A 242,104-nucleotide genomic window follows, 5' to 3' on the forward strand; every position below is an offset into this window, starting at 1 on the left:
GGAAAGTTAAGCTGGTTTTGTGACTGAACCAGCTTTGGTCCAAGGAGGACTTTTCGCACAACAGCCCTGACCACAGAGAAAGACTGGTGTGTGTGTGATGTTTGGAGCGAGGCAAAACACAATTGGGTTTGTTGAGATATCTTCACAACGCTGAGGCCTTTTCTCTATTGGTCCCTTGTTGTCTCCATGGTTTGTCTATCTGAAAGAGGCCTTAGTCTACTCTAGACAATCAGTTTGCTGAACAGTCATCTCAGGGGGGGGGGGGGGGCAGTTAAACAAAAGGCATTGAATGATAATGGTCTTTCAAAACACATGTGCAGGTTGAATCATAAATAACACCAAGAGGTCAGAATACGTTTCATTATAAAAACAGTTGATTTTATTCCAGTATTCAGTATTTACATATCAAATCTACAAAATATGCACTTGTTAAAATATTGTCAGTTACCATGTTCCGTATCAGACCTTATAATATACAATCAACAAATGTTAAATACACAGGATAATTTACACATCACATTGTAGACCAATTCAAGAATCAACAACAATTGTATGTTAAAATATTAATTTGTTAATAATTAGTCTTATTATTTATTTTGTGTGAAGCAGCATAACGTGAGGTTAATTTAAAGTACACGCTTGAGCTAGCCTTGGTACCAGTCTGTTCCTGGTACCATGTCAACTCCATGTCACTCATTGTCAAGCCAAACATCTGTGGCTTGACAATGACAGCAATGGAGTTGGTAAGAGCACAAACAGATCTGGGACCAGGCTAATTTGAGCCTTGGCTGGTTGAGATGCGACGTGTTCTCCTGATGAAGCAAACACAGCATCCAATACAACATGACTTCGCTTTCTCCTTAAGGGCATTGACAGTACAGTACTAACTGAAGGCTAACTCTGGAGAGGGGAACCTATTCACATGTAGCACCATTTCCACAGTCTGTAACGGAGTTAAATATTGAATACCTATCAATAAGTCTGTGCTAGAGGGAGAATGCTGATGTTCAACTCAACCAGTACTCATCGCAGAAGGCAACATATTCCCCTATTAATAAAATAGTACATGTTCTCTGTAGTGCTCTGTCATTTGTATGCTATTGGTTAAGGGACGGTTTTGGCAACAGTCAGGAACACAGAGGGCTTGAACATCACATATATCTTTGTTTCAACTTCCATTTGCACATGACAAAATAATGTAAGTCAGTGTAACCCGGATGATACTGTGCACTCCTCCAATACTGTCCACTCCTGCAAACGGCACACACACACACCAAAGGCAACAACGAAAACGTAAGCCAATTCTCCCTGCAAATATCTAGCTTGAGTACCGATCTCTTCCTGCTTTAGCCATTTGTCTTGCCAGACATATTGTGAAATGCAACGATGTAGCATCGTTGAATGTATAAACAGTCAGGTAACCAAAGAAAGATCAGGAAGTTGGAACAAAACCATATCACTTCAGATGTACTCAGTACAGTGGAACATGTCAACAGTGGAACATTTCATAGCTTCATTTCAGACTTACAGATACTATAGTATGACAGATCGAAGACATGTGTATCATAACAATCTCCAACCCTATGAAATTGTCCTTCATTGAAGCTAGCTGTCATAATAACCTATTTCTTACAGCTATAGGCACCATTGGGTTTAAGAGGAGATGCTGCCATAGTCTGTTCCATGCGGTACTCTAAAATGAAGATACAAATTCTGAAGTCTTGGACCTAGATAGTTATGTTCCATTGGATCTGAGGTACGTAGTTGGCCCTCTCAGTTTGCCCTCACAGGCTGGGGGAGGTCACGGCGTGGGAGGGAGGTCACGGCGTGGGAGGGAGCCGGACGTCCAGCAGGCTGTAGGCGAAGACGTTCCAGAAGACAGCACAGAGGACAAAGAGGAAGTAGACTGAGAAGAAGATCCAGAATAGAGACTGCTCTTGGAGACGCTGCTCGTAGTTCTGGAGGACTACAACCCCCAGGGTGAGCCCCACCATCACACCCCCCAGGTGGGCCACAAAGCTGGGGTTGGGGCAGGGCGGGAAGGCCGGCGGGTAGAACCTCAGCCACACGGCACGGCCGAACTCCACACTCACTGACGAGGGGGGAAAGAGAAGCGTTACCATAATGCTCTTAATAGTCCTGTTTCCATAGTGAACAAGTGATATTGTCATTTTTAGTTTATTGTAAATACTGCTGTGTTTATCTCTTACAAATCACGGTAACTTGCCAAATTGTAAGCGTATGCTTATACTAAAGTGAAAAATAAGAAGTTGGATAAGTACTATAAAGGTTGAGACCACAACAAACCCGTCCTCATCGCTCACATTAATCTTACATGAGTGGGAATGTTCTTTCTAAGCTTCTATTGCTAGCCACAGGGCCCTTCCTGTCTCCAAACCTACATCCACCACGGTATTAACTAGGTCAAGAGCAAGGTTATTGTAACAGTACGCAAGACCGGAGGTCCCTCTAGCGACTTTGTTTTTTAATGATCAAAATAAACCGTGTGCTGGTTTTGGTTACCTGCAGGCTGTGGCTAGTCACACAGTGGTGTAGGGACTGACTGGTGTATCTCAGATAGGATTTGAATATAGAGAAACTTCAGAGTTTAGACAGACTTACTGCAGACCAGAGCCATGGCCATCCGGAACAGCTTAAACTGACATCTCATACCCGACCAGTTCTGGGGAGAGAGGAGCAGAGTGAGTTGATGAGAAAAGGAGTGAGAGACAGACCAGACCAGACCAGACCAGACCAGACCAGACAGACAGACAGACAGACAGGACAGACAGGACAGACAGGACAGACAGGACAGACAGGACAGACGGACGGACAGAGAGACAGAGACACAGAGACAGAGAGACACAGAGAGAGAGAGACACAGAGAGAGAGAGACAGAGAGAGAGAGACAGAGAGAGAGAGAGACAGAGAGAGAGAGAGACAGAGAGAGAGAGAGACAGAGAGAGAGAGAGACAGAGAGAGAGAGAGACAGAGAGAGAGAGAGAGACAGAGAGAGAGAGAGAGAGAGAGACAGAGAGAGAGAGAGAGAGAGAGACAGAGAGAGAGAGAGAGAGAGAGACAGAGAGAGAGAGAGAGACAGAGAGAGAGAGAGAGAGAGAGAGAGAGAGAGAGAGAGAGAGAGAGAGAGAGAGAGAGAGAGAGAGAGAGAGAGAGAGAGAGAGACAGAGAGAGAGAGAGAGAGAGAGAGACAGAGAGAGAGAGAGAGAGAGAGAGACAGAGAGAGAGAGAGAGAGAGAGACAGAGAGAGAGAGAGAGAGAGACAGAGAGAGAGAGAGAGAGAGAGAGAGAGAGACAGAGATAGACAGAGACAGAGAGAGAGAGAGACAGAGAGAGAGAGAGAGAGAGAGACAGAGAGAGAGAGAGAGAGAGAGAGAGAGAGAGAGAGAGAGAGAGAGAGAGAGAGAGAGAGACAGAGAGAGAGAGAGAGAGAGAGAGAGAGAGAGAGAGAGAGAGAGAGAGAGAGACAGAGAGAGAGACAGAGAGAGAGAGAGACAGAGAGAGAGAGAGAGAGAGAGAGAGAGACAGAGACAGAGAGAGAGAGAGACAGAGCGAGAGAGAGAGAGACAGAGCGAGAGAGAGAGAGACAGAGAGAGAGAGAGACAGAGAGAGAGAGAGACAGAGAGCAAGATAAAGGGTTTATGATTCAGGCCAGGAGTTTTTCCATGTTAGATGGACCTGGGTTTGTCCCTGACCATGTAACCTGACCAGGAAAAACTCCTGGCCCTATTAATAATGATCCACGACACTAAGCCTCTTTCATTACCTTCATAAGATAGTAATGTAACAGACACCTACATCCAAAGACACCTACATCCAAAGACACCTACATCCAAAGACAACTACATCCAACGACACCTACATCCAAAGACACCTACATCCAAAGACACCTACATCCAACGACAACTACATCCAAAGACACCTACATCCAAAGACACCTACATCCAAAGACACCTACATCCAAAGACACCTACATCCAAAGACACCTACATCCAAAGACACCTACATCCAACGACAACTACATCCAACGACAACTACATCCAAAGACACCTACATCCAAAGACACCTACATCCAAAGACACCTACATCCAAAGACACCTACATCCAAAGACACCTACATCCAAAGACAACTATATCCAAAGACACCTACATCCAAAGACACCTACATCCAAAGACACCTACATCCAAAGACACCTACATCCAAAGACACCTACATCCAAAGACACCTACATCCAAAGACACCTACATCCAAAGACAACTATATCCAAAGACACCTACATCCAAAGACAACTACATCCAAAGACAACTACATCCAAAGACACCTACATCCAAAGACAACTACATCCAAAGACAACTATATCCAAAGACAACTATATCCAAAGACAACTATATCCAAAGACAACTATATCCAAAGACAACTACATCCAAAGACAACTATATCCAAAGACACCTACATCCAAAGACACCTACATCCAAAGACAACTACATCCAAAGACAACTACATCCAAAGACAACTATATCCAAAGACAACTATATCCAAAGACACCTACATCCAAAGACAACTATATCCAAAGACAACTATATCCAAAGACAACTATATCCAAAGACAACTATATCCAAAGACACCTACATCCAAAGACAACTATATCCAAAGACAACTATATCCAAAGCGACTTACAGAACTGTCAACATTCAGAGTGACACATAGATTACAACAATAACATATCTTTCCCCTTCCATGATAGCGTTCAGAGTCAACAAAGATATCATGTGATGACCCTTGATCTTCTCCCCTTTCTTGCTGTTGTAGTAAATCAAATTTGTCTGAGAGGAGGAAGGACCACCGAGGATTGTAAAGTGCCCACCGGTGTAAATATTTGATGACAGGGACTATCCAATCATATAGACAGCAGTATGGCCTTATCGGCCCCTTCTTCTAAGGTTATGACTTTGTAGGGTAGTATGCATGGATCGAATCAATCAGAGCTCAGCTAAGGTCAAAGGTGAATTTACATGCAGCCTCAGAATGGGAGAAAATCTAATTATATGACAATTATCTAATTACACTCTTTAACACTACACAGTGCACACACACTCACGTGCAACATACACACGCACACACACACACACATTACACACTTTCAACACTAGATAGTCGACACACCCTTCCACTCTTTGTAAATGGGAAAGATGAAAGGCAGGAATGTATGGAATCCATAGACTGACAGAGCACCTGCTGGGCCCCAGAATGCCCTGCTTTGATGCCACATGATGTATGTCTGAGCATGATAGTCATCTCATGACAAGAGGGCTACTCCTGCTCTGACACACACACACACACACACCATGACGACGTTGGCCAGGTGTGCTGAGACCAGGGCGTAGACTCCTCCAGACGACCCCACCACCGGAGCAGTCATATCAGTGACAGACACGGCCAGGGAGCCTGCCAGGGTCAGAGGTCAGAGGTTAGAATCAATCAACTTCATATTCACTGGATCAATAGAGCAAATTCATATTGAATATGTCAATTCATATCCATCGCTATAATGTATCTCAGAGCAGCTTCGAATAATGATAATTGATTCAATGAGCAGCTTCAAATAAATAGCATTCCCAGGTAGAAACAGTAGATACTGTATACGAACACTCCTGATGTTTTTTGTCGTTGTATTGAAGCACAAACAGAGGCCTACATTGGTCAATGAGTCCCCATTGACCATTTTAAGAATAATACGTATCAACACAGTCTGTTAGGAGATTCTTGGTGTTACACTGAATGGAGCTTACCACTGGTACCATGGTGGCACCTATTCACCCACATTCACAGGAGAGTCAACCAGGCATTGATAGGAGTCAATATGGGGCAAGTGAAAGATTGAATACCCAGTGAAAATTGGTGTAATTACAACCAGAGCAACAGACACGCCCAGAGCAACAGGCACGCCCAGAGCAACAGACACGCCCAGAGCAACAGACACGCCCAGAGCAACAGACACGCCCAGAGCAACAGACACGCCCAGAGCAACAGACACGCCCAGAGCAACAGACACGCCCAGAGCAACAGACACGCCCAGAGCAACAGAGAACTGCTTGTGATCTCCACTGTGTGTGTGCGCGCGTGTAGGTATGGCTGCTGTCATGAAGAGTCTGCTCTGTGGGAGCTTCATTATAGTAGACCCCTTTCCTGCAGTCAAATGACCTGCGGCCTCATAGGTGGAATGTTATTCATATTTTTCATCATTTCAGAATGAATCAACATTATTTCAAAAATCCCGTCGAAAATCCGGTGTTTCTATCTCAAGCGGTTTTGTTATATTTCCGTCTTCTGGGATGTATATAAAGTGTAATACTGGGATGAAAACTCAAAATGTAAACCCATAACCGTGTGTGTGAGGTGTATACTTTTGTTTCAAAGTAGATTTGTTGAAGACTGCCAAGAAACCCTTTGTTAAGGTTAAATCCCCATACGATAATAAGTCATCACAATCAGGCTGTTATTACTGGAAGGAAAACAGCCAGGGGTGAGCCCAGCCACACACACACACACACACAGGTAGAAAATACCACATTGTCATACTTGAGTAAAAGTAAGTCACCAAGTAAAATATCACCAAGTAAAATTTTACACGAATAAAAGTTTAAAATAATTGTTTGAAATATACTTAAGTATCAAAAGTAAAAGCATAAATCATTTCACATTCCTTATACTAAGCAAACTAGACAGTATTTTACAGCCAGGAACACTCCAACACTCTGGCCATCATTTACAAATGAAGCCTTTGTGTTTAGTGAGTCTGCCAGAACAGAGGCAGTAGGGATGGCCAGGGATGTTCTCTTGATAAGTGTGTGAACTGTCCTGATAAGCTTTCAAAACGTAACAAGTACTTTTTATGTAGTAAAAAGTACATTATTTTCTTTAGGAATGCAGTGAAGTAAAAGTAAAAGTTGTAAAAAATATAAATAGTAAAGTACACCACTGCATATGTGAGGTCATGCAAATTACACATGCATGTACATAACACACGCACACACACACACACACACACACACACACACGCGCGCTCGCGCTCCATTCCCTTTGATTTGAGGGAGATGGAGGACAAGTCGGATCTACCTTTTTCAGTGTAACATCAATATTCCTTTAAGGAGGACAGTGAGGAAGTACTGTATGTCAGACTAAAAAGAGAGACACCGAAGACACACACACTGAAACCAAGCAGCCACTACATCATCACTTAGAAGTTTAACAGTACATCACATCATCAATTAACTAGAAAAGTATGAATGTACTGTATTATCTGAAATACCTGAACTAGCTGTAGTAGTTAGTGCTCTTCCTGAAGTAGGCTGTTACCAGGTGTCATTTAGATCAAAGCAGAGGAGGTGTGTGTGTAATTCAAATGTATTTAAGCATCAATCACTGAATGGAGATCTAAGCAGATGATTACATGTTTCCTGAGCCACACACACACAGTGACACACAGCAACACACACACACACACAGAGATAGCAAGAAATCTAGAAATACATACAAAAAGGAGAGACACACACACACACACACACCTGTTAGACAACACACACCGCCCTGGTTCCTCTGCTCAAGGTGTGTGTCGACAGATGGGAAGACCATTATTACCACTATTATCTCTGTTAATATTATTGTTTTATCACCGTGACAACCCCCACACCCACTAAAGGACTTCCTTCCCTTTGTAGTCTCTCTGGAGGCCCTCTGGGTCAGTTGTTGGGTGAGAAACTGACGTGTCATCTATCTTGTTTGTTGGTTAAACTTCCAAACTAGGACACCAAACTTGGAATCCTGCTGCCAAAGAGGGAACACTAAGTTTGGCCACATTATCTACACGGCATCAGTGCTACTCATCATCAGAGACCGGTAGAGAGTTCAAAGTCACTGACTGTCCTTTAAAACTTCAGAGTCCTCTTATCATTATCACAGATACTGAACGTGGTCATTTAGTCTGTGTGTGTGTGTGTATGAAATCCCCAAAAGTAGTAAAGTTAGGAGTTAGGTTTAGGGTTAGGGGTTAAGGAAAATAGGATTTTGAATGGAAGTCAATTTTAGGCCCCCACAAGGATAGTAAAACATATGATGTGTGGTTTTGTTGTTTGTGCCTGCGTTCGAGTCTCTCTAAGTGACTATTTGCATTGCCCCCCCCCCCCCCTCTTCTACACTGCTGCTACTCTGTTATTATCTATGCATCGTCACTTTAATAACTACTTACATGTACATATTACCTCAATTACCTCGACTAACCGGTGCCCCCGCACATTGACTCTGTACCGGCACCCCCTGTATACCCCCTGTCCCGCTATTGTTATTTTACTGCTGCTCTTTAATTATTTGTTACTTTAATTTGTTATTTTTGTAGGTATTTTTCTTAAAACTGCATTGTTGGTTAAGGGCTTGTAAGTAAGTATTTCACTTCAAGGTCTAACTACACCTGTTGTATTCGGCACATGTGACAAATAACATTTGATTTGATTTGTATTACAGTCTTAAAAATCCATATTGAGTATTGACCTCTCACTGGACACCTGAGTCCCTTTTGACCTCTGACCCTGTTGGTACAGCTGAGCACTCCTCTCCACCATAACAACATTTATCCAGGCAAAACAACACAGAAGACAAACTCCCTACACACACACCTCCTTCCAGTGGGTCGATATCTAATTAACCAGCAGGTTCCCGTGGGGACAGTGGCCCTCTCAGTACCACCATTATCTGTGTTATCTGGGGGGGAGGGCACCACAGCTGGGACCAAAAGTATTCTGTGTACACACCAGTCTTCATACACAACCAGATATAAAGCCTCATACATATATCAAGTATTTATCTCCACAAACACACATGCCTATGTAAAACAAACACACACACACAAACTTTACACACACACACGGAATGGGTCTCCCTAGTGGTGCAGCGGTCTAAGGCAGTGTATCACAGTGCTAGAGGCGTCACTGCAGACCCTGATTCAATCCCGGGCTGTATCACAACCGTCCGTGATCGGGAGTCCCAGAGGGCGGCGCACAATTGGCCCAGCGTCGTCCGGGTTAGGCTGTCATTGTAAATAACCATTTGTTCTTAATTGACTTGCCTAGTTTAAAAAAAAGGTACACAATTACACACTCTGCTGGCAATCCCTTAACCTGCCCTTCTACAGCTTCTTCCCACCCACCCACAGGGCTGTTATATCCTTGCTAAATATCCCCACACGTCTCCCAAACATCAACCATCTTCATCCAAGTATTTCCACTCTGAATGTTTCCTGAGCATTTAGTTTCCAGAGGGCAGCGGGCAGAAATTCCTGATAATGTTTGTTTGGCTCCAGAGGTAGTTTAAACTAAAGCTGGATTATCGTTCCACTCCTCATGTACACTGCATGATGAACACGCAGTGTAGAACATACCCCATGGTCACATGGTAATCTAGTGAGCACTGAGCTATACTGAGCCAAGCCGCGCTGGGCCAGGGGGAGAGGGGAGAGAGGAGGGAGAGGAGGCAGAGGAGCCCTGGGCGCTCAAATGACATTAGCAGCTAATGTCACAAGGAAGCTAGCAATGACATTTGCCTTCAAAGCCTCTTCCTCTCTCTGATGCATAACATCCCAGTAGGCTTGGTCCTCTTCCTCTCTCTGATGCATAACATCCCAATAGGCTTGGTCCTCTTCCTCTCTCTGATGCATAACATCCCAATAGGCTTGGTCCTCTTCCTCTCTCTGATGCATAACATCCCAGTAGGCTTGGTCCTCTTCCTCTCTCTGATGCATAGCATCCCAGTAGGCTTGGTCCTCTTCCTCTCTCTGATGCATAGCATCCCAGTAGGCTTGGTCCTCTTCCTCTCTCTGATGCATAGCATCCCAGTAGGCTTGGTCCTCTTCCTCTCTCTGATGCATAGCATCCCAGTAGGCTTGGTCCTCTTCCTCTCTCTGATGCATAGCATCCCAGTAAGCTTGGTCCTCTTCCTCTCGCTGATGCATAGCATCCCAGTAGGCTTGGTCCCTTTGCTCGCTCTCTCAATATTCATGGGCCTCCTATTGAACATGGACAAGTCTCTCTCTCTCTCCCCTTCTCTCTCTCTCTCTCCCTTGCGTTCTCTCCTTTACCTCCCTCCCCCATTCTATCTCTCTCTGGAGTGTGTTTTGAGATGATCCCCTTCCACTTCTCTCTGTTGTTCTGGACCGGTGGGGGAACAACAAGAAAGCTTGTCAGAACACAAGCTCATCTGTCCCAGACATATGTGTTTTCTGAATGACTGTTCTCCAAACACAATGGGGTGAAACCTGACAGCAGGGATTTGAATGTGTGTATGCGTGCGTGTGTGTGTGTGTGTGCGCATGTGCGTGTGTGTGTGTGCGTGCACCTGCGCCCTGTGTGTGTGTGTGTGTCCATCCGTCAGTCTGTGTGTGTACCCTATCCCAGTACTCACCTGCCAGTACGCCACACACGTAGACCAGTCCTATCCTCAGCGCTCCGTGGACCATCTCAAGAGGGACTCCCACCAGCAGCTGCATGGCCATGTTCAGACCCAGGTGTTCTATCCTGCTGGGACACTCTCAATGAGCACCAGTCTAAACACCAGTCTAAATTCATTATCATTAAATTAGGCCAACCCGATGGTAGTAAGAAAGTGATGGATGGAGGGATGGCAATGTGTTGCTGAAAGATAATCGTGCCCACAGAGAATATAAGAGGGGGGGGGGGGGCGACACTTACAGTAGCTCTAGGAAGCAGCTCATACCGCCATTATCAACAACAACACATGACTAAGGACCAATGGTGACTGTGGATAATAAGCTTCTGGAGGGAAAGGAGTTAGCATCTAGGCTTTACTACAACATCAGAACTAGGCCAACTGTATTGCAGCAGTGCTATCCACTGGTTTTGGCTCTAGTGCATCAACATTCTGGGAACACACCAATGTCTCAGTATTGATCCAGCATTTTGCTTGGCTCCTGCTGCCATGTGCTGGCAGTTGACACATTTGATGCGTCATCATTGGCTGAGATTTTAGCTTTGTCCTCTCAGTCCAACGATGGTGCTGGATCCCTACCAGGCTTTTACAGTGTCCCTCCTCTCCTCGCGCTATCTAGCTATCTGACCGGCTGTGTAGTGATCTGTCTGACTGTGATAAGTCCGGCATATTACACCCCTCCACAATGTAATCCCTTCACTGGGTCAACAACACTGCTGATCCCTTCCAATTGACAACACAAACAGAATGCACATATCAGCCCACAAACAGCACAGGACAACACTCCACTAAACCTACAGCTATGTTTTTAGGCGGTCTAGGACAACTTTAGTAGACTACCCTTGACCAAAGACAAAGCCATTTCCCAGCCACTTGAAACGCATCTCTGTTTTATCACGTTTTGGCTGCTTATCTCCTTATGTTTTCATCAACGTAAAAGCAGGAATTGACTTATTTTCCCACCTTTAAGCTGGCATTGAGTGTACAGTGCAGCAGCTCAGTGAAAACAGCATTGCGTTCTTTGTTTTCCTTTGTGGTCGTCTAGACAATGACAGTGATCCATGTATTTGTCTGTGCCATTGTTAAGAGACAACGGGATGTCTTCTCATAGGAACGTGTGTGTGTGTGTGTGTGTAGAAGCATCCCTCTGGGACTGGTTAGCACTGGAAAATTAATAGTCCTTTTAATCTTCAGTGGAACGTCCTTGTGAATTTGGACAGGGCCGTGCTTCTCCACAAGCCAATCAATATCGCCCTTGTCTCATTGTCAACTAGAATGATTCTCTCGTTCTCTCACTACACCAAGAGGGCACTTGTACGCGTCAACAAAACAACTCGTAGATTTGATTCTGTTTGGGTGTTTTTTTCTAGGGATACCTCCACTGAAGGGATTTTAAACCAATGTGTTCATAATATCTGAGGCTGAAACACACTGGGGGTTTTTGGCCTGGTTTTGTCATGCTATCGTTGCTATGGGATAAATGGGATGGTTAAAGTACGTCCACTAAGCTGGGAGAGGGAGAGAGAGGGAGGGAGAGAGGGAGAGAGAGAGAGAACTCAGAACTCCTGTGTTTTGGATTCTGCTGTGGCACCCACACGTGTCAGTGCTGAGTACAGGCCCTGTGGGCATGAAGGACACATGCGTGGATTGTGTGTGTGTGTGTGTGTGTGTGTGTGTGTGTGTGTGTGTGTGTGTGTGTGTGTGTGTGTGTAGCAGTCACAACACTGAACAACCTCTCCTGCACACACTGCTGATAGAGAGCCAGAGCTTTGGGACATTAGATAGGTGGTTAAATTCCCAGCAGCCTCCGCCTCTCTCAGAGGTGTGTGTGTTTAGTGATGAATGACTTGCCTCGACCATGTGCTCTCACGAGGAAGCAGATGTGGTGTGTGTGGGAGCACAATCATTTGGAAAGGTGACAGCTGATACACATCCAGGAATAGATTGAGAAACACTGCTCTATAGAGCCATAGAGTAGATATGACAATGTATATACAGTATACAGTGCGTTTGGAAAGTATTCAGACCTCTTGGCTTTTCCCCCCATTTTGTTACATTACAGCCCGATTCTAAAATGGATACAATTGTTTTTCCTCCCTCGTTAATCCACACACAATACCGCATAATGAAAGTAAAGGTAAAGTATTCCGACCATTTGCTGTGAGACTCGAAATTGAACTCAGATGTGTCCTGTTTCCATTGATCATCCTTGAACTGTTTCTACAACTTGATTGGAGTCCACCTATTGATTGGACATTATATGGAAAGGCACACACCTGTCTATATATAAGGTCCCACAGATGACAGTGGATGTCAGAGCAAAACCCAAGCCATGAGGTTGAAGGAATTGTCCATAGAACTCTGAGACAGGATTGTGTTGAGGCACAGATCTGGGGAAGGGTACCAAAACATTTCTGCAGCATTGAAGGTCCCCAAGAACACAGTGGTCTTCATTCTTAAATGGAAGAAGTTTGGAACCACCAAGACTCTTCCTAGAGCTGGCCACTTGGCCAAACTGAGCAATCGGGGTAGAAGGGCCTTGGTCAGGAAGGTGACAAAGAACCCGATGGTCACTCTGACAGAGTTCCAGAGTTCCTCTGTGGAGATGAGAGAACCTTCCAGAAGGACAAAAATCTCTGTAGCACTCTACCAATCAGGCCTTTGTGGTATAGTGGCCAGACAGAAGCCACTCCTCAGTATGTCACATGACAGCCCTCTTGGAGTTTGCCAAAAAGGCACCTAAAGGTCTCTCAGACCATGGGAAAAAAAGACTCTCTGGTCTGATCAATCCAAGATTTAACTTTTTGGCCTGAATGCCAAGCGTCACATCTGGAGGAAACCTGGCACCATCCCTTCTGTGAAGCATGGTGGTGGCAGCATCATGCTGTAAGGATGTTTTTCAGAGGCACAAACTGGGAGACGGGAGGGGAAGTTATTGTAGAGTTAAGATCTAGCCTGGGTACTAGCCTAAGGTATATGTTTTAGTTTTCACAGAGATATTTAGGCTGTCTCCATGAAGAATGTAGAGTTTCACAGTAGTCTAGACTGATTTCAAAGGCTTATCTCGATGGAGAGTTGACGCCAAGGGCAAAAGATAAACGATACTGTTGCTCTCTCCCAGTCCTACCAAGTTAGAAGAAAAGAAAGACAAACAAAAGTTGAACGATAAGGTTCTCTTTGTTATCAAAACCAATGCTTTACAGCCTCAAACCCTCAGAGATGCTTGAAGAACCTAAGCACATCCTAACTTTACACTTCAGTTGAATATTCACTTAGTCTCCGATTGACATTCATGCATGACAAAGGGAAATTTGACTGAAGTAGAATTTACGATGTACCCCTTCATGAGCAGGGTCGAGGGAAAGATGAACAGAGTAAAGTACAGAGAGATCCTTGATGAAAACCTGCTCCAGAGAGCTCAGGACCTCAGACTGGGGTGAAGGTTCACCTTCCAACAGGAGAACAGCCCTAAGCACACAGCCAAGACCGCAGTGGCTTCGGGACAAGTCTCTGAATGTCCTTGAGTGGCCCAGCCAGAGCCCGGATTTGAACACGATCGAACATCTCTGGAGAGACCTGAAAATAGCTGGGCAGCGACGCTCCCCATCCAACCTGACAGAGCTTGAGAGGATCTGCAGAGAAGAATGGGAGAAACTCCCCAAATACAGGTGTGCCAAGCTTTCAGCGTCATACCCAAGAAGACTCGAGGCTGTAATCGCTGCCAAAGATGCTTCAACAAAGTACTGAGTAAAGGGTCTGAATACTTATGTAAATGTGATAGTTTTTAAAATGTTTACTACATTTGCAAAAAAGTCAAGAGGTCTGAATACTTTCCGAATGCTATGTAGGACTGTATGACTGTGACACGCACATCCAGGACTTTATGGACACACGTTACAGAGTTTAGGATTTGAGGAGGGCCAGGGGCAGACTGAGACCAGAAATCGGCCCTAGCATTTCAAACACACTGGACACATTTTTTTTCGCTTGAGGCCCCCCATCATTATCCAGATAATGATCATTTTGTGCAAAAACCAAAGTTAGACAAGCACACTGGGCTAAAAACGGACCAGCCCATCTGACATTCGGCCAAAATACCAGATGGCCAGTCCACCCCTGGGGAGGGCTGATCAGACTGTCCCAATATTCATACTTCGCATTAGCATGCATGGTCAATACATGACCATATACTAAGTAGTATGCAAGTGTGTATATTGGGACAGTCTGATCAGCCCTCCCCAGGGGCGGACTGGCCATCTGGCTAGGTACCCACCCTGCGTGCATGAAGGCATAGCTGAGGTATCTCCAGGCCTGAATTCGTAGCTGGGGGTGGTAGGGCAGTGGGCCCCTCAGGAAGTGGGGACTGGACACCTGCAGCACCCAGCGGTCCAACTGCAGGCCATAGTACATGAACACTGCCACCTAGATGACGGGAGGGGTTTGAAGTTATTGTAGAGGAATATACGATCTAGCCTGGGTACGAGCCTAAGAGATACGTTTTAGTTTTCACAGAGATATTTAGGCTGTCTCCATGAAGAATGTAGAGTTTCACAGTAGTCTAGACTGATTTCAAAGGCTTATCTCGATGGAGAGTTGACGCCAAGGGCAAAAGATAAACGATACTGTTGCTCTCTCCCAGTCCTACCAAGTTAGAAGAAAAGAAAGACAAACAAAAGTTGAACGATAAGGTTCTCTTTGTTATCAAAACCAATGCTTTACAGCCTCAAACCCTCAGAGATGCTTGAAGAACCTAAGCACATCCTAACTTTACACTTCAGTTGAATATTCACTTAGTCTCCGATTGACATTCATGCATGAATGACAAAGGGGAATTTGACTGAAGTAGAATTTAGGATTTATCCCTCCATGAGCGGAACCTTGCCTCAGCGATGGTGATCGCCAGGATGAGCCAGGGTGGTGGGCAGCAGGTGTAGCTGTCGAAGTACCACTTCCTGTCGATCTCCCGGGGCAGGGTCTCATAGGCGATGTGCCTCACCAGCCTCTGGGACAGACCCAGACCCACCTCCTCCCCCAGGGCCCCGGCCCCCTTCAACTGACGACCCCCCTGGAGGATGGCCCGCCGGAAGCTGTTGCTGCGCTTGTTGGACATCTAGCAGGGAGAGGGGAGGGGGGAGGGAGAGAGAGAGAAGTACGGAGAGATTTATGGAGAGGGAGGGATGAGAGAGGGGGGAGAGAGAGGAAGAGAGATAGAGAGAGAGATAGAGAGAGAGAGTGCAGATGTCAGTCAAAATACATAATCAGCTACCCAATGTCCATCAGCAGGTCAGGGTTCAGGGACAGTCAGTCCATTCAGTGAGACTTTCATTGCAATAAGTGACTTAGTTATCTTATGTGAGCGAGACATTTCATAGAAACATGGCCATAAAATAAGTGTTTATTTTCAATTAGCTGAAATTCCAACCTACAGGTCTTGTAACTATTGCTGGCTTCCCTACAACACCTCAGTATGTCGTCATAGTCGTGAGCCCCCCCATCCTTCATCCCACTGTGACAGCAACCACGGTGCCATATCCTCCCACCTCGCCCAAGCAACAGAATGCCTCCTTTATCACCTAGCAACCGCTGAGCTCTTCTCCTCGTCCCAAGTACTGGCGGCAGCTGCCTGACAACGTTGCCCTTCTACCGAGATTAGCAATTGTCATAGTCCTCCTATGGAACATGGAATGTGGACAAGTCCCCCTCTCTCTTTATCGCTCTCTCTCTCTCTTCCCCTCATTCTTCTCCCTCTCACCCCCTCTTTCTCTCTCTCTCTCTCTTGCATTCTCTCATTCCTCTCCCTCCCCTCTCTCTTGCTCTCTCTCATTCCCACATCTCTCTCTCTCCGATTCTAAAAGTAGTTGACAATCGCACCATTCTTCAATCTATAATGAGCATTCGAATTGAACAGATCTCCAATTATGTGAGTCTTGATTGCAGTCAAGAGACCATGTGGGATTCTTGATGACTGTAGGTTACCATGGCCACTCCCAGCCCAAAGCCAAACAGAGAGTGGGATCAAACGGTACCAAACACACACATTATGCCACACACACACGTGGACACACACACACCTCGCTAGGTTACCCCACATGGCCCAAACCCATAAAGACACAGTCTTCTTTCTTCCTGCAGTGCAGGGGTGATTCCTCTCCTCTTTTCTCTTCTTTTCAATCAAAAGAGAGAGAAAGGGAGTGACGTTCTGTCTATTCACCCACAGCGAAGAAGAGAGCAGGGTAGAGAGAGATTGGTATTCATCCAACAAGGACTGTGGGACCAGGGACAATCTACTGCTGTACTGGGAGATGCTGTCAGGGAGAGGAGCGAGGGGAAGAGAGAGGGAGAGAGAGAGGAGAGGGGTAGGCACAGAAGGTGCAGGGAGATAAAGAAAGTTGAGAGAGATAAGAGAGAAGGAAAAGTAGAAAGAGAGAAAAGAGAGAGCTAGGCAACACCTCCCAATCACGCTGACAGCTTTATGGAATAGGCAGCTGAGCAAAGTTGGACCTGCAAAAAAAAAAAAAAAAAAAAAAAAAAAAAAAAAAATGCAAGTCTCTCTCTCTCGAAAGCAATGGGGGGTGAGGAGCGGTTTTGTGTGTAACAATAGCAGCCGCAGCCACGCCCCCCCCCCCCAACACACACACACACACACACACAACTTGAGTACATGCTCCTCATTCCTCTCTGTCCCAGTTCCTCGCCCTGACCTTTGGCCTGTCACATGACCTGGACCGACCAATAAAAGATCCCCTTTCACAAGTTCCCACAGGCCCATTCTCAGCCCACTGTACAAGACAATGGACAGCTTTGAAGGAAGCGGAGAAGACAAAAGAGAGAATAGGAGAAAGGGAAAGTGAGAGGGGAGAGTTTGGGAACCTTCACAAACCCACCACCCACAACTTTACACATTTCCAAGCAACTGATTATTTCCCCAGATGACTTCACCGTCCGTGGTCAAGAGTTCACGTGAAACACAACAGGAGCTAGACGACGCGTGAAAGTGCAACTTTAAACCAAGCTGTGTTGTCTTGTCTAATAGTGTGGAATGTCCATGGAGACCTGGGTGAGTAGAAGGATGATGGTGGTCATAAGACCACTTCCTATCCACTGTACGTCTCAACATGACCAATCGGTGTACAGTATAATCAATGTTATGCTTATACAATCACTATTATCAGTTACTATGGTAACAGGAAGTGACTCGGGACTCTCACCAGGTTGACAAAGTCCTGGTAGCAGATCTTTCCGTCCGCGTTGCCGTCGGCGAGGGCCAATAGAACCTCCAGCTTGTGAGGGTCCAGCTCCGAGCCGTGGGCCGCCAGCAGGTCTCTGAACCGCTCTGTACTGATGAAGCCTGAACTCTCTGAGTCGAACTGGAGCACACAGGGAGAGGCGTATGGTTAGAAGCTCCGTAGATAAACACAAAGACAAGGACATAGACACATGCAGGCAGAGTGACACACACACGCGCGCATGAGACTTGACAGATGTAGTCAAACAAAAAGCACATTTACAAAGACACAATGCACATACACACAAGCCTTATCACATAGAGACACACAAAGGTTATCACAAGTGAATTATAAATTAAGTCAGTATATAATCTCACAGTACAGCCTTGTACTGAACATTCAACACTGACAACAACAAAAAAACAAGCCAAAAAGATATAAAATAACATTTCATTCATAGTTTGAGCTACTTTGTAAAGAATTTAAAATGAGCCTGAAAAGCTCATCTAACCAACGGCCATTTTGTTCCGTTTATTATTTTCATGAATCACATTCAGTAGCTGAGGAAAGAGCCAATATCCACACTTTAAAAGAAGTTAGCTAGCGTTGTGCGTTTCATTTTAATGCCAAGTGTACTGAAACGTTTCGATGCACTTGACATAAAGTCTGACTATTTGACATCCTGGTCGTCTAAATCATGGCCTTTCTCCTACTACCCACAAAGCACTTCCAAGGGTCACAAGTCCTTGGCTCCACCCACACAACAGTCTCTCACATTCAGCAGAAGCAAGTGCCAGACATCCCACACAAGGAATTCTTCACACTCACTCACTCAGTGCTTTCTCTCTCACCAACGACACGCGGTTACAGCACAGTGTCTGCATCAGTGAATCAAAGAGAACAGTCGCAATAGAAGCTATAACGTCAAAATACAAAGACACTGGAGTCAAGACTCCATCATCTCCTTCAAATAGGTGTTCGCTTTTTCTCACGCCAAATGTTCTATGAGCAAACGTTCTTACGCGTGACCTCCATCCTCTCTGCTATGAGTGACAGCGATTCCAACGAATTGAATGGAGCCACTTTAGACTTCAGACGTGTCTGTTCAACGGCCTGTAAAATGGCCTGGATTGGAGTCCTCTTTCTATTCCTGGATTCGCTTGTGTTTGATTTGAATGTCAGGTTGTTTGTGAATAGGGTCAGAATACAGCTGTCACGCGTATAGTGTGTGTGTGTGTGTGAGACAGACTAAACGAGCAGTGAATCTAATTCCATCGCCCTGAGCAAAGCCTCAAGACAGTTTGTTTGCCTTCTCCATGTGCCACGTTTGGCAGGCAGCACAACGGAAGACAGAGGCCATAGAAATAACATCACAGACCATTGACTTGAATGGGGATTCTCCTTCTACTTATTAGACAACCCAGTACGTCACTGGGGCCGAGCTCCCTGCCATCCAGGACCTCTATCAGGCGAAGTCAGAGGAAGGCTCAACAAATTGCCAGAGACTCCAGCCTCCCAAGTCATAGACTGTTCCCTCTGCTACCGTCCGGCAAACGGTACCAGAACATCGGCTCTTGGACCAAGAGACAGCTTCTACCCCCAAGCCACTAGACTGATAGTCAATTAATGGTACCTGAACTATCTGCACTGACCCTACGCACAATCACTAGACTTTATATACACACGCCATATACACACTCACTAGACTTTATATACACGCCATTTACACACTCACTAGACTTTATATACACACACCATATACACACACTCACTAGACTTTATATACACACTCACTAGACTTTATATACACGCCATATACACACTCACTAGACTTTATACACACCATATACACACTCACTAGACTATATACACACTATATACACACTCACTAGACTTTATATACACACACACCATATACACACTCACTAGACTTTATACACACGCCATTTACACACTCACTAGACTTTATATACACACTCACTAGACTTTATATACACACCATATACACACTCACTAGACTTTATATACACACACTCACTAGACTTTATATACACGCCATATACACACTCACTAGACTTTATATACACACACTCACTAGACTTTATATACACACACACGCCATATACACACTCACTAGACTTTATATACACACACGCCATATACACACTCACTAGACTTTATATACACATGCCATATACACACTCACTAGACTTTATATACACACACGCCATATACACACTCACTAGACTTTATATACACACCATATACACACTCACTAGACTGTATATACACACTCACTAGACTTTATATACACACTCACTAGACTTTATATACACACTCACTAGACTTTATATACACACTCACTAGACTTTATATACACACCATATACACACTCACTAGACTGTATATACACACTCACTAGACTTTATATACACACTCACTAGACTTTATATACACACCATATACACACACTCACTAGACTGTATATACACACTCACTAGACTTTATATACACACCATATACACACTCACTAGACTATATACACACTCACTAGACTTTATATACACACTCACTAGACTTTATATACACACTCACTAGACTTTATATACACACCATATACACACACTCACTAGACTTTATATACACTCACTAGACTTTATATACACACACTCACTAGACTTCATATACACACTCACTAGACTTTATATACACACTCACTAGACTTTATATACACACTCACTAGACTTTATATACACACGCCATATACACACTCACTAGACTTTATATACACTCACTAGACTTTATATACACACACCATATACACACTCACTAGACTTTATATACACACCATATACACACTCACTAGACTTTATATACACACCATATACACACTCACTAGACTTTATATACACTCACTAGACTTTATATACACACACTCACTAGACTTTATATACACACTCACTAGACTTTATATACACTCACTAGACTTTATATACACACTCACTAGACTTTATATACACACCATATACACACTCACTAGACTGTATATACACACTCACTAGACTTTATATACACACCATATACACACTCACTAGACTGTATATACACACTCACTAGACTGTATATACACACTCACTAGACTTTATATACACACTCACTAGACTTTATATACACACCATATACACACACTCACTAGACTTTATATACACTCACTAGACTTTATATACACACTCACTAGACTGTATATACACACTCACTAGACTTTATATACACACTCACTAGACTTCATACACACTCACTAGACTTTATATACACACGCCATATACACACTCACTAGACTTTATATACACACCATATACACACACTCACTAGACTCTATATACACTCACTAGACTTTATATACACACACGCCATATACACACTCACTAGACTTTATATACACACCATATACACACTCACTAGACTTTATATACACACCATATACACACTCACTAGACTTTATATACACACTCACTAGACTTTATATACACACGCCATATACACACTCACTAGACTTTATATACACACCATATACACACTCACTAGACTTTATACACACACCATATACACACTCACTAGACTTTATATACACACACCATATACACACTCACTAGACTTTATATACACACACCATATACACACTCACTAGACTTTGTATACACACTCACTAGACTTTATATACACACACTCACTAGACTTTATATACACACTCACTAGACTTTATATACACACCATATACACACTCACTAGACTTTATATACACTCACTAGACTTTATATACACACACTCACTAGACTTTATATATAGACACTCACTAGACTTTATCTACACACACCATATACACACTCACTAGACTTTATATACACACACTCACTAGACTTTATATATAGACACTCACTAGACTTTATATACACACACTCACTAGACTTTATATACACACTCACTAGACTTTATATACACACTCACTAGACTTTATATACACACTCACTAGACTTTATATACACACTCACTAGACTTTATATACACACTCACTAGACTTTATATACACACACCATATACACACTCACCAGACTTTATATACACACCATATACACACACTCACTAGACTTTATATACACTCACTAGACTTTATATACACACTCACTAGACTGTATATACACACTCACTAGACTTTATATACACACTCACTAGACTTCATACACACTCACTAGACTTTATATACACACGCCATATACACACTCACTAGACTTTATATACACACCATATACACACACTCACTAGACTCTATATACACTCACTAGACTTTATATACACACACGCCATATACACACTCACTAGACTTTATATACACACCATATACACACACTCACTAGACTTTATATACACTCACTAGACTTTATATACACACTCACTAGACTGTATATACACACTCACTAGACTTTATATACACACTCACTAGACTTCATACACACTCACTAGACTTTATATACACACGCCATATACACACTCACTAGACTTTATATACACACCATATACACACACTCACTAGACTCTATATACACTCACTAGACTTTATATACACACCATATACACACTCACTAGACTTTATATACACACCATATACACACTCACTAGACTGTATATACACACTCACTAGACTATATACACACTCACTAGACTTTATATACACACTCACTAGACTTTATATACACACTCACTAGACTTTATATACACACCATATACACACACTCACTAGACTTTATATACACTCACTAGACTTTATATACACACACTCACTAGACTTCATATACACACTCACTAGACTTTATATACACACTCACTAGACTTTATATACACACTCACTAGACTTTATATACACACGCCATATACACACTCACTAGACTTTATATACACTCACTAGACTTTATATACACACACCATATACACACTCACTAGACTTTATATACACACCATATACACACTCACTAGACTTTATATACACACCATATACACACTCACTAGACTTTATATACACTCACTAGACTTTATATACACACACTCACTAGACTTTAGATACACTCACTAGACTTTATATACACACTCACTAGACTTTATATACACTCACTAGACTTTATATACACACTCACTAGACTTTATATACACACCATATACACACTCACTAGACTGTATATACACACTCACTAGACTTTATATACACACCATATACACACTCACTAGACTGTATATACACACTCACTAGACTGTATATACACACTCACTAGACTTTATATACACACTCACTAGACTTTATATACACACCATATACACACACTCACTAGACTTTATATACACTCACTAGACTTTATATACACACTCACTAGACTGTATATACACACTCACTAGACTTTATATACACACTCACTAGACTTCATACACACTCACTAGACTTTATATACACACGCCATATACACACTCACTAGACTTTATATACACACCATATACACACACTCACTAGACTCTATATACACTCACTAGACTTTATATACACACACGCCATATACACACTCACTAGACTTTATATACACACCATATACACACTCACTAGACTTTATATACACACCATATACACACTCACTAGACTTTATATACACACTCACTAGACTTTATATACACACGCCATATACACACTCACTAGACTTTATATACACACCATATACACACTCACTAGACTTTATACACACACCATATACACACTCACTAGACTTTATATACACACACCATATACACACTCACTAGACTTTATATACACACACCATATACACACTCACTAGACTTTGTATACACACTCACTAGACTTTATATACACACACTCACTAGACTTTATATACACACTCACTAGACTTTATATACACACCATATACACACTCACTAGACTTTATATACACTCACTAGACTTTATATACACACACCATATACACACTCACTAGACTTTATATACACACACTCACTAGACTTTATATATAGACACTCACTAGACTTTTCTACACACACCATATACACACTCACTAGACTTTATATACACACACTCACTAGACTTTATATATAGACACTCACTAGACTTTATATACACACACTCACTAGACTTTATATACACACTCACTAGACTTTATATACACACTCACTAGACTTTATATACACACTCACTAGACTTTATATACACACTCACTAGACTTTATATACACACTCACTAGACATTATATACACACTCACTAGACTTTATATACACACACCATATACACACTCACCAGACTTTATATACACACCATATACACACACTCACTAGACTTTATATACACTCACTAGACTTTATATACACACTCACTAGACTGTATATACACACTCACTAGACTTTATATACACACTCACTAGACTTCATACACACTCACTAGACTTTATATACACACGCCATATACACACTCACTAGACTTTATATACACACCATATACACACACTCACTAGACTCTATATACACTCACTAGACTTTATATACACACACGCCATATACACACTCACTAGACTTTATATACACACCATATACACACACTCACTAGACTTTATATACACTCACTAGACTTTATATACACACTCACTAGACTGTATATACACACTCACTAGACTTTATATACACACTCACTAGACTTCATACACACTCACTAGACTTTATATACACACGCCATATACACACTCACTAGACTTTATATACACACCATATACACACACTCACTAGACTCTATATACACTCACTAGACTTTATATACACACACGCCATATACACACTCACTAGACTTTATATACACACCATATACACACTCACTAGACTTTATATACACACCATATACACACTCACTAGACTTTATATACACACTCACTAGACTTTATATACACACGCCATATACACACTCACTAGACTTTATATACACACCATATACACACTCACTAGACTTTATACACACACCATATACACACTCACTAGACTTTATATACACACACCATATACACACTCACTAGACTTTATATACACACACCATATACACACTCACTAGACTGTATATACACACTCACTAGACTTTATATACACACACGCCATATACACACTCACTAGACTTTATATACACATGCCATATACACACTCACTAGACTTTATATACACACACGCCATATACACACTCACTAGACTTTATATACACACCATATACACACTCACTAGACTGTATATACACACTCACTAGACTTTATATACACACTCACTAGACTTTATATACACACTCACTAGACTTTATATACACACTCACTAGACTTTATATACACACCATATACACACTCACTAGACTGTATATACACACTCACTAGACTTTATATACACACTCACTAGACTTTATATACACACCATATACACACACTCACTAGACTGTATATACACACTCACTAGACTTTATATACACACCATATACACACTCACTAGACTGTATATACACACTCACTAGACTATATACACACTCACTAGACTTTATATACACACTCACTAGACTTTATATACACACTCACTAGACTTTATATACACACCATATACACACACTCACTAGACTTTATATACACTCACTAGACTTTATATACACACACTCACTAGACTTCATATACACACTCACTAGACTTTATATACACACTCACTAGACTTTATATACACACTCACTAGACTTTATATACACACGCCATATACACACTCACTAGACTTTATATACACTCACTAGACTTTATATACACACACCATATACACACTCACTAGACTTTATATACACACCATATACACACTCACTAGACTTTATATACACACCATATACACACTCACTAGACTTTATATACACTCACTAGACTTTATATACACACACTCACTAGACTTTATATACACACTCACTAGACTTTATATACACTCACTAGACTTTATATACACACTCACTAGACTTTATATACACACCATATACACACTCACTAGACTGTATATACACACTCACTAGACTTTATATACACACCATATACACACTCACTAGACTGTATATACACACTCACTAGACTGTATATACACACTCACTAGACTTTATATACACACTCACTAGACTTTATATACACACCATATACACACACTCACTAGACTTTATATACACTCACTAGACTTTATATACACACTCACTAGACTGTATATACACACTCACTAGACTTTATATACACACTCACTAGACTTCATACACACTCACTAGACTTTATATACACACGCCATATACACACTCACTAGACTTTATATACACACCATATACACACACTCACTAGACTCTATATACACTCACTAGACTTTATATACACACACGCCATATACACACTCACTAGACTTTATATACACACCATATACACACTCACTAGACTTTATATACACACCATATACACACTCACTAGACTTTATATACACACTCACTAGACTTTATATACACACGCCATATACACACTCACTAGACTTTATATACACACCATATACACACTCACTAGACTTTATACACACACCATATACACACTCACTAGACTTTATATACACACACCATATACACACTCACTAGACTTTATATACACACACCATATACACACTCACTAGACTTTGTATACACACTCACTAGACTTTATATACACACACTCACTAGACTTTATATACACACTCACTAGACTTTATATACACACCATACTACACACTCACTAGACTTTATATACACTCACTAGACTTTATATACACACACCATATACACACTCACTAGACTTTATATACACACACTCACTAGACTTTATATATAGACACTCACTAGACTTTATCTACACACACCATATACACACTCACTAGACTTTATATACACACACTCACTAGACTTTATATATAGACACTCACTAGACTTTATATACACACACTCACTAGACTTTATATACACACTCACTAGACTTTATATACACACTCACTAGACTTTATATACACACTCACTAGACTTTATATACACACTCACTAGACTTTATATACACACTCACTAGACTTTATATACACACTCACTAGACTTTATATACACACACCATATACACACTCACCAGACTTTATATACACACCATATACACACACTCACTAGACTTTATATACACTCACTAGACTTTATATACACACTCACTAGACTGTATATACACACTCACTAGACTTTATATACACACTCACTAGACTTCATACACACTCACTAGACTTTATATACACACGCCATATACACACTCACTAGACTTTATATACACACCATATACACACACTCACTAGACTCTATATACACTCACTAGACTTTATATACACACACGCCATATACACACTCACTAGACTTTATATACACACCATATACACACACTCACTAGACTTTATATACACTCACTAGACTTTATATACACACTCACTAGACTGTATATACACACTCACTAGACTTTATATACACACTCACTAGACTCTATATACACTCACTAGACTTTATATACACACACGCCATATACACACTCACTAGACTTTATATACACACCATATACACACTCACTAGACTTTATATACACACCATATACACACTCACTAGACTGTATATACACACTCACTAGACTATATACACACTCACTAGACTATATACACACTCACTAGACTTTATATACACACTCACTAGACTTTATATACACACTCACTAGACTTTATATACACACCATATACACACACTCACTAGACTTTATATACACTCACTAGACTTTATATACACACACTCACTAGACTTCATATACACACTCACTAGACTTTATATACACACTCACTAGACTTTATATACACACTCACTAGACTTTATATACACACGCCATATACACACTCACTAGACTTTATATACACTCACTAGACTTTATATACACACACCATATACACACTCACTAGACTTTATATACACACCATATACACACTCACTAGACTTTATATACACACCATATACACACTCACTAGACTTTATATACACTCACTAGACTTTATATACACACACTCACTAGACTTTAGATACACTCACTAGACTTTATATACACACTCACTAGACTTTATATACACTCACTAGACTTTATATACACACTCACTAGACTTTATATACACACACCATATACACACACTCACTAGACTTTATATACACACTCACTAGACTTTATATACACGCCATATACACACTCACTAGACTTTATACACACCATATACACACTCACTAGACTATATACACACTATATACACACTCACTAGACTTTATATACACACACACCATATACACACTCACTAGACTTTATACACACGCCATTTACACACTCACTAGACTTTATATACACACTCACTAGACTTTATATACACACTCACTAGACTTTATATACACGCCATATACACACTCACTAGACTTTATATACACACACTCACTAGACTTTATATACACGCCATATACACACTCACTAGACTTTATATACACACACTCACTAGACTTTATATACACACACACGCCATATACACACTCACTAGACTTTATATACACACACGCCATATACACACTCACTAGACTTTATATACACATGCCATATACACACTCACTAGACTTTATATACACACACGCCATATACACACTCACTAGACTTTATATACACACCATATACACACTCACTAGACTGTATATACACACTCACTAGACTTTATATACACACTCACTAGACTTTATATACACACTCACTAGACTTTATATACACACTCACTAGACTTTATATACACACTCACTAGACTTTATATACACACTCACTAGACTTTATATACACACCATATACACACTCACTAGACTGTATATACACACTCACTAGACTTTATATACACACTCACTAGACTTTATATACACACCATATACACACACTCACTAGACTGTATATACACACTCACTAGACTTTATATACACACCATATACACACTCACTAGACTATATACACACTCACTAGACTTTATATACACACTCACTAGACTTTATATACACACTCACTAGACTTTATATACACACCATATACACAAACTCACTAGACTTTATATACACTCACTAGACTTTATATACACACACTCACTAGACTTCATATACACACTCACTAGACTTTATATACACACTCACTAGACTTTATATACACACTCACTAGACTTTATATACACACGCCATATACACACTCACTAGACTTTATATACACTCACTAGACTTTATATACACACACCATATACACACTCACTAGACTTTATATACACACCATATACACACTCACTAGACTTTATATACACACCATATACACACTCACCAGACTTTATATACACTCACTAGACTTTATATACACACACTCACTAGACTTTATATACACACTCACTAGACTTTATATACACTCACTAGACTTTATATACACACTCACTAGACTTTATATACACACCATATACACACTCACTAGACTGTATATACACACTCACTAGACTTTATATACACACCATATACACACTCACTAGACTGTATATACACACTCACTAGACTGTATATACACACTCACTAGACTTTATATACACACTCACTAGACTTTATATACACACCATATACACACACTCACTAGACTTTATATACACTCACTAGACTTTATATACACACTCACTAGACTGTATATACACACTCACTAGACTTTATATACACACTCACTAGACTTCATACACACTCACTAGACTTTATATACACACGCCATATACACACTCACTAGACTTTATATACACACCATATACACACACTCACTAGACTCTATATACACTCACTAGACTTTATATACACACACGCCATATACACACTCACTAGACTTTATATACACACCATATACACACTCACTAGACTTTATATACACACCATATACACACTCACTAGACTTTATATACACACTCACTAGACTTTATATACACACGCCATATACACACTCACTAGACTTTATATACACACCATATACACACTCACTAGACTTTATACACACACCATATACACACTCACTAGACTTTATATACACACACCATATACACACTCACTAGACTTTATATACACACACCATATACACACTCACTAGACTTTGTATACACACTCACTAGACTTTATATACACACACTCACTAGACTTTATATACACACTCACTAGACTTTATATACACACCATATACACACTCACTAGACTTTATATACACTCACTAGACTTTATATACACACACCATATACACACTCACTAGACTTTATATACACACACTAGACTTTATATACACACACCATATACACACTCACTAGACTTTATATACACACACTCACTAGACTTTATATATAGACACTCACTAGACTTTATCTACACACACCATATACACACTCACTAGACTTTATATACACACACTCACTAGACTTTATATATAGACACTCACTAGACTTTATATACACACACTCACTAGACTTTATATACACACTCACTAGACTTTATATACACACTCACTAGACTTTATATACACACTCACTAGACTTTATATACACACTCACTAGACTTTATATACACACTCACTAGACTTTATATACACACACCATATACACACTCACCAGACTTTATATACACACCATATACACACACTCACTAGACTTTATATACACTCACTAGACTTTATATACACACTCACTAGACTGTATATACACACTCACTAGACTTTATATACACACACGCCATATACACACTCACTAGACTTTATATACACACCATATACACACACTCACTAGACTTTATATACACTCACTAGACTTTATATACACACTCACTAGACTGTATATACACACTCACTAGACTTTATATACACACTCACTAGACTTCATACACACTCACTAGACTTTATATACACACGCCATATACACACTCACTAGACTTTATATACACACCATATACACACACTCACTAGACTCTATATACACTCACTAGACTTTATATACACACACGCCATATACACACTCACTAGACTTTATATACACACCATATACACACTCACTAGACTTTATATACACACCATATACACACTCACTAGACTGTATATACACACTCACTAGACTATATACACACTCACTAGACTTTATATACACACTCACTAGACTTTATATACACACTCACTAGACTTTATATACACACCATATACACACACTCACTAGACTTTATATACACTCACTAGACTTTATATACACACACTCACTAGACTTCATATACACACTCACTAGACTTTATATACACACTCACTAGACTTTATATACACACTCACTAGACTTTATATACACACGCCATATACACACTCACTAGACTTTATATACACACACCATATACACACTCACTAGACTTTATATACACACCATATACACACTCACTAGACTTTATATACACACCATATACACACTCACTAGACTTTATATACACTCACTAGACTTTATATACACACACTCACTAGACTTTAGATACACTCACTAGACTTTATATACACACTCACTAGACTTTATATACACTCACTAGACTTTATATACACACTCACTAGACTTTATATACACACCATATACACACTCACTAGACTGTATATACACACTCACTAGACTTTATATACACACCATATACACACTCACTAGACTGTATATACACACTCACTAGACTGTATATACACACTCACTAGACTTTATATACACACTCACTAGACTTTATATACACACCATATACACACACTCACTAGACTTTATATACACTCACTAGACTTTATATACACACTCACTAGACTGTATATACACACTCACTAGACTTTATATACACACTCACTAGACTTCATACACACTCACTAGACTTTATATACACACGCCATATACACACTCACTAGACTTTATATACACACCATATACACACACTCACTAGACTCTATATACACTCACTAGACTTTATATACACACACGCCATATACACACTCACTAGACTTTATATACACACCATATACACACTCACTAGACTTTATATACACACCATATACACACTCACTAGACTTTATATACACACGCCATATACACACTCACTAGACTTTATATACACACCATATACACACTCACTAGACTTTATACACACACCATATACACACTCACTAGACTTTATATACACACACCATATACACACACTCACTAGACTTTATATACACACACCATATACACACTCACTAGACTTTGTATACACACTCACTAGACTTTATATACACACACTCACTAGACTTTATATACACACTCACTAGACTTTATATACACACCATATACACACTCACTAGACTTTATATACACTCACTAGACTTTATATACACACACCATATACACACTCACTAGACTTTATATACACACACTCACTATACTTTATATATAGACACTCACTAGACTTTTCTACACACACCATATACACACTCACTAGACTTTATATACACACACTCACTAGACTTTATATATAGACACTCACTAGACTTTATATACACACACTCACTAGACTTTATATACACACTCACTAGACTTTATATACACACTCACTAGACTTTATATACACACTCACTAGACTTTATATACACACTCACTAGACTTTATATACACACTCACTAGACTTTATATACACACTCACTAGACTTTATATACACACACCATATACACACTCACCAGACTTTATATACACACCATATACACACACTCACTAGACTTTATATACACTCACTAGACTTTATATACACACTCACTAGACTGTATATACACACTCACTAGACTTTATATACACACTCACTAGACTTCATACACACTCACTAGACTTTATATACACACGCCATATACACACTCACTAGACTTTATATACACACCATATACACACACTCACTAGACTCTATATACACTCACTAGACTTTATATACACACACGCCATATACACACTCACTAGACTTTATATACACACCATATACACACACTCACTAGACTTTATATACACTCACTAGACTTTATATACACACACGCCATATACACACTCACTAGACTTTATATACACACCATATACACACTCACTAGACTTTATATACACACCATATACACACTCACTAGACTTTATATACACACTCACTAGACTTTATATACACACGCCATATACACACTCACTAGACTTTATATACACACCATATACACACTCACTAGACTTTATACACACACCATATACACACTCACTAGACTTTATATACACACACCATATACACACTCACTAGACTTTATATACACACACCATATACACACTCACTAGACTGTATATACACACTCACTAGACTTTATATACACACACGCCATATACACACTCACTAGACTGTATATACACACTCACTAGACTTTATATACACACTCACTAGACTTCATACACACTCACTAGACTTTATATACACACGCCATATACACACTCACTAGACTTTATATACACACCATATACACACACTCACTAGACTCTATATACACTCACTAGACTTTATATACACACACGCCATATACACACTCACTAGACTTTATATACACACCATATACACACTCACTAGACTTTATATACACACCATATACACACTCACTAGACTTTATATACACACTCACTAGACTTTATATACACACGCCATATACACACTCACTAGACTTTATATACACACCATATACACACTCACTAGACTTTATACACACACCATATACACACTCACTAGACTTTATATACACACACCATATACACACTCACTAGACTTTATACACACACCATATACACACTCACTAGACTTTATATACACACCATATACACACTCACTAGACTTTATATACACACACCATATACACACTCACTAGACTGTATATACACACTCACTAGACTTTATATACACACACGCCATATACACACTCACTAGACTTTATATACACATGCCATATACACACTCACTAGACTTTATATACACACACGCCATATACACACTCACTAGACTTTATATACACACCATATACACACTCACTAGACTGTATATACACACTCACTAGACTTTATATACACACTCACTAGACTTTATATACACACTCACTAGACTTTATATACACACCATATACACACTCACTAGACTGTATATACACACTCACTAGACTTTATATACACACTCACTAGACTTTATATACACACCATATACACACACTCACTAGACTGTATATACACACTCACTAGACTTTATATACACACCATATACACACTCACTAGACTGTATATACACACTCACTAGACTTTATATACACACTCACTAGACTTTATATACACACTCACTAGACTTTATATACACACCATATACACACACTCACTAGACTTTATATACACTCACTAGACTTTATATACACACACTCACTAGACTTCATATACACACTCACTAGACTTTATATACACACTCACTAGACTTTATATACACACTCACTAGACTTTATATACACACGCCATATACACACTCACTAGACTTTATATACACTCACTAGACTTTATATACACACACCATATACACACTCACTAGACTTTATATACACACGCCATATACACACTCACTAGACTTTATATACACACCATATACACACACTCACTAGACTCTATATACACTCACTAGACTTTATATACACACACGCCATATACACACTCACTAGACTTTATATACACACCATATACACACTCACTAGACTTTATATACACACCATATACACACTCACTAGACTTTATATACACACTCACTAGACTTTATATACACACGCCATATACACACTCACTAGACTTTATATACACACCATATACACACTCACTAGACTTTATACACACACCATATACACACTCACTAGACTTTATATACACACACCATATACACACTCACTAGACTTTATATACACACACCATATACACACTCACTAGACTTTGTATACACACTCACTAGACTTTATATACACACACTCACTAGACTTTATATACACACTCACTAGACTTTATATACACACCATATACACACTCACTAGACTTTATATACACTCACTAGACTTTATATACACACACCATATACACACTCACTAGACTTTATATACACACACTCACTAGACTTTATATATAGACACTCACTAGACTTTTCTACACACACCATATACACACTCACTAGACTTTATATACACACACTCACTAGACTTTATATATAGACACTCACTAGACTTTATATACACACACTCACTAGACTTTATATACACACTCACTAGACTTTATATACACACTCACTAGACTTTATATACACACTCACTAGACTTTATATACACACTCACTAGACTTTATATACACACTCACTAGACTTTATATACACACTCACTAGACTTTATATACACACACCATATACACACTCACCAGACTTTATATACACACCATATACACACACTCACTAGACTTTATATACACTCACTAGACTTTATATACACACTCACTAGACTGTATATACACACTCACTAGACTTTATATACACACTCACTAGACTTCATACACACTCACTAGACTTTATATACACACGCCATATACACACTCACTAGACTTTATATACACACCATATACACACACTCACTAGACTCTATATACACTCACTAGACTTTATATACACACACGCCATATACACACTCACTAGACTTTATATACACACCATATACACACACTCACTAGACTTTATATACACTCACTAGACTTTATATACACACTCACTAGACTGTATATACACACTCACTAGACTTTATATACACACTCACTAGACTTCATACACACTCACTAGACTTTATATACACACGCCATATACACACTCACTAGACTTTATATACACACCATATACACACACTCACTAGACTCTATATACACTCACTAGACTTTATATACACACACGCCATATACACACTCACTAGACTTTATATACACACCATATACACACTCACTAGACTTTATATACACACCATATACACACTCACTAGACTTTATATACACACTCACTAGACTTTATATACACACGCCATATACACACTCACTAGACTTTATATACACACCATATACACACTCACTAGACTTTATACACACACCATATACACACACTCACTAGACTTTATATACACACACCATATACACACTCACTAGACTGTATATACACACTCACTAGACTTTATATACACACACGCCATATACACACTCACTAGACTTTATATACACATGCCATATACACACTCACTAGACTTTATATACACACACGCCATATACACACTCACTAGACTTTATATACACACCATATACACACTCACTAGACTGTATATACACACTCACTAGACTTTATATACACACTCACTAGACTTTATATACACACTCACTAGACTTTATATACACACTCACTAGACTTTATATACACACTCACTAGACTTTATATACACACCATATACACACTCACTAGACTGTATATACACACTCACTAGACTTTATATACACACTCACTAGACTTTATATACACACCATATACACACACTCACTAGACTGTATATACACACTCACTAGACTTTATATACACACCATATACACACTCACTAGACTGTATATACACACTCACTAGACTTTATATACACACTCACTAGACTTTATATACACACTCACTAGACTTTATATACACACCATATACACACACTCACTAGACTTTATATACACTCACTAGACTTTATATACACACACTCACTAGACTTCATATACACACTCACTAGACTTTATATACACACTCACTAGACTTTATATACACACTCACTAGACTTTATATACACACTCACTAGACTTTATATACACACGCCATATACACACTCACTAGACTTTATATACACTCACTAGACTTTATATACACACACCATATACACACTCACTAGACTTTATATACACACCATATACACACTCACTAGACTTTATATACACACCATATACACACTCACTAGACTTTATATACACTCACTAGACTTTATATACACACACTCACTAGACTTTATATACACACTCACTAGACTTTATATACACTCACTAGACTTTATATACACACTCACTAGACTTTATATACACACCATATACACACTCACTAGACTGTATATACACACTCACTAGACTTTATATACACACCATATACACACTCACTAGACTGTATATACACACTCACTAGACTGTATATACACACTCACTAGACTTTATATACACACTCACTAGACTTTATATACACACCATATACACACACTCACTAGACTTTATATACACTCACTAGACTTTATATACACACTCACTAGACTGTATATACACACTCACTAGACTTTATATACACACTCACTAGACTTCATACACACTCACTAGACTTTATATACACACGCCATATACACACTCACTAGACTTTATATACACACCATATACACACACTCACTAGACTCTATATACACTCACTAGACTTTATATACACACACGCCATATACACACTCACTAGACTTTATATACACACCATATACACACTCACTAGACTTTATATACACACCATATACACACTCACTAGACTTTATATACACACTCACTAGACTTTATATACACACGCCATATACACACTCACTAGACTTTATATACACACCATATACACACTCACTAGACTTTATACACACACCATATACACACTCACTAGACTTTATATACACACACCATATACACACTCACTAGACTTTATATACACACACCATATACACACTCACTAGACTTTGTATACACACTCACTAGACTTTATATACACACACTCACTAGACTTTATATACACACTCACTAGACTTTATATACACACCATATACACACTCACTAGACTTTATATACACTCACTAGACTTTATATACACACACCATATACACACTCACTAGACTTTATATATAGACACTCACTAGACTTTATCTACACACACCATATACACACTCACTAGACTTTATATACACACACTCACTAGACTTTATATATAGACACTCACTAGACTTTATATACACACACTCACTAGACTTTATATACACACTCACTAGACTTTATATACACACTCACTAGACTGTATATACACACTCACTAGACTTTATATACACACCATATACACACTCACTAGACTGTATATACACACTCACTAGACTTTATATACACACTCACTAGACTTTATATACACACTCACTAGACTTTATATACACACCATATACACACACTCACTAGACTTTATATACACTCACTAGACTTTATATACACACACTCACTAGACTTCATATACACACTCACTAGACTTTATATACACACTCACTAGACTTTATATACACACTCACTAGACTTTATATACACACTCACTAGACTTTATATACACACGCCATATACACACTCACTAGACTTTATATACACTCACTAGACTTTATATACACACACCATATACACACTCACTAGACTTTATATACACACCATATACACACTCACTAGACTTTATATACACACCATATACACACTCACTAGACTTTATATACACTCACTAGACTTTATATACACACACTCACTAGACTTTATATACACACTCACTAGACTTTATATACACTCACTAGACTTTATATACACACTCACTAGACTTTATATACACACCATATACACACTCACTAGACTGTATATACACACTCACTAGACTTTATATACACACCATATACACACTCACTAGACTGTATATACACACTCACTAGACTGTATATACACACTCACTAGACTTTATATACACACTCACTAGACTTTATATACACACCATATACACACACTCACTAGACTTTATATACACTCACTAGACTTTATATACACACTCACTAGACTGTATATACACACTCACTAGACTTTATATACACACTCACTAGACTTCATACACACTCACTAGACTTTATATACACACGCCATATACACACTCACTAGACTTTATATACACACCATATACACACACTCACTAGACTCTATATACACTCACTAGACTTTATATACACACACGCCATATACACACTCACTAGACTTTATATACACACCATATACACACTCACTAGACTTTATATACACACCATATACACACTCACTAGACTTTATATACACACTCACTAGACTTTATATACACACGCCATATACACACTCACTAGACTTTATATACACACCATATACACACTCACTAGACTTTATACACACACCATATACACACTCACTAGACTTTATATACACACACCATATACACACTCACTAGACTTTATATACACACACCATATACACACTCACTAGACTTTGTATACACACTCACTAGACTTTATATACACACACTCACTAGACTTTATATACACACTCACTAGACTTTATATACACACCATATACACACTCACTAGACTTTATATACACTCACTAGACTTTATATACACACACCATATACACACTCACTAGACTTTATATATAGACACTCACTAGACTTTATCTACACACACCATATACACACTCACTAGACTTTATATACACACACTCACTAGACTTTATATATAGACACTCACTAGACTTTATATACACACACTCACTAGACTTTATATACACACTCACTAGACTTTATATACACACTCACTAGACTTTATATACACACTCACTAGACTTTATATACACACTCACTAGACTTTATATACACACTCACTAGACTTTATATACACACTCACTAGACTTTATATACACACTCACCAGACTTTATACACACACCATATACACACTCACTAGACTTTATATACACCCCATATACACACTCACTAGACTTTATATACACACACTCACTAGACTTTATATATAGACACTCACTAGACTTTATATACACACACTCACTAGACTTTATATACACACTCACTAGACTTTATATACACACTCACTAGACTTTATATACACACTCACTAGACTTTATATACACACTCACTAGACTTTATATACACACTCACTAGACTTTATATACACACTCACTAGACTTTATATACACACTCACTAGACTTTATATACACACTCACTAGACTTTATATACACACTCACCAGACTTTATACACACACCATATACACACTCACCAGACTTTATACACACACCATATACACACTCACTAGACTTTATATACACACTCACACTACACTGTCACTCCCGCATAAATCCCTCACACATTCAAACACAACATACGCACACACACATCCATATCAACACAATACAAACACACATGCTGTACATACACAAGCACACACTTTTACACTCATCATTTGCCGCTGCCACTCTGTTCTTTGTTTTACTCTTATTATTATCTATCCTGATGTCTAGTCACTTTACCCTGCCTTCATGTACATATCTACCTCAAATACCTTATTATTATCTATCCTGATGCCTAGTTACTTTACCCTGCCTTCATGTACATATCTACCTCAAATACCTTATTATTATCTATCCTGATGCCTAGTCACTTTACCCTGCCTTCATGTACATATCTACCTCAAATACCTTATTATTATCTATCCTGATGCCTAGTCACTTTACCCTGCCTTCATGTACATATCTACCTCAAATACCTTATTATTATCTATCCTGATGCCTAGTCACTTTACCCTGCCTTCATGTACATATCTACCTCAAATACCTTATTATTATCTATCCTGATGCCTAGTTACTTTACCCTGCCTTCATGTACATATCTACCTCAAATAAGACAATTACATGTTTAAACTCTGCATCGTTGGGAAAGGTTTCGTAAGCAAGCAATTCACTGTACACCACTTGTACTCGGGGGGCATGTGATACATACAAAGGGATTTGATTATATTCCTATGGCAATAGGTGGGGGTAAAGGGATGTTCCATTCTGCTCTTCAGTAAAACAACAGCGATAACAGTTGACTCTCAGAGTCCTTTTTTATGGTGATTCCAAAAGTCATCGTTTTTGGAGCATTTTGGTGAAATGGTCATTGATAACTATAAAGACTGCGTCGGTGCTAAATAAATACGTTGAAATCGGCCACGTTGACTCTTTCTTGATAAAATATCCATATACTGGGAAAACGAGGTCAGGAATCAGGATTAGGTGATACAACCTCAACCTCCAAGTTTCTCTCTCACACACACACACACACACAACCTCCCTGAAAGGGAAAGTGAACCAAACTGACCTTCTCCTGCAGGATGTCTTCCAGTTTCTGCAGGGGACATCTTGTCATGTCTCTGGTTTGTGTAATCCCAGAACCCAGAACCATATCTCACGTGTGTTCGCCAGTTAATAGTGTCACAAGAGACTACGGTCTGTGTGTCTAGTCCAGTCCTACTGCTCTCTGTCTGTATCTACCAGCCTGTCTGGTCCAGAATGGGAGCTTGTTTACCCCTCTGACGGATTACAGTCCCATACTGAACCCCCACCCCCTAAACCCCCTGTTCTCACCCCCCCACACACAATACAACCCAGCCCCATACCCCATTTTAGCCTACATTCAGATCCCAGACCCCCTCTCTCCCACACCTCTTTTAGACACACACTCCTACAACTCTCTCTCAAACTGATACTAACACACACCCTCTCTCACATGCCTACACACTGTCACTAAGACCCACACATACACATTCCCACACACCAGCTCCACATCCAGCCCTTCATACTCCAGTTCACACTCTGCAGTCAACAGGCTCACTGGCATGAAGGGACGAGTGTGATGTGGGGAACCCCTCCTTAACAATGGGGGCCTAACGGAAATTTCATGCACGGTTTACCCAATCCCTTTCCCCCAAGAAGACCCTGTTTCCCCTTGTCCTTCTGAGGGCTTCACATAAGACACATTAGAATACGGTAACAGCACTGATGACATCGACACATTAGAATACGGTAACAGCACTGATAATGACAGACACATTAGAATACGGGAACAGCACTGATGATGAAATAGACACATTAGAATACGGGAACAGCACTGATGATGAAATAGACACATTAGAATACAGGAACAGCACTGATGACAGACATTAGAATACGGGAACAGCACTGATGATGACAGACACATTAGAATACGGGAAAAGCACTGATGATGACAGACACATTAGAATACGGGAACAGCACTGATGATGAAATAGACACATTAGAATACGGGAGCAGCACTGATGATGACAGACATTAGAATACGGGAAAAGCACTGATGATGACAGACCCATTAGAATACGGGAGCAGCACTGATGATGACAGACCCATTAGAATACGGGAGCAGCACTGATGATGACAGACCCATTAGAATACGGGAGCAGCACTGATGATGACAGACACATTAGAATACGGGAACAGCACGGATGATGACAGACACATTAGAATACGGGAACAGCACTGATGATGACAGACACATTAGAATACGGGAACAGCACTGATGATGACAGACACATTAGAATACGGGAACAGCACTGATGATGACAGACGCTGAAACGTGTGTTCTTTTTTGTTTAGCACTTCTTGCACTTTGCGCTGGTACATTTGGAATTATTTTGAGCATGGAATTACATCCAGGCTCCTTGGGTTTTCATCTTTACGGTTTGAGTGTGGGTACCTGCTCAACTCTATCACCGTGGCATACACACACAGGGACATATGTTGTGCTGTCCATATCAAAATTTCAATCTCCACACAAAATGTAATATAAGCTAAACCAGGACTTGCTACTGCTTCCTCCTGACCATGGGGGTTGTTTTGGGCACAATAAAGGGGTTTGGGGTGTGAGACAAACCCAACAGATTGTTTCCCCCAACCAATGATAGAGTATTATGCAGTCAAAGGCCTTTATTTGATACATACACACGCACGAGGGAACACATCCAGTAATCCTGCCAGTTGGGCTACTCCATAGCCTAGCTTCAAGGGCTGAGGAGAGGAGAGGAAAGTAGAGGAGAGGAGATGGCAGAAGAGGAGGGAGGGGAAGGGAAGGCAAGAGAAGAGAGAAGAGAAGATTGGGGACAACACTAGGCTGGGCCTTTAGCCTCATTTTCATAATGCTGCATATTAAGAAGCTTGAGGCAGCAGCCATGGAGAGTTTAGGGAGTCCACCAAGCCTAACAGCCCACAGGAACAGTCTGAAATATCATTGGTTCAAGTCTGATTTTGAGCAACCTTTTTCCCTCTGTATGAACCGACCACAAGGTCCTTCCCCCAACCTATTTAGATCTAACATCTTTCTAATATTAATCAAACAGATGAATCCATCCAGCACGTGGGAAATGTGATTCTGTTAGCCCTCCAGCCACCGTAATAAACAGTAGAGTGTTCAAGCAGCTACAGACACATTGGAGTGATTGTAAACCAGTCAACCCTGATATAACGACTCTACCACATCCCTTATCCCTAACCTCACCCCGAGGAAGCTGCTCCACTCATCTAGTGACCTCTGACCTGAACTAACATGGGGTCACTGTCCAACAGGCCCCCTGCCCTGCCCCCATGAGGCATTTTCTGGAACAGTGACCACCACCTCAAAGGAGAGCGGTTAACTGGAGTGTAGGATAATGTTGGGTAATGATGTAGGATAATGATTTTCAATAGGAAAAGACAACTGACAACTCAGTTTTGTGCTCCTGGTTGCTCTCAAATTGGTATGTGGTTAGTTGATATTTAGGCAAAAACAAAAAATCTTAAATCCTCTCTTTTGTGAACTACCATGTCTGGTGTCTCCATGAAGCACGACACCTGTGGGTGGATGTCCTACTCAAATGGTTCAAATTCATAACGTCCTGAACCAGGGAAAAACCACCATGGACCAAAATCTATATTGCGATAAATTGGCTGAATTGACGCGATATCGTTGAGTAGAACGATAAGTTTATAACAATGTGCACCACAGTTTATTTTACTATCCTTTAAAACTACTGCTACTAGCTTCATGACTGTAGCCATCAATTGTCCCATAAACAAAATCACCCATAATATCAAACTATCTTATCATAATCGTAACGATCTGTATGTTCGGTAATTCCCGTTTTATCGTCCCCGTTTCTATGTCCATCACAAAAACACCGGAATAAGTTCACAATTCTACATAGTCTATTCAGGGAAGTTGAATAATGACAGTAGCACTTTATAGGGGGGGGGGAATAACACGCATTACCCTGAGAGCAGGGGTTGACAATTCACAGAACTGCGGTGTTACGGCACTGAATGTCCCCCCATAGAGATGCCAAAAGACTGCTGTGGAGCTGAGGGAGGCCATTAGTGAGTCTATGCTCCCTTTGGGGGCTTCCTGTACTCTGATGGGTGAGGACCTTCAACCGGTGATTAGGCCAGCTGTTAGCTCAAGGCTTGTGAAAGTTTCACAAGACACCAACAACCGGCAAAGTCTAAATGTCTTCTCTATCCAGCTTTACAAAAGCTGAAGAAGCATATGATCTACGTTCTATTCTAGAGGAGGGTTCTACCCTATCCTATGGGCTTCAACTTAATGACATCGTCTACAGTAGCTACATGAAACGATAAGAGATCGGAATGCTTTATGTGACCCTCGATCGGCCTCACCAGCTCAATCACTCAAGGCATGCAATTAATTATACTGCCGTAGGATAACACCTACACAGTAAGGTCATACAGAATTAGAAACGCATTAACTTATAGGGAATATATTTATCTGTAGGCCCTTAGTCTCCATAACGGTACCCTATTCCTTATGTAGTGCACTACATTTGACAGGAGCCCTATAGGTCGTGGTCAAAAGTCAGGGGCGGATTGGCCATCTGGGGCTCAAGGGAACAAAATGGGCCGGTTTGTTGCCAGGGACAATTTCTGAATCCCAGTCCACCCCTGTCAAAAGTAGTGCACTATATAGGGAATATGGTGGCGTTTGAGACACAGCCTAGAAGTGTCAGCTGCAGTGGGCCATTAATACACATGTTCATTATGCCATGGATCAACAGTGAGCTACTCATCATGATAGATGAAGAACTGGTGAGGGGCAGGCAGCTGAACATGCTGCAGGGTCATGGGACTGGGAGCCACACACACACGAACAAACGAGTTCACACACACAAACACACACATGAAGAAACGAGTTCACACACACGAACAAACGAGTTCACACACACACACACGAGTTAACACACACAAACAAACGAGTTCACACACACACACACACAAAGGTAGAGTGCTCCCTTGACATGATCCAATTAGCTGGTCTAATTAAAAGCTACTAGACTGGTGGGGGAGAAGCTTGTTTCTCTCTCTGCTAATTACAGAGCAACACTGGGAAGGACAGGAGTGTCTCAGGGCTGTTATTCTCTCTCTCTCTCACACGTACACACACGCATTCACACACACACCCACGCATGCATTCACACACACACCCACTCACACACACACCCACCCACATATGCATTCACACACACACACACACACACACACACACACACACACGCATGCATTCACACACCCACTCACACACACACCCACCCACGTATGCATTCACACACACACACACACACACGCGCACGCACGCACACACACTCTCACTATCCCATCTCTCCTGGTAAGGGATGTGATTGTAATGATCGCTTTCTCCAGTCATGGAGACTGATAGGATCTGACTCCCTGAGGGAGATGGAGAGGAGTGTGTGTGTGTGTTCCAACAGCACTCTTCACTTGGCTACATTTACTATTAGATCACTCACGGAGACACACACACACACACACACACGGAGTGAGTGATCTAAGTGAGCGGCAGATATACACTGAACAAAAATATAAATGCAACATGAAAAGTGTTGGTCCCATGTTTTATGAGCTGAAATTAAAGATCCCAGAAATGCTCCTTACGTAGGAAAAAGCTTATTTCTCTCAAATTTCGTGAACAAATTTGTTTACATCGCTGTTAGTGAGCATTTCTCCTTCGTCAAGATAATCCATCCACCTGACAGGTGTGGCATATCAAGAAGCTGATTAAACAGAATGATCATTACACAGGTGCACCTTGTGCTAGGGGCAATAACAGGCCACTCTAAAATGTGCAGTTTTGAAACAACACAAAGCCACAAATATCTCACGTTGAGGGAGAGTACAATTGGCATGCTGACTGCAGGAATATGCACCAGAGCTGTTGCCAGAGAATTTATTGTTAAAATCTCTACCATAAGCCTCCTCCAACGGTGCTTTAGAGTATGTCCAACCGGCCTCACAACCGCAGACCACGCGTGTGGCATCATGTGGGCGAGAGGTTTGCTGATGTCAACGTTGTGAACAGAGTGCCCCATGGTGGCAGTGGGGTAATGATGTGTTGCGCTGCATGAGGTGGTGGTCACACCAGACAGTGACTGGTTTTCTGATCCACACCCCCTTTCCTTTTTTTGTTTAAGGTTTCTGTGACCAACAGATCTGTATTCCCAGTCATGTGAAATCCATAGACTAGGGCCTAATGTATTTATTTAAATGTACTGATTTCCTTAGATGAACTTGTAACTCACTAAAATCTTTGAAATTGTTGCATGTTGCGCTTATATTTTTGTTCAGTATAGTTTTCTTACGCCCATACACCACTGTTAGGGGTTTGACTCTGTAGGTTGGGGTGTTAAAGGGGTCAGCTGACAGCTGGGAAATGGGACGATCCTGTGACTCAAAGGTTTTCGGGAAAGATGAAAAGGGATGGTGTGAGGCAGGGGGTAGGGTGGTCCATGACTAAAGAGGGGGGGCTTCAAGCCCCATATTCTACAGCTCTTCACACATGCACGCACACGCACACAAACATACACACTCAGACACATACTGTGGCTCTACTGCCATTCGAATGCTAATTCAGGGTTTCTAAGTGTGACCTTGACACCGGCAAGGGGCCCTTCCTGTGTGATATCTGCCTAATCCGAGTCCCTCTCTCTCTCACACACACACACATATACACCACACACAAACATCGCAATCTACAGCTGAGGCAAAACTAATGCTAGATTACATCACTACTCCCATTGGCTGGCTTTAGAAAACCACGAGTTGATCTGTACCTCCAAAGACCAGTGAGAAACATGGCGCTTACTCTCTCCTCGTTGTCGTCTAGGAGACTAGTTCAGCTTGAGTGCAGACAGCAGCTTGCAAGTGGGGTGGGAAGGGGACAAAAGGGGCGTGGCTAGGACCTGACAGCCAGGGTTGAAGGGTCATGGCTGTGACTGGCAACTGGGTCCAGAGAGTCACCCCAGACAGTCCTACAGGCAAGATAGGGTGACACCAAAAAAATGATGGAAGGTAGTCTTGCTATCAATGGGAACATGATGTGTGTCAATGTGTCCCATCTTGCACTAATATCTGACTCTAATCCCTCCGCCGCAGGTGTGATCCAAACCACAAGACAACGTAAAGATGTCTCATCCAAACCACAAGACAACGTAAAGATGTCTCATCCAAACCACAAGACAACGTAAAGATGTCTCATCCAAACCCTAAGACAACGTAAAGATGTCTCATCCAAACCACAAGACAACGTAAAGATGTCTCATCCAAACCATAAGACAACAGAAAGAAAATGTTTTCTTCAGTCAGACTGGGTGGTATGAATGGAACGTAGAGGCTAATATTGTCTGTGGAAAGCTGGGCAGTTTGGGCAGTTTGTAAGAACTTGGCTCTGTGTTCACCAGACCAGATCTGACACAAACTTCACACTCCAAGTTAAGTCGACGTAGCAAAAGGTTGTGTTTTGACAGCTGCTAGCGGTCTCAGACACTGATGGGGTACAAGAATGTGCGTCAGGCACGATTTCGACATAGGGAGTCAATTCTGCAGAACAGAACAGTGCTTTTCATATCTCAAGGAGAGGAGCTTTCCAAGCACCATACAATAGGAGATGAGGGGAGTGTTGTTTTTTTCAGTGTGTGTGTGTGTGTGCGCGCATGCTATTTGTTGTAATACACCAACTTTCAAAGTTGCACAGTTCAAAGCTAAAAGCTCCATTCAAGCTCATTTGCGGGATAGATTCACTGTTGGTACCAACAAATGGAGCTTGGCAGAACCAATATATCAGTCTTATAATTTGGTCCAATCAGTGCCAATGTATTAACATCTCATCCAATCAGTGCCTATATATCAGCATATTTTCCAATCAGTGCCAATCAGTGCTAACATTAGTCTTTTAATCAATAAGCACCAATGTTAGTACTTCATCCAATCAGAAGGCAGTATATTTGTCTTGCATCCAATCAGCGCCAATATATCAGTATTACCATCAGTAGCAGAATCAAGGTGGATCTAGGAGAAGGATATCGTCTCCACACTGTCAATTACCCAGACATCATCTCTCCCGTCGCCAAACGTCTCGGCGGAAAGGTCAGCGTCTGGCTCAAATGGAGCCCTGTTAGCCATGCGTGTCACGACCAGGCTCGCGGACTTCCTACCCCACGGTGACTTGAGCGATGACTAATGGTTCGACAGGACACTAATAGCCTTTCAAATGCCATGCCAATGTCCGATAACGCAAGTCCACACTCACTAAGAGACTGTGGTAATCCATAGAGGACAGGAGGTCTGTCTGTGTGTCTGTGAGGAGGTTCACTCGTTAAAAGAAGGGAGGGAGAGTGAGAATAGAGGTAAAAATAGATGAGGTGATAAATGACTGTGTCTCGATGTGAGTCGTATTATCCTCCTGTGTACAACGCTGTATCCACCTTAGTGAGCTAGTAAATATAAGGCCTGAGCCCACAGATCCCTGATGACAGGTCAGAGAGTCTACGGCGGCACACTGACATCTACAATGACTAAAGTAAGAACTTTCTGAGGTAAGAATATGCTTTTTCTTTAGGGAAGGAGAATGTTCTTTCATAAAGAGATTTAGACAATGTTGCAACTATTTTGGTCTACCAAGTATAAAGCAACGTGTGGAAACCACAGCAATGCTACTTAAGACTTTCTCATACTGCAGGTGGGAGGTTATACAAAGATATGGGAGAGCGCAAGACTTCTTTCCATTCTCTCACCCGGACAGCATGAAAAACCCACCATCCAATCCTCCCAATCTCCAACCCTTTCCAAGATCCCCACCTAGCCCCCACCCACCCCCTCCATTCTAAAACACCTAATGATTTCTACTAAGGGTGTACACTCTTGGAAAAAAGGTGTTATCCAGAACCTAAAAAGGTTGTCCGGTTGTCCCCATAACAGAGCCTTTTAAAGAGCCCTTTTTGGTTCCAGGTAGAACCCTTTTGGTTCCAGATAGAACTCTTTTGGGTTCCATGTAAAAAACCTTTCCACAGAGGGTTCTACCTGGAACCAAAAAGGGTCCTCACATGAGGACAGCTGAAGAACCCTCTTTGGAACCCTTTTTTCTAAGAGTGTAGCCTACATATTTAACGAGTGGTTACTCTGAGTCTTCCCTCTCTCTCCTCCTGTACCTTTTCTCTTCTACATCAAAGGAAAGTGGTTTTGGGTCCACTCTCCTTCTACCATAATCATCTCTTCACACAATGAGCGGGAAAATAACAAAGTTAAAGTGCCCACCCTTCAGCACTTTTCTGTCTTTGACTGGGGTTCTGGGGTACAATGGAATAATTGTCAAGAGAAAAAAGGAAAAAGAGCGAGCGAGAGAGAGAGAGAGACAGGAAAGGACAGTGTGTGTGGGAGACAAGGATTTTCTGTCTAACGAACATGGGTTAATTTAATGGAAGAGGACTGTGTCTAGGACCTGTCGTGTGGGAAATGTCAGGTCAAACTGTGTTAGCACACCAGATGGAAGAAAACGGAGTAAAACATGGAGGGACCACATGGGGTTGTTTTGCTACGATGTGCTTTAATGAACACGACCCAGGAGAAGGATACAGTGTCTGACAGTATAGCCCACCAATCTCCTTCCCCCTTCAGTATTCTAGCCATTCCTACCGGCCCCTGATGAAAGGAAGAGAGACAGACAGACCGTCCCCTGCTACAAACACACAGCATCATGATCTTCTTTATTGCCTGGCTGGATGGGAAGTGAATAGAGATAGATTAGCCTGGCCTGGTGATTGCTTTCTCTCTCCAGGTGAACTCATTCACTCTCTTCCCTCTTTCATTTGAATCTCTTTAAAAGCACAAAAAGGCTGATATGAATCCTAACTCTGCATACAGTCCAATTTACTGGCTGAAATGGTTTTTCAGACCATGCACCTGTGATCTTTCTCTTTCCTCTCAGAGCTGTACAAGGGTAGTACATCGGTTGATTAGCTTGGTCCTAGATCTGTTTGTGTCGTTATGCCTGATGATCATATATTAGTTGGCAAGACCGCAGAAATAGATCTTGGATCAGGCTAGAGGTTTTTGGGTAGTCCCGTTTTGGGTTATGCTGCTAGCGGAGGGGGTGAGTGACGTGCCTTTCTGTCTGGGGTAATGGATGCTGGCTGGGTGCGTGTCGCCTCGCCCAGTTGGTCTTTTAGCAGTGGGCTGTCTGTGTGTGTGTGTGTGTGTGTCGGACTGACAGCATTTTAGGGTCTCTCATTCATCAGATCACTCTCATCAGGCTCCAGGCTTGCCGCCACAAATTAGCACAGCCTGTCACACCCCGCCACCCGAAGTGTGTAACCTAGCAACACTGCCATGTTACTTGAACATGTGATAACGTCACCCTGAGGGACAGATCACAGCCAGGTACAAGTCCCTCCCTATGGAGAGAGGTTGCGATGTCAGAGTCTCTGGTATTACACTACTCTCTGGCTGTTACGTAGCCTAGCGGTTAAGAGCGTTGGGCCAGTAACCGAAAGGTCGCTGATTCGAACCCCCAAGGAAAGTAGGTGGGAAAAAAATGCCGATGTGCCCTTGAACAAGGCACTTAACCCTAATTGCTCCTGTACGTCGCTCTGGATAAGAGCATCTGCTTAAAGAATAACATTAAAATGTCAAATGTAATGTCCCTGAAACACTCCCAAATCTTGGTCTTCCTCGAACCCTGAACCACACTCATATCACACCTATAGCTGAACAAGTCATGCCCTCTGATCCAATCACATCTAAAACGACATCATCGCCTGGCTGTAATCATCTAGTGTAGCTGGGTCCATCCACTATTTCCAACCAGCAGCACCAACCTGTACATCTAAAGGCAGCCAAGATCTATTACTGGGAGTGAGACGACATTTCGCCCACTCTTTGTCGTCCTCCTCCTCCTCTCAAAACCCTGACTGCACCAAGACTTAATTACCGTCTTATTGCACTGAGACATGTCCCTGGTTCAATTACGGGGGCTGAGGCCTTAAACAATACACACACACACACAGAGGCACACACAAACATCATAATGGCTGAAGGCCTAGTGTAAAATGGAGTACAGTAGTATCAAAAGGCTTAGACAAATGCTGCTCTGTAGCAACAACACAAAACAAAGAGGCTGGGGGCTGAAATGTAACAAACTCCTGCCTGGCTGTTAGCTGGGCGCTAGAGGCCGGTGTGTGTGTGTGTGTCTAAAAATTGGGGTACCACAGAGGGGGAACAGAGAGAAGGGAGGGCTCCTGTCGTAACAGGGATTAACACAGCAGACAGCTGGGTGAGTGGTCCTCCGCAGGTTCCCTAGCATGTGGGCAAATTCACAGTTTACCCCCCAGTCGCCTGAGTCTGAAAGGAGTGTGTGGAATATGCACACACATACACGTGATGACTGATTCATACACACACACACACACACACACACACACACACACACACACATGCCATGAGACACAAATTCAGTCTTGGTGAAACACACCCATACACACATACAAAAGAAAAGTTGTAGAAGAAGAAAGAGAGGGTGATGGAGAGTCCATGTTGTTCAGACACAGGGCATGGGCAGGTCAGCACAGAGACAAAGACAGGAGGCCATAAAACTCTTCAAACAAATCTCCACATAACATTGGGGTGAGAAACCCTCATTACCAGCAGGCCAAGCCCTCATTTACAGCAACCACCGTCAGAGGCCATTTGGAGGCCATTCCGAGAACGAGGGAACAAAAAGAGGGAGAAACATTTATTTTTGGAGCCTTGTCTGTCTGTCTGTTTTTCTCTCTATTCAGTCCTTCTTTCTCAGGGGCGCCCTAAACTGACCCCTTTTATTGAGGGGGCGGCGGCTCCATTCACCATAGAGATTTATGGTCTTTAATGGGGAAATGGACCCGGCCCGGGGCTGCCCTCAGGGGGGCCTGATTTAAATTCTACAAAAATGTAGGAGAAGGTTTGGAATTGGGATTGGGGGAGGGAGGTGGAGATTGGGGTGGGTGGGGTCCTCTGTCTGTGACATTTTCAAGGTTGCCATCTGGGCAGGGAGTGGGAGCCTTCAACTGTCCGTCAACATCTCAAGCAACACTGCCCCCCCTGGATAAAGTCGCAGAGGAGGAGAAAGGGAAAACAACATCAACTGGGGGAAACAGATGCCGTCTATCACAGCCCTGGTGGTGGTGACTGCTTGTCCACCTGGGGCTTTTCTCCACCCATAACAATAAGCCAGTCAGTCAGTCTCCTGATCTGTGGTGGCCTGGTTGAGAGCCTATCTATTTCATAATCCTATTACCATAATCCCAAAAGGTCAGGGAGCGCAGAGCACTTTCTCCTTCTCTCTCCCACCAGAACACCTCTCCTTTAAAAGGTAAAAGGGAGCAAAACTTTGGCCCAGAGGTTTAAAAAAAAACTTACAGAAAGGCAACTTAAAGGGGAGAAAAGTTGAAGTATGCTAATGGTTCTAACCGCCATGGGGCTCAGCAGAGTTATGACCTATAGACAACCACCAGAACGGCTGAAGGTCTCCACAGCTAGCCTGCCAGAGGTCACTGTGGGCTATAGCAGCATGAGGTTCAACCCCCTTAGCCTCTCATATTGAGACCCAGGAATTTCATAAAAGTCCAAGATAAATGATGATCTTCGTGACTGGTTTCATTTTCTCACAGATACATTGGGAGGAAGCTGAGGATAAAATGAGAAGATGAGTGCCACAACCCTGAAATGAAAGACGGCCTTGTGCCCAAACTTTCAAATCGAGGACATATATCTGTCGGGCTTTTCCCACAAAAAACACTTTTCTATTATGTAAAAGGCAAGAGCACAATGTCCAAGCAACACACGTAAGGCATCCATTCATCTGTAGCATTGGTGTGAAAGATCCTCTTGGCAGACACATTCTCCTCAAAACGTCATAATCAAACTGTCACGGTAGACCTAAAATATTCAAACTATCATAGAAGCGAAGACCACAAAACTTTATATCAGACCTCATATTCAAACTCATATTGACACTTTCAAGGCAACTCCTTGACAGCAACCTTGATGAGACATTCCAGTTCTTATTATGTGACAACGTCCCAAATTGCACTCTTTTCCATAAAGTGTCGTATTTTTGACCATGGTCCATAGGCCTCTGGCCAAATAAAGTGCACTACGTACATACTTCGGTGCCTCTGCGGTAAAGCTAGTAAACCAGGAAGGAATCCACAGTTCCCAGGCTCTCAGATGCTTCCAATTACACGCTTACCAGGATGACAGCCTTGAGAAACAAGATTCTCTGGTCTGATGAAACCAAGATTGAACTCTTTGGCCTGAATGCCAAGAGTCACGCCTGGAGGAAACCTGGCACCATCCCTACAATGAAGCATGGTGGTGGCAGCATCATGCTGTGGGGATGTTTTTAAAAGGCAAGGAGACTAGTCAGGATCGAGGGAAAGATGAACAGAGCAAAGTATAGAGAGATCCTTGATGCCCCAGAGCGCTCAGGACCTCAGACGGAGGTGAAGGTTCACCTTCCAACAGGACAATGACCCTAAGCACACAGCCAAGACAACGCAGGAGTGGCTTTGGGACAAGTCTCTGAATGTCCTTGAGTGGCCCAGCCAGAGCCCGGACTTGAACCTGGTCGAACATCTCTGGAGAGACCTGGAAATAGCTGTGCAGCAACACTCCCCATCCAACCTGAGGATCTGCAGAGACTAATGTGAGAAACTCCCCAAATACAAGTGTGCCAAGCTTGTAGCTTCATACCCAAGAAGACTCAAGGCTGTAATCGCTGCCAAAGGTGCTTCAACAAAGTACTGAGTAAAGGATCTGAATATTTATGTAAATATGATATATCTTTTTTTTTTATTCGAAGAAATGTCTGAACATCTGTTTTGGATTTGTCATCATGGTGTATTGTGTGTAGATTGATGAGGGAAGAAAACAATTTAATCAATTTTAGAATAAGTCTGTAACGTAACAAAATCTGGAAAAAGTCAAGGGGTCTGAACACTTCCATTTATGAACACAAACAAAATCGTCATGGAAACATATTCCAGTGGGTGTACGGAGCAAGAAGGCAGCAACTGCTGTGTCAGAGGTCAGGGTCAATATGAATAAAACATGACCTCATAGAAAGACAACAGATGTGGTCAGTGATCTGCCTACAACTCACTTACACTCAGTGAGCAGTTAATGCCTTTTTGTTTGATAGGCCAGTGTAGAGCTCCTGCACGCAATGGTGCATGACCTCTGTACCATTAGAGACACCTTTCAGTCAAACCATGAGTCCCTGTGACAGATGAGCGCTCTGTCCAGGGGGTGTAGTTGTACATCAAGCTGCCTCACGCTAACAGAACGCTTCCACACCATCACACTGGAGTTGTGAATACTAAGCAATTGCTGTTGGTGGCTAGTTCACATCAGTAATGCAATGTGTAGAGAGAGAGGGGAAGAGAGGCACAGAGAGAGATAGAGACAGAGAGATGTAAGAGGAGACGGCCCGGCGGTCCAAGTGAAAGCTAAGCACTGTCTGTCGATCACCTTGGGCATGTACTCAGCCGACGAGGTGACCATGACCATGACAAAACAAGAGGGGGGACTGAGACGGCTTCCCAGAATAACAGACCTGAGACCTCCACAATGCTCCAAGACTTTGCAGAGAATTCGAAAGAGAGAAAAGTCAATTCTGCTGTCAGTTGCTACTTTGCTTTTTCTACCAAGGTGAATGAACTGCGCACCAAGCGGAGGTATAAAGATATTCAGACAGCAACTCTTGGTAGGACAATGGAAGTTCAGTTAGAGGAGAGAAATAAACATGAGTAAGTATAGAATACGTTATTCTATTCTAAAAACTACAGTGTTCTATTACTATTAACTTCTCATGCTATATCTTTAGCTCCCCAGCAGATTAAAATGCTTCCCAAATGGCACCCTATTCCCTATATACTGCACTACTTTTGGCCAGGGTCCATTGGTGGTAATACACTATGTAGGGAATAGGGTGCCATTTGATAACTGTTTCTTCACTCCCATATGAAGAGGGAGGAGTTAGGGGACAGAAAAAATGCATTGGTTGCAATGAGAAAACGGATCTCTGCAATTATCACATAGGCTACAATGTAAGATGGCGCCGGAGGGTAGGGCTGCCGTCTTATTGGCTCTCAACCAACCACGCTATTTTGTTTGTCTTTTCTCATTGTTCGTAACTTGCTTTGTACATAATGTTGCTGCTACCATCTCTTATGACCAAAAACAGCTTCTGGACATCAGAACAGGAATTACTCACCTAAAATTGGACGAGCAGTACTTCTTCAATGAGTCGGATGTGAGAGATATTCTACGGACACCCGACCAGGCCCAGATCCTCGTGATTCGCTGGAAAAGGAAACGTCGGTTTCGCGGAAAGAGGTCGGGGTGCCTTGTGAGGATCAGGCGATGAGTATCTAATCTGCCCATTGCCTTCCGTTCTGCTAGCTAACGTTCAACCACTGGAACTTAAATTGTACGAACTGAAAGCACGTATATCCTACCAACGGGACATTAAAAACTGTAATATCTTATGTTTCATAAAGTCGTGGCTGAACGATGACATTAAGAACATACAGCTAGCGGGTTATACACTATCAGCAGGACAGAACAGCAGCCTCTGGTAAGACACGGGGTGGGGGCCTATGCATTTATGTTAACAGCAGCTGGTGCACGATATTTAAGGAAGTCTCAAGGTTTTACTCACCTGAAGTAGAGTATCTCATGATAAGCTGCAGAACACACTATCTAGAGAGTTTATCTGTATTTTTTGTAGCTGTCTGCATACCACCACAGACCGAGGCTGGCACTAAAACACACTCAGTGAGCTGTATTCCGCCATAAGCGAACAGTAAAACGCTCATCCAGAGGCGGCGTTCCTAGTGGCCGGGAACTTTAATGCAGGGAAACTTAAATCAGTGTGACCTAATTTCTGTTAAATGTGCAACCAGAGGGGAAATAATTCTAGACCACCTTTACTCCACACACAGTACAAAGCTCTCCCTCACCCACCATTTGGCAAATCTGACCACAACTCTATCCTCCTATAGTCACTGTGCCACGACTTCCGCCGAAGTCGGGTCTTCTCCTTGTTCTGGCGGTCGGCTTGGCGGTCGGCGTCGCCATTCTTCTAGCCATCGTCGATCCACTTTTCATTTTCCATTTGTTTTGTCTTGTTTTTCCACACACTTGGTTTCAACTCCCTCATTTACTTGTTGTGTATTTAACCGTCTGTTCCCCCCCATGTCTTTGTGTGGGATTGTTTACTGTAGTGCTTGTGCACGTTCCCCGTGAGCGCACAACGGGTTATTTTTGTGCCCATTTATCATGTTGTTCAGGATGCCGTTGGTTTTGCTTAATTAATCTCTGGTTATTACCCAGTTCTGCTCTCCTGCGCCTGACTTCTCTGCCGCCAAATACGCACCCCGCTACACACTGGCTTTATCAATAAGTGCATGGAGGATGTCGTCCCCACAGTGACTGTACGTACATACCCCAAACAGAAGCCATGGATTATACAGGCAACATTCACACTGAGCTAAAGGCTAGAGTTGCAGCTTTCAAGGAGCAGGACCCTAACCCGGAAGCTTATAAGAAATCCGGCTATGCCCGCCGACGAACCATTAAACAAGCAAAGCGTCAATACAGGAATAAGATCGAATCATACTACACCGGCTCTGACGCTCAGCGGATGTGGAGGGGTTGCAAACTATTACAGACTACACAGGGAAGCACAGCCAAGAGCTGTCCAGTGACATGTCCCTACCAGATGAGCTAAATAACTTCCATGCTCGCTTCGAGGCAAGTAACACTGACTCATGCATGAGAGCATCAGCTGTTCCGGACGACTGTGTGATCACGCTCACCGCAGCCGATGTGAGTAAGACCTTTAAACAGGTGAACATTTACAAGGCCGCTGGGCCAGACAGATTACCAGGACGAGTACTCCGAGCATGCGCTGACCAACTGGCAAGTGTCTTCACTGACATTTTCAACCTCTTCCTGTATGAGTCTGTAATACCAACATGTTTCAAGCAGAGCACCATAGTCCTTGTGCCCAAGAACACTAAGGTAACCTGCCTAAATGACTACCGACCCGTAGCACTCACGTCTGTAGCCATGAAATGCTTTGAAAGGCTGGTCATGGCTCACATCAACACCATTATCCCAGAAACCCTAGACCCACTCCAATTTCATACTGCACCAACAGATCCACAGATGACGCAATCTCTATTGCACTCCATACTGCCCTTTCCCACCTGGACAAAAGGAACATCTATGTGAGAATGCTATTCATTGACTATAGCTCAGCGTTCAACACCATAGTGACCTCAAAGCTCATCACTGAGCTAAGGACCCTGGGACTAAATACCTCCCTCTGCAACTGGATCCTGGACTTCCTGACGGACCACCCGCAGGTGGTAAGGGTAGGTAACAACACATACGCCACGCTGATCCTCAACACGGTAGCCCCTCAGGGGTGCATGCTCAGTCCTCTCCTGTACTCCCTGTTCACTCATGACTGCACAGCCAGGCACAACTCCAACACCATCATTAAGTTTACCCACCACTGTGACCTGTATGCTCTCGTTGGCTGGCCCTCGCTACATATTCGTCGCCAAACCCACTGGCTCTAGGTCATCTATAAGTCTTTGCTTGTTAAAGCCCCTCCTTATCTCAGCTCACTGGTCACCATAGCAACACCCGCCCGTAGCACGCACTCCAGCAGGTATATTTCACTGGTCGTCCCCAAAGCCAACAGCTTCTTTGGCCACCTTTCCTTCCAGTTCTCTGCTGCCAATGACTGGAAAGAATTGCAAAAATCACCAAAGCTGGAGAATTATATCTCCCTCACTAACTTTAAGCTTCAGCTGTCAGAGCAGCTTACCGATCACTGCACCTGTACACAGCCCATCTGTAAATAGCCCACCCAACTACCTCATCCCCATATTGTTATTTTTTTGCTCTTTTGCACCCCAGTATCTCTACTTGAACATTATCATCTGCACAGCTATAACTCCAGTGTTAATGCTAATTGTAATTATTTCGCCACTATGATCTATTTATGGCCTTACCTCCCTAATCTTACTACATTTGCACACACTGTATATACATTTTTCTATTGTGATATTGACTGTACGTTTGTTAATCTCATGTGTAACACTGTTATTTTTGTCACACTGCTTTGCTTTATCTTAGCCAGGTCGCAATTGTAAATGAGAACTTGTTCTCAACTGGCCTACCTGGTTAAATAAAAGGTGAAATAAGGAATTTTTTATATATATAGCCCCGCTATTGCTATTTACTGCTGCTCTTTAATTATTTGCTAGTCTTCTCTCTTACTTGTTTTTAAAGGTATTTCTTAAAACTGCATTGTTGGTTAAGGGCTTGTAAGTAAGCATTTCACTCTAAAGTCTACACATTGTATTTTGCGCATGTGAAAAATAACATTTGATGTGTCAGCCAAAGCAGGAAATAGTGCTACTGAGGTAGAATACGGAAGATACAGACCAAGTGTGAGTCTCAGTCTAGGAGTGTTGAAAAAGAGTCAGTTTAGCCTTTTAGAGTGAGTTTGTGAGTGGGAGGAAAAAGGTTTGTGAGTGGGAGGAAAAAGGTTTGTGGGTGGGAGGAAAAAGGTTTGTGGGTGGGAGGAAAAAGGTTTGTGGGTGGGAGGAAAAAGGTTTGTGGGTGGGAGGAAAAAGGTTTGTGGGTGGGAGGAAAAAGATTTGTGGGTGGAAGGAAAAAGGTTTGTGGGTGGAAGGAAAAAGGTTTGTGGGTGGAAGGAAAAAGGTTTGTGGGTGGAAGGAAAAGGTTTGTGAGTGGGAGGAAAAGTTGCGGCAGGAAACGCCATTACCTTTGAATTGACTGTCACTCGTTTTATTTAATCTAAACCGTAAACTGTCCTCACTTCAACACTAGTGTCTAGGGAGACGATACACACCGTGAGCTGTTTTAAAGCGGACTGCTTCCTGGCCTGGTGAACACAAGGGAAGTATTCAGTTACACTGGTTTGAGGTTTAAATTAAAAGGCACACACAGAGTCTCACACACACACACACACACACACACACACACACACACACGCTGGTTTAGTGTTTAAATGCATAATGCTGCATCGTCAATGTTACGCGTTAACCCGTCAGAGAGAGAAACATCTGTAGAGGTTTTGTCTGCAGCCTCTGTTTATCCGTGTAGTCAATGTACCATCTGTCTCAATAAGGACGCAATTGTTCTACCGAGGGAGAAGAGTTTGATATTGGAAGATGTTGAGTTGTACACGCGGCACTAATGGGAAATGAGTGAGGATGGGAGATGGGAGACTGTTCACACACATATACACAAATCTGTCCACCACATGGATGGGTAAACACACTGTTTATTGTTGCAGAGTCAACAGTCCACCTGCATTGCTTCGGTGTTGAACCAGTAGGGTTTGTGGTGCAGGAATGTGTCACAGAGACAGACCCTCTGTGTGTGTGTGCAGATTCACTAGGCCAGTGGGCACCAAGGCATTCCTAGTTGATCACCTAACATTTCTGTAAAAAACAACAACGATAAAGCCTTGCCAAAGACAGTACAGTATGAAGATAGGCTAAAACTGCTTCTCCAATAGAAATCCCAGATCACACTTGTAGGCTAGCTGCAGAAACACGTTGTTGGGTCTAATGGTTGTCTAATGCCAAACTGCACATCCACAAGCCATCAAATCAAAAGCACTCCTTCGATATAAAGTAGATGTTATTAAAAAATATATTTATTTTTACCCCAAATTTTGAGATATCAATTGGTAGTTACAGTCTTGTCCCATCGTTGCAACTCACGTACGGACTCGGGAGGCGAAGGTCGAGAGCCATGCGTCCTCGAAAACACGACCCTGCTTCTTGACATACTGCTCGCTTAACCTGGAAGCCAGCCGCACCAATGTGTCGGAGGAAACACCGTCCAACTGGCGACCGTGTCAGCGTGCATGCTCCCGGCCCGCCAGTTCCTAGAGCGCGATGGGACAAGGACATCCCAGCCGGCCAAACCCTCCCCTAACCCGGACGACTCTGAGCCAATTGTGCGCCGCCTCATGGGTCTCCCGGTCGCGGCCGGCTGCAACACAGCCCGGGCTCGAACCCAAATCTGTAGGGATGCCTTTAGCACTGCTGAGCCACTCAGGAGGCCCTAAGTTGTTTTTGACAAAAATAAAAAAAGGTGCCAGTTGTTCAGTTTCACGAAGTTGGAGCAATAACATGTTCAAAGACATTGGCATGAATCTAGGTTGAGCATTTAGATTATGAGAATTTTAACTAAGGAAAATTCTCACTTCTCTCATTGACTTCTCAAACCCCGGCCTGGTCTGCTTAGTCTGCTTCTCAAACATTCCCGGAAGTCTAGCGATGTTGCGTCTCTGGGTTTAGAAACTCTGTGGCCTTTCATTCCTATATATATATATATATATATATATATATATATATATATATATATATATATATATATATATATATATATGTTTTATTATATAAAGTGGCACTCTTGGCAGTAGGTGCACTTGTTTCAGCAGTCTTAATACAGAGATGACAAAGTGTTCCCATTTTGAACTATTTCATGTTTCTGAAGGTAGAACTCCGCCTACCCAGCAGGCCCAGAGAGCAAATCACGTGCACTTATAGGCCTACCGCTGGCCAATCAGATAACTGCAGACACAGTGATCTGAGCTTCCTCGAGCCATAGACTAAAAAGAAGCCTCGAGCACACAGCAAAGTTGATACTGTGAGATTTCTAAACTTTTAAAACCATCACTAGAGAGACTGTCAACGAATACAGCAAAGAGCTGCTGTTTTTATGAGTATGTTCATGTTTAAGTTGTTATTCAGCACTGTCAACACTTTCTCCCTACTTCCACTAGCGCTACAACCAGCACTACAGCTGCAATGAATGAGTAGCAAAGTGTTTCCATAAGCTTATATTGGTATTATTAGCAGCTTCCTGCGTGACTTTTTTTAATATGAATGAATATTTCACTTTCTCTGGTCATCGGAGTAACAACGTTGGTGCATGAGGCAGAAATAATGCAGTGCGACTTGAGTTTCGCCATCAACGGAAGACTGTGTCCCCAGAGGGAGGGAGAGCAGAGGGACGGTGAGTCAGGTGAGAGGCTGCCTCACCGCTGCGTCCTCCCTCCAGACTAACCATCAGATGCAGCTCATCGGTCCAGTAAAAAAAAAAGGAAATGATTATGCTCACCAGCTGTACCTCATAAGTAAAACAACAATTATATTACCAGTGTGGTCATATTCCTAAACTGCTGTAATATCATTTCTAAACGGTCTGAGAAGAACATTGGCAAGAAGTGGCGGTTCTAGCTTGTATGCCTCCCTGGGCGACCCCCCCCCCTCCAAAAGCACCATTCTGCACTGTCATTTTTATTCCGACATTTGGAACACAAATAATCCTAACATTTAAAACTATATAAAATATGCAAATACATACAAAAATAAGTATCATAAATATAATAAAGTAGTAACAAAGACAAATAGAAACCAATTGTAGTATATAAAAACAAGAAAAATCGATTACACTATTACCCTATTGCTAACAAAAAACACACAAATAAACTAAAATTGCACAAATCCTATATCACACAAAAAGAATAACATACTTATAAAGAAGAGAACCTGATTATTACACTATGGCACTTCAAACAAGAAACACAAACTAAATTGCACAGCTGCCATCTAAACCCTGACCTTTCTTGCCTTCCTTGATGCAAAGTCATCAATTACATCATCATAAGAAATCAGCCCAGCAATTGCATGGGCAATACTGATGACAACAAGGCCACTAAGGCGTTCCTGTCACATGGTGGACCTTTGAAAAGCTTCCCTCTGCTTCAGCTACGGTCACTGGATGAGGAAAACAAATTCTGAGAGCAGTCCACAAATGTACAGTGCCTTGCGAAAGTATTCGGCCCCCTTGAACTTTGCAACCTTTTGCCACATTTCAGGCTTCAAACATAAAGATATAAAACTGTATTTTTTTGTGAAGAATCAACAATTGGGACACAATCATGAAGTGGAACGACATTTATTTGATATTTCAAACTTTTTTAACAAATCAAAAACTGAAAAATTGGGCGTGCAAAATTATTCAGCCCCCTTAAGTTAATACTTTGTAGCGCCACCTTTTGCTGCGATTACAGCTGTAAGTCGCTTGGGGTATGTCTCTATCAGTTTTGCACATCGAGAGACTGACATTTTTTCCCATTCCTCCTTGCAAAACAGCTCGAGCTCAGTGAGGTTGGATGGAGAGCATTTGTGAACAGCAGTTTTCAGTTCTTTCCACAGATTCTCGATTGGATTCAGGTCTGGACTTTGACTTGGCCATTCTAACACCTGGATATGTTTATTTTTGAACCATTCCATTGTAGATTTTGCTTTATGTTTTGGATCATTGTCTTGTTGGAAGACAAATCTCTGTCCCAGTCTCAGGTCTTTTGCAGACTCCATCAGGTTCTTCCAGAATGGTCCTGTATTTGGCTCCATCCATCTTCCCATCAATTTTAACCATCTTCCCTGTCCCTGCTGAAGAAAAGCAGGCCCAAACCATGATGCTGCCACCACCATGTTTGACAGTGGGGATGGTGTGTTCAGCTGTGTTGCTTTTACGCCAAACATAACGTTTTGCATTGTTGCCAAAAAGTTCAATTTTGGTTTCATCTGACCAGAGCACCTTCTTCCACATGTTTGGTGTGTCTCCCAGGTGGCTTGTGGCAAACTTTAAACAACACTTTTTATGGATATCTTTAAGAAATGGCTTTCTTCTTGCCACTCTTCCATAAAGGCCAGATTTGTGCAATATACGACTGATTGTTGTCCTATGGACAGAGTCTCCCACCTCAGCTGTAGATCTCTGCAGTTCATCCAGAGTGATCATGGGCCTCTTGGCTGCATCTCTGATCAGTCTTCTCCTTGTATGAGCTGAAAGTTTAGAGGGACAGCCAGGTCTTGGTAGATTTGCAGTGGTCTGATACTCCTTCCATTTCATCGCTTGCACAGTGCTCCTTGGGATGTTTAAAGCTTGGGAAATATTTTTGTATCCAAATCCGGCTTTAAACTTCTTCACAACAGTATCTCGGACCTGCCTGGTGTGTTCCTTGTTCTTCATGATGCTCTCTGCGCTTTTAACGGACCTCTGAGACTATCACAGTGCAGGTGCATTTACACGGAGACTTGATTACACACAGGTGGATTGTATTTATCATCATTAGTCATTTAGGTCAACATTGGATCATTCAGAGATCCTCACTGAACTTCTGGGGAGAGTTTGCTGCACTGAAAGTAAAGGGGCTGAATAATTTTGCACGCCCAATTTTTCAGTTTTTGATTTGTTAAAAAAGTTTGAAATATCCAATAAATGTCGTTCCACTTCATGATTGTGTCCCACTTGTTGTTGATTCTTCACAAAAAAAATACAGTTTTATATCTTTATGTTTGAAGCCTGAAATGTGGCAAAAGGTCGCAAAGTTCAAGGGGGCCGAATACTTTCGCAAGGCACTGTAAATACATTTCTGAGAGCTCCCTTTCATGTATCATTATCAGCAGATCAAGCAGGTTCATGGTCTTCGATGGCAAGTCAGGCAAGTTCTTCAGTTGCTGTGCAATCTCTCTGCCATCCAAGTCTGAGTGTTCTTTATAGTGCAGTGTCATACCTCACATTGTTCTGTCAGCTCCTCATTTGAGAGACTTTGGAAGGTTGACAGCACATTTTCCAATGTGGAAAAGGTTGCAGCATCAACAACGACATTGAAAAATGTCACCTCCAGCTTCTTCAGGGCATCACTCAAAGGTTCATCAAATGATTCGTATGAAAAGTGCCACTTTGTGGAACTCAGCCTTCTTTTGATGTAGAACGGCCTGGCCTCTACATGCAAATATCCTTGGCTGGCGTTTGTGCGGTCATAAAGCCTGTTGCCCTGTAGCTACTGAGACCTCGCTCTGTCTTTCTGAGAAGACGGACTGCAACATCCACATGCACACTGGGAGACTGCATCAGCTTGCTCACATGTTGGATCTGGCTCAAGGTGTCGTACCACACCACTGTACAGATGCTGAAGCGCTACGATCCCACCTCCTCTGACAAGGACTGGGCCTCAATCTTTATCACAGGGTCTTTGGTTTGATCCCTCACCTCAATCAGTGCCTCTCTCACTGCTGCTGCCTGATACCTCAGTGGCTCGACACTCTTAACTTGACTCTCCCACCTTGTCTCAGTCCACATCTTCAAAGTGACGTCCACGTGTTTTTTTCAGGATGGCCCATCTCTGTGTGGAGGCTGAGAACAAGGTGTACAGTTTGTGTAAGATGCCAAAGTAACCTGTGGCATCAACAGAACATTTAGCAGCATCAGCCACAACCAGGTTCAATGTGTGACCCCCACATGGCTCCAATAGAGCTCTTGGATTCATTTCCAGGAGTCTGGCTTGGACACCTTTGTTTTTGCCTCTCATGTTGGCCCCGTTATCACAAGATTGTCCGCTGCAGTCCTTAAAATGAATTTTTAGCTCCTCTAATCTTTTGAGAATCAGGGATTCCAAATGTTGGTCCGTGGACTCCTCTGCCTCCAAAACCCCCATCAAATGTTCCTTTATGTGTGGCTCCTCCTTCAGTGACAATTCTAATCACAACTGACAACTGTTCAGTGTGGCTGAGGTGCAATCTAGAATGATAGAGAATCATTTTGCCAGCTTGATGTCACTCACTGTTATTGAAATGACCTGGCTACTCAACAAATCAATGAGTTCATTCTGTATTTGGTTGCCAAGGTAGCTGGTGTAACTCGAGGTCCCTTTTTGGACACGGATCAAATCATGACTATATCAAATTGTGCCATAAATCCAACCTCTTTGAGGAAATTTCCATTTGATGGAGAGTAGTGTTTCTGTGTGTCTCCTTAGTGGCAGATTTCTAATTGCCAGAGACTACACAATAGCAGTCAGACGTGTCAACACTTCTCAGCCTCCATTGCTCACATGTTGGATCTGGCTCAAGATGGCCCATCTCTCGTGATTATCAATTGTTTCACCTTTTGTGAGTCTCATCGCCAGTTCTTTCCATGTTTTCATGCAGTTCTGGTGTTCTGGACTGATGCCGTATGAAGTCAGCAAAGAACTTGCATGTTTCCAGTCTGTCAGTCCCGAGTTTGCTAAATACATTTTCTTCTTAGAAAAGAGTTTGCAGCAGAAGCAGAAGAGGCTGTTGTTTCTTTCAGAATACACCAACCAACTACTAGGGATTTTTTCATCACTCACCAAGATCTTCCTGAAATACTGGTGGTGGCAACTTCTTCCATCACTCTCATTCCTTGGGAAAACAAAGTCAGGTGGTACCTCACTTGGTCCTCTGCAAACTAGTTGTGTCTGAATTGTGTCAGTCAGAACTGAAGGCCAGTCAGCAGGGTCTGTAGACTGTGTCACGACTTCCAACGAAGGTGGCTCCCCTGCCTGTTCGGGCGGCGCTCGGTGGTCTACTAGCTGACCCCGATCCCCTTTTCCTTTTCTGTTTGTTATGTCTTATTGGTTGCACCCGTTTCTTATTTGAGTTTTGGTTCAGGACTATTTAGGCCCGTCTGCTTTTGTGCGGGCTTGTTTTCTGTTAGTCTAGGTTGGTTACGTGTTGTGTTCCCTGTCTGTTTGTGCCCAGTTTTGGGATGGACTCTTTTGTCTTCGCCTGTTGTTTTTGGCATTAATTGTGGATACCGCAATAAAGTTTGGTTTCCCCCATTTTCCTCTGCGCTTGACTCCGCCCCCACCACTCCTGGCTGCGTGACACAGTGGTTCATCCTCAGCAGCAGGATTTGGTGAGGATGCTGCTACAGGCATTTCTAATGGAGAGCACATGGGCATTAGTTTACACACGTTATTCACATGCATTTATAGTGATGGAACATCCCACATACATACCCAGTAATAATAAAATCCTTGTTACCTACAATATGTAAACTTAGAACTTTGCAAAAGGGAAATTATTTATTCTGTTTATGTTATGCAGGGATGCACACACACACAAACACACACACACACGTGCCCGTGTGCCACAAACACACCTGAAGAATCCTGCTGGGGAGAAGTGGAAGCAAATGGGTCTTCATCCTCAGGCTCAGACAACATTTGTGAAGACAACTGAATGGCTGAGGAGGTAGATGGCTCCTCATCCTGAGGCTCCGAGATCATTTCTGAAGAGGCCTATGTGGCTGAGGAGAAGAATGGCTCCTCATTCTGGCCAGTGCCAGAGGGTGCTCCAAAGTATTTCAGAAGGTCCCCTGAATTTCCATTAAAATACAGTATACAAATGCAACAAAATGTCTGCGAAACCACAGTATATATTCACAGTATTATGAATGATTTGTGGTTTATTTGGTAGCAATTCGCAGTGTGACTGATTTTACTAATGGCATTAGTACTGTACAAAGTTAGAGGTTCGCTATTTGATAGATTCCCCCGCGCCCCCTACCTCGGGCTTCCAGTGGGGAGACCTGAGGTCAACCTACCCCCGCCCACCTCCCCAACTCGTACTTCTGAGTGGGAGACCTCCCAGGCAGTAGCCTGCCTAGCTCACAAACTAGAATCAGGGCGCACACTCCGACAAGGTTATTTGACCCACAGTCCCACGCGGTGACATGATATCATTGACGTGCAAATGAGCGATAGAAAATCTATTTTTTGTGTGGGCACCCCGTGCCGTGCCTGGCAAGATGCTGCCCATGTCACCCATACCTAAATTTTCCAATGTTGGCAGGTCAATTAAAGCATAGCCAATATGCAGTGGTAATGTATTGGGCCTATAGCCTACTACAAACCTGATTGATACAGAACTGTTTTTAATAGGTTCATGGCTTACATTTTTTATGACGTGTTTAAAAACTAAATCTGATCTCAGCTTGCATTTTGACTCAGAAAGTGATCCTGGCTCAGAAAGTGATCCTGGCTCAGAAAGTGATCCTGGCTCAGAAAGTGATCCTGGCTCAGAGAAGGTTGGTTACCACTGCACTACACCTTTTTGTCTTACCTAAACCCCAGTATAACTGGTCCGGAACCCTGATTACACACACTCTCACAAACACACTTTCACAAGAAACACACACAAACCCAATGAGTAAAACGTAGAAACTCCAAACAAAGACCACGGAAAGACTTTGGCACAAAAGGCATGAAACCCACACATACTGGAGGCCCCTGGGCATTTAGAGCAGAGTGGTGCGTCCCTGCTAGGAGAGGACTCTCCCAGTATAGTATCCCCTGTAACCACAACCTGTGGGAAGGTATCACAGTTTCAGCCATAAGGAATGAATGGACCTTAGTGTCTATGATCCCAATAGATCTGAGTGACAAGCTGAAATAGGAGCCGTTTAGCACCTCCGCCCGCTCCCAAGTTCGGGGAATCTCGACACTGCAGGGTAGGTTCTACTACTGTACTCAGCCTATGGGCTAGACTGGGAGCTTTGAGTGACATGTAACTTGCTCCCACAGTCAGAGAGAAATGAAGAGGATTAACTTTCACTGAGCGTAATAACTCAAGTTAACAAAAAAGCCAGAGGATGTCACTAACAGGATGTCACCCCATCAGACCCCTGCAGTAACCTACTGAAGTGTGTGTAAACGTACTCAAGCGGCGGGGAACTTGAGAGCCTGTAAGTGGATGATGGGTAGTCTCCTCTCCTCAGCAATGTTATCCACTTCACTGTGGAAACCGAAGCCAAGTCGTCCGAAAAGCTAAACAGGGAGGGGGGGGGGGGGGAGAGGACACAGGGTCTCTGCACTGACAGCTGGAGTGTCCCTAAATCCACATATTCACACACAGAGTCAACCACTCTCCACAGAGGTACCACTCACTGGCATCGATTCCACCCCGCTGACTCCCTCTAACAGATTAACATATCGAAGACAAACACAGGGACATACCGTATGTACACACAGTCACACACACATACACAAATAAATACACATTAAACAAACATATGCTGTACACACACACAGGGGACCACCCTGCACCATGTGGGTAGAGCACGTAGCATTGAACCATCAAAAGACACACGTTCATTTGTGCTGCCATCTTTCATCTCTCCATGTGTACACACTGCAGTCCGCAGCCAATTATGACTGAAGCAGCAGCACATCTGTGTATCGACAGGCAGGGGAGGGGCTATTTATAGCGCAACATTAGAAGAGCTGCTCGCAACTTACTGACTGGAACTCTCATTAGGGAAATAAGGAAATGTATTTAAAGCCTTTAGAGACTAGTAAGAGAGACACAAACATATTGGGTCTCTAAGTAAAAAGATAGACTATAGCCAACATGTAGAGCTTTACATATAGACTGATCTATCTCTCGGATGAAAACCTCAACACTGAGAGAACAGTGGTTCGGGAGGGGCAGAGAGGAGGTATGGTAAACCAGCATCAACACACACAGATGCACGTTTGGGGAACTAACAGGAAGTAAACAGCGAAATGCTGAGAGAAATGGGATGAGAAATGGGATGAGAGAGGACGTACGACAAACCCTACAATCAGACCAGGGCCACCATTTTGGCTCAAACCCAATTAGTGCCAATTACCTGGACTGTTGACAATCAACCCTCTGGGTCATGACAATGGAGAGGAGAGGAACGAGAGGGTTGAGAGGCTGGCAGCTGGACCATGTGGGGACCGAGGGAGTGGAGCAAAACAAAAGATTTCTGAAATGATGGCTGCCTGCCTTCCTATTCTGTCAATGGCAGCCACTTCACATGCTCATTGACAAATACAACAGCATGAGATAAAGAGCCCAGATTGAGAGGCATGCACACACACACACTAAGAAATACTGGGTCGTCCTGCCGGGTGGCGCAGTGGTCTAGGGCACTGTATCACAGTGCTAGTTGTGCCACCAGAGACTCTGGGTTCGCGCCCTGGCTCTGTCGCAGCCAGCCGCGACCGGGAGGTTCGTGGGGTGAGGCACAATTGGCCTAGCATCGTCCGGGTTAGGCCGGTAGGGATATCCTTGTCTCATCGCGCACTAGCGACTCCTGTGGTGGGCCGGGCGCAGTGCACGCTAACCAGGTCGCCAGGTGCACAGTGTTTCCTCCGACACATTGGTGTTAAGAAGCAGTGCGGCTTGGTTGGGTTGTGTTTCGGAGGACGCATGGCTTTCGACCTGTCTCTCCCGAGCCCGTACGGGAGATAGTAACTACTAACAATTGGATACCACGAAAATGGGGTAAAATTCTTAAAATAAATAAAAAGAACAAGTGGGTCCCCACTCCGATCAAAGAGCATTTGACTGGTTCCTGTCCCCAGTTCACTGTAGCGTGTAATGTGACAGGATTCTGGTCAAAACAACTGGATGTGTGTACACCATGTGTTCAATTAATGTATTTGATACCATTCCAGCCATTCCGCTCCAGCCATTACCAAATACCCCGTCCTCCCAAATTAAGGTGCCACCAACCTCCTGTGGTGTACACTGTGTGCCCATGTGAATAAGTCTTAATCCCCATAATTCCCTCTGTTCTGGACGTGTGCCTGTTGGCGTCCTAACAGGTCAGAGGCAGGCAGCGCAGGATTGTGTGTGTACAGTACAGTGGCACACGTCAACACAAAGGGCGCAGTGTGGGGACGACTGGCCATTGTGGGGACACACAGGGAAGGCAGATGGGGGTAATAACTGGGAATGGGGCCTGCAGAACAAGTGTTATCGCACAGCACTCCAACACAGGTTCTCCCTGTTACCAGTCAATGGTTCAGTCACAGTCTGTACCATAGAAATATCATCTGTAGATAGGGCTGGGAACTGTTCTATAGATTCTATTTCTATGGTATGTAATCTGTGACTCAAATAAGAGGGTGTTAAGAGCTTGTGTTTAAGTCATTCAGTATACGGACTTAATATTCCACATCGGGTGCTGACTTCATCTGGGCACTTCCATGGGAAGGTAAGAGGGGGTGTGACTAATGGAGACATTCCCATCCCAGATAATGGCTGAGTCTGTACACAGTCTGGGTTGTACACAACAATCTGACAGCGCAACAAGCAAGAAACACAATAAGCTCCTTCTCCCTCTCCACCAACCACTAAGGAAACTGGATGAGGTGACGCAACAAATATCCGCTATAACATTTGTAATGCAAACTGCCTTACACAGTCATAAAAACAAAAACTAAATATCCCTTGGGTCATCTTTCAAGGGAAAACACCAAGTTGTTTGTTTCATTTTTCCAGATCCATCCTATTTATAACAACAAGCCCTTAATACATTCCTACTTACATCGGTCCAATCCTGGAAAACAAGCTGAAAATCTGTGAGGGCAAGACAAATACTCAGACTGTTTCCTCTTGAGTGGTTTCACCATCATCACTAATCAGGCTAGTAGTGTGTGTGTGTGTGGTAGTAGTCCCCATTCCCTAGTATGTTTAGAGATCTTAGATGGGTAACACAAATCAGAGCTATCGTAGGTTTATTATCTTATTTCCTGGTTGAAGAGAAAGCACTTTCACTGCAACAAAGCCCTCTCAGGGGACATTGTGGGAACTGAACAGAGCACACAGCACTTTGATTAAAACACCAGCCTGGGAGACATTTAGGTATGTGTCCCAAATGGTGCACTACCCATAGGGTTCTGGTCTAAAGTAGTGTACTACATAGGGAATATGGAGCCATTTGGGACAGATCCTAGAAAGAGGCGTTGGCACATGGGCCAGCTAAACAATCTGGGTGATGTGGATGGACAGTTTGTGCTCTCAAGATGACAAGGCAGAGCATTATGGGAAATGGTATACCTGTATCAAATTACCTGTGACCCAAACTGTTCCCTATTCCCTAAATAGTGCACAACTTTTGAACATGGCTCTGTTCAAGATTAGTCCACCATATAGGAAATACGGTGCTATTTGGGGCACAAACTTTGCCATTTATGAACTAAACATCCATCGAGCAAGGCCTATTCCTCCATTTATGAGCTCAACATCCAACGAGCAGGGCCTATTCCTCCATTTATGAGCTAAACATCCAACGAGCAAGGCCTATTCCTCCATTTATGAGCTAAACATCCAACGAGCAAGGCCTATTCGTCCATTTATGAGCTAAACATCCAACGAGCAAGGCCTATTCCTCCATTTATGAGCTCAACATCCAACGAGCAAGGCCTATTCCTCCATTTATGAGCTAAACATCCAACGAGCAGGGCCTATTCCTCCATTTATGAGCTAAACATCCAACGAGCAAGGCCTATTCCTCCATTTATGAACTAAACATCCAACGAGCAAGGCCTATTCCTCCATTTATGAGCTAAACATCCAACGAGCAAGGCCTATTCCTCCATTTATGAGCTCAACATCCAACGAGCAGGGCCTATTCCTCCATTTATGAGCTCAACATCCAACGAGCAGGGCCTATTCCTCCATTTATGAGCTAAACATCCAACGAGCAAGGCCTATTCGTCCATTTATGAGCTAAACATCCAACGAGCAAGGCCTATTCCTCCATTTATGAGCTAAACATCCAACGAGCAAGGCCTATTCCTCCATTTATGAGCTAAACATCCAACGAGCAAGGCCTATTCCTCCATTTATGAGCTAAACATCCAACGAGCAAGGCCTATTCCTCCATTTATGAGCTCAACATCCAACGAGCAGGGCCTATTCCTCCATTTATGAGCTAAACATCCAACGAGCAAGGCCTATTCCTCCATTTATGAGCTAAACATCCAACGAGCAAGGCCTATTCCTCCATTTATGAGCTAAACATCCAACGAGCAAGGCCTATTCCTCCATTTATGAGCTCAACATCCAACGAGCAGGGCCTATTCCTCCATTTATGAGCTAAACATCCAACGAGCAAGGCCTATTCCTCCATTTATGAACTAAACATCCATCGAGCAAGGCCTATTCCTCCATTTATGAGCTCAACATCCAACGAGCAGGGCCTATTCCTCCATTTATGAGCTAAACATCCAACGAGCAGGGCCTATTCCTCCATTTATGAGCTAAACATCCAACGAGCAGGGCCTATTCCTCCATTTATGAGCTAAACATCCAACGAGCAAGGCCTATTCGTCCATTTATGAGCTAAACATCCAACGAGCAAGGCCTATTCCTCCATTTATGAGCTAAACATCCAACGAGCAAGGCCTATTCCTCCATTTATGAGCTAAACATCCAACGAGCAAGGCCTATTCCTCCATTTATGAGCTAAACATCCAACGAGCAAGGCCTATTCCTCCATTTATGAGCTCAACATCCAACGAGCAGGGCCTATTCCTCCATTTATGAGCTAAACATCCAACGAGCAGGGCCTATTCGTCCATTTATGAACGTCCAACTATTCCTTTTTATTTCAGTCACCCAATGGTTGCCAGTAAAAATCCCCATTTCTGGTCCACCGTATCATTTATCTTCCTTAGTGTCCACTGTGAGGAGCTGAGTGACCCTAAAGGTCAACATTTCCAATGTATGACAAATGGAAGGGGTCATTTAAGAGGTGGATGGGGGAGGGAATAAAAGGGTGAAAGGGAATTTGTAGCTGCCAGACTGGACAGCAACCCCTTCTATAGGCTATATTTGGTTCGCCCCCCTCCCATCTAGTCTGAAGGCCACTTGAGATATTCAAAGCGAGGCCGCGCCGCATAAAGGGAGTGGATTGAGAGGCCCGCTTAATGCCTGTCCACAATGTCTACCCCCCACACACACACACACACACACACCCCTTTTTCCCGTAATCCCATGAGTCCCCGGCCAGTCCTCCCAGAGCCTGAAAGAGCGAGCCTGACACGAGTCTCTGACTCCACCCCCCCCCCCCCCTGTCCCCCTCCCTAAACCCATTATACTTCCTTTGTCCCCCCCTGAGGGACCAGGAGTGAGTGTAGGGCCCGTCGGCCGGGCTGGAGCAGGCAGGTGTTGAGGCAGCTCCAGTGGGATGGAGTGGTGGGAGAGGGGGTGTGCGAGTCAGGGGGGGGGGGGGTCTGGTTCTCCATCTGTCAGGACAACCTGATGGCCTGGGCATAACACACACCCACCTCTTGTTTGTCGCTGACATGACAGCCCACAGGGCCACAGGCGGAGCAACGGCAACTGTAACCAGGATTATGTATTGCTCTAAATGCATTTGGGAGGGTCGATGTCAGGAGGAGGGACACACCCACCACAACCTGCTTGGTTCTTTTATCTGGCTCTCCATCAAGGGCTCAACTCACCGCCACCACAGGAATGACAGGAGTTAGACATTATAATAATGGCAAGGATAGTTGACTTGTTATTCTATGAGTATTGGGGCGAACACGGCAGTAATAAAAGCACGTGCTTAACTTGTAACAAGTTACAAAGTTAGGACAGCAAACAGTTTCTCACATAAAAAGGCAGGTAAGTTGACACCCTTCATGAGTGCGCATGCAACAGAGAGAGTCTGTAACACAACGACGATACATACCTTGTCGAACAGAGATTTCCATTGCTGAGATAGGGAAAGAGGAAAGGAGCGGGTAGGGAAAGAGAGAGAGAAAAGAGGAAAGAAAAGGTTTCAGAGAGAAAGGTGCCATTTAACAGATAGACACGCCTGTCATTAAGGAGTGATGTCAGCAGGTAGCCTACAAGGGCTTTCCTTCATTCAATGAATCAATATCATTGGACAATTGAGGACATCGGTTATGTATGGTAGTAGCCATGCTACGTCTGCTCGGGTTAGCTGTAATGAACACATATAGCCAATGGATTGTTGACTGTGATGATATAATGACTATGGTTTATGAAGCTCTCTGAGAATGGTCGCTGGCATAGTAATATTCATAGCTTACAACCATAACACAGTATGATATAATTCTGACATAACATAGGCCATCATTGTAAATAAAAAATGAGTTATTTGAATTGTCTAGTTAAATAAAAAATACACGCTAGTGTAAAATACACCGTGGGAAAAAGGTGTCTTTAGGGCGATCTGTATTAGGATGAAATTGAAAAACGCTGATGACATTATGAATATGGCTCAAGACTTACGTCCTCTGGGGCCACGGGAAGGACATCGATACTCTCCAGCACTTCTATCTCGTCTCCCTCCGCGTTCGCTGCCACTGCTGGAGAGGAATGCACCGGCACGTCCCGAGACGCGTCCGGCATCGTCAGGCTGCCCCGCTCCTCAATCCTCTACTGGGCGATTCAAATCCTTACCGACAAACAATATCCATTCTCTGCTATTTGAGCCACATTACGCACATAATCCATATTCGAGAAATCCCAAGCGAGGCTAATCAACGCAGGTGTCTCAAACACAATTGGGTATACTTATTCCAACCCTGGTCCTCTGAGGCTATTTGGAAAAATATATTAGCCCACGAAATAACATCTATCCTCCGTTTGTTCACAAGCTCATTGAAGAGAAAATATATGTTCAATAGATCCACGCACAGAGAAAAAGTTGAGTGCCGAGTTGGGTGTCCGTGGAGTGCACATCTGCGTCTCGCCACTCCGATCGACAGTGTGTGTGTGTAACAACTGAATTGGATGTGTGTGGCCACCAAGTCTTTCTCCTATTTCATACGACAGCCCACCTGCAACTCAGTCCAGTTCTGTGGACAGACACGGCATTTTTCACTCCGGAAGTACTGAATTCTCCTTGGGACGGACAGGCAGGCAACTATCCAAGTTGACAGCAGTGATTGTTCATTCCAATGTGACTCACCTGAAAATGAAATAGAATAGAGGTGTGTGTGGCGATAATGAAAGCAATTGGCTACTCACTTCAAGCATAGTTGTAAAAAAAAAAAAAACAGCACAAAACAGCATATAATGCTACTCAGTCTACTGCGCAAAAAGCAGCATGCGTAGCCTAAATGTCATGCCATTCGGTCACTGAACACTCACTCAAAAGATGTAGAGTCGACCGTCCAAAAGTCGCGCAAGTGTAAATTCAGGTGCGTCATTGTACTCTCGCAGTTGTTTTCAGCGACGCAGATCAGCCAGCTGCCGAACTCCGCTGTCTCACAGTCAGCAGCCTCTAGGAACACACTGACTCTGCTCCCCGAGTTGGATCGCGACCAGCCTGCACTCTGGCACTGTTCAAGCCGGAAGGCAGGCAGGCAATTACCTTCGGCTCTGTTGTACTGCCACATGCGTGCCTCTGGCGCAGGGAAATATGGATGTTTGGCTGCGAGGTGAGAACACCACCCACAGAAGGCTTCGAGGAACCCCGGTTCACACCAGCTGGCTCTCACTCCGGTACTTTATCACGTTATGTCATCAGATAGACAGTGCGCGCATGCGACTCAGTGAGGAGACTTGGCTGAAGAGGATTCAAATTCAACACACAAATGTGGGTGTGGGCTATTCAAATACATAACATAGTATTCAGACAGTGGAAGTGCCTGATACGGATCTAATTCAAAGAGGGACAATTCTATCCTGTAAAATTTCCATCCAACATTCACTGAAAGGGTGGTGAATTAAATCATGAAGCATAGCACCTACTAAGCTACTATCATAGTCAGTTTCGGACACTTATGGTACCAAACACCGTTTTACTTTTCTTTTCACCTTCCTTCCTCTCTGTATCTGGGTGGTAAGTGGGTTGAGGTTGAGGAGGGTAATAAGGGCCTGTAAATTCCAGGTTGCGTTTCAGGGTCATAAACAAACACTCCCCTGCAGGCCTGCAATGACAATCATCAAAATGATGGGTCTTCCATTCCAGAGGACCACCTACCCATTATCTATAATCACTTCAAACAAACCATTCATTTAAGATCAACTTGTGTGTGTGTGTGTTGTGTCGTTTGTGTGCCCACGCAAGTTATTTTGTGGCTGTGGGGTGCAGCTGCTTTTGAGTGGGCTGGTAGCACTGTAAAGAGATTGTATCTCTCTCACAAAACTTCTCCATGCTATTCGATAGTATTACCATGGAAACAATATGGCCATAGTTTATTTTTAACCGTATGGGTCTTCTGACACCTACACAGCACTTTTGGATGAAACTGCAGCCAACAATGTTTTAACAGCGAAATACTATACTACCAACCCTACAGTCCTCAACTGGCCTCGAAACGCTTCCTCCGAGAGAGGGCTAAGCTGTTGGGATGCCATCTGCAGTCAACTGTACAATTACCATGTGTGAGATGACAATTGAACTAATCTCATCACCCTGAACCACATCGCAACTACTCTATAAGTATACTGAATGTGGAGTCTCTATTTCTAATGACTTTTCCTAGTACTTTAGCCTAACACTGCTGTGGTTTCCATTCAAACTTCTACTTAGATCATGCTCACTTGAGTATCACTGTCCGATAGCCTTGGCTTAACTAACCCATGAGCAAAGCATTCCAATCCCCTGCTGGTTGCACATGTTGAAACCTATGCAATTTGGCCAGTCAGACACTTAGTCATATGTTGCTCAAGAGTTACAGCGACACTTGGAGACAATCATAGTATCCACATCCCCCATGTCACCAGTGAGTGACACAAACCATTGCCCCGCCTGCAGGAGGGGAACCGCCAATTTAAATGACCTAACTGGGTGAATCATTCACGTGTCAACTTTCACAGGTCAAATGGCGTCAGCTCTGAAAGTGGAACAGCCCACGGGAGAGGAATGCTTATCAACACCGTCTCAGAATGTGAGTAGCAGCTGTCTGTGTAGGTGTAAACTGGTGAAAACAGGAACATATGACCTGCTAGACACACATGTACTCGCTCACACGTACACTGTTAAGGCTCTGCGTTCCATGTATTTGCATCTCTCTCACACATGCACATGCACACACACACAGAGTGAAAATAAACAGACCAATCGGTTAGGCCCTAGGGAATAATCTTCATGGCTTAACAGGCAATTTTATGCAGTCTGGTGGGGATCATTAGAGAGAGACGAGTTAAATCTGTCCCCGAGGGACCCGTTTGGGCCCTGAATATTGTTGTTAGGTAGCTGTGGTGGTGTACAGTCTGTGCTGTCTTGTGGATATTGGAATCATTATGACAATACTGCCACCATGCGTCCACAGGCAGACCAACAGTTACATCACATTACCTCATCCTTCACGTGAACTTTGGGAGCAAGAATCAGGGGGAATGACATCACCGGCTGCCTCCTTCCCTGACCAATGTAGTGAGGACCTGAAATGAAATGACCTCAAGACGACAACAAATACACTCTAGCCAAAATTTCACCAAACACTTCTGCAGTCTGCGGATGACTTGCATAACGCGCTCTGAGGGAGGCACTGTTCCGAAAACGTTGGCGATACCCAATAAATCATTGGAAGCGTATATATTATGCGACTTTATTTAAAATGCACCTCTCCGTTTGCCAGCACCTCTTGACTATTTGGATGTGCATCAACTGCTGCTTTTTCTATAAAGTGCATTATGGGGGGAAAAGGATGGATCCCAAATGCAATAAAAACATTCTTGACACAGGATTAAAGTGGATTTATTTATTATAAACATTGGAAAGGCAAAATGTGAAACACAATTGTCCTAATGTTCTGGGAGTTGGAGGTGCTGGATAACATTTGGATAATTGGAATAGTACCATTGTGAGGAATGTTGGCTTCATTATAACAGTATATTTGATATAACAATATTGGAGGATGATCAGAAAAAAGCAACGCATGCAAATACAGCTCCTGCAAATATAACTGTACAGCCTCACATAGCAAGCACACACAATTTTGACATGCTCGCCCAACACACACCGTTTGATTTGACATGCATGCCCAACACACACACACACACACCACCTGGGTGGTCCATACCCATACAGGAAGCCATGGGAGGGCCACAGTGGATACTTCTGCCTTACTGAGTTCTAGGGGTAAGGCTCAGACATACGGCGCAGGCATCCCAACCGGAACATCCATTGATTGAACATGGGCCGATTCAGCCTTACAAAATGTGTAAGTGTGCCACCAAGCTTCTGGCCCTGGAAGGCAAACTAAAGAACAACCTTTTAATAACAGCAGAACAGCCTTTACTGAACAGGTTTGAGGATATTATAAACGACTAAATAACGGAGTGAAAGCGAATCCCTTTATAGCATCGAATGTGGCTTTGTTGTACCATTATAGCTTCAGCACATGAACTTCATAATGTCCCGTTTGTTCAAATAAAACAAACATACAAGCAGTTATATACACACACGTTATTTCCACATTGCTTCAGTATGTTGTGTATGGTATTGGTTATTTTGCTTATTCATTTCACTACCCTTACTTCAACGGATTAAGATTGAGTTGTTTCACCATTTCAATCCACACAGGTATCCCCCCCAAAATGTTATATATATATATTGCGCAAAGAGAAGAAATCACGAGCTTCATCAGTACTTATATAATCACATTTTGAATATAAATATTATATATAGACACCAAAATAAAGAACAATATAGCAGTCATTTTCTTGTGAAATCTCTAGGTGTAAAACTAAATAAAGTGAGCTTTTTCCCCCTCATCACATGGGGGACATACTGGATGTTTTATGACCTTAGGGAGATATTTATTGGGAGAGGGTACAAGGTTTAGCCTGGTCTCAGATCTGTTTGTGCGGTCCTGCCAACTCCTATTTCCTATGGGGCAGACCCTAACTTGCACTTAAGTTGAATTTTCACTTAGTCATGTATTGATGTCAATGGGAGACTGGAGTGAATCCTAGCTTTTCACTTATAGACCTAGTAGTTGGCAAAACAGCACAAACAGATTTGGGTACAAGTATCGCAGAGGTTAGATTTGCACGGTGGTGGGTGGATCACCGTTGTTTGAGCAGCACTCTGTACATGGCGAAGCCCAGTACGGCGAACACAGTGGCTCCCGCGCTCACTCTCAACCAGAAGGTGGAGCTCTTCAAGTCAGCCTGTGTCACATGTCTGAGAAGAGAGAGAGAGAGAGAGAGAGAGACACAGAAGAGAGAGAGAGAGACACAGAAGAGAGAGAGAGAGAGAGACACAGGAGAGAGAGAGACAGGAGAGAGACAGAAGAGAGAGAGACACATAAGAGAGAGAGACACAGAAGAGAGAGAGACACAGAAGAGAGAGAGAGACACAGAAGAGAGAGAGAGACACAGAAGAGAGAGAGAGACACAGAAGAGAGAGAGAGAGACACAGAAGAGAGAGAGAGACACAGAAGAGAGAGAGAGACACAGAAGAGAGAGAGAGAGACACAGAAGAGAGAGAGAGAGACACAGAAGAGAGAGAGAGAGACACAGAAGAGAGAGAGAGAGACACAGAAGAGAGAGAGAGAGACACAGAAGAGAGAGAGAGAGACACAGAAGAGAGAGAGAGACACAGAAGAGAGAGAGACACAGAAGAGAGAGAGAGAGAGAGACACAGAAGAGATATATACAGAAGAGAGAGAGAGATACAGAAGAGAGATACAGAAGAGAGAGATATACAGAAGAGAGAGAGAGCGAGAGAGAGAAATAAACAGTGAGAGCACATAGGTCAGAGTTGGCAGAGACAACTAAGCAACAATATGTAATGCTTTTACATAACCTCTCTGCTTACACAGATCATGATACACGCTACAGTGCCTTCGGAAAGTATTCCGGCCCCTTCCATTTTTCCACATTACAGCCTTATTCTAAAATATATATATATTTTTTTTAATACTCAATCTACACACAATACCCCACAATGACAAAGCAAAAACAAAAAAAACATATTTGCAAATGTATTAAAAGATTTAAAAACAGAAATACCTTATTTACATAAGTATTCAGACCATTTGCTATGAGACTTGAAATTGAGCTCAGGTGCATCCTGTTTCCATTGATCATCCTTGAGTTGTTTCTACAACTTGATTGCAGAAACCTTACCTGTGGTAAATTCAATTGATTGGACATGATTTGGAAAGGCACACACCTGTCTATCTAAGGTCCCAAAGCTGAAAGTACAGGTCAGAGCAAAACCAAGCCACGAGGTCAAAGAAATTGTCCGTAGAGCTCCGAGACAGGATTGTGTCGAGGCACAGATCTGGGGAAGGATACCAAAAAATATCTGCGGCATGGAATGTCCCCAAGAACACAGTGGCCTCCATCATTCTTAAATGGAAGAAGTTTGGAACCACTGTGGAGATGGGAGAACCTTCCAGAAGGACAACCACTACTACCTATCAGGCCTTTACGGCAGTAAGACACGACAGCCCGCTTGGAGTTTTCCAAAATGCACCTAAAGGACTGTCAGACCATGGGAAACAAGATTCTCTGGTCTGGTCTGATGCAACCAAGTTTGAACTATTTGGCCTGAACGCCAAGCGTCACGTCTGGAGGAAACCTGGCACCATCCCTACGGTAAAGCATGGTGGTGGCAGATTCATGCTGTGGGGATGTTTTTCAGTTGCAGGGATTGCGAGACTAGTCAAGTTTCGAGGCAAAGGTGAACAGAGCAAAGTACAGAGCGATCCTTGATGAAAATAGTCTCCAGAGCGCTCGGGACCTCAGACTGGGGCAAAGGTTCACCTTCCAACAGGACAACAATCCTAAGCATACAGACAAGACTACGCAGGTGTGGCTTCGGGACAAGTCTCTGAATGTCCTTGAGTGGTCCAGTCAGAGCCCGGACCTTACCCCAATCAAACATCTCTGGAGAGACCTGAAAATAGCTGTGCAGCAACACTCTACATCCAACCTGACAGAGCTTGAGAGGATCTGCAGAGAAGAATGGGAGAAACTCCCCAAATACAGGTGCGCCAAGCTTGCAGCGTCATACCCAAGAATAATCAAGGCTGTAATTGCTGCCAAAGGTGCTTCAACAAAGTACTGAGTAAAGGGCCTGAATATTTATGTAAATGTGATATTTCAGGTTGATATTTTTTAAACATTTGCAAAAATGTTAAATCTATTGTGTGTAGATTTTTTTCCCCCTCATCAATTGAATACATTTTAGAATAAAGCTGTAACATAAAAAAAAATGTGGAAAAAGTCTAAAATGCTTTTCGAATGCACTGTATGTAGGAGTTCACTCAAAACAGCGTGACTTTGAACCTCCGTACAGTCCTATGTACTAATCACAACTAAAGATGCCAAAAGATGAGCGTCCAACAGGATGAATAGATGAGACACTAGAAATGCGCATTATTAGACCACATATGCATTATTCATTCATGAAGAGGAACATAACGAACAAGGTTGGAACAGAACAAGATGGTAAAACAAGTGACAGAGAGGACTCAAGGGACTCAGAATCGGGGAACGTTGGGATGAGGCAAAAAGAATAAGAGTGAGATGTCATGAAGATTTACAGGAAAACAAACAGTGGTTTATGACAACCCACAGCACAAAATCCACGAGAAAAACGCCCAAACAGGGTCAAAACAGAGGCGACGAACAGCAAATGAAGAAGAAGAGTAAATATAAAGAGGAGGATTGTTAAACAGAAGAGTGTGAAGGCGAGAGAGAGAGAGATACAACAAAAAATGAAACGGCAAGCGAAGAAGAGGAATAACATAAAAGCGAAGAAGAAGAGGAGGAATAACGTAAAGGAGGATTGTGAAACAGAAGAGTTGGAAGGTCTCTGAAAGAGTAAGGACCTGCTGAAAATAGCGGTGTAGAGCTTGGCCTTCACCGTCTGCACCAGCTCTGAGTTGATGAAGTTCTGCAGGTGGCAGAAGGTGCACCTGTTACAGGTACACATACAGCGCAGCCGAGCGTGACTAAGGAGAGAGACAGAGGTGCACCCACCCACACACACACACACAAAGAAGAAGACGAGAGCGTTAGAACAAAGACCGGTGCCACCAGAAGGTTTCAGCTCTTTGGTCCATAGAGCTTATCCCTTATCGGGTTAAAAACCAAGAGCACCCAACCAGGAAGAGAGGAGGATAATTGTCTAATTGAACAAAGGGAGAGCATGACCACAAGTCTGAACCATTGTAATCTTCACCTCATACTGTTGGGGTTCGTAATCTCCAAATAGCCACTTTGGATCATTTTCAACATTGTTGAATGTCCTTATGCCACCACAGAGTTAGAGGTCTATATATTAAATCAAAATGCACTCGATTAAGTATGTGATACGTTGATGCTGTCCCCCATGTGTTGGCTACAGTTCTGAGGAGTACAGTTCAGATGAGTCCAGTCCACTGTGACAGAGAGGTGATCAGTGTGGACAACAGCCTGACAGAGAGAGTAGTGGGAGAAGGGCAGTAAACATACAGTAGCAGCTAATGGCAAATAGAATCCACCATATTAACCACATTAACCACCATGTCTAACCAAGATAGTGGACACTGTTCACCCCAAGAGTCCAGAGTCTCTATATTTCAAATGTGAAGTGGCACCAATTTGGGAAGTGAGGGATGAGGTAGAACTTAACAGCTTAGGGGTAGTTTTGGAGCTTGAGGTGGGGTTTGGGGGCAATGGGTTTTACAGCATGAGATGGGGTCTTAAAATATTTGAAAGGATTTGGGGATTTTTTTTTTAGGGATGGTGGAGAGGGTTTAAGGGCTTAAGGTAGAGCTTTAGGGTTTGAGCGAGGGATTTTATAAGGCTCGACATGGGGCCTAACACAACAGAGTGCCCCCACTACTCACGGGTGCATGGCCATGGTGGTGAGTTTGGTGTAGATGTCTTTGCAGGGCGCGTCTGCCGTGTTGCAGGTGAAGGCCTGCGGAGGGGGCATCTTGTGCTTCCTACAGAACTCCAGAGGGGTGAGGGCGTAGAGCTGCTTGGTCTCCTGGAGGTCCGACTTGGCAGCGATCATCATGCACGGCGTCTTGGTGTCCATGAAGTACTGCTGTAAAAGGAAGAGGGACGTTGTTATTGGACAATGTCGTATTCCATTCAGCAATATACTTTTTTGAAGACCATGAAAAGTTCTAAACGCTACAGAGAAGCACATATTGGTAACAATTTGGCAATAAGATGGTTTCCGCTTTAAAAACATGAACTTTAATTCAGTGGTAGATTAGAATAGTATTGGGTAGCCATCTTGAACTACTAAATAGACAAAACAGGGTATTGGTTGTGAACGGCACCTACCTTGAAGACTCTGGCGCAGTACTCGAAGGAGTGGGGGTTGCTGGCGTCGTACACCAGACACACAATGTCACAAGCCAGGTCAGTGTCCGAGAGGACGTCAAAGTCCGGGAAGACCTCGTGGAGCTGAGGGTGAGGAAACCAAACGGAAGAAGTTAATGAACACACACAGACACACACGTGCACACAACGTTTAGGCTGAAAAGCTGTGGACAAATAAACACCATCTAATTCGATTAAGAGCAAGGCAAAACAGACGACTCACCAGCAGGTATTTCTCCTGACCATACACATATGCTGTGCTGATAGCATAGTAGGACATGTGCTCTTCGCTAACAGTGTTTTGACGCTGAGAGAAAAAAGTGAGGGGGGGGGGGAAAACTTCAAAACACACAAAGAGTTAACCAACACCAAGAGGAATTCCAAAATGTTTTAAACAGGCAGTAGACTGAAGTATTTGGAGTGGCGTGGAGTTGTTCAAATGTTTCTTCCATCCAGGGACGTGTTCCTTGTCACTGACTTACAACTTAGTCTTTGAGAGAATGAATGAATGTTGACACTGACCGTGAGGTTTCTTCCGAGGAAGGCTTGCAGGAAGCCACTCTTGCCACTGCCGTTGTCCCCGAAGACGTTACAGCGGAACACACTGCGCTGGGTCTGCTTCTTCTGCAGGTCAATCTTCTTGTCCCTCGTCACTGTAGAGCGGAGAGGACACACACACACACACACACTGTTGAGTTTCCACAGCAAATGAACGTATATGAATGAATGCTTTATCTGCTGTGGATGTCTTTAGTCCTGTGCAGAATGTGGTTTCAGTACGTGGAACTTCGTCCCTCCTCTCTAGATAGAAGTTCGTGTTGTATTGACTTCTAACACACAATGTTTCCAGGTTGGCTGTAGACTAGAGGTCAACGCTAACTTTGGTAGAAGTCCTCTTCTATAAGGGTTAACTCAAATACAACAAGGTTCCAGTCGAACAATGTTTACTCAACCGTATTACCACAATACGTGGCTGCCATTGCACTCAGGCCAGGTTCATCTACAACGAGAGTCCTGCGCAGGCGCACTAATAACAGAGTGATAGCACCGTAATATATACTGTCCCACATTCAGGGCCATATCTATAGGTCTCTGCTCATATCTAATCTAGTGGGCGTCTCAGTTGCCATGACAACGGGCTGTCCTCCCACCTGTGATGGCCACTGCCTGGGACTCCTGCTCAGAGATGATGGAGTAACCAAGGTAACCCAGGTACTCCAGGCAGCGCTGGACATCCAGGTAGGTGGTCAACCTGGGCACAGGGAAACACAGAGGAGTGAATGGAAACTGTCATACACTGTAAGAAACACTGTCTTGGGGGTTCATTCAGACTTCAATAGTTCAGATACTACTGTGTCAAATACACAAAGTGTACATCTCTCGTGTCAAATCAAATCTTTTTTGTCACATACACATGGTCTAACCTAACAATTTCACATCAACTACCTTTATACACACAAGTGTAAAGGAATGAATAAGAATATGTACATAAAGATATATGAATGTGTGATGGCCGGACGGCATAGGCAAGATGCAGTAGATGGTATAGAGTACAGTATATACATATGAGATGAGTAATGTAGGGTATGTAAACATTATATAACGTGTCATTGTTTAAAGTGGCTAGTGATACATTTAATACATCCATTTATTCATTATTAAAGTGGCTAGAGATGAGTCAGTATGTCAGCGGTGTCATGACATTGGCCTGGGGGGGTAGGCTTATGACAGTCATAAATACCTCTTTCCCCCTTTTTCCTCTCTCTACCCTACTGAGGTTACAATTGCAAAACCCTTGGTTAACATAGAGATTCTGGGAACATCAGAAGGTGGGGGGGGGGGAAATGAACAATATTCTGGTAATCCGACCAACGGAACATATGCGGTGGTACTTAACTACCTGCCCTCCAGGACACCTACACCACCCGATGTCACAGGAAGGCCAAAAAGATCATCAAGGATAATAACCACCCGAGCCACTGCCTGTTCACCCCGCTATCATCCAGAAGGCGAGGTCAGTACAGGTGCATCAAAGCTGGGACCGAGAGACTAAAAATGTCTTCTATCTCAAGGCCATCAGACTGTTAAACAGCCAATACTAACACAGAGAGGCTACTGCCTACATAGTAGAGGTCGACAGATTATGATTTTTCAATGCCGATACCGATTATTGGAGGACCAAAAAAGCCGATACCGATTAATTGGCCGATTTTATTTGATTTATTTGTAATAATGACAATTACAGCAATACTGAATTAACACTTATTTTAACTTAATATAATACATCAATAAAATCAATTTAGCCTCAAGTAAATAATGAAACATGTTCAATTTGGTTTAAATAATGCAAAAACAAAGTGTTGAAGAAAGTAAAAGTGCAATATGTGCCATTTAAGAAGTTCCTTGCTCAGAACATATGAAAGCTGGTGGTTCCTTTTAACATGAGTCTTCACTATTCCCAGGTAAGAAGTTTTAGGTTGTAGTTATTATAGGAATTATAGGACTATTTCCCTTTATACCATTTGTATTTCATAAACCTTTGACTATTGGATGTTCTGATAGGCACTTTAGTATTGCCAGTGTAACAGTATAGCTTCCGTCCCTCTCCTTGCTCCTCCCTGGGCTCGAACCAGCAACACAACGACAAAGCCACCATCGAAGCAGCGTTACCTATGCAGAGCAAGGGGAACAACCACTAGAAGGCTCAGAGAGAGTGATGTTTGAAACTCTATTAGCGCGCGCTAACTAGCTAGCCATTTCACTTTGGTTACACCAGCCTCATCTCGGGAGTTGATAGGCTTGAAGTCATAAACAGCGCAATGCTTGACGCACAACGAAGAGCTGCTAGCAAAACTGTTAAGGGAATTTTTATCTATAATGACTAATTATGTATACATTTCAATCAGGATGTACTAATCAGAATACAATTATGTTACTGTATATGTACTAATCAAAATACTAAGTGTTACTGTATATGTATGAATTTTCTTATCTGATCCCAGTACTGAAGTGAATGTGGTCAAGAGTTTAGTAACAATGACGGTCTGTTCATTGGTACAAATGAATCAGACTGGCTAGAATGCTTATCTACACAAGAAAACCTTGACTCGTAAATTATATTAAATTGGTAGGGAGACGGATGTGGGAAGGCTTGAGACACAGCCTTGGTACTGGAACGGAGGTGTGTGAACGTGGGCAAAAGTTAGAACAATGACGATCTGTTCCTTTGTACAAATGAATGAACTATCTCCAGACTGTCTAGAATGCTTATCTACACTGACTGACCTTGGCTCTAGGCGAGGAGGGAAGGCTTGAGAACTATAGGGCCTTTCAAGAAGAGATGGAACATTTAGAAAACACTGACGTCATTTTCAGTTTATAACCTGTGGTAAAATGTGTATGAACTCAGTACTCTCTTGATTAAAGGCTGTTACTTGACTTTTAAGACCGGGGCTATGTCCATTCTTATAAAATAAGGGTCTTACAAACCCTTATGCATTGACAGAGTGTTTAATTTTGATTGGGAATTAAAACAGAGGAATTAAATTCCTTCAACAAAAACGCACTAAAGTGCTGTTTGAATGAATGTTTACGCGCCTGCTTCTGCCTACCACCGCTCAGTCAGATACTTAGATACTTGTATGCTCAGCCAGATTATATGATTATATGCAACGCAGGACACGCTAGATAATATCTAGTAATATCATCAACCATGTGTAGTCTTATAAAAAACAATCAATCATAATCATTAGTTAAGTTTAATGCTAGCTAGCAACTTACCTTGGCTTACTGCATTCACGTAACAGACAGTCTCCTTGTGAAGTGCAACGAGAGAGAGGCAGGTCGTTATTGCGTTGGACTAGTTAACTGTACGGTTGCAAGATTGGATCCCCCGAGCTGACAAGGTGAAAATCTGTCGTTCTGCCCCTGAACGAGGAAGTTAACCCACCATTCCTAGGCCGTCATTGAAAATAAGAATGTGTTCTTAACTGACGTGCCTAGTTAAATAAAGGTATATAAAAAAATTACAAAAATAATTTAAAAATCGGCACATCGGTGCCCAAAAAATACCGATTTCCGATTGTTATGAAAACTTGAAATCGGCCATTCCGATTAATCGGTCGACCTCTACTTCATAGACTTGAAATCATTGGCCACTTTAACAAACTATAGTTTTGGCAAGTCGGTTAGGACATCTACTTTGTGCATGACACAAGTCACTTTTCCAACAATTGTTTACAGACAGATTATTTCACTTATAATTCACTGTATTACAATTCCAGTGGGTCAGAAGTTTACATACACTAAGTTGACTGTGCCTTTAAACAGCGTGGAAAATTCCAGAAAATGATGTCATGGCTTTAGAAGCTTCTGATAGAGTAATTGACATCATTTGAGTCAATTGGAGGTGTAATTGTAGACCTCCACAAGTCTGGTTCATTCTTGGGAGCAATTTCCAAATGCCTGAAGGTACCATGTTCATCTGTACAAACAATAGTACGCAAGTATAAACACCATTGGACCACAGAGCCATCATACCGCTCAGGAAGGAGACGCGTTCTGTCTCCTAGAGATGAACGTACTTTGGTGTGAAAAGTGCAAATCAATCCCAGAACAACAGCAAAGGACCTTGTGAAGATACTTTTGTACCCGTTTCCTCCAGTATCTATATCCACAGTAAAAACAAGTCCTATAATCGACATAACCTGAAAGGCCGCTCAGCAAGGAAGAAGCAACTGCTCCAAAACCGCCATAAAAAAGCCTGGATCACTAGTCAGTTTAATAATGCCACTTTAATAATGTTTACATATCTTGCATGACTCATCTCATATGTATATACTGTATTTTATACAATCTATTGCATCTTGCCTATGCTGCACGATCATCGCTCATCCATATATTTATATGCATATATTCATGTTAGATTTGTGTGTATTAGGTAGTTGTTGTGGAATTGTTCGATATTACTGCGTGTCTGTATCGGTCTGTTTGTGCGTGTGGTGGTAACCTACGTCCACTGGGACAGGTAGCCCTGGTAGGTGATCCAGCCTTCGTCATTGGTGCACACCGTGTTGTTGACGTCGGGACCCCAGGGAATGTAGGGGAACACGTCAAACAGGTCCTTCAGCTCCTCTGGGGACAGGGCACAGTCCCGGTCCTGAAAAACACACACACCTCACGGGTCATTGGCATCTAGAGCATAAGGACACACACTAGCTTGACCACTCGACTTATGTTTCATTCACTGCCAGCAGGGTTTAGAAACAGTTTGACTTTTGTTAGTCTGAAATGTTGGCTCCAAATCCAATGGTATCATTTACCACAGACAAGGTCAATACCTTGTCATGTTTGTCGAAGACACTCTGGAGGAAGAGGTAGGCATTGTGATTCAGCTCGGTGGTGCAGTCTGGAGGTACTTTCAACCTGGAGGTACAGTAGAGGTGGGGAACACACACACACACACGTCAGATGGAGAATCCTGCAGAGATTACGAGATAAATAAGGACACAGATTCAATTATGGCGTCCTCAATGGACACTCTGCAGGGGGGAGAGAGAGGCTTGTGGGTAACTGAGGTCAGAGCCAGAAGGGGGATGGATGTTAATCCTGACTGTACTGGGGCTTAGTGACCCATCTCAATCTGAAAGAAGGGAGACAGACATCTTTTGTTGTACTGGGTCAAGCCAAAGTGTATTTCTGCATGTTGATAGGTATTTATTATTACTTATTGGAAGTCTGAGGCTCAGATTGTCCCTGAGGAAGACCAAGGCAATAAAAGCATGATGAACTAAGCACACGGAACGGTCAATATCTGTGCCTGTGGGAAGAGGTAAAGACACACACACTAATAGGTAGGGCTGGTAATTGCCGGGGACCTCACGATACAATATTATCACTATACTTAGGTGCCGATACGATATGTATTGCGATTCAATGTTCCAAACATACTGCTCACCATATGTCTGCTGCAGAAGGACAAGAACATTTGCTTTGATCAGTCCTAGAAATAAAAGAGCTGAAAACATGTTGGCTCCCTGTTTAAAAACAAGATGGAGAACAAGCTATGAAGTAAAAATACTGGAGTTTTGGTGCAGGTACAGCCAACTAGCTCAAAAATTATATTTTGCGATATTGTCAAAACGATACATTTCATCAATAACAACATCCCGATATGAAACTGTATTGATCTCACCCCCATCACGACTAATAGGGGACATAGTTTGTTGGTATGGGTGTAGAAACAGGCAGTACACCCTGGAGGAACAGGTTGTAGTGGGACGTGTAGGAACAGACAGTACACCCTGGAGGAACAGGTTGTAGTGGGACATGTAGAAACAGACAGTACACCCTGGAGGAACAGGTTGTAGTGGACGTGTAGAAACAGACCGTACACCCTGGAGGAACAGGTTGTAGTGGGACGTGTAGAAACAGACAGTACACCCTGGAGGAACACGTTGTAGTGGGACATGTAGAAACAGGCAGTACACCCTGGAGGAACAGGTTGTAGTGGGACGTGTAGAAACAGACAGTACACCCTGGAGGAACAGGTTGTAGTGGACGTGTAGAAACAGGCAGAACACCCTGGAGGAACAGGTTGTAGTGGGACATGTAGAAACAGACAGTACACCCTGGAGGAACAGGTTGTAGTGGGATGTGTAGAAACAGACAGTACACCCTGGAGGAACACGTTGTAGTGGGACATGTAGAAACAGGCAGTACACCCTGAAGGAACAGGTTGTAGTGGGACATGTAGAAACAGGCAGTACACCCTGGAGGAACAGGTTGTAGTGGACGTGTAGAAACAGACAGTACACCCTGGAGGAACACGTTGTAGTGGACGTGTAGAAACAGACAGTACACCCTGGAGGAACAGGTTGTAGTGGGACGTGTAGAAACAGACAGTACACCCTGGAGGAACAGGTTGTAGTGGACGTGTAGAAACAGGCAGAACACCCTGGAGGAACAGGTTGTAGTGGGACATGTAGAAACAGACAGTACACCCTGGAGGAACAGGTTGTAGTGGGATGTGTAGAAACAGACAGTACACCCTGGAGGAACACGTTGTAGTGGGACATGTAGAAACAGGCAGTACACCCTGAAGGAACAGGTTGTAGTGGGACATGTAGAAACAGGCAGTACACCCTGGAGGAACAGGTTGTAGTGGACGTGTAGAAACAGACAGTACACCCTGGAGGAACACGTTGTAGTGGACGTGTAGAAACAGACAGTACACCCTGGAGGAACACGTTGTAGTGGGACATGCAGAAACAGGCAGTACACCCTGGAGGAACAGGTTGTAGTGGACGTGTAGAAACAGGCAGTACACCCTGGAGGAACAGGTTGTAGTGGGACGTGTAGAAACAGACCGTACACCCTGGAGGAACAGGTTGTAGTGGACGTGTAGAAACAGACCGTACACCCTGGAGGAACACGTTGTAGTGGACGTGTAGAAACAGACCGTACACCCTGGAGGAACAGGTTGTAGTGGGACGTGTAGAAACAGACAGTACACCCTGGAGGAACACGTTGTAGTGGGACATGTAGAAACAGGCAGTACACCCTGGAGGAACAGGTTGTAGTGGGACGTGTAGAAACAGACAGTACACCCTGGAGGAACAGGTTGTAGTGGACGTGTAGAAACAGGCAGAACACCCTGGAGGAACAGGTTGTAGTGGGACATGTAGAAACAGACAGTACACCCTGGAGGAACAGGTTGTAGTGGGATGTGTAGAAACAGACAGTACACCCTGGAGGAACACGTTGTAGTGGGACATGTAGAAACAGGCAGTACACCCTGAAGGAACAGGTTGTAGTGGGACATGTAGAAACAGGCAGTACACCCTGGAGGAACAGGTTGTAGTGGACGTGTAGAAACAGACAGTACACCCTGGAGGAACACGTTGTAGTGGACGTGTAGAAACAGACAGTACACCCTGGAGGAACACGTTGTAGTGGGACATGCAGAAACAGGCAGTACACCCTGGAGGAACAGGTTGTAGTGGACGTGTAGAAACAGGCAGTACACCCTGGAGGAACACGTTGTAGTGGGATGTGTAGAAACAGACAGTACACCCTGGAGGAACACGTTGTAGTGGGACATGTAGAAACAGGCAGTACACCCTGAAGGAACAGGTTGTAGTGGGACATGTAGAAACAGGCAGTACACCCTGGAGGAACACGTTGTAGTGGACGTGTAGAAACAGACAGTACACCCTGGAGGAACACGTTGTAGTGGGACATGCAGAAACAGGCAGTACACCCTGGAGGAACAGGTTGTAGTGGACGTGTAGAAACAGGCAGTACACCCTGGAGGAACACGTTGTAGTGGGACATGTAGAAACAGGCAGTACACCCTGGAGGAACAGGTTGTAGTGGGACGTGTAGAAACAGACAGTACACCCTGGAGGAACACGTTGTAGTGGACGTGTAGAAACAGACAGTACACCCTGGAGGAACAGGTTGTAGTGGGACATGTAGAAACAGGCAGAACACCCTGGAGGAACAGGTTGTAGTGGGATGTGTAGAAACAGGCAGTACAAACTGGAGGAACAGGTTGTAGTGGGACATGTAGAAACAGGCAGTACACCGTGGAGGAACAGGTTGTAGTGGACGGGTAGAAACAGACAGTACACCCTGGAGGAACAGGTTGTAGTGGACGTGTAGAAACAGACAGTACACCCTGGAGGAACAGGTTGTAGTGGGACGTGTAGAAACAGGCAGTACACCCTGGAGGAACAGGTTGTAGTGGGACATGTAGAAACAGGCAGTACACCCTGGAGTAACAGGTTGTAGTGGACGTGTAGAAACAGACAGTACACCCTGGAGGAACAGGTTGTAGTGGACGTGTAGAAACAGGCAGTACACCCTGGAGGAACAGGTTGTAGTGGGACGTGTAGAAACAGACCGTACACCCTGGAGGAACAGGTTGTAGTGGACGTGTAGAAACAGACCGTACACCCTGGAGGAACAGGTTGTAGTGGACGTGTAGAAACAGACCGTACACCCTGGAGGAACACGTTGTAGTGGGATGTGTAGAAACAGGCCGTACACCCTGGAGGAACAGGTTGTAGTGGACGTGTAGAAACAGACCGTACACCCTGGAGGAACAGGTTGTAGTGGACGTGTAGAAACAGACAGTACACCCTGGAGGAACAGGTTGTAGCAGGACGTGTAGAAACAGACAGTACACCCTGGAGGAACAGGTTGTAGTGGGACATGTAGAAACAGACAGTACACCCTGGAGGAACACGTTGTAGTGGGACGTGTAGAAACAGACCGTACACCCTGGAGGAACAGGTTGTAGTGGACGTGTAGAAACAGACAGTACACCCTGGAGGAACAGGTTGTAGTGGACGTGTAGAAACAGACAGTACACCCTGGAGGAACAGGTTGTAGCAGGACGTGTAGAAACAGACCGTACACCCTGGAGGAACACGTTGTAGTGGGACGTGTAGAAACAGACCGTACACCCTGGAGGAACAGGTTGTAGTGGGACGTGTAGAAACAGACCGTACACCCTGGAGGAACAGGTTGTAGTGGACGTGTAGAAACAGACAGTACACCCTGGAGGAACAGGTTGTAGCAGGACGTGTAGAAACAGCGAGTACACCCTGGAGGAACAGGTTGTAGTGGGACGTGTAGAAACAGGCAGTACACCCTGGAGGAACAGGTTGTAGTGGATGTGTAGAAACAGGCAGAACACTCACGTGAGTGGGAGCAGGTTGTAGTGGATGTGTAGAAACAGGCAGCACACTCACGTGAGTGGGAACAGGTTGTAGTGGATGTGTAGAAACAGGCAGCACACTCACGTGAGTGGGAACAGGTAGTCCTGGTGGAGTTCCAGGTCGTCATCGTAGCCGAACCTCCTGAGGACCGTCCAGGTGGTCTCATGTCTCCCCCTCTGGATGAAGAGGGTGTGGAGGAACAGGAACCCTGAGGACCACCACCATGATATAGGTCAACTACAGTGTGTGTGTTCGGAAGGTGGAACACGGGGACATTATTCAAACATACCCCAACATGCTCGAACATGGTGCTTCAGAAAGGTGCGACTAGTTTTATAAGAAATGCAGGACTGAGATGGCAAAGAAACAGAAAAGGACACACAATTGGATCAACAGGAAGTTCATTGTCTTCGTTCCCTCCCTTTGTCAAAAGAGCATACCTTTGAGAGTGAGGCCGTTGTCACACACACCGTCGATCACGTTCTTCCTCACAACGTTCTTCACATCCTCCAGGGCCTGGGATACCAGTGGGGCATTGAAGCATGTCCTCTGCACACACACACACACACATCACCAAAGCTGACAAGGAAATCACTGAAATAACTATTTGAACCCTTCACCTGAATGAAAAAAGGGCTAGTGAACTTGTTAGTGCTGTAAAAACGTGCGCTGTGCTGCTGTAGGAGTCAAGAGTCACAGAGAGTTGAAAACTCACCTGGAAGAAGTTGAGCTCGTTATCATTGAGAATCCCATCGTTGTCCAGGTCTGACACCTTGAAGATGCGAGTCAGCGCTTTGATGCAAGCAGGCTTCATCTGGGAATCAAGTCCAATCAACAGTGTAATGACACAGGTGGCCTCAATGTAAATGTGAGACTTTATGAACAATTCTTATTTTTGTAGCATTCTGTCAACAGGGCTTCTTCACTCTTTACCTGTTTCTCCTCTGGACAGTATAAAGGGCCAGTGGGGTGCAGGACAGCCTTTTGGGCGTAGTAAAACAACTCAGATATGTTCTTCAGGTTCTTTGCTGAACACTTAAAAAAAAAAAAAAAAAAGTTACGGAAATACAGGAAGAAGAACATACAAAATATGGATTTTCATTCATCCTGAAATAATATTTACATTTACCAACATATCAAAAACAACTACGCAGTTCCTGTGCAGAACTAAAATACCTCAAAAATATACGTCTCAGTGCAGAAAGCACTTAAAGCTGGAATCCTTAAAATGGTGAAACAGCCACGTCCATTTGGGATATTACAACAACAAAGAAGTTACTGCAAACAACGAACGCTGCAAGCTGCTGGGCGCACCTCACCTCTGTTTTGTCCACAAAAACAAAAACAATGCTGCTGTTCCCCCTAATGCGGATTCCATCTTTAAATCTGTGCACGGCAAACTACCTCCCTCTCGCTCGCTTTCCACTAGATGGGTCAGGAAAGTGAGTTGTTTACAGTAGAGTATAGTAGTGTTCAAGATCGGTCTCCATGGTGACCTGGCTGGCTGGGGCCTGGGAGGATCTACCAGCCGGGATTGGTCTGAGGGATAAGCCAATACTAATTAGACTGTGAAACATGGAGGAGTTAGCAGCCAAGCTGAACTGTGGAAATGGCTCTATGGCTAGCTGGGTGGAGGAGAGCCATGGGGACCAAACTCTAGGCTTGATTGGATCAGTTTGATTGTCAATTCAAGGAAACAGACTTGACAATCAAACGTATCCATAGTACACCTCTTGGACAAGGAGCGTGCACACCCACACACACACGCAACCTGTCTATTAGGCCTAATGGATTTTCCTCGAAAAATGCATGTTGAGCAAGCTATAGAAAATCAGAAATAGCGCCATTAAGAGTCTAGACTGAAACCAATACCAAACTGACCCCATGTGTCACCCTAAGCACATGATTGACCCATGGAATTCCCATCATGAGAAAAATAGCACAGAGTGTGTCTAGGTGAAGGTCATACTCATAAATAATGCCCACCATAGGTTCTATAGCCTAAGTGCATATACAGTAAACAAGCACAACATATAGTCTTTGTATGGACTCACTGTCACCCTGCATGATGACGGTAAAAGCTACAGAGATAGAGAACGTCAAGCTGGGACCAGCTTTAAACCCTACAGATTTAGGTTTACAACATGTGCCATTTGTAAGCTCTTATAGCAGCACACTAAAAGCTGTATAGCTGAATGACTGCTAGAATATAAGCACCACCCCTGCTATACATCTTTAATAGATACTGGAACTGTTCAAGCTACTCTTAAAACAGTTGATTGATTTATCTTCAATGCAGCCCCTGTGCTACATCTGGAGGTGTATCACTCCTATGTTAGAGTGATAAGTGCCGTGGAGTGAAGTACTTAAGTAAAATATTTAAAGTACTACTTAAGTCGTTTTTGGGGTTATTTTGTTTAACTACTTTTACTATACTACATTCCTAAAGAAAATAATATAATTTTCACTCCATACATTTTCCCTGACACCCAAAAGTACTAGTTACATTTGGAATGCTTAGCAGGACAGGAAAATGGTCTAATTCAAGCACTTATCTCTGATCATTTTGACTGCCTCTGATCTGGCGGACTCACTAAACAAACATTCTTTGTTAATAAATGATGCCCGAGTGTTGGAGTGTGCCCCTGCCTATCCGCAAATTAAGAAAACAAGAAAAAGGTGCCATCTGGTTTGCTTAATATAAGGAATTTATCATTTTACTTTTGATAATTAAGTATATTTAAAACCAAATACTTAGACTTTTACTCAAGTAGTATTTTACTGGGTGACTTTCACTTGAGCCATTTTCTATTAAAGTATCTGTACTTTTACTCAAGTATGACAACTGGGTACTTTTTCCACCATTGGATAAGTGTGCATGATAAGTACTGTATACATGATAAGTGTACATAAAGTGTAAATGCTGGTAAATCTACATGGGCCGAGTACAGTGGTTGCTACACTAAGAGTTTTGTGATTATGCTGCGGGACTTAAGAGGTCATTTGTGGTTTAGTACAGTATCCTGCATCACTAGTTCATTGCAGGTCACTAGTTCATTAGCAGGAAAACAGACTCTTTATAGCTCAGCTACTGTAGGTGTGAAAGTCACACCTTTCCAGTACTCCTCAGCCCACCACAAACTCCTTCCCTTAACACAGTTACCATTCAAAAACGAGCTGTTCATCTAAATCTAAAGTAATTATGACCAAAGAGAAAAGACAACATGGACATCATTTTCATCAATACAGTTTCTTTCTATTGTGCTACCCGTTCCAGGGTTAGGACCATAACCACGAGAGGACTTAAAAATGAGCACTGAATGTGTTTTTGCAGAGCATACAACAATGGCGACAACCATCCGTGGAGATCAGTGGACAAAAGGCTGGACAACGGGCCGCACCGAAAAAACAAATGGTTGCAAAGAAAGAGGTTTGTTTTGCTAGATTTTTTAAAATGTGTACGCAGCATTTGTGTGTTGGAGTCACGGAACCAATCTGACAATCTGGATCAGATTCAAACTTTGAAGACCGAGATCGAGTCATTGAAGGGAGACCAGCAGAAAGATAATCATTCTCTGAGGGCAGAGATACGGGCAACAGGTGATGCATTGGACCAGAGCAAGGCGGCATTGGCGGAGAGTCAGGTGGAGAAGGACGCGTTGAAGAGGGCGAGGAACGAGATGGAGTCACAATCCATGCCAGGCACACCTGTGAGCTCTAGAACTCCACCTTCGACAGGCAGTCAATATACCTCGCAGGTTCATCAGGTCATCGAGTCACCCTGACATTTCCATTCCTCTTCTGACAACAGAATTTGACTAACTGCTCACCCCGGCACAGCAAGTGCCGTCCGGACCGTTATGCTGTTCTGCTTTAGCCAAATAAACAAATACAGGTGGCTTATATCTTCAAAATGCTTTATTATCCAAATGTAAAAGCATATACTGTATTTCTTCATCAGTATCTATACTCTTTCGTTAATAAAATAATTATAAAAATACTCTTTCAAAATGCTGATTTAGTTTAGGATCCATAACGAATTACTATGGGAATAAATATCACTGAATTCCAAAAATATTGGAACAAAGTTGTCTAATGAAGGTAATCAAAAACACACACGGTCACGTTGAACAGCGCCATTATGGCTATTAGCAGGTAGCTGGACAATAGACTTGCCTAGGAGGATAGGGGGAGAATTCTATCGTCAAATGTATTTCTTAGTTAGGTAGGCTGTATCACAACCGGCCGTTATTGGTTGCAACTCGAGTTTAATCCAACAGAAAAGACAAAACAAATAATACAACAAGAAGTATTATTATGCATCACATCTCACTGTGATTGGGAGTCTCATAAGGAGGCGGACAATTGGCCCAGCGTTTCTCTCCCTCTAAAAACAGAAATAAATGTTTTGGCCTTTACAAATATTATTTTGGCCTTTATTCAGATTACAATCACTCACTTTCGTGACTCACTCATTCATGGCTTTGGATCAAAATAACTAAGTACCAACACTCTTTCTGATAGCCTTTAATAAATAAATGTTTTGGTTATCCTGACTTGGACACCATGTACAGTATTATAATTGCCCATTATGGGCTGTTAGCAGAACAATATACCTTTACCAACACCTCTCTGTGTTGGTGGAGCAGCTGTCTAAGACACTGCATCGCAGAGCAAAATGCATTACCCATGAGGCAATTCTGGCTTTAATTTAGAATCCTCCAATCCTCGATATAAAATTATTAGCGGAGAGTCACGTCATATTTTTCCGATATACTGTAGGTCTACCGTAGGTGACATGAGTCTCACTAGTGTTGAGTAATGTGGTGTAGGTCTTATTTATTTAAAGAGCATATTGAAGTTAGAAGCAATAGGATTAGAAGCAATAGCCTACAACTATTTTAGCATCATTTTGTGCTGCTCTGAAACAAGCATGGGGACTGATCTTAATAAATCAATGAGATTTATTTTCACTGAATCTCCGTTTGGGTTAGACTACAATTACACAATTAGGATGTAGAAATGTTATGCTCTTAGTGTAACCTTTATTTAACTAGGCAAGTCAAATAAGAAGACATTCTTATTTACATGAACAGCCTACTCCTTCCTCCCCGTCGGAGAATTGAACCCTGGGTCTCCCAAGTGCCTGCACGACACGGGATTCTTTAGCTAAATAGCCCAGTACTGTGCCTACTCCCGACAGTCACGTTGTACAGCGCCATATTTTCAGTACCATCTTAACGGAAACCAAGAGGGTTTTTCGTTTTTCTTGGAATAGAAACACCGTAATATTAATCAAATTAATTAAGAAACATTTCTTAAGATCAGTCCCATATACTAAGTTCTTACAAAAACAGTTTTGAAATTCTCTAGTACTGCCACTATTGAAGGCTATCAAATACTTCTTAAAGATGCCCTCTGGTGGTCAAAATAGCACTAACTAGCATTAATGGTGACAGTGAATGACACTTACAGTGGGGAGAACAAGTATTTGATACACTGCCGATTTTGCAGGTTTCCCTACTTGCAAAGCATGTAGAGGTCTGTAATTTTTACATTTTACATTTCAACTGAGAGAGACGGAATCTAAAACAAAAATCCAGAAAATCACATTGTATGATTTTTAAGTAATTAATTAGCATTTTATTGCATGACATAAGTATTTGATACATCAGACCTTATCCAGATCCTTCAGGTTTCGGGGCTGTCGCTGGGCAATACGGACTTTCAGCTCCCTCCAAAGATGTTCTATTGGGTTCAGGTCTGGAGACTGGCTAGGCCACTCCAGGTCCTTGAGATGCTTCTTAGTTGGCTGTGTGTTTCGGGTTGTTGTCATGCTGGAAGACCCAGCCACGACCCATCTTCAATGCTCTTACTGAAGGAAGGAGGTTGTTGGCCAAGATCTCGCGATACATGGGCCCCATCCATCCTCCCCTCAATACGGTGCAGTCGTCCTGTCCCCTTTGCAGAAAAGCATCCCCAAAGAATGATGTTTCCACCTCCATGCTTCACGGTTGGGATGGTGTTCTTGGGGTTGAACTCATCCTTCTTCTTTCTCCAAACACGGCGAGTGGAGTTTAGACCAAAAAGCTCTATTTTTGTCTCATCAGACCACATGACCTTCTCCCATTCCTCCTCTGGATCATCCAGATGGTCATTGGCAAACTTCAGACGGGCCTGGACATGCGCTGGCTTGAGCAGGGGGACCTTGCATGTGCTGCAGGATTTTAATCCATGACGGCGTAGTGTGTTACTAATGATTATCTTAACGACTGTGGTCCCAGCTCTCTTCAGGTCATTGACCAGGTCCTGGGTGTAGTTCTGGAGTGATCCCTCACCTTCCTCATGATCATTGATGCCCCACGAGGTGAGAACTTGCATGGAGCACCAGACCGAGGGTGATTGACCATCATCTTGAACTTCTTCCATTTTCTAATAATTGCGCCAACAGTTGTTGCCTTCTCACCAAGCTGCTTGCCTATTGTCCTGTAGCCCATCCCAGCCTTGTGCAGGTCTACAATTTTATCCCTGATGTCCTTACACAGCTCCCTGGTCTTGGCCATTGAGGAGAGGTTGGAGTCTGTTTGATTGAGTGTGTGGACAGGTGTCTTTTATACAGGTAACGAGTTCAAACAGGTGCAGTTAATACAGGTAATAAGTGGACAACAGGAGGGCTTATTAAAGAGAGCCAGAATTCTTTCTGGTTGGTAGGTGATCAAATACTTATGTCATGCAATAAAATACAAATTAATTACTTAAAAATCATACAATGTGATTTTCTGGATTTTTGTTTTAGATTCCATCTCTCACAGTTGAAGTGTACCTATGATAAAAAAATTACAGACCTCTACATGCTTTGTAAGTAGGAAAACCTGCAAAATCAGCAGTGTATCAAGTACTTGTTCTCCCCACTGTAAATAACGTGCCATAGAATTCTGTGGCACCATGCAAGCAGTGCTGTAGTACGCTGCAACCTTTAAAGGACGAACCACTGGAGGTCAGTGGCTTTTACCCAGCAGTCTCTATGCAATATCTGGCGATGCATCACTACTCTGGGTAGTGAAGTCACGGTGCTACAACACAGTGGGTGACTCAGTACAGAAGCCCTCTGGCAGTCTCACCTCCACACATGTCTCTATCTCAGTGTACTGGTTCATGACGGGCAGGATGGTCTCCATGCTGCTGTGTTCCACCAGGTCAGACTTGTTCCCGACCAGGATGACAGGAACCCTATAGGGGGAAGGGAGGACAGAGAGAAAGGTTGTAAATGGTTGATTGGATTGCTTTTAAATAGAGTTATTTACTAGGTCTTAAAGCTGTATATTCACGGCTGTTTTCCCAATCCAGACATCAAATCATGCAATTGTAGTGTGTGAGAGTTTTGTATTCTGGTGAAGTCTCCCTCGGAAAATACATAATTCTGATCTCAATTGCACTTCCTAGAAATAATATTATCAAGTGGTGGGTCTGCATGCATGAAGCTAGGCTCATCATGACTTGTACTTCTAGACTGCTGTTCTACTGAGAAAATTTGTCAATTTACTGAAATGACTCGTTGTGAAAAGCGTGGACTTATGTCTATGACACGTGCCCATCTCCTCTTTCAAAACTTTAGGAAAGCATCCATGCATATATCATGTATTTAGGAGAAAACACATTCATGTAACTGCATGTAGAGTGCCTTTTACAGTGACCCAGCTGGGTGAACCCTGGTAGTGGTTGAATATTGTAACACACCACATTGGATACCACTACTACACTGCAACCCCCATACGCTTCATGTTATAGGTCATTAAGACGATAGCGTAACCATTGCAAAGCTCATGCAGGAACTGGGCTACATACGAACCACCCATAAGAACCACAACTAAACCTAGACTGTATCCCTCACCTGCTGTCCTTGTCTGTATTGTCATTTATAAGTGGAATCCAATGGCTGGTCACCTAAAGGAAAACAAGATGGTGAAGATACAACATTACAAAAAAGCAAACATGAGTGTGAACTGGCTGATATCATAACATAATGTGCATACAGTACTTCAAGTACTATGGCTAAACTCACCTTCTCAATGGACTTCTTGTTGTTGACGGCGTACACTATGCAAATCACATTGGCCTGTAAAGGGAGCGACAACCATTACAATCTGGACTCGGCAGTAGTCTCAAATCTCGACACACATCTTTCTACAATACTGAACATTGATTCTAATATTACCTTCGATATCTCTGAAGACAACTGCTCATCTGTTTGTTCCGCCTCTGTGCGAGTTAAAACATGCAGTTAGTGATTTACAGGACAGTATTATTGTAGTAGTTTGGTGTACATGGCTTGAATGTACAATAACATGCTTACACCCATGGTTTGCATATTACAACAGAGATAAGGTACACATTATACGTGGCTCACAGCAGCTCACAGATCACTGCACCTGTACATAGCCCATCTATAATTAGCCCAAACAACTACCTCTTCCCCTACTGTATTTATTTTGCTACTTTGCACACTCATCTGTCAAATCTACCATTCCAGTGTTTTAATTGCTATATTGTATTTACTTCGCCACCATCGCCTTTACCTCTCTTATCTCACCTCATTTGCTCACATTGTATATAGACTTATTTTTCTACTGTATTATTGACTGTATGTTTGTTTTACTACATGTGTAACTCTGTGTCGTTGTATGTGTCGAACTGCTTTGCTTTATCTTGGCCAGGTCGCAGTTGTAAATGAGAACTTGTTCTCAACTTGCCTACCTGGTTAAATAAAAGGTGAAATAAAAAAATATAGCTACACTGTTAGTTACAGTTACAGTACCTGAGTAGTCTACTATGTGTGTAGGAACTCTCTCTGGGGTGACGTCTGCCGGTATGGTGATCTCTTCAGCCCGGTAGGGCACCTGTTACAAGGAACCAAGGATGACCATCATAAAGAGACACCAATGGGATACTCTACATAGGTAACGTACATTCTACATAGGTAATGCATGTATAACTGTTTATTAGTACTACTGCTGATCATCAAGACGTGCATCTCCCACGGGGAGTTATCCGTCTACCCGATACAACTCAAAGCACTCTCAGTTTGAGAAAAGTGCTTCCTTTGGCTGAATAGACATTCTTACTAAATCTATTTACTAAACACAGAGGTTCCAGGAAGCTTCTTTTACGTACCACCTGTGGGAACTCCTCGCTGACCAGGGACATGATCAGGGAAGTCTTCCCCACCTTGGCTGTCAGGGGGAGGGGAAAGACAAAGAGGAAGTCATATAGGCTGTGTGTCCCGCCTGGCAATGAGACTCTTTTCAATTCTAGATTTGGCAGAGGGAGAGGCAATTTGCTCAGCCTCACTTTATATTGCATAATTATCGTGTGCATGTAAAGTAACTGTTTTAGAGTTGCAGCCTGTCATGCATTCGTTTCTCTGCACACTTCAAACAGCATAGACAGCATGAAGAGATAGGCTTGCCTTGTACAAATTGGCAGTCTGTCTCTGTGCTTCACACACACACACACACACACACACACACACAAGGTGAGATAGAACATTTCACTGCAGCAGCGTCCTACACCAAGTTGCCTCTCAAATCTAAGACATGAGCATTGGGAATGGGCCAGAGAGAGCTACTTGACAGCTTACTAAATCCCGATAGGGCTTTGCTTTAGAAGGGAAGGGAATTGAATTTGGCAAATGGGAAAGATAGAGCCCTGGGTCCCTGTATACACAATTGGAGTGCATTTGGAAAGTATTCAGTCCCCTTGACTTTTTCCACATTTTGTTACGTTACAACCTTATTCTAAAATTGATTTTGCCCCTCATCAATCTACACATAATACCCCATAATGACAAAGCAAAAACAGGCTTTTAGAAAAATTTGCAAATGTATTAACGATAAACTGAAATATCACAGTTGAAGTCAGAAGTTTACATACACGTAGGTTGGAGTCATTAAAACCTGTTTTTCAACCACTCCACAAATTTCTTGTTATCAAACTATAGTTTTGGCAAGTCGGTTAGGACATCTACTTTGTGCGTAACAAGTAACTTTTCCAACAATTGTTTACAGACAGATTATTTTACTTAAAATTCACTGTATCACAATTCCAGTGGGTCAGAAGTTTACATACACTAAGTTGACTGTGCCTTTAAACAGCTTGGAAAATTCAAGGAAATGTCATGGATTTAGAATCTTCTGATAGGCTAATTGACATCATTTGAGTCAATTGGAGGTGTACCTGTGGATGTATTTCAAGGCCTACCTTCAAATTAGGTGCCTCTTTGCTTGACATCATGGGAAAATCAAAAGAAATCAAAAAATTGTATACCTCCAGTCTGGTTCATCCTTGGGAGCAATTTCCAAATGCCTGAAGGTACCACGTTCATCTGTACAAACAATAGTATGCAAGTATAAACACCATGGGACCACGCAGCCGTCTTACCACTCAGAAAGGAGACGTGTTCTGTCTCCTAGAGATGAACGTACTTTGGTGTGAAAAGTGCAAATCAAACCCAGAACAACAGCAAAGGACCTTGTGAAGATGCTGGAGGAAACAGGTAAAAAAGCATCTATATCCTATATCGACATAACCTGAAAGGCCGCTCAGCAAGGAAGAAGCCACTGCTCCAAAACCACCATTAAAAAGCCAGACTACGGTTTGGAACTGCATGTGGATATATTGAAGCAACATCTCAAGACATCAGTCAGGAAGTTAAAGCTTGGTCGCAAATGGGTCTTCCAAATGGACAATGACACCAAGCATAGTCAAATCAAATCAAATTCTATTTGTCAAATACACATGGTTAGCAGATGTTAATGCGAGTGTAGCGAAATGCTGGTGCTTCTAGTTCCGACAATGCAGTAATAACCAACTAGTAATCTAACCTAAAAATTCCACAACTACTACCGTATACACACAAGTGTAAAGGGATAAAGAATATGTACATAAAGATATATGCATGAGTGATGGTACAGAACGGCAGAGGCAAGATGCAGTAGATGATAGAGTACAGTATATACATATACATATGAGATGAGTAATGTAGGGTATGTAAACATTCTATTAAGTGGCATTGTTTAAAGTGGCTAGTGATACATTTTTCCATCAATTTCCATTAATTCCATTATTAAAGTGGCTGGAGTTGAGTCAGTATGTTGGCAGCAGCCACTCAATGTTAGTGGTGGCTGTTTAACAGTCTGATGGCCTTGAGATAGAAGCTGTTTTTCAGTCTCTCTGTCTCTGCTCTCTGTTTGATGCACCTGTACTGACCTCGCCTTCTGGATGATAGCGGGGTGAACAGGCAGTGGCTCGGGTGGTTATTGTCCTTGATGATCTTTATGGCCTTCCTGTGACATCGGGTGATGTAGCTGCCCTGGAGGGCAGGTAGTTTGCCCCTGGTGATGTGGTGTGCAGACCTTAATACCATCTGGAGAGCCTTACGGTTGCGGGCAGAGCAGTTGCCATACCAGGCGGTGATACAGCCCGACAGGATGCTCTCGATTGTGCATCTGTAGAAGTTTGTGAGTGCTTTTGGTGACAAGCCGAATTTCTTCAGCCTCCTGAGGTTGAAGAGGCGCTGCTGCGCCTTCTTCACAACGCTGTCTGTGTGGGTTGACCAATTCAGTTTGTCCTTAATGTGTACGCCGAGGAACTTAACTTTCCACCACTGTACCGTCGATGTGGATAGGGAAGTGCTCCCTCTGCTGTTTCCTGAAGTCCACAGTCATCTCCTTAGTTTTGTTGACGTTGAGTGTGAGGTTATTTTCCTGATACCACACTCCGAGGGCCCTCACCTCCTCCCTGTAGGCCGTCTCGTCGTTGTTGGTAATCAAGCCTACCACTGTAGTGTCGTCCACAAACTTGATGATTGAGTTGGAGGCGTGCATGGCCACGCAGTCGTGGGTGAACAGGGAGTACAGGAGAAGGCTCAGAACACACCCTTGTGGGGCCCCAGTGTTGAGGATCAGCGGGGTGGAGATGTTGTTACCTACCCTCACCACCTGGGGGCGGCCCGTCAGGAAGTCCAGTACCCAGTTGCACAGGGTGGGGTCGAGACCCAGAGTCTCGAGCTTGATGACGAGTTTGGAGGGTACTATGGTGTTAAATGCTGAACTGTAGTTGATGAACAGCATTCTCACATAGGTATTCCTCTTGTCCAGATGGGTTAGGGCAGTGTGGTTGCGATTGCGTCGTCTGTGGACCTATTGGGGCGGTAAGCAGGTAGGGTGGAGGTGATATGGTCCTTGACTAATCTCTCAAAGCACATCATGATGACGGAAGTGAGTGCTACGGGGCGGTAGTCGTTTAGCTCAGTTACCTTAGCTTTCTTGGGAACAGGAACAATGGTGGCCCTCTTGAAGCATGTGGGAACAGCAGACTGGGATAAGGATTGATTGAATATGTCCGTAAACACACCAGCCAGCTGGTCTGCGCATGCTCTGAGGACGCGGCTGGGGATGCCGTCTGGGCCTGCAGCCTTGCGAGGGTTAACATGTTTAAATGTTTTACTCACGTCGGCTGCAGTGAAGGAGAGCCCGCAGGTTTTGGTAGCGGGCCGTGTCAGTGGCACTGTATTTTCCTCAAAGCGAGCAAAAAAATGAGTTGTCTGTGAGCAAGACATCCTGGTCCGCAACGGGGCTGGTTTTCTTTTTATAATCCGTGATTGACTGTAGACCCTGCCACATACCTCGTGTCTGAACCGTTGAATTGCGACTCTACTTTGTCTCTATACTGACACTTCGCTTGTTTGATTGCCTTGCGGAGGGAATAGCTACACTGTTTGTATTCGGTCATGTTTCCGGTCACCTTGCCCTGGTTAAAAGCAGTGGTTTGCGCTTTCAGTTTCGCCTGAATGCTGCCATCAATCCACGGTTTCTGGTTTGGGAATGTTTTAATCGTTTCTGTGGGTATAACATCGCCGATGCACTTTCTAATGAACTCGCTCACCGAATCAGCGTATTCGTCAATGTTGTTGTTGGACGCAATGTGGAACATATCCCAATCCACGTGATCGAAGCAGTCTTGAAGCGTGGAATCAGATTGTTCGGACCAGCGTTGAACAGACCTGAGCGAGGGAGCTTCTTGTTTTAGTTTCTGTCTGTAGGCTGGAAGCAACAAAATGGAGTCGTGGTCAGCTTTTCTGAAAGGAGGGCAAGGGGAGGGCATTATATGCGTCGCGGAAGTTAGAATAACAATGATCCAGGGTTTTACCAGCCCTGGTAGCACAATCGATATGCTGATAGAATTCAGGGAGTCTTGTTTTCAGATTAGCCTTGTTAAAATCCCCAGCTACAATGAATGCAGCCTCAGGATGTGTGGTTTCCAGTTTACATAGAGTCAAATAAAGTTTGTTCAGGGCCATCAATGTGTCTGCTTGGGGGGAATATATACGGCTGTGATTATAATCGAAGAAAATTTCCTTGGTAGATAATGCGGTCGACATTTGATTGTGAGGATTTCTAAGTCAGGTGAACAGAAGGACTTGAGTTCCTGTATGTTGTTATGATCACACCATGTTTCGTTAATCATAAGGCATACCCCCCCGCCCCTCTTACCAGAAAGATGCTTGTTTCTGTCGGCGCGATGCGTGAAGAAACCAGCTGGCTGCACCGACTCCGTTAGCGTCTCTCGAGTGAGCCATGTTTCCGTGAAGCAAAGACCGTTACAGTCTCTAATGTCTCTCTGGAATGGTATCCTTGCTCGGATTTCATCAACCTTGTTGTCAAGAGACTGGACATTGGCGAGTATTATGCTAGGGAGTGGTGAGCGATGTGCCCATCTCCGGAACCTGACCAGAAGACCGCTTCGTTTGCCCGTTTTACGGCGACGTTGTTTAGGGTTGCCGGCTGGGATCCGATCCATTGTCCTGGGTGGAAGGCAAAACATAGGATCCGCTTCGGGAGAGTCATATTCCTGGTCTTAATGATGGTGAGTTGACATTGCTCTTATATTCAGTAGTTCCTGACTGTATGTAATGAAACCTAAGATTACCTGGGGTACCAATGTAAGAAATAACACGTAAAACAATACTGCATAGTTTCCTAGGAACGCGAAGCGAGGTGGCCATCTCTGTCGGCGCCGGACGTAGTAATAAAGTCAAGGTATTGGAGTGGCCATCACAAAGCCCTGACCTCAATCCCATAGAAAATTTGTAGGCAGAACTGAAAAAGCATGTGCGAGCAAGGAGGCCTACAAACCGGACTCAGTTACACCAGCTACAATGTGATTTTCTGGATTTTCTTTCTCATTTTGTCTGTCATAGTTGAAGTGTACCTATGATTAAAATTACAGGCCTCTCTCATTGTTTTAAGTGGGAGAACTTGCACAAGTGGTGGCTGACTAAATACTTTTTTGCCCCACTGTAATTGTCAGATTAGGTTAGAAAACACTGTAAAGTTTCCAAAACTGTCAAAATATTGTCTGTGAGTATAACAGAACTGATATTGCAGGCAAAAACCTGAGGAAAATCCAACAAGTGCCTAAGAGAAACGAATCTCCCTTTTCCATTGCATGCCTTCCCTCCATTTAAAGGGATATCAACCAGATTCCTTTCCCTATTGCTTCCACATGGTGTGAACAGTTTTTAGACAGTTTCAGGCTTTTATTCTGAAAAGTGAGCGAGAAGGATCACATTGCGTCCGTGGATGGCTGGGTGCCAGCAGAGTTTTGCATGCGCAACAGCTTAGAGCAGACATTTTCTCTCGCTCTCCTATTGAAAAAGCTACGGTCCGGTTGAAATATTATTGATTATTTATTGTAAAAACAACCTGAGAATTGATTCTAAAAAACGTTTGACATGTTTCTACAAACTTTATGGATACTATTTGGAATTTGTCTGCCCGTCATGACCTGCACGAGCCTGTAGATTTCTGAATAAAACGCTCCAACCAAATGGAGGTTTTTGGGTATAAAAATAATATTTTTCGAACAAAAGGAACATTTATTGTGTAACTAGGAGTCTCGTGAGTGCAAACATCCGAAGATCAAAAGGTAAGCAATTCATTTTATTGCTTTTCTGACTTTCATGACCAATCTACTTTGCTGCTAGCTGTTTGTAATGTTTTGTCTGCTGAGAGAGATGTCCTTACATAAACGCTTGGATAGCTTTTGCTGTAAAGCTTCTTTGAAATCTGACATGCCAGGTGGATTAAAAACAAGCTAAGCGGTGTTTTGCTATATTGCACTTGTGACTTTATGAAAATTAAATATTTTTAGTAATTTAATTTGAATTTGGCGCTCTGCAATTCAGCGGATGTTGACGAAAATGATCCCGCTAACGTGATGGGTGCGCCAAGAAGTTAAAGGCAATGCTATCAAATACTAATTGAGTGTAACTTCTGACCCACTGGGAATGTGGTGAAATAAATAAAAGCTGAAATAAATCACTCTACCATTATTCTGACATTTCACATTCTTTAAATAAAGTGGTGAGCCTAACTGACCTAAGACAGGGAATCTTTTGATCAAATGTCAGGAATTGTGAAAAACTGAGTTTAAATGTATTTGGCTAAGGTGTATGTAAGCTTCCGACTTCACCTGTAAGTATTCAGACCCTTTACTCAGTACTTTGTTGAAGCACCTTTGGCAGCGATTAGAGCCTTGAGTCTTCTTGGGTATGACGCTACAAGCTTGGCACACCTGTATTTGGGGAGTTTCTCCCATTCTTCTCTGCAGATCCTATCAAGCTCTGTCAGGTTGGATGGGGAGCGTTGCTGCATAGCTATTTTCAGGTCTCTCCAGAGATGTTTGATCAGGTTCAAGTCCGGGCTCTGGCTGGGCCAATCAAGGACATTCAGAGACTTGTCCCGAAGCCACTCCTGTGTTGTCTTGGCTGTGTGATTAGGGTCGTTGTCCTGTTGGAAGGTAAACCTTCGCCCCAGTCTGAGGTCCTGAGCGCTCTAGAGCAGGTTTTCATCAAGGATCTCCCTTGTACTTTGCACCGGTCATCTTTGCCTCCATCCTGACTAGTCTCCCAGTCCCTGCCGCTGAAAAACATCCCCACAGCATGATGCTTCACCGTAGGGACGGTGCCAGGTTTCCTCCAGACGTGATGCATGGCATTCAAGCCAAAGAGTTCAATCTTGGTTTCATCATACTAGAGAATCTGGTTTCTCATGGTCTGAGTGTTTAGGTGCCTTTTGGCAAACTCCAAGCGGGCGGTCATGTGCCTTTTACTAATGAGTGGCTTCCGTCTGGCCACTCTACCATAAAGGTCTAATTGGTGGAGTGCTGCAGAGATGGGAAAGCCTGCCAGAAGGACAACCATTTCCACAGAGGAACTCTGGAGCTCTGTCCGAGTGACCATCGGGTTCTTGGTCACCTCCCTAACCAAGGCCCTTCTCCCATGATTGATCAGCTTGGCCGGGTGGCCAGCTCTAGGAAGAGTCTTGGTGGCCACTGTGTTCTTGGGGACCTTCCATGCTGCAGAAATTTTTTGGTACTCTTCCCCAGATCTGTGCGTCAACACAATCATGTCTCAGAGCTCTACGGATAATTCCTTTGGCCTCATAGCATGGGTTTTGCTCTGACATGCACTGTCAACTGTGGTGTAGACAGGCGTGTACCTTTCCAAATCATGTCCAATCAATTGAATTTAAACACAGGCGGACTCCAATCAAGTTGTAGAAACATATAATCTCCATTCCATAATCAATGGAAACAGGTTGCACCTGAGCTCAATTTCAATGCAAAGGTTCTGAATACTTATGTAAATAAGGTGTTTTTTATTTTTAATAAATTTGCTAGCATTTCTAAAAACCCGTTTTTGTTTTGTCATTATTGGGTATTCTGTGGAGATTGCTGAGAATGTTTTATTTAATCCATTTTACAATAAGGCTGTAACCTAACAAAAAGTGGAAAAAGCCTAGGGGTCTTAATACTTTCCGAAGGCACTGTATAAGAAACCCTGTTATTAGAGAGAATCATACACATTGCCAAAAGTATGTGGACAACTGCTTGTCGAACATCTCATTCCAAAATCATGGGCATTAATACGGAATTGCTCCCCCCCGCTGCTGCTATAACTGCCTCCACTCTTTTGGGAAGGCTTTCCACTATATGTTGGAACATTGCTGCGGGGACTTGCTTCCATTCAGCCACAAGAGCATTAGTGTTCGATGCGGTTGAGGTCAGGGATCTTGCGCAGGCCAGTCAAGTTCTTCCACACCGATCTCAACAAACCATTTCTGTATGGACCTCGCTTTGTGCACAGGGGCATTGTCATGCTGAAAAAGAAAAGGGCCTTCCCCAAACTGTTGCCACAAAGCTGGAAGGGAATCATGCTCAGATCAAAGATTTTGCGATAGTAAAGTTTTGAAAAACGTATTTGTTATTCAAATTAAAAGCCCAGTGAATACTCACCTTTATTTAATGATTTAACTCCTACCGCTTGCGGGACATTTATTTTGAAGGCACGTATAAATAACTGCACGAGGACAGACAGTGACTGACAGGCTGACACACGTCACAGTTACAAATAGTAGCTAGCTAGAAATAGCTTTTTTCAAGAAAAGTAGACAATGAATGTAGAGTGTACATTGACAAAGCCTTCAAGGGCAAAGTACTCCTCCTGACCCGCCAAGTAGAAGCCAACAACCTCACCCACTTTCCAACACTACTAGTCTGTTCCCGATCAGATGACCAGCAGGAGAAGTTACGTTATACATCGCTGCTGCGCGCTTTGAACAGTGAGTTCTGGTCGTTTTGAGGATTTCAAAGTGTTGGAAAATGAAATGCTGTTGGTTTCCTCTCCTTTCACCTTCAGTGTGGATAACGCTCCCACTGACCTGCAACTTGAGCTTATCGATCTTCAGTCTGATGCAGTGATTGGAGAACTATTCAGAACAATGTCACTGACGAGGTTCTATGCATCTCTCGATGAACAAAACCTTCAGAAGATTAGGAGTCATGCTCAGCAGATGTTTGTTCTGTTTGGGTCAACCTATGTATGTGAACAGACATTTTCAGTGATGAAATATACAAGTCAAGGCACAGATCATCTCTTACCGACTCTCACCTCTGAGCCATCCTGCGCATAGCAAGGTCAGAAACTATACCTGACTTCACTGTTCTAGTCAAAGCCCATCAGAGACTTCACTCCTCACACTGATTGAGTAGTTTAAATGTAATGTTGAGCTCTCTCTTTCGTGTTTTTGTGCATACCCGTTAACAAGAGTTCTGTCCGTGGTGCTGAATGCACAGTGTACTTTTCCCTCCGTGTAATTCATTGCATGTTTAATAATGAAAATACCTACCAAAAGAAGAACATGAATGTGGTTTATTTCTGTGCATGTTAAAAAAGTAAAATAAGTAGCATATCTGGACGTGATTTACAGTAGATATATCTGTCACACATGATGTATAATCCTGTAATATGATTCTGGCATGCAATGGCAAAAATATATTCTAATGTTGCCCTGCATGGAAAATAATCCCCAGGACTGGTCTAGAAAGTCATTTTATACTGTAGCGTTAAGATTTCCCTTCACTGGAACTCCATAGCCCAAACCATGAAAAACAGCCCAGACCATTATTCCTCTTCCACCAAACTTTACAGTTGGCACTACCCAGATTCGACCGTGGGACTGCCAGATGGTGATTTATCACTCCAGAGAACGCATTTCCACTGCTTCATAGTCCAATGGTGGCGAGCTTTATACCAGTCCAGTCGACGCTTGGTATTGCGCATGGTGATCTTAGGCTTGTGTGCGGCTGCTCGGCCATGGAAACCCATTTCATGAAGCTCCGACAAACAGTTATTGTGCTGACATTGCTTGCAGAGGCAGTTTGGAACACGGAAGTGAGTGTTGCAACTGAGGACAGAAGATTTTCACGCGCTTCAACCCTCGGTGGTCCCGTGCTGAGAGCTTGTGTGGCCTACCACTTCAGAATAGGCCATTCTACTGCCAATGTTTGTCTACGGAGATTGTATGGCTGTGTGCTTGATTTTATTCACCCGTCAGCATAGGGTGTGGCTGAAATGGCCAAATCCACTAATTTGAAGGGGTGTCCACATACGCTACATGGCCAAGAGTATCTTTAAAGTGGACAGGTGCTGCCTAGGAGAGTCGGCAGTGTAGCCTAGTGGTTAGAGCGTTGGACTAGTAACCGGAAGGTTTCAAGTTCAAACCCCTGTCGTTCTGCCCCTGAACAGGCAGTTAACCCAATGCCGGTCATTGAAAATAAGAATTTGTTCTTAACTGACTTGCCTAGCTAAATAAAGGTAAAATAAAAAAAGAGTGAATGCTTTGAACACACCAACTAAAGCTGACATTTAGCTAGAGCAAATTGCTTAGATAGCATGCATTCATATGACAAACATGTCATGTGGACAGGCAGTCAACACCAAATTCAGATGGTAAATAGCCAATGTCACTTGGATCTAAACATCAAATGACTTAGGATACTAGCTAGATAGCTATGTTATGACACTACTAGCTGAGTAGTGTAGTTAACATCGTGGTGTGTGGTAGTGTAACGTTAGCTTTAAAACTGAATGAACCTAGTGGAACACAGCTAGCTAGATAACTTTACTCCTCCGAGTCCTTTCATCAGCATCACGCGCTCCTCCAGCTGTCTGTCATGCATGCAGGTTCGGGCTCGACAGTAAAACAGAACTACAAAGTAGACTAAAACAAATCCACTTACGCTCTCCCACCAGTAATATTCTGACGTCCTTCCGCATCTTCACCACTATTGAAGACCAACTCTGCAAATTCGTTCATGAAATCATTTATGCTCTCGTGTGGTTGAATACAGCCAGCCAGCGTTCAGCTATCTGGCCTGGCTTACGTTTGCATTTTCCCAGTTGAGCTTTACCAACATAAACCTAACTGACACCGCGCTGCGTTCGTAGTAAATACCCTGCACTGAACGATATTACCGAACGGCTCCTTTGAAAGAATTAACCTCTCAGACATAAATCTTAGATGCTCCTGTCGACATTGATATTATTAGTCATTCTTCTGCACGCAAACTTGAATGATACGACCGCTCAAGCTAGCCTGAACCTGAAGTTACGACCCGCCTCCGACGAGGCGCGCGAGGGGACAAATATTGTACAGCTACTACAACGCAAAACTCCATGCATTCTTTGGGTGAAATAAAAAAGCAACATATAAACATATAGGTGTTTGTCATTTTATTTTGACATCTAATAGGAATATTGTGCTAAATATATTCATTACTAAATATTTTGTTTTATTTATCTCATTGATAAACAGACAACTCTTTATGTTGTCCCCATCCTCACATCACCTTATGACACCCAAGGAGGAAAGGACAGAGCATTGTTTAGCTTCAGCCCAAACAGCCAGAAGACTGGCCTCACTGGCTCTGTGAATCCCTCCTCCACACAATGCAGCAGAGTCTGACTGTCAGACAGGCTATAAAACGACAAGGTCCCATTTGTCACATCCAGAGCCAGTCTAACGATACTGGGGCAGCCATGTTTGATAAACACCCCTATGTTATCGTGCCAGTAGCACAGCTTGTCCCTGCTCCACTCCAGGCACCAGGAGTTGGCTGTGCGACCCAGCTGATCTCTGCGGCCAATGCTGGGGTAGGAAACCCCGACAGCCCAGCCCACGCTCGCCGACGTATCCACGTCCCAATAGTGGCAGCCTTCACTGAACTCCTGCTCCGCCATCCACTGGCTGATGTCAAAGCGGCCGTCGTGGTATGCGGAGGACGTCCTCTTGGTCACCACTTTGTGCTCATTGGGTAGAAAGGTCAGGCACCTGTGGCCCTGGGCTGGGTTGAAGGTGAGCCAGGAGAAGCTGGCCCCAGGCAGGGGATGGGGTGGAGGGGCGAAGCCTGCTGACAGACATGGCCCGATATGGACAAAATGTTAGCTTGAAGTCATTAGATGAATGTACTAACGTTTTCAGCCTACTGTATATGACCATGATGGAGAAAAGTACCTAACTGTCATACTTGGGTAAAAGTAAAGATACCTTAAAGGAAATTTTCACCCAAAAACTATATTTTGGTATTTGTTTCATTAGTTCATTGTTGACAAAGTCCCACAATGTTTTGCTTGTCAGCAAATACAGAAATCATCCCTGTATGATGCATTTTGCAAATATCAAAAGATAGTTTTTGGGTGGAGTTTTCCTTTAATAGAAAATGACTGAAGTAAAAGTGAAAGTCACCCAGTAAAATACTACTTGAGTAAAAGTAAAAAATTATTTGGTTTTAAATATACTTAAGTATCAAAATTAATAGTAATTGCTAAAATATACTTAAGTATCAAAAGTAAAAGTATAAATCATGTCAAATTCTTTATATTAAGCCAATAGCTAGGGGCACACTCCAACGTCATTTACAAACAAAGTATGTGTTTAGTGAGTCCACCAGATCAGAGGCAGTAGGGATGACCTGGTTTGTTTTCTTGATAAATGTGTGAATTGGACCATTTTCCTGTCCTGCTAGTATTTTTATTCAAGTACTTTACACCACTGGTATCTGATGTACTCTAATGACACAGATATCGTTGAATGGCTATACTGTATATAGGCTACCCCATCTAGTGGTTGATTGGTGAAAACAGAACATTATATTTAGAGTATTCAGTACATTATAAGGAGTAATATTCAAATGAGGCTCGAGAATAGGACAAATTCTACAGTCTACCTTCAGCACTGTATCTGTCATTTGAGGGAGGGGAGATGGGCAACTCCTGAACCCGGCCATCATGGGAGGCTGTTACATCAGGACACCGGTCATCTGTCACTTCTGAGCTTGTGTAATTTATAACAACAGGGTCCTCCATCTATATGACAAGATAACACAACACAGGAGTATGAACATTATCTTTAAAAAATATCATATTTAAAAAAGAATACTGACTAAGGAGGAAGTTGTAGCCTACTGTAAATACTGTATCGGGAATGTTTACCTGTTGCTGTTGTATAGTACTTCCAAGCACAGATGGTCTGTTGATATCAGTCTGTTGTGAGTGTGAGGCCACACATTCTTCAGCTTTATCCTTATTGAAGTCCTGACAATTATATAATGTAATATAATATAATACAATTAAACTATTTCTACTATTTGATAACTAGTATAAAGTTATTTACAGTTGTGCACTTGTTTATGGTAAAATATAAAAAGTGAATCCTTCAACCTGATTCATTCCTATTTAAAATTGCGTGTTATTATCGACGTTGATCGTGACAGGAGTCAATAAGCCTAGTCTGTTCATTTAAGAAATATATATATAATAACTTACTGCTTCCATTTCATGTCCTTTTGTAAATTCTTCAGTGGATGCAAAACGTTTATGGTCGTAATGAACATCCACGATGTTACAAAGTGTAACATTTTTATACAGTTTAAAACCTGGTCGAATTTTTCCTCTGCAATCGGGACAATCCTTCTTCGTCTTCGCTCTTCCACGTAGACAATCCTCTAAACATTTCATGCAATAACTGTGGCCACAAGTTAAAGTCACTGGATCAGTGAAAATGTCAAGGCATATTGAACATGTGAGATATTTTCCTATATCTGTAAGAAGTTCTTCAAGTAGTAACGCCATTGCGGTTCGGTGTGTAGGCTGTAATGCCTGAATTGAAACCGAAAGTACAGTAAAACGGGATTTTCCCTCTCAAAGAACAAATACATGTATCTAATTCATGAAAAAACACCTAATTAATTATCTCTCTCTTTCTGTGTGTGTGTTTGAAAGCAGGGAAATATAGTGTGTGTGTCTTGAGGCTGATGCTCATTGCTGAGAGGTGTAATGAGAATATGTCAATGAATGCAACTGTAGGCTTGTCGTGTATAACGTCTGTTGGTTGTATTATAATTGTTAAAAAATTAGACACTTTCCAAGCCTGCCATTTTTCTGGTTAATATATTCACTCACCTCAAAACTGTCTCTAACCAGAAAATGCTTTCCTACTGAAAGCATGGTTGCATTGCCACCTGATTAATTTTTTTGCCCAACCTGGTATTCTCAAGTGTAGGATGTGCAGATCACCCTCCTTTTTTGCTTTAAAGGTTCAGTGGAGTCAAAAACGCGATTTAAATGTTTTATATATATTTCCACAATAAATGGTTGGAGTAAAATTGTGCAGTTGTGAAAATTTAAATAATGCCCCTTTAGTGTAAGAGCTGTTTTAAAAGACCGCCTGCAATTTCTGCCTGTTTTGGTGGGATGGAGTTTTGGCCTGGCTAGTGACGTCACCAAACGGTAAATGAGTTAATAGACCAATAAATAAGACAGTTCCAAACCTCTCTGCCAATAACAGGTCGTTTTCAGTTTTCTTCTCCCACTCAGGCCACTCCTAGCATAATTGTTGCATAATTGTTTTTTAAAAAAAAACGTTTTAATTGAAACAATTATAATAAGGTACATAACTGTTATCAGAAATGATTTGATATTGTGAAAAGCTGCATTGGACCTTTAAGGTAATCAGAGTGGTCTTACATTGGACCTTTAAGGTAATCAGAGTGGTCTTACATTGGACCTTTAAGATAATCAGAGTGGTTTTACACATTTGGTACAGTGTTCACTTTCCGCTTCACAATATTGCCATCATTGTACATTTTCCATGGTGTCAATGTCACAGTTGCCCCCCTGTTGACTTCGTTGCCTTGGTTGTCTCACTTATGAGTTGAAAGTCAATCAGTGGTTTATTGACGAGTACTGAAGTTGAACTGCTAAACCCCCGCATTTGTGGTTGCATTCTATGACATTTGATGATAATTCCATATCTGTAAAGTGACTATGAAAGTGACCCTCATTAGACATAATTATATTGTGGTTCCAATGGAGATTCAGAACACATTCAAATGAAATGCAAATAAAGTTTACTGAAAACCAAAATAGATTGGTTCGGGGTGGGGGCAGGTCAGGTTGGGATGGGGGGGTGGAGTGTGAAGAAGGATGAAGAAAGGAGATGAGAAACAGAAGCATGTTGTGGGTGACGTCAGCAGTGAGGCTCTCAACCACCTGGATGTCCTCCATAATTCATTTCATTTAACAATAATCCTCCCACCGGGATTTCAGAAAAAACATGGAATATATTTTAAGTTTCAGGAATTTTACAACCCAAGTTGCACCATTGTTCTGCCCTTCTGGCAGCTTTATGGGCCTTGCACAGCTGGTGAGCAATCAGCCCTTGATTACTCACCAACTCCCAATCAGCCCCAATTAGTCCTGGCCAGAGAACCCGTCGAGACCTGGCACATCCAGCAGATGGAGCCATCGCCTCGTGACTAATACACCGTCTGTCCCCAGGTCTCGACAAGTCTCCCCCTGGTGGCTGACCTGCTGTACGCCACACGACATGTGTGAAAGGCAGCTCGGCAAGGAAGAAGCCACTGCTCCGAAACCGCCATAAAACTGTACATGGGGACAAAAATCATACTTTTTGGAGAAATGTCCTCTGGTCTGATGAAACAAAAATATAACTGTTTAGCCATAATGACCATCGTTATGTTTGGAGGAAATAGGGGGAGACTTCCAAGCCAAAAAAACGCCTCCCAACCGTGAAGCACGGGGAGCATCATGTTGTGGTGGGGGGGGGGGGGTCATTTGCTGCAGGAGAGACTGGTGCACTTCACAAAATAGATGGCATCACAAGGAAGGAAAATTAAGGGGTATATATATGGGACCAACAATCTCAAGACATCTTTCAGGAAGTTAAAGCTTGGTCGCAAATGGGTCTTCCAAATGGACAATGATCCCGAGAATACTTCCTAAGTTGTGGCAAAATAGCTTAAGGACAAAAAAGTCAAGGTACTGGAGTGGCCATCACAAAGCCCTGACCTCAATCCCATAGAAAATGTGTGGGTAGAACTGAAAAGGTGTGTGCGAGCAAGGAGGCCTACAAACCTGATTCAGTTACACCAGCTCTGTCAGGAGGAATGGGCCAAAATTCACCCAACTTATTGTGGAAGGCTACCCGAAACATTTGACCCAAGTTAAACAATTTAAATGCAATGCTACCAAATACTAATTGAGTGTAACTTCTGACCCACTGGGAATGTGATGAAAGAAATAAAACCTGAAAGAAATCATTCTCTCTACTATTATTCTGACATTTCACATTCTTAAAATAAAGTGGTAATCCTAACTGACCTAAGACAGGGAATTTAGAGTGATGGACTGTCCCATCCCGTAGCCTAAGAAATGGATTTGTCCACTGAGACAGGCGCGAATCACATGGGTGTCTTGTGTACCATGAAAAGAAAAATACAGTACCAGTCAGATGTTTGGACACCTACTCATTCAAGGGTTTTTCTTTATTTTTACTATTTTATACAGTGTCGAATAATATTGAAGACATCAAAACTATAAAATAACACATACGGAGATCATGTATTAACCCAAAACATTTAAACAAATCAAAATATATTTTATATGTGAGATTCTTCAAAGTAGCCACCATTTGCCTTGACAGCTTTGCACAGTCTTGGCATTCTCTCAACCAGCTTCATGAGGTAGTCACCTGAAATGAATTTCAATTAACAGTTGTGCCTTGTTAAAATTTTGTTTTGTGAAATGTCTTTCCTTCTCAATGCATTTGAGTCAATCAGTTGTTTTGTGACAAGGTAGGGTGGGTATACACTTGATAGCACTATTTGGTAAAAGACCAAGTCCATATTATGGCAAGAGAAGCTCATATAAGCAATGAGAAAAGACAGTTCATCATTACTTTAAAACAAGAAGGTCAGTCAATCTGGAAAATTTCAAGAATTTTGAACTGAGGCAGTCGCAAAAACTATCAAGCACTTTGATGAAACTGGCTTTCATGAGGACTGCCACAGGAAAGGAAGACCCAGAGTTACCTCTGCGGGAGAGGATAAGTTATTATAACTTATAATAACTGCACCTCAGATTGCAGCCCAAATAGCCCGAGGCAGTAATTTGAGAAACCAAGGCTATTGAGTCTGCCGATAAGAATACGGTGATTGAGAGTCAAAAGCCTTGAAGACGGCTGCACAGTACTGTCTTTTATCGATGGCGGTTATGATATCATTTAGTACCTTGAGCGTGGCTGACGTGCACCCGTGACCAGCTCGGAAACCGGATTGCACAGCGGAGAAGGTACGGTGGGATTCGAAATGGTCAGTGATCTGTTTATTAACTTGGCTTTTGAAGAATTTAGAGAGGCAGGGCAGGATGGATATAGGTCTATAACAGTTTGGGTCTAGAGTGTCACCCCCTTTGAAGAGGGGATGACCGCGGCAGCTTTTCAATCTTTAGGGATCTCAGACGATACGAAAGAGAGGTTGAACAGACTGGTAATAGAGGTTGCAAAAATGGCAGCGGATAGTTTTAGAAAGAGAGGGTCCAGATTGTCTAGCCCAGCTGATTTGTACGGGTCCAGGTTTTGCAGCTCTTTCAGAACATCTGCTATCTGGATTTGGGTGAAGGAGAAGCTGGGAAGGCTCGGGCAAGTAGCTGCAGGGGGGAGGGGGGGAGCTGTTGGCCGGATGGGGTAGCCAGGAGGAAAGCATGGCCAGCCGTAGAGAAATGCTTATTGACATTTTCGATTATCATGGATTTGTCGGTGGTGACCTTGTTACCTAGCCTCAGTGCAGTGGGCAGCTGGGAGGAGGTGCTCTTGTTCTCCATGGACTTTACAGTGTCCCAAAACTTTTTGGAGTTAGAGCTACAGGATGCACATTTCTGTTTGAAAAAGCTCGCCTTTGCTTTCCTGACTGACTTATGTATTGGTTCCTGACTTCCTTGAACAGTTGCATATCGCAGGGACTATTCGACGCTATTGCAGTCCGCCACAGGATGTTTTTGACCTCAACACAATTGAGATGGTTTGGGATGAGTTGGACCGCAGCATGAAGGAAAAGCAGCCAACAAGTGCTCAGCATATGTGGGAACTTCTTCAAGACTGTTGGAAAAGCATTCCAGGTGAAGCTGGTTGAGAGAATGCCAAGAATGTGCAAAGCTGCCATCAAGGCAAAGGGTGGCTACTTTGAAGAATCTAAATATAAAATATATTTAGATTTCTTTAACTTTGGTTACTACATGATTCCATATTTGTTATTTCATAGTTTTGATGTCTTCACAATGATTCTACAATGTAAAAAAAATGTTAAAAAAATAAAGAAAAACACTTGAATGAGTAGGTGTGTCCAAACTTTTGACTGGTACTGTATATTTGAGACTTCTCAACCCAGAGAAATCTCAGTCGACCAAAATGGGGTCAGTCCTAGTAGCCCTGCATGGCATCAACTGTTCTACAAAAGTATTCTGAAGGGGCAAATATCAACATTTATGAACACAGGGTCACTACAGTTATTGTTACTTGTGGTCATAAACATTATTTTTAGTTCATACTATGAGGGGGGAGGGTGTTAAATGTATCTTACAGTAAAAGGGTTGGGTCAAGTGAAAATATTTTTTATGTTGGGGAGGGGGGAACATTTTTTCTTATGACACCTTGAGTTAGATTTTACCTATATGGCCACTCCTCCCCCTTTTGTAATCTGTCACATCTAAATACATTATAATAATTTACTTCAATGTCTTTATCAGAGACAGAACCATTTAACCATGTTTCAGAGAGAACCAGAATGTCAGGACACTAGTCTTGTACTCAAATGTCAATTGTGTCCATTTTTTAAATCATATTTCGCACATTTAGGTGCATTAGCCCAAGCCTCCTACGAGATTTAAAGTCAGAGGGCGTATTCAGCTTCGTCCCATAAGAGCTAACAGGCAACGGGTCATCTGCAGCTATTTGTTGAGTGAGCTGAGACTTTGCCAAGGCCCCAGGCAACAGCATGAGAGCTGAACAAACGGAGAGCTGAACAAACGGAGCATTTGGCAGTCGTCCCTTAAGTCCCTGTATGCAGGGGCTGGGCCGGGAACTGGGAGAGCAGTGTTGACAGAGCTCAGTCCACCCAGGAGAAGCTCCCACCAAAGGAGTGGAGCTGCTACAGAGGACTGGAGTGGCTGCCAGTGCCACATTCTGGGTGTGCACACAAGGCCTTGGTGTGGCTCCTGTTGCAGGGTTGGGGCTTCCACGGGGGGCAGGAGTGTCTCGGGCCTGTCCTGATGATGGGAGCAGGGAGGGTAACCAAAACTAGTCTGGGAGAGAAGTTGTGGCGGGAATTGAGGAGGGCGGTGCGGAGGGCAGTGTGACTCCCAAATCTGCATTGGGCCTCTTTGACTGCGTACAGTTTGGGCGTAGCTCGGGTGTATCTGCATGCAGTTCCTGGGAGAGTGGTGTGGGGGCAGTGTTGCTGGCTGCTCTCCAGTCTCTGTGAGGCGCCACCGGATGCAGGTCTAAAGGAGCATTTGATTTGTCTCGGGAGTTGGTGGCTGTTCTGTTGCTCTTGTGGAATGGCCACCCAGAGCAACATCCTTAACATCCTGGCAAAGGTGGGGACTGCCTTTGTAATGGCAATTTTAATGTTAGTGCTTTTCTTATAAGTCATTTCTGTGTTCTATTCATGTGCTGTTCTATAAACCAATTTCTGTGTTCATGCAAGTGGCTGACTGAACAAATCCTCACTATCGGTAGCTGCAATTTGGCAGTACGCCCAGACCTTATTTTGAGAACAATACCTCGTGAGGTATTGGTCTGTCACATGTTGTGAACCAGTATTGGTCGGTCACATGAATGAAACGGTAATGATTAAGGAATTATGTTATATGTGTATAGCCGTATATAAGACAACCGCTGGGACTGCCTAAGCAGAGCTCCTGATTGACATGTGTACTATGGTGCATTGAGTTGGTTGGAACCTCTCCAGCACGCTGACAATAAACAATGACTCATATTAAGACTGACTTTGAGTGTCCCTGTGTAAGAATTTCCACAACAGCCTCTTTGTACATGTATACATTGTCGTAAAGAAAGTAATGGCTACTGTAGTTATCACAGTGTCACAGGTATAACAACAACTTAAAGAATATTTTGCCTCTTGAACCACAAGGGGTACTCTATATGGACATAAATAATGTTTAACTCACTTTTCCTGGTGTGTGCTATTGGCATATGTAACAATGACAGACAGGACATGCAACATCCTTTAAATAACAGTAGGCTGCAATCAACACAAAGATAATAAAACACTGTATTATAAAATAACTGTTATACAAAAAACTAACTCTACTAGCTCCATTAAAGTATTGTATCGCACTCTCCCGCTTTCTATTTACAATGACTGTACAAAATATTAGGAACACCCCTCAGAACAGCCTCAATTCATCAGGTCTTGGCCTCTACAAGGTGTCAGGGATGCAGGCCCAATATGGCCCATGTTGACTCCAATGCTTCCCACAGTTGTGTCAAGTTGGCTGGATGTCCTTTGGGTGGTGGACCATTCTTGACACACACGTAAAACTATTGAGCATGAAAAACCCAGCAGCGTTGCAGTTCTTGACACAAACCGGTGCGCCTGGCACCTACTACCATATCCTGTTCAAAGGCACTTCAATAGTCTTCAATTGTCTTACCCATTCACCGTCTGAGTGGCACACATACACAATCCATGTTTCCATTGGCTGACAAATCCTTCTTTAACTTGTCTCCTCCCCTTCATCGACACTGATTGAAGTGGATTTAACAAGTGACATCAATAAGGGATCATAGCTTTCACCTGGTCAGTCTATGTCATGGAAAGAGCAGGTGTCCTTAACGTTTTATACATTCAGTGTATATACACATTAGTTAATAGAAAGTATATATTACATTCCCAATACCCCTGACAATGCCATCAGTTCCCATCTCATAATATGCAGTCCTGTCACTGGTTTGCAAGGTGCCCTGGATAATGGTGATTTGCAATGGTTACCAGTGCTGGTCCACATTGGCAGCTCTTCAGTTCGTTTAGCCTCCTTAGCCTGAGTTCATTTAGCCTCTCCTCATTTTCCGATAAACATGACTCCATTGAAGAGTTCACTGATCACCTCTTGTGAGAAGCCTCCACCCTGCCTCCACCCTGGTAGGCTCTCTGAAACAGGCAGCCAGCCTCACACATTGCCATTTCTTCCTGTAAATCGGGTTTTCCTTCGCTCGGGTTTTCATTTTTTCATTTTTTCATCCTTCTCATGTTTGCCTCAGCTGAAATAACAAATAAAGACAAATGTTCAATAATGAAAAATAAACCTATTTCAGCTACTCAAAAGGTATAATTTTCTGTCATTGACCACTTTTACAATAATCGTAAGTCTCATGCTGCTGGTATATTGTAAACATGGTGAACAGTGAATGGTCTTCATACTGTTGTAGTGCTGTGGTAGCATAGGCTGGGAGATTACTAGTTTGAAGGCTTCTATCCACTCCCTCTGGTCCTGCTCCTGGTCACACAGGAAGACAAACTGCCTGTCTGGCGTCTCCAAGGTGACCCCGAACCTCCACCTGCCACTGCGGCTCCCCTTAGGCTGGCCCTCCCTCACAGAGTAGCCATGGCCCTCTGTGCCGATGAAGACAGCTCCCAGTTCCAAGGCATCCTATGGACGGACACACAGCAATACACAAATAGAGACTGCCAGACACACACACACACTTTGCAACATTCTTCTCCACAAATACAAATGTCTTAAGCATATTCTCTGTTGTCATTACCAGTGAAGATTTGAAGTAGGACAGCTTTCTGTCCGTTAAGTTTAAGATGAACCATCTCTTCTTGAATGGCTCCCATTGCTAAGAACAGACACAGAAGGCACAGAATCAGCCCTGGCTGAGCATCATACAGGTTGAGTTTCTGGTGCTCTCGGCGTATATATCACTTTAAAGCTTCGCTATGTTCAATGAATTTGCTGGATTACTAACCGTTGGGCCGGTTTTCTCCATGTAGCCTTCTTTAATGCTACTTCTGGTTATCAAAGGTACAAGCTGCACAAGCAAAAACATAGAAAGGAGACAGATCTGTACAGAGGGAGTCCATGAAAGGATGACGTCACCTGTGACATATCATGTCAATTACGGCGATACAAGACATTGAACTCACGTCACTGTCCCTGGCATTAGGGTTGACTTTCTTGAGGTAAGCAAACCGGGTGGCCCGAATCGCATTGAAACAGGACACAATTTCCTAGAAGTAATAGAGAGAAATTTGACCCCGAGTCTTCATGACAACGTTTCAATTGAGTTTTGTCATTGGTTATTACCTGGCTGTTGTCATGGTAAACAAACAGGTTTCTGGTCCGTTCTTCCTCTAGGTAGGAGATTTGCAGCCCGTGGGCGTGGCCTATCTTTTCCGGCTGGAACACGGCATTGAGGTCCTTCATAGAGATGACTGCTTTGGGCTTCTTGGACTAGGGTCAATAATACACAACAGGCAGCATTATAATGATCCCTTCTCATGTATTTTATATTTAACATTTATTTAACCAGGTAAGTCAATTAACATCAAATTCTTATTTACAATGACGGCCTAGCAAGAGAGAAAGGCCTCTTGCGGCGATGGGGCCTGGGATAAAAAATAAAATAAAAAATGGACGAAACGAATCACGACAAATGAGACACCACAACACTACATAAAGAGACCTAAAACAACGACACAACATGGCAGCAACGCAGCATGACAAAAACATAGCATGACAACAACATGGTAGCAACACAGCATGACAAAAACATAGCATGACAACAACATGGTAGCAACACAGCATGACAAAAACATAGCATGACAACAACATGGTAGCAACACAGCATGACAAAAACACAACATGGCAGCAACGCAGCATGACAAAAACATAGCATGACAACAACATGGTAGCAACACAGCATGACAAAAACATAGCATGACAACAACATGGTAGCAACACAGCATGACAAAAACACAACATGGCAGCAACGCAGCATGACAAAAACATAGCATGACAACAACATGGTAGCAACACAGCATGGCAGCAACACAACATGGCAGCAACGCAGCATGACAACACGACATGGCAGCAACACAGCATGACAAAAACATAGCATGACAACAACATGGTAGCAACACAGCATGGCAACAGCACAACATGGTAACAGCACAAAACATGGCACAAACATTGTTAGACACAGACAACAGCACAAAGGGCGAAATGGTAGAGATTTTTTTTATTTTTATACGCGAAGCAGCCACCAGTGTTAGTAAGACACTCTTCCTACCGAACCACATAACCTTTGTTTTGGATGTGTTCAGAACAAGGTTAAGGGCATGACACACAAAATCTGGGGAGGAGCCAGCTGAGTATAATAGGCTGACCACACCGCTGGCGTCACGTCATTGCAAAATACATTTAGAAATCTGTAATTCAATTATTGCACCCACACTGGTCACGCCCGTCAACGAGCGTCTGTGTCGCCAAGGGATAAAATAGAACTTTCTATTTCTGACGCAGATCGCGCTGGAGGTCCTGCCTCTCCCATCTCCTCATTGGTTTATAGAAGCAGGTACCCACGTGCCATCTCCTCATTGGTTATACCCACGTGGGTGATTGAAAGACGAACTGTGTTGCCAGTCGGTGTAGTAATACTATGAAAGTTTAGATGCCAATCACCATATAAGTTCAAAGATGAAAAAGCCTGGAAGGAGGAGATGACTAGAAACGATTCGGTTGACTGTTTTATGTGTGGATTAATTGTCGGAGTAGAGGACCTTGTGCATTTCAGGTAAAATAACAACTCAATGTTTATATCCCAGGACAAATGAGCTAGCAACAGCAAGCTAGCTAAATAGGACAAATTAGCTAGCAAGTGCAAGCGAACTAGCTAAATTGCCATCAATGTTTAATGCTTTTCGACCTAATCCCAAATGAATGTAATTGGTTCAGGGTTTGTTTAGATATTTTAACCTGCGTGTCGTGATTCCGTTTGGTGTAGGGGGACAAAATACATTTATGCACGATGGCGCACACGCGCAGCCGGTTTGGGTTCCGTGTAAGACTGTATCACCTGCATATAAGTGGATGCAGAGCATTCGAAAAGTATTCAGACCAGTTCCCTTTTTCCACACTTTGTTACATTACAGCCTTATTCTATAATTGATTAAATAAAAAAATGTCATCATCAATCTACACACAATACTCATAATGACAAAGCAAAAACAGGTTTTTAGACATTTTTGCAAATCTATCACCAAGACTCTTCCTAGAGCTGGCCGCCCGGCCAAACTTAGCAATTGGGGAGACGGGCCTTGGTCAGGGAGGTGACCAAGAACCCGGGGGTCACTCTGACAGAGCTCCAGAGTTCCTCTGTGGAGATGGGAGAACCTTCCAGAAGGACAACCATCTCTGCAGCACTCCACCAATCAGGACTTTATGGTAGAGTGGCCAGACAGAAGCCACTCCTCAGTAAAAGGCACATGATAGCCCACTTGGAGTTTGCCAAAAAGCACCTAAAGGACTCTCAGACCATGACAAACACGATTTACTGGTCTGATGAAACCAATCTGACAGAGTGTGAATGGCTCTGCAGAGAAGAATGGGAGAAACTCCCCAAATACAGGTCGCTGCCAAAGGTGCTTCAACAAAGTACTGAGTAAAGGGTCTGATTACTTACGTAAATGTGGTATTCCAGTTTTTTAAAGTTTTTTAATAAATTTGAAAAAAATAAATACACATAATTTTTTGCTTTGTCATTATGGGTTATTGTGTGTAGATTGATGAGGGGGGGGGGGGGGGGGAACAATTGAAGTAACAAAATGTGGAAAAAGTATAGGGGTCTGAATACTTTCCGAATGCACTGTAAGTGGATAAGAGCCTATTGCCTGAGGTATGTTGTTGATGTAAATTGAGAAGAGGGGCCTGGGATCGAGCATTGGGGTGACAGGTGGGCTGAAACAGCAGATGTTCTGACTTTACATATTGCACTCTTTGAAAGAGGTAGTTAGCAAACCAGACCAATGACCCCTCAGAGACACCAATACACCTAGGCCGACCCACAAGAATGGGGTATGGTGGGATTCGAAATGGTTGGTGATCTGTTTGTTAACTTGGCTTTCGAAGATTTTACAAAGGCAGGGCAGGATAGATATAGGTCTATAACAGTTTGAGTCTAGAGTGTCTCCTCCTTTGAAGAGGGGGGTGACTGTGGCAGCTTTCCAATCTTTGGGGATCTCAGACAATACGAAAGAGAGGTTGAATAGGCTACTAATAGGGGTTGCAACAATTTCGGCAGATCATTTTAGAAAGAGAGGGTCCAGATTGTCTAGCCCAGCTGATTTGTAGGGATCCAGATTTTGCAGCTCTTTCAGAACATCAGCTGTCTGGATTTGGGTGAAGGAGAAGCGAGGGCTTGGGCAAGTTGCTGCAGGGGGTGCTGAGGTGTTGGCCGGGGTAGGGGTAGCCAGGTGGAAAGCATGGCCAGCCATAGAAAAATGCTTATAGAAATTGTTGATTATCGTAGATTTATCGGTGGTGACCGTGTTTCCTATCTTCAGTGCAGTGGGCAGCTGGAGGAGGTGCTCTTATTCTCCATGGACTTTACAGTGTCCCAAAACTTTTTGGAATTAGTGCTACAGGATGCAAACTGACTGAGTATACTGGTTCCTGTCTTCCCTGAAAAGTTGCATATTGCGGGGGCTATTTGATGCTAATGCAGAACGCCACAGGATGTGTGCTGAAGCAGTGAATAAAGCAGTGAATAAAACAAATTTAGGCTTCTAATGTTAACATGCATGAAACCAAGGCTTTTACAGTTACAGAAGTCAACAAATGAAAGCGCCTGGGGAATAGGTGTGATGCTGGGGGCTGCAGGGCCTGGGTTAACCTCTACATCACCAGAGGAACAGAGGAGGAGTAGGATAAGGGTACGGCTAAAGGCTATAAGAACTGGTCGTCTAGTGCGTTCAGGACAGAGAGTAAAAGGAGCAGATTTCTGGGCGGGGAAGAATAGATTCAAGGTATAATGTACATGTAACGGATGTGAAACGGCTAGCTTAGTTAGCGTGGGCGCTAAATAGCGTTTCAATCAGTGACGTCACTTGCTCTGAGACCTTGAAGTAGGAGTTCCCCTTGCTCTGCAAGGGCCGCGGCTTTTGTGGAGCGATGGGTAACAAGGTCCCTGGTTCGCGCCCGGGTATGGGCGAGGGGACGGTTTAAAATTATACCTACCTTCCTCCTTTTTCCGCAGCAACCAGTGATCGGGTCAACAGCATCAAATAAAGTCAAATAAGACAATAATCACTAACCAAAACAGCAATAGACAAGGCATATTGACAGCATGTGTAGCTGAGTAATCATAGTTATGAAGGAAGGTTTCTCATTAAAGTTTTTCAGCAAGCGTCTATGACAAATCAGTACAGGTCATTTAACTGAGCAGCCAATTCAGAATACAGTGATCACTACAGAAAAACACCAGACTGATACCTATCAGGATTATTTGTGAGGATAACATCAAGGAGAGTAGCCTTTTCTGGGATCATACCTCATGGGATTGGTAATGACCTGAGAAAGATGTAGGGAGTCCCATTGTTTTAAGTAACAGGGGATGTTCCCTGTGACTTTTCCAAAGCCTTCTGGGCACGTCCCCAGGACGACATTTTGTTAGCTGGGTTATCTGATCCAAGAAGATGGAGAGAAGCTACTTAAAGGGAAAGGGGGATACCTAGTCAGTTGTACAACTGAATGCATTCAACTGAAATGTGTCTTCTGCATTTCAACCAACTTACATCCTCCTTGGTGAAGTATCTCAAGGTGAAGTCTGTTTCAGAGAGCAGGAATCTCCTTTTCAGGAACTGCTTGTTGTCCTTGCCTTTCTTCCATAGAATTCCTTCGTAAAGTCCTGAATGGGATCCAACCAATACAAAACATTGTTTAGTTAGTATCCCTTCTCTCTTCATACGCAGTATTTTGGTACGTTTGTTTCCATGCCTTGCTCTGTAGACAGAGATGTATGGAAATGTCTTGTGTTCCTTGACAATTTGAATAAAATAAATGGACTTATCCATGGAGACTTGTCAACATTTAGCACTTACCTGAACTATAACCTTGCTGAAGGGAGTTACTCTCTCCTGTGAATTCTCTCCTCTCATACTTAGCACGTATCCACTGATCTTTAAGAACACTGTCAGGAAACCAAAAGGTTAGATTTAAATACAAAAATGAATATATTAAAAATACAAACTTTTTGGGTTCAATATATGACTCAACTTCGACCACAAACCCTGCAGTATTTGCCAACTCAATCAATTGTAGGCTAATCGACCCCAATATATTTCTTCCTCTTCTCTAGAAATAATACTGCATCCTTCCACTGAATGAACAACTGTCAAGTCATCACAATTTACACTTCCTTGAATTGAGTGAGCGAACGAAGACATTGATATGGTCCCACTCACACACAGTCCTTCTCCTGTGGCCGGTAGTAGAAGAGCGGAACGCACTTCTCATAGAACGCATTGGCTGCAGCGTTACCCCTTGTCTTCATAAACTACAATTAGAAACATAATAGGAACGTTATAACATAATAATAACATAATAAGCATGTTATAACATGACAACATCAAAGGTGATGGTGACTATTATTGTGTGATCTTGAGAGTGCATCCTTCAAGGTGTAAAGGTTCTTGGTACACTAATGGGCTATTGTAACGTGTTAAACTGTACCTCTACTAAGGAATCATCCCAGAAATCCAAACGTATGGACTTTATCCGGCTGATGGCAGGCAAGTCCCGATGTGTCCCCGAACAGTTCACACATACAAACACACCAAGTTTGTATGAGGCCCAGTCTGGCTCTGTGAATAGCAGTAATATGATACTGTATCAATCCACCAGACACTGGAAATGTTTGCAGCCTGTATACCTTTGAACCACATTGCTATAGTTTGGATATTGGACTTTGTAGTATGTCATGGCTTGATTGGTTGTTTTTTCTAAGGTTGGCTCATGAGTTGAAAAGAGTTACTGGAAAGGAGGAACCATTGTAATCATTGTCTGAATTAACTATAACTTCCCCCAAAATAACTTCTTTAAAAAAATGCCATGGTTGTGATCATTTTACTTTTTAGTCATTTAGAGTGACTTACAGTTAGTGCATTCATCTTAAGATAGCTAGGTGAGACAACCACATTGCAGTCAAGGTAAATACATAATCAGCAGTGAAATCCAGTGAAATAAAAGCAACTATAACTCACTTGTCTTACATGGCTTAGGTTTTTGCTCATGCACCACATTCTATGAACAATAGACAACCACACTGAAATAGTCGATCATTAATATGAAATAGTCTGATAGAAGACATAGCTTCTGTTTGGGGGTCCGTCAATATTTTACTACTTTAAACTTTTGTTTTACAGTTCCTATCTGTACCTAATCCTAGCCACAATGGTAACCCAAACATGTCAAATGTTAAAGGCTATCAATCATGGTTTAACATGTATTTTATTAAAAATAACTCACCAGGGGCCCCACAGTCGGCACAATGGTCGTTGCTTGGCTGTTTCACCATTTCAAGCAGAATCTTCTTATTTCTCTCCGGACTTGCCATAATTAAATCGGCTATTCTTCTGCGTCAATCAAGTCCCAACAAACGAATTGCTTATTTTACTTAGGTCCATGCCTTTTCATTCACTTCAAATGTATTACTTCTATAACAGGTGTCAGGACATTTTTCTCGTTGTTGTTGCACTTGACCGCGCTCACAGGCCGACGTTTCCCTTTCTCACTGGCATAGCAACATGCCGTTTATTGTTCTCCACACAAAAACTCACTATTCAAATAACAATGAGCAGGGGAAGTGAAAAAAGCGTTGCCATATATTGCGCATAATTTATAAACGGACAAGTAGGCCTGGCAGAATAGTAATATCTAAGAAAAACAACTGTAATTGATTGTATGGTATATACTCCAACAAATTATATCGAGATAATATATAATGTCTTGATAATGTCACCAAAGTTAATTCATATTGAAATATAAATAAACAAAATATCTTAATAAAAACGAAGACATCTTTGACGAAGTTTGCACTTGAGATGAAAGTCAGTGAGATGTTAAATGCAGCTTCAAGAACCTGGAGAGGGGGAACATAAAGTGCCTCGGAACCAAGTATGCATGATTCTTGTTTCTGTATCGGCGTGAGATTGGCGAACAACTAAAGGGCAAAAGTTTGAACGCATTACCTGTTAAACCACGATTACAATGTGGGTTCCAAGGCGATGTATGTCTTTAATCGCCCGGAGAGGTATGCACAAATGTTTTATTCAAGCCGCGAAGTTTCTCGTAATTTCTTAATTACAATTTTTTCAGGTGCTATTTGTTAGCGTGTGGGTATAATTTGTGGAACTTTCCAACAGGAATCTGTTCCAAAAACAAGGTTGCCGACAAAACAACGCATACAAGGTTGATACCAGGTAGGGAGGGAGTGGCTATTTAATTAATTCATGTGAGTTGATGCCTATTCGGCAGCTAGTTAGAGAGGGGAATTGATCATGATACTTTGTATGCAACCTTGTACTTTACGACGTTTTTGGAACAGATTCCTGTTGGAACGTATCACTAATTATACCCGCCCCCGATTGTATGTTTCCCCTCTATTCTTGCAGGGCAGTATGGTTTATTCTACCAACCCCAGGGCTCACTCCCCAAACTAGAATTCCGATATCTCAACTGCACGTGTTGCTGAAGCAGTCGGATCCCAGTCGCAGGCTTTGAAACCCATAATGACACCCTCTCTCCATCTACTACTCCTTGCGATGATAAGTCGCTGGACGCATACTACACCTCAGCGAGATGTCATTCTGCAGCTCCTCAACAGTGCGGCAGAGTCGGAGCTCGCCGCCGTCAAACTCCTTCGTGGATGCAAGTCTGTCAACATTGTGGAATACAGGACTAGAAATTGACCTTTTAAAAATCTCGAAAGCGTCACAAATGTGCCGCTTCTGAAACACAAAAGTGCTGTCATTGTCTTCAACTCCATCCTCAACCCTCCGGAGAAGGAGAAAAGTAAAGATCCAGGACCTGGCTAGAGGTAAGATGATTTAGCTAGACAGATGACCTTGAGGTCTGGATGTTGATGGCACAGTTGGGCAGCCCACAGGGTCAGTCCCCGCTGTCACGTCACCACATAAATACGTCAGTGTTAATACATGTGCATTAATCCACCTTTCTTTCAGGAAGCAAATTCCATAGTGTCCATTGTGTGTGGAGTGAATAAAATAGCCTGGGCGCATGTGGATCGTGGCATGAACGTGTTGGAGTGGAAACATGAGGATTGCCACAACTTCCTGAAGGGAACCTACATGGCTTCTGCCTACTTGGATGATGTTTCCGACCGAGGTATTCTTGCATTTGGGTACGTAGGTTAGCACTGAGACATGACTGTGCAGTCTCCTATGGTGTCCGTCTACAGCCATGTCTCAGGGCTAGGTTTTAGCTTAGCACATAATCATTGACTGTGTAATATCCTAACTCCTGTACTGAATCTCATTATGTGCCATAACATCACCAGATTTCCAGTGTGGTATCCCACCTCCCCACGGCTGACTTCTTCTTTGTGGAAAAGACATCCATCTCCCTTCAGAACACTGCCCTGTACCCAGTAATGGCTCACATGCGTACAGTGGAGGCTATGCTGTTCGCCCTGCTGGAGCCCCGCTACACCCAGCCTGACATCACTGCTCCGTCCAAGGTGCTCAACATGATGCAAACCGCCGGCGGCCACCATTTAGACCTCACGGTGGGCGAGTCGCGCACCAGCGGGGCCCAGGTTGTGCAACGGATGATGGAGTCAGTGACTCAAGATTCCGGGGGTGACATTCCCTCACAACCTGTTTGAAATACAGGAACTCCTTCCAGGTCGGTGGGCGGCGTCGGGGGGAGGAGCTGTGTGACGCCATGTTGCAGGCTGTGGCGTTTTACGAGCTGCTCATTGAATAGAGTTAATACAGCGGCAATTTCCACGCTCCATTTTCACCAGGGACTAAAACTGGTTGACGGTGTACAGTATGTGTGACCTGGTGGGGTCGACGGTCACAAAGAGCCAACCTGAGAGAGAAACCTGCATATTGGAGACTTGATGGAAACTGACACTAGCTTATTTAAATGGATACTACAGACTCAGATGGTATTGCACTTGAGGTGTCAGTTCAGGCCCCAGCAGCTGAACTTAAGCCTCTCCTCAGACACCATGTTCTTCACTTTCCCATGAATAGAAATGTTCTGTCAGGGCCGATAGTAAAGCAGAACAGGCTTAAATGTGTACAGTGATATGATTTGTCACATGCGACCACCTGCATCTTTACCTTTATGGACAAATGTTTATAATGCCTTTCAAAGCCTGAAATACTTCTGGTTTTAAACACCAACTCACTTAACCAGATTGTAACAAATGCATGTTATTTTTTTATGCATAAATATAAAAACAGGATTTTATTTAATTAATACATTTTTAATGCATACAGTAGAAACTTCTCACTCAATGTAATAAGCATGAATGTACAGCAAACTTTATCATGAACGCCCATATGGGCTACATTCACTAAATCACAAGTCATTAACATAGGGTGATGATGGCATTAACCTCCGTCATGCGGTGTAGAGCCAGAACTTGCTGACTTGATGTCCCATGACAATGACAATTTATCTGCAAGGAGTCAGTGGCCTTAGGGAGGCCCAGGTGAATACTGCTGAGGTAATGCAGCAACCTAGGAGAAAGAGCATTCATGCAATCTCTTTAATTATAACCGTTTTCTCTTAGTAGAAATTAATACGGTGCTCTCATGCAGTGTATTGACTCACCTGCCTTGGCCCTGCTCCCGAGTTCTCTCTGATTGGCACATGGTGCGGAGGACAGAGGTAGTCCACGACAACAGCTTGCTTGTTTCCCAAGGTGCAGAAGGCTCGGTTTGAGGACAGTTCTGATGATGTAATCTCCTTTCAACCCCGCTGGAAGACAAACTGCTGTTCAGATACCACCAGAAGGTTTTGTTTGCAATGATGCTCATTTCTGATTAACAGTTTGAACCGAATTCTAACAGCATTACAAACGTGTGTGCTAACTTCACATAAGCATGTATGGTAATTTAGAGGACTGAGCCACCAGTGAAAAAATAACGCTCAGGAAACTGCAGTCACCTAGGATCACAGGAAGTGGTCTGACTGACGTTGAAACCCCGTCTGGGTGGGGCGACGGGGAGGTTGAGTTTCTCCATCACCCTACAGCTTCTGGGATCCAGCCCATCCCTCAGACACCCTGGCCAGGCACCTCTGGAAGCCCAGGCCTTCTACTGCAGCCTGGATTTCCAATGTCCTCTCACCCCACCACCTACAGCCCCCATCCTCTCTCATCTAGCAGTCCGTCCTTAACCTCCGCCCCTGGTCTGCATGGGCCAGCCTTATGTGGAGACTCACTCGGTAGAGAGGTATCAATGAAGGACATGAGGTCCATAAAGTCAGTTATTGCATCTAAGCAGTGGTACACCAAGCCATCTGCCGCCTTCTCAGTTTGTCATCAACAGTCTCAGTGATATTTGATACACTTGGATGAGCCCTCAGAGACAGTGAGGCGCTAAGGCTTTACTAACATGTGAGCTGATCTGGAATCAGATGTTGCCAGACATTTTTCTCCTCGGCCTGGAGCCGGAGGACACCTTAACTGGTCTGATCCAGGATCAGTGGGACCTGAGGGTGGTGGATGTCAGGGGGTGTTGGCTCACTCTGAAGCCTAGAGTGAGTCACTTTCTTTGGGGTGAGGAAAGGACTGGGCTGGGTCCTGATTGGTAGGGGAAGAAGGAGCTGCAGGTTCGAGTAGAGTAAAGCTACACCTCAGTAAGGATCTCCATCAGCTTGATGGTGTCTGGTCTAGCCCAGGACTGACACTGAGGAATCACAGAGAAAGGCACCTCATACAGTCAGATGGTCATTCAATGTTGTTACCTGAATAAAAGCATTGGATGTTCATCTAGTTCAGGTTCACAGGGCCTCTGAGGTGACGTGCCTTTAGAGTGGTCTGCAGGTCATGGCTGGGGCCAGAGTTCAGGAGCCCCAGCATGCTCGAAGTGCAGCCCACGTCACGGAGGATGGCGGGGAGAAGCATTGTCACCCACTGCAGCAACAGCCAGAGCTAGGGTTCACCAAAACAATCAAGTGATTCAATTGTGAGACTTGACGTACACGCTTTCAGACAGCGACCAAGAAAACTAAAAGGTGTCACAATACATGTGATATACTAACACACCTAGACATTGAAGTCAGTTAATGGTTTGCCATCACTCACTTCCATACACACCACCTGCAGGGTCCTTCAGTGGGGTTCCCCTCTGAGATGCCCGTCCTCCTCCACTGCAGATCCAGAGCTGCAGTAGGGTACGTCTGATGTGCATCTGGTTCAGGCTCACCAGAGAGGTGATGTCTCCAGCATCCATCCTGACGTTCTCAGCCAGGCACAGCAGCTGCAGATAACTGCAAACGTTCACCTGGGAGGGTGCACGACACAGACAGAAACTAAATGGAGTAGCAGCTTCATATCATGCACATTAGGTGAGGGGATGCAATGGTGCCAAGATGCTCAACTCGCTACTGAAGGTTGTTTTAAAAAGGATCGCTTCAAAGTCGCCGCCAAACTTAGGCCTTAAAGGAGGGATCTGAAGACAGTTTTCATGTTATGATTCAACTTCACATAATTTTCAATACAGATTGAACTCATATTTTTCAGTATATACACAGACACCACTAGTGGTCAGTATCACAGGTCTCTTGGTAGTCGTCATGAAGGTCTTGATTGCTGTGAGGAATCCCACATCATCGAATACGACATCAACCTGCCGGAGAGCAGGTGCAGCTTGGTCACTTAATTAAAATGTCTAGTCTGCAACCTGGAACTGCTAAACAACCGAAATAAAACTACTGACTGCTGTGTGGTTTACCTCTTCAAATAGAATGAGTGACGTGGACATCCTTTTACTCCGGCTACCGGTTGGTGGCTCTTCAATGTCTGGTGACAGTTGACTGACCAACATAGGGTTAATAATATCTGCCTTCTTCACAGTTACGGTCTTGAGACAAACGATTAAACAAAAAGACTAATCGTAGCCACGCCAGACGAGGCTGGTGGGATGAGCTATAGGAGGACGGGCTCTTTGTAATTGATGGAATAAATGGACCGGTATCAAACATATGGAAACCACACGGTCGGCCCCGTTGCATTAATTCCATTCCAGCTATTACAATGAACCTGTGCTCCTATGGCTCCTCCCACCAGCCTCCTAAGATCCACACATGCCTAACTCGCAAGGTGTTTCTTGTTTTTCTTAACTGTTTGGTAGCTGCTTGTCCCGTTTTGTAGATAAAGGGCCGTCTTAAGTTTGTGATCTCTGGTTTACGCTTCTTCTTGAAGACGTTAGCCAGCATCATGGAGGCTGCACTGCACCTCTCTTATGGTGGGAGCTACGAGGGAGCTGAGGCCCCTTCCTAGAGGATGAGAAAACCTTTCTGGGAGAGGCCTCCTTTTATCTGTGTGAGGAGAGCACAAAATAGATTTAACCCACATTCTCCATTGGACAAACAATTTACAAAATAGTGCCTGTCACTTTAAGTGATTTTCTGTAGATGGTTATGCTTAGACTGCAATAAAGTCATTTTCTGTAGCGGGGTGTGCTTACCAGCTACTGTGTCAGATTTAGTTGGTGTTGTTGTAGCTACTGAGATGAGATGGTTTGAAGGTGGTGCTTCCCTGGATCTCCACCAGGTGAGATTGGGTGGCCTCCTTCAGTTGAGTCAGGACGTGGCGACCACTGCGCTGGGAGGAGGCGTTCACGTCGAACACCTGGAGAGGCCAAGGAAATGAGCAGTCAAGACAGCCACCTTACATATATTAACACGGACTAGTCATACTGCACCCAAAGGTTAGAAGAGGACTGCATACACCCGTATGAAAGCTAACCTGTTTTGGTGAATCATATGACTGAATAAACATGAGCCAGCCTCTCCTGGTTCTCTGCTTTACCCATCTTATCCAATTACCTACAAACTGCCATTTAAAACGTAAAAAAAATGAGGAATGTCTTTGTACCATATTCTAACACTAATCAGCAGGTACTGATCAGCATGTCCTATCCAGGCTCCCGAGTGGCGCAGCGGTCTTAGGCACTGATCTCAGTGTTAGACATGTCACTACAGACACCCTGGTTCGAATCCAGCTGTATCACCAATGGCTGTGATTGGGAGTCCCATAGGGTGGCGCACAATTGGTCGAGCGTCGCCTGGGTTTGGCCGTCATTGTAAATAACAATTTGTTCTTAACTGACTTGCCTAGTTAAATAAAGGTTACACATGTGAAAGGGACTGCACATCTTCCAAGTAGTCTCACCCTGACCTTGAAGCCCAGCTCCTGAGCGCAGGCGTATACTGAGGCAGTCTTGCCCACCCCTGGAGGTCCTGTGATCAGCATGGTGCGACACAGATCTTCCTCTTCCACTCTAGCCTCTCCCTGGAAATCGCCACAGTCCCACGCGTCTGCACAGCCAAATCAGAGGTCGACAATACAATCAATGTTATTCATGGAAGATTCATTGTCAGTGATGGTTTTTACATTTATATGATTTTTACATGAGACAGGTGGTTTTATTTGACACATTTCCCCCCATCAATTCATAACATAAACTTTTTTATTTTTACCATTGCTGTTGGCATTGTTCTCTAGTTTCCTTTCTCGCTCTTTTCTCCTCTCAGTTTCCATTTCTTTAATCAACTGCAAACAGAAATAAGGAAATACATTTAAGACACCATACCATAAAAGCTAAACATTGAAGGAGCTAGCAGTGGTGTTAGCAACTCACCTGTAGCTTCTTTACAGAGGCGGAGTTGCCTCACTGGAGTGCTGAGGGCAGTACTTCTGTCCACAGCAAATCCTCAATGTTGGTAGATATAAGGTAGATATCTTAAAGACCAATGGCAGATCCCAATCAATGACAGAGCTAAACGCTAAAGTTTCAACAACAATCTGTATTAGGAATCATCACCTCTCCTAAGGCATCGCTGTGGATGGGCAGGATAGACCTTTTGAGGAGATTCTGGTTGGTTTGGTGGGTTAGTGGTCAGTTCATGACCTATCCCCAGACCTTGACTGTCCCGCTGTTGCTGCCTGAGTCTTTGTGTTCGGCTCAGCCTGCTTCTTCTAGGCTGACCCCTGGAAGAGGGGATAATAGACCCCATGACTTGGTGTTCTAAAGAGGGACTACCCAGTAAAGCTGGTCTCCTCTAACCACGGGCTAGACATTTGGCGCTTGCGTACTGTTTCAGGGTCCTCCCTCTCATTCTGATGTTTCCTCTTCTCTCCTACAGAGCTAGGAGATGCAGCGCCTATCTCGTCTCTGAAATAAAAGGCGACCAATAAGAGGGAATCTGATACTAGAGTATGGCACCACACAGACTGTATACATGACAATAAGAACATGACTGATAGAATAGAGTTAACTGTAGTCTCTCAATCTTACCTGGACTTTCCGACTCCAGAATTTTATCTTTGTATTTCTTCAGCAGCACAGTGAAGACTGGAACAGTGGGCTAGACACTTTGACCTCTTCAAGAGACCCTTTGCGGACAGACCCTGACAACTTATCTCTCCAGCCAGAAGTAATTGACCCCTTCCTCTCAGTCTGGTTGTGTTTAAGTGTTGAGCTGGACCACCAATTCAAAATCCGTCTCTGAGTGTTGGGTACTATGGGCCTTATTAGTGTCCTGTTTCCTGGTGAAAATGGTTGCCACTTTCTCATCCGAGACCCTGGTTGTCCCAGAGGCAGACTGCACCACTGTTTGAATTGTGAGGGTACATGCTATTACATTCTGGCCAGATGCGAGTCCAACTCCTGCTCTATGGCATTGGCCAGTGACATGAGCCAGGTCCACAGACCCCATCACTGCCCTGCTCCTGAATGCTGTGTCAGCACTGGAGCAGCTTGACTGAAATCACTATAACATTATTAGGAGGGTCTGAGCAGGAGCTATCCTTGATGAGGCTTGTTCTTGCTTTGGGGTATCTGTTCCGCTTGAGTCTGTGCAGCCTACTGGTTGACCGTGACACAGAGAGAGGCACCTCATAAGACCCCCTACTATGACAAGGCGTCATCTTAGGTTTCTCTTTCACCTGCTCAGAAATTAGGTTATTCCTCCCAAGAGGTTGTGGGGTTATACTGAAGTACTTTGTGATGTCATTGGATTTTGGGCACCCAGCCTTCTTCTCTGTGGCCAAGTAGGGGCGATAACATCTTTCTTGCCTAGAGGTTAAATAGAATAAAAAATATTTCTGTATCAAATTCCTTTCTGAAGATGTGACCATTATGGTCATCACATCAATAGGGCATTCATATCATTCAATATAATGAGAATGCAAAATTAAAATTACTTTCACTTCTGTCTTCGTAGTGCCAGATTGTAGCAGGTGCTGTAATATAGTTACCTATAAAATAGCACTTTCACAACCGTTGACACATTGTATCAACATAGACGTACCTAGTTAGCAAACTTTACTTTCTGAAATGATCGTCTGAACAAGTCAATGAAAGCCTACCGAGAGTTACTTTAAACACGCAAAACACGTTTACGTTTACGCTAATTTCATAACTCAGCTTTTCACTCAACAAAAATCAGCACACGCAGCGAAATGTTTCGATATTGTTTAACTTACCGCTTCCGTATGTTCAAATAGACGCGCCAAACCCAGATCAACCAATCAAATAGTAATTTGAGTATCACGTCACGAATATTTGGTCCAACCCCTATGCACTGTAGTTGCAGAATTTATATAAAAAGGTTTTTATTCTAATTACAAAATATTTGGTAGTAGGCTAACCTACATTTTCTGAACATATTCAAATATTCTAATTTTCATGACTGTTGATATCAGTTGAATAAAGAAAACTGACAAGGTCAAATGTATTTTATTTTAAATATAAAATCCCCATTTCCAAAGTTTATAACATAGTTTACGACTTCCAACGGTGGTTTGACAATATGGTGAAATGATTGTTTTCTACCCTTATATCCAGCCGATCAAAAACGTGCATAAAGGTACAAGGAAGTAAAAGACTGGTCCATGGAGTTGAGGGGAAAGGTGTCCAACGAAGCACCAAAACTACGGCTTTTGTTCAATTTGTGCACTCACACAACGCAAAAACACAGCTAAGGCTTATACACCGCTCGTCATTTAACGTTTTGAAATGATGCAGCAACAAACAAAAAATGTACACAGAACTGAGAGACTTACTGAAAATCACCCCCTTTGGCATTTAAACAGAGCCTAATAGTAGGATAGACACGTATCAACTAGGACCCATTTCCAATGAACAAATAGCATATTGCCTCTGAAGAAAAATCCTACATGTCCATAATCAGTGATAATCAGGTTCACAATGGGATATAGCTAGATATTGACATTATTACAATGTATACAAAGTGTCTGTAAGGAGTGTTGTCCAACACTTCCTATCTCACCCGTTTATGAAGATAAATGAACATCAAAAACACCTTGAGTTCCCAATGTGCCTCAAGCCTAGTTAACCATAATACAGGTTCCAGCATGTCATAAAAACATGCATAGGTGGTTGTCCTGTTTTCTGGGGTGTATTCGTTAGTGCACATAGTAGCAAACCGTGGCAAAACATCTCGCAACAGAAAACATTTTTTCAACAAAAAGAAGAATTCCCTATTGGACAAATGCAGGTAGGTCCCTCCCCGGTTTGTCCAGTTTGCTTCCGCTTGGTTCCTAGTGAACACACCCCTGTAGAAGAGCTAAGCAGTCTACATAAAAGGGTGAGTGTGCTGGCAGTTTGTGGTTCATCTTGGCTTAATATCCTCAAGCTATGGACGCAGAGAGTAGCATCCGGTCGTGTGGAAAATATCAGAGTCCACGGATCCTCCATTACTCAAGATAGTATCAACAGAAACATGAGAAACAACATACATCAAAGCAAAACAAATACAAAACAAATACAATCCCGATAAGGTTTCAGGGGGATTCAAGACAGACGGGGTGAATCTGACAATTGATGCAGTTGCGCAGAATAAAATAAAAATGGTAATTCAACTCAAGTTTAAAACAATTCACTAATACAAATTTTTACCAAGTGCTAAAACAATAGTCAACTAAAAGGATCATTAGAGCCAAACAGACAGGGTTATGGGATACAGATCATCAGGAGTGACAATGTTACCAAAATGCATGACTTACTGTATATCCACTCAATACAGTTTCTGATTACAATGTGATAACAAAAGGCAGTCAAAGCATGATAACAATACCTTTCAAGTGATCCCCCCCAGTTTCTTCACACCCCCGAAACCACCAAGAATCACTAAACTGGCTACGGTGCATAATGACTTGGTAAAACCTCACATTATAGTGAGTCTTCATATGCCTGTGTTGTGTGTGTGTAGCTATATTTGTATGTCTTGAGTCAATTCAAGACAATCCGCCATTGACGTCTTCCTCCCACCTAGCTAAGCACCAAGGGTGACCGTTATAAAAATGAAAATGAATGGGTCGGATCGACTGCTGCCACCAAATGCCATCAGTTCATCAGTCAGTCACGGAGCTTTTTGTCCTCTTGCCGTGCTTGGTCCCACCACCCCCGCCAGAGCTGCAGGCGATTGCGGTGCCATTGCAGGCGCCCTCCATGAGGGCCCGGTCAGCCTGGTCGTCGGCCCCGGCGTCAGGCAGCTCCTCCTGGATGTGGCGGAGGCGGGACATGGCGCGGTCGATGGTGGCCACGGAGACCAGGTTGAAGTCGTGCATGCTGACCAGGTGCAGCAGAAAGTTGCGGCAGAGGTTGCGGCGGGCGATGTAGGCGCCGCACTTCTCCACGAACTGCATGCTGGCCTGGTTCATCTGGTTGTCGGCTATGAAGCTAGATACGGACAGGAAACAGAACACAACGGGGGGAAATGAGGTTAGAATACTGATTTACTGGAGACAAAATGAGTCAGATTAAGGACAACTTTTTAAATACATTATACTATTTTATTTGTATCACGTGTTAGATGTAAACTCTCAAAGTGTCATGGCTTTATGTGGATCTCTAAATTACAGGAACACAAGGATGACTGTTTTTATCCTTACTCAAACACCATCTATAGCACATGTTAAGAGGTAAACTCTTCAAGGTGATGTGGCTGTATGTGTATTTCTAAGTTATCTACGATAGTGCCGTAAGAGGCTAGTGATTAGAGATACATACCCACAGCTTTTAGGTACATACCCATGCTTCATGACGTGCAGGTTCCACAGCTTCATCACCTCCTTCTCGCCCTCGTTGACGTCTGTGAACTCCTCCAGTTGCTGTGGGTGGAACACTCGTAGATTAGTCAACGCAAAAGACCAAAATCTACCAACACAACCAGAAGATACATTTTAGTATAAGGGAAGCAAAGCCCAGCTGTAGTTCAAGCCCGACACTCATTTCTGTTGGATTCATATAGGGTGTAATCCTATCTTGAGATGCTCGATTTTCATACATTGACATCAATGGGATACTCATTTGACATGCATCTATTTCAAGTTAATATATGGGCCATTCTGTATAAACATCAGGCAGTCGTTATGTTTTTTTTAGTTTTTTAAAATTCTCTTCTGTTCTACTCCATTGTACATAATCTCGGACTGAGTGACAGTGTGAGCGGAGGGACTGACCGTGGCGGTCTTCTCTCTCAGCCACTCAGGGTCTCTCTCGTCCTCGCTGTCCACGTCCATCTCCTGGGGTCTGAGGGGCATGCAGCTGTCACTGTGGAAGTACAGGCGGTTGTGTCCGCTCACGTAGGTCCTCTGCTGCTCCAGCTCCCCGTCCTCAGACTCCAGGAACTCTGACAGGCTGGGCTTTGTCCGCTTGGGCCTACAAGGCAGGAGCAGTGCATTAGGGGTCAGAGGCTGTGGTTAGGTACACACACGCAGGCAAGCTAGTGGACAAATAGTACACATTCTCAACTAGCCCTACGGCTGTGATGATACCATCCGAGTGAGGATATATGAAACACGTTAGCCAATCCAAACTGCAGTTTTACTTTTTAAGCCTACAGCAAATACAATAACTAAAATCCTTTCACATGATTACCCCGGAGGCTGACCGTAGCCAAGTTCATCTTTTTTATTTCAGTGCTTTGATCCTGACACGCAATCCGTGCTACTGGTTGACTGAGGGTGAGAGAGCCAGTGAGGTGAAAGTGGAGACAGGAGACGCCTTCTTTACCTGCACACCAGTACGTGTGTCACGGCAGTCCTCTTGACGGGGCCGTTGCGGCTGAAAGCGAAGCCGGGCTGGCTGTGGATGTCCTGGGGGTTGCCCACGTAGGAGCCGTCGTAGCACTCATTGATGGACACGTCTATCCTAGCACCTTTAGGGTGAGGCTGGAGACACACAGGGGACATCAATTCAATAACAATCAAACTCTCAATATCCTTGACAACTCAAATAATCAACATTTAGCATGCCAGGTACTTGGTAGCAGATGGCTTTAAAATCTCTTTGTTCTTAACTGTTTTTGTTGTTGTTGTTTTTTGACCTGTATAGGGTTCATCAAAATACCAAATTAGCATAGGTTAATAGTTTTGTATTAGTATTTGAGCCAGGAGAGATTGACATGCGTATTATTAAGGTTTGCTCTCTGTGTACATCTAAGGGCCAGCCGGGCTGCCCTGTTCTGAGCCAAATGCAATTTTCCCTCTTTGTGGTAATGCTGTTAAGGTAGAGCAGCACTTTATCATGGACAGACTTCTCCCCATATTAGCTACTGTTGTATCAATATGTTTTGACCATGACAATCCAATCCAAGCAGTTTAGTCACCTCAATTATCTAGATTATTTATTACAAGATTTAGTTGAGGTTTAGTGAATGATTTGTCGCAAATACAATGCTTTTATTTTTTTGAAATATTTAGGACTAACTTATTCCTTGCCACCCATTCTGAAACTAACTGCAGCTCTTTGTTAAGTGTTGCAGTCATTTCACAGTCGCTGTAGTAGCTGACCTGTATAGCGTTGAGTCATCTGCATACATAGCCACACTGGCTTTACTCAAAGATTAAAAAGAGTAAGGGGCTAGACAGCTGCCCTGGGGAATTCCTGATTCTACCTGGATTATGTGTTCTGTTAGACAGGTAACTCTTTATCCACAGTATAGCAGGAGGTGTAAAGCCATAACACATGTTTTTCCAGCAGCAGACTATGATCAATAATGTCCAGTCACACTGAAGTCTAACAAAAAAAAATGTTATCATCAAATTCTCTCAGCTGATCATCAGTCATTTGTGTAAGTGCTGTGCTTGTTGAATGTCCTTCCCGATAAGCATACTGAAATAGGAAAACATTCAAATATAGGAATCCTGTACACACACACACACAAAGCCCTAGTCTCTCACCACGTAATTGAAAATGAAGCGGCTGTGGGACTGTTTGAGGTGTTTCAGCAGGCTGTAAAGCTTCCTACAGTTCAGAGTGCACCAGGGACAGTGGAGGTCATCTCTAGCCTCTGTCTGCTGCCGCGTGTTGTTGTTGTACAGGAACTGCCAAGGGACAAAAAGATGGAAGTTCATTACTGGCTTATTAATAACTGAACCATTCTGAGTGATGCTCAAACAATATTTTGTTTTACATTTAAGCATATTACGCTACTCTTCCCCTGTACTTAGAGATGTATCAGGATAATCATAACCAGGCGTTTGCTACACATTAGTGATGGATGAGGCGAGTTTCCCCCTTACTGTGTAAAGCGCTGTGAAACATTTCATATTGGTGCATAAACAGACCTGGTAAAATATACGCAGTTTCTGCCTGGGTTCACACAGGATCTGTTCTTTTTTCATCTGGATGTCTGTGCTGACAGAGGCCTTCACAGCTACAACAGGGAGGGGAAGGACAGATGATGGAGTCAGAGGTTATTAGATAGCACAAACCATTTTTAGGGACAGTATTGTGCTAGTGATGCAGCTGCATATCGGTCTGGTCAATTTTATTATAAAGTTAAAGTCATAGTAAATTTATGGCTCTAGTATTGGTTAGTTAGTTAGTTAGTTTCTTTAGGGTAAAAGCCAAGCAAGTTGCTACTGAGTGTGTTGTGTCTCTTACCCAGGGGGGCAGATTTGAGTGTGCTGGGCCTGCTCTCCATGGGGCTGGATCCGTCAGAGTTGCGTGTGGCCAGGGGCTTGGCCACGGGGGCTGTGGACTTGTCGCTGGCATCGCCTGTCCAGCGCAGAGTGAACTGCAGCGTGGGTCCCTGAGAGAACGTCTCGAACGGTGGCAGCCTCTGTGGGAGCAGAGCCGGAAACATTGTCTCAGTACCATCATACACACATTTCCATGTGGAGTGTCCTATCGATAGTATATTTGTCGTCCCCAACCCTGGTGCTGGAGAGCTACTGATTGGGCAAGCTGTTGTTTCAGCTCTGCACAACAACACCTGATTCAGTTCTGCACAACAACACCTGATTCAGCTCTGCACAACAACACCTGATTCAATTAACCAACTGCTTATCAAGACTGATTAGTGTAATTAAATCAGGTGTTTTTAGTGCTGGTCTGAAACCAAAGCCTGCTAGGTTGGCACACACACATGCCTTTGGCCCACTCACCTTCCCATCCAGAATGGTTTCCCATGTGGCTCGTTTCTTGCTGACGGGGCAGTCCTCCATCCCTTGCATGGACACTTCATATTCCCCATCCAGCAGCTGTAATCTCCTGCACATGGCAGAGGTCCCCTATTAACTAGATGCTCTGAGTAATGCATTTAACATCGAGTGTGAACAGTTATAGAATATATGTGGTTGTAATTTCAATTCAGAAATAGGGCTCAGATATTATAGCACCTTAAAATGCCACTCGCAAGTGGCTAAATATCCTTGAGGTCAAAGTGCAGCAGCAACTTGGTAATAACAGTTGCCACCTGGGGATAAATGGCTACCATTTTGCCATATATGGTATGTTGTTTACCTGTTCTTGTCAAAGACGGTCATCTGTGCAACAAATGTCTCTGTGTTCTCTCCATCTTCTCTGTGGGTGGAGCTTCTCTTCTTTCTGCTGGGCACCTCTGTCACATCTAAATATGCAAAGACACCAAACAAACAAAAATTAGACATTTGCCTCATGAAAATAATGCCACATCATCAAAACAAAATGGTCGCCATATTATTTATATCTACCTACCTACCTACCTATCTATCTATATACTGGTACCAGTCAAAAGTTTGGACACCTACTCATTCAAGGGTTTTTCATCATTTTTACTATTTTCTACACTGTAAAATAATAGTGAAGACATCAAAACTATGAAATAACACATATGTAATCATGTAGCAACCAGAAAAGTGTTAAACAATTCAAAATATATTTTATATTCTTAAAAGTAGCCACCCGTTGCCTTGATGACAGCTTTGCACTCTCTTGGCATTCTCTCAACTACCTTCAAGAGGTAGTCTCCCTCAACTAATCTGTTTTCTCGCCAAACAAACACAGACATTCAATATTAGTGAGTCATCCAACATCCCTGAGGGTGTTTTTGCAACTACTTGCCTATGTTCTCGTTGGCCTCGCCGTTCACAAGGCCATTCATGTCCCTCCTCCCGGTGCGTAAGACCCTGAACAGGAGCGAGTAGGACTTGACCATGTGGCTGTTGCTGGGTTCAAACTCGTTACTGGACACCAGCAGGGAGGGCAGGGAGCCGGGCTTGGTTTGTTTGCTGCAGTCAGGATTTAAAGGCACTTGCTTTTTACCTGTAGGCACTTGCTTCACCGGGCAGCTGACATCCTATGGAAAACAACGTTACAGGAGAAAAGTTAGGATTTAGCTAGGAGTTGAGTTAGGAGTTTGGTTTATAACCAATTTTACTTGACTGAGACAACGCGACAGCGAAACGAAGCCTGGTTTTTACCTTTCGTTTTTTATGGCAGACTTTGACAAGTAGCACCTCTAGAGAGACCGAGCCTTGTTCGTTTTCTGAATTCTGAGATGGCTTTTCTGTGAGAGGGAGAAAGTGAGAGAGAAAAAAAAAAAGAAAGAAGTGTCTTATGTCTTTTGTCTCTTCCGTTTTTGTACAAAGATCACACCAACACATTGGTACAAGGCCTACAAATACATTGTATTTGAACATGGCGCAAACATGAGAGTATTGACGGGCATACCATCCTTATGGAAGAATCCAGTGAAGGTAAGCTGCAGGTGCGAGGACAAGCTAGAAGAAACGGCAGTAATACAGTCAGAAAGGATGCAGAGCTGTGGTAACACTCCCAGGCACAAGTCACGGTCCCACACAAGTTACGGTTCCCCACCCTTCCCACTGTTTCTCTCCTACTTGCCAGTCTCCACCTCCGATTACTTTACTGTCTAAATAAAGTGAAAACACTTCAAATAAAATTAATTTAAAGGAAACTATAACTATATGACTCAATACTTAACTTATTATAAACCATTAAAACTTCTAATACTTCTCCTAACTCTTACCTGTGAGATTCCTGCTCTCCCTTCATCTTCTCAACTCTGAGCAGCATGTCATCCACCTTGAACATTTTCCTGAGCACACAAGTTCAAGCACAGCACAAATTAGGACCTTAGAAGTGGCTTTAACTTTGATGAGATAATAAATAAATAAAAAGGACAGTAGGACCTCAAAGATATGAACACGTCGGAAATGGAGGTCCATAAAATGGCCGCCCGTAACTTTGAAATCATCTTGACAACCGCGTCTACCCTTATAGAAAATAGAGTGTATTTACACGTCTAAGCAAGGTGTACGCTTGTGTGTAGCCTACATAAGTTGGTTTTTGCATTTAATACATGCCCCAGTTTGATATTGACCGTTTGGTTACCGTCCAGTCTGTAAGTTTGAGGATCTTATCTTTGAGGTTCTACTTTATACCATCTCTGATTAATGTCGTAATGTCTACCATATAAAAATCATCTGATCCCTTTCAGATCAATCAGAGAACAATATGTTACCTTTTGGCATTTGTTCGAGTGTTTCTGTGGGTCATGAAGGTAAGAGTCCTGTGCAAGAATATAGGCTAAAATGGAAGCATTTGGAAGTAAATCATTAATATACCAGACATTGTGAAAATGAGAAAGAAAAGAAAATACATGTATCTATTGTTATATGTACACAGTGCCTTCAGAAAGTATTCACACCCCTAGACTTTTTCCACATTTTGTTGTGTTACAAAATTGGTTTGGAATGGATGTAATATTTTTTGGTCAACGATCTACACATAATATAATAATGCCAGAGAGAAAAAAATATATAAAAAAATAACACATTTATGGAAAATAAAACACCAATATAGTTTGAATAGATAAGTATTCAACCCCTTGAGTCAATACATGTTACAAACACAGCACTTACAACTATGAGTCTTTCTGGGTAAGTCTATTAGATTTGTTTTATTCAATTCAGTCTGGTATGAGAACGGTAGCCCCTATCTGCAAAAGCAGGGTGTCTGCGGAAAGCCGAGTATCTTGGCTATTGACCTGTGCCTTAAAATTAGTATTGCTTATTACCATATATGGGCATACACATGTATAAGGGCACCCAAGCTGATGACCTCATTTCAAGATGGCTGCTACCTCCATTGCAGTTAGCGTTGTGAAGCATAAACATAATAAACGCTGAATACGTCTATACACACCTGGAAGCCAGGACTCCACAGATCATGAGGATGTCTTATTTGTCTGCCTGTTTTTTATTTAACCTTTATTTAACTAGGGCAAGTCACGTAAGAAAAAAAATTCTCATTTACAATGACGGCCTAGGAACATTGTGTTAACTGCCTTGTTCAGGGGCAGAACGACAGATTTTTACCTTGTCAGTTTGGGGATTCAATCTAGCAACCTTTCGGTTACTGGCCCAACGCTCTAACCACTAGTCTACCTGCCGCCCCTGTGACCTACTGTTATTGATCACTAGCCTCGAGAGTCAAAATGTTACATTTTGTTATTGTCTGTTTCATATTAGTTCACTGTTTGCTGTTCTAAGTTTCACCCTTGTAACTTAGGAAAGGCCACTAAACTCTCATGGCCATTGTTTATTTGTGGTTCTCATCTCTGCCTTTGTCTCCAGTGTTACTGTTTGCATTGTGTGTCTGCACGCTTCACACCTATGCGAGTCACTGCACAGATAAAGGCATGTTGTTTTACCTTCACAGTAATGTTGTTTTGTAAATTTAGTCAACTGTAATTCTGTGTGTCTTACAACAATATATATCTTTATATACAGATAGGATACAGATGATTTAGATGATGACGTTTGGGAGACACACCCCCACCCCCCCCCCACCCCACTGCTATGTCAATCACCTCTGATGGTTCTACATCCACTTTTCATAGACCTTTTGAAAAAGAAATAGGGGCTTGTGGCACCATTCATCCTAACAGAATCGATTTCCCCAAGACCAAGGTAAACGACATGACAAAGACAGCAGAGAGGGGGACCATACGTTGGATCAGAAATAACAAGCTGCTTTTTGTAAAATGGAAGGACACTAGGGAAGTAACCATGTTCACCACACAGCATAAGGCATTCAATAACAACCATGTCTCAAGGAGGGTGAAAAGGGAAGAACGTTCCCATTCTGTGAAGGACTACAGTGCCAGCATGGGGGGTGTCAACCTATCTGATGCTCTGATAGGCTACTACCAGGTCCTCCACAAGACCAGGAAGTGGAATAAGATTATTTTTTTTACCACTGTGGACAGATGTCCAAAGCAAAAAAAGGTCAAACCCTTCTCTCCCAGTTGGCCTTCCGAGTTCAGCTGGTGTTGGAAATGGCTGAATTGGGGGCCCAAAGCAACCATCACAAGACCCCCCACTCAAGGTGAGCACCACTATCCGACACACAAGCCAAAAGACAAAAGGAAGAACTGCAAGTATTGCACAAAACACATTGGAAGGAAAAAGGGTGAAATGCCAGATCGTCTGTCCAAAATGCCAGTTCGCTTTTTGTTTCCTGGCAGAGACGGACTGCTTCAAAGACTATCACGACATGCACAAGCTATGCTGAAAGTGAAATCTAATCATCTAGACCTGGGATGTAAAACGAAGACTAATGTAATTTGTAAATAGTTCAGCTTATTTCTATTTTTGCACCGTTTTTAGTGAAGGAGACGTGTGTAACCAACTTTGTGTTTGATAAGACATTTGTATATTTTTGAATGTACATCTGTTGCTTTTATTTTGTTATTGTAAACAGTTCATTTGTATGTGGGTCCAATACATTGGACATGTCTAGGCTAAACGTTCAGGCACTTTGGAGAGGTTGAAAAAAACACTTGGATATCCCCTGTATGTCCCCCGACACCGGTGTGAGTTGGTGTTGTAGAAATTTTGTTTTTATAGTGAAAAATAACTTTTAGGCACACCCAGTGTGCAAAAACAGTGCAATTACCACATTCTGACAATTTGGAGAGGTTGAAAGGACACGTGAATGTACCTGGATACCACATTACACCACCACAATGTTTGAGTGAGGTTGATATTGTATAAATCGTTTTTATACTGAACAAATAGCATTTAGGGATTGCAAATATGTAATAGCACTGGAATAATCTAATATACAAACATATGCCACTTTGAAGAAGTTTAGGGACACCTGGAAATGTCCGGTGACCACACCTAACACCACTTACTAAAACATCTGCCCATTTCTAGTTGTTAGGTCTATTAATCCCATTTTTTTTCTGATATTGTTCACATGTTGTGGGAGCCATTTGATGTGTTTCCAGCTCTGGGCCTCAATAATTCACTTATAGCTTGTCAATGAAAGATTACTTTCAAAATAATTGTATTTTTATTTTGTTTGTGCTTGATCTTGTGTATTCTAAACAATGTAACTCCTATCCATCTTCTGATCATTTCCTCAATCTCCCAGGTGTCTTCTTTCCAAATATAGCACGTTTTGGCATGTCAGAATCATGTAATTGCACATGAATAGCAGCTCCTTTTGGGTATGTCTATTTAGGCGGAAATAAAAGTTGCCATTACATCTAAGAGGTTAAACTCTGGAACTGTTTTAAAGTCCCCATTGGCCTCATGGTGAAATCCCTGAACGGTTTCCTTCCTCTCCGGCAACTGAGTTAAGAAGGACGTCTGTATCTTTGTAGTGACTGAATGCATTGATACACCATCCAAAGTGTAATTAATAACTTCACTAAGCCCAAAAGGGATATTCAATATCAGATTTTGACTTGTTTTTTTCTTCATCTACCAATAGATAGGTTCGTTGCGAGGCATTGGAAAACCTTCCTGGTCTTTGTGGTTGAATACGTGCTTGAAATCCATTACTCGACCGAGGGACCTTACAGATAATTGTTTGTGTGGGGTCGTCATAAAAAAAAAATCACATTATACACCCCTATTGCACACAGAGTTATTCCATGCAATTTATTATCTGACCTGTTAAGCAAAAAAATTATCCTGAAGTTTTTTAGGCTTGCCACAACAATGGGGTTGAATACTTACTGACTCTTAAGACATTTCAGCTTTTTTTGTTAGTTTTTTGTTAACATTTCTAAAAACATAATTCCACTTTGACATGATGGGTTATTTTATGTAGACCAGTGACACACAATCGAAATGTAATCCAATTCAGGCTGTAACATAACAAAATATGGAAAAAGTCAAAGGGTGTGAATACTTTCTGAAGGACCTGTACATTATGTATATATGTATATTATGGATGTAATATTTGCTTACTGCAATCAGGTTCCTTGTGCGGAGAAATCTGTAGATTTGAGTTGGTTCTGCAAATACATCATAACAATAATCATAGCCTGCTCAATCATTTATGATTTTAGTAAGAATTTAATAGAATTGTGGTATGAATGTATTCACAGAGCTGTAACGTATTACAGAGCCGCACAGATATATAGCCTATGCATGTTATGGTTCCAGGCCCACTTTCTAATCAAATTTAGTCAGAGATAGGCCTCATATTGTCATATTGTCAGTGTCGTTGATATTAGTTATGAGAAAAGTAGACGACAGTAACAAAATCCTAATTATACTCAATTGGTTATTTTCAAAGATTTCCACCTGGCTTAAAATCGTTACTTCCTGATATAAGTAAAAAGTCATGAAACTCACTTTCAAAGGCCTGTAGAAACAACTCATGGTCTGCTTGAATCTGCTCCATCTTCGGCTTCTTCACCGTGGTCATTACAGTTGTCGAGGCCGGGTAGACGGCGCCGTTCGCTTTACAACTCATGACTTCACCTGAATGCTGTAGATGGTGCATCCATGCAGATGAAACAAACATTATTATGGTCCTTTTCAAAACAAAGGAAGCATAATCATATCAGCTAACGTTAGTTGGGTTAGCAAGCTAGCTAACCTACTTCAGTATTGGCTTTGTATAACATTATATTTTTCCATTTCAACATCCTATAAGAATATGAAAGATCATAGATAACTACACATATACATTTTTTTGTAAGAAATATAGAGATAAACACATATTAGCAAGCTACCGTAATTTGTCTCAAATTCCAGCATCTGGATTTTTGTTAGCTAGTTAGCCAGCAAGGCTAACTAGCTAGCATAAACAAATGGTCAAAATAGCTAGCTAGTAAACGTGTGGGAGTGATATTCGAAACTGGTATAACACAAAATTATTATTTGCTAACTGACTGTACAACATTGAAGCTAACCTTGCTAGCATAAACTAAGATTAGCTAGCCAGCTAGAGACTCACCAACACAGGCAACCCATGAAATTAGCAAGGAAGCAAGCTGCTGCTGCTAGCTAAACTAGCATAGTGGGTTAACGAGAAGAAATCCCAAATGTTGCGGTCCAGTATTCCTTCCAACGATTCACACAAAGTCGACTAGTAAAGTAAATCCATCATATTTACATAAAACATAATAGATTATGTTATTGATTATATGAAAACCATTACAACTTCAGATGAGCTACACGTTATGCTAAAATCGTGTGGTCTTTACTGGACATCTAGAAATACCTCTCATCCAATAGAAATTCGAATATGTAATTTGAGACTTGTGATTGGGCAGACGCAACTGTAAGTAACACCATCATGTTCGGTGGAAGAGGCAAATTGCCGCTCGCTTTCTCTTGCTTTTCAACGATTTTGCGGGAAATCTTTCCACCCACCGGGCATGATTCATGAAGCTTGTTTACTTTTCAGCCTAGCCGTTTGCATATTTCTGGTGCCAATTATAAATCAATAAATACACTTGTTGCAGAAACAGTTGTTGCCAAATATGCTCAGTTCTGCACTTGTGCAAACCAGAAAACTGATGATAGGAAATGTACAGTCTATGTTATGTATTTTTATGGTGAATGTAAATGCCGACCATTATAAGTTACACATGTTTATAATGCATGGCATAATAATAAAAACCAATGCTAAGTTTTTCGCTTGTCAAGCGGATTTTTTGGGTAAATTCACAAGTTTTTGCACGGACTCAGTTGAAGCACGAACCGGAAATACAGCAATCACAACTTCCACACGTGTGAAAGATGCTTTTGGGCTAATTTAGTTCACTATTCTTGTTTTTAAGGAATGCTTTAATAACATTCACAACAGAAGTCGGTCAAATTGTAAGCACCAAGTAAGTGACGATGGCTGAAATAGTCCAACAGCGGATCGAGAATCGAATCCCAGAGTTGGAACAGTTGGAGAGAGTGGGACTGTTCAGCAAAAAAAGAAGTCAAGTAAGATTAAAAACACTCTTTAGTTTATCTATCACTTGCAATGTTAGTACAAATCTTTGAAGTTGTATTAAATCCGATTCATCTCCCAATTACAGATCCTTGCTAAAAAGGGCGACAGCTTTAGAATACAAACTGCATCGATTGATCATAACCAAAGTTGACTTCATTGCATACATTCAGGTGAGTGCCGAATACCAGTGAATAAAGATGGAATATGTGAGTATGGGCAATCAAAAACAAGTACTATACAATGTATTAATCTGTGTTATTTCTTATTTCAGTATGAAATCAATGTCTTAGAGCTGATCAAGAAGAGAAGATCAGTAAGTTTTGAATCTCATATGTAGTAATATATATATATATATATGGATTTGGTTAATTTCATTTTGTAGGCTACACATTCGCAGCTAAAAGTTGAATTGCGGTATAGGCCTACAAATAAAGATAATAACAATTTAGGTAGATTAACAAAACAATGAAAGTGATGTTGATGAAGCCAGCTTCGGAGAGTTCCTTCACAACTGTGTGTGCCAAGCTCATGGCGGAGACTGTTGCTTCTGGCAACTCACTGGAGTGATGGTGATGCCTGATGATGCTTTTCATTTGGCTTGGTGGCCCTGATGTCGTCCTCAGCTCAACTTCTCTGTAGCCTGGACTTGTGCACAAAAAAGCTCACCACACATCAATCCAGAGCAGTAGTCATCCTCATTACGATCACTGCCATTTCCACAATGCAGTCAGGTCTTATAAGGCGGGGCTTAATATAAGCCTAGCTGTCTGCCTGTCCGACCTCAATAACAATGTTCCACTTTTTAATTTCAATAGAAGCCGGTGATGAGTCTGATGCATCTTTTAAATGCAAACGTTAGCAGGCAGCTAGCTGTCTAGCTAGCCAAACAAGCAGATTTGCCATCACTCCATGGGTAAAAACAACCAGATATACAGTTGAAGTCGGGAAGTTTACATACACTTACAGTGGGGCAAAAAAGTATTTAGTCAGCCACCAATTGTGCAAGTTCTCCCACTTAAAAAGATGAGAGGCCTGTAATTTTCATCATAGGTACACTTCAACTATGACAGACAAAATGAGAAAGAAAATCCAGAAAATCACATTTTAGGATTTTTAATGAATTTATTTGAAAATTATGGTGGAAAATAAGTATTTGGTCACCTACAAACAAGCAAGATTTCTGGCTTTTACAGACCTGTAACAACTTCTTTAAGAGGCTCCTCTGTCCTCCACTCGTTACTTGTATTAATGGCACCTGTTTGAACTTGTTATCAGTATAAAAGACACCTGTCCACAACCTCAAACAGTCACACTCCAAACTCCACTATGGCCAAGACCTTAGAAACCAGAAACAAAATTGTAGACCTGCACCAGGCTGGGAAGACTGAATCTGCAATAGGTAAGCAGCTTGGTTTGAAGAAATCAACTGTTGGAGCAATTATTAGGAAATGGAAGACATACAAGGCCACTGATCATCTCCCTCAATCTGGGGCTCCACGCAAGATCTCACCCTGTGGGGTCAAAATGATCACAAAAAAAATCCCAGAACCACACGGTGGTACCTAGTGAATGACCTGCAGAGAGCTGGGACCAAAGTAGCAAAGCCTACCATGAGTAACACACTACGCCGCCAGGGACTCAAATCCTGCAGTGCCAGACGTGTCCCCCTGCTTAAGCCAGTACATGTCCAGGCCCGTCTGAAGTTTGCTATAGAGCATTTGGATGATCCAGAAGAAGATTGGGAGAATGTCATATGGTCAGCTGAAACCAAAATATACCTTTTTGGTAAAAACTCAACTTGTCGTGTTTGGAGGACAAAGAATAATGAGTTGCATCCAAAGAACACCATACCTACTGTGAAGCATGGGGGTGGAAACATCATGCTTTGGGGCTGTTTTTCTGCAAAGGGACCAGGACAACTGATCCGTGTAAAGGAAAGAATGGGGCCATGTATCGTGAGATTTTGAGTGAAAACCTCCTTGTATCAGCAAGGGCATTGAAGATGAAACGTGGCTGGGTCTTTCAGCATGACAATGATCCCAAACACACCGCCCGGGCAACGAAGGAGTGGCTTCGTAAGAAGCATTTCAAGGTCCTGGAGTGGCCTAGCCAGTCTCCAGATCTCAACCCCATAGAAAATAGAAACATACACTAAGTTGACTGTGCAGCCGTCATACCACTCAGGAAGGAGACGTGTTCTGTCTCCTAGAGATGAACGTACTTTAGTGCAAAAAGTGCAAATCAATCCCAGAACAACAGCAAAGGACCTTGTGAAGATGCTGGAGGAAACGGGTACAAAAGTATCTATATCCACAGTAAAACGAGTCCTATATTCCTCTGCAAGGAAGAAGCCACTGCTCCAAAACCGCCATAAAAAAGCCAGACTACGGTTTGCAACTGCACATGGGGACAAAGATCATACTTTTTGGAGAAAAGTCCTCTAGTCTGATGAAACAAAAATTCAACTTTATGGTCGTAATGACCATCGTTATGTTTGGAGGAAAAAGGGGGAGGCTTGCAAGCCGAAGAACACCATCCCAACCGCGAAGCAGGGGGGTGGCAGCATCATGTTCTGGGGGTGCTTTGTTGCAGGAAGGACTGCAAGGACAAAATAGATGGCATCATGAGGAGGGAAATTACAGTTGAAGTCAGAAGTTTACATACACCTTAGCCAACTGCATTTAAAACTTCATTTTCACAATTCCTGACATTTAATCCTAGTAAAAATTCCCTGTCTTAGGTCAGTTAGGATCACCACTTGATTTTAATAATGTGAAATGTCAGTGTTACGAATCTCTTTTGGCCCGACAGTCTAGGGGGGAATGGTAGTGAGACCCGTAACATAACTCATGTAAATTATAATAGTGACAAAGTAAAAGTAAACGAAATAACCACGACAACCGAAATAATACCGTCAAACTCAGGGTTTATTATAAACACACGGTAATGGGGGGGGGAGCAGGAAAAAGGGCTGAGCTGGACCCAAGGAAAGAAACAAATATGCAAAAACACCCCTAAGCTAGGCTAGCCTATTTCAACAACAGCTAACTAACTAACCAAAAATACAGTGGGTGGTCCGCCCAGTTCTAACTAGTGTGTTTTAACAAAGTTTACCTACGGGTAGTGTATGCCCATGGGCGACTTGTCTTGTCTTTCCCCTTTTTCCCACCAGCAAACACCATAAACAAAAACAATACTCACAGGAGATGACAAAGTGATTTGGAGGTGCTCAAACAAAAGAAGAGGTTAATTATTACACAAAGAGCGAAATCTACATACATGGCATTTACAAAGAGATTGTGCTACTGAAATCTATCAAGAGCAGAGATCTACCAACATGTCATTTACAAAGATTGAGCTCTCCTGAAATCTATAAAGAACAGCTATCTACCAACATGGCATTACAAAGATTGAGCTACCCTGAAATCTACAAAGAACAGAGTTCTACCAACTTGGCATTACAAAGATTGAGCTCCTGAACAAACAAATGATGGGGTTTTTAAACCATGGGGAAGGAACTGTGATAGGGTAGGAAACAGGAGGAGGTGTGTCTTCTGATTGATGGGTTGATTGTTGACTGATTGGGGAGTGATGATTTTCATCTGTGAGGGGAGAAGGAGAGAAAAGAAACACACACAGGATACACACAGACACAGGATACCTGTATCCGTAACACTCCCACCCTTAAAAGAGCAACCCTAGGGGGATTGCGACTACAGTATTTAAATGAACACTCACTACAAATCAACAACCTTGCAAAACATACTGAAATCATCTTCACACACGAGACAAAGCATCTGCCAACACATTATCTGAACCCTTTTTGTGGCGGATCTCCAAATTATAATTTTGTACAATCAGCGCCCAACGCATAAGGCGCTGGTTCTGGTTGTACATTCGGTGGAGAAAAACTAAGGGGTTATGGTCAGTATACACAATCACTGGTAGGGCACTGGAACCAATGTATACTTCGAAGTATTGCAGAGCCAACAACAAAGCAAGAGCTTCTTGTTCTATTGTCGCATAGTTTGTTTGACATTTATTAAATTTACGTGAAAAATAACAAACGGGATGATCTACTCCACTCTTGTCCTGCTGCAGTAGAACAGCACCAGCACCTCTGGCACTAGCATCTACCTCAAGCTTGAACGGTTGTTCAAAATCCGGAGCAGCAAGTACAGGGGTACTACATAAGAGTGCTTTCGCTGATTCAAAAGCTCTCTTACAATCAGGGGACAACACAAATGGTCTTGCCGGACTGAGCAAATCAGTCAATGGAGCCACTACCGCAGAGAAATTTTTACAGAAGCTACGGTAATAGCCAACCATCCCTAAAAAGCGGCGTAGCTCTCGTCTAGTGGTAGGTGCAGGGAATGCAGTTATAGCCAAGACCTTGGCATCAACAGGGCGCACCTGTCCATGGCCAACCTCTTTACCGAGATAGGTAACAGTAGCCTTCCCAAACTCGCACTTTGCCAAGTTCAGGGTTAGAGAAGCAGCTGCCAACCGTTCACATACTACCCTTAGCAAGTCAACATGATCTGACCACGTAGACGAATAAATCACTAGGTCATCAAGGTATGCACTACAATTAGGAACGCCAGCTAATACAGAGTTAACCAGTCGTTGGAAAGTGGCTGGTGCATTTCGCATCCCAAAAGCCATGACTGAGTACTGTAGGAAGTTGTCTGGGGTCACAAAGGCAGAAATCTCTGAAGCACGTGAAGTTAACGGAACCTGCCAGTAACCTTTTAAGAGGTCCAACTTGGTTACATACTTAGCAGCACCAATAGTGTCGATACAGTCGTCCAGTCTGGGTAACGGGAACGAATCTGGCATTGTGACAGAATTTACCTTTCGATAATCCGTACATAACCTGGACGTACCATCAGGTTTAGGAACCAGAATGCAAGGAGAACTCCAAGGGCTTGAACTTGGCTTAGCCAGGTCATTCTCCAACAAATATCTCACCTCATCCCTCATTATCTTCCTCTTGGAAGCGTTGATACGATATGGGTGTTGCTTGATAGGTGTAGCATTTCCAACATTAATGTCATGTTCCAACACATTGGTGCAAGTAGGAACGTCATTAAAGAGACATGGAAAACTGTGTAGTAGCCTCACAATATCATTAGCCTGTCCATCCGTTAAATGAACCAGACCTGACTGGATAGACAGCAGCATTTCTGAGTTGGGCAATCTAACACACTGCTGTTGAGTATTGCGCAACTCCAAGCCATCAACATCATCAATATGACAGTCCGCTATCATCGCAGTAGTAGCAGAGGAGACAGCAGTACCTTCCTCTGTTTTTGAACTATCTAACTGTGAGATGGGTCGGGTGTGGTATGCTTTCAACATGTTAATGTGACACACACGAGATTGGCGTTTTCTATCAGGAGTTTGAAGCACATAGTCAGTTTCACTTATTTTCTTTTCAATTAAATAAGGACCAGAGAAACGAGCTGACAGTGAAGATCCTGGAAAAGGTAATAACACCAGTACTTGGTCACCTGGCTGTAGTGGACGAGAAACAGCCTCTTTATCATAGTGTCTTTTCATGCTCCTCTGTGAGGAAGACAGAGCTTCCTTTGCAAGAGCACAAGCTTGGTGTAGGCGCTCACGAAAGCGACTAACATAGTCCAACACATTCTCATCTCTGGTACACAACTCTTGGGACAAGAACTGTTCTTTAAGGACTTTCATTGGTCCTCTTACTGTGTGACCAAACACTAGTTCAGCCGGGCTGAAACCTAGGGACTCCTGCACAGTTTCACGAGCAGCAAACAAAACTAGAGGAACTCCCTCATCCCAATCTTTCTCAGATTCCAAACAATATTTACGTAGCATAGACTTCAGTGTCTGATGCCATCTTTCAAGCGCACCCTGAGACTCTGGGTGATAGGCGCTTGATACACGGTGCGTAATTGATAAGGATTTCAACACCTGCTTGAAGAGCTTGGATAGGAAATTGGTACCTTGATCGCTTTGTACCACCTTAGGTAACCCGAATGTCGTGAAGAATTTTATTAAGGCTTTACTCACTATCGGAGCTGTAATCCTTCTCAGAGGAATAGCCTCGGGGTATCTTGTAGCCATACACATTATCGTTAACAAAAACTGGTTACCCGATTTTGTCTTCGGTAACGGTCCGACACAATCAACCACATGCTCAAATGGTTCACCTATGACAGGTATAGGACAAAGAGGAGCAGGAGGAATAACCTGATTTGGTTTTCCTGTTATCTGACAGGTGTGGCATGTCCGACAGAACTGAGCCACATCTGGTTTTAAACCTGGCCAAAAGAAATGTCGAAGGATCCGATCATACGTCTTTGTAATTCCTAAATGACCAGACCACTGGTGATCATGAGCAAGGGATAACACATTTTGTCGAAAGGCTGTAGGAATCACTATTTGGTAAACAGCATTCCAATCTCCACCCGCGTCAACATGGGATTTCCATTTACGCATGAGGAGATTACCATCAATGAAGTAAGCCACATTCTTCTTCTTCACCTCTTCTAACGAGACAACACTAGAAAAACATTTAGCAAGCTTGTTGTCAACCTTTTGGTTAGCAATCAGCTGCTCACGAGTGACTGGTAATTGTATTGCATCAGCAATAACTTCAACGTACTTTGATTCTTTCCTGAGCTGTTTGTCAGAGGTGATCAGCTTCTCAGAGGTATCACACAATCCATCCTCTTGATCATCCTCTTTGAACAGAACAGTGTTCGACAAATCTATCACGTCACCCTCTTGTAGTGCCTGAGCACGAGTGACAGCACAAGCGGGGAACACATGTGGATAACTCTGTGCCAACTCATTCGAGAGAGAGTGGTCACTTTTATCCAATACTTCCAATACGGGTACTACCTTTCCTCCGGCAATATCGTTACCCATTATAAAGGTCACACCTTTCACTGGCAACTTAGGACGTACCCCCACTCTGAATATTCCACTGATTAACTCAGAGTGTACTTTCACAAAGTGCAACGGCACTGGGACAAAACCCATTTCAATACCCTGCACTAACACACTGGAACCACAGTATGTATCGTCAGATAAGGGCAACACATCAGACAATATAAACGACTGCGCCGCACCAGTATCTCTAAGGATTTTAACCGGACGCTGAGACGCTTCGTCATTCTCTAGGGACACAAACCCCTCGAAAATGAATGGTTCATAACTGCGGTCGGGGACTGGGTCTTTCAAACTACAGTTACCCTGAGGCACCTGTTTTGTTGCAGACCTCACAACCGTACGAATTAGACCAACACCTGTTGGCGGCTTGGCACGAAGAGGCATCCCTTGTTTGCGTTTAAGCAGGAAGCAATCATTAATCATATGTCCCACTTTATGACAATAGAAACAGGAACGCTCATTCTTCTGGCGTGCTTTATATACTACTGCGGGCCGACTAGGGCTAAAGGTAGGAAACTCAGTGGTTCTACTCTCAGTTTGAGCCGAAAACACACTCTTGTGTGTCAACACAAACTCGTCTGCCAACACAGACGCTTCTGCCAGGGAGGATACTTTCTGTTCGTTAAGGTAAACTACAATGCGTTCGGGTAAGCAATTTTTAAACTCTTCCAACAAGATTAACTCCCGGAGAGAGTTGAAATCAGTTACCTTACTAGCAGCATGCCATTTATCAAACAGATTTCCCTTGTCTCTAGCAAATTCCACATAAGTCTTACTAGAAGACTTTCTATGAGACCTAAATCTCTGTCGGTATGCCTCAGGCACAAGCTCATAGGCACGAAGAACAGTAGCTTTGACCACTTCATAATTCAAACTGTCCTCCAGAGGTAGCGCTGACAAAACCTCTTGGGCTTTACCAGTTAATTTACACTGAAGTAATAGGCACCATACCTCTTCAGGCCACTTCAATGCTACGGCTATACGCTCAAATACACAAAAATAGGAGTCAACCTCCGACTCTCTGAACAAAGGTACTAAGGCAATCTGCCTACTAATGTCAAACGTGTTTGAGGACACAGCAGGTGGGGACGGCTCACAAACAGGCACAGTAGGAACGAAGGCTAGCCTCGCTGTCTCTGCCTCCAGTTCCATCTGGCGCATTTTAAACGTCATCTGCCGCTGTTCTCTTTCTGCCTCAATTTTACACATCATCTGCCGTTGTTCTCGTTCTTTTTCTGCCTCAATTTTACACATCTCCAAATCTAAATGCCGCTGTTCTTTTTCTGCCTCAATTTTACCCATCTCCAAATCTAAATGCCGCTGTTCTCTTTCTGCCTCAATTTTACACATCTCCAACTGGAGAGTCTCTCGCCTAATTTGGGCTCTCTCTTCCACCTCTAGTTGGAACTGTGCTAAACGGACATCCCTTCTGGCATCACCGTTTGACAGTGGGGAGAGTGGATCAAAATGGGACAATGTGGCTGGTGTTTTAGCCTCACCCTCATTATCAGATACCAATGGGCTTATAGGAGCAGTTACATCCCCTACAGGGTTAGTAGACTCAGGCAGCGGTAACACAAGCACCTGCTCTTCCAACAATACATTTAACACTAGCTGTTTAACCTCCGCCTTAACTACACTCTGCTGAATCGATATTGAGTAATGGTCAGCCAAGGTCATTAAATCAACTCTACGACATTTATCAAAAACCTCCCACGAAGGATTATCCAAAAAGGACTTCAAATCAAAAGTAGCCATCTTACACTACTTCACAAGAGCCAACGAAAATAGCAAACACTAATGCTACTTCAGCTATGACGCTCACTGAACTATACCACTTCAACAATCTACATGAGCGGCATGGGTGTCAGTAAAGACAGATCCCGGATGAGGCTCCACTTATGTTACGAATCTCTTTTGGCCCGACAGTCTAGGGGGGAATGGTAGTGAGACCCGTAACATAACTCATGTAAATTATAATAGTGACAAAGTAAAAGTAAACGAAATAACCACGACAACCGAAATAATACCGTCAAACTCAGGGTTTATTATAAACACACGGTAATGGGGGGGGGAGCAGGAAAAAGGGCTGAGCTGGACCCAAGGAAAGAAACAAATATGCAAAAACACCCCTAAGCTAGGCTAGCCTATTTCAACAACAGCTAACTAACTAACCAAAAATACAGTGGGTGGTCCGCCCAGTTCTAACTAGTGTGTTTTAACAAAGTTTACCTACGGGTAGTGTATGCCCATGGGCGACTTGTCTTGTCTTTCCCCTTTTTCCCACCAGCAAACACCATAAACAAAAACAATACTCACAGGAGATGACAAAGTGATTTGGAGGTGCTCAAACAAAAGAAGAGGTTAATTATTACACAAAGAGCGAAATCTACATACATGGCATTTACAAAGAGATTGTGCTACTGAAATCTATCAAGAGCAGAGATCTACCAACATGTCATTTACAAAGATTGAGCTCTCCTGAAATCTATAAAGAACAGCTATCTACCAACATGGCATTACAAAGATTGAGCTACCCTGAAATCTACAAAGAACAGAGTTCTACCAACTTGGCATTACAAAGATTGAGCTCCTGAACAAACAAATGATGGGGTTTTTAAACCATGGGGAAGGAACTGTGATAGGGTAGGAAACAGGAGGAGGTGTGTCTTCTGATTGATGGGTTGATTGTTGACTGATTGGGGAGTGATGATTTTCATCTGTGAGGGGAGAAGGAGAGAAAAGAAACACACACAGGATACACACAGACACAGGATACACACAGACACAGGATACCTGTATCCGTAACAGTCAGAATGATAGTAGAGTGATTTATTTAGGCTTTTATTTTTTTCATCACATTCCCAGTGGGTCAGATGTTTACATACACTCAATTAGTAATTGGTAGCATTGCCTTTAAATTGTTTAACTTGGGTCAAACGTTTGGGGTAGCCTTCCACAATAAGTTGGGTGAATTTTGGCCCATTCTTCCTGACAGAGCTGGTGTAACTGAGTCAGGTTTGTAGGCCTCCTTGCTCGCACACGCTTTTTCAGTTCTGCCCACACATTTTCTATAGGTTTGAGGTCAGGGCCTTGTGTTGGCCACTCCAATACCTTGACTTTGTTGTCCTTAAGCCATTTTGCCACAACTTTGGAAGTATGCTTGGGGTCATTGTCGATTTGGAAGACCCATTTGCGACCAAGCTTTAACTTCCTGACTGATGTCTTGAGATGTTGCTTCAATATATATCAAAAATATATTTTTACTAGGATTAAATGTCAGGAATGGTGAAACACCTTAGCCAAACACATTCAAACTCAGCTTATGTGAACTTCCGACTTCAACTGTATATCCAATCAACACTCAATGACACGATTTAAAAAAAAATCTAAAATATGTACAAAATATACAGAGCTCTTTGTTTAGGCTGCCTCACAGTGCCATGGCAACCACAAATAATAATATCCACTTTCATTATCATGCTAGAGTTTACAACCAATGAATGACTGCAAGTCATTTGAAGTTCTATGAAATATGGAAATATTGAATATCTGTATCAGGAGTATTTAAAAAAAAGTATTTGTTCCTCATCATGTTTAATTTATAGCGCATCGGCTATCAGTTCAAAAGAGAGGAGATTGAGTTTTCCATCATCTCGAGGATCAACAACATTTTCAGAAGGGCCACAACTAAATGGAAGGTACCATACAAGCCCTATATGACATAGCTATTAGCTACGGGATGTTGAATATTTCAAACAGCGCTATGCAGAAGGTACCAAAGAAGTCAATGGACAGGTCAATAATAAGTTATCTTTTTGCAGGATGATGTTCAGTTGTGGCTCTCTCACATTGCTTTCTGTAAGAAATGGGTAAGTTTAAGTTATCTTGGGTTCTACGTTGAATAAATGTTGTGTTTGGTTATTTTTTGAAACTGTTATTTTTTGTCATCTCAAATAGAACACAAAGGGTGCAATCAGCAAGGTGTTCTCCTCCATGCTTGCCATTCATCCTGAGAAACCAGGTAGATTTATCATCATTATACTATGGTGACATACCACGTCAATGGCATATGTCCTTGTAATAAACTCTGAGTGTACAAAACATTAAGGAACGCATTGTTGCACCCCCTTTTGCCCTCACAACAGCCTCAATTCGTCGGGGCATGGACTAATACAAGGTGTCGAAACTGGTCCACAGAGATGCTGGCCCATGTTGACTCCAATGCTTCCCACAGTTGTCAAGTTGGCTGGATGTCCTTTGGGTAGGGAACCATTCTTGATACACACAGGAAACTTTTGAGCGTAGAAAAACTCAGCAGTGGTGCAGTTCATGACACACTCAAACCGGTGCGCCTGGCACCTACTACCATACCCCGTTCAAAGGCACTTAAATATTTTGTCTTGCCCATTCACCCTCTGAATGGCACACATACACAGTCCATGTCTCAATTGTCTCCAGGCTTAAAAATCCTTCTTTAGCCTGTCTCCCCCACTTCATCTACACAGATTTTTGAAGTGGATTTAACTGGTGACCAATAAGGGATCATAGCTTTCACCTGGCCAGTCTGTCATGGAAAGAGCAGGTGTTCCTAATGTTTTGTACACTCGGTATATAATGTATGCGCATTTATCCAAAGCGACTTAGTCATGCATGCATACATTTTACGTATGGGTGGTCCTGTGAATCAAACCCACTACCCTGGCGTTACAAGCGCCGTGCTCTACCAACTGAGCTGCAAAGAGCCCCTATATACACTACACAGGGTCCTATCATTGCTCCAATTGTTTGAGTGGATGACGGAGCCTCGTCAGCGGAATCATTGATTGCCTCTCCTTTCTCCAGCCCTGTGGATCATGGCTGCCAAGAGCGAGCTGGAGGACAGAAACTCGTCAGAGAGCGCCAGACACCTGTTCCTGCGTGCCCTGCTCTTCCACCCGGAAAGCAAGAAGGTCTACCAGGAGGTACGGAGTGGGATTTGATTTTCAATGAATTGAAGAATTGCCATATTAGGCTCGAAGCTAAGATGCTACGGAAATCTAAGTGCTGTGGTAGCAAACACTGAATGCACATAAAAGGCCTAAATGTAGCGGGACCACTGTTAAAACCCCCAGGATGATTGATACCTGTGCCTCTATCTGAACAGTGCTTCCGTATGGAGCTGTTGCATGCTGAGAAATTAAGGAAGCAACAGAAGGAGCTGGAGCAGGCTGAGATAGACATGGTGAGTACACACACACACCTTTTTGAGTTTCTTCTTTTTCTGGACTGGGTCACTGATTGTCCTCTTCGCTCTACAGGGAGGGTACGAGTTCTCCCCTGAGATCGTGAGTGGCAAACTGTCCGAGGGCCGAGGTGGTGTACAGAGATGCTACTGGGAAAATCCAAGGTGAGCTGTTTTCCATTGCGTTGTATTTATTCTATGCCATTTGTATTGCCTAACAGTTATCTGTATGTCTACTTTGGTTATTAAGAGAGTAGAGACAGTGTTTTGGAGATGTTAATGGATTTCTCTGTGCTGTCCACAGGAGCCGATTTCATCCTGTCTCTTTTGACCATCGCCGCCATCTTTGACTTCACTAGAGACCTACAGGACTCCATTATACAAGAGTAAGGCTACATTTTGGGTTGCTGATCTCCCTGTGTTCATTTTTCAACATGACACAACACACACTGACCATGCTGAATGTCCTGTCCCCAGCCTGCAGAGCAAATACACAGACGACTCACTGACGTGGGACTTCATGGCCAGGCGGGAGCTGGAGGCGACGGTGGGGGAGGAGCTTCAGACAGCCAAGGGGCGGGCCTCTGACATCGCCAGGAGAGAGGAGCGCTGCTGCCAGGTCTACGAGCAGGGCCTCAACAGCCTCAACACAGGTATGTACACACAATAAACAGAAATTAACACCTCAACACAGGTACATACACACAACCAACAGAAATGCACACACCAACACAGGTTAGACAGAAACGCAACACATTACAAGCACACGGGTAAGACACAACACGAAACTTGACGTAGGTAGACGCAACATAAGGCAAATAAAGACCTCAACACAGGTAGACACGATACAATAAGTACACAAGTGACGCGTTGGATGAAGTGTCACAGAGGAGGTTCGAGGACCACGCTCGTGATGGGTGACCTTGCCCGAGACCTGAAAAGTTGCATTTGCTTGCCAAACCTAGGCGGTCTAATGCCGTCATATGGGTCCAGGAGACACTGCTTCGAATCATGTTGGTCACAAACACCTAGGGATGGGCATTTGACTTCTTTTTTTTGTTGTTGTTACTATCCTGTTGTTGTTGTTTTTTCTGGTACTCGAGTATTCAAATAAAAATATATATTTTTAGAACACCAAGTCCTGGAAATGTTTTTTTTTGTTGCATTTGTCCGTATGCCAACCGTGCACAACACTGCATGATTTATCATACAGATGAATCCTAATTGCTAAATTGCCCCATATATATCCAGTCAATAAAATAACAAGTGCCATTTAAGATGTTGAAACCGTAATATCAACTGGTTGTATTATATTGTGGAACACAATGTTAAAAAAGGCAGTAACCTCAGCGGTGGCGCTTGCTTGTAGATGCTTGTAGAATCAAAAGGACTACGTTAAGATGGGTTGAGTAAATAAATATGAAATTGAAATGGCCCCATATCTATTCAGTCAATAAAAAAAACAGGCCGTTTTGAGAATCATTCATTGAAACAGTAATGAGCGGTGTTAACTGCTCTGGCGGGATCTCACCGGTGCTTTTCAGTGACAGTAGATGCGGTGCGAGATTGCTGCTGCTTGTCCCCCCTCCGAGAATGTTTCTTTGCGCTTGATAAGCATATGATTTCTCATGGCGATAGTTGTGCTATGGTAGGAGAGCTTGATATTTGCATTGCAAACTATGCAATATACTTCCAACCCTTACTGCGTTTGGCCGCCATGCTGATGGTGCCCATTTCACGCTATGTGCCTGAACCCCCCCCCCCTGTTTTCACACTGGATTGCATATAGAAATGTCTGGGCTTTTTAAAGAACTTTCACTCCACACATCAACCACTGTTTGAGAAGCATCGTCTTGCTGCGTGACGGGTCATATTTCACTCAAACTGTATGCCATGGTGTCTCCAAACCTGTTTCCTGCCGCTACCCAGTGCTTAATTTGGGAAACCAAGTGAAATCTGTTCAGGAACATCAAGAATCGCGTTTTTCACAACAAAACATATTTCATTAAACTGCCGACGGCTCCTCTCTCTGCTCGCTGGAGAAAGGAATGAAGGAGAGAGGAGGAAACGGAAACGCACGGTGGTGAAATATTCTGTAGTGAAAGGTAATGTGTCTGCCTATTAATTATGAAAATATAAAAAATGCCATATTATTAGGTTATTCAAAATCCTAATAATATCAAATACAGATTCATTATATACTCTGTAAGCTGCTCTGCACAATTAATGAACCAACACATGGCCTCGGCCAGTGTTTCCGAACCGTGGTACCCGATTACCCCAAACAGTACACATTTGTATTGTAACCCTGGACAAGCACACCTGATTCAGCTTGTCAGCTAATCACCAAGCCGTCAATGACATGAATATATGGTGTGTTTGTCCATGTGTACTGTTGGGGTTACACAAGGACCAGGCTTGGGGAAACACTGGCCTCGGCCTATACGGCCTGGAGAGTTTGGAGTGTAGCGTAAGGTAACCAGTCCATCCAGTATGCATAATACTGCAGTCCACACTCAAAGGTGATTACTAGAGTTTGTAGCGTACACCAACTATGTACCAAGTACAGTTGAAGTCGGAAGTTTACATACATTTAGGTTGTAGGCATTAAAACTCGTTTTTCAACCACTTCACAAATGTCTTGTTAAATGCTTCGAATTCATCATCACCTTGTTTGGCTTTGCAACAAGATCCACCACGACCATGTTTTCCACTCCGTTTCAATCTGCTGTTGATCTTCTTCAACTTGATCGACCCCAGCGAGGTCGAACAACGTATTCTACATTTTGCATTCATGTCAGAGTGATTAGAGGGACAATGGAGCGCTGAGTACCAGGCCATTAGCGTTCTGACATCGTTAACGAGTTGGGTACGACCAACACATTGGCGCCTTTTCATGCAGTGGGAGCATAGGAGGAGAGTACCGTCAACGTTCACGTGGAATTTGACTGTGGTCATGACTGCCGGTCACCGCAACAACCCTAGTGATGGGTGGTCTCTCTGCTGTGTTCCAGAGGCCATGTGGGCGTGCTACGTGTCCTTCTGCCTGGAGAGGTTCAAGAGGAAAACCGACGTCCGGGAGCTGAAGGAGAAGGTTAACATTTCAAACCATGACAATGAGCACTTTTTTTTTGTGTGAAGAATATTGATAGATTATTGATGATCAAGTGGTTATGTGACTAGTATATTAGTGAAATGAGTGTATGGTTTTCTAAGACTGAAATCTGACCTGTGTGTGTGTGTTGGCATCCCTCAGAGGCAGGAGAGGCTGCTGGCAGTGCTTCAGCGTGCCCACGACTCCTCACTGCTGAAGGAGGACTTCTACAAGAACTGGGTAAGAAGATGTCTTATGGCAAGAGTAAATCTAGGACAGCAAGTGTATAAACATAGGCTTTCTAACGTACAAACACACAGCATAGAAGCCAATAGGATACACGAGGTTCACAAACATGTAACGGTTTGCTGTGCCTGTGTCCCTCCATCGGTCGGTTCAGCTGCAGGTCTTACTCTCATCGGGAGACTCGGAGCAGACCGCTGCGGTTGCCATGGCAGCCACCCAGCGCCACAGACAATCTGTGGACGTGTGGTGCCTGGCGCTGCAGACGATGGTGCGTCTGGGGAGTGGTGCCACAGGCAAGCTATTCCAGGACGCCCTGACACATGTGAATCCCAAGGTACACACACACACACACACACACACACACACACACACACACAGTCACTATGGGCTGCTGTGAAAGTGGGGCAGCTCCAACTCTGTCCCAGATAATTTTCTACAGCATATTAACTTCCTCAAATGACTGCTATTCCCTGCTGGAAACCAGTTCCAATATGACTGGAAAGGCTCCATTCAATCAAACCCACAGTACAGTATTTACACGGTAGTTCCTTTTCCTGCGGTCAAATGACATGATAGAATGGCTTCAGGTACTGTTAAACCCCATTACTAATACCAGGGAGAGTTTTCTTACAGGTAAATTCTTTAGGTACTGTAAAAACCTATAACTAATACCAGGGAGACTCAAATGACTTTTAGTTGATTTCATGTTCGTAGGCGTTGAACTGACGTCTGTGCCCAGTGGGTAGTATGTAGTAGAGCTGGGATGATAAACCAATCAATTATCGACACCAACCATACCGATCCCTTATCGCAGGCATTTTGCTGATATCGTCATGAAAAGTAGCCTATACTAGAGAAATGTGATAAGATAGTTTGCTAATGTGGGTGATTGTTTATGGGACAATTGATGGCTACAGTCAAACTAGTAGTAGTTCAAAGGAAGAAAAAAAACAAGTGGTGCACATCGTTATAAACGTATCCAATTTATTGTTATTTTATCAATTCAGGCAATTTATGGCAATATGGCTCCTGTAGATCGTCTTTCATTGTTATGACGGGTGTTGCGCAATATAAGGGGCAGCTCACGGGAAGGGGCTGACTGTGTGATGTAATTATGTAGTCACAAAGACATTGTTGATCCGGGGTGTGAGTTGCGAAATAATATGGGCCCAGTGGGATTGTCTCTGGAATGTAAAAAAAACATTTTGACTAAGATTTATGGGGGGGAGTATCTTACAAAAATGTTTGGAGCATCAAAGAGTGCAAGCCGTACTTACCGGTAACACATTTTCCAGCCCAGCAACCCATGAATATATTTTATTTGTTAAGAGCATCTTACCTGATGTTAACCACTATGGTCTTGTCTGTTGACAGTCGAGTTTGCCCCTGTGGCAGCTGCAGGTGGAGTGGAGCATGACATCACAGAGCCCAGAGGAAACTGAAGCCCTGTTTCAGGTACAGAACAAAGCCCAACCTCTCAAAAATTACATTAGTTTATCACATTTTAATACAATAACAGTTTGCCTTTGTCATAATTCAAAGCACTGTCCAGACAGTGCATTGACCAAGCTTTTTCTGGTTCTATGTCGTTCTTAGCCTCCATTGTGTCAGTGCAAAAGCAGTAGTGCCTCAAAGGCTGCGTTTACATCGGCAGCCCAATTCTGATCTTTTGACCAATCACATCAGATCTTTTTCAGAGCTGTTCTGATTGGTCAAAATACCAATTTATGTAAACGCAGCCATATTTCCCTACATACAATGTTGTCTAGTTGGATGAGAATTAGTTGTAACAGTTTGTTTTTTCCTCTGCTCTCAGAGAGGTCTGCTGTCTGTGGTGCCTGCCGTTTCCATGGAGATAAAGGAGAAGTACCTTGACTGGTCCTACAGGGCCGGAGGCTACAAGAAAGCCAGGAAGACCTTCACAAGGTACTGAATATGAATAGTAATATTATATTATTCATTTCTCACCAGTTCTGCATTGTGAAGGCCAAATCATTAAAATGACGATTGTAATTCACAGTAGTTATTTTGTACAAGGTATCCTCGTTTAGATGACAACCTATTAATATGAATTTGAGTTCAGCATTTTGAAGAAGGAAAAACAACGTTGGACCTTCTCTTATTTTCCAGTTTGCATGAGAGCCGGCCCTTCTCCAAGGCCTTTTTCACCAGAATGATCCAGATGGAGAAAGATCAAGTGAGTCGAGTCACAATGTATGGGGAAACAAGAACAAATCAAAATCAAATGTATTTATAAAGCCCTTCTTACATCAGCTGATATCTCAAAGCGCTGTACAGAAACCCAGCCTAAAACCCCAAACATCAAGCAATGCAGGTGTAGAAGCACGGTGGCTAGGAAAAACTCCCTAGAAAGGCCAGAACCTAGGAAGAGACCTAGAGAGGAACCAGACTATGAGGGGTGGCCAGTCCTCTTCTGGCTGTGCCGGGTAGAGATTATAACAGAACATGGCCAAGATGTTCAAATGTTCATAGGTGACCAGCAGGGTCAAATAATAATAATCACAGTAGTTGTCGAGGGTGCAACAGGTCAGCACCTCAGGAATAAAGGTCAGGTGGCTTTTCGTAGCCGATCACATTCAGAGTATCTACCACTCCTGCTGTCTCTAGAGAGTTGAAAACCGCATGTCTGGGACAGGTAGCACGTCCGGTGAACAGGTCAGGATTCCATAGCCGCAGACAGAACAGTTGAAACTGGAGCAGCAGCACGGCCAGGCGGACTGGGGACAGCAAGGAGTCATCAGGCCAGGTAGTCCTGAGGCATGGTCCTAGGGCTCAGGTCCTCCGAGAGAGAGAGAGAGAGAGAGAGAGAGAGAGAGAGAGAGAGAGAGAGAGAGAGAGAGAGAGAGAGAGAGAGAGAGAGAGAGAGAGAGAGAGAGAGAGAGAGAGAGAGAGAGAGAGAGAGAGAGAGAGAGAGAGAGAGAGAGAGAGAGAGAGAGAGAGAGAGAGAGAGAGAGAGAGAGAGAGAGAGAGAGAGAGAGAGAGAGAGAGAGAGAGAGAGAGAGAGAGAGAGAGAGAGAGAGAGAGAGAGAGAGAGAGAGAGAGAGAGAGAGAGAGAGAGAGAGAGAGCATGAGCATACTTAAATTCACACAGGACACTGGATAAGACCGGAGAAATACTCCAGATATAACAAACTGACCCTAGCCCCCCGACACAAACTACTGCAGCATTAATTCTGGAGGCTGAGACAGGAGGGGTCAGGAGACACTATGGCTCCATCCGACGATACCCCCGGACAGGGCCAAACAGGCAGGATATAACCCCACCCACTTTGCCAAAGCACAACCTCCACACCACTAGAGGGATATCTTCAACCACCAACTTACCATCCTGAGACAAGGCTGAGTATAGCCCACAAAGATCTCTGCCACGGCACAACGCAAGGGGGAGCGCCAACCCAGACAGGAAGATCACGTCAATGACTCAACCCACTCAAGTGACGCACCCCTCCCAGGGACGGCATGGAAGAGCACCAGTAAGCCAGTGACTCAGCCCCTGTAATAGGGTTATAGGCAGAGAATCCCAGTGGAAAGAGGGGAACCGGCCAGGCAGAGACAGCAAGAGCGGTTCGTTGCTCCAGTGCATTTTCGTTCACCTTCACACTCCTGGGCCAGACTACACTCAATCATATGACCCACTGAAGAGATGCGTCTTCAGTAAAGACTTAAAGGTTGAGTCTGTGTCTCTCACATGGGTAGGCAGACCATATCATAAAAATGGAGCTCTATAGGAGAAAGCCCTGCCTCCAGCTGTTTGTTTAGAAATTCTAGGGACACTAAGAAGGCCTGCGTCTTGTGACCGTAGCGTTTGTGTAGGTATGTACGGCAGGACCAAATCGGAAAGATAGTCCATGCTCAGACAAATATATGTTGCAACCAACCAAGGCATCGTCTCAAACTAGACTGTTGTTCCAATATTGCCACACATTGTTGTGGCTTTATGTAAACATGTTGCATAAAGGGTTTAACTTTTCACACTAATGTTAGGATTTTTGTAAGTCTGTTCCCAGATCTGTTTGTGCTGCATAGCCAACGGGTTATGGTCATTGGCAAGGCTGTTGTACTAACTGGAATGGTGTGACTGTTCTTTTAGGAGACTCCCAAGATGAGCAACCTGAGGGACTTCTATGAGAGAGCCCTGAGGGAATTCGGCTCCACAGATGATGGTGAGATTCTGAAAAGCGCATTCGAAGCAGCCCATTTCAAATAAGTCCCACAGGGATTTTTGCATGTCAGTTGCTACACTTAACAACTCAAAGACTTCCAATAGGCCAGTAGAAGAATGAACAAGACATACGTGGTTGGAACTACAGGTTTTGCAGGCTTTTATTCCAGCCCAACATTAACACACCTGAATCAACAGCAACTTTGATTAGCTGATTTGAGGTGTTTTAGTATGGCATGAATATAAACCTTTACTTCCATGTAGTTTTCTGGGACAAAGTAAGTTGAGATGGGTCACTCAGGACTGTCTGTATGGCTTTTACCCTCCAGATCTGTGGCTGGAGTACATCCGAGAGGAGCTTGGGCCCAGAGGCCAGCCAGAAAGCTGTGGGAAGATCCACTGGAGAGCCATGAAGCTGCTGGAGGGGGAGAATGTGGAGAGATTCACTGCCCAGTACACCCTGCTGCAGACTGGACACCTCTAGAACACACTTTATATGATCGAGTTCAATTTGTACTTTACATTTCCTTGCATTTTGTATTCAACATGGTGTTTCATGCAAGTTTACAACTTGAATCATTTTATTTTTTGAAGAGTTATGTTTTAATGTACACATCAGTGAAAATAACATTTATTACGCATTAACAAAACATTAACTTTGTCGCTGTTAACTTGAAATAAAAGCATCCCTACAGTCTCCTTGGTCAGGGTGTTTCTACAGTGTTCCATCTGTAGGTCAATATCACACATTGTAGCACATGGGATTATCGTTCTTCTGTTTCAATAACCAGTGTGTGCGTCACATGACTACTTAAATACATGTGAGTATTATGAGCATAACGACCCCTGACTTGCTTCCTCAGATTGGAGCCTAGGGATAGCAGTAGATCCACTGACCAACCAGTGCTCTGCAAAACCTTTTCTTGATTAGTGTTAACAGATTCAGCTCTATACAAGACATTTATCTGCTGTCAGAACATTGCACTCTCCTGTACCTTAGTACAGACCCCTTGACTTTTTCCACATTTTGTTACATTACAGCCTTATTCAAAAATGTAAATAGTTTTTTTCCTCATCAATCTACACACAATACCCCATAATGACAAATCAAAAACAGGTGTTTAGAAATTATTGCTATTTTATACAAAATAAAAGTGAAATATCACATTTACATAAGTATTCAGACCCTTTACTCAGTACTTTTGTTGAAGCACCTTTGGCAGCAGTTACAGACTTGAGTCTTCTTGGGTATGTTATTTGTCACATGCACCGAATACAACAGGTGTAGGTAGACGTTACAGTGAAATGCTTACTTACAAGCCCCTAACCAACAATGCAGTTTAAAAAAATATGAATAAGAAATAAAAGGAACAAGTAATTAAAGAGCAGCAGTAAAATATGGGGAGTTTCTCTCATTATATTCTGCAGATCCTCTCAAGCTCTGTCATGTTGGATGGGGAGCGTTGCTGCACAGCTATTTTCAGGTCTCCAGAGATGCTCGTTCGGGTTCTGGCTGGGACATTCAAGGACATTCAGACCTGAAGCCACTCCTGCGTTGTCTTTGCTGTGTGCTTAGGGTCGTTGTCTTGTTGGAAGGTTACTTTCGCCACAGCCTGAGGTCCTGAGTACTCTGGAGCAGGTTTTCATTAAGGATCTCTCTGTACTTTGCTCTGTTCATCTTTGCCTCGATCCTGACTAGTCTCCCGGTCCCTGCCACTGAAAAACATCCCCACAGCATGATGCTGCCACTACCATGCTTCACCGTAGGGATGATGCCAGGTTTCCTCCAGATGTGAAACTTTGCATTCAGGCCAAAGAGTTCAATCTCGGTTTCATCAGACCAGAAGATTTTGTTTCTCATGGTCAGAGTTTTTGGGTGCCTTTTGGCAAACTCCAAGCGGGCTGTCATGTGCCTTTTACTGAGGAGTGGCTTCCGTCTGGCCACTCTACCACAAAGGCCTGCTTGGTGGAGTGCTACAGAGATGGTTGTCCTTCTGGAAGGTTCTCCCATCTCCAAAGAGGTACTCTATAGAGCTCTGTCAGAGTGACCATCGGGTTCTTGGTCACCTCCCTGACCAGGGCCCTTCTCCCCCGATTGCTCAGTTTGGCGGGGCGGCCAGCTCTAGGAAGAATCTTGGTGGTTCCAAACTTCTTCCATTTAAGAATGATGGAGGCCAGTGTGTTCTTGGGACTTTCAATGCTGTAGCAATTTTTTTGGTACCCTTCCCCAGATCTGTGCCTCGACACAATCTTGTCTCTGAGCTCTACGGACAATTCCTTTGACCTCATGGCTTGGTTTTTGCTCTGACAAGCACTGTCAACTGTGGGATGTTATATAGACAGGTGTGTGCCTTTCCAAATCATGTCCAATCAATTGAATTTACCAAAGGTGGACTACTACAAAATAATTTGTAGAAACATCAAGGATTATCAATGGAAACAGGATGCACCTGAGCTCAATTTTCGAGTCTCATAGCAAATGGACTGAATACTTATGTAAATAAGGTATGTTTTTCATTTCTTTTTTTATTAGCGAAACATACTAAGAACTTGTATTTGCTTTGTCATTCTGGGGTATTGTGAGTAGATTGCTGAGGAAATGTTTTTATTTAATCCATTTTAGAATAAGGCTGAAGGCACTGTACATTCACACAAAGATCCAGGAGATGATTAAATGTTGTATTGCCATGGAGGCCTTTGTCACATTTGATTTACCTGAAACATTTCACTGAGGCCCATTTTAGCAATCTGAACAAGATGATAGGGCAAACATTGTGTATTCGTCATATATTGTAGCAAGTGTACAATTTAAATGAATTATACAACATTCATGGCTTTTTTTTTAAGGCCTACAATGTGTTTAATACCCTTTTAATGATGAGTGCAAGCATTACTGAAACTGAAGCATTTATAAACAATGTACCAAAACATTCAGGTTGATTCACATTTTACAGGTAAGGATGCCTCTAATTACTCTTTCCAGTGACGTAACCTTCACAGCTGTAGCCATGTTCAGCTAACGCCACGGAATGCCACTACAACGTCTTGCATTACAAGACCATCAACATTTATTTATTTTAGTAATCAAATAAACATGCTTTAAAGTTGTTTTATCAAAGAACATGTACGATACTAAATGGCATTCATGACGACCAGTGTATTGACCTTTGAATGCTTCACAGAAACTCTCCTTCTCCTACAGAGTAATTCATAGAACCTTGAGGCCAGTTTTCGACAACAAATAAGGCTTCTTGAGAATACATTGTCCGTCCCATGATGTTCCACTCTCCCTCACTGGGTGATATCATAGTTAACGTCTAAGTGAATGCTTTCATCTTCATGACCAAGACTTCCAATTATAGACTGTTGGGCTGGCACCTCGTACAATCATGGTATTAAAGAGGGAATCCCCAGTTTACAGTTTTCCCATGCATCATACAGGCGGGATAAGCAATTAGAGCCAACATGAAAACCTATCTAACTAATACTGTTATTCCATCTGGGGAGTGAAACCACTTGAGGCATATTAAGGCAGGCAAACCTAATGATAGTTATCATCCCTTTAGTGCGCTATTAGATTACAGTCTGCAGGTTGAGGTATCTCTGTGGTTTTAGCTTCACAACACAGATGGGCAGTATTCCTGTTACATGTATTTGAAATGTAAATTACTTTAGAATATTTTGTCATTTGCATTTCACCGGCCTGAACTACAATCCAATGTAGTTTGTAACAAGATACTTTCGAGACCTGTAATTTATATTTTCAAAATGCAAAATCATTTTCTATACTATTTTTTATTTTATAGCAGTTCAACATTTGGTGGCCCCCTTTCACCCTGCATCGGTATCAGAAGTCACGGCACTATGGTGTTATATGAGTGTCTGCTGAGTGAACATGTAAATGTAAAAATGTCCACCTGCAAAGCATGGTGGGTATTATTGATGAGCTCCACCCACAAAATGAGGCCAATAATAATACCCAGTGTGCTTTGCAATTGTTCATTTTTACATTTAGGTCATTTAGCAGACATTTATCCATAGCGACTTACAGTCAGTGCATTCAACCAAGGTAGATAAACAACCACATATTACAGTCATAGAAAGTTAAATGTTGTTGTTTTTGTTTCCGTTACTAAGACTATTGTTGTAGTGAAGGAGTGTACTTGCAAATGTATTTTGTATTAAAAAATAAATCATTCTAAATAGAATACTTTGCAAAAGTATTTTGTATTTTAGTTTGATACATTGGTCTTTAGAGTAGAGGCCCTCCGATTTAATTAGGGCCAATTTCAAGTCTTCATAACAATTGGTAATCAGCATTTATGGACGCCGATGACATTGCAATCCACGAGGAAATTGTGTGGCAGGCTGACCACCTGTTACGCGTGTGCAGCAATGAGCCAAGGTAAGTTGCTAGCTAGCATTAAACTTACCTTATAAAAAACAATCAATCTTCACATAATTACTAGTTACCTACACATGGTTGATGATATTACTAGGTTAACGAGCTTGTTCTGCGCTGCATATAATCAATGTGGTGGCTGTTAATTTATCATCGAATCACAGCCTACTTCAACCACACCAAACGGGAGATGATTTAACAAAAGCTCATTGCCGAAAATGCACAATCTTTGCACAAATGTACCTAACCATAAGCATCAACGCCTTTCTTAAAATCAATACACAGAAGTATATATTTTTAAACCTGCATATTTAGTTAAAAGAAATTCATGATAGCAGGAAATATTAACTAGGGAAATTGTGTCACTTCTCTTGCGTTGTGCAAGCAAAGTCAGGGTATATGCAACAGTTTGGGCCGCCTGGCTCGTTGCAAACTAATTTGCCAGAATTTTACATAATTATGACATAACATTGAAGGTTGTGCAATGTAACAGCAATATTTAGACTTAGGGTTGCCACCCGTTCAATAAAATATGGAACGGATCCGTATTTCACTGAAAGAATAAACATTTTGTTTTCGAAATGATAGTTTCCGGATTTGACCATATTAATTACCAAAGGCTTGTATTTCTGTGTTTATTATATTATAATTAAGTCTATGATTTGATATTTGATAGAGCAGTCTGACTGAGCGATGGTCGGCAGCAGCAGGCTCGTAAGCATTCATTCAAACTTTACTGCGTTGGACAGCAGCTCTTAGCAATGTTGGAGCCACAGCGCTGTTTATGACTTCGAGCCTACTCCCGAGATTAGGCTGGCAATACTAAAGTGCCTATTAAAACATCCAATAGTCAAAGGTATATGAAATACAAATGGTATAGAGAGAAATAGTCGACGCGTCATAATTCCTATAATAACTACAACCAAAAACGTCTTAACTGGGAATATTGACCCACCAGCTTTCATATGTTCTGAGCAAGGAACTTAAACGTTAGCTTTTTTACATGGCACATACTGCACTTTTACTTTTTTCTCCAACACTGTGTTTTTGCATTATTTAAACCAAATTGAGCATGTTTCATTATTTATTTGAGACTAAATAGATTTTATGTATGTATTTTATTAAGTTAAAATAAGTGTTCATTGTTCATTCAGTATTGTTGTAATTGTCATTATTACAAATATATAAATATATATAAATAAATATATATATATATATATATATATATATATATATATAAATCGCCCGATTAATTGGTATTGGCTTTTATTGGTCCTCCAATAATCGGTATCGGCATTGAAAAATCATAATCGGTCGACCTCTACTTTAAAGTAACTTGTATTTGTAAAAATATACATTTTGATGCATCTTCTGCCCTTGTCTTCTTCTTCCATTGGTGCAAAGCGAGTGAAACTATTGACTCACTTCGACACACAGTGTCCAGCAACACCTCCGCAGTAGAATGGTACAATTGGCAGTCGAGATAAAGATAAAACTTTTCTAGTACCCAAAATCCCTTATTAATCATGTCCTGCTCCATCTCATCCATGTAGGTCTGGATGACTTTCCAGACCCACACTCTCAATGCTTCTGATCACTATGGTAATCCAGTGTTGTCCTCAAAACTTGCCTCCTGGGCCCTGCGTGGCTTCTCCTTCCTCACTCCCCCTCAGTGCTTCCTCAACAGTATGTAGGTGAAGAGCACCACCACTCCAGCGGTCAGCACTGCGATGACACACTGGTGGATGGTGGTGACGGTCTCCAGCGTGTGGATGCGTTCCTCCATGGCGCTGGTGTGGATGTAGTCATAGATGGAGGCACCGATGCTCCACACCGCCCACGCGGCATCCACCAGTGCCTTCATAGTGGGGGAGACCATTGGGGTGCTGCAGGGCGCCGTTGGAGCTGGACCCCAGCCTCATCTGCCGCTCACGGGCCCCACTACACGGCCCTCACTGGGGGGGAAGGAGAGATAGGTACACACAGGGCACACTATGGTGACCTCTGACCCCTTAAATGGAAGTAATATGGCTAGTTGGAAAGGGGAAACTGAAGTAGCACTACATACAGGCTCTTTGAGCTAGTTCTCCTGACAGGTGATATATCTGCGATTGTTCAGGCAACTTATCAATAGGATATTCATTCATTATCCACAACATGTTATGATTACTGTTTTTTTTTTAGAATAGGTATCATTCTCATCTTTGTCAGAATGACCAGCTGTTATGTAGCCTCCCAGACTAACACCAGCTGACTGACTGACATCAGCGCACAGGGATAGCCTGTTGGTCACTCCTGACAATCTTCATCTTAGTAAATATGGAACATTGCGATGGAATAAAACGATGCACGGGAAAATCTCATTTGATTAGTGATGGGTTCCCCATGAGAAAACATTTCGAAACTGGGACCAATTTGAATAGCCTATGTGCGAAAATCGAGGCGACACATTCCTAAATGTCTATGGCTGCCAGTGGCATTTAGCAAATATATAACAGGACGGGACAAAGGAAGGAGATAAAATAATATTGATTGCGATAATTTACTTGGCCAAAACAAGAGCTTTTATAATTAAAAAAAACGCATCAACATCATCCAATTCGCCAGCGCGATATCATGCGACTATTACACACAAACGAATAATACTCACCAAGGGATTGGCAATGTTATGCAAATCGTTGTTGGAATAAGGATGAACATCCGTATCTGTGGTTTATGAAAATGATTATACAGTTTAGAATAAGTCGGTGTTGCAACTGTGACATTGCTCCTGCGTAAATGCGTCATTACGCACAGAAAGTAGGGCGTGCTCTACAGTCCTGTTCATTCTTGTTACGACAATAATCCTCAACTATTTGCCACGTGGAGTCGCACCACACCAACAAAAGAAGAAGGAGCGCAAGGGAAATTATGGGCCAATATAATAATCATATAAAATCGTAGTATTGGCTAGTGCCATGCTTACATACAATATAAAATGTCTCTTAATAACGGTCACTATGTATATTAGGGTATAATATGCCAATTTTATGACATTATTATGTGGGTTAAATAAATGTATAATTCGTATGAGAAAGAAACCACAGGAATGTATCCATTTTTCTTTAGTTTTATTGTCAATAGTGCGCCGACTTCTATGAATGTCTACTCCATCAATAAGTAGCCTATAACAATATCAGTCAAGTGCTGCGCCCAACATTGGCAATGGAAACCTATAACTTGGAGACATGTCGAAGTGACGCGCTCAAAATAACCAGGTTACCACTTAGCAGAAGCCCATTTTGGGGAGGTCCCAGCACGAGGGCGCAACACCATATATCAAATCCTTTCAGCTCTTGGCGATGTCGTGGTCATATAGCCTACGACTGGGCAATAACATCAGCAAGTCCGTTTACAGAGAATGGATATTTTGAGGACCGTCGGCGGTGCGTAGCGCACCGGGGTCGCTCAGACTGGGAAACATCGCATGTATCCATGAAAATAAGCTTAGGAGAATCACTGGCACTGTGGCACGAGTGCTACACTGTTGCGTTTTTCTTATTTAGGAGAAAACAACATTTCAAGTTATTTTGAAAGAAAATGGTGCAATTCGTCCCCAAGGATATTCTTTCTAAATTTGGGGATTGTGCAATACCAGCGCCACTGATCAAAAAGAGGGGCGGTGGTGGTGTGATGAGCAGCAGCGAACTTCAACTTCGCACACATCTCCAATCTCTCCCATACACTCCTCATCAAGCGAGGGTTTTGCGCGAAGTCATCTTGCTGTCCAAGGGATGCGGACGAGACATCACGGATCCTACCGTGTTGCGTGTTTATGCGGAACATGTTTGTGACATTGGAGAATATCAGGTAAAGACAACGTTAGCTCAGTCAAACAGTGAATATGAATAGCCTATTATGGTTCTGTAGACTTCCTTGAATTGATTGTTGCGCCTTCTTGTCTGGGTAGGAAGTAGTCGACAATATTGGGACAATTAATTTGTGCCAACTGCGTTTTTGAACAAGATATACTGAATGAATGCTAAACTACCAGGATTTCGGCTATTTTGTTCGTCATTATTCATCATAATGCAATTATAAATCAAGGACAAGCCACAATTCATCACACAATTATAGAGTGCTCTGAAATCAGTGTGTGCCAGAGGCTGGGTCTTTGCGGGCAAGGTGAGTCCTCATTCATTCAACTGGCCTACAAAGTCCCAGTTTCTGACTCATGTGACCAACACGTTCAGAATATGTTGCAAGTGAACTGACAACATATAGGTTCTGTACTTGTGAACAATTTCGCACTAATGCAATTTGGGGAGACGACATGCGCTGAACATTTCCCTGAATATGGACTACCTAACCAAGTGTATAACTTTTGGAAAAACGCACAGGCCTTGTTTATGGCCGACACGGGGATTGATATCAAAATATCAATTATAACACACAATATATATATATATATATATATATATATATATATATATATATATATATATATATATATATATATATATATATATATATATATATATATATCCTATATTGTTCCTTATTCTAGAAGTGAAGGGGTCAAATTGAGAGTGTTTGTTCATTGTTGTAATAAGATTGTCCTAAGACATGATGACAAGTCAGCCAAACAATTATTTAATACCCTTTTACAACGCCGATCTATAACTACTTTTAGATGACATCACATCAAGTCCATCCATATCTTTTCTACATGTGACACGTGGGCTTAAATCTCTATGACAGGCCTTCATGTGTTCTTCTCAACATTTATCAGACCTACATCTTGGAAATAGTTTTGGCCCATAAAAAAAAACGTCTTCGTGCAAAGATACAATAACTTTTATGACATCTCTTAACGGTCTACTTGAGAATAGTTTGTACGTCTAAGATAAGAGATGAATTCAACTGAGGGGGATAAAAAAAAGTCCATCTTCTAATAAGCTTAAAGTGTGTTAGTCATAAAAGTAGCAGTGAAGTCAGCTACCAAAATTAGTCTCAGACATATTTTCACCAGCGAATGCCATAGTCTACATACCCCACCAGGGAATTTAGCATCTAAACTCTAAATGCTTTACGTAATTAATATTAGGAATGCTGATGGTGACATCTACATACTCAAATGACACATAGGTAAGACATATGCTGAAGAATGTGTTTTATTTAAAGATGGATGCAATACTATCTAATTATTATATGTCGAAGTATAATGATCATTGCCATAGTGCTGTATTACAGCCTCTACTATTTAGGCCTATTATCTCACCATCTGGCTAAAATGCATGGCATTAATACATTTCTTTACGGTGCTGTTTTATAAAGTTTAAGTAGGCGGTGTTCTTCTCGTTCCTTGAACACAGACGGTGTTTATACAAGCCTGCCATTTTTAAGCTACAGTTGTGATAAAGCTGCGGCTGTCAGGTGGCAGCTCAGTTGAACTATTTTACACATCAGTGTACTTACTTTAACAGTTCATTTGTTTGTTATCATCAGTATAAGGACAAAATACAATAAACCTTGACGATTAGCATTTGTGAAACATTATCTTCTAACTGGAGAAATGCTATAGAAATTCTCCTCAAGAGTGAGCTGAGTTTCAAGTTTAGATCGATTTAAAAAAATAAATAAAAAAACGAATAAAAAAAGATGACACCCTCAAACTAAGAAGTTATCATTAACTTTCATATTCTCTGTTTCAGGTCACTTTAAGATATATGTAGGCATATGCTGATTTACATCCTACCACCATAAAGATGAGATGACTCACTCCAAAAACTAAACCAAAAACCCTGCATGACACAACTCCACCTCAATACCACCCAGGTAAACAGCCAGTATGAATGAGTATGCGAGCATAGAGGGCCTAAGTAGGAAGGCTTGGGAGGCTGGTAAACACAGTCCTGGGCCTGTATTGAATAAGCACCATGGCTATGCTAGATATCTCGGATATCCACCAAGAGTGCTGATTAAAGTTAGGATATAAACCGTGCTCGTTGCTACCGCCTAACAAGCCTTTTACATTGGTCCAGGTCCAGTCACTCATCTCGCGACTTGCAATAGTCTTTGCAGTCACTTTAACTAGACCATATCAGTCTCTAACCCAGGCTGCAACTGTAACTAGGCCTGGGCCTACACTACATGTGTGAGCGTATGCCAGGGAATGCTTGTTCAAGATATGTCAGGCCATTGGATTTGTTTGTTGAGTTTCCAACTTAAACACAGCAATTCCTAAAGCCATAACATATGTAATATATTGTCATTTTGTAGTAATTGTGAATACAGCAAACTCCTCTAATTCAACTGGCCTAGGTTGTGTTTACCTTGTCTGCTGCAATAAAGCTGAAGAGCTAATGAACTAGACTAGGGACCCTCCTGAGAAAGACTGAAGCTCTGAACTCATTCAACCCCTTTTAAAACGCCTACGCTAATCCCAACAAAACTCAGCCATTATAAATATACAATTCATAAATTGCTTTGTGTGAAATATGCAGCCCTCTAGCCCCGTCCGCTTAAGCTCAAAAGTCTAATGTGCTGGCCTATCGACAGGCTGGTTGGTTCTTCTTTCGCCTCTGTTTGTTGTTCCGAACGATCCAGCCACGGTTCTGCTGATACCCAACTAATCCAAGCTGAGAACCCACTCCTCAGCCAGTCCACAAGCCAGTGAACGCTACGGTTCAATCTCAAAATAGTTGGATCAGACAGAGACAGAGGGAGAAAAAGAGAGAGAGAGAGAGAGAGAGAGAGAGAGGGAGGGAGAACGAGAAAAAGGCAGCAAGAAAAGTGAGGGACTTTTAGGGGCAGCTGTGTTTTATTAACCCAGTCATAATGCCCCTAAAAATCCTTATTGCTCTTGCAATGGTCAACAGAATCTCCTATAAGAACAAGTCTCTGTGTTATGGGCCACGCACTCTTGTTACAAGCTCTATGAAATCCATTGGTCACATGGTCAAGTCCCTGAAAGATGTTCAGACAAATCTTGGAACAAATTGGAGGGCATTGAAAATGGAATAGAAAATGCTTACTTATTATTCCCGACTGACGCATTTCGACATTGCGGCCGTCGTCGGGGTGTTTCCCTAACTTGTCAATGAATTAGTCAAACCAATCTAGTTAGATGCAACTCTAGGTAGATGCAACAGGCGTTCTTATCCGAAGTTCACGGCTCGTTCAAGGTGCTCCGTACAGCATCACGATACTTTAGATGAGTGGGATGATTCAAGATCACAGCACACCTTGCCCAGACAGAACTATAGACATCTTCATCCTCACTAATGATAGCTGAGTACCCTGCAGGCTGGCCTTAGGATGTAATTATCTCACCGGTCTCCATTGTTTAACATGCAGACAAGTGAGCTATATGTCCTTCAGTTTCTTGACTTTGCGCCAAGGGCCAGACAGAGAGACGGGCGGAGGATTCTGATCTGATCCGGGTTGGGGTGTGGTGGGGTTGGATAACTGTCTGAGAGGGGGAGGCTGGCTGGAGGAGGAGACGGAGAGGAGTGCTCCTCCGTGGGGGTGAGTCATCGCCTTCGGAAGCTATTCGGTGAGTTTCCTCTGGGAGGATCGTGAATCCTCGGTTGGTCGGTGAATCCGCCGTCCTACTCGCCACAGCCAGAGAGGGACTGGGAAGGAAAGTGTGGGGGCCTGGCTGGGCTGATGACTCAGGGCCACGCACCGCACAAGGAGTGAGGGGGGAGGGAGGAATTACTCCAAGCATGTGGAATCTCATACAGCTATCACAGGACAGACACTGTGCTTCTACTAGGCTCCGAGGCTCTGTCGAAGTCTGTCCTTAGACACAGTGGTAATGGCAGTGGTAAGACGGCTAAGGGCCATTGGTTTCCATTGAAGAGGAACAGAACAGAGCAGTATATTCCTGTCCTCGCACCTTGAAGCAAAGTCATGCCCCCCTTCTTATTGAATGAATGACTTTCTAGCACAGCAAGTCGGTGCAAGTTTGACGCTCTGCAACTCCAGCAAAGGAATCAAGCATTGCATGCTGTCAAAATATTCCATTACAATAGTCTTGAAGATTTGGGAAGTGTCTCCAGTGACTGTCTAGATGTTAGGGGGAGGGGAGTTTATTGTCCAGTTCTTCCTGTTTCTTTCTTGAGTGATGATGCTCCTCCTCCAGCTCTGTCATTGGAGAAATCCTTTCGAATAACCAAGCTTAATTGAGTGATGATGACAAACATTTCCGGAAAGAGAAAGCGAGTGGTGCGAGAACTACCTGTATGACATGCACCATGGACTCTCTATGCGCCCCCTCTAGTGTGAGTCATCAGGCCTAAAGACGCCGAGCTGTGAGTGGTGATTCAGGTGTTGATAAATGGCCAACGGTGGAGGGCTGGTCAGGAGACAGGTGGGGGCTGGTGTGTGTTGGATGCGTGTATTGTGTGCAGTGTGGGCATATATCATCATGTGCATGTCTTGTGTGATGTGAGGGTGGAGGGGGGTTATGGTGTGTGTGTCTCCATGAAGGGGGGGTTGATGTTGTGTGATGCATGACTCAACAGGAGAGAAGGCCACACCCATGGGACGAGCCCAGGCTCCCTTCAGTGGCGGCATGGGCCTAGATCTCACTGACTATGGGTGCCATGATTAAGGTGTCTTGGCCTAACGGATGGAGCTCAAACACTTGAAGAGCCACTCAAATCCTGCACAAACACTCCGACACAAAGGCAGAGAGGTCGGGCGAGAAAGTGCCCTTCACCCTCCGCCGCATCCCCCTTTATAAACAAACTCTTCCCACCTGATATCAGCCAACCGGCTACTGAGTCTGAGACCTGGCCCCGTATTCACAAAGCATCTCATAGCAGTGCTGATCTAGGATCAGGTCCCGCCCTGTCCATACAATCATATTCATTATGATCTAAAAGGCAAAAAAAACTGAACCTAGATCTGCACTCCTACTCTGAGACACTTTATGATAGGGACAACCCAGAGTAAATAGAACGACTTAGCCATGGCTTAACCATGTGTTGCATCTCCATAATGGTAATTTCCTCCAGTAATTACTCATCATTAAATGTCTCTCTCTCCCAATCACCTGGTTAGTGTTTATAATACGGTCTGCCTTGGTAAATTCACATCATTCTGAAATAGCCTGATTGTGTTTAATTGGAGCGTTCACTAAACAGAGTCCACCCACCAGCATCAACAAATCCAATGTATTTTAACAGCAGGCAACAATTTAATCTGCTTCTATATATCACCATTGTAAACAAACAAGACGCAGAGCACAATGTTGCACAATGAGCCTGAGTTTAGGAGGAGGAGTTGAAAGGTCAGGTAAACAGTTGTCCCAGGCTTTCCCTGCCTTTTTAATCAGGACTCCTGTCCATTTTTTATCTTGGTTAGATCTCTTGACTTATGGCTGTGTACACTAATGCTGCACTCCATGGCTCTTTAACCCAATGTTTGGTTTGCTTCATATGGACTGGAATGTCAAGTTGCTATTTGGCGTGGAGGCTTGTGCGCTGAGTCGCCGACAAAGCATGGAATGAATCCTTTGTAGGCTAATGGGCGGGCCAACCTTTTCCAGTGTTTGTCATGGTGAGTTTGTTTGCCTATATGCATACCTCATATTCATATTCAGTGCTAACTTCAGTGCTTGTGTGTTTCCATCCTGTGAATATAGGACCTCAAAGCCCGAAGTGGTCCTGTCTGATGATGCTTTAGATATGGTTGTGGCCATTGAATGAAGCGTTCACAGTAAACTAATGATGGCAGGGGTCTGTATTGGCAAGAATGCACAAAATCCCTGTCATTCAGTAACTAACAGACCACTTTTACGCTAAAACAGACTTCACAGAGTAAGCCACAGATGCTCAACCGTTCAAATCTCTGCACAGCATGTTGGAAAGGACTAAGGGGAGACAACCTTGCTACCTCAATGGCCTCCTGCAGTCTTCAAGGACTGAGTAGGGCCAGTGAACTTAATGAGATTTTCATGGTTTCAACAGCACAGCATGAAAGGTTACATCTTGAAGACCCACAGTCTAGTCCTCCTTGTCCAGGCTGGCTCAGTTGATAGGACGACATGACCGTAAGGGGAAATCCATCTTCCTCAAAACCCCTCTAAAATTAGTCTTCCGCCCCTCTATCAAAACTGTCAATGGAGCTCCTTCAAATCACAGAGAAAACATGATTGTTCCTCTTTGGTCTTTCTGTTGGCAAACCCCCTTCATCTTGAAGGAGAAGCTAAATCCATTTATAGTCCATTTCATGGGGAAAATGTGTGTGTGGCACAACTGTTCTACAGGGCCGAACAAAGAGATGTTTTATGTTGGCACTAGATTGATGTCTGTGGATCACAATGTGACAAGGCAGACCTCAGAAGACCCTTGCCCAGCAGCTAGTGATGTGCCTTCTTATTCTTGGAGCCACTCTCTTATCCCAGGACATAGAAACCCTTGGCCTGGCCATCCATACAACTCCAAAACCAACAGTGCTGCCCATGTGTAAGCAAAGAGGGCAAGTGTTTTTTTCACGACACCTAAATGTATTTTTATTTTGTGGACAACTGTCACACCCTGACTATAGTTTGCTTTGTATGTTTCTATGTTTTGTTTGGTCAGGGTGTGATCTGAGTGGGCATTCTATGTTGTGTGTCTAGTTTGTCTGTTTCTGTGTTTGGCCTGATATGGTTCTCAATCATAGGCAGGTGTTAGTCATTGTCTCTGATTGGGAACCATATTTAGGTAGCCTGTTTGGTGTTGGGTTTTGTGGGTGATTGTCTCCTGTGTCAGTATTTGTACCACACGGGACTGTTTCGGGTTTTCATGGTTCTTGTAGTTTATTCATGTATAGTTTCTTTATTAAAGAACCATGAATTATAACCACGCTACATTTTGGTCCACCTGTCCTTCCCAGGAAGAACCCCGTTACAACGTCTTTCGTTGCCCACTTTGCTTTTTGTTATTCCACAAGGCTTTGTCTTGGCCAGTTCCTGTGCACATAGCTCTGTGGGATCTGAGGCGTCACACACTGTGGGGATGTTTTTTTTGGTCATGTGACCGTCTAGAGTTGACACTGGTATTGATTCCCCCCACTAGGATCTTTTGACTTCCTTGACTTCCCTTTTAGTTTGTAGTGGAGTAAAGTGGCTTTACAGCGCTTCTACATCGCAACCCTGTTTGGAACGGTCATCAACAGGTTGATCGCCAAGGCATTCCTAGTCGATCGCCAAATATTCTGTAAAAAAACAACAACAACAATAAGCCTTGGGTTCTGATTTTTTTTCTTGTCTCACTCTGTTGTTGGAAGGTGCACCCGATTCAGCTGCCCTGCATGCCAGGTATGCGATGTGTTCCCATTTTGTTTTTACACTGCTGCTACTCGCTGTTTATTATCTATGCATCGTCACTTTACAAATGACTTCGACTAAACTGTACTCCCGCACATTGACACGGTACCAGTGTCCCCTGTATGTAGCCTCACCGATATGCAATTTTCTTGTTATTTTTTTTATTTTAATATTTTTTTAAACTTTAGTTTCTTTAGTACATATTTTCTTAACTCTATTTCTTGAACTGCATTGTTGCTTGTAAGTAAGAATTTCACTAAGGTCTACTACACCTGTTGTATTTGGCGCATGTGGCAAATAACATTGGATTTGAAGACTGTCCCTTTTTGGTCAGTGTCAGCGGAGGCCCCTCAGTCTGCTGCTCTCCCTCCGCTGAGACTGACCATCAGATGCAGGCTCCATCAGCCTAGTAAAAAAAAAAAAGCAAATTATTTACATTTATGCTGATTCAGCTGTGCCTCACAATAATACAACAACTGGTCTATTAATGGTGTGATCATATAGCCTACCTCAAATGTTGAAATATAATTGTAAAAAATGGTCTGAGAAGCAAAGCCAATATGCAGTGATAATTTATTGGGCTTATAGCCTACTGCACAAACCTCATTACTAGAGTACTGTTTTTAACAGGTTAATGTTGCCTAGGCTTACGTTTTAAATCATGTAAAAAAAATAAAAGAATCTGAACGGTAGATCTCGGCTTGCATTTTCACTCAGAAAAGGTACTGCTTTAGATTATTCCGGGTGGTTCCTGCCTTTGTCTCTTATTTATCATCTTCATTGTCTTCATCTTCTCAATAAATAGGTTTTATTCAGTAGCCAACTGTTGCATCAATGCATGCCACCATCTCTATAATATGGCTGTAGATATCTTCTGAAGTAGGGGGATATTTATGATGTAACACACCACACAACTGCCATCTTTTGAAACTTTAGCAGCCTCCGCCACGGCCATTTTAGATATAAAGTTAATAACGAAGTTGTATTGAGTAAACACTCGTCTCCGTTCCCAGAGGGGGAGAGAAGAGAATTAATGTAGTGCAGTAAATTTAACTCAACTTTGCCTCATTCATGAACCCCCCCCTAAAAAGAACCTGTTCCAACAAGTGAAACACTTTCCAGCTAAGCTAACACAAAGGCCTTTTAACATAACATAAGATAATTGGTTTTCAATTATGAGATACCAATAAAAAAAACAGGTTAACGCCTCTGTCAAAGGCTGAGAAATGCTTAAAGTGTCAGACATAACCATATAAAGGTGATTTCTCAAAATATTTTGATACATTGCTTTCAGAAAGTATTCACACCTCTTGACTTATTCCACATGTTGTTACAGCCTGAATTTAAAATGGATTCATTTGAGATTTTGTGTCACTAGCCTACATACACAACCTCATGTCAAAGTGGATTTTTTACAAATTAATTAAAAATGAAAAGCTGAAATGTCTTTAGTCAAGTATTCAACTGCTTTGTTATGGCAAGCCTAAAGAAGTTCAGGAGTAAAAATGTGCTTAACAAGTCACATAATTTGTATGGACTCTGTGTGCAATAAGTGTTAAATTATTTTTTTTAGGACTACCTTGTCTCTGTACCCCACACATACAAATTACTTGTAAGGTCACTCAGTCGAGCAATGAATTTCAAACACACAGATCAGGGAGGTTTTCTAATGCCTCACAAAGGCCATCTAAAAAGCATACATTGAATATCCCTTTGAGCATGGTGAAGTTATTAATTATACTTTGGATGGCGTATCAATACACCCAGTCACTACAAAGACACAGGGGTCATTCATAATGTAGTTGCCGGAGAGGAAGGAAACTGCTCCGGGACTTCACCATGAGGCCAATGGTGACATTAAAACAGTTACAGCGTTGGCTGTGATAGGAGAACACTGAGGATGGATCAACAACATTGTAGTTACTCCACAATACTAACCTGAATGAAAAGAGTAAAAAGAAGGAAGCCTGTACAGAACACAAATATTCCAAAACATGCATCTTGTTTGTAATAATGCACTAAAGTAAAACATGTAAGCAAAGAAATAATCTTTATGTCCTGAATACAAAGTGTTATGTTTGGGGTAAATACAACATCACTGAGTACCACTCTTCATATTTTCAAGCATGGTGGCTGCATCATGTTATGAATATGATTGTCATCAGCAAGGACTAGGGAGTTTCTTCAGGATAAAAATAAACAGAATAGCGATAAGCACAGGCAAAATCCTCGTAGAAAACCTGGTTCAGTCTGCTTTACAAAAGACACTGGGAGACAAATTCACCTCTCAGCAGGACAATAACCTAAAACAAGGTCAAATATACACTGGAGTTGTTTACCAACACAACATTGAATGTTCCTGAGTGGCTTAGTTACATTTTTTACTTATGTTTTTTATTTGACCTTTATTTAACTAGGCAAGTCAGTTAATAACTTAAATCTGCTTGAGAATCTATAGCAAGACTTGAAAATAGCTGTCTAGCAATGACCAACAACCAACTTGACAGAGCTTGAAGAATTATTTTTATAATAATGTGCAAATATTACACAATCCAGGTGTGCAAAACTCTTAGACTTACACAAACATACTTACCACTGTAATTGCTGCCAACGGCAATTCTAACAGGTATTGACTCAGGGGTGTGAATACTCAGATATTTCTTTATTTCATTTTCATTACATTTACAAACATTTCTAAAAACATGTTTTCACTTCATCATTATGGGATATTGTGTGTAGATGGGTGAGAATAAAATATATTTAATCCATTTTGAATTCAGGCTGTAACACAACAAAATGTGGAAGGGTATATATGAATACTTTCTGAAGATACTGTATATCCGACAGAAAACACCTTCCCACACACACGCAAGTCAACCCTGGGTGTCTGCTGAGATGTTGACGGGGGATTGGCTGCCGAGGAACAGAGGCTGCAACCAATTAGCATACAGAGTAGTGATATGTGATGTATCCTCAAATGCCCCCCGGTTAACAGAGAGGATAGCATGAACACACCACACATTCTCTCTCTCTCTCTCTTAATCACCGTTCCTTTTTCTCTCTCTTCCTCCTCTCTTTCTTTCTTCCTCCTCAGGTTCAGGCAGTCTAGAGGCCTTGTGATCCGACTGAGCCCCGGCTTTGTGGGATACTCTAGGACGCCAGCATTAAGATAACGAGGCAGTCACGGTGGGTCTAGTTCTCCAGGAAGTAGTGAGAATCTTTAAACTACTCTCAAGTCTCATTCAGAGAGAGAGAGAGAGAACCCTGTGGTGGGCATAAGTAAGAGCATGGATGGTTAAATTGGGCGACGAGAATGAAATGGATTCATTTCTGGTTTGATTTAAAGGCGTAGTAATTAGAGGTGGGAACAGAGTAGTATTTAGCAGCAGAGGTGAGAGAGAAGTGAGGTGAATGCTCGACATTTCCCAATAGAAACTGCATCTATGCGTGTCATGTGTTAAATAGCAATCTGATTGGCTGACTGACTACGGTTGTATAGGTCTGTTGTACTGTACAGAGCATTATGTAGTCATGAGCTTAGAGAATCAACTAGATGACCATCTCAGTGGGACTCGCCAGGTTAAATAAAGGATAGATCAAATAAATAAAGGTCGGGACTTTCCTCTCATGCAGGCTGCAGTTTGCAGTGGAGTGGGACATGAGAAGGGATGGGTGGGTGAGATTTATACTAGTAGATTCACAAGGGGCTGGAGTGAACTGGTGCTTTTCTCTGCTCTCCTCCCATTTTCTATGCAGCTGCCTGGTATGTGGGTCACACCATGATTTTGTGTGTGTGTTTTCACCCACCTGTGTGTGTGTGTGTGTACCTCGGCGTGCACCTGTGTGTGTGTGTGTGTGCGTGTGTTCCTTAATGTGAATGTATCTCTCGCCAGACAGAGGGAGATATTTAAGTGTGACACGATGCATGGCCTGTTTTGCCTTGCTCCCAGCCGTCAAGAGAAGTGTACACATCCCTCACCCAGGCCAGGGAGGAAGGATGTTTTTGATGAAGTGGAGGGCTGAATTTAGGCCCAGGCATTCTCAGTATCTGTCACCCAACTCCAATAGATCACCTTGCAATGTGTTGCCCTGAGGAAGTGTGTGTCCATGTTGACTCCCTCCCTCCCAGCTTTAGGTTGCTTTGAGCTGAGCCCAGTAAATGCACACCGTGCCTTCAGAAAGTATTCACACCCCTGACTTATTCCACATTATTTATAGCCGGAATTCAAAATGGATTAAATGGATGTTCTTTTCACCCATCCACACACAATACCCAAAATACTTCCGAAGTGAAAACATGTCTTTAGACATTTTAGCAAATTTATTGAAAATTAAAGGCTTGTTAGAATCACATTTGGCAGCAAATACAGCTGTGACTTTTTCTGGGTAAGTCTCTAAGAACTTTGCACACCTGAATTGTACAATATTAGCACATTATTCTTTTTTAAATTCTTCAAGCACTGTCAAGCTGGTTGTTGATCATTTCTAGACAGCCATTTTCATGTCTTGGCATAGATTTACTGCCTTATTGCAAACAGGATGCATCTTTTGGAATATTTGTATTCTGTACAGGCTTCCTTCTTTCATTCAGGTTAGTATTGCGGAGTAACTACAATGTTGTTGATCCATCCTCCGTTTTCTCCCATCACAGCCATTAAACTCTGTAACTGTTTTAAAGTCACCATTGGCCTCATGGTGAAATCCCTGAGTGGTTTCCTTCCACTCCAGTAACTGAGTTAGGAAGGATGCCTGTATCTATGTAGTGACTGGGTGTATTGATACACCCTCCAAAGTGTAATTAAAAACTTCACCATGCTCAAAGTCTGCTTTTTAAAGATGTATTTTTCATCTACCAATAGGTGCCCTTCTTTGGGAGACATTGGAAAACCTCCCTGGTCTTTGTGGTTGAATCTGGGTTTGAAATTCACTGCTCGACTGAGGGACCTTACAGATCATTGTATGTGTGGGGTACAGAGATAGTCAAGTCAAAAAGCATGTTAAACACTATTATTGCACAGTGAGTCCATTCACCATGAGTTGTTAAGCATATTTTTTACTCCTGAACTTATCTAGGCTTTCCATAAAAGGGCTTTTCATTTTTATTAATTTGTAAAAATGTAGAAAAACAATTCCACTTTGACATTATGAGGTATCGTGTGTAGGCCAGTGACACAAAATCTCAATTGAATCCATTATAAATTCAGGCTGTAACACAACACAATGTGGAAAAACTAAAGGTGTGTCAATACTTTGAAGGCAATGTACACAGTGACACTTGCTTTCCCTTCCTAAAGTGTCCCCTACATTTACTTCCCTACTAAATTGGAGTACATCACTTTAAACTTTCCAGTATGTATTGAGATGTTTGGATGGACCTTAAAGTCCTCAGGTTGTGGTGGTCATGCGCTGTATCCTCGGTCGACTACAACGTATTTTGAATATGGTAGGGAAACCGACTGTGCTGTATGTATGTTTGAACAATGCCATAACAATGTCATCTGCATTGTTTAGAGTGGTTTACCAGATGGCTTCCATGGAGTTTCTCAACCTCCACCAAATAGGGAATTGCCATTGACAGCAAGTAAACAGCCAGAACACCAACTGCCGCCAACGTAAACATCTTAAGGTAGCAAGCGTCTCTGCTACATTCAAAACCACTGCTGCAGTTGTCAGGTAAAAACAACATCCTCCTTACACTACCTCTCAAACGCTTTCACAACCCAGACTCAACTCTTACAATCTCTATCCCAAATGTTGAGTTAACGTTGAATGAATGTATTCACTGTATACATATCTGTATAGGCTCGGATAAAGGTCATAAAGCATCCAATGACGGGTGGAAATGAAGACCACACAGCTTGAAGAGATCAGGTTGAAGAAGGAGGACATATTTAACTTGTGGGTCATAGGTCAAACTCTCCCTCTTTCCATCTCCCCCGCTCTCTTTCACTCTCTATCAAGGCACAAGGCGAGACCCAGATGCAGACACAGGAGGCAGATGGTTGGAGTCTTACAATGTTTAATAATACAAAGGGGTAGACAAGAGAATGGACGTGGACAGGCAAAAAAGTAAAAACCAGATCAGAGTCCAGGAGGTACAGAGTGGCAGACAGGCTTGTGGTCAAGGCAGGCAGAATGGTCAGGCAGGCGGGTACAGAGTCCAGAAACAGGCAAGGGTCAAAACCAGGAGGACTAGAAAAAGGAGAACGGGAAAAACACGCTGGTTGACTTGACTAAACATACAAAACGAACTGGCACAGAGAGACAGGAAACACAGGGAAAAATACACTGGGGAAAATAAGCGACACCTGGAGGGGGTGGAGACAATCACAGGAACAGGTGAAACAGATCAGGGAGTGACAGTACATCAGACAGAGGGAGCCCAGTGACAAAGTCCAGAGATATGAGACCAGGGACGATGAGGGACCGGTAGTGACTGAAGGAGGCCAGAAGGAGCTTGCCATGGAGTCTTGTTCTGAGCACACACTGTGCATGCGGCGACGAAGGCAGAGATGTCAGGGACCATTGTGGGCCACCTGAAACGTTGTCAGAGGAAGGCTAGTGTACGACGGGACCCTGGATGACAGGTCAGCCTGGAGGAATGAGCCCATTCCAGGACCGGACTGGATTAGGGACAAACAGCCGGTTAACTGGGCCACCTTCAGGTCCAGGCTGGGAGCGTTGTGGTTCTCAATACCCCAATCCACAGTGGCAGCAAGGCATGAGGTAGGAAGAACGGTTTCAGAGGTCGAGGGTGTGGCAGAGGAACTGTATAGGCGGGAGAGGGCGTCAGGCTTCACATTCTTTGACCCTGGGCGGTAGGAGATGGTGAAGTTAAATCTGATGAACAGGAGGGCCCACCGGCCCTGCCTGGAGTTGAGGCACTTGGCTGTATGGAGATATTCCAGGTTTTTATGATCGGTCCATACCAGGAATGGCTGTTCTGCTCCTTCCAGTCAGTACTTCCACTCTTCCAACACCATCTTCACCACCAGGAGTTCTCGGTTGCTGACATTGTAGTTCCTTTCAGCAGGATTGAGATGGGACTGGACGGCACAGGGATGAAGCTTCTGGTCCTGGGCAGATCGCTGGGACAGGATGGCCCCCACTCCAACATCCGAAAGGTCCACTTCCACCACAAATTGAGGCGAGGGGTCAGGATGGATGAGGATGGGTGCTGTTGTGAACCAATGCTTCAGGTCCACAAAGGCTTTGTCAACAGCTGGAGACCATTTGAACTGTACCTTGGGAGAGGTGAGTGCCAAGAGGGGGGCCGCCAGGGTGCTGTAGTCCCAAATGAAACGGTGGTAGAAGTTTGCAAACCCAAGAAACCGTTGCAACTGCACCCTGGACATTGGTTGAGGCCAATCCACCACTGCTGTCACCTTTCCAGGATCCATCTGAACATTGCCCTCAGCAATGACATATCCCAGAAAGGTTATTGTAGAGCGGTGGAACTCACACTTCTAGGCTTTCACAAACAGTTGGTTCTCCAGGAGGCGCTGAAGGAACAGTCTGACATGAAGAACATGTTCTTGTGCAGTTCGGGGGGGGGGGGGGGGAAAGAGGATGACATCAAAGTACGCGAACACAAACCGGTTTAGCATGTCCCGAAGCACATCATTGACCAAAGCCTGGAAAACAGCGGGGGCTTTGGTGAGTCTAAATTGCATGACCTGGTACTCATAATGTCCACTGGCTGTGTTGAAGGCTGTCTTCCACTTATCCCCCTCGCGTAGCCGAACCAGGTGGTAGGCATTTCGAAGGTCCAACTTGGAAAATATGGTGGCCCCCGTGAGAGGTTCAAAAGTCGAGAATAGGTGGAGGGTGGGGGGGGGGGGGATAACAATTCTTGACAGTAATGTCATTAAGTCCCCGATAGTCAATGCATGGACGCAGGGTCTTGTCCTTTATCTCCACAAAGAAAAAGCATGCGCCGACAGGAGATGCAGACGGACGGACAGCCCCAGTAGCCAGAGAATCGTCTATAGCTTTGGTCTCTGGTCCAGACAGAGAATACAATCGACCCCGAGGTGGTGTAATGCCTGGGAGAAGATCAATGAGACAAGCATAAGGACAGTGCGGGGGGAAGGAAGTAGCACGTGTCTTGCTGAACACTTCCAGGAGGACATGGTATTCTGTGGGGATAGCAGACATCCAGTCTTGCTAACATTCAGAGGAAGATGACTTGAGGAAGGCTGGCAAAATGGGCTCCAACCCAGGATGGAGCTTGTGGTCCAATCCATTGGATTGTGCTTTTGAAGCCAGGAAAATGCCAAAACAACCGGAACATGGGGAGATGCAATGAGGAGGAACTACATTGTCTCACTGTTATTACCAGAAACCTGTAATTGAACGGGCACAGTACTATGGGTGACTTCCCCTATAGAGCGGCCATCCAGTGCCCTAGCATCCGTGAGCACAGAGAGAGGCTGAGTGTGAATACCAAGCTCCGAAGCTATCGTGGCATCCATATGACTCTGGGGCTGATTAATGTCTGTAAGCACTCGGAGAGACTGAGATTGGTCTCCCCACAGCACAAGAGCAAAAAAGGTTGGGCGGGTGATGGGAATTGGGGAACTTCCAGTCTGACTCACCATAGTACTGGTACCCACTAGAGACAAGGGTTTCCTAATAGGGCAGGTAGCTATAAAATGTCCTGCCCCTCCACAGTACAGACAACAGTTATTATTCATCCTTCGTGAGCTTTCCCCAACTGATAACCTAGCTCTTCCCAAATGCATAGGCTCAGGAGTATCCAACTCACCCGTCGTGAATTCCCGAGAGGGCTCGGGTGGCTTCCAATCCTCTCGTAAGAGCTGGCTTCGGAAACTTCCAGAATCCCTTGGAGGTGAACGCGCCATAGCGGGTGCACGAGTGTGCCTGAGACCAGACCGCCTCTCACTCTTACGGTCCTTTAGGCGTCCATCAATTTTAATGGTAAGGGCAAGAAGGGAGTCGAGATCCATCTGCAATTCCCGAGCAACTAGCTCATCCTTTACCGCATCAGATAATCCGCGCAAAACAAAGTATCGGAAAGAAACTCTGGATTCCAGGCACTCTCGGCGGCCAATGTGCAAAAATCAACGGCGTAGTCTGCCATACTACGGGAGTTGGCGTAAGTCAAGCAATTTACTGGCCGTCTTTCTTCCGGAAACCAGAGACTCAAATACCTTTCTCACTTCGGCCATGAATTCCTCCAGATGACCACAAACGGCAGATTGTTGCTCCCAAACTGCCATAGCCCAGGAGAGCGCCCTTCCCGACATTAGTGTAATAATATACGCTATCTTCGATCTGTCTCAAGGAAACGAAGATGGCTTTAGCTCAGAAATAAGTTGAGCACTGAGAAAGAAAACCCCGGCAGTTACCAGGATTCCCTGAATATCGCTCCAGAGGAGGTAAGCGGAGATCTCGGGGAGCTGGGATAGGCTGTATAAACTCACCACAGATAGGTGAAGAATTACTGGGTGATTGGGGTTTGTCAGAGGTAGCCTCTGAGCCAACTCCCTCATTTGCTCCATAATAGCCTTTAACCCATGTTCGTGGCGTTCCGTCAAGGACCTGAGCCCTTCCAAAAGGCCCTGTAGAGACTCCTCATGTCTCCTAATGGTGGCTCCCTGCAGGGAGACAGCGTCGTGGAGCTGGTCCAAATCTGCTGGGTGAGACCCACAAAGTGAGACCCAGATGCAGACACAGGAGGCAGATGGTTGAAGTCTTACAATGTTGAATCATCCAAAGGGGTTGGCAAGAGAATGGTCGTGGACAGGCAAAAAAGTCCAAATCAGAGTCCAGGAGGTACAGAGTGGCAGACAGGCTCGTGGTCAAGGCAGGCAGAATGGTCGGGCAGGCGGGTACAGAGTCCAGAAATAGGCAAGGGTCAAAACCAGGAGGACTAGAAAAAGGAGAATAGCAAAAAGGAGTATGGGAAAACCACACAGGTTGACTTGACTAAACATACACACACCTCTTTCTTTCCCTCTACCCCGCTCTTTCTATCACCCCACCTCTCTCTTTCTTTACCTACATGTATACTCCTCTCTTTTCCTCTTCTGACCCCCTCTCTCTCTCCTTCATTCTCACCCTCTCTCTCAGCCTGGCTGTTATTTCTCCGTATGTTTTGACTATGTGCTACCTGAGCTGGTCTGTGCTGTGGGCCTGTGGCAGGTCTCTGGCAGGCAGCAGTGTTGGAGGGAGGCTTGGTGGTCTGTGTGTGACATGGAGAAGGGCCCACCGGCACCGCAGCAGCCCCGCTGAGGCCAGATCTACAGCTGTCCCACCCTGCCAGGGCCTCTGCTTACAGTCACTGTGAGTTACAACCGTTGCTCCTCACTCACACACACGCTTTGCACGCTGACAGGCGCACACACACACAGAGGCGAATGCCCCCCCCCCCCCCTACTAGCAGCCACACACACTGCAGACACAAACGCCGAGGCAATATATATTCCTACCAGGAGCTTAAACCCTCTCTGAGAAAGCCCATTCCCACTGGGCTTGTTAAAGACAGGCCATGTAGAAAGAGCACATTTTAAAGCCCACACATCAAATACAGGGGCAATGTAATGTGTAGCTCTGTGCATTCACACCCACACCCACACACCCCGTACCAGAGGGCACACACACACACACACAGCGTACCAGAGGGCATGCATACACACACACACAGCGTACCAGAGGGCACGCACACACACGCCGTACCAGAGGGCACACACACACACGCCGTACCAGAGGGCACGCACACACACGCCGTACCAGAGGGCACGCACACACACGCCGTACCAGAGGGGGCACACACCCTCACCACACACAATGAATAACCCCCACCAGGGGCCAAACGCACACATAGACGAATGATCCTTAATAGAGGACACACACAAACTCCCAAAGCCCTCAATCACAGGCGTGTACAGGCCCAGCATACATGTTTATGTCCACAGATCAATCCAGCTGATCCAGCAGCAGTCCGACCTTGACCTTACAGGTCAACAATGCTCTCTGTCTTTCCATTATTGGTGAGATGTTTGGACACAGCTTGTAGCAGGTTGATGAGGCCAGAACTGATATTGGATTTCATAACCCTATAATGCTATAGTCCAATCATTGAAATACTACAATTGTCTTGTTGTTTGTTCTACAGCAAGGATAACATCCCCTGAAGGTGCGTGCGTGTGTGTGTGTGTGTCTGAATGTAATACAGTATCTCATACAACAATCACAGGATGGATTGCTCCTTAGTCCACAGGAGAGGATGGATGGAGAGAAGATGGATGGATAGAGACTAGATATGGATGGAGAGCGGATGGATAGAGAATAGACTAGAGATGGATGGATAGAGAATAGAAATGGATGGAGAGAGGATGGATAGAGAATAGACTAGAGATGGATGGAGAGAGGATGGATAGAGAATAGGTATGGATGGAGAGAGGTTGGATAGACTAGAGATGGATGGAGAGAGGTTAGATAGAGGATAGATTAGAGATGGATGGAGAGAGGATGGATAGACTAGAGATGGATGGAGAGAGGATGGATAGACTAGAGATGGCTGGAGAGAGGATGGATAGAGGATAGACTAGAGATGGATGGAGAGAGGTTAGATAGAGGATAGACTAGAGATGGATGGAGAGAGGATGGATAGACTAGAGATGGATGGAGAGAGGATGGATAGACTAGAGATGGATGGAGAGAGGTTAGACTAGAGATGGATGGAGAGAGGATGGATAGAGGTTAGACTAGAGATGGATGGAGAGAGGATGGATAGACTAGAGATGGATGGAGAGAGGATGGATAGACTAGAGATGGATGGAGATAGGATGGATAGACTAGAGATGGCTGGAGAGAGGATGGATAGAGGATAGACTAGAGATGGATGGAGAGAGGTTAGACTAGAGATGGATGGAGAGAGGTTAGATAGAGGATAGACTAGAGATGGATGGAGAGAGGCATGGGTATGGATGAATGGTGAGTGGAGGACCTGCAGTACTAAAAGCCGGCGACCCAGACCACACACACTCACTCACAGGGACCGAACACCACTCACAGATCTGCTCCTTGGTCCACTGCTACCACATGCTAAAACACTTAGATACAACACACACACACACACACACAAAAATAGCAAAATGCTAAATGTGAAGTGCCAAGCACATTCAAAGTACATTCCCGAGACACAGGCTGCCAGTCAGTCAGAGACATAAACACACGTTCTTGTGTGCGTTGTTGCCATGCGATGGTGATGAGCAGCACATGACATGAATGGGGCGTGGAGCCCAACCTCTTATCAGACAAAGGAGATACACAGAAAGGAGGGGAGGGAGGAGGAGGGTAAGAGGGAGGAGGGGGGGTAAGGGGGAGGGGAGGAGGGTCAGGGGGAGGGAGGGAGGGAGGAGAGGGAGGGGGAAGGGGGAGGAGGAGGGGAAGGGGGACGTGCCGCCCCAGACTGCAGTCATGAGGTCTACATCCCGTTCGGCACGCCGGGTCCCATGGGTAAAAGGCCATAAAGAAAACTTTGTGCCAGAGCTAAAAATCCCCCTCACACAGTCAAGAGTCACAACACACACACAGGAACGGGACTGCGTAAATCAATGCCACTCGCCACCGGAGTACACCTCTGGCTTTGAGTTGAGGACGTCCAGACAAGCTAATTCACTTCCTTTTCTGTATGTCTTGACCGAAAAGTTGTGTTTGTCAATAAAATGGATGATTTGCGAGTATATATGTTGTGTGGGAGTCATTATTGTGTTCACTTAGTGGGGGATTCATGCTCTTTCTATGCCATCCTCTCTATGCATATTCTGACCTTGAATTTAAGCATGAGGAAACGCATGACAGCCAGCTATTCATTTGGGCTGGAGATCATAGCTGGAGGTGTGTCTACACATACGCCGTATTCTGCCCCTGACTCAATTCCCTCATAATTCCACCACCTTTAATTGTGAGGAAACCATGAATAAGGCCGAGCACCTGTCGGTTCCAGGTGGAAAAACCTACTACTTCCGATGGAAATAACACCATTCTCCATGCACTATAATGTATAAATTGATAAGAGCTAGGTAAATGAGTAATCCGTTTGGAGAAGGGGATTGTCATTACCATTAGCAATTGCTTTAGATCGTTGTTCTTTATGATCGCTGGAGATGAATGTGAAACCAAGTCAAATGGAAGCACTGAAAATCATATTAACGTGATCTGCATTTTGGCCCCTTTTCCACAGTGAAGAAGGCTATAAATAGCTGTGCCATTATTCCGAATTTTAATTGTATGTCCTCCTAATTTGCCGGGATGAAATTTGGAGGTCCAAGCTATACAGTTCTGTAGCGCCGAACCTACCGGGTTGATTTATGCGCTCTAGAATGTTTTAATTATATTGCCCGGCTTTTCTCAATTTAAAAACTATTGGTAGCCACCGTCAGTTATTTCCACAAACATTTAAAACGGTCACTTTAGTGTTTGTTTCCTTTAATATGTACATTTGGCATCATTCCTTTATATTCCATTCCGTTTACCTTTCTTTCCTCTGTCACGGCCGTGTAGTTGTTCCTGAGGGTTGCTAGCAATAGAATATCATATTAAGCTAATGCTGTACAATCATTTGAGATATGTAGCCTAAAGTGCATTCAGAAAGTATTCAGACCCCTTGACTTTTCACACATTTTGTTAAATTACAGGCTTATTCTAAAATGGATTATATATATATTTTTTTACCCCTCATCAATCTACACACAATACCCTATAATAACAAAGCACAAGCAGGTTAGACATTTTTTGCAAATTTATTAAAAATAAAAAAAAAAGGCACATGACAGCCCGCTTGGAGACACCTAAAGGACTCTCAGACCATGAGAAACAAGACTCTCTGGTCTGATGAAACCAATATTGAACTCTTTGGCCTGAATGCCAAGCGTCTGGAGGAAACCTGGCACCATACCTACAGTGAAGCATGGTGGTGGCAGCTTTTTAAACCTGGAACCTGGCACACAGATCACGACAACTTGACCGTTGTCATTCCAGTTCCATGATTAGTGAGGAATAGGTTATTTATAGGACTTTTGTTCAACCCCTATTGTACACTTTTCAATATTTCATGGTTTGAACAATTTGAATATGGCAACTTTCAAGATGAATCAAACCAATGCATTTTTTTATTCATCAATATATTTCGTTCGTAAAGGCTCTCCAAACCTGTTTTCTTTATGATTCATAAATACTTTCCTAATTCTAAATGATCTACAAAATCAGAGTATTTTTTAATCTACCAATTGGTGCAGAAATATGTCATTGATCCCTAACGTTCCCTCAATTATAATGAGTCTGTCGAGAAAATTCTAATTTAAGTACAGTGGCTTTAGATAAATGTACTGAAAGTCCCATTGAATGAAAACTCCATGAGGAAACTTGTTGGCCAGCAAGTGGGAGGGTTTTCAATGGTTTAATTAAATGGATTCCTCTCCCAAATAACTCCTTGCACACCTGCATAAGTTAAGTCTAAATACCAAATACTGTGAAGTGCTTGAATGAAAATGCATAGGAAAGCCATATAAAATCTGAACCAGGCCCTTTTTCTAACAGAGCTAAACTCTCAATCTCTTATCCTCTGTGTCAACCTTTTTCTATGTGTGTCTCAGTGAATGTGTTTACATGCACAGTAATTCGATATTAAAAAAGGTAGAGATGCAAGACTTCGCTCTCACGCAGTATCTGCGCATGATCACGGGTTCGCTTCAAGCTCTTACCGAAGTTGAGCCTTGCGCTTCAGCGCTCTTGGTTGTGGAAATTGACCCGCTATGCTGTTTACTTTCTGCATCTACTTCGTATCGCGGAGTCTACCTTTAAGCTAATTATGGCAAAACTCAGTTTGGCATAGGTTACTCTGATTATCTTAAGCCTAAAGCAGATGTTTTTCTCCATATCAAATCATTTCTGAGTAACAATGAAGTACCTTACTGTGATTGTTTTCAATTAAAATAGTCCAAAAGAAACAAAAATAGCTCCTTAGCAAAGAGCAATTTTTGGGAGTGGGCAGTGGACTGAACTAGCTGTTATTGGCAGAGCAGTTTGGAACTCTCTTTTTATTGGTCTATTAACTAATTTACCACCTAGAGATGTCACCAGGCAGGCCAAAACTCCCCCGCCAAAACAGGCTGAAATTTCAGGCGGTCTTTTCAAACAGCTCTGACACTAAACTGCACTGTAATTTTCACAGTATTGTGGTGAGGGAGGACGTCACTAAAACATGAACTAATTGCTCGCACTTGTGCTTGCTTGCAAGACTCTGCCCGGGACGCTGAGAAACTTTTAAGGCAGAGCCGAGAGCGCAGGCTGGTCTTGGCAGGGGAGCTGTGCTTTGATGAACGTTGGGGGATTGCAGACTGTAGCTCAGTGTGGGGGTGGGAGGTCTATGTCTCTATTATCACCTGTGGGTCTCTGGACAGTGTGTAGGCTATTATGCCCCTGCAGTGAATTGCATGTTTGTACAATTAAGCTTTTCATTGGGCTAAGCCCGGTTTGCAGTGAAGTAGTAGTAGATACTTCAGTTCTCCTTAAATGTGCAGTACCAGTCAACAGTTTGGACACACCAACTCATTCCAGGGTTTTTCTTTATTTTGACTATTAAATGGTGATGGTCGGATTTGCGTTTATCGTCGAAGAAATGAGCGTTACACCGACGCCTGTACTCTGGAGTGGGATCGATTTGGAGGTGGAGGGTCCATCATGGTCTGGAGCGGTGTGTCACAGCATCATCGGACTGAACTTGTTGTCATTGCAGGAAATCTCAATGCTGTGTTACAGGGAAGACATCCTCCTCCCTCATGTGGTACCCTTCCTGCAGGCTCATCCTGACATGATCCTCCAGCATGACAATGCCAAAAGCCATACTGCTCGTTCTGTGCGGGGTTTCCTGCAGCACAGGAATGATAGTGTTCTGCCATGGCCAGGGAAGAGCCCGGATCTCAATCCCATTGAGCACGTCTGAGGCCTGTTGGATCGGAGGGTGAGGGCTAGGGCCATTCCCCCCAGAAATGCCAGTTTCGCTTTGCCAGTAGCGCTTTGTTTGTTTGTTTGTGACCACACTTGAAGAAAAGTTCAAAGTTCTTAATGTTCCGTATGTCTTAAAGTAATGATGGACTGTCGTTCATCACCCTCCGATCCAACAGGCCTCAGACGTGCTCAATGGGATTGAGATCCGGAGGACCGCCACAGGAAAGGAAGATCCAGAGTGACCTCTGCTGCAGGGGATAAGTTCATTAGAGTTACCAGCCTCGAAAATTACAGCCCAAATAAATGCTTCAAAGTTCAAGACACATCTCAACATCAACTGTTCAGAGGAGACTGTGAATCAGGCCTTCATTTTTTTAACCTTTATTTAACTAGGCAAGTCAGTCAAGAACAAATTCTTATTTTCAATGACAGTCTAGGAACAGTGGGTTAACTGCCTGTTCAGGGGCAGAACGAGATATTTGTACCTTGTCAGCTCAGGGGTTTGAACTTGCAACCTTCCGGTTACTAGTCCAACGCTCTAACCACTAGGCTACCCTGCCGCCCCATGGTTGACTTGCTGCAAAGAAACCACAACTAAAGGACACCAATAATGAGAATATCTGTTCTTTGGTTTGAGATTTTTGATTTGAGATTCTTGGTTCCAACCGCTGTGTTTTTGTGAGACGCAGGTGAACGGATGGTCTCCGCATGTGTGGTTCCCACCGTGAAGCATGGGGGAGGTGGTATGATGGTACTTTGCTGCTGACACAGTCTGTGATTTTATTTAGAATTCAAGGTACACTTAACCAGCATGGCTACCACAGCATCTGCAGCGATACGCCTTCCCATCTGGTTTGAGCTTAGTGGGACTATCATTTGTTTTTCAACAGGACAATGATCCAACACACCTCCAGGCTGTGTATGGGCTATTTGACCAAGACAGAAAGTGATGGAGTGCTGCATCAGATGACCTGGCCTCCACAATCCCCCAACCTCAACCCAATTGAGATGGTTTGGGATGAGTTGGACTGCGGGGTGAAGGAAAAGTAGCCAACAAGTGCTCAGCATATGTGGGAACTCTTTCAAGACTGTTGGAAAAAGCATTCCAGGTGAAGCTGGTTGAGAGAATGCCAAGCGTGTGCAAAGCTATCATCAAGGCAAAGGGTGGCTACTTTGAAGAATCTAAAATATAACACACTTTTTTTTGCTTATTACATGATTCCATATGTGTTATTTCATAGTTTTGATGTCTTCACCATTCTATAATGTAGAAAATAGTACAAATAAAGAAAAACCCTCGAATTAGTAGGTGTGTCAACTTTTGACTGGTACTGTATATCTCACTAGTGTGTGTGTGTGTGTATGTAGTGTAACTTCATAGCACGTTAGCACACTTAATAGCCTGTGTGACTTACACCTTCAGGTCATTGCAGCCCTCCTGATTGGCTTACAGAGACTGCAGGAATTTAGTAGGTCACCTAGCATTTCATGCACGTCGTCTTATGAAACGGTGTATTTAATAAAAGTTCAATGTTAGCTTTATCTGTGATGAGTTTTGGTGTGTCCTAACCTCCGCCGCCGGACCATACCGGTCAGACAAAGGGGGTGGCAGCCTCACGCTACTCTGCTCAATCCAGTTCTTGCTCCCTCTCTCAGGTGGTCAAGCAAACTTCATTACAGTATTATTCCAACCTCATAATGTGGAAATATATATAACACAGGTAAATCACGTTTTTTGGCAAGACTGGGCCTTTTATCGGGTCGGATAGGATAAACTGTCCATGTCAACCAGATTGTAAGGGAAATCAGTCTTCTTGCAAAGCATGTAAACATTTGAATCAAACTATTATTAAATCAGAGTATTCACAACGATCATACTATCAAAATGCATGTACAAATGTATGTCAGCATGTCTCAATGAGAGGACATAGCCTACATCTCAGCATGTCTCAATGAGAGGACATAGCCTACATCTCAGCATGTCTCAATGAGAGGACAGCCTACATCTCAGCATGTCTCAATGAGATGACTCAAAAGTCAACTACACAATATATTTTGTGCGTCAATGTTCTCCAAACCAGTTTTTTTTATGAATCACAAATACTAAATTATCTACAAGATCAGAGAGTTTTTAAATCTACCAATTGGTGCAGAAATGGAGGGGAATGTGCATATATTTAGATGGCTTCCTGTCATCGATCCCTAACCTTCTGAACCGTTCTCTCAATTAGAAGGGAAACCTTTCTTCTTGCAAAGCATGTCAACATTTGAATCAAACTATTATATTAAAATCAGAGTATTCACAATGATCGCATTATCAAATGCATGTCAAATGTAACCATCCCAAAAGTCAACTACACACGTGACTGTCTTTATGAGTGTGTCTGGTATTGACCTAGTGGAGTAGCAGCAGGAATTTAAAAGAGGGTCAAATCAAATTGAGGGGAAGGGAAGTATACAGTGTTGGCTGGTTGATCACAAGGCAGAGTCATTGAGAGGAAAAGCCCCAGGCAGGCAACCCAAGCTGGCACCAGGCCAGCCACCCAGAGCCCTTTTATATTTAAGGAACACTTAAAGAAAGTGTGTGGAGTACAGGGGACTGGGTTCACCAACAGACTGATATGAAAAAGGCCTGATTGTTTGTGTTGTAACTGTACGAAATGGTATTTAACATGGTGGAATCACTATGGTAGCTTCGAGCCAGGTGACAGAAGCAGCTGTTGGGTGTGTTAATGTGTTGTTTTGACGCACTACGTGTCATGATGAAGTTAGCGAATAAAGATGTGTTAGAGTCCAGTGTGTACAAAGGTAAACGGCCTCGAGTGTCACGACTTGAGTTTTATGTTATGGGACAGACGCTTTGCTTTCACGGTAATGCATCTAGCCACTCTGCATGAGGTTCCTTGGGCGGCGCAAATTAAATGGGGGTAGGATTAGCTTATCGAGTTACCCCTTGCACCTCAACACGCACACACAGTAAGAATAAAATTACAGTCGTGGGGGATCTGTGAGGTTTAACAGGGGACGTGTGAAGAATCGCGTCTAGGTGAGGATTCAGACACCTGCTTCAATGACACAAAACCTGAGATTTCAGCTGCTATGTAAAACCAATGACACTCCATTTCCCATGCAAAGCAAATGAGAGAGAGTGGGAGACATCTAGGCTCTGAGGGGAAAAGCAATGTGCTAATCTTCTAACCTTGTTTACTTCCCCATCTCTTTGACTGGGTGACTTGTTCCCACTTATACAGACAAGAGGACACACACACACACACACACACACACACACACAGCTCAGGTGAATGCATTCAGTTGTACAATTGACTAGGTATCCCCCTTTCCCTTTCACACACACTCTGCTGATGAGTCACCGGCATACCAAGCATGACAAGCACGCTGCATTCTCCGACTACCAAAAGGTCTAACACTTCAGAGTGGAGTTGAAGTGGTGCATTAAGTCATGTTTAAATGCATTTCAGGCGACGCGCTTCAGCTGTTACCTTACAGAGTCATCTTCCTGGTTCACACAGAGGCCAAACCATCCATTGAGTCTCATTCGCTGTGCTGACTTAGCCTAACTTAGTGCAGTGATACAATGTGGTCTGTTGGTATTAACCATGTGGCCATGCTGAGTGTCCTATGGACTCACAGATTTTGTGATAAAACCTACAGTACTAATAACTCTTAGATGAGTGGGAGGCTGGCGATGAGAGCCCCACCCTGGAGGACCATTCAGACAGTCCTCAAACCCCACCCTGGAGGACCATTCACAGTCCACGAGCCTCACCCTGGAGGACCATTCAGACAGTCCTCAAGCCCCACCCTGGAGGACCATTCAGACAGTCCACCAGCCCCACCCTGGAGGACCATTCAGACAGTCCACCAGCCCCACCCTGGAGGACCATTCAGACAGTCCTCAAGCCCCACCCTGGAGGACCATTCACAGTCCACGAGCCTCACCCTGGAGGACCATTCAGACAGTCCTCAAGCCCCACCCTGGAGGACCATTCCGAGTCCATGAGCCTCACCCTGGAGGACCATTCAGACAGTCCTCAAGCCCCACCCTGGAGGACCATTCACAGTCCACGAGCCTCACCCTGGAGGACCATTCAGACAGTCCACCAGCCCCACCCTGGAGGACCATTCAGACAGTCCTCAAGCCCCACCCTGGAGGACCATTCACAGTCCACGAGCCTCACCCTGGAGGACCATTCAGACAGTCCACCAGCCCCACCCTGGAGCTGCATCAGAAGGCCCACGCACACAGGCCAGTGGGACCAGCCCAGGATTGTCAACCATGCAGACACTCCTCATCTGTACTTCCCCTAGCACTACTGCCAGACACAGAGCAGGCCGGCCCCCAGAGAGCTGGAAGATAAAGCAGATAATCGGGAGGCTAAAACCGACGTGTATTCTAAAAACACAGCCTTTGGGACACAACACACTGCTCCATTGACATTAACATGTAGGTGGACAACAGGCTTGAGTCTCTCCCGGCTGCCTTCTCTTCTCCTCCTCTTCCCATGCGAATGTGTCCAGGATCTGTGTTTATTCTTGATAAGTACATACAGCTGTCAGCGTCCAGCGAACAATGTTGGCAGCTCCACATGTGCAACAACAGGCAGGGGACACATTACAGATCCTATTCTCAGAGGTACTGCACTAGCTATCTACTCTACTCCATGTACAGACCAGTGTGTGTGTGTGACGTCCAAGCCACATTACAGTGTGTGTGTGTGTGTTCGGAGGGTTGAAGTGATTCACAGCAATCATTCAATGGTCATTTGATGTGTATCCAGCTCAACTCAATGCTACCTTTTGGTTAGATATGCACTGTAGAATGTATTGGCCTACAGATGTTTTGGTTAGATATACACTGTAGAATGTATTGGCCTACAGATGTTTTGGTTAGATATGCACTGTAGAATGTATTGGCCTACAGATGTTTTGGTTAGATATGCACTGTAGAATATAGAATGGCCTACAGATGTTTTGGTTAGATATGCACTGTAGAATGTAGATTGGCCTACAGATGTTTTGGTTAGATACACACTGTAGAATGTAGATTGGCCTACAGATGTTTTGGTTAGATATGCACTGAAGAATGTATTGGCCTACAGATGTTTAGTTTAGATATGCACTGTAGAATGTAGATTGGCCTACAGATGTTTTGGTTAGATATGCACTGTATAATGTAGATTGGCCTACAGATGTTTTGGTTAGATATGCACTGTAGAATGTAGATTAACCTACAGATGTTTTGGTTAGATATGCACTGTAGAATGTAGATTAACCTACAGATGTTTTGGTTAGATACGCACTGTAGAATGTATTGGCCTACAGATGTTTTGGTTAGATATGCACTGTAGAATGTAGATTGGCCTACAGATGTTTTGGTTAGATATGCACTATAGAATGTAGATTGGCCTACAGATGTTTTGGTTAGATATGCACTGTAGAATGGAGATTAACCTACAAATGTTTTGGTTAGATATGCACTGTAGAATGTAGATTGGCCTACAGATGTTTTGGTTAGATATGCACTGTAGAATGGAGATTAACCTACAAATGTTTTGGTTAGATATGCACTGTAGAATGTAGATTAACCTACAGATGTTTTGGTTAGATACGCACTGTAGAATGTATTGCCCTACAGATGTTTTGGTTAGATATGCACTGTAGAATGTAGATTGGCCTACAGATGTTTTGGTTAGATATGCACTGTAGAATGTAGATTAACCTACAGATGTTTTGGTTAGATGTGCACTGAAGAATGTATTGGCCTACAGATGTTTTGGTTAGATATGCACTGTAGAATGGAGATTAACCTACAAATGTTTTGATTAGATATGCACTGTAGAATGTAGATTGGCCTACAGATGTTTTGGTTAGATACGCACTGTAGAATGGAGATTAACCTACAAATGTTTTGGTTAGATATGCACTGTAGAATGGAGATTAACCTACAAATGTTTTGGCTAGATATGCACTGTAGAATGTAGATTGGCCTACAGATGTAGGATCTTGATTTAGAATAGAATAAAAATGTGTCCATCCATCCAGGTTGGATGTTGTTGTTCTTTGGCATCACCTTCCATTAAAAGGATCACATACAGTCTCATTTCATACACATTTAAACCAGTCAGTCCATCACATTGCATACACTAAAAACATAAGAGGACATTTGATACATTCACTCACAACTGACCGCTGTCCCAAACTGCACTGGATAAATAAGGACATATACTGACACAATTGACTTTGCATTTAGTAGTCCAACAGCACAAGGAACCAATAAATGTTCGAACACGTTCTTCTTGGCCATGGGCACCGGCCAGAGGGAAGTCTCTCAAACGGAGGGTGTAGAGGGTGGGAGGGGTCGGTGGTTTGCTACAGCAGAAAAATTATCCTGGAGCAACAGGAAATGTGAATTATTACGTGGATTATAATTAAATGGACATGTTTGCAGGGATTGATACATTTTTTCATGAGAGAAAATAAACATTTCAAAGTGGAAATTAAACTCCAGAAGCCTTTTTAAACCTCAAATACACACGTTTTAAATGTTCTGCATTGTGATCAAATTAAGATGTTAGTTATATAGTATATGAAAATATATTCAAAATGGTCATCTAAACCCAATTAAGTATAAGAAAACAAACCAGTCATTATTACATTATTCCCACAAAACCTCCGCCTACTATCAATCTAGCCCGCCTTAAAGTAAACATTATAATATTTTCAAATCCCACACAAATATTACATGAGATTCTGTTATGTTCTGTTAATAGCTGACATGTTCCACTGCTGAACCAGTTGATCAGGAACAGAGAGAGGAGGCCTCAGGGTACATCCCAAATGGCACCCCATTCCCTATAGAGTGCACTACTTTTGACCAGGGCCCATAGGTCTCTGGCTAAAAGTAGTGCACTATATAGGGAATGGGGTGCCATTTGGGACGCATCCTCAGTGTGTACTCCACTTCACAGCATTTCTGTCTACCTGGTAGGAAAGCAGACTGTAAATCAGACCGGAAAACGATAATGCATGTGATTGGTTCTTGTGAGGTTGGTGCCGACTGCTCTGCGCTAAATAAGCTGAGAAGTGAAGTTGTGGGGGTGATGATCTAGGACTTGTCATGGTGCTATTTAAAGTGATACACCCTCAACTAGAGGTGGACTGATTAACCACCGATACCGATTTTTGGAGGACGAAAAAAAGCCAGAACCGATTAATCAGACGATCGAGATATATATATATATATATATATATATATATATTTGTAATATTGACAATTACAACAATACTGAATGAACAATTAACACTTATTTTAACTTAATATAATACATAAATAAAATCTATTTAGTCTCAAATAAATAATGAAACAAGCTGAATTTGGTTTAAATAATGCAAAAACACAGTGTTGGAGAAGAAAGTAACAGTGTAAGGGCTTTCTTCTGTGGAAGAAGGATCGGACCAAAGCGCAGCGTGGTTAGTGTTCAACATGTTTAATAAAGACTATAAACGTGAACACTACAAAATACCAAAACAACAAATGTGAAAAACCCAAACAGTCCTATCTGGTGCATAGACACAAAGACAGAAGATAACCACCCACAAAACCCAAACAAAACAGGCTACCTAAATATGGTTCCCAATCAGAGACAATGACTAACACCTGCCTCTGATTGAGAACCATATCAGGCCAAACATAGAAATGGGAAAACTAGACACACAACATAGAATGCCCACTCTGCTTACTTCCTGACCAACACTAGAACAAAGAAAACACAAAAGAACTATGGTCAGAACGTGACAAAAAGAGAGTAAAAGTGCAATATAAGAAAGTAAAAGTGCAGGATAATAAAAGTGCAATATAATGCCATGTAAAAAAGCTAACGTTTAAGTTCCTTGCTCAGAACATATGAAAGCTGGTGGGTCAATATTCCCAGTTAAGAAGTTTTTGGTTGTAGTTATTATAGGAATTATGACGCGTCGACTATTTCTCTCTATACCATTTGTATTTCATATACCTTTGACTATTGGATGTTTTAATAGGCACTTTAGTATTGCCAGCCTAATCTCGGGAGTAGGCTCGAAGTCATAAACAGCGCTGTGCCTCCAACATTGCTAAGAGCTGCTGGCAAACGCAATAAAGTTTGAATGAATGCTTACGAGCCTGCTGCTGCCGACCATCGCTCAGTCAGACTGCTCTATCAAATATCAAATCATAGACTCAATTATAATATAATAAACACAGAAATACGAGCCTTTGGTCATTAATATGGTCAAATCCGGAAACTATCATTTCGATAACAAAACGTTTACGCTTTCAATGTAATACGGAACCATTACGTATTTTATCGAACGGGTGGCAACCCTAAGTTTAAATATTGCTGTTATATTGCACAACCTTCAATGTTATGTCATAATTATGTAAAATTCGGGCAAATTAGTTCGCAACGAGCCAGGCAGCCCAAACTGTTGCATATACCCTGACTCTGCTTGCACTGAACGCAAGAGAAGTGACAATTTCCCTAGTTAATATTGCCTGATAACGTGAATTTATTTTAACTAAATATGCAGGTTTTAAAATATATACCTCTGTGTATTGATTTTAAGAAAGGCATTGATGTTTATGGTTAGGTACATTTGTGCAAAGATTGTGCTTTTTTCGGCAATGAGCTTTTGTTAAATCATCACCCGTTTGGCGAAGTTGTAGTAGGCTGTGATTCAACGATAAATTAACAGCCACCGCATTGATGACAGTGGAGCAAAAAAGTATTTAGTCAGCCACCAATTGTGCAAGTTCTCCCACTTAAAAAGATGAGAGAGGCCTGTAATTTTCATCATAGGTACACTTCAACTATGACAGACAAAATGAGAAAAAAAAAATCCAGAAAATCACATTGTAGGATTTTAAATTATTTTATTTGCAAATGATGGTGGAAAATAAGTATTTGGTCAATAACAAAAGTTTATCTCAATACTTTTTTATATACCCTTTGTTGGCAATGACAGAGGTCAAACGTTTTCTGTAAGTCTTCACAAGGTTTTCCACACACTGTTGCTGGTATTTTGGCCCATTCCTCCATGCAGATCTCCTCTAGAGCAGTGATGTTTTGGGGCTGTTGCTGGGCAACACGGACTTTCAACCCCCTCCAAAGATTTTCTATGGGGTTGAGATCTGGAGACTGGCTAGGCCAATCCAGGACCTTGAAATGCTTCTTACGAAGCCACTCCTTCGTTGCCCGGGCGGTGTGTTTGGGATCATTGTCATGCTGAAAGACCCAGCCACGTTTCATCTTCAATGCCCTTGCTGATACAAGGAGGTTTTCACTCAAAATCTCACGATACATGGCCCCATTCATTCTTTCCTTTACACGAATCAGTCGTCCTGGTCCCTTTGCAGAAAAACAGCCCCAAAGCATGATGTTTCCACCCCCATGCTTCACAGTAGGTATGGTGTTCTTTGGATGCAACTCATTATTCTTTGTCCTCCAAACACGACGAGTTGAGTTTTTACCAAAAAGGTATATTTTGGTTTCAGCTGACCATATGACATTCTCCCAATCTTCTTCTGGATCATCCAAATGCTCTCTAGCAAACTTCAGACGGGCCTGGACATGTACTGGCTTAAGCAGGGGGACACGTCTGGCACTGCAGGATTTGAGTCCCTGGCGGCGTAGTGTGTTACTCATGGTAGGCGTTGTTACTTTGGTCCCAGCTCTCTGCAGGTCATTCACTAGGTCCCCCGTGTGGTTCTGGGATTTTTGCTCACCGTTCTTGTGATCATTTTGCCCCCACGGGGTGAGATCTTGCGTGGAGCCCTAGATCGAGGGAGATTATCAGTGGTCTTGTATGTCTTCCATTTCCTAATAATTGCTCCCACAGTTGATTTCTTCAAACCAAGCTGTTTACCTATTGCAGATTCAGTCTTCCCAGCCTGGTGCATGTCTACAATTTTGTTTCTGGTGTCCTTTGACAGTTCTTTGGTCTTGGCCATAGTGGAGTTTGGAGTGTGACTGTTTGAGGTTGTGGACAGGTGTCTGTTATATGGATAACAAGTTCAAACATGTGCCATTAATACAGGTAACGAGTGGAGGACAGAGGAGACTCTTAAAGAAGAAGTTACAGGTCTGTGAGCACCAGAAATCTTGCTTGTTTGTAGATGACCAAATACTTATTTTCCACCATAATTTGCAAATAAATTCATTAAAAATTCTACAATGTGATTATCTGGATTTTTTTTTCATTTTGTCTGTCATAGTTGAAGTGTACCTATGATGAAAATTACAGGCCTCTCTCATCTTTTTAAGTGGGAGAACTTGCACAATTGGTGGCTGACTAAATACTTTTTTGCCCCACTGTATATGCAACGCAGGACAAGCTCGTTAACCTAGTAATATCATCAACCATGTGTAGTTAAATAGTGATTATGTGAAGATTGATTGTTTTTTATAAAATAAGTTTAATGCCAGCTAGTAACTTACCTTGGCTCCTTGCTGCACTCGCGTAACAGAGGGTCAGCCTGACACACAATTTCCTTGTGGATTGCAATGTCATTGGCCACAATCGGCGTCCAAATATGACGATTACCGATTGTTATGATAACTTATGTAATGATAACTTGAAAATCTGATTAATCGGTCGCCCTCTACCCTCAACTACATCTTATGTAGACGAAAAGGAAAGGACCTGTTTCACTGCCCGGCTACAATTGAGGGATTCAGGCATTGTGCCATATTTAATGTCAATGATGATGAAAGTGACAAGGCATAAACTATATTGCTCCATTACCCAGACAACTGTGAAAGGGACATCATTCTGGACATCACTGTTTTGCTACAGTAAGAGATCTTCAGTTCCAACACCAGCCCCCATTACCTAATGAAACACACAACTTCACCCCAAGACTTAACTGGGTCGCAATCACCCATCTCCTCTCCAATCACATGCGCACACACACAAACATGACACCCTACTCAACAGTCCTGTTTTTTCCGACGGCCACTGCATTGCACACGGAGAGCAGACAGACGGTTTTGCCATCCCTGCTCTTAAAATAGCCCAGTTAGCACACCGGGGTCAGATGGTTTTGAAATGCTGCTGGAGCTGGAAGGACACGTGGAGGGCTTCGAGTGGTCCCGAGGCCTCAAGGAGGAGGTATCGCACTCCAATGACAATGAGAGAGAGACCAGAGAGAGAGAGGGAGGTACGGGGGGGGGGGGGCTCTATAAGCTGACGGAGGGAGGAGTGAGGCGAGAGAGGGGAGACTCGAGGAGAGGCTAAGAAAACACCTGTGGCTTTCTCCCTCAGGAGACACGAGGAGAGCACTCGAAGGTCCTCGACGGGAGTAAATATATGACCCACCAGTGGAAACAACATGGCCGCTGGTAGTCTGATAAAATGCATGTGGTGAGGGAGGGGGGGGGGACCCTGGCAGGTGGAGAGGGCATTCGCTTCATTGATTATTCATTAGCTTGTCCGATGACAGTGGAATACCTTTCCTTTCTGCTTACGGATAAGATCAGGCAGACAACATCCGTAGGTAGATAAGTGCAGTGTTCTGAATGTGGTGTTCTAAATAAGGATCCTTCTGGACCTACATCACGCAATGGTGTTTGAGAAAATACTCTGAGAATTGCAGAGTATCACGTGACTAGCTACAGTATGTGCATATCAACTACAACTCACGCTGTGATAAGTCAATCGACAGTATCCAGGCAGTACTGACAGATCTGATGGGGAAAGCTGTTTGGTGAAATCTACTCTCACTTCATCATCATCCTAGGGACTGAGTTGGGCTATTGATTGGTCAGAAAGTAGGCCAACGCCTACCATAGCAGGAGAACATGCAGTCTCCTAATGATTTGACCACATCAGTACCCTCCCCCTCCCTCTCCCCTCAGGGCAGCAGTTAGAAGAGAGTGAGTCATGGTAGAAACGGAACAAAAAGAACCATTCAAAACACCCAGTAACACCAGATCAACTCTAGCCAAGAACTCTTAAACCACCCCTCCTCCCTCTATCTCCAGGCAAAACCAGCTCACCAGACTGCTATGGCTGCGGTGAGACCCAGCCAATCCGGATGTCTCTGAGTAACTGTCTCCCCTCCGCCCTCACCATTTTGACTGTTCTTTCTAAAAACCACCATGGAGACAACCCTCCCCTGGAGTCCTGAACCACATCAGAGAAACTTCTGTTATGGCGTCCTAGCATTAGAGAGAGGAGAACCATACCAAATACCTTACCCAAATGCTGCTGAATCTTCTAATCTGGGATCAGTTTCCCCTCTCAGATCATATTGAATAAGATTGTGTGGGCAGGGGGGACCTGATCCTAGATCAGCACTAGATCAAAGAGGAGAAACATACCAGATCCATTACCCAATCAAACTGCAGTCTTGACAGTTTAATTTCTCCCAGTTGGAAGGTACTTCCAAATCCTTCCTTCCTAACCAACTAACTAGACCCTCGTCCCACGCATGCTGCCCTCAACGGGTTCCTATTGGTTCCCAGGCAGGCCCACTCTCCAGCTCCATCCACATTTGACAATTTCCCATGGTGACGGACGGCTGAGCGGTTCTGGACCGTAGCCGGACAAATCAGTCAGCTGGAATTTATAGGGATGCGTCACAAAAGGGCTCTGGCCTAAAGTAGTGTACATAGGGAATAGTGTGCCATTTGGGACGTATTGTTTGTTTATAGCAATAAACTAGACAAGGATTGACGTCATCTGGTAACACTGACACGTACGAGGATGTTCTTCAGAACACGTACACATCTACAGGCGTCACTTATTGCAATACATGTGTGTCTATGGTTGATAGGCATTAACTATAAAGACAGGTGCAGAGCCTGTTGTCTTGCAGGAACGCTCACGGCTCTAATCACATGTTTACTCCCACCGGAGACCCGGGTTCAATCCCCATGTCCTCCCTTCTCACCGTCTCTCCAACTCGACTGTCTCCCCCTTGTTCCATCTAAATAAAGTGCAAAACATACCTAAGGAGAGTTGAATTCCACAGGATAGCCAGTTTATTAGTCAACTTGACCCACAACCTCTAGGGCTCCTTCTTGTGATGATTGGAAGTATGCCTAGAGGGGCCTTCCGAGCGGCACAGCGGGCTAAGGCACTGTATCGCAGATCCGGGTTCGATCCCGGGCTGTGTCACAGCCGGCTGCGACTGGGAGACACATGAGCGGCGCACAATTGGCCCAGCATTGTCCGGGTTAGGGGAGGGTTTGGCCGGCCGGGATGGCCTTGTTCCATCGCGCTCTAGTGACTCCTGTGGCGGGCCGGGCCATGCACGCTAACGCGGTTGCCAGGTGCACAGTGTTTCCTCCGACACATTGGTGCGGCTGGCTTCCAAGCAGTGCGGCTTGGCAGGGTCGTGTTTCGGAGGACGCATGGCTCTCGGCCTTCGCCTCTCCCGAGTCCGTACGGGAGTTGCAGTGACGTATCCAATTGGATACCACGAAATTGGGGAGAATTTTTTTTAAAGTCAAATAAATAAATAAATATAAAACAATAAAAAAGTACGCCTAGGTAGGCAGTGAAAGGACGGTTACTAAAGTCGTGAAAGAAATGAGTCAAGGAAAGGAGATAAGGAAAGGAAGCGATGCAGGACTACTAGAACCCAGTTGCCTGTGGGAGCTCTGTGAGTTGGATCCTTTCAGCGTGTGAATCCAATTCCCAGTCAAATAGGACTTCATTATTCAACACATTTGGCTTGGAAAACCTCAGCGAGGCTCAAGTGGGAATGAAACCCCAGGGAATATGTGAGGTTTCTGTGCGTTTGTATCTGGGAGCAATTATTCATGCTTGCAGTTATCACCCGACCCGTTCTACCTGCCAACAGGTAAAAAGCCTGCACGTCTTATTGTAAACGCTGCTAACCAATGAGCTGTAGCTGACTATGCAAATAATTTTAAACGTACTGTACATAAAGGCCTTTGGGCCAACATCCTGACTTTGACACAAATCATGCATTCATGCCAATGTTAGCTTTGCATGGAAGTTTGGAATGAAAGGTTTGTTGTATTACCAATTTCAATAGACTCAGGTGTGTCTTCTTGCTACTCAGCTGGAGATAACTGATCCGCCTCTCTCTGTATACATGTGATGGGGGTTAGAATGACTGACATGTAACACTGTGCCTGTGTTTGGTAAGCGTTGTTTGAAGGTGTCTGGGGCAAGGTGGGTGTGTGTGTGGGGGACGTGAGAGGGATGCTCAGGGGATGACTCACCCTCAACCCTCACGACCCAGACTACACACACCCCCGACGCAAGGGTGGAGTGGAAACCTGTCACATAGGCCTCCAGGAGAAGAGAGAGAGGGTGTGTACTGTACCCAGCCCGAACCCACCATACAGGACTAGTATCAAGAGAGCGAAGTCATATGAACATACAATTCCTCACCTCCATAACAGACATGCCTCTTTCACCAGCATCTCTGACTATTCTACTAACATCATAGTCCTTACGTTCCTCAACGTGCAGTTAGCTACAGTTGAAGTCGAAAGTGTACATACACCTTTGCCAAATACATTTAAACTCAAGTTTTTCACAATCCCTGACATTTAATCCTTGTAAAAACTTAGGTCAGTTAGGATCACCACTTTATTTTAAGAATGTGAAATGTCAGAATAATAGTAGAGAGAATTATTTCTTTCAGCTTTTATTTCTTTCATTACATTCCCAGTGGGTCAGAAGTTAAAATACAGTCAATTAGTATTTCGTAGCATTGCCTTTAAATTGTTAAACTTGGGTCAAACGTTTTGGGTAGCCTTCCACAATCTTCCCACAATAAGTTGGGTGAATTGTGGCCCAGTCTTTCTGACAGAGCTGGTGTAACTGAGTCAGGTTTGTAGGCCTCCTTGCTCGCACACGCTTTTTCAGTTCTGACCACAACTTTTCCATAGGATTGAGGTCAGGGCTTTGTGATGGTCACACCAATACCTTGACTTTGTTGTCCTTAAGCTATTTTGCCACAACTTTGGAAGTATGCTTGGGGTCATTGTCCATTTGCAAGACCCATTTGTGACCAAGCTTGAACTTCTTGACTGATGTCTTGAGATGTTGCTTCGATATATCCACATAATTTTCCTCCCTCATGATGCAATCTATTTTGTGAAGTGCACCAGTCCCTCCTGCAGTTAAGCACCCCCACAACATGATGCTGCCATCCCTGTGCTTCACGGTTGGGATGGTGGTCTTCGGCTTGCAAGCCTCCCCCTTAATCCTCCAAACACAACAATGGTCATTATGGCCAAACAGTTCTATTTTTGTTTCATCAGACCAGAGTACATTTCTCAAAAAAAGTACAACCTTTGTCCCCATGGGCAGTTGCAAACCGTAGTCTGGCTTTTAATGGCGGTTTTGGAGCAGTGGCTTCTTCCTTGCTGAGCGGTCTTTCAGGTTATGTAAATATAAGACTTGTTTTACTGTGGATATAGATACTTTTGCACCTGTTTCCTCCAGGATCTTCACAACGTCCTTTGCTGTTGTTCTGGGTTTGATTTGCACCATTCGCACCAAAGTACGTTCATCTCTAGGAGACAGAACGCATCTCCTTCCTGAACGGTATGATGGCTGTGTGTTCCCATGGTGTTTATACTTGCATACTATTGTTTGTACAGATGAACGTGGTACCTTCAGACGTTTGGAAATTGCTCCCAAGGATGAACCAGACTTGTCTGGTCTACATTTTTTTATTTCTGAGGTCTTGGCTGAGTTCTTTTGATTTTCCCATGATGTCAAGCAAAGAGGCACCTAATTTGAAGGTAGGCCTTGAAATACATCCACAGGTACACCTCCAATTGACTCAACTGATGTCAATAAGCCTATCAGAAGCTTCTAAAGTTATGACATTATGTTCTGGAATTTTCCAAGCTGTTTAAAGGCACAGTCAACTTATTGTATGTAAACTTCTGACCTACTGGAATTGTGACACAGTGAATTATAAGTGAAATAATCTGTCTGTAAACAATTGTTGGAAAGTATAAAAAGTAAGTATATGCCCTAACCGACTTGCCAAAACTATAGTTTGTTAACAAGAAATTTGTGGAGTGGTTGAAAAGCGAGTTTTAATGACACCAACCTAAGTGTATGTAAACTTCCAACTTCAACTGTACATCCAATGACAGTTTGTGACAATACAGATGTCTAGTTTAATGACTAAATAGATAGACATAAGTCCTGAACGATTGACATATAGGAGCTCATACATAGGACATATGGATTTAGTAGTCAAAATAAACATATCTGTAACAAAGACATGAGTCGGAGTCTCTGTCCCTCTGACTGTTTCACTGTCCCACTGTGAACGAGGTTTGGGAGTGAGACCGAAAAGTGATATGGGGGAGAAAACAAAATGGCCGCCATCTGGGAGTGTTTGATGTTGCTTATCGGTGACTGTGTCATCTGTGGTATGAACTATGAAGGGGATCAAAACTAGGTGGGATGCAAAGTGTGAGAGGAGGAATTGGGGTGTGTGTGTGAGTGTGTGTGTGTGTGTGTATGTGTGTGAAGGAACGGGCTGAGATGGCTGCAGAACTGCCGTTTGATGAGAGGCTCAGTCACAGACTACAAACGAGCTGTTGCTCTCTCCCGCTCTCTGTCTCTCACACAGGGAGTTCCAGCCGCGGTGTGGCCGCCATATTAAACACCTCCATTCCTGCAGTGCTGCACGTACGTACACAAAGAGAGACAAAACATCACACACACACACACACACACACGCACACACACACACACACACAGAGTAAGTGACATACAGACATGGAATATACAGGAGGCTTTGGTTGACATACAGGACTACATGAGCCAAGTCAGTTCATCACGGACATCAATGTCGACGATGCTGTGCATGTTCTCTTTTCCCTTGGAACATTTACAGACACACACACACACACACACAAAATAAATATATTTTACATATACCGGACACGTGCAGTTAAACGTGTTGGCTTACAAGGTCAGCCATAGTCGTACGGCGGATCTGGAGCAAATTAGGGTTTAAGTGACTTGCTCACGGGCACAGACAGATTTTTAAAAACTTTGTCGGCTCAGGTATTCAAACCAGCAACCTTTCGGTTACTGGCCCAACTCTCTAACCGCTAGGCTACCTGCTGTAGATACCTGCCCAAACATAAGCACTCTGCCAGACATACAGTGCCTTGCGAAAGTATTCGGCCCCCTTGAACTTTGCGACCTTTTGCCACATTTCAGGCTTCAAACATAAAGATATAAAACTGTATTTTTTTGTGAAGAATCAACAACAAGTGGGACACAATCATGAAGTGGAACGACATTTATTGGATATTTCAAACTTTAAAAAAAAAATCAAAAAGTGAAAAATTGGGCGTGCAAAGTTATTCAGCCCCCTTAAGTTAATACTTTGTAGCGCCACCTTTTACTGCGATTACAGCTGTAAGTCGCTTGGGGTATGTCTCTATCAGTTTTGCACATCGAGAGACTGAAATTTTTTCCCATTCCTCCTTGCAAAACAGCTCGAGCTCAGTGAGGTTGGATGGAGAGCATTTGTGAACAGCAGTTTTCAGTTCTTTCCACAGATTCTCGATTGGATTCAGGTCTGGACTTTGACATTCTAACACCTGGATATGTTTATTTTTGAACCATTCCATTGTAGATTTTGCTTTATGTTTTGGATCATTGTCTTGTTGGAAGACAAATCTCCGTCCCAGTCTCAGGTCTTTTGCAGACTCCATCAGGTTTTCTTACAGAATGGTCCTATATTTGGCTCCATCCATCTTCCCATCAATTTTAACCATCTTCCCTGTCCCTGCTGAAGAAAAGCAGGCCCAAACCATGATGCTGCCACCACCATGTTTGACAGTGGGGATGGTGTGTTCAGCTGTGTTGCTTTTACGCCAAACATAACGTTTTGCATTGTTGCCAAAAAGATCAATTTTGGTTTCATCTGACCAGAGCACCTTCTTCCACATGTTTGGTGTGTCTCCCAGGTGGCTTGTGGCAAACTATAAACAACACTTTTTATGGATATCTTTAAGAAATGGCTTTCTTGCCACTCTTCCATAAAGGCCAGATTTGTGCAATATACGACTGATTGTTGTCCTATGGACAGAGTCTCCCACCTCAGCTGTAGATCTCTGCAGTTCATCCAGAGTGATCATGGGCCTCTTGGCTGCATGTCTGATCAGTCTTCTCCTTGTATGAGCTGAAAGTTTAGAGGGACGGCCAGGTCTTGGTAGATTTGCAGTGGTCTGATACTCCTTCCATTTCAATATTATCGCTTGCACAGTGCTCCTTGGGATGTTTAAAGCTTGGGAAATCTTTTTGTATCCAAATCCGGCTTTAAACTTCTTCACAACAGTATCTTGGACCTGCCTGGTGTGTTCCTTGTTCTTCGTGATGCTCTCTGCGCTTTTAACGGACCTCTGAGACTATCACAGTGCAGGTGCATTTATACGGAGACTTGATTACACACATGTGGATTGTATTTATCATCATTAGTCATTTAGGTCAACATTGGATCATTCAGAGATCCTCACTGAACTTCTGGAGAGAGTTTGCTGCACTGAAAGTAAAGGGGCTGAATAATTTTGCACGCCCAATTTTTCAGTTTTTGATTTGTTAAAAAAGTTTGAAATATCCAATAAATGTCGTTCCACTTCATGATTGTGTCCCACTTGTTGTTGATTCTTCACAAAAAAATACAGTTTTATATCTTTATGTTTGAAGCCTGAAATGTGGCAAAAGGTCGCAAAGTTCAAGGGGGCCGAATACTTTCGCAAGGCACTGTACACACACAAAAACATACTTGGCTCGATGTTGTTCGTTCCTCAGTACAGTTGTCAAGATGTATCACTGTTATGCAGGCCCTACATACAGTGCATTCAGAAAGTATTCAGACCAGGGATGCAAACTGGTGAGGACCCAAAATGGTGACTGAAATAAGCAAAAAATCCCTGCTCGGGAGAAATGCAGGTTTTAACTAATTAAACAACGAAGAATATGATCTACATGATCAGTCTCTGTGTGTGAAATTTAAAAAAGTGGTTAATGTGAACCAGCTAAAACAATTTAAGAAAGCAATCCAATGTTATTTATTGCCTAGACTTTACTGTAAATGACACTCAAGTCTGGAGAAAATAAACAATACACTAATATTGCAGTTAGCCATGACAGCCTGTGACCAACACCTGTGACCACACACACACACACACACACACACATCTAAATATTGCACATCTAAAATCTAAATATTGAAAAAAAAAACATTTTGAAGTAGAATAAGAATCTAACAAAACAGGCATTCTATTTTTGCTCTATTATATTTGCCAATAGTAGACGTTGATCAAGTGCATAAGGCTACGTGTGCAAGAATAACGCTCACGTCAAATGTTTACTAATACCCCCTTACTCACACACGTGTTACCGTCAAGTTCAACACAACAAAAACTATATTTTGTCTACACTGCACAGTAGAACATACACTTTCTGCTTGTGGACATCTGTTCTACAATGTGCCAGCAGAACATGATGCCATTTGTTGGCATAATCGATCTCTTTCAGGCTGAGTAACACCTGACACACCCCTTTTCATCCACTGTCTTGATAAAGTGAGAAGGTGTGTGGTGTTCCTACAGTGGCATCCAGCTTAAGCCAAAACCAGGCCCAGCTCCAGCTACACTGGATCCCTAAATCCACTTGTTTAACAAGCAACACCTCATTTCACCTAATGCTCTTATTCTGAAAAGTAACCACATACTGTAGAGGTTAAACATTAGTTCACAGATAGTAAGTAGTTCGTTAACATTTCACACAGATTGCCAGGGTTAGTAAGCAACAAACTCGTTATATAACGGCAAGGAGTCGTATACCAGTTATATATATATATGTATATATAACTTAATATTTATTTAACCAGGCAAGTCAGTTAAGAGAAAATTCTTATTTAAAATGACGGCCTAGGAACATTGGGTTAACTGCCTTGTTCAGGGGCAGAACGACATTTTTTTTACCTTGTCAGCTCGGGGATTTGATCAAGCAACATTTCGGTTACTGGCCCAACGCTCTAACCACCTGCCACCCCTATAGCGAATTGGTTAGGTTACTAACGTTAGCTCATCTGATGTAGCTGTCTGACTTTATTAGCCAGCTAATGTTCACACCATAAACTCAATTATTTAATCAGTTAAGTTGACTAATGTTGCTCAACATTTCTCACGGAGAATTCGACCCCGCTAGCAAGATACTTAATGCTAACAATACTTGTTCCACCATCCCTTCTCCCTCAACTCAAACTTTCCAAATGCCAGTTGTTTTTTGGTTAAAGCTCATGAAGTACACTTCATCACCTTCTCACCCCCGTCTCTGTGGTCAGGCTTCTCACCTACCTCCTCATTATTGTCCAGGGGACGCGCTGATGTAGCTGGTAAACTGCCATTCCACTCTCCGCTGATACTAACTAGCAAATTGGTTGTCTCGTCTCTCTTCAGTCGCGTGCTGCATTCTGTTATGTGAACGATTGGCCCCAAACTTTTCTCATCGGATCTACATGAATCACGTAGGTCACCTATTTTGGATTCAAAACGGCGAATTTCGACAAAAGGTGACTGGTTTGCATCCCTGATTCAGACCCCTTGACCTCTTCCACATTTTTAAAGCCTTATTTTAAAATGGATTCAATTAAAAATGTTCCTCAATCTACACACAATACCCCATAATGACAAAGCAAAAACAGGTTTTTGGAAATATTTGCAAATGTTTTAAAAATAGAAAACAGAAATACCTTACTTATATAAGTATTCAGACCCTCTGCTATGAGACTCGAAATTGAGCTCAGGTGCATCCTGTTTCCATTGATTGGAGTCCACCTGTGGTAAATACTAATTGATTAGACATGATTTTGAAAGGCACAAACCTGTCTATATAAGGTCCCACAGCAGACAGTGCATGTCAGAGCAAAAGCAAAGCCACGAGGTCGAAGGAATTGTCCGTAGAGCTCGACAGGATTGTGTCGAGGCACAGATCTGGGGAAGGGTACCAAAAAATGTCTGAAGCATTGAAGCATTGTTTTTCAGCGCCAGGGACTGGGAGACTAGTCAGGATCGAGGCAACGATGAACAGAGCAAAGTACAAAGAGATCCTTGATGAAAACCTACTCCAGAGCGCTCAGGACCTCAGTTTGGGGCGAAGGTTCACCTTCCAACAGAACAAAGACCCGTAGCACAAGACAACGCAGGAGTGCCAAGTCTCAATGTCCTTGAGTGGCCCAGACAGAGTATATTTCAATTTTTTTATACATTTGAAAATATTTCAAAAAACCTGTTTTTGCTTTGTCATTATGGGGTATTGTATGTAGATTGAGGGGGGTGGGAAACACTTTTAATAATTTTTTGAATAATGCTGTAACATACTTTCTGAATGTACTGTAGATATGGCCACTGTGTGTGTTGACACTATTGTTTATAACCATGAGAGGGATGTGACATGAGGGATGATACCTCGGAACAGAAAACAAAGAGAATGCAATTCCACAAGAACATCGTTGGCCAGCATACTGGGCTTGACGGATCTCAACAAAACCATCTTAAGGGATTTAGCCAACTACTACTACAGCCAATACATTAAACCCCACAGCCAAGAAACTTGTTATCTTCCCATTTAGACTATCTGTGTGGAAGCAGTCGGTTGAGTTACAATATTTATACCTACATTTGATGGTTCTGTCTAAATTTCTAATGAAAAACAAAAAAGGCTTGAGTGTATTCTAAGAAAGAAGGGTGCTGGATTCTTAAAGCAACTCAGGAGAATCCTGAGTAGAGAGCGAGGAAGGGGTGGGTGGGAGAGAGATAGAGGTTTAGGAGAGAAAGTGATCCAGAGAGAGAGATACAGAGAGAGCGAGAGATACAGAGAGATACAGAGAGAGCGAGAGATAGAGAGAGCGAGAGAGATACAGAGAGAGCGAGAGAGATACAGAGAGAGCGAGAGAGATACAGAGAGAGCGAGAGAGATACAGAGAGAGCGAGAGAGATACAGAGAGAGCGAGAGAGATACAGAGAGAGCGAGAGACCGAGAGATACAGAGAGAGCGAGAGATACAGAGCGAGAGATACAGAGAGAGCGAGAGATACAGAGAGAGCGAGAGATAGAGAGAGCGAGAGATACAGAGAGAGCGAGAGATAGAGAGAGCGAGAGACCGAGAGATACAGAGCGAGAGACCGAGAGATACAGAGCGAGAGACCGAGAGATACAGAGCGAGAGACCGAGAGATACAGAGCGAGAGACCGAGAGATACAGAGCGAGAGACCGAGAGATACAGAGCGAGAGACCGAGAGATACAGAGCGAGAAACCGAGAGATACAGAGAGAGCGAGAGACCGAGAGATACAGAGAGAGCGAGAGAGAGATACAGAGAGAGCGAGAGAGAGATACAGAGAGAGCGAGAGATACAGAGAGAGCGAGAGATACAGAGCGAGAGAGCGAGAGATACAGAGCGAGAGAGCAAGAGATACAGAGCGAGAGATACAGAGCGAGAGATACAGAGCGAGAGCGAGAGATACAGAGCGAGAGCGAGAGATACAGAGCGAGAGCGAGAGATACAGAGCGAGAGCGAGAGATACAGAGAGAGCGAGAGATACAGAGAGCGAGACACAAATGAATGGGGTGACAGTGTTGTCCATGGAGGCCAGCAGGAGCTGGAGAGGCTATCAAGCCAGAGATGCCAGGGCTAGCACTTTGACATACTAGCGTAGATCCTTGGTCGTGTTCTGTAGGATGAAAACGTTTTGAAACGGAGCTGATCTGACTATTTTATTGTTTTTATTTACAAATCGTTTTGCTACGACGTGCTCGACCGAACACGTCGTGAACTAGGCCACATTGGCATTGTAGTCCAGTGTAGCCCGGTTTGACCATGTAGACAAAAAAAATCCATACAAGACAACCAATCCACTTCTGTATCCTTAATGGAAGTGCAACTGCATTGGATTTAAAGTCACCCAACTGGCTCACATCCAAAGTACACAAAACATGAACAGACTCACTTGCTGTACCAAAGCTGCAAAGTAAACCCATTAGGAAGCTTTGAGGCTTCAGTACACCCAGTTACACATTTATGCTATTACTTATCAGATCTGGTTATCTGAGAAAGCTTTAGTCCCTATAATCCTAGAAGATTCTACCAAGGAATTCTCCCATCAAATTCAATGTGTTTTCATCCTGCCCAGTGCTTTGGCAGGACGGCCTGCCGTGGAGGCAAGCACATTTCTCTGAGTCATCAGAGAGAAGGGGAGGAGAGGAGGGGAGGACTGGAGTTCCCCTCTCTCTCTCCATTTCTTTCCCTCTCACACACGTGCAAACTCAACAAGCGCTACAACACACAAACACACACACACAGTTAAGCTAACTAAATAAGAGCTGCAACCGACAACAAAGCTAAGCAAGCCAAACCCTATTGTTCCGGACCTACCGAAGATGTAAGACTTCCTGAAACACCACAAACAGTCGTTTGTAAGTGAGTGACTAGTGAGTACTCCCAACAGGAGGGTAGTACGCTACCTCAAAAAGATCCATGTTGGACCTGTTCATTGTCGGGGGGGGGGATGGGGATACATACCGAAGGGCCGGGTCACATGACAATAAAAACAATCAATAACAAAATACATTTGTGAAATGTCAGATACGGAAGTGATGGTTTGGGGAAAATTGCATCGTTGTGTCCCAGTTAAAGCATAAGCCAGTAATTATGATTATTCCCTCCATTGAAACCAATCTGGATGATGTGATCTCCTTCTTCGCATTCGCGTTCTTCTAGTTCAACGTCGAGTGAAGATTTATAGGGGCCGAGCTCTTAATGATGTATAGCAGGGCATGATGTAAGAGAGAACTTAAGTCACAATGACAGACTTATCTTCTCGCTGCATCGGATTGGTTCGGGTATTCCGTCAAAGCAGGGGAAAAAAAGATGACGAGCCAGGATAAGTGAATCGTGAGACATACTGTAGTAGGAACCTCTCTTTGAAGTAAGAGACCCTGTTTGTGGAACATTATTATTTTGACTATTATTTATTTTTATGTGCGGGGGGGGGGCATTTTTGGACGGGGACACTTGTCTATTTTCTCCACCTGGCTGGAAGCCGGAGGGAAGGAGGTGGGAGGTAGGGGGGAAACTCAAGACTGTGTTTCCTGCTTCCTGGAAACAGTAAAGCAAAGAGGTCCCCCTCCGGCCTGGTCTGTCCATCCATATACAGTGCCTTCGGAAAGTATTCAGACCCCTTAACTTTTCCCACATTTTTTAAGGTTAAAGCCTTATTTTAAAATGTATTAAATTGTCCCCCCCCCCCTCCCTCAATCTACACACAATACCCCATTATGTTAAAGCAAAAACAGGGGTGAGAAAGTTTTGCAATAAAAATGAAATATCACATTTACATAAGTATTCAGACCCTTTACTCTGTACTTAGTTGAAGCACCTTTGGCAGTGATATCAGCCTTGAGTCTTCCATTTAAGAACGATGGAGGCCACTGTGTTCTTGGGGATCTTTTTGGTACCCTTCCCCAGATCTGTGCCACGACAATTCTGTCTCTGAGCTTTACGGACAATTCCTTTGACCTCATGGCTTGGTTTTTGCTCTGACTGTCAACTATGGGACTATGGGACCTTATATAGACAGGTGTGTGCCTTTCCAAATCATGTCCAATCAATTGAATTTAGAAACATCTCAAGGATGATCAATGGAAATAGGATGCACCTGAGATCCATATAAATCTCATAGCAAAAGGGTCTGAATACTTCTGTTAATAAGGTTTCTGTTTTTAATACATTTGCAGAATAAAAAACATGAGCTGCCGCACACCCAGAAAAGTGTGTTTGTGTGTGTAGGTGCTGACGAAAGACAAATGTATTTTGATTGTTTTTAATACATTTGCAAACATTTCTAAAAACCTGTTTTCACTTTGTCATTATGGTGTATTGTGTGTAGATTGCTGAGGAAATTGTTTCATTTAATACATTTTAGAATAAGGCTGTAATGTAAGATCATTTGGAAAAAGTCAAGGGGTCTGAATACTTTCAGAAAGGCACTGTATCTATATCGAGAGAGGCATTCAGGAGAGAGCGAGAGTGTGTTAGTGTCAGAAAAGGAGAGCCAGAGCACGAGTTGGTGAGATAGCCATAGCCCATGCCCACGGAGATCAGTTACCAGTGGCCCCGCTGACCTCTCGGATGATGAGGAGGTGTGAAGGCCAAACCTCTCAGGTGAACCTACGTTAAACAGTCACACTGACCACATTCCTCACAGCAACACATGAGACCTGGGTTCAAATACTATTCAAAATCTTTAACATACTTTAAGCATTTGTTCTAGCCTGGATTGTTCTGGGAAGAATCGAATTGGCCCACTAAGACAGGCAAGCTCAAACGAGCACAAATAAACTATTTGAAATTATTTCGAATAGTATTTGAACCCAGGTGTGTAATTGATACGTGGGGTCTCAAAGGGCATCGGGAGAGAAAAGCATCCGGTGTGTTTCCGAATACCCAAGTATCCCAAGCTTAATCGCGCTAGTGACTCGATAGCTCAGAATTAAGATGGAGGCAGTTATGTAAGAACGGAGAGAAAGGGCTAGAATGTTCCTCAGATATCCTTACAGGCAGATGGTGTGAAGTAGTGTCAGACTGAACACTAACTCATGTACACTGCCACCAGCACATACACACTGTGTGTGTAGATAAAACACCCAGTAACGGAGGCCAGAAGGAGAGGAGTGTGGGAGTTTCACTGGTGGTGCCAGGACCTGATGATACAGTAGAGAGAGAGAGGGGTGGGGGTCAGTTGGTCAGGCAGACAGGGAGAGAAGAGACAGGAAGACATACACAGAGAAAGAGCTACATATAACTTCCTCCCTTCCCAGTCAGTGAACATCCTTCCCTCCAACCAGCCTCCCATCTGGCCTTCATTGAGGACGCTTGTCCTTTTCTCTCTCTCACACACACCAAAGTGCCTGCCTGGCAAAAGGCAAATACAGTACATTTCAGTGGAAGAAGAAGCCCTGCGATCCCGACTCAGATTTACACGCTGCTACACACAAGGACTCCAACCAATTTAGGTCTGTCACGACTCCGTTTTATGTCTCAATGCAGTCATTGTGTGGCAGCGAGTGATGTACAAAGGTACTCTAGAGGGCTGAATGGCTGCTTCAAGATGAAATGGAAGTCATAAATAAACACAGGGTGTCGCTTTCATGCTGGGCAGTGGGGCGATGGTCCAATCTTTTCAGAGGTGGTACAATACTGAAGAGAAATCTGCCAATCTCTTGAAGAGTCTGGGTGGGTTGGGGTAGTGTGTGTAGGCCAACAAAGTGTGTGTGCGTGTGTGAGAGAGAGCTAGTGTGTGTGTAAGTGTACCAGAGGGAGAGAGAAACTGGGACAGACACCAGTGATTTGAGCTCTTCCCTGCGTCTCCTGCCTTTCCTTTGTTGCAGATCGAGCGAACGAGGTCACCCACTCCTAAGAGCACTCAATCAACCACCAGCGAGCGACCTTGTCTGTCCCGGATATACATACACTTTACATTTTAGTCACTTAGCGGACGCTTGTATCCAGAGTGACTTACAGGAACAATTAGGGTTAAGTGCCTTGCTCAAAAGCACGCCGACAGATTTTTCACCTAGTCGGCTCAGGGATTCGAACCAGCGACCTTTCGGTTACGCTCTTAGCCGCTAGGCTACCTGCCACACACACAGGGCTCTATTTTAACAAACCTATCGCAATGGTAAATTGAAGCACAGGCGGTAGCGCCATAGGTTCAAGCTATTTTCACTATTACAATTATCGGCACACTTACTGGCGTTGGCGCGAAAGGGGTGGGTCTTGATGAATCAACAAGTTGTGGGTGTGTCCAGGCTTGGCCCCTCACTGGCCAATCAGAATGTGTTCCATGGCGAAATATGTGATTGCTTCAAGTTGTGTATTTCTGGTCTGATGTATAGACTGGACAACAACACCAATTCCAATGTTAGTCTGTTATAGTTGTTAAATGGTTTACAGAAACCAAATAACAAAATGTAGACCTATCTTTGCTAAATACGTTCACTTGAACCCATTTGCAGTCCACATTGCTCCAAGTAATTGCGTGGCTTAAACAGCATTCACACTGATATAGGGGCTAGGCCTACTGTAAATTACATTATGGCTGAGCATGGACATACTAAACATTGTCAATAATCAAGATTCAATTATTGATAAAGCTTAAAAAGAGAATGAATAATTCTAAACAAAATGAAGCAAAAACTTGTTTTAAATATAAGCCGTCTCACCCTAATTTCTCCCTGCGGGCATATAATATTAAAACAACACAGGCTATGGAGGGTTTTACGCACATCCTAACTAGTAGCTGGACAAAGATCCAATATAAAGAGAAAGGGAGAATGTCCACTCACCTTTTATACTGCTCCCAAATAGACTTATGTTTTATGAACAATAAAATCAGAACCATCTTACAGATCAAATCGCTTTCACACATCTCCAGAGGTTGCATTGCAAGCGTCATCATTCTAATAGGGTTGGTTGTATTTACATTAGCTGAATATAAATTGATAAAAGTCACCTTGTCCGAGAGAGATTTACAAAACGTCACACCAGGATAAGCCTACACGAAACACGGGCCTTATTTTAAGTGTTTCTAAAATCCCTTATGGGAAAAATGAATGGTGGAAAAACGATTGGAACCATTTCCCTGTTTGACCGCTAGGTTTTATGGGTATTATGACACATCAACTCTGGGACTCAATAACCAGCTGGGTTACCACTAAAACTAGCTTTTGGTTGGTCTTAAATATTCCTATCAGCGCAGCCTGAAATGAGCACTTTGGATCATGTTTTTAAGGACACCTCCAATATTTCCACCCTGTCCATCTGAGCGCAAGCGAGCTGATATAAGACAGGTAAATAGCCGAACCTGGCGTTAGGGCTGGAAAATGCTAATGCGCCAGTTTTTACATAACTAAATTGCAAACTAACGTGCATTAATGACCTGTGTGCATGCCAGGCTCGTGCAGTCAGTGTGTGCCAAATCACAACAAATCACAATCACAACGCTACTGGCACAGAGGTACCATTCTGCCTGCCTTGTGCCAACTACCACCTTTGCTTCCAAAATCTGCCACCTGCCAAAGGCCAGGATAGAAGATACAGTGACACATGAAACGTCCATGTTTATGTTTGCTAGAGCACTGGTGTTCAATAGACTAGGTGACTTTACTAACATAGTTGACCCGTTATTGTACTATACGTAGGGCAAGTCATTTTTCCTGGTCACAGTGTGTCAGAGTAGGAGTGCTGATCAAAAGTAACATTGAAAAATAGTTATCAATATTTAGAAAACGCAGAATTGCAATCACAATGGTCATAAATCTGAGTGTTGTGTGGTGTGATTTTGTCGTGACCTCCCTGTATGTCTACATTTCCTTCATCGTTTCAGGTCTCATTATTAATGAGGGGGCAAAAATGATCCTAGATCAGCAATCAATACGGGCACAGGTCACATAACCAGGCTAGGTAAAATTCCTAGCCCTGATTACAGTGGAATATATCAAAGTGAAAGCTAGGATTTTTTCCAGACCACACGACCTAAGCAGGAAAAACTATGGGCCCCGATTGACAACAGTCCATCAGTAAACTTCCGGCGCCGACAGAGATGGCCGCTTCGCGTTCTTAGGCAATTATGCAGTATTTTTTAAATGTATTATTTCTTACACTGTTACCCCAGGAAATCTTAAGTCTCATTACATACAGCCGCGAGGAACTATTGGATATCAGAGCAACGTCAACTTAACTACATTATGACCAGGAATACGACTTTCCCGAAGTGGATCCTCTGTTTGGTCCACCACCCAGGACAATGGATCGGATCCCAGCAGGCGACCCAAAACAAAGGTGCAGCAGAAGGGGCAGATGGAGCGGTTTTCTGGTCAGGCTCCGTAGTCGGGCACTTCGCCCACCGCTCCCGAGTATACTACTCGCCAATGTCCAGTCTCTTGACAACAAGGTCGACGAAATCCGAGCAAGGGTTGCCTTCCAGAGAGACATCAGAGATTGTAACATTCTCTGTTTCACAGAAACATGGCTCACTCGGGATACATTATCAGAGTCGGTACAGCCACCTGGTTTCTTCACGCATCGCACCGACAGAAACAAACATCTCTCTGGTAAGAAGAAGGGCGGGGGTGTATGCCTTATGATTAACGAGTCGTGGTGTGATCATAACAACATTACAGGAATACAAGTCCTTTTGTTCACCTGACCTAGAATTCCTTACAATCAAATGCCGACCGCATTATCTACCAAGAGAATTCTCTTCGATTATAATCACAGTCGTGTACATCCCTCCCAAGTAGACACCTCGACGTCCCTGAAAGAACTTAATTGGACTATGTAAACTGGAAACCACATATCCTGAGGCTGCATTTATTGTAGCTGGGGATTCTGAAAACAAGGCTCCCTAAGTTTTATCAGCATATCGAATGTGCGACCCGAGCTGGGAAAACTCTGGATCATTGTTACTCTAACTTCCACGATACATACAAAGCCACCCCTCGCCCTCCTTTCGGCAAATCTGACCACAACTCCATTTTGTTGCTCCCAGCCTATAGACAGAAACTAAAAACAGGAAACGCCCGTGCTCAGGTCTGTTCAACGCTGGTCCGACCAATCTGATTCCACGCTTCAAGATTGCTTCGATCACGTGGACTGGGATATGTTCCAGAACATTGATGTATACGCTGATTCGGTGAGCGAATTTATTAGCAACTGCATCGGTGATGTTGTACCAAAAGCAACTATTAAAACCTTCACCAACAAGAAATCGTGGATTGATGGCAGCATTCGCACAAAACTGAAAGCGTGAACCACTGCTTTTAATCAGGGCAAGGCGACCAGAAACATGACCGAATACAAACAGTGTAGCTATTCCCTCCGCAAGGCAATCAAACAAGCTAAGTGTCAGTATAGAGACAAAGTAGAGTAGCAATTCAACGGCTCAGACACGAGAGGAAGGTGGCAGGGTCTACAGTCAATCGACTACAAAAAGAAAACTAGCCCCGTTACGGACCACGATGTCTTGCTCCCAGACAAACTAAACAACTTCTTCGCTCGCTTTGAGGACAATACAGTGCCACCGACACGGCCCGCTACCAAAACCTGCGGACTCTCCTTCACCGCAGTCAACGTGAGTAAAACATTTAAACGCGTTAACCCTCACAAGGATGCCGGCCCAGACGGCATCCCTAGCCGCGTCCTCAGAGCATGCGCAGACCAGCTGGATGGTGAGTTTACGGACATATTCAATCAATCCCTATCCTAGTCTGCTGTCCCCACATGCTTCAAGAGGGCCACCATTGTTCCTGTTCCCAAGAAAGCTAAGCTAACGGAGCTAAACGACTATCGCCCCGTTGCACTCACTTCCATCGTCATGAAGTGCTTTGAGAGACTAGTCAAAGACCATATCACCTCCACCCTACCTGACAGCCACTCCAATTGGCTTACCGTCACAATAGGTTCACAGACGACACAATCGCAATCACACTGCCCTAACCCATCTGGACAAGAGGAATACCTATGTAAGAATGCTGTTCATCGACTACAGCATTTAACACCATAGTACCTTCCAAACTCGTCATTAAGCTTGAGACCCTGGGTCTCGACCCCGCCCTGTGCAACTGGGTCCTGGACTTTGACGGGCCGCCCCCAGGTGGTGAAGGTAGGAAATCTCCACCCTGCTGATCCTCAACACTGGGGCCCCACAAGGGTGCGTTCTGAGCCCTCTCCTGTACTCCATGTTCACCCATGACTGCGTGGCCATGCACACCTCCAACTCAATCATCAAGTTTGCAGACGACACTACAGTGGTAGGCTTGATTACCAACAACGACAAGACGGCCTACAGGGAGGTGGTGAGGGCCCTCGGAGTGTGGTGTCAGGAAATCAACCTCACACTCAATGTCAACAAAACAAAGGAGAGTATTGTGAACTTACGGAAACAGCAGAGGGAGCACCTCCCTATCCACATTGACGGGACAGTAGTGGAGAAGGTGGAAAGTTTTAAGTTCCTCGGCGTACACATCACGGACAAACTGAAATTGTCCACCCACACAGACAGAGTGGTGAAGAAGGCGCAACAGCGCCTCTTAAACCTCAGGAGGCTGAAGAAATTTGGCTTGTCACCAAAAACCCTCACAAACTTTTACAGATCACAATCGAGAGCATCCTGTCGAGCTGTATCACTGCCTGGTACGGCAACTGCTCCGCCCATAACCGTAAGGCTCTCCAGAGTAGAGGTCGACCGATTAATCGGAATGGCCGATTAATTAGGGCCGATTTCAAGTTTTCATAACAATCGGAAATCTGTATTTTTGGGCGCCAATTTCCGATTATAAAAAAAATAAAAAAACATTTGTTTTGTTTTCTATACCTTTCATTTAACTAGGCAAGTCAGTTAAGAACACATTCTTATTTTCAATGACTGCCTAGGAACTGTGGGTAAACTGCCTTGTTCAGGGGCAGAATGACAGATTTTCACCTTGTCAGCTCAGGGGTTCCAATCTTGCAACCGCACAGTTAACTCGTCCAACGCTCTAACCATTGCACTCCACGAGTAGCCTGCCTGTTACGCGAATATAGTAGAAGCCAAGGTAAATTGCAAGCTAGCATTAAACTTATCTTGTAAAAAACAAATCAATCATAATCACTAGTTATAACTACTAATCCAGTTTAGCAGGCAATATTAACCAGGTGAAATTGTCATTTCTGGTGCGTTCATTGCACGCAGAGTCAGGGTATATGCAACAGTTTGGGCTGCCTGGCTCATTGCGAACTAATTTGCCAGAATTTTACGTAATTATGACATACATTGAAGGTTGTGCAATGTAACAAGAATATTTAGACTTAGGGATGCCACCCGTAAAATGTAAAAAAATACAGAACGGTTCCGTATTTCACTGAAATAATAAAAGTTTTGTTTTCGAAATGATAGTTTCCTGATTCGATCATATTAATGACCAAAGGCTCGTATTTCTGTGTGTTATTATGTTATAATTAAGTCTGATTTGATAGAGCAGTCTGACTGAGCAGCAGCAGGCCCGTAATCATTCATTCAAACAGCACTTTAGTGCGTTTTGCCAGCAGTTCTTTGCAAGCACAGCGCTGTTTATGACTTCAAGCCTATCAGCCTAATGGCTGGTGTAACCAATGTGAAATGGCTAGATAGTTAGCTGGGTGTGCGCTAATACTGTTTCAAACGTCACTCGCTTTTAGATTTGGAGTAGTTATTCCCCTTGCACTGCAAGGGCCGCGGCTTTTGTGGAGCAATGGGTAACGATGCTTCGAGTGTGGCTGTTGTCGATGTGTTCCTGGTTCGAGCCCATGTAGGGGCGAGGAGGGGGATGGAAGCTATACTGTTACACTGGCAATACTATAGTGCCTATAAGAACATCCAATAGTCAAAGGTATATGAAATACACATGGTAGAGAGAGAAATAGTCCTATAAATACTATATTAACTACAACCTAAAACCTCTTACCTTGGAATATTGAAGCCTCATGTTAAAAGGAACCACCAACTTTCATATGTTCTCATGTTCTGAGCAAGGAACTTAAACTTTAGCTTTTTTACATGGCACATATTACTTTCTTCTCCAACACTTTGTTTTTGCATTATTTAAACCAAATTGAACGTTTCATTATTTATTTGAGGCTAAATAGATTTTATTGATGTTTTATATTAAGTTAAAATAAGCGTTAATTCAGTAGTGTTGTAATTGTCATTGTTACAAAAATAAAAAATAAAATAAAGAAATCTGCCGATTAATCGGTATCGGCTTTTTTGGTCCTCAAATAATCGGTATCGGCGTTGAAAAATCATAAAACAGTCGACCTCCAGAGAGTAGTGAGGTTTGCACAACGCATCACCGGGGGCAAACTACCTGCCCTCCAAGACACCTACACCACCCGATGTCACAGGAAGGCCAAAAAGATCATCAAGGACAACAACCACCCAAGCCACTGCCTGTTCACCCCACTATCATCCATAAGGCAAGGTCAGTACAGGTGCATCAAAGCTGGGACCGAGAGACTGAAAAACAGCTTCTATCTCAAGGCCATCAGACTGTTAAACAGCCATCACTAACATTGAGTGGCTGATGCCAACATACTGACTCATCTCTAGCCACTTTAATAATAAAAAATTGGATGTAATAAATGTATCACTAGTCACTTTAAATAATGTCACTTTATATAATGTTTACATACCCTACACAACTCATCTCATATGTATATACTGTACTCTATACTAGAGGTCGACCGATTAATTGGAATGGACGATTAATTAGGGCCGATTTTCAAGTTTTCATAACAATCGGTAATCAGCATTTTTGGACACTGATCATTGCACTTCACGAGGAGACTGCGTGGCAGGCTGACTACCTGTTATGTGAGGGCAGCAAGGAGGCAAGGTAAGGTGCTAGCTAGCATTAAACGTATCTTATAAAAAACAATCAATCTTCACATAATCACGAGTTAACTACACATGGTTGATGATATTACTAGTTTATCTAGCTTGTCCTGCGTATAATAGATGCGGTGCCTGTTAATTTATCATTGAATCATAGCCTACTTCGCCAAACGGGTGATTTAACAAACGCATTCGCGAAAAAAGCACTGTCGCTGCACCAATGTGTACCTAACCATAAACATCAACGGCTTTCTTAAAATCAATACACAAGTACATATTTTTAAACCTGCATATTTAGTTGATATTGCCTGCAACATTAATTTATTTTAACTCAGGAAATTGTGTGTCACTTCTCTTGCGTTCTGTGCAACAGAGTCAGGGTATATGCAGCAGTTTGGGCCGCCTGGCTCGTTGCGAACTGTGTGAAGACTATTTGTTCCTAACAAAAACAGCCAACTTCGCCAAACGGGGGATGATTTAACAAAAGCGAATTTGCAAAAAAAGCACAATCGTTGCACGAATGTACCTAACCATAAGCATCCATGCCTTTCTTAAAATCAAAACACAGAAGTATATTTTCTTAAACCTGCATATTTAGTTAAAAGAAATCCAGGTTAGCAGGCAATATTAAACTAGGGAAATTGTGTCACTTCTCTTGTGTTCATTGCACGCAGTATATACAACCGCCTGGTTCGTTGCAAACTCATTTGGCAAAATTTTACGTAATTATGACATAACATTGAAGGTTGTGCAATGTAACAGCAATACTTAGACTTATGGATGCCACCCGTTAGATAAAATATGGAACGGTTCCGTATTTCACTGAAAGAATAAACGTTTTGTTTTCGAAATGATAGTTTCCAGATTTGACCATATTAATGACCCAAGGCTCGTATTTCTGTGTGTTATTATGTTATAGTTAAGTCTATGATTTGATAGAGTAGTCTGATTGAGCGGTGGTAGGCAGCAGCAGGCTCGAAAGCATTAATTCAAACAGCACTTTTGTGCGTTTGCCAGCAGCTCTTCGCTGTGCTTCAAGCATTGAGCGGTTTATGACTTCAAGCCTATCAACTCCCGAGATTAGGCTGGTGTAACCGATGTGAAATGGCTAGCTAGTTAGCGGGGTGCACGCTAATAACGTTTCAATCGGTGACGTCACTCGCTCTGAGACCTTGAAGTAGTTGTTCCCCTTGCTCTGCAAGGGCCGAGGCTTTTGTGTAGCGATGGGTAACGAGGGTGGCTGTTGTCGCTGTGTTCCTGGTTCGAGCCCAGGTAGGGGCGAGGAGAGGGACGGAAGCTATACTGTTACACTGACAATACTAAAGTGCCAATAAGAACATCCAATAGTCAAAGGTATATGAAATACAAATGGTATAGAGAGAAATAGTCCTGTAATAACTACAACCTAAAACATCTTACCTGGGAATATTGAAGACTCATGTTAAAAGGAACCACCAGCTTTCATATGTTCTCATGTTCTGAACAAGGAACTTAAACGTTAGCTTTTTTACATGGCACATATTGCACTTTTACTTTCTTCTCCAACACTTTGTTTTTGCATTATTTAAACCAAATTGGACATGTTTCATTATTTATTTAAAGCTAAATTGATTTGATTGATGTATTATACTAAGTTAAACTAAGTGTTCATTCAGTATTGCTGTAATTATCACAAATAAATAAATATTTTTTTTCTTCTTTTTTTTCCAAAAATGGCCGATTAATCGGTATCGGCTTTTTTTTTGGTCCTCCAATAATCGGTATCGGTGTTGAAAAATCATAATCGGTCGACCTCTACTCTATACCATCTACTGCATCTTGCCTATGCCGTTCGGCCATCGCTCATCCATATATTAATATGTACATATTCTTATTCATTCCTTTACACTTCTGTGTATAAGGTAGTTGTGAAATTGTTAGATTACTTGTTAGAAATTACTGCATGGTTGGAACTAGAAGCACAAGCATTTTGCAAAAATCGCATTAACATCTGCTAACCATGTGTATGTGACCAATAACATTTGATTTGATTTGTGATTGAGGAAACAGAAAACAGCCGAGCCTCCGCCTGCCAGTGGCCCAGTGCTGACCTGATGATTAACAAAGACTCGTGGCCACAGACATCTCACTGGGCTATGACATGTAACATACCAGTGTTGTGTGCTGTTTAAATCTCTATGGAGGTCGGCCGGCCTAATGGATTCGTAAGCAGCTGTACAGGAGTTAGCTACTCACACATTGTTTCCACTGACCACAAGAACTGGGCCGTGTTCATGAGGCACCAAACGGAAGTAAACCAACTGAAACACGGAGGGACAGCCTGGACTTGCCCAATAACAAATGCACATTTTCATGCAACAGAAAGTGATGAACACGACCCCGGCCAACTCAAAGCCAGTGGATGATCAAACAAACTCCTGAACAAGAGAAGACGAGTAGAAATGAGGGAGGAAACTGACAGGGGGTTAAAAGAACCGGAGGAAGTTTCTTTAAAAAATGGCCTGAGAATCCTTGGTAAGGGTCTATCAGTGCCTGTGATAAAGACTACCATAATTCATGTAAAAAGGCACATTCCTGGTGTTGTGATGTTGAGAGGGTGTTGGAGTCAGGCGGGCCGACCGGCATGCTTATCACCACTCAGAGTAATGCACAGAATGAGGATGCAGGGTTCTGCATTGTGATCAAAGGTTTAAAGACCATGAGACTTGGAATAGGGAGCTGTATGGCTGACACAGCAGATAACAGGGTAGGAGTGGAGCAGAGGAGGCTGGTGGGGGGAGCTATATGAGGACAGGCTCATTGTCATGGCTGGAATGGAGTCAAACATGTGGTTTCCATATGTTTAAGGTGTTTGATACCATTCCATTTATTCCATTCCAGCCAATTACAATGAGCCCATTCTCCTATAGCTCCTCCCACCAGCCTCCTCTGGAGTGGAGATATTGTAGCGATACCATAGCCACATTAGGAAAAGTCCAATAGGATGGGAACAATAGGTTGCACTACATTTGTTAAATATCTACCCTGGATTATCAGCTTCATACTAGTCAGTCTCATATGTGGTAAGAATGCTGCTAAAACTGACAAACATCAGACATTCATCATGATACAATCCTCATAGATGCACAGTCCTGTTGCTTTGGACTAAAAGTACCAATATGTAACAGCATTAAATTAATATGAAATTAATCCAACAGCTCAACTGAGTGCATGTGCAAGCAACTTGCTTATCCTAGGTGCTTCCTATAGCATCTCTCTCTCTCCCCCCTCTCGAGGTTGACTCTTCAAGGGCTTTGTTTTAGCAGCACCTTGACCCAGACACCACACGGCTGCAGACAAAGACAGAGGCGTCACAGGACAGTGCACAGCACAGACAAAACAGTATAGCAGCCAGCCAGCCAGGCTACAGCCTACCAGCACTGCATCCCAACAGGCCAGAGAGCACCACCACCACTGATAGACTGACACAGCTACACTGCCCCCTTCTGGGCCAGGGGTGGTACTGCAGGCCGGGGGACAGGTGAACAAAGAGAGGGGATTGGTTTTGCATGCATTTCGAGTATAGTATTAGCAGGGTAAGGCCGACACATTGCAGTGTAAGGCACCTAAAAAAAAGGAAACTTCTAAAGTTGATTGTAGGAGCGTTGTTAAAATCAAGGCTATATCTAACTCTATGAGTTACTCCACTTTAACTTTACTGTTG

The 242,104-nt window shown here is 43.0% G+C and overlaps 5 protein-coding genes, 1 long non-coding RNA gene and 2 pseudogenes across 10 annotated transcripts; 3 read left to right on the top strand and 5 right to left on the bottom strand.

Annotated features, from left to right (window-relative positions):
• Positions 1 to 354: 354 nt before the first annotated feature.
• LOC139424560 (rhomboid-related protein 3-like) lies at positions 355 to 75,401 on the bottom strand. Its single transcript, XM_071176532.1, has 9 exons — positions 74,265 to 75,401; positions 73,699 to 73,722; positions 17,722 to 17,880; positions 15,396 to 15,623; positions 14,787 to 14,935; positions 10,469 to 10,581; positions 5,364 to 5,464; positions 2,623 to 2,683; positions 355 to 2,092 (listed from the first exon to the last, which is right to left on the bottom strand). Exons 1-9 carry the CDS (start codon positions 74,382 to 74,384, stop codon positions 1,821 to 1,823), a joined length of 1,227 nt encoding a protein of 408 aa, XP_071032633.1. The 5' UTR covers positions 74,385 to 75,401; the 3' UTR covers positions 355 to 1,820.
• Positions 75,402 to 77,524: 2,123 nt separating this feature from the next.
• On the bottom strand, positions 77,525 to 113,025 carry LOC139424562 (mitochondrial Rho GTPase 1-A-like). 2 transcript variants are annotated; one of them, XM_071176533.1, is made up of 20 exons: positions 112,631 to 113,006; positions 102,161 to 102,219; positions 101,805 to 101,886; positions 101,205 to 101,248; positions 101,052 to 101,105; positions 100,881 to 100,933; positions 100,111 to 100,219; positions 93,923 to 94,024; positions 93,705 to 93,803; positions 93,430 to 93,538; positions 93,074 to 93,197; positions 88,604 to 88,688; positions 88,277 to 88,422; positions 84,416 to 84,516; positions 83,787 to 83,917; positions 83,488 to 83,571; positions 83,226 to 83,348; positions 82,778 to 82,980; positions 81,776 to 81,898; positions 77,678 to 79,116 (listed from the first exon to the last, which is right to left on the bottom strand). In XM_071176533.1, the coding sequence occupies exons 1-20, from the start codon at positions 112,665 to 112,667 to the stop codon at positions 78,999 to 79,001; spliced, it is 1,986 nt and encodes a 661-aa protein (XP_071032634.1). In that variant the 5' UTR covers positions 112,668 to 113,006; the 3' UTR covers positions 77,678 to 78,998. The 2 variants fall into 2 exon arrangements, with proteins under 2 accessions (XP_071032635.1, XP_071032634.1); XM_071176534.1 differs by lacking the exon at positions 81,776 to 81,898 and having other exon boundaries at positions 77,525 to 79,116; positions 112,631 to 113,025.
• On the bottom strand, positions 112,631 to 115,558 carry LOC139424563 (E3 ubiquitin-protein ligase RNF135-like). Its single transcript, XM_071176535.1, has 4 exons — positions 115,215 to 115,558; positions 114,882 to 114,983; positions 114,617 to 114,755; positions 112,631 to 113,797 (listed from the first exon to the last, which is right to left on the bottom strand). Exons 1-4 carry the CDS (start codon positions 115,518 to 115,520, stop codon positions 113,241 to 113,243), a joined length of 1,104 nt encoding a protein of 367 aa, XP_071032636.1. The 5' UTR covers positions 115,521 to 115,558; the 3' UTR covers positions 112,631 to 113,240.
• Positions 115,559 to 121,934: 6,376 nt separating this feature from the next.
• On the bottom strand, positions 121,935 to 130,582 carry LOC139423825 (arf-GAP with dual PH domain-containing protein 2-like). Its single transcript, XM_071175461.1, has 11 exons — positions 130,296 to 130,582; positions 129,501 to 129,631; positions 129,233 to 129,324; positions 128,870 to 128,958; positions 128,564 to 128,676; positions 124,077 to 124,223; positions 123,917 to 124,000; positions 123,739 to 123,801; positions 123,532 to 123,609; positions 123,188 to 123,416; positions 121,935 to 123,027 (listed from the first exon to the last, which is right to left on the bottom strand). Exons 1-11 carry the CDS (start codon positions 130,381 to 130,383, stop codon positions 122,996 to 122,998), a joined length of 1,146 nt encoding a protein of 381 aa, XP_071031562.1. The 5' UTR covers positions 130,384 to 130,582; the 3' UTR covers positions 121,935 to 122,995.
• A 425-nt stretch (positions 130,583 to 131,007) lies between these two features.
• Positions 131,008 to 133,270, top strand: LOC139423826 (transcription elongation factor, mitochondrial-like; annotated as a pseudogene).
• A 6,485-nt stretch (positions 133,271 to 139,755) lies between these two features.
• LOC139424564 (polycomb protein suz12-B-like) lies at positions 139,756 to 152,825 on the bottom strand. 4 transcript variants are annotated; one of them, XM_071176540.1, is made up of 17 exons: positions 152,552 to 152,825; positions 151,945 to 152,080; positions 151,555 to 151,601; positions 147,810 to 147,874; positions 147,315 to 147,383; positions 146,996 to 147,045; positions 146,746 to 146,831; positions 146,387 to 146,621; positions 145,808 to 145,913; positions 145,450 to 145,555; positions 144,947 to 145,124; positions 144,628 to 144,716; positions 144,241 to 144,384; positions 143,072 to 143,229; positions 142,519 to 142,717; positions 142,088 to 142,167; positions 139,756 to 141,736 (listed from the first exon to the last, which is right to left on the bottom strand). In XM_071176540.1, the coding sequence occupies exons 2-17, from the start codon at positions 152,063 to 152,065 to the stop codon at positions 141,409 to 141,411; spliced, it is 2,061 nt and encodes a 686-aa protein (XP_071032641.1). In that variant the 5' UTR covers positions 152,066 to 152,080; positions 152,552 to 152,825; the 3' UTR covers positions 139,756 to 141,408. The 4 variants fall into 4 exon arrangements, with proteins under 4 accessions (XP_071032641.1, XP_071032640.1, XP_071032637.1 ...); XM_071176539.1 differs by having other exon boundaries at positions 142,067 to 142,167; positions 152,552 to 152,802; XM_071176536.1 differs by lacking the exon at positions 152,552 to 152,825 and having other exon boundaries at positions 141,180 to 141,736; positions 142,067 to 142,167; positions 151,945 to 152,131.
• Positions 152,826 to 153,329: 504 nt separating this feature from the next.
• On the top strand, positions 153,330 to 173,743 carry LOC139424565 (U3 small nucleolar RNA-associated protein 6 homolog; annotated as a pseudogene).
• A 17,874-nt stretch (positions 173,744 to 191,617) lies between these two features.
• On the top strand, positions 191,618 to 196,794 carry LOC139424566 (uncharacterized). The gene is made up of 3 exons (XR_011635955.1): positions 191,618 to 192,111; positions 194,437 to 194,598; positions 194,728 to 196,794. It is a non-coding gene; the product is annotated as an uncharacterized lncRNA (long non-coding RNA).
• The last annotated feature ends 45,310 nt before the right edge of the window (positions 196,795 to 242,104 follow it).

Source organism: Oncorhynchus clarkii, chromosome 13 (genome assembly GCF_045791955.1).
Source record: "Oncorhynchus clarkii lewisi isolate Uvic-CL-2024 chromosome 13, UVic_Ocla_1.0, whole genome shotgun sequence".
Lineage (NCBI taxonomy): Eukaryota > Metazoa > Chordata > Actinopteri > Salmoniformes > Salmonidae > Oncorhynchus > Oncorhynchus clarkii.

What these genes read in the sequence shown, in the direction of transcription:
- LOC139424562 (XM_071176533.1), bottom strand. Translation starts at nt 112,667, where the DNA reads ATGCGGAAGGACGTCAGAATATTACTGGTGGGAGAGC. An exon ending in AATATTACTGGTGGGAGAGC is followed by an intron (nt 102,220 to 112,630) that starts GTAAGTGGATTT and finishes TCCCCCTGACAG; the next exon opens with CCAAGGTGGGGAAGACTTCC. An exon ending in ACGAGCTCAACTTCTTCCAG is followed by an intron (nt 93,539 to 93,704) that starts GTGAGTTTTCAA and finishes GTGTGTGTGCAG; the next exon opens with AGGACATGCTTCAATGCCCC.
- LOC139424560 (XM_071176532.1), bottom strand. Translation starts at nt 74,384, where the DNA reads ATGCCGGACGCGTCTCGGGACGTGCCGGTGCATTCCTCTCCAGCAGTG. An exon ending in ACCAGGACTTTGTCAACCTG is followed by an intron (nt 15,624 to 17,721) that starts GTGAGAGTCCCG and finishes TCTCCCTGCTAG; the next exon opens with ATGTCCAACAAGCGCAGCAA. An exon ending in ACCTGGCCAACGTCGTCATG is followed by an intron (nt 2,684 to 5,363) that starts GTGTGTGTGTGT and finishes CTCTCTCCCCAG; the next exon opens with AACTGGTCGGGTATGAGATG.
- LOC139424564 (XM_071176536.1), bottom strand. Translation starts at nt 152,116, where the DNA reads ATGTTTGTTTCATCTGCATGGATGCACCATCTACAGCATTCAGGTGAA. An exon ending in AAACCATTCTGGATGGGAAG is followed by an intron (nt 145,125 to 145,449) that starts GTGAGTGGGCCA and finishes CTGCTCCCACAG; the next exon opens with AGGCTGCCACCGTTCGAGAC. An exon ending in ACACACGTACTGGTGTGCAG is followed by an intron (nt 142,718 to 143,071) that starts GTAAAGAAGGCG and finishes CCTGCCTTGTAG; the next exon opens with GCCCAAGCGGACAAAGCCCA.
- LOC139424563 (XM_071176535.1), bottom strand. Translation starts at nt 115,520, where the DNA reads ATGGCGTTACTACTTGAAGAACTTCTTACAGATATAGGAAAATATCTC. An exon ending in AAGGACATGAAATGGAAGCA is followed by an intron (nt 114,984 to 115,214) that starts GTAAGTTATTAT and finishes TATAATTGTCAG; the next exon opens with GACTTCAATAAGGATAAAGC. An exon ending in TGACAGATACAGTGCTGAAG is followed by an intron (nt 113,798 to 114,616) that starts GTAGACTGTAGA and finishes GTCTGTCAGCAG; the next exon opens with GCTTCGCCCCTCCACCCCAT.
- LOC139423825 (XM_071175461.1), bottom strand. Translation starts at nt 130,383, where the DNA reads ATGGCAAGTCCGGAGAGAAATAAGAAGATTCTGCTTGAAATGGTGAAA. An exon ending in TGGAGAAAACCGGCCCAACG is followed by an intron (nt 123,610 to 123,738) that starts GTTAGTAATCCA and finishes GTCTGTTCTTAG; the next exon opens with CAATGGGAGCCATTCAAGAA. An exon ending in GCTACCACAGCACTACAACA is followed by an intron (nt 123,028 to 123,187) that starts GTATGAAGACCA and finishes TTGTTATTTCAG; the next exon opens with CTGAGGCAAACATGAGAAGG.